Genomic DNA, 285,398 nt, shown 5'->3' on the forward strand with positions numbered 1-285,398 from the left:
GATGGGGGCTGGCTGGTTGGCGAGAGGTGACCCCTGCCTCTCTTTGCTAAAGGACCAAGAATCTGGGAGTTTGCACGGTGAGGAGTACTTTCCAGAGCTGATTTCAGTTCAGTAGCCCTTTTCCCAGCTTCTACTGTGTGCCAGGACCTCTGGCAGGTGGAGAGGGTGTTTCAGAAAGAAGAAGAGGGTGTCTGTCTTATCTGATGGACAAGAGACACACTGAACTACACAAGGACCTGGGATGGCAGGCAGATGGTGGGAGGAGGCACTGAGAGCACACTAAATCCGTAGAGGAGCGGGTAGAGAAGGCCAGAGGCACAGGTCAGCGGGAGGAGCTCTTTCCCAGGATAGAGGAACAGGGGACTGATCATGGCTCCACCTGTCTCCTCCGTACCTCCAGGACCCAGGCTCTGCGCCAGGCACTTTAAGTACATTACCTTTTGCTTGACCCCCCCCCCACAGCTACCCTACAAGGAGGCAAATGTTTTAATAGACTAGGAGACCAAAGATTAGTGAGATCACGTAGTTTGCTGAAGGTTATGCAGCTGTTGCTTCCTGCTGGGAATGTTTGATTCCAGAGCCTGCTTACTTAGCAATTTCACGCCTGGGAATTTATCCTCCAGATGACCGTGCATAGGAGCCCAACGACACTGCATCCAGAGTTGCTCGCTGTAACAAGCTTCTTCATAGCAAAGGATTGGAAACGACCCAAATGGCCATCATAGGCGACTGGTTGAATGGATTTGTAGACAATGGCATACCCGTGAGTCGCCGAGAGAAACGGAGAACACCTTGTGTATGGGTGCGGAATAATTCCCAGAGCACGTTGCTGAGGGAAAAAACGCAAGCACAGAGCGATGTGTATAATATGCTGTCATTTGTTTAACAAGGGTGGGGGGGATTATTTATATATAATTACTTCTTTTGCCTGATGTTTACATGGAAGGACATACAGAAAACATAACGGTGGTTGCTTCTGGGAAGAGTAACTACATGTTTGGGGATCAAGAATGGAAGGGAGACTTTTCATGGTATATTTTTTAATTAATTTATTTGGGAGAGCAGGTAATTAGGTTGATTTACTTATCACTGTGTTTTAGAGGAGATGCTGGGGACTGAACCCAGGACCTCACGCTTGCTAAGTATGTGCTTTAAGCCCATGAGCTATATCCTCTCCACTTCATAGTATATTCTTCTGTAGCATAAGTTTTGGACTTTTTGAATATATGACCTATTAAAAATAAAGAAATAAAATGAAAAATAGATGGCTCTGACTGAGGCGAGCTGCAGTCTCAATGAGCTGGGAAGCGGAGAAGACAGCTGACAGAAGCGGTTTGGTGACGAGAGGTGGTTGGTACTGGCTTCGGAAAAGCCTGCATTTGGATCTGCACCCGGACATTTATTAGCTCTGAGTCTTTAGACAAGTCACTGAGCCTCACTGAATCCCAGGGGACACATGTGTGAAGAGGGATTCTCCTTCCTCATGGGCTCTGCTGTGGAAATGACACGGGAGGGCGCAGGCGTGCGCTTGGAACGCCTGTCTGTGGAGGAACCAGGAGGAGGAGGCACCTGGGTGCTGCTCCTGCCTGGTCGGGAGTAAGGACACCTCACCGATTCCTGAAGGTGTCAGGGCGTCCCTGAGTGAGCCTGTGCTGCTGGGGAGTCTCCGGGGAGGAAGTATGGAGCCCATCAGGCGGGAAGCGTTGGCTCAGCAGCGCCCTTTTGCTGGGGCTGAGTTGCTTCCACCAGGAACTGCAGGGCCCCGCAGTGTGCCGCTGGCCAGGAACCCTGAGGGCAACCCCAGCCCTGCTCCAACTTGAAGACCATCTCACTATATCTGTCTATTTTTTTTTTTTTGCAAGGAAGTTTTCAGTTGCCCACACCTCAAACATTCTTCTTTCCAGTCCAAAGGTAGTGGTGCCTTTCTGACAGTTGCGCTCGGCGAGGCCCCATCAGATGGGGAGAGAAGCAGAGGGGGGACCTGGCAGACTGGACTCAGAAGATCTCTGTCCAAACTGTGAGCTCCAGGCCCCTCTTTCCACTCCCGAAGCCTCAGTTTCTTCCCCTGTAGGATGGAGATGCACCTGTGACGGTCAAATTATACGGTAGAAGCCCTGTGTTAGTGAGGAAGCTGGAAAGTTGCCTGAAGCAGTCTTTTTTTGGTTTTTAGATGGTTTTGATACAAACACTAGTGGAGACTGGTAGATGGGCCTCAGGTCAGGCCTGTGCAGAACAGGATCAGCCAGGAGCTTCAAAGGAGCGTGATGGGACCATGATAGTCCTGCTCCTGCCGCTTGGGAGGGAAGTGTGGGTGGGCAAGTGAGCAGCGGCTAGGGAGGAGAGGCTGAAAGGGCTAGCTGCAGGGACTTTTCTGGGTTTTTTCTCCACTCACTCAACAATCACGGACGGGAATCCCTTTATGGGTCCTACTGGGAGAGTCTAAGAAAAGATAAGACTTGGGTGGCCCCATCCTTGAGAAACCCTCAGGCAGATGTGGGGGTAGAGGTCGATCAGTCATTCAACAAACACTTATGGAGCCACTTGTGAAAATGGTTGTGAAAAAATACCCAGGATGGATCGACCATGGTCCCTGCCCCCTAGAAACTTACAGTGCGGCAGGGAAGATCATTCATGGCACACAGGCTGTATTTTCACAAAAGGAAATTAGCATTGTGCCAAATCATTGTGAGAACTGAAGGAACGGGGAGGCAGGGAGAAGGCTCAGGGCCAGGCTCAACTAAGAAAGGCCCCCTGCGGAGGCTGGAGCCCAGCCAGCAGAGCAGAACCAAGAGGCCATGCTGGTCGGAGGTAAGGGTTACCTGTGTGGAATGCTGGAGAGTGATGTGTGATGAGTGGGCGGGGAGAGGGCCGCAGGTGGGGGGACGGGTCCCGGGGCCACGTGGGTCCCTCTGCAAACTCCCTCCACCGTGCAGCTGTGCGCTGCCTTGCACTGGTGGGGGACGAACTGCTTGTTATTCTCTCCTCAGCCTCACCCGGGGACCTCACCCTGCCAAGCACGGGGTGAACGGAGCTCTGACCGTCTTGCGGGGGCGGAGGAGACGCGGTGGTGAGAGCAGGGGCACACATCAGATCTGGCCCCTGGAGTGGCAGGGCCTGGCTGGCTCCTGGCTCCTGGCTCCTGCTGCCCGCAGTTTAGCCCGAGGCACCAGGCACCTGGGTCACCTGCTCTGTGCCTGAGTTAAAACCCCGCCCACACTGGGGACGGCGCCTCGGCTCCTGTCTGCTGGGCGTCTCTGTCCAGCAGGCCTGGTAGCTTCACGTAAATATTGATTGTCTGTTTAGCCATCCGGGAAGTGAGAGAGAGACAGGGGCAGGGCAGGGGTAGGGCCCTCTCAGGCAGCCCTGGATGAATGGAGTCTTGCTCCCCGAAGGCTGACCAAGGACCTCTTTGGCTGCTCCCCTTAAGAGAGGCAGGAGCCCTAAGATGGAGAAAGCCCTGGAGGGTGGTAAACACCGAATTTGGAAGAGTGCTCACCCGGGGAGAATGAGGAGCAGCGGCCTGGGAGAACAAGCGGGTCTTGGGCGGTACTTGCCCTGGTTTGTTTATCTAAGAAGGGCCAGGCATGCGTTTGTGGTCGTCTTCTTGCAGCTCTCTCTCTGTCTGAGTAGCTCAGAATATGTTTTTGTTTAGTGACCTTGAGGGTCCATGAGTCCCTCCCCGGCCTCTAGGCAAGACTTCCGCAGTCCCCTGAAGCTGGTGAGGTTCCAGTCAAAGTCTGAAGCTCTACAGCAGGAATTCCCAGGACCCCAGCACAGCCCAGGCTCCGTCCTGCTACCTGCCCTTCCCCCAGCTTGGTCAGGGAAAGGTGTTCCTTCTCTGAAAGCCCTTTCTCTGTTCAGCTCCGGGCTCTGGGCAGCGGCCCCTGGGTCATTCATTCCCTGAGTACCCACCCCCAACATTCGTCTTCTCTGCCTGCGTCATCCTGGCCCCTCCTCCCCCTCCCCCGCCCCCTCCTCAGCCCTGAGCAGTCAGCAGGAAGAGAGATGTCTGTCACCTTTGGAACTGGGTCTGGGAGAGAAGCGCAGGCACCGGATGACCTTTCAACCACCCTCTTTTCTTTATTTATTCCCATCTTCCCAAGACAAATGCCCTTATGAAGGACCAGGGACTTGGAGCAGGCTAAGAATTTCCATAAGAAAATGTCCCTGTCTGAGAGTTGATGGATCCAGATTTGGTGACCAAGAAAGAGGCTGAAACTCCCTCCTGTCCTTGTCAGCAACTTGGGCACAATCTTGGAGCAAAGGGACAGTTATTTCCATTTTAGGGGGGTCCTGTTGGCCTGGAGATTCAAGACCAGGCCCTCAAACATCGGAGGAACTCTGGTAACCCCAGGCAGACTGTGAACTCTGAGGGAGCAGAGACCCGTCCTATCATGGTGCTGGGCAAACAGCAGGCACTTAATGAGTGCTTGTTGAAATGCTGGGGGGAAGAAATCAGCCCAGATGAGAGAGCTTTTATAAGTGGGGAAGTGTGACGCAGAGTGCAAGCTGCGGAGTCAGACCTGGATTTGAACTTGAGCCCTGAACGTATCGGCTGTGTGACCTGGGGTGTCACTTCTCCCCTCTACCCCGGACTTCCGTGATCAGGAGAAAGACCTCAATGATAGCTCCTACCTCATGGGGCGTTAACAGGTTAAACAGTGACATTCTTGTGTACAGAATGCCACTGGTCCATGACAGGTGCTAAAATCCTAAGATCCCATCTACCTTGAACACTTCAGTTCCTGAGAACACTTCTTGAAGCTCCTGATGGAGATGTTCCCATAAACTTTGTCCTTGTCTTGGTCTGTATTTCTGTGTTGTGTGGTTTCTGATTCTGTCATAGCTTCCATTTTTTTCCAGCCAGTTTTTGTCTTTCTCCCCCTTTTCTCTCCTTATTACCTTTCCTTGAACATACTCTGTTTCTATTCTCTTCCACTCCGCCCCTCCCCTTCCTCCTTTCTTCCCCTGTCCCTTTCTCCTTTCTGATTCCTCCCCTCCAGGGCCTCTGACTGCACTTCCCACCTGGCCGGCTCTGTTCCATGTCCTTCTATTCCAGCGCACAGGGTGACTCTCCTCAGGGAATTCGGTGAAATGAGCGAGAAACATCTCTCGCCTCGGAAACCAGACGGGGAGCTGCTCTCCACGGAGGCCATGCTTGATAATTAGACAGTCATTTCTGGGAAGAGCTCTTGACTCTTGGAACCCAAGTGGCTCCCCACCCCCGTGTCATTGCTCCTGTTTCCCAGGGGCCCTGGTCTCCATCAGGGTCGTCTGCAAACCAACAGCAAGGCGTTGAAAATCGTGTGGTCCAGGCAACGGACTCTGTCTCCTGAGTTCACTCCCAGAGCAGGATTCTACAGGGCCCTGGAGTGAGGGGGCATCGTTTGGAGGATCAAGAAGCTCTCATCTAGGGGAGAGCCGGCAGTCTCGTGGGTCAGACCTGACACAGCACGTCCAACAAGCAGTAAGTAGGAAGCAGTTTTCTTCCTGGGTGCTGAGGGGCCGTGCTGCTTGGCATAAAGCAGATCTGACCAGAGAAGACCTCTTGGAGGAGGTGAGTATGGGGCAAGGACTGAAAAGAGGTACTGAGGACACCCAGACAGAGATCAGGGGCCTGGGTCCTCTCAGAGGGCAGGCCAGGGTGCCCAGGGTCACCTTGTTTTCAGGGACTAAGCTAGTTTGACGGGTTGGAGCCAAGAACCATCAAAATGAAATTAGCCTATTAGGGAAAAGATAGAGAAAAAGACAGGTCTCCTTGAACAAGCGGGTCAAAGTCAGGGATGCCAGACGTCAGTCCGCAGGGGCCCGGGCTGTTGCTGCCACGCCCTTCCTGGGAACCCCGCAAATGGTACAGTTACTCCCCCAGCCCTGGGCCCTGGCTGCACTGCTTCTGCGGAGAAGCCCGCTCAGCAGGAGGGAGGGGCAGAGAGGGTGGAGGGCTCATCAAGATCTTAAAGGGTGCATCTCTGCTTTTATGAGTGGTTGTGTGTGTCTGAAAAAGGGTTTGTAAATCTGTGTAAATGGGAGGGTATGTGCGGGTATATACAGAAGTCCCAGGGCCACGCCCCCACTGTTTTTATTTACGACCCTTTTGGGTCATTTTCAAGTTTTCTCTTTTGTGGCCTGAGGCCCCATCGAGTCCTCCTGCTGAGCAGGGGTTGGGACCTGGGACCTTGAGTTTGGCTGAACCCAGCTGCATCGTCTTGCTCTGCGGAGAGGGCCAGGCCGGGTGGCATCAAATGGGGAGAAGGCCTGCTTTCCTCTCTAACTAGGCTGGCGACAGCCCCGCGGGAAGGAGGGGCAGAGGGATGGACGGTCATTTAGGAACTGATTCACTAAAGCTCATCCAACACGCATTTCAATCAGCGGCTTTGGTGCTGGTGCTGCGGGGAGAGTTGAGACAGAGCAGAGAATTTCTGTCACCCAGAGTTTCCCTGGCTTTCTCCTGAATTTTCCCCCTTTCTGGAGATGCTGAGCGACTAGAGGGGGAATCACCAGGTTAGCACACACCCAGGTCCCTTGCCTTTCTTCTCCTGGTCCCCCTCCTCCCTCCTACTGCAGCAGCCCAGGCTGGGAGAGGCAGAACAGAGTGGGCCCCTGGGCCCCCGGAACCACTTTGGCGTGGGAGTGGATGGGTCCCCGCGGCAGGCTGGGCCAACAAACGCCCACACCCCGGGGCTTCCCATCTGACAGTCAGAGAAGGCCTTGGCTGCCCTGGATGAGAGGAGCAGCCTGGACAAGCCTCTGGCCCTTTGCCCTCGGCCAGCCCTTGCTTGGCTGCAGGTAGCAGTGTCAGAAAGCGGGGAGCCAAGAGCTCAGGCTGTTGTCGCGAGGTTTTCATCTGTTCCCTTGGGAGAGGAGAACCGGGGCCCAGGGGAGTGCTCTCTGTGGGTTCTGATCAGTGAAGCCAGACAGGGCTGGGGTGGATGCCCGGGCACAGGGCCCGCCAGGAGAGCCGGCTGGGTGCTCCCTTCCACCCCCACCCCCTGCTTTGTCCCCATCACTGTCCTGTACATTCTCCATGGGAGAAGATGCGTCACCACATTTTGCTTGCTATTTCTGGGTCCTTGTGTCACTATTGTTGTGAGAATGTGCCCTGACGGCAGAGCCCCTCTTTCCCCAGCACGGAGTCCCCGGAGGGCCACTTACCCTCTCCCTGTATCCTGCCTTCTGTATGGGGTTTGCCCGAGGTTTTGACTGATTAGGAAACTCGCCTCCTGCTGTGAGTCCCAGCCTGGCAGGAAGGGGGAATGAGTGTGGAGAAAATTTGTCAGCGTCTTCCTCCAAAAACCTCCAAAGAAACCGCCAAAGCACTTTATGATGAAGATCTATGTGTCCTTCTACGATGTCTGGGAAACCAGAGGGCAAATTCATGATTTTTCTCTGTCTGTGTAGGGAACCCTGGAGAAATCAAGCTTTTTTAGCCAGGCACGTGCATCTGGGAGTAACAGAGTCAGAGTTCAAATGCAGAGAGAGAGCCCTTCTGTCTCCTGCCCTCAGCTCGGCCTCCTGCTCGTATTCGGCGGATTTTAACAAGTTGGAAAAGTAGCTACTGGCATCAATAAGCTATTGAAAGAGCTCAGAAAAGCCTCGGTGGTTTTATGTAGTCAGTTCTCTCGCTTGCTCCTGCTAATGAATAATTCCGTCTGGCTGTATAGTGGGACAGGTCAGACAAGGGGCTCCATGCATACAGAAGAGGGCCACTGGTCTGGCTGAAAGCAGGTTTCCAATCACCGTAAAGGGAGATGAAGAGACAGAAAAAAAAACAAGAAGAGTGAGGCTGAGAGGCAGGCAGGAAATGCTGTGGAAAGGCCCGTTGGCCAGGGTGATGGGTGGGCAAGGGTGATGGGTGGGCCGCACTGGGAAGGCAGCTGAGCCTAAGGATGGACAGATCACTTCCTGCCGAGACCAAGAGCCAGATTATAAAGCCTGGGGGCCAGCCAGAGCAGGAGGCTGGCAGAGGAGGGCCCGGCGCGGAGGCGGGGATGGGGCCACTCCGAGGCAGAAACTGAGACTTGGCTGAAGAGGGCAAGAAGGACTGGTAGGGAAGGGACCAAGTTGTCCTTGGTCACCTCCACTGAGACAGGAAGGAAGGGGGCAGGGCACAGCCATTCAAGAAATAAGAGCAATTAACACCAAGGTGGTGGAAAATTCAACTGCCGGTAGGCCTTGAGGCCAAAGAGGGCGAGAGATTTGACTTCCAGTTGACCTTGAGCCTCAATATACGCTCAGTGTAATACAAGACTGTGCTGCGTGGCACGCCCACAGGCGCCGTGACAGTTCCGAGGCTGACCATAAAAGGTCAGGAAGTGGGTGGTGGCCCAGTTCCTGGGAATCCCCGCCCCTTCCCCAGAGCAGTTGGAATAATCCTCCCACTTGTTAGCATGTGAAGCTACCAAGCCCATGAAAACTACCCCCCACACCTCCCGGCCGGCCGCTACCCCTTCTGAGTGAGAGGACCCCCCTCTGACTATGGAGTGTGGATCTACTTTTACTTTAAACTGAGCACCCAACCCCCACACCTCGTGGCCTTTCTCTTGCCTTCTGAAACAGCCTGCGCTCTGTCTATGGAGTGCGCATCTCTCTGAATGAATCTACCTTTACTCAACTGTGGCTCGCTCTTGTGTTCCTTCCTGCACGAAGCCAAGGACGCACTTTTGGCGGGGCGCATCCCAGGAACTCAACTGAGACCTGAAACGCAGCCATCTTCTCGCCCCACATTCATTTTCCTGTATCACCATTTCCGGCTTCTGAGAGTGATGCCTTTCAAGCTTTTAAGAGTAGAGCTCAAAAGGGGAGAAGAAAACTGGGGCTGAAGAGGATGGTGATGGGTGGTGGGGAAGAGACAGAGGCAAGCAGGGGAGCACTGGAAGCCTGGAAAGTATGGGGAGAGATTCTGAACCCACATCTTCGGGGGGCACTGAGCGCAGCCCAGAGGGCAGCCAAGACTGCCATGGGGCCAGGAGGGGGCGGTGGGGGGTGTCTGCTTTCCTCTTCTCACCTTGTGTCTGCCAGTCCCACGGGGAAGAATGGAACAGGATGCATTTACTGATTACTTCCAAATGTTAACTCCTCTCACCTTCCCAAATAAGCATACCCCACCCCACCCCCTTGCCACCCTGTTTCCCAGAACATACACTGGCTTCACTGTGTCTTTCCCTGGGGTTGGGGGCAACAGCTGCCTGTGCAGAAAAGCACTGAAGTGCTCAGAGTTTTTCTGGGAGGCTGGAGTGTCTGGGGAGCTGGAGCTATTGCTGTATCACACTCGAGTTCAAGCTCGCTCTTGTTGGAATCTTTAAAATCGATGGCAATGCATAAAGGCTTCATACAAATCCATGAAGTATATCTGTAGGTGCTAAGAATTCATGCGGGAGCGATCCATTAGCGGAAAATGTAGGGCAGTAAAGGGCCGAGAGGAGGCCAGGGCCGGAGATCAGATGCCAGGACCCAGCACAGGCACAGGGAGAGGTCCTCGGCATCTTTCTGACAGCTGCCAAGTGGGGCCTTGGAACTGCAGCTGGAGGAGAGCAGGAACTAGGGAGGCTGGGCTCGGTCGCCTTGTCGTCCCTAACTCAGCCACGCTCTGGGCAGATGAGACACTTGTGTTGACGCTCGTGTTTCTTAAGGACATCGAAGGAATGAGCTCATCTGAAGGAAAAAGCCTAAGTGTGTTGGGAGGGGGGGCATTCCGAGGGACACTGTTCCCCCTTTCCCAGCAAAAGGTGTGGTGTACAGCTCTCTGATCTGAAGCCAGAAGGTTGGGGCAATGCTCCTACAATTGGACATTTTATGAATCTTACTACCATCAGTGATGTTGTGATTAATAAGGCGTTTGAACTGGAGGCGTTGTCAAGTGGAGGCGAGGAAGGAAGGAAGGATGGGAGGAAGGGAGGGGGGAGGGAGGAAGATTAATATTTATTGCGTGCTGACATATCAGGCTTTCTGCCTGGAGCCTTTGTATACATTATCTGTGTAGTTTAACCTAGGCAGTTGCAGTCTAAGTTTAACTCCTTGTCTCCTGCAGTTTCTTCCTGTTTACCTTTCCTCCATCTGGGCCTTTGGAACTCAGGACCGCATTCCCGATAAGTTTCTGTCCTCAGGGGCTGCCTTGGAGTTGCTGCCTCAGAGGAACAGGTTATCAGGTCTCCAAGCCAGGAATGGAGCAGTCCGCTGGGGACCCATGCAACAGGCTTGGGGTGGGGGGAGGGGACTGGACACGCCTCTTCATCTTCCCCTGTCGGCACAGCTACCCTTCCTCTGACGGGCCCTCGGGGAAGGATGCTGGGCTGGAGGCCCAGCCGGGGCCCCTTCTCTCCTCTCCAGCTGCTGGACAAGCGGCTGGGGCCCGGCCCCGTCCTGGCTTACCCCCGCTCACCTTTCCCCTCCAGGCTTCATTTCCTCCTTGGCGGGAGCTCAGGAGCTATTTCTCAGGCCTGGAACAATTCCGACCTTCCAAAGTTGACCTCGTGGTGGGATGTAAGCCCCACGAGGCAGGGGCTTTGCCTGCTTTGTACATAGAAGAGGGCCTGGTGCATGGTAGGTACTTGAAAAATATTTGTTGAGTGAGTCTTCTATGCCTTCTTCCTTCCGAGAGACATCTTTTCCTAGGAAGCCTGCCTCTCTCTGCCCTTGGACTTGCTCCTGGCAGCAGCGTGGGCAGCACAGAGAGAGCTGCGGGTCCATGGCGTCCTTGGCGTCTGGCTTCCCAGCAGGCTCAGTGACCAGCCCGTCCCTGCCTCTGGTGGAGCAGAGCACAGGCAAGGAGGGAGTTCTTTTCAGCAAACTCCAAACATGGCCACTTCCCCAGCTTGGCACCAGAGTACCAGGACGTGGTCACAGGAGGAAGCGGGTGCTGGGGCTCAGGCATCAAGCAGCATGGGTAAAGAGGTAGGGAAGTGAGAGAGAAAGTGGGAAGGGACCAAGGAAAGCCTGCCATACTGAGTGGGAGTTTTATGTTATCACAAACAGGTGCTTCCGCTCAACCCCGCTAACTATTTGGAGATGGCTGGGCTGGTGTGTAGGGTCCCTCTCCCAGAGGCTCAGCTACCAACTGGGGAGCGACCACTGTTCCCTCACCCTCCCTGTCCAGGCCACGTTTGTGAAGCTCCCCGAGCCTCTTGGGGAAGAGTCCTCCACATGTCATCCAGGTCAGCCCGCTGCCGCCGCCACCCTGGATGCTTCTGCCTGGCAGGCTGGTCAGAACAGATCAGTGTCCTCAGGGTCATTCCATCTCCCTACTTCCTTGTAAAGAATTGCACTCCCTGCCCCACAGCTCGCCTTTCCAGCCACTCAGGACCTGAGCAAGGTTACAGGTGCTTGTGACTGCTGAGAGGTGAGCATATCCCCGGACTCCAGGTGGCCACTCTTCTCTATTTGCGGGGAGCGCCTGTAGTCTGTGCCCCCGACTGCAGCCCCAAACAGCCTGCGGGGCCCAGCGCCCGCACTGGGCAGAGGCTGGAACCTGGGCAGGGTGTCTCCCTCTTGCGGACGGCAGGTGGGATCCTCTCCCCCAGATCTAGAATGAGCCCTCCTGTAGGGGGCAAGAAACGGGGCTGCCATTCTATGTGGTCTCCTGGAATTGCGGCCTGAGAAGGAAAGGGGGTGTAGATTTGACTCCCCCTACATGCCAAAATTTAGGGAACTAATTCTGGGTCCTGCAGGTTCACTGCTCATTGTTTGCCTCCTCCGCCGGTCTCCCGAGTCACCCGGCTCACCCAGCTCAGAGGACCTCTGGGCTGAGAGGTCTCCTTAGGGGTGCTCCCACCACACTAGCCATCTGCTCCCGAGCAGCACCCCCCCCAGGGGGCCACAAGCCGGGAGCTGCTCTCTGCCTGTTTGGAATCTTTGCTTGGATTCCAGGAGGACAATTGTGTCATTCGCGTTAGCTTTGGCTCATGTCCGCCCGCTTCCCTGCTTCTTCTAGGGGCTCCCTCCCCTTCCCCCATCTTGTAACTCTCTTCTTGGGAGTTAGCAGGGCCTGGAAGGGCATCCTGCCAACAGATGGGCAAAAGACAGAGCAGGCAGCTGTGGCAGTGGCAGTGCCAGCAAAAGGACGGGCGATTAAAACAAAATGATTCATCTTGAGAATGAGTGCAAATCGCTTTCCACTTACAGGAATCAGGGCTGGGCTCCAAACAGCCCCCGTGGGCTCGTAGGGGAGATGCGAGTCTGGGCCATTGACCCTTAAGTAATGAGCTCCTCTGAGCGCTCCCGGATGACTCTGTGGAGATGGGATCTGGCTGGCAGCGTGGGCGGGTGAGCCAGGAATGGGCAGGGGAGGCTGAGGCTCACAACTCAGTCAGGACACGGGGGAGGGCAGGCCAATGTTTCTGCAGGTGCACTGGGGGATCCACAGTGGCCCTGGGCACCATCCCTGTTGGAGATCTCCAGAAACAGTCAGACTGGGGGCACCTGACCCTTTCGTGTGTCCCCAGTGCTTCGGGAATCCACAAGGCTATTTAAAGCTCATTTGCTGAGTGTGCCAGCACTGAGGAGTCGGAGACTAACAAGGCGCACGTCTTGTCCGCAAGGGATTTATAGTTCAGGGGCCAGGGGTCGGCAGGTCAACAGAGGAGAGCACAGGATAAAGCACCGTGATGGAGACAAATAGAGGACACGATGGGGCCCAACAAGGGATGCCAAGCCTATCTGGTGGGGGTGGGGGTGAGGAGAGGCGCCCAGGCGACCTGAGCAGTGTCCTGAAGATGACGAGGCGTTCTCCAGGTAGATGGGGGGTGGGGACAGGCAGCAGGATGGAGCGGGGAATTAATCTAGCCAGAGAGGTTAGCCTGAGGAGAGGACATATGAAAAAGCCTGTTTGAAAAGTGCTGGCGCGGGGAGGGCGTAGCGCAAGCGCTGCAGCACATGCTCAGCATGCACGAGGTCCTGGGTTCCGTCCCCAGCATCTCCTCTAAGAATAAATACATAAATAAACGTAATTACCTCCCCCCTCAAAAAAAAAAGAGAGAAGTGTTGGAATCTGAACAGCCCACAGTGGCTGAGTTGGGGGACAAGCAGAGACGGGGTTCACGAGGGCCTGGGAACACCGCACTGTGGAGCCTGGACTGACCCCAGAGGCGATGGGGAGCCACTGAAAGGGTTAAATCAGGGATGCGATGAGGTCAGGTTCGCAATTTAAGTCAACTTCCAGCCACCTTGGGGTTTTTCAATCATACCTCATCCAATTCTACTACATTCTAAAAAAGAATTGGAAACATGAATGTTGAACTGTTAGCATTTATTTTAAAAGGGCAGTGGGGACATGGGTGTGTGTTATTTTATTCTCTATGCTTTTCTGTGAGTTTTCAAATTTCAAAATTAATAATGAATTTTTGTGTATCTGTACGGTAGAATACTGTTCAGTGCTGGAGAATGAACGTGAAAGATGTATTCTGTCGTAGCAAAATGCCTGTGATCTGTTTTTAAGTCACAAAACAGGATGCGTAGTACGATTCTGTCTGTGTAATAACAACAACAAAGGCATGAACAAAATAAATCTGGAAGGAAACTGTCAAACTATCCACAGTGGTAAAGCTACCGTTAAGGGGTGGGATTTGGATCCAGATAAAGAGAAAGCAGAAATTTTCATTTTCTTTCTTTCTTTCTTGGGGTTGTATTTTGGGGGGGGAGGTGGGAGTAATTAGATTTATTTATTTTTAATGGAGGGACTGGGGATTGAACCCAGGACCTCATGCAGGCTAGACATGCACTCTACCACTGAGCTATACCTTCCCCCCTTCATTTTCTATTTTATGCCTTTTAGAATTGTTTGATCTTTACAATGAACCTGCATTATTTTCAAACAAAAATCTCCTTTTTTTTTTGGCTAACTTTTATTTTGATGAAATTTCAAACCCAGAGACAGGTTGCAAGAATATAAAGGAATTCAACTATATGTCAATTAAGAAAAAATAATAATAATAAAGGCACGAATTATACTCTTTACCCAGACTGACTGCTGCTTCCATCTCATCCCCCACGACACACGTTTGTGAAAAGCCCATCCGTTAACTCACTGTGCAAACTCCAGTGGCCGCCTTCCAGTCTTTGCCTTGGAGCCTCGCCTGCTTCTACCCCTGCTGTCTGCTTCCCTCCCTGAAACGTTCTGTCCCTCGGCCTGAGTCTCCTCTGCCTCTCCCCCTACTTCTCCGACTTCCCTTTCGTGTTCTCCTTCTTAGGTCCTCGTAAACACGGGAGTCTCTCAGAGTCCCAGCCTGGGCCCACTGCTTGGCCGTGCGTCTTTTCTTTCTGGGGGAGCTCGTCCACTTTTATTTACTAAAACTACTATCGCTATGCTGGTGAAGCCCACGTTGTATCTCCAGCTGCCATCTCTCCCTTTAGTTTCAGATGCCCATATTCAAATGCCTGTTAGACACACCTGCCCTTAGATGGTCCACAAGCATCCCACACTCAACTGTCTCGAATGCATCGCCGCCTCCCCTCCCTCCTGCCGCCCTCCTCTGTGTGTCCTCCGTCTCAGGGAACGGCACCTCCATCTTTCACCTTGACAATTGCAATCAACTCCTAATTGGTCTCCCGGACTACAGTCTTCACCCTCCAGATAATCACCCTCTGTCAAAGTGACAGCTCCCTGGGTGACTGTGTCCTCAAAGCTGCAGGCCCCCTGTCTGGCCCTTGGCTTCCCATATGCCAAGCTGGGTCACTGCGGTGCCCATCCCCCACCGCAGTTTATACAGGGGTTACCCCCTGAGCGCGCAGCCCCTCCCACAGGCCACGAGAGCCAATCCGCGCGCGCGCCTCCCGGCCCCGCCCCAGCGCCCTCCTCTGCCACGCCCCCTCCCCCGCCCACCCAATCGTCAGTTCGTCAGTTGGGCAGGCGGCAGTAGGTCGAGCGGGTGGCGGCTCCGCGGGTCTACCCCGGGGGCGCCGGCCCTGCTCCCACCCGCCAGCGGCGGCGGCTGCAGCGGCGGCCGCGCGGTCCCCCCGCGCTCCAGCAACCTGCGACCTCGGCGAGGGCTCCCACGGCGTGGTGTGGTGAGTGCCCCCGCCCGGCCTCGGCGGACGGAGCTGCGGCGTCGGGCCCGCCCCGGCCCCGACCCAAGCCGGGCTGCCCCGCCGTCCGCGCGCCTCGGGTCTCGGCGCGGGGGAGGGGGGAACCGGGCCGCTCGGGCTGGGGCGCTGCTCGCGGCGCTTCCCGGGCGGCCCTCCGTGGGCGCGGTGGGTGGGGTGGAAACCGGAACCCCTCACCTAGGGACCCCCCCCAGAACGGGAACTAAGGCTCCCCACCCCCGGGTGCTGGCCTCGCGGCCTAACCCTTGACGTCCGACTGTGAAGCCGCGAAGTCGTTCAGATGCTCGCGGCGGCGGCCGTGGTCTGGAAAGGGGTTCGCAGCGGCGTGTGTGCACAGCCCCGAAATCATTGTCTTGTTTGCCCCCCTCGCCTGCGTTTTCCGCGGACGGCTTTGGTTCAGCGCCTTCCGTGGTGCCAGTGCTAAATTGCCCATCACGTCCTTGGGCCCTTAAAAGAAATTAAAGCTTAAATGTGTACTGAAAAAAGTCCTTAGTTTCATGACGCGTCAGTTGAATAGTTGTTTTGTTTTTTTAATCTGATAAGAATTTTTCCTAGCCTGAAGATGATTGATATCTGGTAACTTTCTATCACGGCTGTCGACTTCCGTGACTTATGTCTCTGTTAGATGAAATGTCAAGTCCTCTTAGTGTAATTGTTTTCCCTTTTTTAAGTAAGATCCAAATACAAATAATGGAATTGGAATCCTGGGTCCAGATGATAGCTTTTAATCTTCAGGTTGATGATATTTAATATAAGTTTAATCTGTATTGTGCTTTATTAGTATTTAGTAAATGTTGGTTAACAGTGCTGGTTTCTAAAGGATTTCTTGATTGACAGATTAATGATATTTAAATAACTGATATATTTACTTATTTATTTGTTTAAATTTTTCTAATTTAGATGTAGTCAGTTACAACGTGTCAATTTCTGGTATACATCATAGTTTCAGCCATACGTATATATACATATACATGTATTTGGTTTCGTATTTTTTCATTAAAGGTTACTATAAGATACTGAGTATAGCTCTCTGTGCTATAGAGAAGAAATTTGTTTTTTGTCTATTTTTATTTTTTATTTTATCTTCTTGATTTCTTGATTGAAATATTAATAATATTTGAATCACTGATTTTTTTTAAAGCTTAATGTTTCCAGAAGGACTTAAAAGACTTTGAGGAAGAAAATTTTTTTTCATTTTCTGAATCTGTTCATTAGGAATTTCGCCTTTCCTTTGCAAAGTTCTTTCCTAATCATTACGTAGAGGATATAAAGAGTGGAGTTTGAAATGAGCCCTTCCAAGTGTGTGTGGTTTTAGTAGGAAGACAACAGGTGCAAGTGACAATCTAAGCTGTGGAATCCAATCCTGGAAAAGGACTTAGGTGGCAAATTGTGGAGGACTCTGTAGGCAGAACAGAGTTTGATTTTATATCTGTGCAATAGAGAAGCATCAGAGTTTATGAGACTTCTCCTTGGGGAGAAGGCTGGAGGGGAGGCAACTGGGATGGGCGGGATCGAGTTCTGAAGGACTTTATTTTCTAAGGAGCTGGGACTTGAGTTGGTAGGTGAAAGCCACTGAAGAATGCCCTTTTTCTGCTGGTTCCTCATCAAATTTTGTGTTTCCCTCGTTGCCTCTCTTTGACTTCCTACCCTCTGTGCTTGTTCTCTCTTCTTTCTGCTTATGTAGGCATACTCAGTGGTTGTGATTTTCCTCCCGTCTCCAGGGGCATTTTGAAATGTATCTGGATTTTGTTTTGCTTTTTGTTTTTAACGTTGATTGGAGGTGTTACTGGCCTTCGGTGTGTATGTGGTGGAGGGGGACGTGACAAATGACCCGCCTGCAGTGTGCGCGCGCGGCAGTCAGTCCCTGCACCTGAGGAGCATCCTGGTAAGATGCCAGTGGTGTTTCCCTCCAGCCCGTCCCCAAGAAAGGCTGGGCCCTAGCCTCCCTCTGAGATTCATCTCCTCCATGACTTTGTCCTTACTACACTCGGCTCTAGCACTTCCCTCATCCCTCCCTGGGACTTTGCTGGGTATTGGTACCATCTATTTGAAAGGCAGGACCAGCAGTACGATAAATCATCTACAGACGCTCCAGACCAGATTCCTAGTTGTGCTGGTTTCACTGTTAATGTAACTTTAATAAAGAAGTCTCTTGTATGGTTTTTGGAGCTCAAAGATGTGAGGAGACTATCTTAAATGAGCAACAGAAAATCCAGAGTTTCTGAACAGTTTTGAGTGCAAGTAAAATGCAAACAAAATTCATTTTGATGTTAGTAACATCCCTAACATTGTGCTTCTGGTGGTTGGCTATGATTGATACGCCATTCTGCTGAATTTAATTTGTATATTCTCAGTTCTCAAGCATTAATAAAAAGGTTGTTTTGAAAAGCATCCAAGTTGAATTTTCCAGTAACTCTGTATAGTTTATTCCTCACCTTGCTCGCGGTAATGTATCTGCTAAGTAGAAAATGACCAAATTCCCTGACAGACGTCTCGAGCTACCTGACCCCATGTCCAGCCTGCTCTGCCCGCCCACCCGCCTGACCCTGAGGTGCTCTTTCTTCCTATTTGCTCCTCTTTTGTCTTTCACTTCTTAGGGCTCCCATACATTGGAAAGCCAACAGGATGGATGTTCTCCAAGTTCTCTGTCAGGTGCGCAGTCTTAGGGCAGGCTCTGGGCTCTGAACCCATCCATGGCTGGTGGGAGCTGGGGGTGGGGTGTAGGGGTGAGGTCTGCGTGGACCTCACCATGACCAGCTGACTAGCGTTAGTTTCAAGCTTGCCTTAGGTGCTGTGGTTTCAGTCATTTTCATCCTCACCTTTGAGGTATTAGTTTTTTACTTACAGATAAGGAAACCAGGTCTCTGATAACTTGTCTAGGGTTCACAGCCAGTAAATGTGCAGCAGAACTGAGATTTGTCTAGACCTCAAAACGTGTAATTTTTTCCCCCTGAACTACTGTAGACTTGCCTGTGCTACAGCGAGTTACCTGGAAACGTGCTTCCTGCAGCCTGGGTTCCTGAATGTGTTGGCACCAAAGTATAAAATGTTTGTCATGACCAGCTTGGGCCTGTTGTGGAGATTCAAGAGGGGGGAACCAGAAACTTGGAAGGGGTGAGGGAGGTAGGGTCAAAGCAGCTTCATTTCATCATTCTCAGTCGTTCTACGTCCTCCACCAGTTTCTTGATTTTCATCCATTTAGTAACGTTATTGAGTGTGTACCTTGACTTACGTGCTAAGCAATAGGATTGAAGTGGTTTTTACACTCTGGTGTTTACAGTCTAACGGGAAAGTGATCACATTTACTGAATATGGTGAGGTGCAGCGTGCTCACTTTTATACCCATAAAAAGTGGAGCAAAAGTTTGCGGAGTAGTCCAGGAGGGTTTCCTGAAGGAAGTGCTGTTTAAGCTGGGACCTGGAGAATGACGTGGAGCTAGCTGAGGGAAAGGTGGGGAAAGGTGCTAAAGCGTTTGAGGCACGGCTTGTAGAAAATGGGCTGTAGAAATTGGGAGGTTTGTGATTAAGATCCAGGGATGTTTCTCATGTTGCAGGGACAGGAAGAGCAGTTCCAGTTTCAGGTATGGATGTAACCAGGGACTAAAAATGACCAAGGCAGCTACTCCCCTCCCTCTTTACATTTACAAAATCTTGCATCCTGCATCTCTGCTATTTTTTTTTTCCTCTTTTCACTTTTACCACATCCCCATGCACTTGGCAGAAGAGAGCTGATCCTGGCTTCCCAGAGGGTATGTGTCTTCAGAGCACTCTGACTCCTGGGGGAGAGAATCTGATCCAGCTTGGGCTAGTGTCCACCACTGGTCTGGGCACCTGAGGCCCAGGTGGAGCCATGTGATAAGGCTGGACCTCTCTAAGTTGGCACAGTGAGGTGGGGGTGGTCATGAGCTGTCTCCCACTGACCTCTGACTAACCAGGGTAGTTCTTGGTGCTGCTTCCCCCTGCTCTTGTGCTGGGTCGAGGCCTGCTGTTCAGGGCTTGTGGGGAGCAAGACGGGGAGGGCATAGTAGTTTAGGCAGGGGAGGGGCTTTGGGTTGCTTTTAGGGCTCTTCTGCTTTCCTGTCTCTGGCAGTGTGGGGGTGGCAGCCAAACTGGGTGGCATTCTTTACAATTTATGTAATGTTGGATACATATATAATGTTGAGTCATGCAGCCTAACAGTAAACACCCAAGAACCCACCAGGACGCACTGACTGACTTCAGAATAGATTATCTGGGAATCCTTTGCCACTGTCCATGTGGGTCAGGTCACGGTGCCCCTGTAAAACCCCCAACAAAACAAAGGTTGTTTTCTATTCTACAGCTTGTTACGTTTCTAGGAGTGCAGAAGTGCTAACATCCTTAAAGGTCAGAGCCCCAAGAATAGGCTCTCCTGTCTATTTCAGGCTAAAGGCAACATTGTTGTACAAAAGGTGCAGAGCTGGCAAGACTGAGCCTGGAAAACAGGGCACAGGGTTAAAGGAAAAGGAACAGATCTAATATGGAGTCTGGTGTGTTCTTTTCTACTATGGTGCCTTTTGGTGAGAGATAAGAGGATGTGTCTGGGTGGGTCCTCCTCTGCCCCAGGGTCGGGTTCGGGCAGGAACCCTGCCAGGTTCACTGTAACTTGGACCTGATCTCCCACAAAGTAACAATTATAGGTGATTAAAATGACCTATCAAAGTCCCTTCAATTGCCTGTAAACTTTATTGGGGGTGCAGGGGAAGTCTCATTGGCCAGTCAACAGTCTCGGGATGCAAGGGACCAGTGTCGTGGCGGGTTCCAAGGTGGCCAGGCCAGCACAGCTGCCTACTTGGCTCTCAAGCTGTGGGCTCCTAACATGGACACTAATAAATCTCCTGTCCCTCTTCCTTCTGTCCCAGGGTGAATGAACACCGTCGCTGAACCCACCTGGGCTGAGCCCAGGCCAGGCCCACAGCCCACAGCCTGCTGTCCATCCCCAGGGCTCAGTCGCTCCCCCTACCCCCCGCCACTGCTGCATATCCTTGCGCCCAGTGCCTCCACCCTAGGGGTCCCGATCACCATCTGGGCCATCAACCACCCAAGGCCCACAAGCTAGTGATGGGCAACCAGGGACCACCCTGACCTGCCGGCTTAGACAGGGCACAGAGCGCCAAGGATCAGGGCGCCCGAAATTGGAACCGCCTCCAGCCAGGCCAGCGGAGGCCTGTAGTGTCTGACACTAGCTTTACCGGATCCCTCACTGGGGGCAGTCCTATAGTGACCAGAGCCCGGACTTCCCTGCCCGACTCGGGGGTGAGGGATGAGGGGTTTCAGCTCTGGGTAGGGGTGCACTTGGAGAGGGGGGTATCCCGCCATGAGGGGGGACAGTCTGAGAAGTAAGGGGCTGGTTGGAGAGGAATTGACCAAGCTGAGGGGAGACAGTGGCCATTTCAGGATGTTGGGGGTCCTGGTTAGGCATGAGGGGTGAGCTTGGGGTGTGGGGGCCATAGCTTAGTATCTAGTGGGGTGGGGAGTGGGGACTGGGACCTCAGTGTGAGAAGAAGCCCTGTCTTAGGGGTATGGTGGGAGATTGGGCCTGGCTGGTGGGGGGGGGGCAGTAACTGGGTGGGAGGGCACGCGAGTGGAGCTGAGTGGTGTGGGCTGACACGGGGCGAGTGGTGGTTCTGGCTAGTTCCAGGACCTGGTTGGTGCCAGAGTGACAGCTTTGGTGAGGAGATCCGCCCCACCTGGCCCGACTTGCCAGGTCCTATACATGAGGAGCCCTAGACAGTGCGGGATGCCTGCCCAGGGGGAGGGGCGCGCATGCGCGGACGCACAGATGCGCGGACGCGGGAGCCCACTCTGAACTTGTGGAAGCTGGGCGGGAGTCGAGCGCTCCTGGGAGCAGCTCCCGAGGAGGAAGGCGGACCGGGGACTGACTGGTCCGCCGCTTGCCTTCGTCTCCGCCGCTGCCGCCGCCGTGCATGTAAAGGGGCGCTGGTGGAGGCGTGCAGGTCGCGGAGCCGGCGGGTGAGGCCTGAGCTGCGCACTTGGGCGTGCGTGAGGCCCGGACCGCGTGCCCTTTCAGGACCCTGAGGCGGGTGCGTGCCACAGCCGTGGTTTGTGGTCCCCCCGCCACGTTAGTGGTCCCTGGACCCTGCGTCTGCTGTGCTGTTTATATTCGTGTTTGGAAAGCAGGTCTCCGCCGGCAGATGGGAGGGCACAGGACGGCCCTGGAACACCTCCAACATCCTGGAGTCTGGTCATACACTGTAATCCTAATCAGCGTAACTAAGGAAATGCCTTTAGGAGAGTCAGGATACCACCACTGAGCTTTTTGCTAATGCTTGAATGTGTTTCCATTTTATTGTCCGTGACTGAAAAGCCCTGCAACAAATGGGGCATATGATACTTAGGACATTGCTGCGCTAGGGAAGTTCATGAAGCAGGCAGGTAGGTGACATCAGCCTTGCTTTAGCCCTACCATGGGTGCTTTTGAACACTGGTACAGCGTGGGGCTCTGTATTTTTGTTCATGTTTATTAACTGTTTAGTAGACCTTGGGCCCTGGCACGTTTCACTTTGATCACAGAGAATATCCAGGGTAAGATAAGGCCATTTCAGCCTAACCAAGTCATTGGCATGAGCAGCTGCCCCAGCGCCTGAAAGTAAACCCCAGTAGAACCTTAGGCTGCTCTTCTTAAGACCTGGCATCTTCTTCTAGTGGCACCAAGTGTTGGCAGATAGTCTGTGGTGGAATAATTTTTCTTCTGTAGGAAGATGGTTACCTAATGCTGGCCCGTGGAAGGTGCCATTCTGCAACTAAGTTATTGACACTCCCCAGGGAGTAAAATAGAGACTGTGCAGAGGGTTTCTTCATTAAGTTCAATGTATTCACTTAGTCTAGATTATATCTCTTCTATATATTCAGGAATTTGAAAATGCCCTTTCTAACTGAATCTAAGCTTGAGTAAACAGACAAATCCAGAATGTGGGATATTCTGCAAGACAACTTGCCTGGATTCTTCAAAAGAGTCATCATAGTGAAAAACAAGTGGTATTTTAAAAACACATGCTGGGGGCTAGTCTAGATTTTAAAATATCAAAGATATGTAAGAATCAAATGCAGTGTATGGAACTGGATTGAATCTTGGATGGGAGAAAAAAAATCTATGAAGGAGATTTTGGAAACACCTGGGGAAATTTGAATATGAACTGTTTTGTTAGATGACATTGAATTCAGGCTAATTTTCTCAGATGGACCAGCAGTACTGTGGTTGTTTGGGAGGATTTTTTTTCTCAGGGGAGCATGACAAGGTATTAGGGGGCGAGGTGGTGTGACACCCGCAACTTTCAAATGGTTCCACAGAAAGAAGTTAGAGATCAAGCAAATGTGGCCAAAGGGAAACACTTCGTGGCTGTGGGTAAAGCGGAGGTGGATATTCACTGTGATGCTATTTCAGCTTTGCAGTAAGATTGACAATTTTCAGAATAAAAACCAGAAAGAAAAGTTCAATTCTTCTTGATTAAGTGTTTTATTGGTACTCTATGTTTTGACTGTACTCGCTTTTGTGATGTAAACAACTTTAAAACAAAAGCATTTTCGAAACCAAGAGCTCAATAATCGCCTTCTTTTGTGAACTAGCAGTTACAGGTGATACTTCTGGTCTTAATACGTAAAATTAAAACTTGGGACATTAAACAAAATGTGTCTAGAGCACGCTGTTCTAGTATTTGGCTTGTGCTACTCAGTGTTCTCCAACATTCTTCATGTCATGGAGCATATAGAAAATGGTAATACTCATAAGGCCAGTGGGTGAAGCTGCTAATGCCTGAAGGCAACTGGCCCAGAAGCTCTGGCTGCCCCGAGATTAAAAGCCACACTGTGTTGGCACACCCATGAGCTATCTGGGACACACAGGTGTGCCATTGCCCACAGGTTGGGAAACACTGCTTCCACGCATAAAAGTTCTGAAGACTGTTATAAACATGACTTGAAGATTTGCTTGAAAAAAGCTATATAGTACATGTCCTACACGCTGTGGGTTTATACTTGCAATACTGTGAGTGAGGTTTAGCTATCGCTGAGTGTTTGTGATAGCACTAAATAACAGCGCTATGGCCTGTCTGTCTTACACCTTTCCATCTGTTGTTGTGATGGATCTGGAGTTGTAAGAAAGTTAACAATGAGACCAACCCTCTAGGAACATATGGAGCAAACTTAGGAGCTAATGTTCTATCTCTGCCTTTGTGATTCAGTCCAACTTAAATGTATCAAGATGAGGCAAGAAATGGATCTGGAAACAGAAGCCTAGAAAAGTTAACCCAGTTTAACCCAAACCTTTCTAATGAGGTAATATTTCATGTTTAAAGCTCAGAATTCTGAAGTTCTATATATTTAATTTAAATTTATTTAAATTCCTGTATTAGGTTGCTTTAATGAAGAGGGAAGCATATTGACTGGGCTTTACAAGGATGGTCTCTTAACTCTCCTGATGCATCCAAATGGTCTGGAGAGCCTCTTAAAACACACAGGCATGGTCTTCATCCCCAAGAGATTCTGATTTGATTTGTCTGGCAGCCTATTTTTCAAACTCCGTTTACCCAGATGATTTTAATGTGCCACCAAATACTAGAGCCTAGAATCAGAAGATGATAGTAAAAAGCTAAGTGTAAAGTGCTTTACAAATATGAGATATTAGTCTTAATATGTAACCATGATACTTCCTTTCTGTCTTCTCCTAATTTCCCAACATGGCTAGCTCAATCTATTTGGACTAGGTTTTTTTCTTCTGAAATCCCTGTGGCCTTATTCTTTCTATTGCTGGACAAGGACCCACATGCTTGTGGTTGGCAAAAAAGAGGTAACTGGAAAGCATCTGCATGAGTCGAGGAATGAGCGAGTGAGTGGGCTGCTGATTGAGAGTGTGCTTTCTTTCTAAAGCCAAATAATGCTGTTTTTGTGTCCTTTATTGGTCTAGATTAATCATGCCTTTGCTTTCTCCCATTAACATGGGTAACTCAGAGTTCTCTGCATGGACTGAATGTCTGTATTATATGCAAAGTAGATACAGAAAACCAAGTAGTTGGACTATGGCTTAATTCCAGACTCTTATTCTTTTTTCAGAACACATATTTGATAGTCAAAATATAAATATGAAAGCAGAGCAGAGCCTTCAGTAAACTAAAGCAAACAATGAAAGGAAAGACCTTAAAAATAAATGACATTATTTTTCTAAATACTGTTTGATTAGCTATTTAAAATAGCAGTTTGGACCACATTCGACAGAAAAACATGCTGTCTTAATGGTGCAATAACAGTTAATGCATAGACTAACAAATTACACAGAGCAATTATCTAAGGCATTGTTTAATACCTAGTTTATCTAAAGGATTTCTGCTACCGTTCTACTCCAGTTTTTGCTTCTGAACTTTGGATTTTTTGGCACATAACTGAGGAATTAGCTGCCTTTGTCTCATCCTATTTTAAGTTCAGATTCTGGAACCAGGAAAAATTATGTTATTTATACTACTTAATTTATAAATTATGTCTGAATGTGTCTGTAACAGATAAACTTTGCCCTATCTTGATAACAATGATTTGCTTTAAAACAATTAAAACTATTGCTCAAAGGAACTTAAATTGCTGTTAACTGGCCAAACTTTGCCCTCATAACAGACCAGATGCAAGGCACCACAGCTTTAAGAATATGAGCACTCAGTAAAGATTTATTTTTTTCCCCTTTCCGTCTAGATTGGGCAATGTTTCTCTAAAACTTGCTTCCTTCCTATGCTTTTTCTTCTTTACTTTAGCACTGTTGAAAAATTTGGTGTAGCAAATGGTTGTGAAAGTTGGAGGAAGAGTATGCCAGATCAAAGGAAGGAAAGATCTATGTGTGGTTCCTGGCATGCGGTACAAGTCGCTAACACGCCAGACATGTTTTCACCACCAAATGCAAACGCTTTACCATGGCCCCCATGGCCCTGCCTGATCTGGTTCCTTTCTGCACCTCCAGCTGTGTGCTGTACCACTCTCCTCCTACTTCAGCCACACTGGAATGCTTTCTCTGACTTGAAGAGCATGTTCTTTTCTACCCCCAGAGAATTTCCACCTGCTGTCCCTTCATCCTTGGAAGCCTATTCCCCTGACCCTTAAGTGGCTGGCTCTCTCTTCTTTTAGGTCTCAAATGTCACTGTTTCCTAGAGGACTTCCCCACGTCCTCCAGCTTAAATAGCCCTGTGCTGCCGCCTTTTCTATAACCTACTCTCTGTCCTTTCGCCTGGACCTCCCTGCCCCCTTTCCTTCCTCGTCCTCTACCTCTTCCTCCTTTTTCTCCATAGAACTTTACCCACAGTATCTTGATTGTTTAGTGACTGTTCATTGGCTGTTTCCTCCCCTAGAATGCATGTTCCATGAGAGCAAAGCATGAGAGCAGTGCTGAGAACAAGACTTGGCCCATAAAGATGGGCCAGTAGTTCTTAAATATTGGATAAGATTTTACAGAAACATCTCATTACACATTTTCTAAACATTTCTACTTGTATAAATGGAGGAGTAAGGAGACATTAAAAATAATCGTCTTAGAATACACTCAGTCATGTCTCCTAACCACAGCGACACCACACTATCAGGGCATCATAAATGCTGCCAGCTTCAGCAAGCTCAGCTGAATGTGTGTGTGGATGCTAAGGTACCACCATCAGAAAAGCAACAAATCAATAGGTTGAATTCTTGTAGGTGCAAAGGAAATTGGAAGGCTGACAAAAGGCCAGAAGGTCACTGAGGTCAAGATCTCAGGATCCTTCATTTCAGTGATTCTTTTTGACCTTTGAAAAGTATTGTAGGACATAGAACACATCCACAGCCTATGAAATGGGCTGAATAAAATGGAATATGGTCATGATGGATTCCAGGGAAAGGCCAGTAGGAAGGATGTGAATTTGGTTCTATTCTCAGCTGAAGAGAGTTACCAGCACAAGGCATCTGGCATTGCCCCTTCCCATTCCCAGATAACAGAAGTCTGACATGAGGAATACACCCATGGACACAAAGGAAAGAATCCAGGCCTGCTTCAAGGGCATGTCAAACAGAAAACAAAAGCTCAACTTCCCAGGTACTTGTAAGGACTCCTGATCAGCCATGCCGCGGTTCTAGGGGAAGCAAGGAAATCTCTCCATGGGTCATTGCCACAGTGCACAGGGACAATCTGCCTATGAGGCAACAATAACTAAACACCCTTCCTAAGCAGCAGGTATCATCTAAGTGCTGTGTATTTATTAACTTACTAAATCTCCACCACAATGCTGTGAAATATATACTGTCATTCTTTCCATTTTTATAGATGAGGAGACCAAGACACGGAAAAGGGAAGCAATTTGCCTGAAATTAATCATCTAGTAAGCAGCAAAGCCATGTTTGAACTTGGACAGGTTGGCTCCAGGGCCCGTGGAGACTGAGAACTCTCAGGCTCTCTGATATGCAGTCTTGGTTTTGAGGAGGGTTTTTTTTTTTTTTTTTTTTTTTGCATCCCTCTCAGGTATCTCCTCATATCCCAGTAAGCAGGAAAGCCAGAGTCAGACATTAACAACTAACTGAAGGCTAGTGGTACTTTATAATACCTGAGAAACATGAGAGAAAGAATGTGTAGTGACCCAGCTGTACTCAGCCCCCCCCCAAAAGGGTTTGATGGGCAGGAGGCCCGCTTCCTTCTGCAAGTGCCACCACGTTACGGGTAGGGAAGAATGGAGAGCATTTATGACTTTCTGACCAGGGCCCACTCGACTTTCTCCTTTGCTGCACTCCAAATGATGCTTGATGTGGCACTTGTCCCCCAGGGCCTGCACCAACCGGGAGAGGCAGCATAGCAGAGTGGAAAGGACTTGGACCCTGGCAGAGGCAGTCCTGAATTTAAATCCAGGCTCTTCCACTTTTTAGCTGCATGACGGCTGGCAAATTACTTAACCTCTCTAGGCCTCTGTTTTCTCATCCACAAGAGGAGTTTAGTAATATTACTCACTTTCCAGAGCTATTGTGAACCTTATGAATGAATTAAAACCAGTGAAAATGTCTAGCACATGGAAGGCACTCAGTAGGCATTAGCTGTCTCTCTGGAAACGAGACCAAATCCTTACTTGTAGACTGTTGCAGTTACGTTTCAGATCTTCCATGATGCCTGAGTGAGTTTCTCAGCAGAGGCTATGGAACTCATCAAATTAGTTTACTTTTTCTGTATATGTGATAGAAATGGAGAGCATTGAGCACAGCTTGAATTCTAGGTCAAGGAAGTTCACACTAGTTTTATTATTGAAGACAGAGACCTATGTTTGGTGGTAGAGGGATTTGATGAGAAGCGATGAAGAGCAATGTTTACCCTGCTGGCAGCAGGAGAGTTAAGGCAATTAAACTGGATTTTACCCCTTCAGAGTCCAACACTTGTTCCTCTAAGTACTGTGAGTTACAGAGATAGCACATCATGTACCAATAATGAAAATAACTCTGTGAACAGCACAGAAGTAAGTTGGGGCTACTTCCACCCACACAGAGATGAATTTTATGTGCAGAAGCCCAGTGGAATATAAATGAACTGCTGTATATGAGAAACAAAAGGCTGAGACTCTAGAATATATCTCAAGAAGAAGCCTGCATTCGTTTCCTCTATCTCCGCAAAGTAAGATCATGGACACAGACTTCCCTTCTTGCAGGGATATATAGCTGGTTGTAATAAAATGTCACGCACAGTGTGAGGGAAAGCTTGCATTTGGAGGCACTCAGTCTCAAGAGCCCCTGGTTCTCATCACAAACTCTCCAGATGCTCTTCTATGTGCCCTTATTCAGGGTATGCTTTACTGGCAGCAGGTGTCTGTTCACTTTGATAAATGTCAGCTTCTTAACATCACTTTGGAGAGGGAAGGGTGACAGGCACCATCCTGCCCTTGCTGAACTGAAGGCCTTTCCACAGTGCATGCAGGAGGGCAAGCAGTGTACTCATGTTAGAGCCGTGTGGCTGGAGCTGGCCCGGTCTCCTCTCCTCTTGTCAGTGAAGGGCAACTCGGAATCAGCAGACATGCTCCAGATGTCCTGCCATCACCTGACTGATGTAGACTCTAGGGAGCCCCCAGCCTCTCAAGACGCACAAGGAGACAGGAAGCCCAAGGCTTCCGAGTGGTGCCCGAGGGGCTTCTGAAGTGCACTAATGCACTAATTGAGTGTTACTGTTCTGCCGTCTGTCACGCTGCTTCCACCCTTGCCCATTCCTCTTTTCTTAGTTGCTTGCTTTCTGAAGCCTCACTTAATCAAATATACTACTCGAATGAGTGTTGAATCACACAACATGCCCAGGGTTATTTTGCAATTGAATTACAGCTTTTGTTTGAAAACATTCAATAAAAAATTTTCCCCAAAGGCCAAGTCTCAAGGAATAACTCATTAAATATTGCTGTTCATAAAAATAAATGGCCAGTAAAGGTGACCATTGTTATACCATCTATTTGCAATTGGCATGGCTGCCTGAAACTTCTGACTTTTTCCAAACTAAAATTTTCTCTGTGCAGGGCCCCTTAGGTGGTATTTGCATTGAGTGGAATGATTTTTGTTTTCAAAGAAGGAAATTTTATAAATTGTGCTTCACTTTTATTTCAGCTTGAGCTGTTTTCTCCTGGGAAAACAGCTTGTTGCTTGGCAAAAATGGATGTGAAGCATTGGCGAAAACGAAAGGCCATTTTTATTGCAAAGAAAACTGCCTTTTGCTTTTGCCAGATAAAGTAAAACATATGAAGCAAGACCACAGATATTTCCCTGTTTGCAAACCCTGTGAAAACGTGATTTTTCACCAGTGGTGAGAATATTTTTCCCATACCACTCTTCCCATTTCTAAAAATTATGGTTTCAATGGTTAAAGTCATAATTTACATCTACAACACCTCATGACTATAATCAAATATCATGAATCTTGTTATTAAATATATTGAAGATCTATTCCATCAAGTGAAATATTGGAGGACATACAGCCCTTACCCAGTGAGATTAGGTTCTGAGCGACCGGGGACCACTGATGCTGAGCAAGAAAGCTTGAAAAGGGAAAGTATTTGGGTTGAATTTGGATTTAATGTAGAGGATGTAACTGAATGAATAAAAGACTTAGGAGAACAGCAGTGAAAGAGAAGACAAGTGTGGTAATAATATCACATGGCCGAAAGAGCACTGAAATAGCATCAGGAGAACTGGATGCCAGTCCTGAGCACACGGTTAACTGGCTGTGCGACCTTTATCAGCTCAGTCTGCTGGGCTCTCAGACTCCGCTTGTGAAAGTGATAGAATTCAAGGAGATGACCATATTTCTTTCAGATCTACATATTTGCCAAAACCAGACTGGAAGTGCATTTGTAAAATATAAAAATTGTCAATATCAAGGAATCTCCACTAATTGATTCTTGATTCCAAAATAACCCATGAAACCATGTCTTTGTGGTGTCTTTAATGATTTATGTGAAGGTAGTCAGATAACAAAGTTAATTGGGAATTTCTTTGTGTTCATGGCTGCCCCTAATCTGCTTTTCCTCATGCCTACACTAAGTCCTTCCTGTGGCAATTAAGCTAATTTCTTCCCGTTTTCCACAGTGAAGTAGTAAACATTCATTCACCTTTTTAAAATGTTATTAAAACACAATGCTCTGGAAAGAAAGTTTGTAATGCTCCGTCAATGCACCTTGATATGAACTTCATAGAAAATATAACCTATCTATAACTTTAAAATTGTACAACATAATAATGCACTTTAAATACAAAGTACATGTATAAACATACTTTATGTAAAGATATAAATAGGAAGTAACTATTAAAATATTTATATATAAGTGTTTTAAAATTAAATTATATATCATATATAAATTTAAATAAAATATTTTTTTCCAGAAAAGGATTATTTTTATTCAAGTAACTGCAAATAGGAAACCAGAAGGGGGACCCAGGCTAGGACAGATAATGGCTACCTCCTCCCTGACAGAACAGGTGGAGAAGGTGGCCCCTACACCTGCCGGTCAAAACAGTCCCCCTTCCTTTCTCTGCTGCAGCATACTAGGGGCAGGGCCGCACCTTCCCTGGGACTTGGGTAGTCAGTAACCCAGCCTGCTTTGCCCCAGGCCCCTTCCTCCAAGCGCATCTTGGAGGAGGGGAATGTGGGCAGAACAGGAGGCAATGAGGATGAACATTTAGCACTGGTAGCAGCAGCAATGACGGATGTCTAAGAATAAAACGTTGAACAAAAAACAGCACAACTGTCCAGAGGTAGTTTGTGACCAGAGGAAAGATGAAACCAGAACCTTGGGGGGTGAGGAGGAGCAGAAGGGTGGGAGTGCCGCAAGGCTAGCTCCTTGTTATTAGCGCCCCATGTAAGGGAAAGGGAAACAGGCCAAGAGTGGAAGCAGATGGGGATGAGGAGTGGCTCCAGCCCACCTTGAGTGGCTGCCACAGGAAACCCAGGCCCCTGGGCCTCCCCGGATAAAGGTGGCTTTGCATCTCCGTCACTGCAGTAGACTCCGGGGTGAGGGCAAGGTGGACTAGAACCTGCTTAGGGCGAGTAGGGGGCTTAGACCCCTCCTGCCTTCCTTCCTGTGCCCCCAAGTGAGCTGCCCAACCTAGTGTAAGGACTAGGTAAGGTGGGGAAGAAAAATGGGTGTGAGCGACACCTGCTGCTGCTGATACAGTGAGAGTGGGCCATGTCAGAAGGAGATGGGGCTTGGGCCCTTTTTAAGGCCAGGGGAGCCCTCACAAGCCCCTTAATGGGAAACCAGGGGTAAGAGTCAGGGATCAGAAGGGACCCTCAGACCAAGAGCCCAGCCAGCAATGTCCCCACTGCTGAGGAAGTGGGGATCAGCAAAGCAGGGAGCGGTGACGTGGGAAGTCAGCTTTGTCCAGAGGGCAGGTGTGGCGTGTGGATGAGGGGGTCTCTGGGAATTGAAATCAAAGGAATACTGCTTCCCACTGGGCCCGGAGGCCCTGCAGCGGCCGGTGTGGGTGTGGTGCGGCTGTGAGCGCGCAGGTGGGTGGCGGTGATGCGTGGGCCTGGGGGAGGGGTGGGGGCAGTGGGGGCGGGGTGGAGCTGCCAGCCCCAGAAGGAAACTGGTCCCCGGCGAGGGAGCAGGCGGCGAGGCGGCGCGGGCACTGCTCCTCCTCCGAGGACTCCTGCAAGATGCCCTCTTCTTCCTCCTCTAGTTTTTTGGGTCTGCGCCTTGGTTTCCTCCCTGGAGTTGTGGTTGTTTTCCAGGTCTTGGCAGCACCCTTGTTTTTGATCCCCTTCTGTCGGCCCCGTGGTCTAGGTGTTGGCGCCTGCTGGGCTCCTGCTGAGTCCCCGCCGTCGCCGGCCCGGGACTCACCGAGGCTGCCTGCGCCGCACGCCCCGCCCTCGCTCCTCAGCACCCTGCTTTTCCTGCTTGGAAGCCAGGGACTGGCTGGACTTCGAGCTCCACTCGCTCACCTTCCCTTGTCTGCAGAGCAGGTGGAGGAGCGACGGCCGGGATGCGCGAGCTCGGCCGCCGGCCTGCGGTGCGCGCCTCGGGCTGCCGGGAGCGACGGTGCTGGGCGCTGCGGGCCGGCCTGCCGCCGCCGGCGGTAGGAAATGCGGATGCCTTCCTGGAGCCGCGCCACGGCAGAAATAGCGCGGAGTCGGAGTCCCAATTAGAGCTAAAATGTATTTTCTAAATATAAAGAGAAAACGTAACAGGAAAGTAATTTCTCAAAAAATAATGTCCTGGAATATACAAATGCTTGAATTCAGCTACACTGGATACTGTGATTTCTCTGGTGGTTGCTCCAAGCCTTATTTAGATTTCTGCCTGTTGTTATTTTTCCCTATCAATGCTTAAAGCTTCTGTATGTTTATGTCTTTCTTCCTCATGAATAAGAAGAAAGTTTCCTCTGCTCTCTCGTCCTGGCATATTCCTGTTGTTTGCAGCTTTAAGTCTGAAATGGCGTAGGTATTTTTAGCAGAGGAGGGAGGCTAATCATTTGCTATTTTTTTAAACTTCCCTAATGTTTTTTCATTTATTTAAAAATTATTTTTAAAGAGTGCAATTTAGTGCGTTTTAGTAGATTCACAAGGTTGTGCAACTATTGCCACTGTCTATTCCAAAATCACCCTCCCAAAAAACCCAATATCCATTTGTAATCGTTCCTCACCTTCTCCCTCAGCCCCTGCCAACGCTAATCTACTTCCTGTCTCTCTGGATTTTCCTTTTCGGAACATTTCATGTTAAAGGAATCATTTAATATGTGGCCTTTTAGACGAGCTTCTTTCATTAAGCAGAATGTTTTCAAGGTTTACCTATGTTATATATATCACATATTACTGTTTTATTTGTTTTTTACTTCCTCGTGTCTTATTGCTTCTTTCTGGATTAATTTTCCTTCTGAAAGTGTATGCTTTAAGAAATCTTGCAAAGAGGCATAAATCTGTGGTATAAAATTTCCATAGACCCAGTATGTTTCATAATATCTTCATTTTGTCCTCATATTTATAATAAGGCTGGATAGAAATGTTTAGGGTCAAATTTCCTTATCTCCAAAAATTTAAAGATAGCTCTTTACTGTTACCTAGAATCCTGGTAGCAGTCTGCTTCCCATTCCTTTCAGGGCACCTGCTAGTTCTCCCTGTAAGCTTTCAGATTGTTCCCTTTAGCTTTGATGCTCTTACATTTCACTAGGATGCATCTAACTGTATTTTTCCCCACCCTTTTTAGAATGTTTAGCACTGGTTGAGACCTTTCAATCTAAACATTATATCTTTAATTCTCAGAAATTATTTCTTCAAATATTTTTTTCTCCGTGTTTATTTCTCTCCTTTAGAGATCCCTGTTATGCAGATAGTGACATGTTTACTTTTGTTTTCTCTACCTCTTAACAATTCTCTGATTCTTTCCTTTCTTGATGCTTTCCTTGAGAGTCCTTTGACTTGATCTTCCAGCTCATTAAATCTTTCTTTTCAGCTGTATCCATTCTGAAACTTAATTTACCCATTGAATCCTTTACCTGGAAAATTATATTTTTCTGTGTGCAATGTTTTTAATAGCTTCATCTTCATGGTCACTTGCTCCTCTTGCAGATGTCCAATATCCTTCTTTAAGTTGGGAATTATTCATTATGCTGATTTTAAATTCTTGTTCTGTCTTTCCAATTACTTTTGCTTCCTCCAGGGAACAGGTCTCATTTTTCTCTATGAGTTTGTCTTCTGTTAGGGCTCTCAACTGCATTGACTACCAGTGTTTCCCTTGGAGGAGTGAGAAGACCTTGCTTGTGTTTTCCAGGCTAGTTTAGGTTTGGACGATGGGGCTTCTCCTCAGGGTGAACAGACCCTTGTATTGCATGCTTGCTCAACCACTCCCTGTTTCCCTGCTTTAGCATTATCTGTCCCTCAGGGAATCTCCCAGTACTTCTGATCCCAGGAAAGGTGGTCATGGCTGGGTGACAGGGAGAACTTGGTCTCCTGCCAGTCAACCAGCCTGTTCCTCTGTGTTGCCCATTCTGGTGGGCACTGACATTGCCCTCAGGTTACCTGTCCAGTTCCACCTTCCGTAGGTGTGGGGTTAATATTGCTGCATGAAATGATCGTTGCAGGCAGATGCAAGGAGGGGAAGGGAAACAAGAGGAAGGAAGAAATCCAGTGGCTCTGGCCCTCTTTGACTCCAGACCACACTCCTGTGTTAGTTGTTGAGTTCTGCTTTATGGCCCTCCCACCTCAGCCTTTCTGTGGTGTCTCCATTCAGGATTAGATGCAGGGGAGAGAGTCAGCAGCCCATGCTACTTTGCCGTTTTTTCAGTCTTAACATATTATCACTTGTCTTTCCAAGTATGAAAAAAACATTCATTTGACTTCAAACCAAGGCTACTCCAACAATTGATTGGTAGGGCATTCAGAGTAAAATGTGCAAGCCATTGGATTTTAAGTGTACTTGAATAACTTTTATATACGAAAAGAGATCAGTTCAAAACTCAATGGTCTGATTAATATTTCATCTCAGTAGAAGCCCAGATACTGAAACCAACCAGTAACTCTACTCTCAGACAGAAAGGATTCAGTTGGCTGGTGTTTGGGTCTCAATTTTTAAACATAGGAAATGAGAAGATGCTTGTAAGGACATCTGCCTGGGCCATTTCCAGCCCTGGTTTCAAAGGCAATCCATTAATTCTATCATTGGAGAGGGTGGTTTTGGTGGGGGGCTATCCTTTGGAATCATTTCTTAATTCAAAAAACGTTTATTGATCACCTATACTATGCCAGATTCTATGCTAAGATCTTCATAAGACATTCTTTTATGTGAGTGATAACCAGAGTTTTAAAGTATAAACTGATCATATATCTCATGACATTGAGCATAGAGCCTGAAGAAAGAGTCCTACTGTCTTCTTGCTCTATTAAAATTCTGGCCTTTATTGAAGTTTGGGCTATGTTATCTATGAAGCTTTGTTCAATAACACTTTGATGGTTTAAGAAATACTGTATCAGCGGATGGCTATTTCTTTAGACGATCCTTTTAGACTCTGGTATAGAAGAGTTGGCATCCTGGCCTGCACACATGGAGCTGAGAGCAGAGCATCAGCAGAGGGGCTCCTGGACAAATTGCTGCAGCCCAGTAAATTATCAGGAAAGCTAGTTAAAATGCAGATTCTAGAATCTTTCCAGGAGATACTGAACTAGTGTCTCTAGGGTTGGTGGCCCTGACATCTGAAAAATTCAGGGCTTTGGCTATGTGTGGGTCTATCCTGTGATTCTAGGGCAAACCAGATCAGAGCTGCCCATGTGGGAAGAAGGAAAGGATGGCTCCAAGCAACAGGCAACACTGGAGGGGCCCAGGAGCCATAAAAGGGAATTAAAATGTATTCAGAAGATAGCGGGGTTAGGTCCTGAGAAATAAGATTATGTATCAAGATAAATGCATGAGATGATGGAACTGTCACTAGGATGGGTTATGAAAAGGGAGCTGAGAGATAGGTGTGGGATGAGTGAAGCAAATTAAGATCGAGAATACTGGAACACAGTAGAACTTAACTTTTAATGAGAACCCTGTGTCTGTTGTCATGGATGAAGATCCCTTCAAGATTCCACTGGTGGATAAAAAGATTATTTTGCGAAGTCCTAAGGGGAAGGTGGCATACTCATTTCTCTATTCATTTATTGCTTTAGTCATTTGATCTGTGGCTAGATGTGGTGTATTCACTACTCAGCAAATATTGAGGGTATATATCAAGCACTGTGTGAATGATAAGACTGGAAAGGTAGGCAGAGACCAAACCATCCAGGGTCAGGTGAACTTTTGCCTTTATCCTAAAAGCACATGGAAGTCACTGAATGATCTAAGAAGAGATGTAACACCATCAGATGTCTTGTTGACAGGCCACTCTGCTGCAGTGTGGAGGAGAGATTGGAAGGGGACAGGCATGGCTGCAGGCAGGCCAGATGGGAGACTGTCAGTTTCCAGAGGAGAGACAATGGTGCAGAAATAACAGGAAATGGAAAGATGTCGGAGATAGTTAGGAGGTAAAATTGCATTGGTAGGACATAATGCTAGATTGAATATGGGGAGATTTTTAGGGTGGATTTCTGGCTTGATCAACTAGATGCTTGATGGTGCTATTATTCACTGAGAAGAGGGAACGATGGGAGAAGTTAGGCTGTGAAAGATGATGCTTACAGTCAAGCCACGTCCTCTGACTACTTCTGCTCCCCTGTTGCCCCGATGGACAACTTGGGTTCCCACCTGATGCCTCTCATTGACCACTTTGGTCACCGACTCATTGCTCAGGGCTCTGCTCTGGAGGAAAAGGTTTGCTAAACTAGTTGATGACCAGTATGGGAAGGTCATTAGGTAAAATAATTGAGAGGGGCCGTGAAACCACTGAGCCCCACCCCAGTGATGATGGGAAGAGAAGAACCTGAATGGTTTAGTTTTGGAAATTCTTTGATAGGGTTACCAAGCCACTAGCACCCACCTCTCTGGCTTTGTAAGTAAGTCCCTCCCCGCACATCTACCAGAGTTGGCTAACAAGCACTGCCTCTTTGGAGTGTTCTTTGCTTTTGTCTTTTCTGACTCGTCTTGAGCTTATGAACAGGAAAATGTTGAAAAGGCAGGCAGAAGACATTATTCAGCCAGACAATGGTATTTATTGAGCCCAATGTGTACAAAACACTCTATTCGTTTTTTGAAGATGTAAAAAAGATATGGCTTCAAAGAAAAGAAAAAGTAGAAGCAAAACACTTAGGTAGTCCATGAATTATACAATCAAGTCTTAAAAAAATAAAGGAGACTCCTGGGCATATATCCAGAGAAAAATATAATTTGAAAAGACATGTGCACCACAACGTTCACAGCAGCACTATTTACAATAGCCAAGACATGGAAGCAACCCAAATGTCCATTGACAGATGAACAAATAAAGAAGATGTGGTACGTGTGCATATATACACATAAATACATACACATACACACATGCGCATGCACACACGCAATAGAATACTACTCAACCATAAAAAAGAATAAAATAATGCCATTTGCAGCAAGATGGATGGACCTGAAAATCATCATTCTAAGTGAAGTAAGCCAGAAAGAGAAAGAAAAATACCGTATGATACTGCTTATATGTGGAATCTAAAAAAAAAAAAGACACATATTTACAAAATAGAAAGAGACAAACATAGAGAATAGACTTATGGTAACCAGAGGATAGAGGGGGTGGGAATTTGAGATTTGCAGACACTAAATGCTATTATAACATAGACAAACAATAAGGAAGGTCCTACTGTATAGCACAAGGAACTACTTAATACCTTGTAATAGCCTATAATGAAAAGGAATGTGAAAGAAAATGTATGTATGTATCTGTATGACTGAAACATGATGCTGTACACCAGAACTTGACACAACATTGTAAACTGACTATACATCGATTTTTAAAAAGTGCAAAAAACAAGATAGAATGTAAAAGAATAAATGAGATTTTAAAAGATTAATTAAGACTGAAAAGAAAAAAAGGGAGGTGTGGTTGATTACTAAGAGGTTCTATGGACAGGAGCTGGGCGCTCAGCAGGGGCAGGGGCCTGAGCCCCCTGCTTCAGTGGTTTATTTGCGGGGTGAGTGCCGGCAGGTCGCTTGAAGCTTTTGGGGAGGATTGAGGCTGGAATTTCATAGACTTCAGCTACTTCTCTTCCTCTCACTCTTTTGCTGGAGAGGATCACTAAAACTCCCACCCGGCGAGCAAGCTGCTGGTGTAAATCACAGAAGTTATAAGCACACCCTCCTGGAAAATACAACCTTTGTAGGTAATTTTAGAGAAAATGGAATTAATTCTCTCTGTTTGGTGGAGGAGTTGATCACATCAAGTATTAAGTGGAAAGTAATGTCTAGAGACTGTTACGGTGTAAATTAAAAAGGTAAGCATTTCCCCTTTAAGAAAGGGGTCAATCCATACCTGGGGTCTAGTGCCTCGGGATTTTAAAAATAATGTCATAAAACTTTCTGGAGAACACTGTGGGAAACGGGAGTGGCTTAAATACCTTCCTCCGGTGGCCAGCTGTGTACCTGAGTCCCGCATGGTGCGAGCCTCCTAGACACTGCGTCACTCAGTTGTCTCGACAATCCTATTAAACGGGTATTGTATCCCCATGTTTCAAAAAATATTTTTAATTTTTAATTATGATGATTATTTTTTATTTTTAAGGAGGGGAAGTAATTAGGTTTATTTATTTTAATGGAGGTGCTTGGGGATTGAACCCAGAACCTCGTGCATGCGAAGAACACGCTCTACCACTGAGCTATCCCCTCTCCCCTGTATCCCCATTTTCACAGAAAAAAATATGAAGCTTCAGCGATACTGGTCACACAGCCAGGATAGGACAGAATCAGATCCAAGAGGTCTGTGGGATTCCGTAGTCTGTGATGTCCTCTCCAGTTCTCAGTTCCCTTCCTGCTCCTTTGCCTGTTTTTTTTTTTTTTTGAAACTTGCAGAGAATTACTCAGCCTAAACTACATGAGCTGCATAGAGGAGTTTCCACAGCTACCTTCTCCCCCTGAGGCATCAGACACTGAGAGCGGTGGTTCTGAGTGTGGCCCCTGGACGAGCATACTTGGCATTACCTAGAACTTGTCAGACACAAACATTCTCAGGCTCCACCCCAGGACTAGTGACTAGGAAACCCTGGAGTGGGAGCCCAGCAATCCGGGTGGTAACAAACCCTCCAGGGGATTCTGAGGAGACCAGTGACTTGGAGGGTTTCCCTGGGGATCTTCACCAGGGCATCTCCAAGAAGTACCCTGGAGTAATTTAGGGAAGTGATTAAGAACTCTCCAGGGTTCAGCTTCCCATGGGTGGCAGCGCATTTCCTGAGGGATGGCACTGGGACCTCTGCCATGCCTGCAGCATGTGCCTGGCACCACAGGAAACCCCCACCCCCCGGGGGCTGCCTTCCCCAGCCAGCTGGCTTTGCCTCTCTGGGGCTTATAAACTAGGCTGGCTGGCTCTCCGTCACCATTGCAGGGCAGGACATCACCCACCCTCTCCCCATGTCCCAGTCCTTCCTGGAGGAGAGACTGCTCTGGCGAGAGCTTGTCTGGGCTGAAGCTGGGGGGACTAGGGCCTCATATTTGGAGCGCCAGTGATCCTACTCCTGGGGAAGCTGCGGACTTGCTGAGGAGTGGGGAGAGAGTCAAAGACGATGAGCCAGAGGGAAGAACCCCAGCAGATGCCAACCCAGAGGAGGGCAGGAGCGATGTTCCAGGGCAGCCTGCGCCACGAGGAGTGGAAAGCAGAGAGGGGCCCGTACACACCTGAGACCAGCGACGTGGTCCAGGAACCGCACATCAGGATCATCTGGGGAAAATGATGGCGGTCAGAGCCCTTCCAAGTTTGTGAAGAACGCTTTGGCTGGCTGACATAGCCAGTCCCTACACCGCGATTTGCAAACCATTGCTGACTTCTCTGGTATGATGAGCGCCATTGTCTCCGGGCCAGCAAGGGGCGGTCACCTGGGATTTGGGTGCATTTTCATTAAAGCTACAGCTTGAAACAATTTGTTTTTATTCATTAGTATATTGGTTTGGCTGTTTTCACGGAGATGAGAAAGAGCTAAACCAGATGGAAGAGTCATCTTCTACAGAAAAGTCAGAGCTGGGTGGGCATCCAGAGTGGTGTGCTGGCTGGAGCCACAATGCTACCCCAAGACCCAGGTCCCTTCTCTTGTGTTGCCTGCCATCCCTTGTGGTGCTGTCCGCATCTGCAGGATCAAAACTGGCTCCCAAGGACCACATGTGGGCCAGCCCTCGGGAAGAGCGGAAAAGGAAGTGGAGTGCTTGTCAGTCAGCTCGGTCTGCTGTATCTAAACACCATGGGCTGGGTGCCTTAAACAACAGACACTTGTTTCTCTCAGGCCGGAGGCTGGAAGTCGGAGATCAGGATGCCAGGGGATGGGGTTCTGCTGAGTGTCCTCTCTTCCTGGCTTGGGGATGGCCATCTTCCTGCTGCATCCTCACATGATGGAGAGAGGACAGAGCTCTGATCTCTTTCCTCCTTATAAAGGCCCTAATTCTGTTGTGGGGCCCCACCTTCACGACCTTCTTTAAATGTAATTACCTCCCAAAGGTCCCACCTCCTATTATCACACCTGGGTTTAGGGTTTCAACAGGTGAATTTTGGGTGGAAAACCAACACTGAAACCACAACCCAGGGCCAACAGCTTCCTTTGACAATGTAACCCAAAGCTGTACATGTTATTTTCAGCCACATCTTACTGGCCAGCGTCTGTTCATAGGGCCACATCTGTGGCCAGGGAGGTGGGGGAGTAAAATCTTTTATCTGGGTAGCCATTGCCTTGCTAAAATTTGGGGAGTTTGGTTCTAGAAAGGAAAAGGAGAAAATTGATTCTGAGAATTAATCAGATGTCCTTCCACAGGGCTGGGCTCACTCTTCCTCTCTTCCCCCAGCCAACCCTCTCTACCCTTACGCTCCGTCCCCTGTCCTGCCTTCGCATGCATACCGCCCTCCTGTGTTCATGCACATGGCCCTAGACATTGGGAAGGTCTCTCAGAAGCTGTGACCAGGTCTGTATCTGCCACACGGGATGTCATATTTTAAGCTGCCTGGGGCTATGCTTCCTTGGGTGGGGGTGGGGGGGTGAGGGTGAAGGTAAGAGCTCGATAAACAGCAGGCGCCACTGGTCCTGGACTCACTCCTAGCACCTGCTCACACATCGATTTGAGACACTTCCCTGGACTCTTAAAATAGGGATTCCCAGTTTTGCTTGTTTGTAGGCTCTCATTGGATCAGTATGTATTTACTTGCATTTTCTACACCATAAACATCTGTGTCACTACATAATAAAATCCAACAACCCTATAGCACCTGACTCATCATATATTCTTACACAGCAAAAATTCTCAAATTTAATGGGCAAATCGTTCAACAAGAGTTTCTAGATTATGAGCTATGGGGCAAGTTTGTGATTGAATTTCTAGCCTGTAACGTAAAATGGGCAAACAGTAAATGTTTTCTGAAAGAATAAACAAATTAGCCAATGATGAACAAAATCCACTTGGAGATGAAGTACACTGTCCTCGAGGAGTTCACTGTTCAGTGGGGGAAACGGACCTGCAAACAAGGGCTCATGACGTCATTCTGGGAGTGTCTGGCTGCCTGACTGCACTTTCTTGTCCCACCGCGCCCCTGGCTTTCCAGCGTGGAAAGGTCTGTTGTCCATCTACCAGATCAATCACTCTTTATGGGTTCACTCCTTATGGGTGAGCCCCCTTCACCCTGGAGGTTTCTCAGTAGTAGTAGTGCAGACATTCTGGGTCTGTAATTCTTTGCTGTCGTTTGCATCGTGGGATGGGTAGCAGCCTCCCTGGCCTCTACCCACCTGATGCCTGTTTTACTCTAGTTGCGATGCCTTCCTCCAGTTATGGTAACCAAATATTCCTGCAGACGTCTGCAGGGCGAAAGTGCCCTCCATTGAGAAAGACTGGTAAGCCCACCAGCCATCTCTTCTGCAAGGCTCACTGCAGATGCGGACCAAGAACTTGTCCAAGTACTTGACGATGAGTCAGTGTGGTTTCCAGCTCAGGCAGGAGGTTGAACTTCTCACTTGGTGAAAATATATGTCTTATTCCTAAATGTTCACAACAGGATGACAACTCTGCCTCCCACAAGTCTGGTTTTAAAGCATATGGTTCTCACTCGAACCAACAATTCCAAATCTATGCACTAAAGGCAGTGATTAGAAATTAATTCAAGAATCAGTGAAAACCAGGGGCTGCCAGGATTCGCTTGTAGGCACCTGATCTTTGAGAGGCAGATAAATGACCATGTTTATGTCCGTAGGCACATTGTTATGCACAACTCTACTGCACATCAGAATCAACTGAAGGATTTGTTTAATGCCTGTTTTGGCCCCATTTCCAGAGGTTCTGATTCAGTAGTTTTGGGGTAAAACTCAGGAAGCCACATTTTCTAAAGAGCCCTTCCAGGTCATCCACAGGCTACACTTTGAGAAATGGTATTTATTCTTCCAAGAACTATTTCTGTGTGAAATTAGACAATCAGAAAGAAAAGCTCTTGGATCATATTATCTTAGCCCCCTTAAGGAATGCCTTTGATACGTCACAGCTTAAGGCTGTCTGTTCAGACTTTCTAAGTAAACTTGGTTGAAAAAGTGCTTGTTTTGTCTTCAAAATTTTGGACTTTATCCATGGTATCACTTCCTGTGCCTGCATCCTTACTCACACATGGGATGTATTTCCCCGGGATTTAGTTAAGACAGTATTTTCTCCACAAAAGACGTGTGTGTGTATTTATATATTTTAGAGGGAGATGGGGCCAGGAAATATAGCTAAAGTCTGTCATCTGATGCACGTCCCTTTTCCCTTCAGCGTCTGTCAGTCCCTGGTCCTGCTGTGACTTGCTCCCAGATGCTCTGCTGTGTCCGAATCCGAAACCATGGAATCCCAACTTGGTAGGAGATTGAAAACTGATCTCCATACCGGGGAACTCTGATGTTGTCATAACTGTGCTCCTTCATAAGCTTTTAATTAGAGCCCCAGCCTGTGTCACAGTTGGCCTTAACTGTCTCCTGCCTGGGTCCTGGCTTTCTGTCCAGTTCCTTCCAGGACAAAGCCGGCCCCTAAGCCCAGCCTGGCTGCCCTTTTCCTTGCTTTTTGCCAGCTCTTTATCCCACTTCTTGGGAGCTGGATCCTGTTTTTACTATCATTCCAGCCACATTCTTGGCTCCAAAGCAAGATTCACTGATGACCATGAGGCCTCATCCCTGATATCCATCACCATCAACATTCACAATGGCCCAGACGTCCCACGCAACTAGAGAGAAAGAGCAGCACCATTTCCCTCATGAACAGAAAGTTTATGGGACAATTTCACCATCACTGCAATTAATTTATAAGTTAACAGGCTTCCCCTATGTCTTAGAGTTCTCTAGAGATATCTATCTACCTACCTGTCTATCTACCTACCTGTCTACCTACCTACCTGTCTACCTATCTACCTATCTGCCTATCATGAGGGATTGACTCAGGCCATTACGGATGCTGAGAAGTCCCAAGTTCTGCCGTTGGTGAGCTGGAGACCCAGGAGAGCTGATGGAGTGACTCCAGTCCTAGTCAGTCCAAAAGCGGGAGAAGCCTGGTGCCGACAGAGGGAGCAATTCTCCCTCACTCATTTTTCTTCTATTCAGGCCTTCAACAGACGAAATGAGGCCACTCATATAGGGGAGGGCGATCTGCTTCACTCAATCTACTGATTTAAATGTTGGTCTCACCCAGAAACACCCTCAAAGCCAGAGCCAGAGTCATGTTTAACCAACTGTCTGGGCACCCTGGGGCGCAGTCAAGTTGACACATAAAATTAACCATCACATCCTGATCTTTTCAGATGATCTATTTGTTCTTATTTCCAATTGCCTGAATTTGCCAGTTTATACAACTTTGTAAGGCCTTTAAATTTGTTTTCATTCATTCAATATTTTTGGAGCAAGTATGTCTTTCAAGGCAATTAAAATATAATGGTGAACAAAAGCAGCACAGCCTTGCCCTTGGGGAGCTTACAAATTAATTTTTAAAAAGGTGACCTTGAAGTAGCAGCTTAAAGTTCCTTAAGTATGGCAAGGGTGGGGAGAGAAAAGAGTTCCAGAAGGACCGTGAATCTTGTCTGAGAATGGGGAAGGGAAGATCTAAATTAAGATTTCAGGTATCTAGCCACCAACTCAGCCAGCTTTATTTGTGAAACAAGGAAATAAAAGCTTATGTCTCTTAAAAAAAAAAAGCTTTGAGATATCTAGGGAAAGGTGAAGAACACAAGATGGGCTAGGTGGGAAAGTAAGTCAGTTCCAGAAACTGACTGGTGACCCACCTGGTGGGAGATGAGGCTGAGCCTAGAGATGCACGCAGGAGCCAGGTGGTGGGAGCACTTACAAGCCTTGGTGTTAAAGCAATCAGAAGTACCAAAGGGACTTAAGAAGAGAAGTGATATGGTCCTATCACTTTGGATTCAGTGCGTAATAGTCCTAAATAAGAAATGAGATTTGATGGTGTTCTGAAGTCCAGTTTAAGTGTGTTTTATAATACAGTAAGTTATATTTATTTATTTAATAATTTTGGGGGGCAGGAATTAGGTTTGTTTGTTTGTTTAATGGAGGTACAGGGGATTGAATCCAGGACGTTGTGCATGTCAAGCATGTGCTCTACCACTGAGCGATACCCTCCCCCACAATGAAAACTGTTAAATTTCTACTGGTCAGTATATTTTATTAGTCACAACACCAAACTGGTTAAACAGTTCCTTGTTTCTAACAAACGGGAAATAACTCATGGCTAAGTGATGGCTATGTCATGTTTCATAGTGGTTGTTTCTCATTAACCTAGGCGGGTCTCTTGTTAAGCCTGATGAGTTTAAGGCGATTTGATCAGCCTAACAGAAAGCAGAGCACGTTTTGTAAAGGAGTAAACCGTAAAGATTCCCTCTGACAGAGAGGCAGGCTCGCTGAGATGGCAGCATTTCAGCTAAGGCATGTGTTTTCACCTCTGTCTCTCAAACTCACTACTAACTTCCCCTTTTTGTCCAGCACTGTTTCCTGACTCACTGTTAGGACTCCACAGCTCCCAGATAAAGCATTAGTCAGGACTTTGTTAGTTGCAAAGAATGAAATCCCAGCTCAGAATGACTGGAGCAAAGATGGAAATTCAGGATTCATATAGGGGAGCTTGATGTCGGGTACTTGGGGTGTGGGGCTCAGCTGGTCTCTTAGGAGCTCCTGCCCATCTTCCCTGTGGGTCACTTTGGTTCTAGGGAAGCTCATGGTAACAAATGGCTGTCAGTAGCTATAGCTTTTCCAAGTCTTACCTTCTCAGGAAACCCAGCAAAAATGTCCCTTCCCTAACTGTTCTAACAAAAGTCTTGGCACTGAGTCCCATTTATTCCAATTGGCCTGGGATACAAGCCACCTTGAGAGCCAGGGCTCTCAAAACGCAGGTGGACGGACTGCAAGTGAGGAGAGGAATGGACACAGGGCAGGAAAGACCACAGATGTCCACTAAAGAGGGGCTGAAGTTGCAGCCTTCAAAGGTCAAGCCTGAAAGGATGCTCACAGTGGATCCACTCAATGCCGCGTGTGCCCACACCAAGCTCTGGCTCACCTGAGCCCTCGAAAAGTGCCTGGTCTGGCATCTGGGTTTCACGTCTTGGTTGCATGTTGCCCTCCTGGCTCTAGACCTTTGGCTGTGATGGTGCTTTGAGTTGGGGGCCTTGCTGGGGCCCTCAGGAGCCCTTCTGTTCCCCTTTCCAACTCTGGCTCCAGCAGCCACTCCTCTTCTCACTGTCACGCCTCAAGTTTTTCATGCACTGTCCCTGCAGCTGGAGTTTCAAACATGGTGACCCAGCACTTGTGCTAACAGGTGGACTGTATGAACGCTGGGCTCAACCCTGCTGGTATCCAGATGTTGCCCGTTGGATTCATTAAATGCTGCCACACATCACCATGAAGAGGAAACAAAAACCAGGCAGAGACTTGGAGGTTTGAAGAGAGCCTCACCCACCCCACCCTCTTCTGTTGAGTTCCCTGTAGGCACTGCCTGCCTCTGGGGAGCCGTGATGGGGACTGTTGTCCCAGTAGCCATGACCTTCCGTTATCTTTAAGTAGCTGCATCCAGTAGTCGGAACAAAAGACAAATGAAAATTTTCTTGGCCTGACATTGAAAAAATTACTGGCAAGTCATATGGTAATTCATTAAAGAATTCTCATTCATCAAAACAATTCATTTTAGTTTGAAGAGGCTGAATAAGCAATTTCCTGCTGATTTCACTGTCAGCTTCTCTGGCCACATGTGGCTCCAGTTTATTTGCAGTAATTTTATGCTTAAATTTTAAGAGCTTTGTGGGCATGTGTGGAATATTTTAAATCAAATTGGGCTGTTTTACTTAGATATCCCTTTTATATTCTTTCTTTTACAATTCTAATAACCGGGACTGGAATTTAATCACTTTTTTTTTTTTAAAGATGGAAAGATACACACCAGGGCTTGGGTTCTTTCTTTTTTCAGAAATTGAAATCTAACTTCAATTGAAATTGAATCAGAAATTGATTTGAATCCACTGCTGAACTGAGCACAGGAAACTGATTTCTGGCTAACTGAGAAAGATTTTGTTCTATAATAATAGTGCGAACTAAGGGGAATTGTTGTTCCAGAGTTTCTTATGCTCCTGAGCCCTAATTAAACTTGGTAAATGTGTGCCTTTACAAACTCCATCATTATGAAGCACATCCAGCCCCTTCTGTGTCGCTGTGTTTTAGCACCACAGAAATGTTAACTGTTGGATTTCCACAAAGCTCTTTCTCAAAAATCTTTAGTCAGAAGTATTTCCCAATACCTAATCTATATTATTCATCTAAAAGATTCTAACTTTTAAAAGGCTCCATGTTCCTTTTTTTTAGCCTTTTAGCTGATTCTCCCGTCACCTCGGTTCCCTTAACAAGCCTCTTAGCTCTTTCTCTTGCTTCTCCCGACTGTTTCTTAACCTCCACCCGCCCCCCTCACAAAACGGGATTTGTAAAATGCTACCTCAGGCCACACAGGTATTTTAAATGCATGACTAGAATGGGAACAATAGCAGGTGTGTGGGGACACTGGGAAACCACAGACTCCTGGCTGAGGAGAAGGCTGCCACCCTCAGCTCCGGCACGGAGTTCCCAAGGGAGAAGTCAGCATGAGACTGGCCAGGTCGCACACTTCCAAGGGAAGTCAGAAATCTAGATTTTAGTGTGATTCTAAAAATGGCTAATTATAAAAATATTTTAAGATTGCTCCTCCCCCAAGCCTATCAAGGATCCTTAAGTCACTAGAAATGCGTTTTATCCATGCTTTAACCAAGCTTGCTTCCATTAACATCTGTGCCACCCTGGTTTTGTCCCTCCTCACTCCCTGAGGACTGGGCTCAGACGTGGGCAGGAACCCAGTGACCCTCTAGGGAGGGAGAGTCCTTCTCTGCCCTCACAGCCATTTCAGGCAGTGGGACCAGAGCTCTTCCTGGGAGCCGGGAGTGCCCCTGGCCCTGCGCTTTGCTGTGAGCCTCTGGACCGTGATTGTGGACGTAGCTCGTTAAGAGATAGGTGGCTCTGCCCACAGAGGCCAGAACAAAGACGAGCAGCTGAATTCTAGTCCCCACCTGTCCCCTCCTCCCTTCTTTTCACTGTCACTGTCCCCTCACCCTCTATTTGTCCAACATCTCCACTGCCACTACCAAGGCCAGGCAGGGCTAGATAGAGGCACATCTCTGTTACACACACAGACTCACACACACATTCACACACAGACTCACACACATGCATTTACACAAGGACACAGACACACGTTCACATACAGACTCACACACAGGCTCACATGCACACATTTACACAGGGACACAGACACACGCATCTACACATAGACACACATGCACAAAGGCTCACACACACACTGCTACCATTTCCTGACTTGTTTTCTTTTTCTCACCTGCTCTCGCTGTTCATTTTCTTGATCCCATCTGTACAGAATTCCTGGTGTGTCTGAGATTTCCAGGGCTGCAAAGGAACCAAAGAAGTGGTAGGTACTTAATTCTACCAATCCCCTGATCAGTCCACAAATTGGGATAATTGAAAGTGAACTTTATCATAGTACTTGCACCTGGAATTTATATAATATTTAAATTTCTAAAAGCACTTCTGGAGTTACCATTTTATTTTTATCTTTACAAATAAACCCTGTGGCTCCAGTAGCGAGACACCGTCACCGTCTTTGATTAGATCAGAAAGTGCCTGTCAGGCTTAGGGACTTGCCTGATGTTAGGGATCAAGTACATGAGGGTCTCTAAATAAATTTTGATGTCAAATACTAAGAGAGGCTCTTAGTTGACATGTATTGTCCCTAAATTCTATCTCTCTTAATGCTATTTCACTCTTTTTAACAAAAATAATCCATCACCAACGTTATCTACACATATGATGGAGTACCATCGTGTGGTTGACTAGGCTGTACCAATTTTTGGTCTGGCTAAGCCGACCAGTGTATGTACGATGCCACTCAGTCAGTTAGCAGAAGGTCAAGGACAAGTATTTTTTTCCTGAGCAAGATGATTTATTTGTTGTCTATAACTAGATCAGGCCAAGCATTACAGAAAGAAGGGGAAATGTGAAGTTTTCAGGTCACATACCTATGTGTGTATACTTTGCTGAATTTTTGGAAAGCACTACACAGCTAATTTATTGCTAACTTATGCTCTAGCAAGATCTTCTTTTGAAAAGCGACATCAATTAGAATTTTTTGGGTTACAACCGCTCCTTTAAAACTCAATGGAATATAGACTTAAAAAAACATATTGTCTTCCCCAGTGGCCAAATCTGGAACAATTTGAGCAACAAAATAAAGTCATATTAGACTCTAGCACAAAACATAAATAAAGTAAGTATCCATGAGTCCGTACAGATATAAATAAATGACTGAGTAAATAAATAAAGGAGGGAAAGAGATACATCTCCTGTTCAGAAGAATTCCAGACAATTTATGTAACTACTCCACCCTCAAGGGGAATGTTAGCTCTTTACTCCGTAAGTGTGGGCTGCTTGTAATGATGTCTGTTGAGAGGACAGTATGGAAAGTGGGGGGAAGTCCATGTACAGTGGAGAAACTTGACACACACAACCTCAGGAAGGAGGTCAAGTTTAGTAGCATCAACAGTCTGAAGTCCTGTTGATCACATGTACCCTTGATGTGATGTGAGGAAAACAGCACGTACCTCTGTGTTCTTCCTCCCCCCAAACTCATCATTCCTGGTGTAATCATGAGCAGACCACCAGGAAAATCCCTCCTACAAAATCCTTTACTAGTGCTCCTCCAAACTGTCAAGGTCATAAAAACTCAGGAAAGTCGGCTGTCATGCGGCGAGCAGAACAAGTTCGAACTCGGTAACACTCTGGCACCGTGGCCAGTTGCCCGGGGCCTGCCAGCCCTTCATGGGGAAGCTGATGTCCGTGGCTCCCCTGACCAGGAGATTATGGATGCTGAGGACTGGGGAGGGTGGCGGTGGACAAGAGACAACAGAGACAGACAGAGAGGGAGACAAAGACGGAGACAGGTTTTGTGACAAGAAGCCTGGGAGCAGGCCAGGGAGTACAGGACCATCACACGGAGGTGCTCATGGCTCAGAGTGGATGCAGGGTGCCTGGGGCCACTCGGTCATGTGGCTGCCCGATGCCAGCCTCCCCATGAGGCCAAGGGGCTGGACAACTTCTTGGTTCCTTCCAAGCTCTAAATGACACCCCCACTTCAGCAGGAGTCCCCTGGCCCCCGTGAGAACCCAGGCCTGGACCCAGCCCCGGAAGGTGCCAGAAGTGCGTTCTGCCATCAGCTCTGTGGCCACATGGAGTGGTGTCCACTTCAGTGCCCCTGCCTGGGATGCTGGAGCCTGAGCCCTACCCACTGGCTCTGCTCTGTAAAAGGGACAGATAGAGACCCCCATCACAGGGCTGGGGACTGTAAGGGGACAACAGATGGGCGGAGATTCGAGGGGCATCTGGGAAGGAAGGTGCTGGGCATGGGGAAGTGACTGATGGGGACACAGCACATCTGGGGAGAAGCCAGAACAGAGACAGCTGGTGGCGTCTGCAGTCTTTCCTCCCACCTTCCCGCTGCGGGGGCCCGGCTGACCACCTGAAGACCCTCAGCCCCGCTATGCCCCATCTGAGCTGTGCCTGAAAACCCCAGCCCCAATGGGCTCTGTCTGCCCCTGATCGAGGCATCCCAGGGTCCAAGTGACAGACTGGCCTGGGAGGACAGGACAGGGTGGAGGTCCCAATTGTCTCTGAGCCAGTTCATTCCAGGCCCACCTACTCCAGGCCCACTCTGCTCTCTTCACCCAACAACCACGGCCTGGGCCTGGGTCTGCACGGGGTGGGGGTGCCTTAGGTGCGGGGTGAAGTGGGGGCCATAGGAAACAACAGCCCCATCTGTCTGGCTGTCACCTGGCCTTCTTCCATCACTGGGGCCTTCCCCCAACAAAACCCCACCCACCAGCTGATCCCACATCCATGCCTTTGCTCACACAGCACCTAGCCTGCACACTCTTACCCCTCCAGGCCTGGCCACGCCTTCCCTTCCCCACAGGCCACGCCCTCCCTGCACCTGTGTGCTCAGTTCTGGGGCCCAGGGCATCTTCCCTGCAAGAGGCCCTGGGGACAGGGATGGACCCCCTCCCTGGGTGCCCAGCCCAGTAGGAGGCTGGCCCTCTGGCGCTGAGCGCCTCACCAATGACAGAACAGGTGGGCAAATCCATCATGCCCCACGTCTCCAAGCTCCGAGCACCAGTCTTGTGCCTGGAACGGTTCTAATGCTGCAGACGCAGGAGAGGGAGTCAGGCCCTCTCCCAGAGCTGATGTGTAGCTGGGGAGACAGACAGCGACCCAAGCAGAGAAGTAAATAGGTGGTCTGGGGTCTGCGGGGCAGTTAATGACCCCTGGGGAGGCGTACTTCCAAATAGGTGGTCAGGAAATCCTCCCTGAGGAGGTGGCCTCTGAATGAAGACCTGGAAGAGGTCAGGCTGCCTGGATTCCTGGGATAAGTGTTCCAGCAGCAGCTTGTAGGGAACATGTGGATGTGGGGGGGGCACAGGTGTGTGGGGTGCATGGGGTACATGGGGATGTTTGGGGGTGTGGGATGTATGGGGGGTGTGGGGTGTATGGGGTACATGGGGGTATATGGGTTGTATGCGGTGGGTGGGGTGTCCAGGCTGGGTGGGGTGTTTGGGGTTGTGTGGGGTGTGTGGGGTGTAGGATGGGTCATGAGGGGTGATGGGGAGGAGTCCAGGGCTTCCTTTGGTGACAAAGAGCTGGCCCTGAATGTCCACTGGTTGTGGACAGGCCCTCTGGAGACAGGAGGTCGGAGGACCACAGCCCAGGCCCGAGCACCCCCTCAGGGGCCATTGGTGGTGCTGGGCGCCCTGGGAACCGACCTCCACAGTGGGAGCCTGCAGCGGCCATTTCCATGCAGCCGCACAGAAGCCCTCCCCTCTCTCGGCCCTTCTCAGCTCACATAGTAAAAGGGCCCGGGCAGCCCAGCGAGGAAGGGAAGGAAGGGCAAGTCCCCCCCAGCCAGCCTGGAGCCACCGCTGACCCGACTTGCAGGTGACCTCCAACAGCACTGAACCCCCAGGCCCGAGTCTCCCAGCTGTGAGATGATGGGTGTTCTGGCTCCCCTGGCCTCAGAGGTCTCCCCAGCTCTCACCCAGCTCTGGGCTCCTGAGCTCTAAGGCAGAAAGGCAATGCCAGGGCTCAGGGAACCTCCAGCTTAGCAAACATCCGTCCCGGCCCAGGCCCGTCCCCAAGCATGTGCTAATGCAGCACAAGTGACCCAGGGCGTGTCACTAGAGGTCCAAGTCCCTCTACAAGGGAGGTGACAGTCTCCCTTCTAGGTGCTGTTTGGACCACAGCTGGGTCCAGCGACCACTCCTGGCTTCTCCACAATGGACAGAGTCTGGGGAGGGGCCATGAAACAGGAGGACCTGATAAATGTGGCCCAAGAGAGCTATTTAAGGGGACACTGGTGGTAACCATGAAATAACAGTTGTTGCAGGTGCTCGTGCACCCCGCTCACCTCCCAGGGCCCAGGCCCATGCCCTGCTCTCTACCCGCTACAAGGCCAACACTGCTGCCTTCCCAGGTGAGAGACACGGTCAATGCCACAGAGCTGGGTGGAGACGAGGCTCCTCTGACAAGGTGCTTCTGGGAGTGGAGGGCGACACAGTCCTGCCTTCAAATCTCCACGGCCGTCCCAGAACAGAGAAGGCACTGGGGTTGACACTTGGAAATGGGGCCCCGCCCCAGGGAGGTGCAAGCAAGGGGCTGGCTGTGGCCTGGGGGGTCTGGTATATCCCACAATACGAGGTCTCCAGGACCTTGTCTGGGTCTAACAGCCTCCTGCCGGCCCCTTCCCAGGGTCACATGGGACCACCGTCAAGAGACTCGGGTCTGTGCACCTGAAAACACAAAGATCATCTTAGAACCGAGTCTGGGAGTCCTGCAGAGGGTGTCTGGCCATTGCCTATTTAAAGATGAGGAAACTGAAGCCCAAGGGCCCTGCGCAGGACTGCGGAGCAGGGGCATGGGGGTTGGCGGAGCGAGGAGTGAGCTTACCCAGGCTGTTCACCTGGTACGTGTCCCGCAAGTCCTTCATGCAGAAGCCGATGACGTCCACGAAGTCCTCCACCAGCCAGGATAGCTCCTTGGTGTTGGAGCCCATCTGGGGAGAGGAGGGGGTCAGGGAGCCTCGGAGACGGTGGGGAGTCCCACCGAGAATGCCAACCACCAGAGCTGAGTGTCACTGGAGATGCCTGCACCCCAGCGGAGACACATGCTCTCATTCCTCTGCCGCCTCCTGCCTCGTCCTCTCATCTGGTCCCTCTTTGTCAGGGTCCTGTCGCTCCCTCCCCAGCACCACAGGGCTCTGGACCTCACTCAGGGAGCAGAGTCGGGACCTCGGAGACTCCATCAGCATTTTGCGGATGAGAACACAGAGCCCAGAGGGGAGGAGAGCGGAGGTCTCTGGGCTCCACAGCCCTCACACCGGGTGCTGCCCTGGGCACCGGAGGAGTGACAGCTTCCAGGTCACTCTGGGAGGAAGCGAGGTGGATGGCTCTTTCCAGATGACAAAGAACCACCATGTCCCAGTTATCCCAATGCACGCTGCATGGCCAACATGTTTTCTCACACCCCGTCCTGAGCCTCACACGATGAGCCACCGTCCTCTGACAGATGGGGACACTGGAGCTCAGAAGGATAAGCAGCTTCCTCAACATCACAAGACTGGCAGAGGCTGTGCTGGGATTGGAACCCAAGATCACATCCTGGTCTGGCCTGGGGCTCAGGGCAGCACCGGGGTCGCCTGTGCTCATAATGCTACTCCGACTCCAAGGGCTCCAGACTGGTGCCCATACCAGCCGGGCCTCCTGCCACTTGTCCCGGTTCTCCTCCACCAGCAGGTTGCTGATGATCTGGACAAAGTTCTGGAAAGAAGAAGAAGAAAGGCCAGTGGGCAGAGAATAAGCACCAGAATCAGGGTTCAGTATGTGACCAGGGTCAGGGCTCAGAGTGTGACCAGCATCAGGGTTCAGTATGTGACTAAGGTCAGAGCTCAGTCAAAGGCTGGGGTGGAGGACCACCCTCCTGGGCACCCACTGCAGTTGTATTGGCCCCACATTGCAGCTGGCAGGGTCCTTGTCAGCAGAGGGACGCCACACCCACCACCCACCACTGTCCCAGATGTATCCATGAACGTGCGAATCGTTCTGGCCCCCTGCGTGATCAGAGCCCTAGTACCTCAGTTTCCACCCCCAGACAACAAGGGCATGGGTTGGACACTGGGCCCTTGGCCTCCAGGATTTTCAGCCGCACCTCAGGCTGTCAGACCCTCCCTTGGCCTGGCCCAACACACACACGGTATCCTGGCCTTGCCTCCATCCCCTCCCTACCCACTTTAGGCCTTCAATGGCATCTCCAGACACCAGCCACAAAAGGCACCCTGTTGTCCTGCCTAGCCCTCTGAACAGTGCCTGCCTGTGTGTCTGGGGAAGGCTGCACTGGGGAGGAAGGGGTGGGTGGGCACCCGCAACACTGAGGGCGGCCTGGGGAGCATGCAGGTTTGGGAGAGCCAGCAGGAGGGGGGCCCCTGCCCAGCCTGCCCTCCCTGCTTGGGGTGCTCCATGGGCCCACACTGATCCCCCTGGGCCACAGCAGGGAAGGCAGCTCATCACCCAGAGGCAGAGGCAGCCCTGGTGGGAGACCCCCATTGCAGGCCCAGGATAACCTGTCTGAGCCATCTAAGGTGCTCGGGGAGGCGAGGAGGGGCTGGGGTGCTCAGGCAGGCCTCTCTTCAGGAGCACAGAGCTGGATGGGGCATGTAAAGACTCACCACCACCTTAACTCTTGCAAGAGTAAAAATTCCCTAAGTTGAGCCTTCAGACAGGCATGGCACATTTGATCTTTTTAACAGATCCTACAGCAGCACATTTTCAGGACTCAGCCAGTAAAGGGCATTCAGGTTATGTTAGTAGCTTCGTCCAAGGAAGGCTCGGGACATGGAAGTTTCTTTAACCATGTCCTTCTAGATCCAGAGATGGGCTCTTACATGTAAGGGTTGTATTTCTATGACAGTGGGTTGTGAAATGTGCACTCTTACGAACTTTAACAATAGCTTGAGTTAATTTTATAAAACTCATTAATGAGTGAATAACTAAGGTCCCATTCCTAGAACTCCTGAAAAGTGCCCAGAATTCCAGAGTGCCTGAAGCTCCGGACTGTTACCTGCCCCTCCCCTTACTTCAGGCAATGTGCTTTGGGTTGCTGGCCTTCCTTGCTGTGTTCCAGAAATGATGCAAAATGCTCTTTAAGTATTCTGGAATTTAGCTTTTTGATTTAGTCAGCCTCGCCTTCTTATTCCAGATAAGATGGTCTGGGTGTACAAGGGGTTACAGTTTAACTTACAAAGAAAATGCTCAAAGCACAGAAATGCGGGTATGCAGACCAAAAGGAAGCCAGTGGTCTGGGCCCAGGCCCGTGCTCTCTTTGGGAGAATAAAGAGATCCATGTTGCTTGTTGAAGTGTTCTGAGTTGGTTTCCCACCTTTTGTTTGTAGTGACTTAAAAGGGGTTTGGATCCTGGCTTTGTTTTGCAACCTCTACTATATGATTTTTGACTCTTATCAATGTTTGTGTTTGCAGTGGGCTTAATTTGGCAGTAGCCTGTGGTCCCTGGGGTACAGATTCATCCAGTGTTGATAGTACCTGCCACAGCCATTGCCACGTGGATACTTAGCATTTCCATTCCTGAAGCCTAACCGCCCAGAAGGCCAAGGTTATTTGACCTGCTTTGAAAGGGTGTGTGTATATACATTTTAAACATTCTTCTATATCCCCATGAAGGAGGGCGGCTTTAATTTCTACTGGGTAGCGTGTTCTTTACCAGGTGTTCTGGGGTTTTACAGCAGTTTGTAAAATTTGTGCCTGGTGGGTCCAGAGATAATTGGGGCCCTGGTGGGTGTCCTTGTGTTTATGTCATGAGCCTCGTGACTCATGGAGAATGGAAGGTGGGGACTCCTGGGCTTCTTGCCACAGTCTTGCTTTCAAGGGGACATTTAAAATTTGGCTTATCCCACTCAGCTCCCTGGCCCCTCTCAGGCCCTACCCCTAACCCTGTAACCACCAGGTCTGTCCTTGGGGTTCCTGCAGGCTTCTCCCAAAGACAAGCTCAGAATCTCTTCATTTTCAAGTTTTGTTGCTAATCACTTCTGGAAAAAACCAGAAAGCACATTTGATTCTTTCCCCCCAGGGTAGTAAAGTTACAAAGCTTAAGAAAATGTTTACAGAAGCCTACAGTTCAGGATTCCTTTAAAAAAATGTATTTTTAAATTCCTCAGGTAATGCATATTTGGTGTGCAAACATAAGCAATGGTGAAATATATGGAGTAAAAAGCTTCTCTGTAGACATTAATTTGCTGGGTGGAGGGTTTGCACATTGAAAATTTGATAGATACTAACAAATGGATGCTTTCTAAAAGTGTTGTGCCTTTTCATGCCACCGCCACCTGCAGCCTGTGAAGGTTTCCCAGCAGTGTTCCCAACACTGGGAACATCTTTGCAAACATTTACCACTTTGATTGGTGGGCAAATAGCATTTCACGTCCATTTGCATTTCTCTGATTATAATGGAGTTGAGTATCTCTTACTATTCTATTGTTTGGCTCCTTTCTGAGACAGGAAATAAAAGTCATCTTATCCTGGGATGGTGTGAGGTGCTGTTATCCAGTCTAAACTGGTTCTGCTTGCTGAACGAAAAATAAATCTGAAGAAGAGGTGTTGGGGCAAGGAATATCAACTTTATTTGGAAAGCTGGCAGATGGAGAAGATGGCAGATTAATATCCTGGAGAACCATCTTCCCCAAGTCAGAGTTCAGGCTCCTTTTCTACTTAAAAGGAGAGGGGATGTTGTTGGTTGTTGCAAATTTCTTGGTGCAGGAATTCTTTGTTCTTGGAATCCTTTGTTTTTGCAGCTGTCCATGTGGGTCAGGTCATAGTGCCCCTGCAAAACCTCCAACGAAACAAAGGTGTTTTTCTATTCTTCATCTTGTTATCTTTCTGAGTGCAAGTGTGTTAATATCCTTAAAGGTCAGAGCCTTGAGAATAGGCTCTGCTGTCTATTTCAGCCTAAAAGCAACATTGTTCTACAAAAGGTGCAGAGCTGGCAAGACTAAGCCTAGAAAACAGGGCACAGGGTTAAAACCTAAGGAACAGGTCTAATATGGAGTCAGATTTGTTCTTATTTATTACAGTGCCTTTCCATGAGTCGTAAGAGGATGTTTCCAGGTGGGTTCTCCTCAGCCCCAGGCTGAGATTTGGGTAGGAGCCCTGGCAAGTTTACCATGACTGTGGCTGGAACTGATCTCCCATAGAGAAAGTAACGATTATAGATGGTTAAAATTATCTGTCAAAGTCCCTTCAATTGCATGTAAACTACACCACGCTGGGGGTGGGGGGAGGGAGAAGCAAGTCTCACTTGCCTGTCAAAGATCAGGCTCCCCGGATGCAAGGGACCAGCATCGCAGCGGGTTCTAAGGTGGCCTGGCCAGCGCAGCTGCCTACTTTGCTCTCAGGCCTTGGGCTCCTGTCATGGACTCTTTAAAAATTCCAGTCCCTCTTCCCTCTGTCTCTGCAGGAATGAATGTGGTCCCTGCACCCACCTGGGCTGAGCCCAGGCCATGCACACAGCCCACAGTCTGCTGTCCAGCTGTCCATCCGCTGGCTCGGCTGCATTCTCCCCAGTCCCCCGCACCCTCAGGTCTGCGTGCTCAGCGCCTCAGGCCTCGGGTTCTGGATCACCAACCCTGCCATCACGAACTCAAGGCCCACTGGCGAGCAGCTGGCAGCCCAGGACCATCCTGATCTGCCGCCTCAGAGGAGGCACAGGGCACGCGGAGGAAGCTGGGCGCCCGGGCGGGTATTGGAACCGCCTCCAGCGCCGCCCACCGCGCCCCGGAGCCTCGGACGACAGGCTGTGCTGCCCGCACACTGCAAAGGATCCGCCTCCTGCGGCTGTCGCCACGGTACACGGAGTCCGACTGCCCTGCCCCCGGCTGGGTGAAGGGGTCAGCTCGGGGAAGGGGTGCCCTGGGAGTGAGGGGGGATCTCGTGGTGAGGGATGACAGGCTGAGGCGCTCGGAGTAACGGGACCTGCTGAGGGGTAGGGGGTAATCCCGGCGTGAGGGGTGAGTGTTGAGGGGCCCATCTCGGGATGGTGGGGGGACCCGAGGTGAGGCATGAGGAGTCAGCTTCGTTTGCGGGGGCTGTAGGTTAAGACCTCGAGGGACAGTGTGTGGGTGGGGACCTTGATGTGAGAAGGAACCTTGTCTTGGGGATCCGGTCGGGGACTGAGCCTGGCCGGGGGTTGGGGAGCAGTCGAGGGTGCCGCGAGCAGCGGAAGTGGGGCTGGGAGGTGAGGCCTTGCCCGGGCCGGCGATGGTTCTAGTTGGGTGCCGCGCGCGACCCGGTCGGTGGCGGGGTTGGGGAGGTTGGGGAGGTTGGGGATGGGGAGCCAGGGGGCCCAGGCCGGGGGTTGGGCACGCCCCACCTCCCGGCCCCGCCCCACTTCTCAACCCCACTCAGCCCTTCCCGGCCCCGCCCCACCTCCCAGCTCCGCTGGCCGCATCCCGTAATGTGGAGCCGAGCCCGAGCGTCCGCGCTGCGTGCGGGCGGGGGAGGGGCGCGCACACACCGACTCCCGGACGCCGAGCCCGAGTGTGTGAAAGCTGTGCGGGAACCGGGTGTTCCTGGACCAGTTCCACCAGGAGGAAGCGGCCTGAGGTCTGGGCTGCCGCCGCCAGGCAAGTAACGGGGCGCTGGTGGGGGCGCGCAGGTCGGGGAGCTGGCGGTGAGGCCTGGGCCGCGCGGCCGGTTAGGACCTTGAGGCGGATCCGGGCCGCCGCCTTGGTTCGTGGTGCCGCCCGCCCCACCCAATTAAGTAGTGTGTGAATCCCGCGCCTTCGCTGCCGCGCGCAGCGGGTTTGGGAAAGCGGGTGCAGCGCCGAGAGGTGGGGGGGCGCCGGAGCACCTCCGACTGGCCCGTCAGCCCGTGGCCTTCCTGCGAAAGTGGACCTGCCTGGCGAGTGGAGGCCGCCCCGGACCCTCCCGGGCACAGGCGCCCTGGGGCGGAATAACCGGCGAGGCCCGGGCCTTTGGGAGCTTGACGGCCTGACCCCAAGATCAAAAGGTTTTGGCGAGTTTACTTTTAGGTTTTTGAGGAATCGCCACACTTTTCCACAATGGCTGCACCAGACTGCATTCCCATCAGCGGTGCAGGAGGGTTCCCTTTTCTTCCCACTCTCCACCGTTTCACCTTTGGACTTTTGAATGAGATGCCCATTCTGACTAGTGTGAGGTGATGCCTCAGTGTAGTTTTGATTTGCACTGTTCTGATAATTAGTGATATTGAGCATGTTTTTAATGTGTCTATTGGCCATTTGTATGTTTTTATTGAAGAATTACTGGTTTAGTTCTGCCCATTTTTGGATTGGGTTGTTTTTCGGTTTTTCAGTTGTATGAGCTGTTTGTGTTCTGGAAATTAAGCCCGTGTCAGTCTCATCTTTTGTAAATGCTTCTCCCATTCTTTGGGTTGTCGTTTTGTTTTGCTCATGGTTTCCTTTGCTGTGCAAATGCTTATGAATTCAGTTTGGTCCCATTTGTTTATTGTTGCTTTTATTTCTGTTGCTTGGGTAGACTGCCCGAGGAGAACACTGCTGAGATGTATGTCAGCTAATGTTTTGTCTATGTTTTCTTCGGGTTTATAGTGTCTTGTCTTATGTTTAAGTCTTTAAGCCATTTTGAGTTTATTTTTGTGCATGGTGTGAGGGAGTCGTCTAACTTCATTGATTTACATGCAGCTGTCCAGTTTCCCTACACCGTTTGCTTAAGAGACTGTTTTTACTTCACTGTATATTCTTGCCTCCTTTGTCAAAGATTAGCTGACCAAAAGTTTGTGGGTTTATTTCTGGGCTCGCTATTCTATTCCATTAATCTATATCTTTTTATTGTACAAATACCATGGATGACTCTTGTTCTGTAGTATTGTCTGAAGTCTGGGAGGGTTATTCCTCTGACTTTGTTCTTTTTTTTTTTCAGTAATGCTTTGGTAACTCTGGGTCTTTTGTGATTTCACATAAATTTTAGGATTATTTGTTCTAATTTTGTGAAAAATGTCCTGGGTGATTTTGATAGAGATAACATAAAACCTATAGATTGCTTTGGGTAGTACGGCCATTTTAACAATATTCATTCTTCCAATCCAGGAACCTGGGAAATCTTTCCATTTCTTTAAGTCCTCTTTAATTTCCTTAGTCACTGTTTTGTACTCTCCACATAGAAGTCTTTCACTTCTTTGGTCAGATTTATTCCTAAGTATTTTATATTTTTGGATGCAATTTAAAAAGGGCTTATTCCTCTCGTGTTAAGAAAGGCCACTGATTGATTTATGTATGTTGATGCTGTATCCTGCTACCTAGCCGAATTCTCTTTATTAGCTCTAGTAGTTTTTGTGTGGAGCTTTTAGGGTTTTCTATATATAGTATCATGTCATCGGTATATAATGACAGTTTTACCTCTTCACTTCCAATTTGGATCCCTTTGATATCTTTGTGTTGTCTAATTGCTATGGCTAGGACTTCCAATATTATACTGAGTAGAAGTGGTGAGAGTGGACATCCTTGTCTTGTTCTAGATTTCAGTGGAAAGGCTTTCAGCTTTTCACGATAGAGTGTTATGATGGCTGTAGGTTTGTCATAAATAGCTTTTATTATGTTGAGATCTGTTCCCTTTATACCCACTTTGGTAAGATCATGGACGCAGTGCGGTCAGGGGGCTGGGACGATGGCAGCAGCGGTGGCAGTGGCGGCAGCCAGTCATTTGCTCTCATCTCCCCCTGTCCTGGCCTGGGGGCGGCCGCTGCTGTGACAGGTTCTCTGGACGCATGTCTTTAGGTCAGTCTGCTCTCAGGAGGCTGGTGGGTGTGGTCAGGGAGCAGGGGCAGCGGTGGTGGGAGTGGGGCAGCCCAGTGTGAGCCCTTGGGTTTACTCCCATCTATCTCCCCCTTGGCCTGGCCTGGGGGCAGCCTCTACTGCCCCAGGTTCCTGGGAAGCCTGTGTTTAGGTCATCCTGCTCCCTAGAGGCCTGTGCAGTTCAGTCAGGGAGCAGGGACAACGGCAGCAGAGGTAGCTGTGGAGGCGGGAGGAGGGGACTGCTCTGTGCGAGCCAGTGGATTTGGTCCCATCTGCCCCGTGGCCTGTCCTGGGGCAGCCTCTGCTGCCCCAGGTTCGCTGGAGGCACGTTCCTAGGTCAGCCTGCTCCCGGGAGGCGGGCGCGGTGGTCAGGGGGCTGCGGCGGTCACAGCGGGATGGGACTGCCCATCCCGGTGTGCCCACTGGATTTGTTCCCATCTCCCCCGCGGCCTGGCCTGGAGGCGGCATCTGCTTCCCCAGGTTCGTGGGACTCACGTCTCGCGGTTAGTATGCTCTCGGGAGAGGGGAGCGGTGCGGTCAGGGGTCTGGGGCGGCCGCGGCAGCGACGGGGGTAGGGGGGTCTGCCCGAGACGTTCCGGTCAACTTGTTCTCATTTCCCTCGCTGCCCAGCCTGGGGGCGGCCCCTACTGCCCCAGATTCGCAGGATGTAGGCTACAGATCAGCCTGTTTCGGGAGGCGAGCGAGGTGCAGTCAGTGTGCTGAGGCGGCGGCAGCGACAGCGGGGAATGGGAGCAAATCCGCGCGCTGGCCCGGGACGCCCCGGTCCCGCCGCCGCCGCCGCCTCCCCCCAGGAGCAGGCTGACAGGGAAAAGTGCGTTCCTCCAGGCTGGGGAAGCAGAGGCTGTCCCCAGGCCCGGCCCAGGGGGAGATGGGAGCAAGTCGACTGGTTCTCCCGGGGCAGGCCCCCTCTCCCCGCCGCTGGCCTCGTCGCTGCCGCAGCTCCCGCAGCCCCCGCACCCTGACTACCCGTCCCTGCCTCCCAGGAGTAGGCTGATCGCGAGACGTGCGTCGCGAACTGGGACAGCAGAGGCCGCCTCCGAGACAGCCTGCGGGGGAGACTGAAGCAAATCGACAGGCTCGCAGAGGGCAGACCCCTCTCCCCGTGCTGTTGCGGCGCCGCCGCCTCCGCCGCTGCTGTCCCCTGACTGCACCTCGCCCCTGGGCCATGCCCTGAGGGAGATGGGGGCAAGTCGACCAGCTAGCCAGGGGCAGTGCCCCTCTCCCCGCTGCTGCCCCAGGTTCCCGGGACACTTGTTTCCAGGTCAGTGGAGTCCAGGGAGGCGGGCGCGGTGCTGTCAGGGGGCAGCTGCTTCGAGGAAGGCGGACGTGGCTGCCGGCCGCAGGAGGCGGAGGGGGCTGCCCCCGGGGTGCAGGTCGACTTGCTCCTATCTCCCCCGTGGCCTGTCGCCGGGGCAGCCTGTGCTGCCCCAGTTTCCCTGGATGCCTGTCTTCATGTCAGCCTGCTCCTGGGAGGAGAGCACAGTGTGCTCAGGGGGCGGCGTGGGAGACAGGCAAGGACTTGCAGAGGATTGGGCTGTAGCCCAGGATAACTAACTCCTCTTTCTTTTGCTTTTTCATGTGGTGGCTGTAGGTTCTTTTCTATTATAGATTATCAGGAAATACTGAAGGTAGGTCTCTGTGCTATGCAAAACAAACTTCTTAAAAAGATCTGTTTTTATATATAGTGGCTAACATTTGTAAATCTCAAACTCCCAAATTGATCCCTTCCCACCCCATTTCCCTGGTAACCATAATACGGTTACTGAGTCTGTGAGTCTTCTGTTTTGTAGATGAGTTCACAGTGTCCTTTTTGTTTTTTTTAGCTTTCACATATGAATGAAACCATGTGGTATTTTTCCCTTCTGTTTCTGGTTTGACTTCACTTAGAATGACAATCTGTAGGTCCATCCATGTTGCTGCAAATGGCATTATTTTATTCTTTTTTATGGCAGAGTAGTATTCCATTGTATAATATACCACAGCTTCTTTATCCAGTCATCTGTTGCTTCATTTAGGTTGCTTCCATGTCTTGGCTATTGTATAATAGTGGTGCTATGAACATTGGGGTGCAGGTATCTTTTTGCGTTAGAGTTCCCTCCCGATATATACCCTGAAGTGGGATTGCTGGATCATAGGGTAATTCTATTTTTAGTTTTTTGAGGAATTTCCGTGTTGTTTTTCATAATGGCTACAGCAAACTGCATTCCCTCCAGCAGTGTAGGAGGGTTCCCTTTTCTCCACACCCTCTCCAGCATTTATTACTCATAAGCTTCTGAATGATGTCATTCTGACTGGTGTGAAGTGATACCTCATTGTGGTTTTGATTTGTGTTTCTCTGATAGTGATATGGAGTATTTTTTTGTATGCCTATTGGCCATTTGTATGTCTTCATTGGAAAGTTGCTTGTTTAGGTCCTTTGCCCATTTTTCACTGGGTTGTATTTTTGTTATTAAGTTGTTTGTGCTGTTTACGCATTTTGGAAGTTAAGCCTTTGTCAGTCAAATCATTTCCAAATATTTTCTCTCATTCCATACACTGTCTTTTTGTTTTGCTTACGGTTTCGTTTGCTGTCTAAATGTTCATTAATTTAATTGGTTCCATTTGTGGGGTTTTTTTTTTTTTTTGCTGTTATTTCCATTTCCTGGGTAGATTGTTGTAGGAGAACATTGCTAAGGTTTATGTAAGATAATATTTTGCCGATATTTTCTTATAGGGAATTTATCATGTCTTGTTTTATATTTAAGTCTTTAAGCCGTTTTGAGTTTATTTTTGTGTATGGGACGAGAGAGTGTTCTAACGTCACTGATTTACAGGCTGCTATCCAGTTTATCCAACACCACTTGCTGAAGAGAAGACTGTCTTTTCTCTATTGTATATTTTTGTCTCCTTTGTTGAAGATTAATTGACAATCATAGGTCTTTGGATTTATTTCTGGGCTCTCTATTCTGTTCCATTAATGCATATGTCTGTTTTTATGCCAGTACCCTCTTGTTTCGATGACTGTAGCTCTGTTATATTATCTGAAGTCTGGGGAAGTTATTCCTCCAGCTTCATTCTTTTTCTTCAGTAATACTTTGGCAATTCTGAGTCTTTTGTGATTCCATATACATCTTAGGATGGTTAATTCCAGTTCTGTAAAATATGTCGTGGGTAATTTGATACGGATTACATTAAATCTGTAGATTGCCTTGGGCAGAATGTCCATTTTAACAATATTGATTCTTACAATCCAAGAGCATGGGATATCTTTCCATTTTTTAAAATCTTGTTTAATTTCCTTAATCACAGTTTTGTATTTCTCCACATATAAGTCGTCTTTCACTTCATTGGTCAGATTTATTCCTAAGTATTTTATTGTTTTGCATAGAATTTTAAAAGGGATTGTTTCTTTACTTTCTTTTCCTGTTTATTCATCATTAGTGTTAAGAAACACAACTGATTTTTGTATGTTAATCTTACATGCTGCTACTTTGCTGAATTCTTTTATTAGCTCTTGTAGTTTTTTGGTGGAACTTTAAGGGTTTTTTATATATAGTATCACGTTGTCTGCATTCAATGACAGTTTTACCTCTTTTTTTCCAATTTGGATCCCTTTTACTTATTTTTCTTGCCTGATTATTGTGGCAAGGACTTCCAAGACTACGTTGAATATAGTGGTAAGAGTGGGCATCCTTGTGTTGTTCCAGATTTTAGTGGGAAGGCTTTCAGTTTTTCAATGTTGAGTACTGTGCTGGCTGTAGGTTTGTCATAAATAGCTCTTAGTATGTTGAGATATGTTCCCTTTCTACCCACTTCAGTAAGAGTTTTTTTTTTTTTATCATAAATGGGTGTTGAATTTTGTCAAATGGTTTTTCTGCATCTATTGAGATGATGATGTGATTTTTCTCCTTTTTTTGTGTGGATGTGGTGTACCACATTCATTAATTTGCATATATTGAACCATCCTTGTGTCCCTGGGATGAATCCAACTTGATATGGCAAATGATCTTTTTTATGTGCTGTTGGATTATATTTGCTAGTATTTTGTTTAGGATTTTTCCATCTATGTTCATCAGTGATACTGGCCTGTAATTTTCTTTTTTGGTACTGTGGGCAGGAGCAGGAGCAGCCTTAGAAAGGTTTAGGTGCTTGGAATAATTTGGGAAGCCTCACTCCTGACTTACCGTCCAGTACATGAGTGATGCCTTTGTAGTGTGATGAGCATCACTGAATTTTTCTCAGTGATGTGACTTTTTCCCTTTTTTTGGTCATATAAAAGTCAGATGCTAACATGCAAGAAGTTGAAAAATTCATAGCTGGTAAAATAATCTCCTGGAAGAGAGAGCATTTGAAAATGTGGATGAAATAAATGAAAGTGTCAGCTCTTGCTGTTTCGCATGAAAGTTCTATTGTTTTTCCTGTGATGATATTAACTAACGTATATTTTTATTTTGTAGCCTGTGTGCACTGAGGATATTGGGATGATTCTTTCTTTCCAAAGCACCCTAGCTCTGTATCAGTGTTAGTGCTTGCTGTCTCTGTAGCTCTCAATTTGTATACTTGATTGCATCCTTTTTCTAGATTGTCTGCTTTCTCTCTTGATTTTTCAAATGTGCAGACTTCACCGTCTGTATTTACCTGATTGGTATACATAGTAGATGATTAAGTTAAGTAATGAATAACTGAGTAACATAATAGCTATCAGGTTTTTAGACAATATATTCTTACTTCAAAAAGATCTAATTTTAAGAGCTATGTGCCTAATCTTTCATAAGATATGTGATACTTAATAGGGAGCTTTCATTAATTTAAAAGAAATTTTTGGCTCACTGAAACCTTTTCCAGCTTACACATTTTGAGAGTTCATCATACTTGTGCTGATGACCATTGAATATTGAGAAGAACGCAGGGGGAGGGTGTAGCTCAGTGGTAGAGCACAGGCATAGCACGCACAAGGTCCTGGGTGCAATCCCCAGTACCGCCATTAAAAATACAGAAATAAATAAACCTAATCCCCCCCAAATAAAAAAAATACAAAGAATATAAACAGCAGCATAGAAAGGAAAGGAAGTATGTTTAAAATATAGAGAAGGCAACATCTAATCTTTAGATCATATTGAAAGTTTTATTTAAATTATTATTTCCTAATAGATGGCTGTACATTCCCATTTACATAACATCAGCTTTTGGGTTTGTGAGTTCATTCAAATTTACATTCAAACATTACATGTTCTACAGTTGTGGCTGAGAACTATAATCAAAGAAGAAGTAAAGCTTTTCCACTGAAATAGTTATTGGAGGAATTGATGATTCCTGTGACTCTCATTTGAAGTTAATAAGTCATAGGGACATATTTTCAAAGTCTTAAACTCCAAATCACCTGGCTAAGCCACAAAGCTGAAACAGCCGACTGAATGCCTGGGGCTGGCTGAGGCATGGCTGGGAAGTCACTCTACAGAGGACTTGCTCCTGACTCTGTGCTGTCTCAGGATTGCGGCGGCAGGGATGGAGTGTCTGACCAGGGCTGAAGCAGACGTTGTGTTGCTGGTGGACGGATCGTGGAGCCTCAGCTGGGCAAACTTCAGAACTGTGCGGAGTCTCATTTCTCACATTGTGGAAGTTTGCGATTGGCCCCAAAAGGGTGCAGGTTGGTAGGTCTGACACTATTGAAGACGTTTAGACATTTCCATCATGCTCTTTGATATATGCTAACGCCAATAGTGTCTTTTTAGCTCAGTATAGTGGGGACCCCAGAACAGAGTGGCAGTTAAACGCTCACAGAGACAAGAAGAGCTTGTTGCAATCCATGGTGAACTTACTTTACAAAGGCGCAGTACCCTCACAGGTGAGACAGAGTGGTCTGGCGTGCTTGGAGCTCTTGCTTTTGGTCAAAGCTTGTGGCTGAATAATAGTGTGCCAGATGCTCTTTTAAAAATTCCACTAGGCATGGCTTTGAACTTTATTTGCTAATAGAGCTTCAAGACCCAAGCTGGCATGAGGCCTCGAGCTCAAAAAATTGGTGTTTTCATCAGCGATGGAAAAACCCCAAGATGATGTTGAGGCAAAGAAACTCAAGGATGAAGGCATGGAGCTGTTTGCTATTGGTTAAGCACTGAAAAGGCTGGCTATGCCCCCAGGGCTTACAAGTGTGCTGAGGATCATTTTGTAGTTTAAAATATTTTCTGAAGCATGGACAAACAGGCAAACACATTTTCCTTATGATATGATATAATTTATCAAAATGCTGTGCCAGGAGGTTAATTCATTTTCTTCTTTTCGCCTTGTAATGGGCTGAGACTGGCTTCTTGGAAGAGAGTAATGGGTCAAGAGGACAAATGTATGATTAAGAAGATTCAGGAAACTTTCTGTTTAACTTCCCACAGAACTGAGTTTATTTTTGATCCGTTATTTTACTTTCCAGAAAAAAACACTTGAGAGACACTTCTTGGTGGGAAATTGGTGTTAGAAGCACTTAGGAGAATCTAAACAAAATAGCCTTTGGTTAACATCTTTTTGTTTCTGTTTTATAGTTAGAGATATTAATCACTTTATTATCCAGGAAAATCATATATGTGTTCTAGTTAACATTGAATATATAGGGGTGGCCCGTGAAATATTGGCTTCTATTCTGTTGATTTTTTTTCTGAGACGTGTTTTTTATTTGTATACATTCATTTTTCCCAAGATATTAAAAATGCTGACAAAGCTGAGTTAAAGATGATTGCAGCAGATCCTGATGGTACCCACGCATACAGTGTGGCAGATTTTGAGTCCTCTCCAGGATCCTGGATGACCTCACCATCAACTTGTGGGGAGATCCCGGTGAGAGTAAAATCCACACAATTTGGGTGTCTGAGCAGTTTGGTCCAGATAGTTCTTTCTTGGATGGAGGGAGTGGTTTCTTTCATGCATTGCGAGTTGTTTAGCAGCATCGCTGGAGTCTGCCCACTGAATTCGTAGCACCCCCTGAGTCTTAATAATTAAAAAAGTCTTCAGAATTTGCCACACGTCTGCTGGGGAGAATACTGCCCTCAGTTGAGAAACATTGGTTTAATCCTTGCCTTTTTTCTTTTTTGTTTTTTTTTCTGATGGCATCAAACTGTAAATGACTTCTAGCTTATTTGAAGGTACATTTTGTTTATATATGCCTGGGCCCCCCCCACACACACAGGGAAAGAGAGATGCTTTCTTTCCTGGTGTGCATCTACTTTCTGGTAAAGCACCTTCACTCTATATAGCTAGGAAGTTACTTTTAAACGGTTGTTCCCAGATAACATTTTGCAAAGTTTGCTCCCTTTTGTTTCTGATTAGGAATGAAAGAGGGGTCTTATATATGGTGTGCTTTGCCCCAACTACTGATGACCTCATTTGATACTTTGCACTTGTAACCCCTAAATATAAAGACAAATTACAGTTGTAGAGCTTGGACTTTTAGAAAGGACGTTATCTCTCTCTGTCAGTGAAGAAACAGATTTAGAGCAGTTAAATTACTCAGGGCCAAATGGTTAAAGATGTTTGTAGAGATCCTTGAAAAAAGGTAGCTATTGATAAGGAATTAAGATTGAGAAATAAAATGATAGAAGTGAATCTGTAGTGACAAAGAGTGCTGCAAAATAATGACTGTAAATCATTGAAGAAAACATGGTAAGTACCAAATTGAAGGGTTTTGGAAAATTAATGATAAAACTCATGGCTCTTCTTATAAGAGAAAAATTTCTTTTAAAAACATGTAGATTATGATAAACACTGTCTTTCACTAATATATTCTGGTTTTGAAAATTTGGAATGAGTTTAACAAAGTGGCAGAAATGAGTTACGTGCTTTGGGTACTGAGGATACATTAATTTGAATGTTCCTTGTATTTCTCGCTGCAAAACATTACAGATTTTCTTTTTGGAATTTGAACAATAGACTTACCTTTTCCCTGGAGAAACAGACCAGCCAAGAAGCCAGATACTGTAGGTTTCTGGTTCTGGATTAGCTGAGAGATTTGTAGTTTTATAAGTTGGAGAGAATTTTGAGTGGAGGTGAAAACATCTTTAATCTGTTTTTCTGTATTTTTTTAAAATATCCACTGTGTAATAGTTGCATTCATTTAGTTTCCCAGACAATAAAATTGCTTGATAATTTTGAACAATAAAGGTTAGGATACTAAGAATGGAGATGCTTTTTCCCAGCTTTGGCTTACAAAGAAAGCATTAGGGGTGTATTGAGAATGAACTGCCATGCTCATGGAGTCATTGGGTTAGTTCTTCTATAATTATTATCTGGGACATCTTTCTAATGGTCATATTGAGCTGAATGTTTCTATTTTTTGTTAATATTTATGCAAAATATTTTTCTATATTAGGCATTTCACCTATACTGGTTTCCACAGAGAAAACAGTCACAGGCAGTGGAATCTTCCTAAGTTTTAGAAAATTTAGCTGTTCTTCCTCTCTTGAATGAGAAAGCGATTAGCTGCTTTTATCACTCAATTAGATCCTGTCAGGGAACAAGACTCAACTAAGAAACTAGTTCTGTCCTCGCAGAGCGTAACTTACAGTTAAGGGGATCAGACGTGAATATAAATAATCAAAATGATAATGAGGGCAGTGAACTTGGGTGGTGCCAACAGTGATAGAGGCAGTGGGATTGTCAGGACCCCAGTTGTCATTTATTGATACATGTACCAGGTTAGAGAGAGGAGAAGGTATTCAAGGATGATTCAGAGGTTTTGAGTTCCAGGTGACTGATAAACTTGTGGTGCCATCCGGAAGAGGGGGAGCAGGTTTTAATGAGAGACAGTGAGTGCAGGGTTGAGTCTTCTGAGGCTGGGGAACCTTCTGACCATCCATTCAGAGAGGACGTCTGGGCACTGGGCCTCTAAACTGACTTACTGTGACTGCTTAGTATGTGAAAGAGTGTGTGTAAAAGCTTGAAATAGGGAGAGGAAAATCATTTCAACCTAATTTATTTATTATTATTTTTTAAGCATGAGTTAAAAAATTGTTTTATTATTTTGGATTTTTTGGGGGGTAATTAGGTTTGTTTATTTGTTTGTTTTAATGGAGATCCTGGGGCTGGAACCCAGGACTTCGTACATGCTAAGCACATGCTCTACCACTGAGCTATACCCTCCCCACTGTTTTCACCCTGATTTAAATGTCATCACCTTGCTTAACAATGCAAAAAGCGTCTGCACTTTATTTCCGCGAGTAGGTGACTTGAAAGCACCTTCTAACCTAGTCATTGCTGAGCAAACCCATCGTCTTTGAGAGTGAGCTGGATACCTCCTTCTGACAGCATGGACAGGTACGAAGTGGAGTCCTACCCAGGTTCTGAAGGGAAACGGCAAGAAGTGAGTGGACGCTCCCTACAGCCCCTCCTTCCCGGTCCAGAGATCGGGTCCTCTTCCTTAGGACTCCAAGAACAGTGCTGGGTGAGGAGCAAGAGGGATGGAGAGGGGGCCGAACTGAGTCGAGGGTGCTTTCCATTTCTTGCTAGGCAGGCACTTCTATTTGGGCTTCATTAGTGGGAAAGAGCTTGGCTTAAATTCTTGAAATTTCTAAAGATTGCAGAACAGCAATGCAATTTTTAATTAAAATTTTATTAGAGGATGCTTAATTTATTCATGTGTTTATACAAGAGTCATAAGGAAGAGAACATTGAAGATGATCTAGTTTTACTGATACATTTTACACATAAGGAAACAGAACAGCAGCTGGGAGAATAAATTGTGTGAAATGTCCAAGATCTCACTGTAATCTGGTGGTTACCAAAAACAAAAGACAAGGGCCTCATTAAAATCTAATTTCTAAGCTCATTGCAGTAACTACTACAATGCGATTATAGTAGAAAAGAGGGAAGTGATGATAACATAAGTTGCTTCTACTTTTTAACTTTGCCCTAGTTTTACGTGAGCCGGTTGGAAAGCAGCGCAGTCCTGACATGTGAAGCCCGACACCAAGTGTCGTGTTGACGTGTCTTCAGTGGTAGAGGATGAACATAGTGAAGCTCTGAAAGGCACAGAGAAAACCTATAAGTCTGATTTTTTTTTTTAAGATCCCGTTTTATTTTTCAAGATAAAGTCATGACAGCCCATGTGGGATTTTTTTGGTCAGTCTTCTGAAGCATTCCTTTATTCAGTATCCAGTCAGTGCACATTTACTGAGTTTGCTGTTCATGCTCAATAAATGTGGTTTTCTGCTTTTAGTGGCTGGTCCTGCCATCACGGGACCCCACAGGTGGAATGGGTCGTCATGGCCACAGATATCTCACAGGGAAAGTACCTTCCTCAGTTTTCCACCTTTTTTTTTAAACATTTTTAGAACTATTTATAGTTTATTAATGAACTCAGAGCTGTCAACACCCCAAATCTCATTTGCTCAGACACCTAAACTGTGTGGATTTTACTCTCACTGGGATCTCCCCACAAGCAGTTCTCCACTTCTTAAGGGAAGAGACCATGTGGGGAGTGGGTCTAGGATTGTCTGGAAGAGCGACTGTGCAGGAGTGACTGGGTTCAGTGCTGCATGTGGCCAGATCTTCGTGCTGGCAGTGAGCTCTCCCCTTTTTTTCTCCTGGCTTTTGGACTTTGGTCTTTGCTAGAGAAGCTCTGATGGCTTTGGCTTTGAGTAGAGCTTTTGGGCAAGGTGTTCCTCACTCCTTCCCGGTAGGGTTTCTGAGGCCACATGAAAACATCCTTCCCTTCTCCCATCTTCTTGGCTGGTCTCTGGGAAGGAGGGAGACCACTTGCAAGAGGAAGGAGTGGGCGTAACTCTCTCCAGTACAAGAACTGACCCTACTCACTGCCTGGTCTCTTAGGCCCTTATCTCCTTTCATGTTAGACCAGCAGAAGTGGGAAAGAATGTATTTCATAATAGACAGGATTAATCTGATAATTCCTTTAAAACTTTAAACTTCATCTTTGGACAAGAAAATAGAGAGCTGTGTGGGTGTTACATGGTGAGGAGACTGTAAACCTTTTACTCTGCCTCATGGGCTGATCTTCAAAAAGCCCGTCATCCATTTTCACTTACTAGTATGTGGAGCTCTCAATTAAAAATTTTTAAAGAGAAAGATGGAATGAAATACCATGTTGGTTTTTTATGTATGAAATTCTATGATCGAAGAGTGAAAACTGTCAACTTAAAGATGTTCCAGAAAAAGAAATAGAAATCTGAGGAGGCTGGTGTCTGTTTTGGCTGTCGTATGGATTCACTGGATTGCCACTTTAAATTTAAACTTCTTTTCTCGGTGAGATAGTTACAACATGCAGTCCTGAGTATGAGGGGGAGATAAACAATGAGAGTGGGGTTTGGAAGGGGGATGGAGAGGATTATGTTAACTCCCACTGATTTCTCACAGCAGCCTGTATTTAGTGCATACAAATATCAATTATTAAGTGGTAAACAACAATTTAAAAAATGAACAGATTAAGAGGAATTAATTAAACTGATGTCTGCCTTTCCATTCCTACAATGCCAGTGCCTGTAGTCAGCCTCAACCTTTATGACGTCGGCTCTGCCACCAGGCAGATCCAGCGGCAGCCAGTGGGAGGGGCTACTGGCTACACCTTGTTACAAGAACCCATCAACACCACAGAACTGACCAAACCCAAAGAGGTGGGAGATGTTTGTTTTCTTTATCACTAGGTCTTCTTGAGACCTCACTATTTTAGAGTCCTGATGGAACAGTGGTGACTTAGGAACTCATTTACAACTTTACTTGCAAAATAGAAAAGCAGATTAGATTTGTGGCCTGTGACACATCTAGCAAACATTAGCATGAAAAAGGAAAAGCAGTTCAGAGAAATGAAAAATAAAAGTTGTGTTATGTACATGTTTATGGACAGATGAATGGATAAAGATGTGGCATATATACACAATGGAATATTACTCAGCCATAAAAAAGAATGAAATAATGCCATTTGCAGCAACATGGGTGGACCTAGAGATTATCATACTAAGTGAAGTATGTCAGACAAAGACAAATATCTTATGATATTATTTACATGTGGAATCTAAAAAATGACACAGATGAACTTATTTACAAAACAGAAACAGACTCACAGACATAGAAAACAAACTCATGGTTACCAAACAGGAAAGAGGAGCAGGATATATGAGGAGTTTCGGATTAGCAGACATATAAAAGAGATAAGCAGCAAGGACCTACTATATACACAGGGAACTATATTCAGTATCTTGTGATGAAGTGTAATGGAAAAGGAAACAAAACCTAGCGGCTCCAAGTCAGTGTAACTGGCTGTCCCCAGTTGGTGGAAACATTTGATTTGAACATGTTACATCCCTTCAGTTTGTCCATCTGCAGGTGCGTGTGGGGCCGACAGTGAGTGGCGTGCAGATGAGGGAGCTCTTTCCCAACACTGGATATGCAGTCATGGTCCAGGACATCCTGTGTGACCTCCCCAGCGAACCTGTCACCACAAGGGAGGGCACCTGTAGGACTGCTAGTTTTCCTTCTTCCCTTATTGCTGTGAACATAATATTCATTAGACTTTTTCTTTCACCCAATGATGCCAACAATAATTTGATAATTTGTGCATAAGGGTTATTACTTAACTCAATCAAATTTGAGAATTAAGATTACTTCTAGACTTGTGGCAGTATCTTACATTGATTCTAGGGTTTGCATTTATTTTTCCATATTAAACATGCTGGATTTTGAGGTGTATGTTACAATCAGTGGTGTCTTAAAACTGTTCTTGGTGAGGTGTCAATCAGGGAGTAAGACAGAAAAGAATGGTGCATCTTACAATTGATGTTGTAGATCCATGAAAGATGGTGTATAGCGCTGGTGAGACGGGAATGTTGGGTGAGTGTAGTTTTGGTGGAAGATACTAGGTTTAAGATCAAGATGTCCCAAGTTCTTGTTGAAGTAGAAACTCTATGGCACATATGAATAGTCTGTTTCAGTTAAGTAAATTAATCAATTAACTCAGTGTCAAAATACATTGATCTTCTGGGACACTCCAGCCCTGCGCTCAGGTGTTGGGAAGGAAGAATACAGAGCAGCACAGAGGACATGAACTCCTTCGTGGTTTGCGCTTCTCGTGTGTGTTGTTCAGCCCCTTTCATGTTTCTGGTTTGTATCACTAGCATACAGGTGGCTTTTCTTGAAAAGTGGCAGTGATTGCACATAGGACCCTTGCCTGGCCTGGTTTTGTTTCTTACTGAGGTTGGCATGCTGGGATGGATGACACGGCTTAAATGTTGAGAGTCTCAGCTCACACTTCTAAGGAAATTAAGATGTTGGAAAGAACCCTCAAGAGGGGAAGGGGATGAGACAGAAGCATGATGAGACAGAAAAGAGGCACCCGCAAAGTACGACAGGAGACATTCATCAACAGCAAGTAATCATCTTGTGTATGTTGGGTCCTGTCAGAAGCTGGTGGTTGGTGGGAATGGAGTGGTGGCAGATGGGAAGGGTGGGGAGCCAGCCAGGGGTGGTGACGTGTGCTGGGAGAAAAGTCCCAAGGGTCACGGTGGGAGGAACGATGAGTGAGGTTCTAGGTTGGGATGTGGGGCTAGACTGCAGCAGCAGAGGACTGGAGGGCACGGAGATGAGAACATTGAAGGGATGGAGGTGCAGAAACATGGAGGTGGAGACAGATTCAGGAAGAGAGACGGAGAGAGCTGAAAGGAGAGGCAAAGGAAATTGGTAGACAGGCAGCTAGAATGAGTGAGATATGTCTCAGAGCAAAAGAAATTCTCCCAGAGGTGCAAATTTCAAACTCCCAGTGGAAATGTTAGGTCTCTTGATTGTGGAGATGGCTTCATAGGTGCCCACACCTGTCAAAATTCATCAAATTGTGCATCAAAAGTATGTGAGCTTACTGTACAGAAATTATACCACAATAAAATTGTTTAAAAAATTAAAAATAAAATAACTCTTGAAAAAAAAGAAAAAAATTTCTTCATTAGTTATACTCCTCAATCTTTTGAAGGTAAAGCTTTGTTTGACTTGGTGAAAATTTATCACTGAGACTTTCTTCTAACCGTTTTGGCTTCTGTGCTGAATTTCAGCTCATCTTCATTCTTCACTCTTGGAACCATCTGTTTTTCTTATCATAGTCTTAGGGGAGCGTATTGCTGATTTTGATTTCTCTCTTAACTGCTTTAACTCTGATAAACGTGAGCTACCCACTTACAGTGAATTTTGCTTTATTATAGCTGAGCGGTAAGTAAGAACTTCCTTAAATAGAGTAGAAGAAATTTAACATAGAGAAGTTAGAGTTGTAATAAAAATTTAAATTTATCCTAATTTTAAAAAACCTTCTTAAGAAGAATTCATCTGTACCTGGTAGAATCATGGTACTTATGTCATCATAACCAGTTTGTTACTCTGCTGCACACCTCGAAGTCTTCTCCAAACAACCCGTTGAAAGCTTGTGTGGATGCTTTAGAGCTTTGTTTTGTGGTTGAGAACCGCATCTGGACCTAATTTGTCCTGCATCTCCAGGGCCTTTGCCCAGTCCTTGATACCTGAATCCGAGATGTGACTCACAGCACCAGGAATGTCTTGTGGGAACCTGCCCTTGGAAAAGTGCATAAATATATTGTCTGCTACAAAAGACCAGAAGACGATGTCAGAGAGGTAGGTTGACGTTAGAATGGGTTTAGAAATACTTGCTTTCCTAGTAGGTTTAACAGAAGAATCTAAACAAGCGTAGATGGTAGCTTATTTTGCATACTTGCTGTTTTATTGATCTAGTGTTGAAAACTTGTTATATATTAAAGCACTGTTTGAATATTGGTAAAATATTGGGCTGTCTCGCATTTTGTTTAGAAATGTTTTGCTGTGTGATAGTAATCACAAAAACATCCTTTAGGTAAAGACTGATAGTATCTAGATGGTGTTTCCCTCTCATCCAGATGCCTATAATGGTGCTCTGCTATCTATGAATTACTGAAATTGTCACAATAATGTTTCTAAAAAGGAGAGCTAGCAAGGGGATGCTGGAAGGAGGTGGGGGGATTGTCAGGTAAAAGGAGGACAGGACACGTGAGTAGGACGAAGGGAAAATGTGAATATAAAGTTACAAGAATGGCCCTTTGGCACTGAGCATTTTTGAGATGATGATGGGGGTGGAGAGCTGTTTCCATGACAACCTGCTTCCAAGTGGGAGCAAATCGAAGGGCTTCCGCAGTGAATGGATTTAAAACTCATGTTTGCCTGTGGGGCCATTCATATGGGGATCTCAGGGTCATTTCTGGAAGCTAGAGATAGCTTCTGTAAGCACCCAGTTATGGACTGTGCTGCTCCTTTGGATTGTCCAAAAGCTCATTTATACACGTGAACATGATCATTTTGTTCCGCGTTTCAGTTTCAAAAGCAGTACAATGACCATTGGGTCTCACAGGGTTCTTGTGTGTAATAAATAAGCTAATGCACAGGAGAATTTCTCAGAAATAAGGCAGTGATGTAAAGGGAAGCAAGGGAAGTGATCAGGTGGTTAGAATTCCTAGGCAGTCATCATTTACCAGACGATTGTGCCAGACACAGCTCTCTAGTCCATGCATTTTTTGGTTCTCTTACAGGTGGAAGTGGACAGGTCATGGGCTAACACGCCTCTTAAAGACCTCTTCTCACAGACCGTGTGCGTGGTCGGCATTTCTGCAGGGTGTGACAAGGGGGCTCCTCCAGGGACTGCTCAGGAAAAGCACCTGTGAGCTGTGGCTGTGCTTTATTGATCATCGGGAAACAGCACCGTGTGCTCGTGTCACCAAACCTCCTTGGTTACTTCACTTCTTGTTATTTTTTGCCCGGGTTTAATAATGGTTGGGTTCCTAAACTGTTTTTTGCTTATTTTCTTCTCATCTTCTCTCTTTGTCCATTCCTTTTATGATAATTTCTCTCCTATTATTCTACCTGCCACAGTCACTGATTCATCTCCCAGATACTTGACTGCTCTGTGTGTGTGCGTGTGTGTGTGTAGAGGGTGGGGAGACAGCGCTTTCTTGATGTATGTTGGACATTGTCTCTAGAAACCATGCATTAGTTAGCAGAGTTTTGGAGATCTTCCTATACATAAAGTGTTGTCAGGGTTGAGAAAATCTAAGCGTCTTTGCCCTCAGTAGTTCGTGATTTTGTTGCAGAGATAAAAGGTAACAATACCTGAGATTATGTAAGGAAGGTGAACTGTGTGGCTCTCAGAGGGAGGGCAGACTTCTGTAGTGGAAAGGTGAGGGAGATGCTGGGCCCCTGCCCGGGCCCTGCCTTCCCTGCTCCACTCTGAGGCCACTTCGAGGAAGGGATGTCCCTTTCTCCCTCTCATGGTGCTTGCATAGTATTTAACCCAGTTATCGTTGCCTGTTCTTTTTCTATCTATTCGACTTTTCCCTCCTAAGGAAGGCAGAGACATGTCTATTTTGCTCAGTTTTTGTCTCCAGTTTCTGGCTAGTGCTCAGCACGATTCTCTAATTCAATAGTGGTTAAGAAATTGAGTCTGGAACCAGTTAGTTCCCAAGAAATAGGGGGCCACAGAGGTAACTCGGAATTTTCTAGTAGCCAATTAGAAAACGTAAAGAGAAAAATGTAATGAATTTTAATAATGTGTCATATTGTATTCTGTATATCAGCATTTCAGCATTTGTCAGTATCATAATTATTAATGAGATATTTCATGTCTTTTTGGTAATAATGTTTTTTGCAATCCAGTGTGTATTAATTTACACCTACGGCACATCTTAATCCAGGTACCACATTTCAAGTACTCAATGGCTACGTGTGGCTGGTGGCTCCCATGGTGGACAGCACGGGTCTAGAGAATTTAAGTGACTTGCCCAGCCTCGCCCAGGAAGCTCATGGTAGGATCCGTGCTATAGTCTGGAACTTTTCCTTCCTATCCAGCAACTCCTTCATGGAGGCTTAGAAGCTTTTCCTTTGGTGCCCAGCTGTCTATCCATGCTTAAGACATCTTGTCAGTTCTCTCAGTCTACTCCTGAACATCCAACAGTACCCGCTTCTGCTCTTTTCTGACCAGGTTAACACCTCTTAGCAACTTCTGTTGCCTTCTTGGCATCGGTTCTTACCTGGAATGGTATTGGCTAGAGGTGGAAATGTGTCCACATGAGCAGACTGACAGATTTTTCATAAACATAACAGGAGTGGTCAAGAGAAGACAAAGTCAGGAAGACGTACCAGTGGAAGCAGGTCATCTAATACACCAAATGGATGCTTTGAATGTATGTTTGTAATCCTTAAGATTTCCTAAGAACGTTTAGATATATCCGAAGTGCATTCTAACGGTTGGTTTGTTTTGCAGTTGTGCTTGTGAAAGTGGTACCAGTCTCTTGATCTCAGTGGGCCTTTTCATTGTAATGATTAGAAACAAATTTTTTGATGGCTCTGGGTTTTGTGTATTTGGCTTTGGTTATCAGGAGGTAGAGAAATAATTGACAATGGAAGCTCCGAACTGGTGGCAGACATTCCAGATGGCTTGAGCTGCAAACTAACTAGACTGCTGGTCAGTAGCAGTGCTCTTAATTGGGATTTCAGGGCTATTCCTGTCTCCGGATAGAGTCAGCGCAGTCAGCTGCACGTTGTGTTTAAGGTGAGTGATCTGTAGGAAAAGCTTACGTGTGAATTACTTAGATCAGAGCATTTTATGGACCACAATGTGCCATGCATGCTCTATATTGTGTGCTAAAGTTTGCACTTACTGTGTATTGTTGTGTGAAGGAGTCCATGGTTTTTCTTAGATTCCCCAAAATTGTGAGGTGCAAAGCGAACAAGAACCACTGAGTTAGAATAGTGTGACTAAATGCAAGCTTTAAAAAAACTCAGTTTTAGTAGAATATAAATAATAACCTATTATATCCATAAAATGCTTGCAGTTTTCAGAGCTCTGTCTTGTATTTACTTTTAAACGAACTGAATTGGTAAGATACTTGGTTCTAAGCCATGTCGTCAGCCAGTCTTCCCATGCCCATTAAAATAGAACAGGGCGGTTTGATTACATGCAGTTTTTGTAGATCACCTCCAAAAAGTTTGTTCTTCCTTTTCTTACGACAGGGACTCTGCCAGCCCCAACAAACCTGCAGATACCCAAGTAACACCAGAGAGTTCCAGAGGGACTTGGGATCACGGAGCTTCTGACGTGTCTCTCTACAGAATCCCCTGGGCCCCTTCTGGAAGCTCAGATAAAATGGAGGTAGTGTTAATTTCTTCTCTCTCTTCCCTTTTTCTTTTCTTTTTTTTAAAGATCCCATTTTGTTATAGGGAAACTTGTTTGAAATATGTATTGCCTCTATTTCCTGAAAAGCTCTGAATGGAGCACTTTATCCTTTTTTAGGTCCATGCGAGAACCGTAGATTAGGATTTTATCACAAGGGAGTAAACACCCCAGAGAGTGGTGAAATCCCTGGTAACAGTTCTGTTACACCCCTCCCTCCACCCCTGTGTCCACCACGCTCCCAGACAGGCCACTAACTGTTGATTTATTTAGGACCATACAGTGGACTGAGGAATCGGGAGTGTCTTTGGGGAGACAACCAGCAGCCTCTCCATAGCCTGGCATCATGCTGATGGGCCAGTTCAGCAATAGAGGATCATTTTTTCTCCCACCGTTGGTGACCCAGTCGATGAAAACGTGAGTCTGATACTCATTTGAGCATTTTGTAACCTCTAGACTGATGGGAGGGTGAAATTAAGGTTTTTTCTTTAGGAAGTGCTGTGATGACAGTTGAGTCCTTGACTATTGTGTAGCAGTCACATTTTTATGACTTTCTCTGACCTGGCCAATCAGAATCCTTCCCAGCTTGGTTGGGGGTGTTGACATGGGGCTGTGCTTGGCGATACAGTGGGGGCCAAGGCTGAGGCAGGAGACCTGGAGCCCCTGCTGGAAATCCTGGACCCTGGACCCTCCGCCAGCAGAGGGCACTGTCCCCTCCCTGGTGATCCAGCCTCCTGGCCTCCTGTCCTCCTGTCCTGAGCCCTGCTGGGATCCTCTCACCTGGACCTGCATCAGGGGAGTTGCCTTTCAGAAGGCCTGTCATTGTCCAGGGCTTATTTTTCTTTGTATGGTCTGCTCACTTTCCAGTTGGTACTTAGTGCTTGTCTTACATTGACCTGAAGACTTATTTTTAAAATTTCTTACCCAGAGCCCTGGGCTCAGGCACTGGACGCCTGCTGACCAGGGCCAGCGTGGTGTGAGCACCAGCTGCACAGGGAGGCCGATGTTGGGCCCCTGCTGGCCTGTGCACAGCGCCCCGCAGCCTGGGCTGGGCCCAGCCTGGCTGGGGAGGCCTCGTGGCCCCTGTGGGGTGGGCAGGCCAGGCCCCACGAGGCCTGAAGAATTTTTTTTTAAATGTTGTGTAAGTTAATCTTTTATTGGCTCTTCTCTCTTGTGAATACTTGTTTCCTAGTCTGGTGTTTGCCGGTGAATTTTATTTTGTTTCTTTCTTGCTCATACAAGATAATCCAGTTGATTTTATACACTGATCGTCAGTCCAGTAACCATGCCTTAATTCAGTTATTAATTGTATATGTCTTTGGATTATGGTGGATTTTCCCTGCGTATAGTAATGCTATGCATGCACAATGACAGTTTTCTTGCTTATGGTTTGGTCTTTATGCCTCATATTTTGTTGTTAATTGCATTATTACCCTGACAGTGTCTTCAGTAGAGTACTGAATAGAAGGGGTGAAAGCTGGCATCTGGTTCCAGTTACAGAGAAAACTCTTTCAGTATTTGCACATTAATTATATTGTTTGTTATTTTTACTGAGCTGATACTCTGTTCTTCTCACCACACGACTGGCCAGTAAACCAGGAGACAATGTATTGGGGCCAGGAATAGCGACTTTATTCAGAAAGCTTGCTGACTCAGAAGATGGCAGACGGATGTCCTGGAGACCCATCTTCCCCAAGTCAGAATTCAGGCGCCTTTTATGCTGAAAAGAGGAAGGGAAATGCTTGGTTGTTGGAAATATCTTGGTGTAGGAATTTGTTCTTGAAATTCTTTGTTCTTGCAGCTGTGCATGTGGGTCAGATCATGGTGTCCCTGTAAACCTCCAAAAAAACAAACATTATTTTCTATTCTGCAACTTTTTATTTTTATATGAATGAAACTGTGTTAATGTCCTTAAAGGTCAGAGCCTTCAGAATAAGCTCTCCTGTCTATTTCAGACTGTTGGCAACATTGTTATACAAAAGGTGCAGAGCCAGCAAGACTGAGCCTAGGAAACAGATCTGATATGGAGTCAGATTTGTTCTTTTCTATTACAGCTGTGGTCCATTTCTCTTCTTAGGCAGAGGCTGGGAACCCGGAAGTTTTCTTCCACTCACTTTGTGCTATAGTGGGGACAGAATCTGTGAAAAATGCCTGAACCCTTGCTCAGACTGCACACTTTTTCAAAAGTGCTTTGTGCTTTGTTACTGCTGGGGGTTTAGTGGTTGTTGGGTTCTGTCATATCTCAGAGACGGGTAGGTTAGGTGGACGGTTGTCTCTGGAGCTAGCTGGGGAAAGAAGCTGCATTAAGTACCCACCTGCCCATTCAGACTCCCCAGGGGCTAGGGAGTGACTTTCTCCTCATTTTCAGAGACAGGCAGATTGGAAGACAGATCCTTGGGCAGCAGCTGGAAAAGGTGGAGCAGTAGATGTGAAGTATCTTCCAGGAATGATCTTTGATCTTGAACGAACTTCTGGGATGAGTCACGGAGAGGAGTCACAGGACAGTGCATGAGACTGATAAACAAAAACAAACACACACAGACAAAAAACACTGATCTGTTCTCTGTGGACACTGAAGGACCTAGTGAATGTGGGGCCTCCTAAGCTCCCAGGAAACAGACGATAGAAGCCAGACCCTCAGACAGGAGCCGAAACAGTCAGGGTGCTAGGTATGTGGTCCTTCTCCTTCCAGGATAGGCTGGAAGCCTACTCTCCCTCCTCCCCCAGCCCTGGAGCATGCTGGGGGAAGGAGCAGTAGCAAGTGCCTGCTTGCCCATTCCAGCTCCCAGAGGACCCTGACTGCTCCCAGATACAGGCCAATTTGAAGTCTGACCTTCAGGAAGCAGTTGGGGTAGTTGGAACATTCCATGTGCCATCTACACACCACCAGGGTAAAACTGGCACCTGAGTGTTTCTCCCACTTGCTGGGTGCTGAGCTAGGAGAAATGGCCCTTGGCAGTGCTTGCACACCCATTTAACACCACCGCTGTCTTATCTGTGGTTCCCTGGGGTACGCATGAATGCTGAGCCCCCTGAGCTCCCTGAGCTAAGTGATTTAGGGGCCAGTCCCTCGGAAGGCAAGTACAGGTGTGGGCACCATAGATGCTTTGTTCCAAGCCTGTGCTCCTTAGATGACGACAGTCGGGGTTGCATCCTGAGTGTAAGGCTCAGTGCTGGGCACTGGGTTTGTGCACAGGTGTGTCTCAGCTTTTCCCAACATTTGGATATTTGCCCTGACATCCAGTGTGTAGGAGAATGCACTAGTTTTTAGATTTCTCTCAGAGGAAATTGCTTCTTGCGTAGCTTTTCTTCAGTACATCCGTGGGAGTGGAGAGAGGAGACTCCAGTTCCACCATTGTGTAATGTCCCAATTACACATTTTTAAATGGTTAACATACTGAATTTTATGTTATGTGAAATTATATCCAAATAAAAAATTTAAAAACAAATGGAAAACAAACTTTAAACCATTGTTGCCATTAACATGCACCAGCTTATCAGCTGTAAATGTAGCAAAAACACACAAACATTAAATTAGCATTAAGAAGTGACTTTAAGGTGACAGAGAATCAGCCACGTGGTGCTGGTGCTCTGGATTCACCTAGGAGAGCAGGAAGTAACTCATTTCTGCTTCAACTATGCGTGTGGTGCCTGGCCCTGGTAGGTGACCCGGTGGGCAACAGTTTTCTTTAGAAAAACAAAAGTAAAACCCCAATAACATACTGACTTTTATGCTAAATAACAGTAGCAACTGGACCCATTATAATAGCTAACAAGATAATCAAGTACTGGGAATGATAACAGAGCAACGTGAGCTCTTAGATTGATGATGAGATGTTATAATGGTACAAACATTTGAAGACGTTAATTTGACCACACACCTTGTGTGTGAACCAGTAATTCCTGCCCACCGCCCCAGTTTTTTACCCAGGAGAAAAATAGTTCCACAAAAAATGTGTAACAGTATATTTATAAGCAGTTTTTTTTTCATTCTTTCCGAAACTGGGGACACATTATGTATCTGGCAATAAGAGAATGAATAAACATAGTACAGCCATATAAACGTTTAACCTGGAACATTCAGGATTAAAATGGATCTTAGTATTAGAAATGATTAAATCTCATAAAATTTCATGCTGAGAGCAAAGGTGAGGTAGGGGCACAAACTGTGCTGTTGAAAACAAGAGCCTTATTTACAAATTGTAAGCTGAACCCCTGCTGCTTCTTTCCTTGTTCAGCTTCCAGCATCCTGGCAGCCACGCTCAATGTTGCCAGACAGGAGACTGTAGAACACCTGGGGGACATCTGGAGCTGTCCAAGTCTAGGATGTCCAGATCCACGTGCATCTCCCCAGTTAATACAGGGAAGAGCACTGAGAGATCCAGGCCATCACCCAGGTACATAGCATTCATAGTCAGCTGATTCCCATGTAGCACACAAGTGCGAATGGGCAGGGGAGGACTCTGTGACATGTGAGGACATCTAGCATGAAAGGTGGAGGGGAAAACATGGAAGAGAGGTACCAGAGGAACAGAAAAAAAGATCATAGGAGAACATGAAATAAGTTTTCTACTAATGTATTTCAAGTAAATGGAGAAGATAGTGTATCCCATGAGCACTATTTACATACAGAAAAACTATTTAAATACATGTATGTGTATGTACAGGTATATGTGCATATATAACATGCATATGTATATGGTTGCACAACCACCCAGAAACTTGCACCAACAGGCTTGTTAGGCTCATTTCCAGCTCTCTGTACCTGCATGGAATAGGAAACTCCTGACCTATTTGGAGATTTTGAACAGAACCACTTGGATTTATGCTCCCTAGAGAAGGCCCCCGAAATGCGTTCTCAATACATGTATCATCTTCAGGTACTCCCATAGCACACCACCACAAATGGTTTTATTACCCACTTGACCTTTAAGACAGTTTAGAAAATCTCCCTCTGCTCCCTGGTCCACTGTCTCCCACAGGGTACGTGAGGTTAGCATTCACACGCAGTGTCGGCATCTTAGAGCCCTGGGAATGCTGGCCTTTCCTCAGCGGAGTGGTTAACCAGCGGTGAGTGCGCCGACCTGCACCTTGGTTTCCACCTTGGTATTACGGGGGTCATAGTAGATATTTTCTTCTGTTGTCCTCATGAGGATTGAACGAGAAAATCCAAATAATCTATGTGTTCCTATTCCCTTCTCACACCTGGGTTAGGCAGTTTCTCGATAATTGCTGGGCAGTTCAGGGAGACTCGTGTGGCTTGCATGGGCTCTGGCTAAAGAATGCTGAACCTCAGCCTTGGGAAGTGGGAGGTAACGGATTCAATGGTTCATAGGATGATAGGGCTGGAATTTACCCTCAGAAGCATAAGGAAAGGTGGGCTCTCTTACCATCCCAAGATCACCAGATAGTGAAGGAAAAATGGTACCTGGAGGAAGATCTCAGAGCTCAAAAACAATCCCAGCCTGAGTTTCCAGGTGGAACACGGGTTGGCATCACTTTACAAGAGCCAAGTGAAGAGCAGCACTTCTTGTACCGTGACTATGTGTGATGGTTCAGACCATATTCCTTGTTTCTCTCAAGGGCTCTGTGAGTACCTGAGATGTCTGTCACTTTGTTGTGAAACGGGACCAGGATGGAGATTCTGCACAGCCCTAGGCCTAACATCTCGGGACAGACCACTACTGTGGCTGTTTGTTCTTTTGTTGATGCTGGGAAACCTAAGTTGACCTGTGAGCACAAACAGGCCCCTGGAGTTTACCCTGTGAGACCGACCCAGCCCTCGGACGACTCCTCTGCTAAAGTGAGTTGACTCCCCAGTGGCCCTTCATACTGGTAGCTGCAGTTGTGATGACTTCCTGGGCCCCGGACCTTTGTAACATCCTCAGCACTTGCAATTTCTACCCTGCGGTCATGGGACCTCGTCTGAAGTCTCCTTTCATATAGTGTCTTCCACTTCCCATCCAGATACTCTCCTCTGCCTTCATCTCTGTTTCTCTGGACGAGACAGTCTCTGATGCAGATGCTTGAGTAAGAATTCTTTCTTCATCCTGATTCTTCTCCTCCCTCGAACCCACATGCATCATCATGTCTCATGATCTCTGCCCATATGACTTCTCCTGGATCCAGTTCCATCTCTCTGTCTCCAACTCCCCTGCTCCCTTTGGTCCAGCCATCATATCCTCAGTCTGAAATCATTGTCTTGGTCTTCCACCTGGTTTGCCTTTTTCCAAAGTGGTAGCCACTGTCTTTTTGAATAGAAATCAAAGACTTTATTTGTGATGTCGGCTCCTCCCTTCTTCTGACCCCTGGTGGCCTCTGCCTCCATTTCTGCCATTCTCTCCCTGCATTCTGGCCCTCTGGATTCTGCCTGGACCTCACAACCACCATGATCAGTGCTCTATGACCCACGTTGTCCCACACCCCATGAGGCTTCTCTCTAGGTATATTCAATGCTCAAGTGTCCCCTGGTGGCTGGCGCCTTAAAGGGCCACCTCTGCCAAGACTACCCCCAATTCCACTGCTTCCCCTTTCCCTGTTTCTATTATAAGTAAAACTTCTCACCTCCTGGCATGCGTATCTCCTCTTTAATTTGAGTGTTCAGAATCTTCCTTCCCTCCCTGAAGTGTTAGCAATGTGAAACTGTCGACTTTCTTTTCAGTTTTAATTAATCTTCTCCAACTCGAGCACAATTTTATCAGTTGTGAGGAAATGTTTATTTTATCTTGATGTTATGTCTGCCATTTCCTCATGTGATTCCCTCCAGGTCTAAAAGTCTTATGTTCTGCTTCCCTTCTACCATGATCAAAACCAGTTTGTGCTCATTACCTAGTGAGAGGACGTCATTTGTGAATAAAGATACTAACTGTGAGGCTCAGACTTCATTATGTGGGGGAAACAACCTTGAGAACTCCTCAGACTGCACTGAGGAGTGAGTGTAAGATGGTGAGTGAGAGGTGGGGGGGGACAGTGATGTGGAGGTTCCCCCAAATTGTCCAGTTGGATTTCTTCTTCAACAGAAAACTCACATTGCAGCATTATCACAGTGAAATGAAACAATCTCCATGTAATTTATCAAGTTTATTTTTTCATTTGTAGCCACTGTTACATTAGAATATAGATTTTAAATAAAAATTCCTTTTTATAAATACCATTTAACTCCATCTGAAAGGTAATTATCTTTTTTTTAATAATACATATTCCAAAACTTGCTTTGATTTAAATTTAGGACTACTGGCAATTTATCTCGAAAAAAATACTGCTATTGGCAACTAAAAATCTATATTGATAATCTACATGTATTTTCAAATTATAATGCAATTTTATACAGAGAAGAAAATATGAATGTAGTGAAATAGATATGTATGTATTTCACATGAGATTTAAGTATACTCGTTAGTAAAATCGTCTTGAGAGATGTGGCTTAAACACCCACTGAGTAAAAGATCAGCCCCTCAACTACAGCGTTTTCACACCGCTGATAAGTGATAATCCAAGCTTCCTGCGAATGTAAAGAAAATAATCCCACGTGTGTTGATGTGTTAGGAATTGCAATACATTTTAGACGGGACAAGCTGACCATGAAGGAGCTCACTGGTGTGTCCAGCATGTAGAGCTGGAGGAACTGTAGCCCAAGGAGGGGGTCCTCTGCCCCCACTGGCCTCAGTGCCGCTCAGGTGGAGATGCACTGGGGTTGGTGAGTGCAGCCTGGTGGCTTTGGAGGCCTGAGTGGAGGGGAGGAAACATCTGTGCTTTAATGCCCAGGCCGCTCCTGGGGAAAGACCCTCCGGCCCGGTGCTTGGCCTCCTGGCTGGTGTGGGAAAGCCCCTCGTGGTGTGGTGACTCTCAGAACCTCTTCCAGGAGCTTGAGCACTTTTATCTCTAGCATCTCCTCCTCTTTAGCTGGCATCTCCTTTCTCTGTCTTCAGTTCCTGGATCACCAGAGAATTGAGTTCCTTCATAAAAATCAGGATGACCCTCATCCCCTTTCTGTAAGTGTCGGTGAGGCTGGGTTTATTGAGTGACTTTTTCTATCCTGGCATTCTCGAAAGATGTCTCCATCCCTGCATACTGCTTTTAGGCAGCACAAAGCTTGCCGGTGAGTTGGCATTTGTCCTCGATCTGTGCAGCCAGTGTTTTTGTGAGCTGCTTTTCTTGTCTTCCGTAAAGACGACTTCCAACAGACTGAACAAGTCTGAATGAAAGTAAAAGGCCCATCAAGAAACTGGTGACAGTCAGACACACCACGTCTCCCACTGGAGGCTCTGGAATGTGACCATGAACTCAGGCCATTGGGCAGCAGCACCACCACCGCCTCACTCAGCTTCCCAAACCTCAGCCTAAAGCCAAGCTGTGCAGAGGAGGGCAGCCCCTGCATGGCACTGACCCACCACAGGGCTCTGCCTGGTTTCCGTGGGTCCTCCAACCACAGCAAACCCCCAAACACCCCAGCATCCCGCCCGGAACGCAGCCAGCACCTGGCAACCTGGATTGGTCAGGTATCCAGTCTGTTGAGGGAAGGGGTCAGTGGGAGTCTTGTAAATATATTCTCTCCATCCTTGTCTGAGGTTAATTTTTCTTTAATTCTTACTGTTTATATGAACGTAGAATTGAAATGCAGTTAATAGTATCACCTTTAAGTTCATGGCTTGACAAATCGTAAAAATGTATAACCCCTACGGAATCCAAAAACTGTCAATATGTGTATCATATCAGTTAACACAAAATCCCATCACATTTCAGTTAAAACACACCCACTCTCACCAATTTAGCCTTTTAAAAAATTGTCATGAACATCCATCAGTTTGGCAGTGGCCATACTTCATAAAAATGAAGTAAATCATGTACGCGTCAACGTCTGTCTCTTTTTGCTCTAAGTACTGTTTTTGAGAGCCACACGTTTTCATTTGAATAGTTCATTCTGTTTTAGAGCAGAATAATTTGTCCTTGTAAGAATATATCACAAAAAATCTACCCATTCTCTTAATGGACATGTGATTTAGTCCATATATAGGATATTATGAATAAGTATTTTTGAATATTTATGTAAATTTTTTTCTAAGTGTCTGTTTTCACTTTTCCTGGGTGAAGAATGCCTGCCTGGGGGTGGCAATACTGGGTAGGTATGTGCTAAATACTCTTACTTTGAAGTCGTTTTCTTGTGGTATAATTTACATGCCATAAATTCATCCATTTCAAAACACAATTCTTTGATATTTTTGCATGTTTATAAATGTACAGAGCTGTGTCTCCATCATAATCCCACTTTAGAACAATTCTATCACAGTAAAGATTTCTCAGTCTTCACTTTTCTCTGTTGATTTCGTTTGCCACAGTCTCTCTCTAAGATGCTTCCGCTGGGTCAATGCATGATACTGTTTTTATAATTGGTCTTGTTGTTTTGTGCATTTTTCTCAACTCGCCAGCTCCTCCTTCTCTGACGCCAGTGATGGTTTCTCTATTTCTCCCAAAACCCTTAGCTATGTTAGTTGTGACCCAGGATGTAGTTCTTGGACCAGTTTTCTTTCTCAGCAACTCATCTCCTTGCTGACCTTGTCTAGCCTTGTGGCATTACTGACGTCTAAACTGTCATGATTTCTACATTTACGTATCTCTTCCAAACCCTTCCATACGGTCCAGATCACACCCACCCAGCTGCCTCCACACGTCTCCATGTGGGCATCGAACACACTCTGCCTCCTCTCCCTCAGTCTCCCACTTGCTCCAGCACCTCCATCCTGACAGGTGTTCAGGCCCCGACTTTGTGATCTCAACTTCTCTCTTTTCTCCACTTCACCGCCTCCCTTATCAGCAACGCCTCTATCCCCAGTTTCAGAATGTGACCCGCACTTGCCTGATCAGAGCTGCCGTCACCTCTTGACAGGATGAGCTTGAGTGTGACAGGATGTGGTCACCCAGTAGGAACGGTGATGGGTGTCACCCCCATACATCACCACCCCTACCACCCACCTGTCCTGTTTCCCTTCACCGCCCTCATTACCACTTCACATGCCAAGTACATCTTGTGTGAGTTGTCTAGTTCTTCACTGAATTGAAAGTTTCATGAGGGCAGATGTTTTTCACCAATTTGTTACTGCTTTGTTTTCAGTGGGGGGGCACTGCTAGGGTAGCACTATGGGTGCAGTATGAATGCAAATGAAAGAACTACTGAATAGCATGAGAATCCAAAATGTATTGCATTTGCTGTGATGAATCTGTGATTTTTTGCAGATCGTCATGTGCATGTCAGCATATTTCAGTTACTCTTTAGACTTCTGATATAAAATTGTCTTTAATATCTTCTTGGGAAGTAACACTAGAATTAGGAAGATTATGCAGTAAATAGTAGAGGAAAACCTAAAAAGAAAATGAAATACTTAACAAATAATGAACAGTGTCTACCAGTGGTGGGGCTTCACCTCATGGAAGCTTGTAGAGGGGCAGCTCAAGGAAGGGTCTTCATCTCCACTGTGTCTCCCCTCTGAGAGTGAGGGTGTTGCATGTCCATGGATGTGTGTGTAACCAGTGTGGGAAGGCCCAGTTCTGGAAGGCTTGGCAAGGAGTACCTGCTTCCGCTCCCTCCAGATCTGGCCTCCTGCAGATCTCCAGTCAGCTTTAGTCCCTGGGAATTTTCTGGGAAACCAATAAACCAAGTTGCTGTGACATACAACATTTTCAGACAGTCACTAGGATTGTGACTGGTAACTTTATTACTAGGACACATACAAATTTTAGAAACTTTGTTATTTTTATGACATTACTGTTAAGGATATTTATCTGTGCAATATAACCTAAGAAGGTTTCTTACTTACATGATAATGCTTTCCATCTAATTGAACATACCAAATAATCCTGCTTCATTTAATATTTCTTTCTTAGATATCATAGGGGTCCTCAAGTATCCCAAAGTTAGCTGCTGATCAAAATAACTTTCATTAGAATTTGATACTTGGGAAGTTTGTCAAGAATATCAAAAAGTTTCAAAAGACTTGTTCAAATAGGATCATAGGTCACAGTGAAAGAGTACTTACTCACTTTACCAAAGTGGCAGAAGATTTCAAAAGTAAGTGCAGGTCACTTAGAGGCAAGGAAATTCACAGAGCCTGTTAACCAAGAGCAGCATTCTAAGAAAACTTGGCTCTCCTAACAGGAAGAGAGGATGTTGGCGGTAGATGTGGCCAGCATGCAGGTTCTTTTCCCGTCCCAGAAAGAATTCAGAGACAAGACCTGGAGGGTAAGAAAGCAGAGTAAGAGTTTACTAAGAGGTAGTCAGTGCCCTGTCTACAGGAGAGCGGGCAGGCTCAGGTGAGCGGTTTTTCACTCTTCTCTTTACTTTACAGGCTTGGGGCCACTTGAAGGGGATCCCAGGACTCTTCTCAACCACTGTCCCATCTCACAGCAGGTCCTGGTGGGTCTCCTTCCTTCGAGTTGAGACATCCCACTTTCTGGGAACACATTCTTGACAGATTACCGTGCTGCTTGGACTCCAGGAATTATGGCCTGCTAAATGGAAGGGAAATAGACATTAAAAATAGTTAAAATCAAGACAGAAACTTCATCTAAGCCAGTACTCAAGAAATCTTGCTGAATGCTACAGGACGAGGCTACCCTAGCGGTGTCCCACCAACCTCGAAGTCAGGAGCCATAAGGAAGCAACGCCAAAGGAGAGCCGGGTCCAGCGCGGAGGAGTTTCATACTTGGTGAGGTCTTGACCTTTTCTATGCTCAGTGTCCCCACATCGTCTAAGTGCAGCCCTCCTAGGGTGCTGCGCAAATTGTCTAACCTTACAGTAAAACACGAAGAAATGAAATTCTACAAAGTGAGTACGTGGTCCTTCTAAAACGCTACCTTAAAATTTTAACATAGGTGATCAAATCTCTGACCATGCAAGCAGCCAGAACCTTAAAGATTCTGAAATACCTTAGAAATACTGTGTATTCAGTAAATAGTGGATTAGGCTTAAAGAATCGGAGCCCTAAAATACAGTCGATTCATTGATGATAGGACATAAACAGGTATCAGTGGATGCCATTTGGGCGTGTCTCACTATTTATGTGTAAAACGCATTTCACCAAGCTAACATCTGTCTCTCCAATAAATAACAATAAAGGATTATTATTTGTTTCATTCGAAACAAGTAATACATCTGCTTTTCATAGATGCCTTTCCCAGTTTACAAAATTCTTCTCCAAACCCAGTGTGGTTTCCTGTAATTTCAAATAAATACATGTGAATATTGAGATTCATATTACCCAAGTGACTTGCCCAAGTTTTCACAACCAACATTACAGCAGAGCTACTATTCAAGTTTCTATCAATTCACCATAATGTGCATGATTTTCATTTTGTTTTCGACCCCAGTTCTTATCAGAGAGCCTCGATCATATTGGTCTTAGGAAATATGTTGGATTGAAGTAGACTTACAGGATTGGTTAACTATTCAGAGAATAAATAATGACTAGGCTAATGACTAACTGGGAAAAACAGGCAACAAGATTGTAACTCATTCTTTGAATCTTATTTTTACATTTTGAATTTCAGCGTTATTAAGGCATAATTGACATACAGTTGTAGAAAACTTAAACCCTATGTCACGGTGGTTTGATATACATACACACAGTACAAGGATTCTCTCCATGAAGTTAGTGAACACACACATCACCTCAAATACTCACCGTTTGTGTGTGTGTGTGTGTGTGAGAACACGTAATTTCTACTCTCTTCGAAAATCAATTATACAGTAAGTGTTGTCAACTATAGTCATCATATTTAACATTAGATCCACAAAGCTTATTCTTTTCATAGGTGAAAGTCTCTACCCTTTCATCAACCTCTCATTATTTCCCCACCCTCCAGCCATTGGCAATCATTTTTCTACTATTTCTTTGAAATTCACTTTCTCTTTTTTAGATTTCTCATCTATGTGATGTCATGCAGTCTGTCTTACTTATTTTGCATAATGCCCTCAAGTTCCATCCATGTTGTTCTGAAAATGGTAGGATTTCCTTCTTTGTCATGGCTGGTTCCACTTTGTCAATACACTTGAGTGTGTGTGGCTTCCTTATACATGCATCCTTGGATGGTCATTTAGTCTCTGTATCTTGACTATCGGGAATAATGCTGCATGAAGATGGGCGTGCAGATGTCTCTCTGATACCCTGTTTTCATCTCCTGTGGATGTGCACCCAGAAGTGGAAGTGCTGGATCGTCTGATAGTTGTTTTTTGGTTTTTTTGAGGAACCTCCATACTGTTTTCCATTATGACTGTGCCAGTTTCACTCCTACCAACAGTATGTACAAAGGTTTCCTAATGTCCACATCCTCTCCGACTCAGGTTGAGTGTCTGTCTCCTTGATGATAGCCACTCTTAACAGGTGTGAGGTGATAATCTCATTGTCCCTTTGATGTGTATTTCCCTGATGATTCGTGACATAGAGCACCTTTTTATGTCCCTATTGGCTATTTGTACGTCGTCTTTGGAAGAATACTTATTCAGTTCGTCTGCTTATGTATCATATTGTTTGTTTTTTGGATTGAGTTGTATGAGTTCATGTATCTTTGATACTAGCCGTTACTAGATACATGATTTGCAAATATTTTTTCTCATTCCATAGGTTGCCTTTTCATTTTTTATTGTTCTGCTTGCTGTGCAGAAACTTTAAAATTTGATGTAGTTCCACTTACTTATTTTTGCTTTTGTTGTCTTTGCTTTTGGTGTCAAACCCAGAGAATCATCACCAAGATCAATGTCAAGGAATTTACCAGAGTGCTTTCTCCTAGGAGTTTGACAGTTTCAGGTCTTATGTTCAGATCTTTCATCCATTTTGGTTGATTTTTGTGTATGACATAAGATAGGGGTCTGGTTTCACTTTTTGCAGGTTTCTGTCCATTTTCCTCAATGCCATTGATTGAAGAAACTATCCTTTCTCCACACCCTTCTTGGCCCCTTGGTCATAAGTCAAATGATCCCTGATGTGCAGGTTTACTTCTGGGCTCTCTATTGTTTTGCACTGGTCTGTGTGTCCCTATTTAGGTCTGTACCATATTGTTCCGATTACTGTAGCTTTGTAACATTTTAAGTCAGAGAACGCAATACCTCTAGCTTTGTTTATCTTTCTCAAAATTGTTCTGAAGATTGCTTCTTGGGTCTTTTGTGGCTTAATACATTTTAGGATTGTTTGTTCTATTTCTGGGGAAAATCTCATTGGAATTTTAGTAGAGAGTACATTGAACCCGTAGATTGCTTCGAGTAACACGGACATTTTAACAATATTAATTCTTCCAATCCATGAGCACAAAATAACTTTTCATTTATTTTTGTCCTCAGTTTTTTCATCAATGTCTTACAGTTAGTAGTGTGAAGCTCTCATGTTCTTTGTTAAGTTTATTCCTAGGTATTTTATTTTTGATGCAATCATAATTTAAACTCTAAAGCTCAGGCGACATAAGTGCAGCTCTTAGCTCCACTGTATTGGATAGGCCCTCTAGCTGTTCAGCAGAGCACCATTTCCCAAGGGAGGCTGATCACAGATTGATCATGTGGTTTTGTGCTGTTTTGTTCAATATGAATACTTTCATAAGTGGCATTTTTAGCAAGATACAGTTTAAAATTTATGTTATATATACTAAATATATATATATATACCAAATAAATATTTTAGATATAAGCATATATATATATTCACTAAATATTCATTTAATACATTACTAAGGTAGGTAATTTCAAGAATCAAATACTCTTTTTGGTCCAAAACCAAACACTGGGTTGACTAGTGACATTTACTATACGCTGAGTTTCTTCATTCTGGTAAGATCAGTGCAGCTTTTCCATTCATTCCATCAAGTTATTTGGCCAGTCTCTCTCTAGGAACAATCTATTTCTTCTTAGGAAATTCATTAAAAGTTTTTTTTAATGTCCTTGGTTGCCCTTCATGCATCTTCTCCTCCTCCTAGTGTATTAAATACTTGTAAAATTCTGGAGGCCACCATGCCCCAAAAAGAGACAAAAGTGTTTTCCAACATGGAATTATTTTATGTAGATGATCCAGCTTCTCATAAAGATTCTCTCTGATTATATAACTTACAGAAAAAAATAGAGAATAAACTTACAAACTGCCTGAGAAAGGGCACATTGTTAGCTGGTCTAGAAAAGAAATACAGATTCTCATTGAATTATTCAAGTTTACCTGTGGAGAATTCCAGACATCATGACCATTTTACAGATTCAACCAACCATGTAACAGGTGAAGGCATCTTATTTGGAATCAGGCAATCAATTAACTATCCAATCACAGTGTCAAAGAATACTGCAAGCAGTACTGTTGCAGTGTTGAGTATTGTTACTGTTACTAGTGTTGCTACCATTGTCACTGTCCTTATAGCCACCACTGGCAGCTCTCATATGTTGAGCCCCTAATATGCGTGGGAACTGTAATTAGCATTTACACAAAATCTCACTTAATATTCTGAACATTTATGAAAGTAGGTCATGTTATTCAACTTAAAAAGTAAAATAATCAGGCACAAAGTCATTAAATAATCTACAGAGAGAAAAATAGTAACTAATCAGTGTTAGATTTAAAACTCAGTACAGCCTTTACAAGTACATGCTCGTAGCCAGCGAACTGTATTACAGAGGAGATCTGACAGAGATGCGTGATGCCAGGCACTCACTAATGGGCTTGGTTATCTTCCTGATAACCTATAGCATAAACGTTATATGTGAAGCTTAAACTTGTATTTTCAGTCACTTGAAGATAGAGAGCAACAGGCATCTCCGTGCGTCCCAGGATCGGGGGTCCGGGTGGGGGCGCGGGCCAGCGGAGGAGGTCTGTCAGGTTTCGGTGTTGTTTCCAGCCCCTCGCTCTCTCCCGTTGCAAGAATTGTCATCGCAGTATATAATCTAGTTTCATATGTGAAAACACGCAGAAGGTATGACTTGTGGTCACGAGTGTACTTACTCATGACAACGTAGAGCTCTAGGTCAGGGATTGATAGGGAGGTGTTTGGGGATTGTTTAGGGGTTTTTTTTTTTTGCTACTTTATTAATTCAGACGTTTCTGGTGGATAATCACAAGGCGAAGTGATCAGCAGGGCATGTCTTACCAGCTCAAGAGGGTTTCTCATGCTCAGTTCTGGCTTCCCCTCAGGCACTCATCATGAAGAAGAAGGAGCGGACCAGGAGGGCCGGTACAGCCCCCACGGCCTGACTGAGCCTCAGGCGGCTCTTATTCTTGATCTGGAAATAACACTGTACCATGTCCAGGGTTCTGCTTCAGACGCTATGAGCCTCTGCCTGGTCCCACGGGCCCCTCCTCTGTGGAGCCTCCAGCCACGGAGTCAGAGATCTGAAGGCCCCGAGCCTGTCCTGCTGCAAAGAAGCCAGGCCACGTGGGGGGGGGTCCTCAAGAAGGTCCTGCAGCAAATGCAGCTTCAACTGCAGACATGGGAGGGAAGTCACCTTCAGAGGATGCCGCCGCCCCTGCTTGTCCTGCCAGCCCTGCTGGGGGTCTGCCCTGCTGAGCCCCCAGCGTCCTAGAGCAGGAAGGAGCCACTCCCCCTGTGCCCTGGCTGAATTCCTCACCCTCTGTCCATGAACAGAATAAGGTAGGTGTCTCATGCCTTGATTTTGGGGGGTTAGTGGATTAAGAAATATATTAAGAGCAAGAAGAATAACACAATTGTAGAAATTCAAGAGGTACAATAGATGCACATTAAAATTTGAATTTCCTTCCTTCCCCATCTGTAGCCTTTTCGGTTCAGTCTCTGGAAGTAACAACTGTTGAGTGTCTGTATTCCTTCCAGATGTAGTGATTGAACATTCCCAGAGCACTGGCCCTCTGACAGGCATATCTCTGAGGGCTACTCATTTACTCGTTTACTGCAGATAGTCAAGTGACAGACGAAAGGATCCTCTGTTCCAGCTGTTCTCCAGAAATGGGAATCTGAGCTGCTCATCAGCATGGCTGAGTGTTGGTCCTCTGCTCAGATGGGTGTGTCGTTTCTAATGTATTCTCCAGTTCTTCTGTGTTTTATTCCTCAGTTTTCCCATCCACACCCACTGTTGTCTATCAAGCTGGGAAGCATTCAGTTTCTTCAATTAGAGAACGTAATTTTACCTATTCTTTCCCACCCTTGTTCACTCACCCCTCACTTGGGCAGTTCTGGAGATAATCTGACACTGTCTACAACCTTACACCTCAGCAGTGATCCAGTCGATTTCTTCTTGTAGCTACTTGGGGAGGAGCAGCGGGGAGGAGCAGCAGTGACAGAGGTCAGTACTAGAGCATTCCAACCTGGCAGTCTCCCTGCTTTGTTGGAAATACGGCAATTTTCTCGTCTTTCTCCTAAAATTTTCACTTGTTCCATGTTGGGGAGGGGGGACTGACTTAACCTTTCCTGAGCTAGTTTTCATGACCATATTTTAAGTAGGGGTGTGACTTGGTGTCGAATTTTTAGCCAGAACCCCCATTTAAACCTAGAGTTTTGGCTGTCTAAAAGTCTTTGTTTGGAAAACCACTTACATGTTTTCCACAACCCACTGGTAAAAATACAGTGATTCCTTTTTCTCGATTATTCAATGGACAGTTTTGTACCTACGCAATGAGAGGGACACTTTTAATGAATACGCAAGAGATTGAGAGATTGTTAAATCCAGAGATTTAGTTGCATCCAGGGAAAAGGAAGTAAAGCAGAAAGTTTTACATAATTTGATAAATATTTGCATAGGGAGAAAATGTGATATTTTACAATTGAATTCCTACTAATGCTGCTTTTCACGTGGAAAAAGTTTTAAATTGTTCACTGTAGAAATGTCTGGTCACTCAGGAATAGTAGAAATGGATAGAAACAGTATTTCCACCAGAATGAAATCTCTTCATTCTCAAAATGTTAGTTTTATCCCCCTTCACTCTGAAGCTTTCAATATCAACAGTATTTGGGGAGCAGGCCTTTTTCGCACAGAGCTTGTTTTCTTAACCAGAGAGTGATCGTGGGTGAGCCTGGATTCAATTTCTGAACTAAAATTAAAATGTTGGCTCTGAAATGCCACCCTTGTCCACGGAGTCACACTAGTCCAACAGACGCAGTTGGGCCCAGGGTCCACAGAGATTGGCTCCCTCAGAGTTCCGTGGTGGTCTGTTCCCAACGGCCACTCTGTGAATGGAGTTTGGTTAGTGGTTGGAGATGAGAGGCTCTGGTGATACTTCACTGGAAACTAGTGGAAGAGTTGCATTTGAACATGGGAAATGTCTGCTGTTGTCAGGGTAGGTTCCTCCTGACCCTCTGGTCCTTCAAGTGGGCTGCTTAACTTGCTAAAACTAGCTTCCGTGCCTATTTTCCATTTTTACTACTTTAATTTGTCTACAGTGGTATAGATCTGTTGCACACCTTTCTTGTGTTATTTAATGTATATTTTAAAACCTCTGTCAAGCTGGCTGCCTCGAATATTTTTCTAAATTTAGAAAAATGTACTTTTTCCTAGTGTGAATTTTATACACAGTCTTCCAGAGAAGAGACACGGGAAACAAACCACGTTGTTCTCACCAAAGCAGGAGCACCCTGGTGCTGCCCCTGCAGTAGGTGTTACAGGAAAGGGGAACGACAGCTCAGGTCTTCTGAAGGGACATCTCAAAACCTGAAACCAAGTATTGGCAGTAAAATGCAGAGATGTTTAGAAAGGAAAGAAACAGGGTTTTTAAGGTGGGATCTCCACGGGTTGGTGGGGACAGGACCACTGGCTGTTTGGGTGCTGCCTGGGAGTGTGGTGAGAGGGGGCAGTTACACTGGGTCCATGGAATGAACATTTGGCAGCTGAGGGAAGAGCCTGTCTGGTCGTCCTCGGAGAGAGTCCCGGGGGGTGATGTTCAGGCTGAGGTTGTGGAGGGGACCCTTTTAGAGGCTGTGGTTCTCTGTCCCTGTCGCTCCAGGATCTAGAGAAGGATGAGCGAGTTTCTAGAATAGAGACTAGATTTTGGTGAAGAGAATGAGCTCCTGCCCATTTTCTGACAGTTCTTTGTCCAGGCTACGCAGTCAGGTGATCAGATAAAAAGTCAGTAAGACATTGTCACACAATTAACTAGGCAGCAAACAGCAGCCCCGATGCTCCTCCCCACTGAATTCACATTGACTTATTCTCCAGGGTGGGTCAGTTGAAGGAAGCTAATTTATGGCAGAGCCAATAACGTGCCCTTCGGTTGAGAATGTTCTGAGTTCTGAGCCAACTTGGGAGCCAGAGAGTCAGTGGAGGTGGTCATCTGGTCGTCAGGAAGGTGTTGTGTGAGATGGCTGACAGTGTGGAGAGTTCCAGGAGGGTGGCGGCAGTTGGAGTTGCCCCTGGTCCTCCCATTCTGAAAGGGGGGAGGGCTTTGTTTGGAGGAATCTGTTGTACTTTCAGTCAGAAATGGACACATAAAGGCAAAAGGCTGGTTGAGGATTTGGACTGTTTTCTTGGCTCAGCCTTCTCAGGGGCAGCGGTTCACCTACAGAACCCTTGGGGCGGGAGGATTTGAAGAGAGGGTGAGGGGACCTCTTGGTTCACGGTCCAGAGGATGACCTCAGGCCTGGCAGGTCTTAGGGGGTCAGGGATTTGTGTCCTAAGGGAACCAACTACATTGCTGTCCCAGATTCACCACTCCTCATTGTTACGACTCTTGGAAAGTCACTCTAAATTTCAGTGCTTGCCACTGTAAGATACGGCGTGTGGCCCCTACTTGACACGCCCTTCAGCTGCAAGTGGGCTGACGTGGGCGTCAGAGGAGACAATAACACATACTCTCCATGGGCTGTGTAGCGTCCTTCCCATGTAAAGGCTGAAGAGTAAGATTCCATCTTCCCTTTCTTTGGAGCCATCAGATTCCCTCTCCAGATTCAGCCACTGCACTTTGTCTAGCTTTTTCTCACAGTCATTCAGTGATTGAACACTTAGAGAGCAATCGAGTCATTAGCCCATTAGTTTTCTTAAGGCTTTAACTCTGTTGAATCATTTTTGGCCTCAGCATGATGTGCTAAGTAGGCTGTGTCAGGACAGGGAGCTGGGGCGCGAGGGCTCTGCGCCACTTCCCCGGGTGCGTGGTGCGCGTGAGTGGGATCTGAAGCCAGGCCCTCAGGCATGGGCACTGTGCTCTGGTTTACACCTAGAATGTAAGTGCATTTGTCCACAGGAATCTGTGTGTTGGGTGTTTTGAGTGCATGCATCACAGTGCAAGGTCTTCCTAAGTCAGACGTTGACTCAGGGCGCCCTGTTGGGCAGCTAGTGAATAAAAGGATCAGAAATTGAGCTGTGAATGAATTACTACTAATTTCCCTATGCTCTTCTGCAATCAAGATGTCAATAATTCTCTCTGTTGTAATGCATTTTCCAGGACATTGCTTCAAGAGGTTAAGAAAATCAACCCGTAAGTGGGCCAGATGCATCTGCTGCTGCCCACCAAACACGGTCGAGCCTATCAATGACGTGACTGAAGGTACTGTGGGCATTCCCTCATTACGTTCAGTCAAGAAAAATTACTCTAGTTCATCCAGTGTCCCGTATTTAAGAGAACACTCTAAAAATGCTAAGAAAGCCATGTTCTTTCATTTCATGTATTCAGTCTGCTTAACTGCATTGGTGGTTTTATAACTAGAGAAGTAAAGATACATTTAACAAAATCTGGTTTATGTTTAATAATAGTAAAGATGGTCTCTAAGCTCAGGCTAAATTGTGACTGTTAGCTGAACTAGGTATCTCTCTGAAACCATGTTTCCACAGTTTTAAAAATTACTATGCAAATTTAGAAAAGGATTATATGAACATAAAAGTTGGACAGCTAATACAGAATGTTCCCAGATCCCCATCCGTCCGGTTTCCCCTATTAACGACATTCAGCATTACTGTTGTGCATCTGTTACAATTAGCAAAACAATGTGGCTTATTTTTATTAAGTAAAAGTCCGTATTTTACTACGTTTCACTCTTTGTGCTGTGACATTGGATGAGTTGTGGACCCAAAATGGAATATTATTCAACTAGAAACAGGAAGTAAATTTTGAAATATGCTACAGCGTGGATGGACCAAAATAAAAAAATACTATCAATAGTGAAATCAAGCAGCACAGAAGAACAAGTACAGTATCATTGTACATTTATTAGGTAACTAGAGTAAGCAGACCTCAAAGAGAGAAAATAGAAATTACCAAGAACTAGAAGCAGGGATGAAGGTGGAGTTACTCCTCAGAGACTACAGCTGTTATGTCAGATGTGATGAGAATGGTTTGGAAATAGACAGTAGTGATGTGTAAACAGAATTGTGAAGGTAATTAATGTCACTGAATTAAATCCTACAAATTATTGCTAGGATAAATATTCCATATGTTTCAAAGAAATAAACAAAGTACAAAGAATCCGATAGACTAGATGGTGAACACGGCGGCAGCAGGCAGGCTTGTAAGGAATCTGAAATAGTCTTGTAACTCTTGAGAAGTGGGCATTTGACGGGGCTGTAGAATGAGCAGGAGGAGGCGTGAGTCTCTAATTGACACCCAGTGTGCAATTTAGTGTTTACCCTTTTCAAACAGACTGTATTGAATTGCTGAATTTCCCCTTAGCTAGAATGCTAAAAGTTCTCTTTCACATTTCTCTCAAGTTCCTCTTTTCTCCTTTTAATCCACCAAAAGTGACCCAACAGCAGTTCAGATCATATTTAACTCACAGCCATAAACTCCCATTCCATGTCCGCCTCAGATAAGGCTCTCTGAGTAACTGCTGAGCCACAGCACAGTGTCCTGAGTTTGCCCTGTGTTCTCCTAGGTCTCCCTAAGATCGTGATTGAGGACCTGTCCAGTTACAGTCCGAAGGACAATGCGGTTATACACAACGTAAGCTTGCCAATCTTTATCTGAGATAAAAAAAAAGTTGCTTCATTTCCTTTTATGTGTCTCATTCAGAAATGAAAATTTGACAACATACATTAAGATGATACAGAGAAATTTTGAGTTTGGGTAATTTTGAATAAAAAGTCTGTACAAACAAGAAGTGATTTAAAAGTTTATTTGAAACATTGACAGCGTGAGTTACAAACTGTGCAACAGGGAGCATTTTGTTCAGAAGAATAGTTTTCCCCTTGAAAACACTTTTTATATTCTGATCAGCTTGGAATTGGAGGAACTTCCATGAAAAGTTCTAAATTACTCCAAAGGTGTCCTTGCTGTTTTCTTTTGGGGAAGTTCACTCAACTGTGGTTTCCCGTCTAGTTTCTTAAGGTCACCAGGGGAACAAAACATCTATGCCCATAGTCCGGAGGATGCCATGGTCTTCACAGTGTTCTCTGTTCTCTATTCCCAGGTGAATCGGGGCACCAAGGAAGACAGCGAAGATGGTATGTATTCTGGAACCCTCCTCTGCTGAGGAAAACTCTAGGTGACAAGGAAGCTTGGCCTTTCTTGCTTCCTTTGTTTGGTTTTAGTTGATTCTAGTTTCCCACTGGGAATGAGGATGATGGATGCGGTGAAAATAACGAATTTCCCAGAAAAGAGTGGTGCACAGATTGTCCAGTCCCTGGAGAAAGGAGGATATTTAGATGGTGTGGGTTTGTTTCTGTGAAGATTCAAGGGGGAGGTCCATGTGTGCGCCTCTGTGGTGTGATTGTGAATCTGTCCATGTGAATGTGTGTGTTTCCTCAGGAGCTAATGCCCTATTACGCAGCACAACTCTGTCATAAGATGAAAAAAATTTCAGGGCACACTCTCTCTCCATTCATTCACTCTTGCCTCACCACAGATTTTCGTAGAGGTTTGGTTGAAATTCCCTTTCATCACATGGAGATGGCTCAGAGACGAATGACCCAAGCTCTTGATCTGCTACATGGAAAAGCCAAAATATGCAAGGTTCCAGTGTGGCTGTTCTGGACCACTGACTATACTTCCCAGTCAGTCGGGATTGTTAGTGATGGAGCAGGAGGTTCCCTGCTCTGTGCATGTGACTGAAAGTGCTGCAGTCCCCAGAGATCCCAGACACCCCCAGTCACTCTGCAGTGGCTCAGTGGTCGCAGGACTCAGGGTCGGTACAGGTGCATTTCAGAGTTGACCCTGGCCTAGTCCTGAGTGTGAGATGCAGCCAGGAGACCAGCCTGGTCCTGGTCGGTCAGCGATTGTGAGAAGTGTGAGGCCTCCTGCAGGACAATGCAGGTCGACGTCTGTCAGTGCTGGGGCCATTGCTTAGCACGTGGCCCCAAACAGGAAGAAACGGAGAGATTTGCTTATAGTCCATTACATCACTGCCAGCCTTAGAAATGCTTGTTAGCCCGGTGCCCACCCCCCTGGCTGCAGATCTCGTGCACAGCTGGGTTAGAGACACCGGTGTGCACTCGACAGCTCCTCTCCTTACTGAAGTCTCTCTTAATTAAATGTCTGGTGGAAGTGTTGGGGGGTCTCTGAGTCAGTGGACACCCTTGGATGGTTTTGAACAGGAAGAGTGGGAGCAAACTACCACATGAGTGACAGTGGCTCTCCTTAAATGGTAGGATTTTAGTATTTTCGTAACTTCTGTATCTGATTTCCTCATCAGACATTCTAGTAAGAAGACATAACAGCATTCATTGCCTGGGATTGAGTTCATTCCCTCCATAAAGGCCATTTTTCACAGAAAATGGAAAAGGGGGGTGATAAATACAGTAGCAGCCAGTCTGGCTCCAGGGGGAGGAAGTGATGGAGAAGTCGGGAAGACAGAAGCCATTTAGTCCCACTCCAGGCAGGCAAAAGAAGCCATGAGAACCGGTCCCTGAAACAGCTTGCAGCGTAGAGTTCACTCCCTTTTAGCTTGACTGGTTCACGCTGACCCCACTCGCCACGGACAGGGAGCAAAAGGCTCTGTTCCTCATCCGCCTGCTCTTCTCTCTGCCTGACTTCAGTCCAGCAGCATTTCCGCCTGTGCTTAGTGACGTCCGCGTCCGTGCGCTCCCACCCCATGTGCACATTAGGTCTGGCTCCCTGAGTACTTCTTTCAGCACCGCCGATTTACTAACAGCTACTCTGTGTCTTAGATCTTGAAGACCTGACGGAGTTATTAGTCGACATGCCCAACAAGAGGGCAGCGGAGAGGCCCCCGAATACCCCCAGGGTAAGTTCATCTTTCTTTACCGGAGAGAAGAAGGTTGCTTCATTTCTCTTACTTTTCATCAAATTCAGATGTCTGACGGTGTTCAGTATAAATGATATTTACAGTTTCCTTGACTGGAGAAATGTTCTTGAGTGAAAATCTATTACCAGTACATCCCTGGTTCAAAGGGTATTTTAACACTGACAGCATGAGCTCCAGACTGTCCATGATTGAGCGATTCTGTCAGTAGACTTTCTACCCCCTTGAAAAGAGAATTTTGTATCATCCATGAAGACTTGGTGCCCTTTCTGTGGGTGTCTGACCTGTTTTTTGAGGGGCCATTAACTCAACTACTTTCTCCCACTTGCTTTCCTAAATTAACCAAGAGATAGCCAGACTTGTGCTCTCCGTGCACAGGGTGGTGTGATCGCTGGGTCCTCACAGTGTTCTCTTTTCTCTATTCAGCTGGCTTGGATCAGCAATGACGATGGTATGTATTCTGGAACCTTTCTCTGCTGGGAAAAACTCTAGGTGATGTAGAAGCTTAGCGTTTCTTGCTTGCTGTGATTGGTTTTAGCTGACTCTGGGTTCCCACTCGGAATGAAGATGAAGGATGCAGTGAAAAGTAATAGATTTCTGAGAAAGGAGTGATGCCCAGATGGTCCAGTCCCTGGAGAAAGGAGTATATTTAGATGGGGTGGCTTTATTTCTATGAAGATTTTGGAGGGAGGTCCATGTGTTGCCTATGTGGTGTGATTATGAATCTGTCTGGATAAGTAGTGTGTGTTTCCTCAGGATCGAATTACCATTTACACCCCAGAGTACACATATCCAGTTTCGAATATAAATATCTCATCACCAGCGCAGGGTAGCTGTCCATTCACTCATTCTCACCTCACCAGAGCTGTTCTCAGACGTCTGGTTATATTCCCTTTCCTCAGATGGAGATGTTGCAAAGTTTGACGACTGACATTTATTGACAGGTACTTTGCAGCCCAGAGAACACCCCTGGTGCAGACAGTCTGACCAAGTGCAGTATAGGGGGATTTTTTCACAACTGAGTAAGAAAAAAAAGGAAGAGAGAATTTCTATGGTATTGGTCCTGTGGTGACTAGTACATTGATTACACTCCCAAAGATAGGAAAACAAATATCCTATTTTCCGTTTTTTTCTCTGTTCTTCTTTGTGCCTTCCTTTACCACTCAATGTAATGCCCCAAACATGTCACTTTATAATTACATAACATCCACATCCGTACACTTCCACCCTGTGTCCACATCAGTTAAGACTCCTGAATAATTGCTGTCAGCGCGGCCAATGTGCTAACAGTTTCTCTGTGTCTTCCTAGATCTCATGGAGAGCGAGAGGTGGTACTCACAGGAGAAGATGGGAGAAGAGGAGACCCCATCCAGCACTGAAGTAAGTTCACCTTTCTTTACCTGAGAGAAAAAAGTTGCTTCATTTTTTTTTATTTTTTATGAAATTCAGATATCTGACGGTGTTGAATACAAATGATAGTTACAATTTCCTTGACTGGAGGAATGTTGTTGAGTGAAAGTCTATTACAGCACATCCCTGATTCAAAGGGTATTTTAAAAATGACGGCATGAGTTCGAAACCATCCCTAATTGAGCGATTTTGTCAGTGGACTATTTTCCCCCTTGAAAAGAGAATATTGTCTTATCCATGAAGCGTTGGGGTTTTTTCTGCGGGTGTCTTCACTGTTCTCTCGTGGGGCCATTAACTGAACTGCTTTTTCCCAGCTGGTTTTCTAAGGTCACCAAGAGATGGCAAGGCTTGTGCTCACAGTGCACAGGATGCTGTCATTCCCACAGGGTGTTCAAAAAGTGTTTCAAATTGAAGTAGAGTTGACTTAAATTACTATGTCAGTTTAAGGTGTGCAGCTTGGTGATTCAGTATTTTTACAGATTATACTCCATTAAAAGTTAGCACAAAATATTGGCTCTAATTTCCTGTGCTGTATAATCAGTCCTTGTGGATTATCTGTTTTATACATAATAGTTTGTACCTCAGAACTCCCTCCCCCTCTCGTGCTGCTCCCCCTTCCCTTTGCCCTCTGTGATAACCACTAGTTTGTTCTGTACCTGTGGGTCCTCACAGTGTTTTCTCTACTCCCAGGTGGAAGTGTTCGAAATGGATACCGGTACGTATTCTGCAACCCCCCTCTGTTGAGGGAAAATCTAACCTGATGAGGAATGCAGGGCCTTTTGCCTGCTTTGGTATCAGAGGCACTGATTCTTGGTTCATACTAGGCATGAGGGTGGAAGATGAAGTAAGCGAAATGGATTTTCCATAAAAAAAGAATGCCCTCTTTGTACAGTCCCTACAGGGATCGAAGGCATTGTGCCAGTGTGGGTTGTGTGTGTGAAGTCAGTGTGTGTCCTCAGTGAGCCTGAGTGTGACTGAATCTGTCCATGTTAGTGTGTGTTCCCCTTGCGGAACTTTCCCACTTTAGCATCATAAATGTGTCTGCTTTATAATAGAAACTCTCATCACTGCACGCTCTCTGTCCATTCAGTCCCTCTTCCCTCAGCACAGCTGTTACCAGAGGTTTGGCCAACATTCCCATCCCCAGATGACGATGGTCAGAGATAAATGGCCCAGGCGCTTGACCTCCCTAATGGAAAACCAAAGTGTAAGCCAAGCTGTGGATGTTCTGGACCACTGATCTCTGCTTGTCCTTCAGCCTTGGGATCATTCATCAGGGAGCAGAGGGGCCCCTGCTTTTATATCCGTGCCTGGAAGTACTAGTCTCCCGAGGGCCCAGACGCCGCCCATCAGTATAAGGTGGCTGCATCTTCGGCGAACCCTGCGCAGGTTCAGGTGCATTTTAAAACAGTCCACTTGGGCGTAATCCTGAGTGTGAGACGTACTCAGGAAGCCAGCATGTTCCTGGCCAGGCACAGGGTCTGAGAGCTGTGAGGCCCCATGGGGCACGGTGCCCGTCAGCATCTCTCAGTGCTGAGCTCATTGCTCAGCATGTGGCCAAAGGCAGATAAGAATCAGGGACATATTTTTTCGTTTTTGATGACATTACCGTAAGCCTTAGATCTGTGCAAATCCTGCGGGCACACAAACAGAGAGTCAGTCGGTGGCAAATGAGAATTGAAAATGAAACGTGGTTAGGAGCCTGGTGTCCATCCCCATTGTTGCCAATCTCCTGCTGAGGTGACTTACAGACACCAGCACTCACTCCAAGCCTCCTCTCCTTAGTGAACTGTCCCTCTGATTGGATCACTCATGGGAGTGTGGACATTCACTGGCTCAGTGCACCCTCGTACATTTTATACACGAGGACGACCGGAGGAAAGTGTCACCTGATTGACAGTGGCTGTTCTAAAATGGTCAGATTCAGTATTGTGAAATCTTCAATGTGGTTTTATAAGTGATTGGTGAATGGGTGTAATAGCATGCTTTGCCTTGGATTGAGTTCAGTTCCCCAAGAAGGCTTGTCTTACTCCAGCACCAATCTTGTAAGAAGGGAGGAGACATGCAGTAGCGACAGCTGTGACTCCACAGTAAGAAGTGGTTCTGGATGAGTCAAGAAGACACTCACAGTTGAGCCCACATTCAGAACAGGCAGGCCAAGTCAAGGGAGTCTGTCACTGAAGCACAGCATGCACTTCAGTGTTTACTGTTCTACAGACTCACTATTTCACGATGATTAGATCCTCCGCAGCTAGAAAGCCACAGGCCCTGTTTTTCGTCTCTTTATTGCTCCTCACCTTTGCCTGCATCATCCACCAAAGATGCTGTCCAGACAGCACTTCGTCCATTCTCAGTGTCCACCCGCATCCATACTCCCCACCCCAGGCTCCCATCAAACAAAGCTAGTTAAGGAATTCCTGATGAGCACTGCCCCTGTCCTGACAGTCACTCTGTGTCCGCCTAGCTTCCACCGAGGACCCGCTGGAGTACCTTCATCATCCACGAATGTCAGAAGAAGAAACATCATCTACCTTCAAGGTCAGCTGGCCTTTCTCATCTTGATATAGAGTCATTCCTTTTTATCTGTTCCAATAGAATGAAGATAAGAAAATCTGAGCACGTGCATTTCGATGATACAGACAATTTCCTAGGTTGGGAGAATGTTAGTGAGAGTCTGTTACTCACTGCTGACACCAGACTCACAAGGGCATTAACAGTGACAGCAGCCCTACACACTGTACAGCAGGGGGTTCCTTCTACCACGGCAACTTTTCCTCCTGGGAAAAGGATTCTGTCGTTACCAACTAAGATGGTCTTGGGAGATAAGACCCATCCTCTGGGAAAGGGTGATGTATTTTGGCCTGAGTAGATTTGTTCTGTTTTTGCTGTATTTCGTTGAAACCACCAGTCTTTCCCCCCTGGTTCTGCACTGTCATCAAGTGAACAAAAACCTTGTGCAAATGGGATGCAACATGATCTGATCCTCACAGTGTTTTCTCTTCTGTTTTGGCAGTTGGTCTCAGATGAGAGCAACACCGGTATGTATCCTCGAATCACTCACTTGGGTAGAAAAATCTAGAAGATGTGAAAGGTGGGGGTTTCTTGCTGGCTTTCATGGGGAGAGCCACCCTGAATCCAGCTTCCTGCTGGGAATGAACAGAGGGGACACGGGGGTAGAACGTGGTACTCTGGGTGGAGAACCGAGGTGAAGTGCTCACGTCTCAGGAAGCAGCCGTCCTACAGCGAGGCGGTGCCTGTGTGTGTGCGCGGGAGCGGGAGGCTCTACGTGAGTTCTTTTGCTGTGGTGCTCAGTGTGTGTGTGTGTGCATGTGACTTTTCTGCGTTTTGTGTTTCCCTTGATACATGGTACCCCAGAACTTCACAGTAACTAGTGTCAGCTTGCCCATTTTATCCCCCATCATGCTTTTTTGGGGGGTGTTGGAGTCTGTGGGGCTGCCCCAGAAGCCAGAGCTGTGGTGTCCCCTCCTCTCCCACTTCACACGGCCAACAATAAAGGTCGGTCCTACAGTAAAAAAAAAATCCTGTCACCATTGCATCATGAATGTATATGGGTGTAAAAATGAATCAGATTGTATAACTTAAATATGAGCTTTCTTTGCCAAGTATGCCTCAGTTAACCTGGAAAACACATCGTTTCACCACCAAGAAAATGCTTATTGGGTTATAAGTGGAGACGACTGCTTTATCATCCGTTACTGAGTCAATAACAACTTCACTTAATAGTGAATCTCCCCTCGCAGTGGGGCTCATACATTTTAAATGGTCATGGTACATCTCTCTTGCCACTTTCTTCATTTGTGACTCTTCCCTCGTCCTCTCCCCTCATCTTAGCACTGAGTGCTGGGGGACGGCTCCTTCCTTCTGGGGGTGCCCCTGGTGCACCCACATGCCACCCCCAGTTATGGAGGGATCTGAGGAAGGCAGCGTCTCTGGGAATAGATGGGGCAGAGTCTCTCCAACCGGCTCCTTTGAAACTAATATTCACCTTCGGATGCTGTGCTGAGAATACAAAGTGTCCTTCTGCGGTGGAAAGTCTGTCTCCAGTCACTTGTGCCTGCCCTGTCTGTGTGCCCGGCAAGAAACTGCATACAATGCAGACAGAAGCGAGAGATCTTCTCCAGGGGCTGAGCTCAGGGTGGGCCCAGGCTCCCTCCCTGGCAGAGCGAAGGGAGGTTGTGTGGTGCATGGTGTGGACAGACAACCTCAGCAGTGTGACAGGAGCAGCTGGACTCGTGTTGCCATGGAAATTGCCAGATGAAAGTGTCTTGGTGTTTTCTAAAGGCCTCTGCAAAAAAAAAAAAAAAAAAGATCAAGGGAGTAAAAGTCCATTAAACAGGAAATAAGGCAACTTACACTTTTTTTCTTTTTTAAAATCCTGACTCCTGTGATGATACATTTTGAGTAGAACTTTTATTGCCCTTTAGGTGTTAATATTTTTCCCACCAAACAAAATGAGATCACTTCATTGTAAAATGTCACCTGTTTACCTCCAAAACCATCTATGAGGCAATTTTGCCCTAGAAACCCTCTGGCTCTAGATCATATTTCCTGGATGGTGCTGAAGGGAACCCCCAGTATGTGTGATTCAGTGTTAAAGTGAGAGCTGCCCCCAGTGGTTTCATGTGTGAGCAAAGTCCTGGGAGCCTTGGGCTGGACTTGATGAGGAAACACTTTGAGGAACAGAAGGAAGACAGAGAAGGGCCCCCGGGCCCTGTGGTGTCAGATGGTGGCTGGTTTCCAGGTCAGGGAGGGGAGTCCAGCACCTGAGACCAGCTAGGCCCCCAGATAGGATGCTATTTGGGGTAGGGTAATTCTTGGATGGGGATGAGAAAGGACCCCACTGTCCTGCTGGAGTGAACACTACAGAGGCATCTTCTTTAAAAGCTGGGGGAGAACCTCTCTCAGGCTCTGTCGCTGTCCATGGTTACCTGTGTGACACACCAGACCCCTTCCCACTTCCCTTCTCCTTGCTTCCTTTTCTCTTTCTGTTTTTCTTCTTTCCTTCTTTTTTTTTTTTTGCTTTGTATTTTATTTTACTTTATTTTTATTATAATTCAAAAGACATAACATGAAACCTACCGTGTTAACCAGGTTTTAAGTGTACAGGACAGTGTGTTTAACTCTGCGCACATTGTGTAAGCACGTGTTCAGAACTTTTTCATCCTGCGTGACTACAGACTTCGTTTTCATCTTCTCCCCTTCCTTGGCAGCCACTCTTCTACTCTGCTTCTGAGTTGTATTTCAGCTACCTCTTTTAAATGGCATCATCCAGTGTTTGTCTTTCTGTGGCTGGCTAACTTCACTTTAAATAATGTCCTCCAGGCTCATTCATGTGGCTGCAAATGGCAGATTCCCATCATTTTGTGAAGGCTCAGTAACGTTCCGTTGTGTGTACACAGCGCGTCGTCTTTGCCCGTCCGCCTGCTGGCGGACGCCGGGCTGTGCCGCTGTCCCGGGCGCGGTGTGTGACGCTGCCGTGAACGGGGCTGCTGGTCTCCCTTCCTGACACCGATTCTCTTCCTTTGGGTTTGTGCCCAGAAGTGAGGTTGCTGGATCATACGCTAGGTCTATTTGTCCTTTTGTGAGGAAATGCACTGCTGTTTTCTATTAATGGCTGCACCATTTTACATTCCCACGGAGAGTGTAGCAAAATGCCAGTTATTCACATCTTCACCAATAACTGTTAAATTTCTTTTATCAATAAACATACTGACAGGTGTGAGGTGATACTGGTCTTTTGATTCGCATTTCTGGGATGATTAGTGATGTTGAGCGCATTTACATACGTGTGTTGGCTGTTTGTATGTATTCTTTGGAGGAGTGTCTATTCACGTCTTTTACCCATTTGAAAGAGATTTATCTCTCCCTTTTTATTTGCAATTGAGTTGTAATAGTGTCTTCTATATATTGGATATCAGACCATTCTTTAATGCAAAATTCACAAATATTTCCTCCCATTCTATATGTTGTCATTTCATTCTGTGATTGTTGAAGAGACTGCTTTCCCCGTTGTGCAGCTTTAAGCCTTGATGGAGATTATAGTGCCAGGATGTGTGGCACTATGTATTTGAGGCCTGTCCATTCTGGTCCATAGGTCTGTCTGCCTGGTTTTATGCCCAAACCACACTGTTCGATGGCTTTGGCTTTGTCATGTTTTGTGAATTCAGGCATTGTGAGCCTCCATCTTTATTCTTGCTGTCAAGATTGATTTTGGCTCTTTGGCGTCCTTTGTGGTTCCGTATGTGTTTTAAGAATATTTTTCCATTTCTATTAAAATGACACTGAAATCCTGAGAGGTGTTGGGAGAAGTAAGAAAAATGGATGGGTCACAGTTTGTAATAACGTTATTACTCATGGTTGTGCTTCTACAGAAAAGATTGTGGAGAGCACCTGTGATACTATGGATGAAGATGCTGCAGGTGGAAACAACACTCAGGCACGATCCAGTGCGGGAGGGCTCCTAGGAGCGCCTGGGTTACGCGTGGTGCTTGTAGTCTGAGGAAGTTGAATATGAAATCAGAAGAAAAGAAATGTGTGTAGAAATGTTCTTTTCATTTGTGATAATAATAGTAAGAAGATTGTGCCCACTGGGTTTGGCTGTGCCATTTGTAATCACTTGTCTTCCTTTGCTATGCAAAAATCATCTTTTCAGCGAGACCTGCTCCTTCCTGCTTTTGTCACTGGCAAATGCGGAAGGCTGGTTTCTGATGGGCACCTCAAAGGCACTGTGCACAAGAGACTTGGATTTTGTTTTCACTACTGACCTAGGTGGACACAATGCGGTGGGACGTAAAACTCTCATAGGCCCCCAGCACTGCAGACCAAGGTCTTCCGTTGAGTGTCAGGTGTTGAATGAGAAGCAAAGTCTCTCCCTCTGCACTCTCAGGGTTTCTGGCCTCACCATCAGGTATTGTCCTCACTTGATTTTTCCTGTGGAGGGCACGTGCAGGGCTGGATGAGTTCAGGAATCTGTCCTCTGGGGTAACTGCACGTGCTCCGGCATCCTTGAACTCGCTCAGCCTCCACGCCGCACCCAAGGCTGTTGTGCGGAATATGCTTCCACTTGAGGGAGGCCCGTGTCCAGCTGCCCCTGGAGCCGCTCCCTGGGCAGCAGAAAGTCTGGAGGACTGTGAGGGGCTGCTGGACACGCATCACACGGCTGCTCTCACAGCCCTCCTGACCTGGTCTCCCGGGCGTGTTCTGTCCCAGGACGGAGCCTCTGGACAGCAGGACCAGGGCGGCCCTCCTCTTCTCAGGACATAGTGCTCCAGCCACACACCCCGCCCCTGACCCCTCACACCCCCTTCATGCCCAGACTGGACTTTCCCTCAGGGGCTCCCATACCCTCCCTCCCAGTCCTTCCAAGTCTTGGGGCGAATGAACCCTGGCAGGTGCTGTGTGTTTATGTGGCCACATCTCCTGTAGGACATCAGTTGCACCATTTTCAGGCTAAGGGAATTTGGACAAGGAACTCGACCTCTAATTTAGCATTCTTCCTCTCTGATGGCCTAGGAAACTCATGCGGTCTTTGTAAGGATACGTACCCAGTGTCGTAGGGCAGTCACTTGACGTGTGGATTTGTTTGCATGTCTTGACTGTTGTGTGCAGTGCTGCAGTGAACACGGGGTTACAGACAGCTCTTTGCAATACTGATTTCGTTTCTGCTGTATGTATACCTGGAATCCACCTGCAACAGAAGTTAGTTTTATTTGGGGCTTTTTCCGGAAACTGCGTGCTGTTTCCCATAATAGTTGCACCATTCTGCATTCCCACCAAACTATGCAAAGCTTCCAGTTCTCCACATCTTCACCAACACCGATTAATTTTTTAAAAAAATACATATTTATTTATTGTCAACTTGAGGGGCGGGGATTAAGTTTCCTTCTTTATTTTCTTAACGGAGGCCCTGGGGATTGACCCCAGGACCTCGTGCGTGCTAGGCATGCACTCTACCGCCGAGCTGTGCCCTTCCCCCGACACCGGTAACTTTTATTAATAAAACGTATCCTGATCGGTGTGAGGTGATACCTCTTGTGTTTCGATTTGCATTTCCCCGTGATGAATGAGGTGGGGAACATTTGCTTACCTCTTGCCCTTTTGTATTTCTCTTTGGAGAAACATCTTTTGAAGTATTTGGCCCGTTATTAAACTGAGTTACTTATCCTTTTGGGGCAGCTTGATTTGCAGTAGTCTCGTGTAATTTGGATGTTGGCCCCTTTCAGTTACATGGTTTGCAGATTTCCATCCCATCCTGCAGCCTGTCTGTCCATTATTTTGGTTGTTGGAGAGACTCTTGTTCCCTGTTGTTGAGCCTTAGAACCCTGGTGGAGATCGTGGTGCCACATGTGTGCGTGTGTTTGAGGCTGTCTAGTCTGGTCCATAGGTCTGTCTGCCTGTCTCTATGTCAGTCCCATACTGTTTTGATTGCTGGGACTGTGTCATGTATTTTGAATTCAGGAAGGGTGAAGCCTCCGTGTTTATTCCTCCTGTCAAGACTGTTTTGGGTCTTTGGGGTTCTTTGTGTTTATACATGTATTTTAGGAATGTGTTTTCCATACTGTCAGAATGACAGGGGAATTCTGACACATGTTCCAGTGCATCTTTATGTCACTTTGGAAAGTATGAAAATGTCAACAACGTAAGGGCTCCTGTCTGTGAACATGACAGGTCATTCCAAGTATTTGAACTTACTTCATTCTTTCAGCAGTGTTTTGTAGTTTTTAGTGTACAAGTCACTTTGATTCTTAGGGTTCTGGCCCCTACCTTCCAGCTCATCCAGAGTCAGGGTGAGAAGGATGGGCTCATGAAGACAGTGAGGTGCCGCTCGCTCCCATCTGCACCTGCTCTCTGAGTAAGCCCAGCACAGGCGCACGGGGCCGGGACCAGCACCTCTGCTTACTTGGCTTCCTGCTAGGAAGTCTTCTAGGACCCGGTGTTCACATTACTCTTTGGGTGTCGCCAAGGCCTCATATAGTTCCTGGCATGTGTGCACGAGCACAGAAATACTTAGAAATGAATGATCAGATCAGACCAGGAAATGACTCTGCAGTTTAAAAAAAAAACAGCCAGGGGAAGGGTGGTAACACCCTCCTCATCTTTGAATCTCTCAAGCTGTGCCGTACAGTATGGCAGCCACTAGCCAGATGTATCTGTTTATAATGAATTTAGTGAAGTCAATAATTAACTCAGTTTATTTACATAAGACACGGAGGACAGGTAAGATCTGAGAATCTGGAAGAAAAATCTGAATGAAGCTCTGTGACTAACAGTAACCTCCAGTGACATAGGAGAAAGAGGCTCGTCACACTTTCTAATAACTTTATTACTCCTGTTTGTGTTTCTACAGAACTGAAGGGTGGAGAGCACATACAGTAGTGTAGATTAAGCTGCTACAGGTAAGGAAGGACACTCAGGTAGGATCCCGTGGGCAGGGTTCCTGGGAACACCTGGGTTCTGCCTGCTGCTTTAGAGACTGATGAAGGTAGATATGGAATCAGGGGAAAATTGAAATATCTATAGAAATCTTACTTGTTTTCATATTTTAAACGTGTAAGAGTAAGACGCATTGTGTCCCTGGCCTTTGACTGTGCTGGGTTGGCATCATCTTGTCTTCCTTTGCTACGTAAACACAATACCTACAAGCCCTGCTCTTTGGTGCATTTGTCACGGCCCAGTGTGAAAGCTTGGCTTCTGATTTGCACCTCAGGTGTATCATGCACAAGAGACTTCAGTTTTGTTTTCTTTATTGACCTGTGATGGACATAATGTGCTGGGAGACGAAACTCTCACAGGCACTTGAAACTGGAATTCCTGTTCTTCTAGTGACAGTCACTTGGGGGACAAAAAGCTAACCCTCTCCCTCTGAACTTCGAGGGTTTCCAGCATCACCATCAAGTCTTGTCCTCACTGTTCAGTCCTCACGTGAAGGGCACTCGCAGGGTCGGATGAGTTAAGGAGTCCGTCCTCTGGGGTAACTGCACCTGCTCCAGCATCCTTGAGCTCGCTCAGCCTCCACGCCTCACCCAAGGCTGCTGTGCAGAATGTGCCTCCACTTGAGGGAGGCCCGTGTCCAGCTGCCCCTGGTGCCCCTCCTTGGGCGCAGGACGTCGAGAGGACTGGGTGAAGGGCTGCTAAGTTTGCTTTACACACTTGCTCTCACAGCCCTGCTGACCTGGTCTTTAGGAGTTGTCCAGACCCAGGACAGATCATCCAGGTAGCCCAGCCAGGGGGTCACTCTCTTCTTAGAACCCACTGCTCCATCCAGACAGCCTTCCCTGATCCCCACACCCCAGTCATGCCCGCAGAGTGACCTTTCCTCAAGCCTGCCCTGTCTCACCCCGCCCCACCCTTCCAAGGCTCGGGACAGTGTGTATTTATGTAGGGCTTGTGTAAAGTCATTTTTATACTAAGAGAATTTAGACAAATTACACCTGATTTTGCTTTCATCACCTCTAAGGGGCTAGGAGACTTACGGAGTTGGTGTGAGGATTAAGTATCTCCCAGTCACCTAAGATCACCCCAGGCACAGGACAGTCCCTTTCCATGTGGAGTTGGTTGTCCTCTGTCGTCGGACACAACACCAGGTTCATGCCCGGGACTCCCTGGGTAGGATGGATGCTTTCCAAAAGTCTACTTTAGCGATGATCGCCAGCATCTTGACTTAACTTTTATTTAAAGATTAAGAAAGACACTAACTTTTTAAAATCCACACATGACAGGTTATTAAAATGAAACTTTCCGACTCAGTTTTGGCTGTGTCCCCCAAGACAGCACATGCCAACTGTGTCCACATTCCCAAGCCGGGTGCAGGACCAGCCCCGCAGGACCTGCAAAGGCTTCCAGAGGCTGGTTTTGCAGCTCTTAACCAAAAGGGTCAAAATGAAAATAATACACTCTGAGGGCAGCTCTGTCTCTCTGTATTTCTTTCATTATTTTCCCCTGTGGGAAGGAGAAAAGAGAACTGAGCAAAGGAAGCCACACCTCGGGGCAGATTGCTTTAGCAACAGACTGGTGGAAGCTGGGCACAGGAATGAGCTGTCATCCAAGTTGAAGTTCAGAACTTATTGCTGAAAAAAATCTGTCAGGGTTTTTTTTAAAGCTGATTTCCCCCAAAATCTGTTGATAGAAATAGGGAGCGGACCCCAAGGAAGGATGGAAGAGGAGTGAGAAGTTCTCGAGTGAAGATCTGGAGATGAGTGCAATATGCAGCTGAGATGGAGAAGAGCAGAGGGAAAAAGGGACCTGTCATACCGTGAATTGGTTCATTTAGGAAAGTTATTCCAGAAGAGTCATCTACTTTTATTGCCAAGTGTTAAGCTTAGTTATTTCCACAAAGAACTCATTTTTGTAAATAATGAGGTAATCAGCTGTATTAGATTATATAATTTGCCTACTACTTTTATCACTTTACAGACTTACTTTCCTATATTTTGTTGATTTCCTTAGCAATAAATATAGTTCTTTTAAAAAATCCACATGTGTTTTCCTTAGCATTTGACCTTGCTGAACCATCTCGTGCTTTCAAAATACTCTCATAAATTGAGTGATCCTACATCAGTGACTTTATTTCTCGTTCTGTTTTGCTGGGCTTTTTTTATTGCCAGCGTTTCAAATAGTGAGTGTACTGTGCATTTCCCCGTCATCTACAGATACGTTTTTATGGAAGTAGAGTCAGTTTACAGTGCCGTGTCTGTTTCTGGTGTACCGCACAATTGTTCTGTCATACTTGAACATTCATATATTCCTTTCCATATTCTTTTCCACCATAAGTTACTGTAAGATACTGAATATAGCTCCCTGTGCTGTACAGTATGAACTTGTTGTTTATCCGTTTTGACCCATAATCTAATTTTCATTATACCCAGTCTCCCAGGTTATGTTACCCATGTATAGATCTTCATGTCTATATATCTCTCTATGCTGATAACTGCTAAATATATCTTTAACCCTAATGTACTTAAAGTTTTAAAGTAATTCATCTGGTGGCTTTTTAAAATAGCCCTCTGGATAAGTTCCAAGGATCTCAAAATTAAGATGTCTAAAACTGAGCTACTGCCCCCAAATTCCAGTGTATCTGGGTCTAGCCAGGAGAGACCGCATAGTCATTTGAACAGTGGAAGTTTAATTAGTATAATTTTTTAGTCTAGTATTTAAAAGAACCTGTTCTTACAGGGGATTGGAATAACTAGGGACTGGCTAGTAATAAGTAAAGAAAGCTTAAATCTATAGGACTCCCAGATTTAAGGAGCAGCTAATACTCCCAGGGCTGAGCATCCCAGGAGGAGCCTCCACTCCTGGGCTGAGGTTCTGCAGTTGTTGGAGAGGCCACGGCCTTGGCTTGCTGAGTGGCAGAGAAGTCACTGGTGCCACGCCAGCTGAGCCTGATGGAAATCTGCCCCCTGGAGTCCCAGGGAAAGCTGTTCCTGGGGCGATGTCGTACTGGCCGCCGTGCACCGCAGGGGCACAGGCTTTGGGGAAGCTGCACGACTGGCAGGAGCCAGATGCTGAGGAAACCATGGCTCGTGCACAGCAGAGCCTGCTGAGTGAGCACACCAGCCTGAACCTGTGCAGAGACTCCTCCTACGAGGCCTCTCCAGTGCCCTCTGCTGACTGCTGCGCGCCATTCCAGGCAACAAAGGAAAAATATTTAAAGGGCCCAGATCTATGTTCATGGAGCCAACAAAAAGGATGAGGAGGAGCTGAGAGACAAATGGACAACCAGCACACCCCTCCAGAGCCCGCCTCCTTCCCATTCCCTGTACTTCACTGGCTTCTTCCAACATCTGTTGTCTGTGACTTGCCGTTTGCTTCCTTCTTAATCAGGGCTCAGTTCAGGGTCATACCACTTTTCTCTTGTTTCATCAGCCTTCTCTCCTCCAGCTTACCTTCATCATCTACATTGTTCCTATAATACAAAACTAACGATACTAGCTACAGAATTAAATTCCAACGAGGCTCTTCACCATCTGGCCATAGCCCATCTTTCTAGTCCTTTCTTCCATCACTAACCTTTTTACTGCATCCCAGGCCCTTTGATGACTTTTTGGTGGCCCTCTTCCCCGTCATTTTGTAGTTAGATGTTACTTCAGTGATGCCTTATCTGACTTAGGAAATTAGTTGCTCTGTGATCTCTTACAGCTTTTTTTTTTTCACTGTCTGTGTAACAGCAGTTACCATGTTGTATGATAATCACCACATTCCTATGAACCTTATTTGTCTTTGTGTTCCTAGGACCCATCGCCCATTCAGCAGGGGGATAATTTTCTGTCTTAGTTAAAAATCTGCATTTCCCTTTTTAAGCCTTTATATTGTAAGCAGACTTTTTGGTTTCCCCATTTTAAAAGATGAAATATCCTTGTAGCTCTTGAGTATTATAATCCTGTTTCCATGATGATAACGTGCTTGATATTGTACACTTTTTAGTATCTTACGAAGCACTTTTAAGTATGTCATGCTGCCTTTAACTTTTCTTAATTTGCACGCTAGTGTAAGTAGTTGAGCAAGACATGATTTTGCCCATTGATCCATACTATCTTGTTGTGAAATAGTCAGGGTATATTTTATCGTCATTTTACTAACGAGGAAATGGATTCTAAGAATATGAGTGACAAGCCCCTGCCTCTCACTTGGAGCTGTGTGATCCGTGGAACTGGCTACCTCAGACGCAGGAAGTTGGTGTCTCCCGTGTTCTGTTTGGTTTCGCTCTCTGTGCAGGCAGCCTTAGCTTCTCAGGACTGCAAGTTGTTACTTGTCCTTAGTGTCCCCGTCGGCCAAGACGGTCAGTCACCCCTCTCCTATTTCTGGTTACTGTAGACTTTGTAAAGGTGAGTGTATTTTCTTGACTAGTTTTCAGACGTCTTCTCCGTGTTCAGTTTCCCTCCTTATTAGAAGTTAGAGATGGGTAACTTACAGAACCTCTCAGTTCAAGTGAGAATCTCAGCAAGTCTTTATTGGATGGGCTTTTGTTTATGGCCCTTAGGGACTGGAAGATTCTTTAAAACTCCACAGGCAGGTGATAATATTGGGACTATGACTTTTTTCACCTTTGTCAAACCTCACGTGACTGACCTCAGTAAAACTAGATCTAGAAGTAAATTTGCACCAGTTTATTTTGTAAATACTTGAAAGAAAGGGAGATTGAAAACACTTGTTAGATTTACAAAATTCACATGGTTTCAGTTCATAAGTACTCTGAGTTAAATTATCTTGATAATTATGCTGACTTGATAGTTTTAATCTTTAAAAGCCTATACTTAATATAAGGGACCTTGGGTTATGTGAGTTAAAAATTGGACAAAGTGATCAACTGGGCAACAATCTACTTCCTGGATTTCATAGAGGCAGAAAAGTTTCTTCCCATTGGCATACATCTCATATTTCTGCACAGTCCTTAGAAGATAAAAATGGTAAGCTAATGTATTTTGTGTTCCAATGAAAGTAAGCCATTGTATTACTATTAATAATTTCATAGACACCACTTAATAACATTTTCTATGTGCAAACTTCTTTCCTGAGTTGTCCCCCCCCCTTTTTTTTAGAGTAAGTTTTCACTGGAATGATTTTAGTTTTACAGAAAAACTGCAAAGACATCGCAAAGAGTTCTTGTATACCCCTCACCTCTCTTCCCCTAACGTTGACTACTTCCACAACCACGGCACCTTTGTCCAAACCAAGAAATTAACATGGGCACAATACTTTCTCTAAAGTATAGACTTTATGTAGATTTTACCAAATAAAATTGAATTTCCCCAAATCACTAGTTTTTCCGTTAGGGTTCTTTTTCTATTCCAGGACTTAATCCAGCACACTATGTAGCATTTGGAATAGTGGAATGTTGTTGTTGTTTTAACTTTATGTGACCAATATTTGTTGGATTCCAAGTAACACGGTGACCTCTGAGAACAGGTTAAAGGAACAGTCGTGGTCCCTGCTCGTATAGAACGTCTGTGTGTTTTCTCACTTGCGTCCTATGCTAAGTGGGCATTTTATTAAAAGGGCAGTCAACTTCATGGCACTCAAACAATGGATGTGAGAGGCTTATCAAAATACTTGCTGCTGGAAGAAGAGACTTTAAAAATTCAATAGAAATGATAAAAGCCCTGGAATGAAAGAACAGGTTTGAACAGTTTTGTGAGGAAGTTTTGATTTGAAGCTGTACTTCACATCAACTTAAATCATTTACTGATCCTTCATTCTTATTTTGCCTTTATTTTGTACACGAGCTACAGGATGGGGAAGCAGCGACCAGCCGGGCCCCGAGGCCGGGAGCAGGCGGCAGGTCTGCGCGGCCCCAGGGACAGGCTGGTGCTGCAGCCACTCACCCAGGCCATTCTGGAGACATCTCGCATCTCCCTTCTCAGGGAAGAAAAACAAAAAAGGAGAGCTACAGGATGAATGAAGAATTCACAAGTAAGGGAAAGATGAAGTTTTTGAGCTTAGAGGCTTGCACTAAAGATCAGCTTCTGTTTTCTTTTCATGCTCTACTGCCTCCGTCCTGAGAGAAGCCCTGAGGCTTAGCGGTTGAGAGTAGACTAGGACCAGACTCAGTCCTGCAGCTGAGTGACTGGGGCATTTACAGTCAATCTCTGTTTTCTCATAAGAAGCGTGAGGAATCACCCCTGATCTCTCTTTGGAGGATCAAATGTAATGATCTAAGCAAAGTACTTGGCCCACAGTAAGTGATCAGCGGAGTCAAATGTTTCATTATCATTGTTCTATAGTATCGTTACTATTACTATTGCTCACCTAGTCCGAGAATTTACATTTCCTTTTAAGATGTTCCTCTGACTGCCAGCTGTTTCTTCTTGGCTTAGGCAGGCAGAGGTATTAGGAAAGGGTGTCTTGGCTTGATTATTAGAGTTCTGATAGAAATCCCTGGATTCTAACTGGGATGTAGGGAGAGAGGAGAACACTGTTGTTTCTGTTGTTGCTGCACCCGAATTCCCTGGGAACCTGGGTGTTCAGTAGAATGGGGCCCTCTAGTCAAGGACAGGGGCCAGGAAGAATGAGGGCAGTGTTCACGGCGATGGAGGGAACCTGCTTCATACCCACGCCTATGAAGCTGTAAGAGAGAAAGACAGTGACACGTCTGGTTTCCAGTGTTGCATTACATTGTTCAGTTGGGTTTTGAAATTATCTCTAGGAAATATAAATTGTTTATCTCTTTATGCTTGTAACCAAAAACCTCAACTAAACATGTCTATCTTTTTTTTTTTTTCTTATCTCTGACATGCCTTTGTTGCGGAGATGAGTACACAGGCCTGACTAGCGGCATTCATGGTCCATGTATACCTTTTATCTCTTGGTTTGAAGGTAATTTAATTGGCAGCTATATTTGTGTATCATATTACAAACGATAATCTAATGAAAGTGATAGACAGTAAAGTGATGAAGGCGTGTGATTAGATTTGCAGGGCTGTTAGAAATACCTAGAAGAGCCATATGTGGACAAATAAAGGGCAAAATTCATTGCTTTTTTAGTATTTGGTAAAATTACGTATTGTACTTTGTGACTTTTGTTTGTTCGACAATTAGAAAAGTGACTTCTTACAATTTCCCTCCAGGTTGCTTAGACACATCCAGTGCTTTCCCCAAGCCTCGTGCTTGTGCAGACAGCATTCAAGAACTCTCAAAACATGTACTCAAATCTTCAGTACTGGCTAGTATGAAGCAACAACTGTTTTACTTTGAAAAAAGAATAGATGTATTTGCTTTTCTGATTTGTCTTTCTTAATGAAATTCGTGATTATAAACATTTATTTGTGGCTCACAGGAGAACTTACAGAATATTTGGAATCAACTAGTATGGATGTATCTATGTAGTTTGTAATCTGGGAAACGTAAAATTACTGGATTTTGAATGTGAGTGAGAAGTTCCACAGTTAATCAGATTCTAGGAAACCTGCTCCAAAACAGTCAAGCACATTAGTTTACTTCCCTCATTTTTAAAATCCCTTTGCAGTGAAAAGATGAATAAATAAAAGTGAGCAGAAAGGGCAGCAGCCAGAAGGGTTTCATAAATGGGCCAGAAATTTGATGACTCTGTAAGTTATAAAGTCAGTGAAATCACATTGATATCAAAATTGAATATATATCCATTCATAGTTATTTAGTACCAGGCACTAGTGATGGGCGTTAGGTGATAGGGACAGTTACATAACTGAAAAAGACACACGTTACCACCTTCATGAGACTTACAGCAGTGACATGGAAGAGGTGTGTAACGCTGTTTCCAGTAGAACTTAGGAAACCCCCCAGGTTCTGAGTCAGTGATAGTGGGGTGCGGGGTGGCTGATGGAGTCAGCGGCTGAAAGAGTGTGCTGAGTGGTCAGCCACAGAACAGGTCTGGCCTCCGTCTTCTGGGCAAAAGACACATTTGTGGTAAGGTGTCTGTGTGTTGAGAGGAGACTCTTGGTTTGAGGATTAATGCCAAAGAGAGAAACAAGATAGTAACCCCGGGTAATTCTGAACTTGAATCAGACACTAAAAGGTACCTGCTCGTTTACCGCACGTCCACGTTTTGTAGTCTGAATATGCTTACCGCCTTGGTAGTTTTGAGGACACCTATCTCCAGTCAGTACTCATCATCACTGTGTTCTTCTTTACAAATGGATTAGCAAGAATCTCCACATATTTGAGGAAAATGTCTGTCATCGAAGAAAGGCACCAAGTTGGGCAATGAAGACTCCTTTGACGTCCTTTGAAGAAATGGTTAATGTAGAAGACAGAAGAATACTTCAGGAGGATGGTACACTAATTTGTAAGTATTTATGAAATAAAAAACTGAGCATATATTAGGGTATAAAGGAAATCTCAATATAAGTTTCAAAAAGTTATAACTCAGAGGTCAAATTCTTTGATCATATGATAGAACTGAAATCCAAGAACAGAAAAGATACCTAAAAAGTTCCTAAAGATGTGGAAATTTTTAAAGATACTTTTCTAAGTGTCTGTGGCTAAAGGAAATTGAAGACAAATTATAGACAGTTACTGATGAACCACAGTGATAGTCTGCGTATCTGGATCTTTGGGTGGAGGACAGGCTGATGCTGAGGGCATTGTATTCATTCTAGGAAATGAGGAAGGTGGGAAATCAGTTGTTTAAATATTCATTTTGGAATTTCTTCAGAAGAGTGTAAGAAATTATTATGGGTAAGACACATTAAATTAAATTAATATATCAATAAGAAATGGTTTAATCTAGTTAAACCAAGAACAAATTTAATTTAAAAGGAAAATAATAAGAAAATAGAAGAAAGTAACTATCTGATTATGAAGCAATGAGAAAATACAATGTTAAAAGTGAGGAGTGTAAACTGACTATAATACAATAAGAAAGAGAAAAAAGTGAAAAGTGGGAACTGTCAAGAGCTAATGATTGTTTTGAAATTACAAGATGATGTATATAATTTTATATTATAAATAAAAATATATTGAAACATATAATTATTTGACTTATAAATTATTAGTAAAGCTGACCCAAGAAAAGACAATAAAGATGAATTTTGAAATATAATTCCTTTGCCCTAGAGGCATGAGACTCAGATGGTTTTAGGGCTGCATTCTCTTTTCCAAGGTCAGAAGTTTTCCTGTTATTTAAAACTTTAGAGAAAGAATAAGCTGCCCTATTCACTCCATGAGATTACTGACACTAAAATTTTAGTACAAAAAAAGAAAATGATCAGTTTCACATGATACAGATACAGGAATCCTAAGTAAAATCTGAAAAAACAAGTATAGAAATATGCTAAAAAATATGGTTAAGGAATACAAGAGTGATTTACCATTAGGAAGTATATTAATTTATCATGTTAATTGATTAGAGGACAGGATGATTATTTCAGTGTATGTTAAAAAGGCATGTGATGTGTCTCAATGTTCCACTTCCTAAAAACTCTTAGCTCCAGTGGATACTTTACAACTTAAGAATACCTATTAGTTCTCATTAATATGAGAAACAGGATATCTAGTATCCTGTTTTTATTCAGTAATTTGGAGGTCCTGAAAAATGTGATTAAAGAGAAAAAGAGAGGAGTTTTGTATAAGTTAAAGGAAGGGACAAAATTATAATTAGGCGATAAGATTGTTTACCAGAAAATCAACTGAAAGGATGCCCTGGTACCATGGAAGATAAATGCATAAAAACCAATTACTTTCTTATATTCTAACAATAGGTTTTATTTACAGTTTGTTCAAAATCCGTTCAATCCTGTGTCCTAACAAGAAATAGGCAACATAGCACATGTACACAGATGGGTATGTGTATGTATATGAAATCTGACTGACAGAAATAAAAGCAGAGCGGAGTAAAATCAAGCGAGAGAATACCGTCACCCTTTTTGGAAGGACTTGGTGTTACAACATTATCAGTTTGCACCCAGATTTATTAATTCAGTGCAACTCCAATCAATACTCGAAACATTGTTAGGAAAATCAAGAAGTTTATTTTAAACTTGGGCATAAGAAGAAGGGAATGAGATTCTTCTCTTACACCTTAAATGTGTTCCAAATGCATAAAGAACTGGAAACAAGAGTATTAGGTGAAGTCAGTAAAGTGCCTTTAAAGTCCTGGTTTGAGATGAGACAGTTTCTAATCAAAGCACACTGCAGAAAACACTAAAGATTCAAAGCTGAGGTTTCTTCTGTTTCAAACCAAATAGTAAAGGCACTGTTTATTAAAAAAAGATGTGGTTTTCATGAACTCTACAAATTACTGTATCACTTAATTAAAAGACAAAGACATTAAAATAAGTATTTAAAATATGTCACTGAAATATGTATATCATCCATATTCTATAATTGCTAATGGAGAAATATGAAAAGTCATGAGTGGTCAATATACTAAAGAAATAAAAATAGTCAATAAAAATAAAAATGTTTTCCAAAATTTTGCTCACTTCTAATCTGAAATACAAATTGAAGCATGATGCTATGTTCTGCCCATCAGATTTTGTACAAATTAAAAAGATTTTTATTTACGTTCACTGTTGCAAAGGGTGTGGAAAAAAGGACACTTATATTCATTGGTGGATGTATAAATTCTTGGTAACAACCATTCAGAGGAAAATTTATTAGCGTTAAACAATTCAGGTCTCACAGTGTGACTTTCAGGAATTTAGTCCTCATGTGGTGAAGGATAACATGTACAAGAATTTTAACTGCAGTGTTATTTTTAGCAATAAAACCAGGAAACAGCTAGTGCCTGTAGTAGGGAGGTAGTTGAATAAATTACCATACTCTGATAAATTAGAAAACTGTAAACAGCCATTAACCTGAATGCACTGTCCAACCTGTTCTGAGAAATGTCCACAATATATTGTTAAATGGAGGAAGACAATTGCAAAAAGTTACGTTCCATTTTAACAGAAAGAACATGTATTTGAATACATAGAAGGGTAGTCGTGGAATTGTTAACAATAGTTACTTCTGGGAAGTGGGATTGAGGTTTGAGGAATAGACGCTGACCTTTTATAAATATTTACTGATGGGTTTTTTGTTGTTTGTACATTTTAAAATTACCAAGAAGTGCAGAGGGTAGAGCCCAGTGGTACAGCGCGTGCTCAGCACGCTCAAGGTCCTGGGTTGTTCAACGCCTAGTACCTCTATTTAAAAAAAGTTAATCAATAAACCAATTACCTCCCCCTGAAAATAAGATAAATTAAATTACCAAAAAATGTAAATTTGCTTTATAGACTCAATCCATTTTAATGACTTTAATTACAGGTGTGTTAAGTGACAGGCAAAGAAGTGTGTTAAAAAAATGACTATAACTAGGATGCACACCTAGCGCTGCCCCACAGAGCACGGATGTGATGGTGCGCTTCATCTCAGAAACACGCTTTGTACCGAAACAGAACCAGATGTGTTGTGCACTCCCAGCAAGAGGGCTGTGATCGCTGCCGCTCACGGTGCTTCTTGTTGACTCTGCTTCTCTGCCCATATGACTTCTCCTGGATCCAGTTCCATCTCTCTGTCTCCAACTCCCCTGCTCCCTTTGGTCCAGCCATCATATCCTCAGTCTGAAATCATTGTCTTGGTCTTCCACCTGGTTTGCCTTTTTCCAAAGTGGTAGCCACTGTCTTTTTGAATAGAAATCAAAGACTTTATTTGTGATGTCGGCTCCTCCCTTCTTCTGACCCCTGGTGGCCTCTGCCTCCATTTCTGCCATTCTCTCCCTGCATTCTGGCCCTCTGGATTCTGCCTGGACCTCACAACCACCATGATCAGTGCTCTATGACCCACGTTGTCCCACACCCCATGAGGCTTCTCTCTAGGTATATTCAATGCTCAAGTGTCCCCTGGTGGCTGGCGCCTTAAAGGGCCACCTCTGCCAAGACTACCCCCAATTCCACTGCTTCCCCTTTCCCTGTTTCTATTATAAGTAAAACTTCTCACCTCCTGGCATGCGTATCTCCTCTTTAATTTGAGTGTTCAGAATCTTCCTTCCCTCCCTGAAGTGTTAGCAATGTGAAACTGTCGACTTTCTTTTCAGTTTTAATTAATCTTCTCCAACTCGAGCACAATTTTATCAGTTGTGAGGAAATGTTTATTTTATCTTGATGTTATGTCTGCCATTTCCTCATGTGATTCCCTCCAGGTCTAAAAGTCTTATGTTCTGCTTCCCTTCTACCATGATCAAAACCAGTTTGTGCTCATTACCTAGTGAGAGGACGTCATTTGTGAATAAAGATACTAACTGTGAGGCTCAGACTTCATTATGTGGGGGAAACAACCTTGAGAACTCCTCAGACTGCACTGAGGAGTGAGTGTAAGATGGTGAGTGAGAGGTGGGGGGGGGGACAGTGATGTGGAGGTTCCCCCAAATTGTCCAGTTGGATTTCTTCTTCAACAGAAAACTCACATTGCAGCATTATCACAGTGAAATGAAACAATCTCCATGTAATTTATCAAGTTTATTTTTTCATTTGTAGCCATTGTTACATTAGAATATAGATTTTAAATAAAAATTCCTTTTTATAAATACCATTTAACTCCATCTGAAAGGTAATTATCTTTTTTTTAATAATACATATTCCAAAACTTGCTTTGATTTAAATTTAGGACTATTGGCAATTTATCTCTTGAAAAAAATACTGCTATTGGCAACTAAAAATCTATATTGATAATCTACATGTATTTTCAAATTATAATGCAATTTTATACAGAGAAGAAAATATGAATGTAGTGAAATAGATATGTATGTATTTCACATGAGATTTAAGTATACTCGTTAGTAAAATCGTCTTGAGAGATGTGGCTTAAACACCCACTGAGTAAAAGATCAGCCCCTCAACTACAGCGTTTTCACACCGCTGATAAGTGATAATCCAAGCTTCCTGCGAATGTAAAGAAAATAATCCCACGTGTGTTGATGTGTTAGGAATTGCAATACATTTTAGACGGGACAAGCTGACCATGAAGGAGCTCACTGGTGTGTCCAGCATGTAGAGCTGGAGGAACTGTAGCCCAAGGAGGGGGTCCTCTGCCCCCACTGGCCTCAGTGCCGCTCAGGTGGAGATGCACTGGGGTTGGTGAGTGCAGCCTGGTGGCTTTGGAGGCCTGAGTGGAGGGGAGGAAACATCTGTGCTTTAATGCCCAGGCCGCTCCTGGGGAAAGACCCTCCGGCCCGGTGCTTGGCCTCCTGGCTGGTGTGGGAAAGCCCCTCGTGGTGTGGTGACTCTCAGAACCTCTTCCAGGAGCTTGAGCACTTTTATCTCTAGCATCTCCTCCTCTTTAGCTGGCATCTCCTTTCTCTGTCTTCAGTTCCTGGATCACCAGAGAATTGAGTTCCTTCATAAAAATCAGGATGACCCTCATCCCCTTTCTGTAAGTGTCGGTGAGGCTGGGTTTATTGAGTGACTTTTTCTATCCTGGCATTCTCGAAAGATGTCTCCATCCCTGCATACTGCTTTTAGGCAGCACAAAGCTTGCCGGTGAGTTGGCATTTGTCCTCGATCTGTGCAGCCAGTGTTTTTGTGAGCTGCTTTTCTTGTCTTCCGTAAAGACGACTTCCAACAGACTGAACAAGTCTGAATGAAAGTAAAAGGCCCATCAAGAAACTGGTGACAGTCAGACACACCACGTCTCCCACTGGAGGCTCTGGAATGTGACCATGAACTCAGGCCATTGGGCAGCAGCACCACCACCGCCTCACTCAGCTTCCCAAACCTCAGCCTAAAGCCAAGCTGTGCAGAGGAGGGCAGCCCCTGCATGGCACTGACCCACCACAGGGCTCTGCCTGGTTTCCGTGGGTCCTCCAACCACAGCAAACCCCCAAACACCCCAGCATCCCGCCCGGAACGCAGCCAGCACCTGGCAACCTGGATTGGTCAGGTATCCAGTCTGTTGAGGGAAGGGGTCAGTGGGAGTCTTGTAAATATATTCTCTCCATCCTTGTCTGAGGTTAATTTTTCTTTAATTCTTACTGTTTATATGAACGTAGAATTGAAATGCAGTTAATAGTATCACCTTTAAGTTCATGGCTTGACAAATCGTAAAAATGTATAACCCCTACGGAATCCAAAAACTGTCAATATGTGTATCATATCAGTTAACACAAAATCCCATCACATTTCAGTTAAAACACACCCACTCTCACCAATTTAGCCTTTTAAAAAATTGTCATGAACATCCATCAGTTTGGCAGTGGCCATACTTCATAAAAATGAAGTAAATCATGTACGCGTCAACGTCTGTCTCTTTTTGCTCTAAGTACTGTTTTTGAGAGCCACACGTTTTCATTTGAATAGTTCATTCTGTTTTAGAGCAGAATAATTTGTCCTTGTAAGAATATATCACAAAAAATCTACCCATTCTCTTAATGGACATGTGATTTAGTCCATATATAGGATATTATGAATAAGTATTTTTGAATATTTATGTAAATTTTTTTCTAAGTGTCTGTTTTCACTTTTCCTGGGTGAAGAATGCCTGCCTGGGGGTGGCAATACTGGGTAGGTATGTGCTAAATACTCTTACTTTGAAGTCGTTTTCTTGTGGTATAATTTACATGCCATAAATTCATCCATTTCAAAACACAATTCTTTGATATTTTTGCATGTTTATAAATGTACAGAGCTGTGTCTCCATCATAATCCCACTTTAGAACAATTCTATCACAGTAAAGATTTCTCAGTCTTCACTTTTCTCTGTTGATTTCGTTTGCCACAGTCTCTCTCTAAGATGCTTCCGCTGAGTCAATACATGATACTGTTTTTATAATTGGTCTTGTTGTTTTGTGCATTTTTCTCAACTCGCCAGCTCCTCCTTCTCTGACGCCAGTGATGGTTTCTCTATTTCTCCCAAAACCCTCAGCTATGTGAGTTGTGACCCAGGATGTAGTTCTTGGACCAGTTTTCTTTCTCAGCAACTCATCTCCTTGCTGACCTTGTCTAGCCTTGTGGCATTACTGACGTCTAAACTGTCGTGATTTCTACATTTACATATCTCTTCCAAACCCTTCCATACAGTCCAGATCACACCCACCCAGCTGCCTCCACACGTCTCCATGTGGGCATCGAACACACTCTGCCTCCTCTCCCTCAGTCTCCCACTTGCTCCAGCACCTCCATCCTGACAGGTGTTCAGGCCCCGACTTTGTGATCTCAACTTCTCTCTTTTCTCCACTTCACCGCCTCCCTTATCAGCAACGCCTCTATCCCCAGTTTCAGAATGTGACCCGCACTTGCCTGATCAGAGCTGCCGTCACCTCTTGACAGGATGAGCTTGAGTGTGACAGGATGTGGTCACCCAGTAGGAACGGTGATGGGTGTCACCCCCATACATCACCACCCCTACCACCCACCTGTCCTGTTTCCCTTCACCGCCCTCATTACCACTTCACATGCCAAGTACATCTTGTGTGAGTTGTCTAGTTCTTCACTGAATTGAAAGTTTCATGAGGGCAGATGTTTTTCACCAATTTGTTACTGCTTTGTTTTCAGTGGGGGGGCACTGCTAGGGTAGCACTATGGGTGCAGTATGAATGCAAATGAAAGAACTACTGAATAGCATGAGAATCCAAAATGTATTGCATTTGCTGTGATGAATCTGTGATTTTTTGCAGATCGTCATGTGCATGTCAGCATATTTCAGTTACTCTTTAGACTTCTGATATAAAATTGTCTTTAATATCTTCTTGGGAAGTAACACTAGAATTAGGAAGATTATGCAGTAAATAGTAGAGGAAAACCTAAAAAGAAAATGAAATACTTAACAAATAATGAACAGTGTCTACCAGTGGTGGGGCTTCACCTCATGGAAGCTTGTAGAGGGGCAGCTCAAGGAAGGGTCTTCATCTCCACTGTGTCTCCCCTCTGAGAGTGAGGGTGTTGCATGTCCATGGATGTGTGTGTAACCAGTGTGGGAAGGCCCAGTTCTGGAAGGCTTGGCAAGGAGTACCTGCTTCCGCTCCCTCCAGATCTGGCCTCCTGCAGATCTCCAGTCAGCTTTAGTCCCTGGGAATTTTCTGGGAAACCAATAAACCAAGTTGCTGTGACATACAACATTTTCAGACAGTCACTAGGATTGTGACTGGTAACTTTATTACTAGGACACATACAAATTTTAGAAACTTTGTTATTTTTATGACATTACTGTTAAGGATATTTATCTGTGCAATATAACCTAAGAAGGTTTCTTACTTACATGATAATGCTTTCCATCTAATTGAACATACCAAATAATCCTGCTTCATTTAATATTTCTTTCTTAGATATCATAGGGGTCCTCAAGTATCCCAAAGTTAGCTGCTGATCAAAATAACTTTCATTAGAATTTGATACTTGGGAAGTTTGTCAAGAATATCAAAAAGTTTCAAAAGACTTGTTCAAATAGGATCATAGGTCACAGTGAAAGAGTACTTACTCACTTTACCAAAGTGGCAGAAGATTTCAAAAGTAAGTGCAGGTCACTTAGAGGCAAGGAAATTCACAGAGCCTGTTAACCAAGAGCAGCATTCTAAGAAAACTTGGCTCTCCTAACAGGAAGAGAGGATGTTGGCGGTAGATGTGGCCAGCATGCAGGTTCTTTTCCCGTCCCAGAAAGAATTCAGAGACAAGACCTGGAGGGTAAGAAAGCAGAGTAAGAGTTTACTAAGAGGTAGTCAGTGCCCTGTCTACAGGAGAGCGGGCAGGCTCAGGTGAGCGGTTTTTCACTCTTCTCTTTACTTTACAGGCTTGGGGCCACTTGAAGGGGATCCCAGGACTCTTCTCAACCACTGTCCCATCTCACAGCAGGTCCTGGTGGGTCTCCTTCCTTCGAGTTGAGACATCCCACTTTCTGGGAACACATTCTTGACAGATTACCGTGCTGCTTGGACTCCAGGAATTATGGCCTGCTAAATGGAAGGGAAATAGACATTAAAAATAGTTAAAATCAAGACAGAAACTTCATCTAAGCCAGTACTCAAGAAATCTTGCTGAATGCTACAGGACGAGGCTACCCTAGCGGTGTCCCACCAACCTCGAAGTCAGGAGCCATAAGGAAGCAACGCCAAAGGAGAGCCGGGTCCAGCGCGGAGGAGTTTCATACTTGGTGAGGTCTTGACCTTTTCTATGCTCAGTGTCCCCACATCGTCTAAGTGCAGCCCTCCTAGGGTGCTGCGCAAATTGTCTAACCTTACAGTAAAACACGAAGAAATGAAATTCTACAAAGTGAGTACGTGGTCCTTCTAAAACGCTACCTTAAAATTTTAACATAGGTGATCAAATCTCTGACCATGCAAGCAGCCAGAACCTTAAAGATTCTGAAATACCTTAGAAATACTGTGTATTCAGTAAATAGTGGATTAGGCTTAAAGAATCGGAGCCCTAAAATACAGTCGATTCATTGATGATAGGACATAAACAGGTATCAGTGGATGCCATTTGGGCGTGTCTCACTATTTATGTGTAAAACGCATTTCACCAAGCTAACATCTGTCTCTCCAATAAATAACAATAAAGGATTATTATTTGTTTCATTCGAAACAAGTAATACATCTGCTTTTCATAGATGCCTTTCCCAGTTTACAAAATTCTTCTCCAAACCCAGTGTGGTTTCCTGTAATTTCAAATAAATACATGTGAATATTGAGATTCATATTACCCAAGTGACTTGCCCAAGTTTTCACAACCAACATTACAGCAGAGCTACTATTCAAGTTTCTATCAATTCACCATAATGTGCATGATTTTCATTTTGTTTTCGACCCCAGTTCTTATCAGAGAGCCTCGATCATATTGGTCTTAGGAAATATGTTGGATTGAAGTAGACTTACAGGATTGGTTAACTATTCAGAGAATAAATAATGACTAGGCTAATGACTAACTGGGAAAAACAGGCAACAAGATTGTAACTCATTCTTTGAATCTTATTTTTACATTTTGAATTTCAGCGTTATTAAGGCATAATTGACATACAGTTGTAGAAAACTTAAACCCTATGTCACGGTGGTTTGATATACATACACACAGTACAAGGATTCTCTCCATGAAGTTAGTGAACACACACATCACCTCAAATACTCACCGTTTGTGTGTGTGTGTGTGTGTGAGAACACGTAATTTCTACTCTCTTCGAAAATCAATTATACAGTAAGTGTTGTCAACTATAGTCATCATATTTAACATTAGATCCACAAAGCTTATTCTTTTCATAGGTGAAAGTCTCTACCCTTTCATCAACCTCTCATTATTTCCCCACCCTCCAGCCATTGGCAATCATTTTTCTACTATTTCTTTGAAATTCACTTTCTCTTTTTTAGATTTCTCATCTATGTGATGTCATGCAGTCTGTCTTACTTATTTTGCATAATGCCCTCAAGTTCCATCCATGTTGTTCTGAAAATGGTAGGATTTCCTTCTTTGTCATGGCTGGTTCCACTTTGTCAATACACTTGAGTGTGTGTGGCTTCCTTATACATGCATCCTTGGATGGTCATTTAGTCTCTGTATCTTGACTATCGGGAATAATGCTGCATGAAGATGGGCGTGCAGATGTCTCTCTGATACCCTGTTTTCATCTCCTGTGGATGTGCACCCAGAAGTGGAAGTGCTGGATCGTCTGATAGTTGTTTTTTGGTTTTTTTGAGGAACCTCCATACTGTTTTCCATTATGACTGTGCCAGTTTCACTCCTACCAACAGTATGTACAAAGGTTTCCTAATGTCCACATCCTCTCCGACTCAGGTTGAGTGTCTGTCTCCTTGATGATAGCCACTCTTAACAGGTGTGAGGTGATAATCTCATTGTCCCTTTGATGTGTATTTCCCTGATGATTCGTGACATAGAGCACCTTTTTATGTCCCTATTGGCTATTTGTACGTCGTCTTTGGAAGAATACTTATTCAGTTCGTCTGCTTATGTATCATATTGTTTGTTTTTTGGATTGAGTTGTATGAGTTCATGTATCTTTGATACTAGCCGTTACTAGATACATGATTTGCAAATATTTTTTCTCATTCCATAGGTTGCCTTTTCATTTTTTATTGTTCTGCTTGCTGTGCAGAAACTTTAAAATTTGATGTAGTTCCACTTACTTATTTTTGCTTTTGTTGTCTTTGCTTTTGGTGTCAAACCCAGAGAATCATCACCAAGATCAATGTCAAGGAATTTACCAGAGTGCTTTCTCCTAGGAGTTTGACAGTTTCAGGTCTTATGTTCAGATCTTTCATCCATTTTGGTTGATTTTTGTGTATGACATAAGATAGGGGTCTGGTTTCACTTTTTGCAGGTTTCTGTCCATTTTCCTCAATGCCATTGATTGAAGAAACTATCCTTTCTCCACACCCTTCTTGGCCCCTTGGTCATAAGTCAAATGATCCCTGATGTGCAGGTTTACTTCTGGGCTCTCTATTGTTTTGCACTGGTCTGTGTGTCCCTATTTAGGTCTGTACCATATTGTTCCGATTACTGTAGCTTTGTAACATTTTAAGTCAGAGAACGCAATACCTCTAGCTTTGTTTATCTTTCTCAAAATTGTTCTGAAGATTGCTTCTTGGGTCTTTTGTGGCTTAATACATTTTAGGATTGTTTGTTCTATTTCTGGGGAAAATCTCATTGGAATTTTAGTAGAGAGTACATTGAACCCGTAGATTGCTTCGAGTAACACGGACATTTTAACAATATTAATTCTTCCAATCCATGAGCACAAAATAACTTTTCATTTATTTTTGTCCTCAGTTTTTTCATCAATGTCTTACAGTTAGTAGTGTGAAGCTCTCATGTTCTTTGTTAAGTTTATTCCTAGGTATTTTATTTTTGATGCAATCATAATTTAAACTCTAAAGCTCAGGCGACATAAGTGCAGCTCTTAGCTCCACTGTATTGGATAGGCCCTCTAGCTGTTCAGCAGAGCACCATTTCCCAAGGGAGGCTGATCACAGATTGATCATGTGGTTTTGTGCTGTTTTGTTCAATATGAATACTTTCATAAGTGGCATTTTTAGCAAGATACAATTTAAAATTTATGTTATATATACTAAATATATATATATATACCAAATAAATATTTTAGATATAAGCATATATATATATTCACTAAATATTCATTTAATACATTACTAAGGTAGGTAATTTCAAGAATCAAATACTCTTTTTGGTCCAAAACCAAACACTGGGTTGACTAGTGACATTTACTATACGCTGAGTTTCTTCATTCTGGTAAGATCAGTGCAGCTTTTCCATTCATTCCATCAAGTTATTTGGCCAGTCTCTCTCTAGGAACAATCTATTTCTTCTTAGGAAATTCATTAAAAGTTTTTTTTAATGTCCTTGGTTGCCCTTCATGCATCTTCTCCTCCTCCTAGTGTATTAAATACTTGTAAAATTCTGGAGGCCACCATGCCCCAAAAAGAGACAAAAGTGTTTTCCAACATGGAATTATTTTATGTAGATGATCCAGCTTCTCATAAAGATTCTCTCTGATTATATAACTTACAGAAAAAAATAGAGAATAAACTTACAAACTGCCTGAGAAAGGGCACATTGTTAGCTGGTCTAGAAAAGAAATACAGATTCTCATTGAATTATTCAAGTTTACCTGTGGAGAATTCCAGACATCATGACCATTTTACAGATTCAACCAACCATGTAACAGGTGAAGGCATCTTATTTGGAATCAGGCAATCAATTAACTATCCAATCACAGTGTCAAAGAATACTGCAAGCAGTACTGTTGCAGTGTTGAGTATTGTTACTGTTACTAGTGTTGCTACCATTGTCACTGTCCTTATAGCCACCACTGGCAGCTCTCATATGTTGAGCCCCTAATATGCGTGGGAACTGTAATTAGCATTTACACAAAATCTCACTTAATATTCTGAACATTTATGAAAGTAGGTCATGTTATTCAACTTAAAAAGTAAAATAATCAGGCACAAAGTCATTAAATAATCTACAGAGAGAAAAATAGTAACTAATCAGTGTTAGATTTAAAACTCAGTACAGCCTTTACAAGTACATGCTCGTAGCCAGCGAACTGTATTACAGAGGAGATCTGACAGAGATGCGTGATGCCAGGCACTCACTAATGGGCTTGGTTATCTTCCTGATAACCTATAGCATAAACGTTATATGTGAAGCTTAAACTTGTATTTTCAGTCACTTGAAGATAGAGAGCAACAGGCATCTCCGTGCGTCCCAGGATCGGGGGTCCGGGTGGGGGCGCGGGCCAGCGGAGGAGGTCTGTCAGGTTTCGGTGTTGTTTCCAGCCCCTCGCTCTCTCCCGTTGCAAGAATTGTCATCGCAGTATATAATCTAGTTTCATATGTGAAAACACGCAGAAGGTATGACTTGTGGTCACGAGTGTACTTACTCATGACAACGTAGAGCTCTAGGTCAGGGATTGATAGGGAGGTGTTTGGGGATTGTTTAGGGGTTTTTTTTTTTTGCTACTTTATTAATTCAGACGTTTCTGGTGGATAATCACAAGGCGAAGTGATCAGCAGGGCATGTCTTACCAGCTCAAGAGGGTTTCTCATGCTCAGTTCTGGCTTCCCCTCAGGCACTCATCATGAAGAAGAAGGAGCGGACCAGGAGGGCCGGTACAGCCCCCACGGCCTGACTGAGCCTCAGGCGGCTCTTATTCTTGATCTGGAAATAACACTGTACCATGTCCAGGGTTCTGCTTCAGACGCTATGAGCCTCTGCCTGGTCCCACGGGCCCCTCCTCTGTGGAGCCTCCAGCCACGGAGTCAGAGATCTGAAGGCCCCGAGCCTGTCCTGCTGCAAAGAAGCCAGGCCACGTGGGGGGGGGTCCTCAAGAAGGTCCTGCAGCAAATGCAGCTTCAACTGCAGACATGGGAGGGAAGTCACCTTCAGAGGATGCCGCCGCCCCTGCTTGTCCTGCCAGCCCTGCTGGGGGTCTGCCCTGCTGAGCCCCCAGCGTCCTAGAGCAGGAAGGAGCCACTCCCCCTGTGCCCTGGCTGAATTCCTCACCCTCTGTCCATGAACAGAATAAGGTAGGTGTCTCATGCCTTGATTTTGGGGGGTTAGTGGATTAAGAAATATATTAAGAGCAAGAAGAATAACACAATTGTAGAAATTCAAGAGGTACAATAGATGCACATTAAAATTTGAATTTCCTTCCTTCCCCATCTGTAGCCTTTTCGGTTCAGTCTCTGGAAGTAACAACTGTTGAGTGTCTGTATTCCTTCCAGATGTAGTGATTGAACATTCCCAGAGCACTGGCCCTCTGACAGGCATATCTCTGAGGGCTACTCATTTACTCGTTTACTGCAGATAGTCAAGTGACAGACGAAAGGATCCTCTGTTCCAGCTGTTCTCCAGAAATGGGAATCTGAGCTGCTCATCAGCATGGCTGAGTGTTGGTCCTCTGCTCAGATGGGTGTGTCGTTTCTAATGTATTCTCCAGTTCTTCTGTGTTTTATTCCTCAGTTTTCCCATCCACACCCACTGTTGTCTATCAAGCTGGGAAGCATTCAGTTTCTTCAATTAGAGAACGTAATTTTACCTATTCTTTCCCACCCTTGTTCACTCACCCCTCACTTGGGCAGTTCTGGAGATAATCTGACACTGTCTACAACCTTACACCTCAGCAGTGATCCAGTCGATTTCTTCTTGTAGCTACTTGGGGAGGAGCAGCGGGGAGGAGCAGCAGTGACAGAGGTCAGTACTAGAGCATTCCAACCTGGCAGTCTCCCTGCTTTGTTGGAAATACGGCAATTTTCTCGTCTTTCTCCTAAAATTTTCACTTGTTCCATGTTGGGGAGGGGGGACTGACTTAACCTTTCCTGAGCTAGTTTTCATGACCATATTTTAAGTAGGGGTGTGACTTGGTGTCGAATTTTTAGCCAGAACCCCCATTTAAACCTAGAGTTTTGGCTGTCTAAAAGTCTTTGTTTGGAAAACCACTTACATGTTTTCCACAACCCACTGGTAAAAATACAGTGATTCCTTTTTCTCGATTATTCAATGGACAGTTTTGTACCTACGCAATGAGAGGGACACTTTTAATGAATACGCAAGAGATTGAGAGATTGTTAAATCCAGAGATTTAGTTGCATCCAGGGAAAAGGAAGTAAAGCAGAAAGTTTTACATAATTTGATAAATATTTGCATAGGGAGAAAATGTGATATTTTACAATTGAATTCCTACTAATGCTGCTTTTCACGTGGAAAAAGTTTTAAATTGTTCACTGTAGAAATGTCTGGTCACTCAGGAATAGTAGAAATGGATAGAAACAGTATTTCCACCAGAATGAAATCTCTTCATTCTCAAAATGTTAGTTTTATCCCCCTTCACTCTGAAGCTTTCAATATCAACAGTATTTGGGGAGCAGGCCTTTTTCGCACAGAGCTTGTTTTCTTAACCAGAGAGTGATCGTGGGTGAGCCTGGATTCAATTTCTGAACTAAAATTAAAATGTTGGCTCTGAAATGCCACCCTTGTCCACGGAGTCACACTAGTCCAACAGACGCAGTTGGGCCCAGGGTCCACAGAGATTGGCTCCCTCAGAGTTCCGTGGTGGTCTGTTCCCAACGGCCACTCTGTGAATGGAGTTTGGTTAGTGGTTGGAGATGAGAGGCTCTGGTGATACTTCACTGGAAACTAGTGGAAGAGTTGCATTTGAACATGGGAAATGTCTGCTGTTGTCAGGGTAGGTTCCTCCTGACCCTCTGGTCCTTCAAGTGGGCTGCTTAACTTGCTAAAACTAGCTTCCGTGCCTATTTTCCATTTTTACTACTTTAATTTGTCTACAGTGGTATAGATCTGTTGCACACCTTTCTTGTGTTATTTAATGTATATTTTAAAACCTCTGTCAAGCTGGCTGCCTCGAATATTTTTCTAAATTTAGAAAAATGTACTTTTTCCTAGTGTGAATTTTATACACAGTCTTCCAGAGAAGAGACACGGGAAACAAACCACGTTGTTCTCACCAAAGCAGGAGCACCCTGGTGCTGCCCCTGCAGTAGGTGTTACAGGAAAGGGGAACGACAGCTCAGGTCTTCTGAAGGGACATCTCAAAACCTGAAACCAAGTATTGGCAGTAAAATGCAGAGATGTTTAGAAAGGAAAGAAACAGGGTTTTTAAGGTGGGATCTCCACGGGTTGGTGGGGACAGGACCACTGGCTGTTTGGGTGCTGCCTGGGAGTGTGGTGAGAGGGGGCAGTTACACTGGGTCCATGGAATGAACATTTGGCAGCTGAGGGAAGAGCCTGTCTGGTCGTCCTCGGAGAGAGTCCCGGGGGGTGATGTTCAGGCTGAGGTTGTGGAGGGGACCCTTTTAGAGGCTGTGGTTCTCTGTCCCTGTCGCTCCAGGATCTAGAGAAGGATGAGCGAGTTTCTAGAATAGAGACTAGATTTTGGTGAAGAGAATGAGCTCCTGCCCATTTTCTGACAGTTCTTTGTCCAGGCTACGCAGTCAGGTGATCAGATAAAAAGTCAGTAAGACATTGTCACACAATTAACTAGGCAGCAAACAGCAGCCCCGATGCTCCTCCCCACTGAATTCACATTGACTTATTCTCCAGGGTGGGTCAGTTGAAGGAAGCTAATTTATGGCAGAGCCAATAACGTGCCCTTCGGTTGAGAATGTTCTGAGTTCTGAGCCAACTTGGGAGCCAGAGAGTCAGTGGAGGTGGTCATCTGGTCGTCAGGAAGGTGTTGTGTGAGATGGCTGACAGTGTGGAGAGTTCCAGGAGGGTGGCGGCAGTTGGAGTTGCCCCTGGTCCTCCCATTCTGAAAGGGGGGAGGGCTTTGTTTGGAGGAATCTGTTGTACTTTCAGTCAGAAATGGACACATAAAGGCAAAAGGCTGGTTGAGGATTTGGACTGTTTTCTTGGCTCAGCCTTCTCAGGGGCAGCGGTTCACCTACAGAACCCTTGGGGCGGGAGGATTTGAAGAGAGGGTGAGGGGACCTCTTGGTTCACGGTCCAGAGGATGACCTCAGGCCTGGCAGGTCTTAGGGGGTCAGGGATTTGTGTCCTAAGGGAACCAACTACATTGCTGTCCCAGATTCACCACTCCTCATTGTTACGACTCTTGGAAAGTCACTCTAAATTTCAGTGCTTGCCACTGTAAGATACGGCGTGTGGCCCCTACTTGACACGCCCTTCAGCTGCAAGTGGGCTGACGTGGGCGTCAGAGGAGACAATAACACATACTCTCCATGGGCTGTGTAGCGTCCTTCCCATGTAAAGGCTGAAGAGTAAGATTCCATCTTCCCTTTCTTTGGAGCCATCAGATTCCCTCTCCAGATTCAGCCACTGCACTTTGTCTAGCTTTTTCTCACAGTCATTCAGTGATTGAACACTTAGAGAGCAATCGAGTCATTAGCCCATTAGTTTTCTTAAGGCTTTAACTCTGTTGAATCATTTTTGGCCTCAGCATGATGTGCTAAGTAGGCTGTGTCAGGACAGGGAGCTGGGGCGCGAGGGCTCTGCGCCACTTCCCCGGGTGCGTGGTGCGCGTGAGTGGGATCTGAAGCCAGGCCCTCAGGCATGGGCACTGTGCTCTGGTTTACACCTAGAATGTAAGTGCATTTGTCCACAGGAATCTGTGTGTTGGGTGTTTTGAGTGCATGCATCACAGTGCAAGGTCTTCCTAAGTCAGACGTTGACTCAGGGCGCCCTGTTGGGCAGCTAGTGAATAAAAGGATCAGAAATTGAGCTGTGAATGAATTACTACTAATTTCCCTATGCTCTTCTGCAATCAAGATGTCAATAATTCTCTCTGTTGTAATGCATTTTCCAGGACATTGCTTCAAGAGGTTAAGAAAATCAACCCGTAAGTGGGCCAGATGCATCTGCTGCTGCCCACCAAACACGGTCGAGCCTATCAATGACGTGACTGAAGGTACTGTGGGCATTCCCTCATTACGTTCAGTCAAGAAAAATTACTCTAGTTCATCCAGTGTCCCGTATTTAAGAGAACACTCTAAAAATGCTAAGAAAGCCATGTTCTTTCATTTCATGTATTCAGTCTGCTTAACTGCATTGGTGGTTTTATAACTAGAGAAGTAAAGATACATTTAACAAAATCTGGTTTATGTTTAATAATAGTAAAGATGGTCTCTAAGCTCAGGCTAAATTGTGACTGTTAGCTGAACTAGGTATCTCTCTGAAACCATGTTTCCACAGTTTTAAAAATTACTATGCAAATTTAGAAAAGGATTATATGAACATAAAAGTTGGACAGCTAATACAGAATGTTCCCAGATCCCCATCCGTCCGGTTTCCCCTATTAACGACATTCAGCATTACTGTTGTGCATCTGTTACAATTAGCAAAACAATGTGGCTTATTTTTATTAAGTAAAAGTCCGTATTTTACTACGTTTCACTCTTTGTGCTGTGACATTGGATGAGTTGTGGACCCAAAATGGAATATTATTCAACTAGAAACAGGAAGTAAATTTTGAAATATGCTACAGCGTGGATGGACCAAAATAAAAAAATACTATCAATAGTGAAATCAAGCAGCACAGAAGAACAAGTACAGTATCATTGTACATTTATTAGGTAACTAGAGTAAGCAGACCTCAAAGAGAGAAAATAGAAATTACCAAGAACTAGAAGCAGGGATGAAGGTGGAGTTACTCCTCAGAGACTACAGCTGTTATGTCAGATGTGATGAGAATGGTTTGGAAATAGACAGTAGTGATGTGTAAACAGAATTATGAAGGTAATTAATGTCACTGAATTAAATCCTACAAATTCTTGCTAGGATAAATATTCCATATGTTTCAAAGAAATAAAGTACAAAGAATCCGATAGACTAGATGGTGAACACGGCGGCAGCAGGCAGGCTTGTAAGGAATCTGAAATAGTCTTGTAACTCTTGAGAAGTGGGCATTTGACGGGGCTGTAGAATGAGCAGGAGGAGGCGTGAGTCTCTAATTGACACCCAGTGTGCAATTTAGTGTTTACCCTTTTCAAACAGACTGTATTGAATTGCTGAATTTCCCCTTAGCTAGAATGCTAAAAGTTCTCTTTCACATTTCTCTCAAGTTCCTCTTTTCTCCTTTTAATCCACCAAAAGTGACCCAACAGCAGTTCAGATCATATTTAACTCACAGCCATAAACTCCCATTCCATGTCCGCCTCAGATAAGGCTCTCTGAGTAACTGCTGAGCCACAGCACAGTGTCCTGAGTTTGCCCTGTGTTCTCCTAGGTCTCCCTAAGATCGTGATTGAGGACCTGTCCAGTTACAGTCCGAAGGACAATGCGGTTATACACAACGTAAGCTTGCCAATCTTTATCTGAGATAAAAAAAAAGTTGCTTCATTTCCTTTTATGTGTCTCATTCAGAAATGAAAATTTGACAACATACATTAAGATGATACAGAGAAATTTTGAGTTTGGGTAATTTTGAATAAAAAGTCTGTACAAACAAGAAGTGATTTAAAAGTTTATTTGAAACATTGACAGCGTGAGTTACAAACTGTGCAACAGGGAGCATTTTGTTCAGAAGAATAGTTTTCCCCTTGAAAACACTTTTTATATTCTGATCAGCTTGGAATTGGAGGAACTTCCATGAAAAGTTCTAAATTACTCCAAAGGTGTCCTTGCTGTTTTCTTTTGGGGAAGTTCACTCAACTGTGGTTTCCCGTCTAGTTTCTTAAGGTCACCAGGGGAACAAAACATCTATGCCCATAGTCCGGAGGATGCCATGGTCTTCACAGTGTTCTCTGTTCTCTATTCCCAGGTGAATCGGGGCACCAAGGAAGACAGCGAAGATGGTATGTATTCTGGAACCCTCCTCTGCTGAGGAAAACTCTAGGTGACAAGGAAGCTTGGCCTTTCTTGCTTCCTTTGTTTGGTTTTAGTTGATTCTAGTTTCCCACTGGGAATGAGGATGATGGATGCGGTGAAAATAACGAATTTCCCAGAAAAGAGTGGTGCACAGATTGTCCAGTCCCTGGAGAAAGGAGGATATTTAGATGGTGTGGGTTTGTTTCTGTGAAGATTCAAGGGGGAGGTCCATGTGTGCGCCTCTGTGGTGTGATTGTGAATCTGTCCATGTGAATGTGTGTGTTTCCTCAGGAGCTAATGCCCTATTACGCAGCACAACTCTGTCATAAGATGAAAAAAATTTCAGGGCACACTCTCTCTCCATTCATTCACTCTTGCCTCACCACAGATTTTCGTAGAGGTTTGGTTGAAATTCCCTTTCATCACATGGAGATGGCTCAGAGACGAATGACCCAAGCTCTTGATCTGCTACATGGAAAAGCCAAAATATGCAAGGTTCCAGTGTGGCTGTTCTGGACCACTGACTATACTTCCCAGTCAGTCGGGATTGTTAGTGATGGAGCAGGAGGTTCCCTGCTCTGTGCATGTGACTGAAAGTGCTGCAGTCCCCAGAGATCCCAGACACCCCCAGTCACTCTGCAGTGGCTCAGTGGTCGCAGGACTCAGGGTCGGTACAGGTGCATTTCAGAGTTGACCCTGGCCTAGTCCTGAGTGTGAGATGCAGCCAGGAGACCAGCCTGGTCCTGGTCGGTCAGCGATTGTGAGAAGTGTGAGGCCTCCTGCAGGACAATGCAGGTCGACGTCTGTCAGTGCTGGGGCCATTGCTTAGCACGTGGCCCCAAACAGGAAGAAACGGAGAGATTTGCTTATAGTCCATTACATCACTGCCAGCCTTAGAAATGCTTGTTAGCCCGGTGCCCACCCCCCTGGCTGCAGATCTCGTGCACAGCTGGGTTAGAGACACCGGTGTGCACTCGACAGCTCCTCTCCTTACTGAAGTCTCTCTTAATTAAATGTCTGGTGGAAGTGTTGGGGGGTCTCTGAGTCAGTGGACACCCTTGGATGGTTTTGAACAGGAAGAGTGGGAGCAAACTACCACATGAGTGACAGTGGCTCTCCTTAAATGGTAGGATTTTAGTATTTTCGTAACTTCTGTATCTGATTTCCTCATCAGACATTCCAGTAAGAAGACATAACAGCATTCATTGCCTGGGATTGAGTTCATTCCCTCCATAAAGGCCATTTTTCACAGAAAATGGAAAAGGGGGGTGATAAATACAGTAGCAGCCAGTCTGGCTCCAGGGGGAGGAAGTGATGGAGAAGTCGGGAAGACAGAAGCCATTTAGTCCCACTCCAGGCAGGCAAAAGAAGCCATGAGAACCGGTCCCTGAAACAGCTTGCAGCGTAGAGTTCACTCCCTTTTAGCTTGACTGGTTCACGCTGACCCCACTCGCCACGGACAGGGAGCAAAAGGCTCTGTTCCTCATCCGCCTGCTCTTCTCTCTGCCTGACTTCAGTCCAGCAGCATTTCCGCCTGTGCTTAGTGACGTCCGCGTCCGTGCGCTCCCACCCCATGTGCACATTAGGTCTGGCTCCCTGAGTACTTCTTTCAGCACCGCCGATTTACTAACAGCTACTCTGTGTCTTAGATCTTGAAGACCTGACGGAGTTATTAGTCGACATGCCCAACAAGAGGGCAGCGGAGAGGCCCCCGAATACCCCCAGGGTAAGTTCATCTTTCTTTACCGGAGAGAAGAAGGTTGCTTCATTTCTCTTACTTTTCATCAAATTCAGATGTCTGACGGTGTTCAGTATAAATGATATTTACAGTTTCCTTGACTGGAGAAATGTTCTTGAGTGAAAATCTATTACCAGTACATCCCTGGTTCAAAGGGTATTTTAACACTGACAGCATGAGCTCCAGACTGTCCATGATTGAGCGATTCTGTCAGTAGACTTTCTACCCCCTTGAAAAGAGAATTTTGTATCATCCATGAAGACTTGGTGCCCTTTCTGTGGGTGTCTGACCTGTTTTTTGAGGGGCCATTAACTCAACTACTTTCTCCCACTTGCTTTCCTAAATTAACCAAGAGATAGCCAGACTTGTGCTCTCCGTGCACAGGGTGGTGTGATCGCTGGGTCCTCACAGTGTTCTCTTTTCTCTATTCAGCTGGCTTGGATCAGCAATGACGATGGTATGTATTCTGGAACCTTTCTCTGCTGGGAAAAACTCTAGGTGATGTAGAAGCTTAGCGTTTCTTGCTTGCTGTGATTGGTTTTAGCTGACTCTGGGTTCCCACTCGGAATGAAGATGAAGGATGCAGTGAAAAGTAATAGATTTCTGAGAAAGGAGTGATGCCCAGATGGTCCAGTCCCTGGAGAAAGGAGTATATTTAGATGGGGTGGCTTTATTTCTATGAAGATTTTGGAGGGAGGTCCATGTGTTGCCTATGTGGTGTGATTATGAATCTGTCTGGATAAGTAGTGTGTGTTTCCTCAGGATCGAATTACCATTTACACCCCAGAGTACACATATCCAGTTTCGAATATAAATATCTCATCACCAGCGCAGGGTAGCTGTCCATTCACTCATTCTCACCTCACCAGAGCTGTTCTCAGACGTCTGGTTATATTCCCTTTCCTCAGATGGAGATGTTGCAAAGTTTGACGACTGACATTTATTGACAGGTACTTTGCAGCCCAGAGAACACCCCTGGTGCAGACAGTCTGACCAAGTGCAGTATAGGGGGATTTTTTCACAACTGAGTAAGAAAAAAAAGGAAGAGAGAATTTCTATGGTATTGGTCCTGTGGTGACTAGTACATTGATTACACTCCCAAAGATAGGAAAACAAATATCCTATTTTCCGTTTTTTTCTCTGTTCTTCTTTGTGCCTTCCTTTACCACTCAATGTAATGCCCCAAACATGTCACTTTATAATTACATAACATCCACATCCGTACACTTCCACCCTGTGTCCACATCAGTTAAGACTCCTGAATAATTGCTGTCAGCGCGGCCAATGTGCTAACAGTTTCTCTGTGTCTTCCTAGATCTCATGGAGAGCAAGAGGTGGTACTCACAGGAGAAGATGGGAGAAGAGGAGACCCCATCCAGCACTGAAGTAAGTTCACCTTTCTTTACCTGAGAGAAAAAAGTTGCTTCATTTTTTTTTATTTTTTATGAAATTCAGATATCTGACGGTGTTGAATACAAATGATAGTTACAATTTCCTTGACTGGAGGAATGTTGTTGAGTGAAAGTCTATTACAGCACATCCCTGATTCAAAGGGTATTTTAAAAATGACGGCATGAGTTCGAAACCATCCCTAATTGAGCGATTTTGTCAGTGGACTATTTTCCCCCTTGAAAAGAGAATATTGTCTTATCCATGAAGCGTTGGGGTTTTTTCTGCGGGTGTCTTCACTGTTCTCTCGTGGGGCCATTAACTGAACTGCTTTTTCCCAGCTGGTTTTCTAAGGTCACCAAGAGATGGCAAGGCTTGTGCTCACAGTGCACAGGATGCTGTCATTCCCACAGGGTGTTCAAAAAGTGTTTCAAATTGAAGTAGAGTTGACTTAAATTACTATGTCAGTTTAAGGTGTGCAGCTTGGTGATTCAGTATTTTTACAGATTATACTCCATTAAAAGTTAGCACAAAATATTGGCTCTAATTTCCTGTGCTGTATAATCAGTCCTTGTGGATTATCTGTTTTATACATAATAGTTTGTACCTCAGAACTCCCTCCCCCTCTCGTGCTGCTCCCCCTTCCCTTTGCCCTCTGTGATAACCACTAGTTTGTTCTGTACCTGTGGGTCCTCACAGTGTTTTCTCTACTCCCAGGTGGAAGTGTTCGAAATGGATACCGGTACGTATTCTGCAACCCCCCTCTGTTGAGGGAAAATCTAACCTGATGAGGAATGCAGGGCCTTTTGCCTGCTTTGGTATCAGAGGCACTGATTCTTGGTTCATACTAGGCATGAGGGTGGAAGATGAAGTAAGCGAAATGGATTTTCCATAAAAAAAGAATGCCCTCTTTGTACAGTCCCTACAGGGATCGAAGGCATTGTGCCAGTGTGGGTTGTGTGTGTGAAGTCAGTGTGTGTCCTCAGTGAGCCTGAGTGTGACTGAATCTGTCCATGTTAGTGTGTGTTCCCCTTGCGGAACTTTCCCACTTTAGCATCATAAATGTGTCTGCTTTATAATAGAAACTCTCATCACTGCACGCTCTCTGTCCATTCAGTCCCTCTTCCCTCAGCACAGCTGTTACCAGAGGTTTGGCCAACATTCCCATCCCCAGATGACGATGGTCAGAGATAAATGGCCCAGGCGCTTGACCTCCCTAATGGAAAACCAAAGTGTAAGCCAAGCTGTGGATGTTCTGGACCACTGATCTCTGCTTGTCCTTCAGCCTTGGGATCATTCATCAGGGAGCAGAGGGGCCCCTGCTTTTATATCCGTGCCTGGAAGTACTAGTCTCCCGAGGGCCCAGACGCCGCCCATCAGTATAAGGTGGCTGCATCTTCGGCGAACCCTGCGCAGGTTCAGGTGCATTTTAAAACAGTCCACTTGGGCGTAATCCTGAGTGTGAGACGTACTCAGGAAGCCAGCATGTTCCTGGCCAGGCACAGGGTCTGAGAGCTGTGAGGCCCCATGGGGCACGGTGCCCGTCAGCATCTCTCAGTGCTGAGCTCATTGCTCAGCATGTGGCCAAAGGCAGATAAGAATCAGGGACATATTTTTTCGTTTTTGATGACATTACCGTAAGCCTTAGATCTGTGCAAATCCTGCGGGCACACAAACAGAGAGTCAGTCGGTGGCAAATGAGAATTGAAAATGAAACGTGGTTAGGAGCCTGGTGTCCATCCCCATTGTTGCCAATCTCCTGCTGAGGTGACTTACAGACACCAGCACTCACTCCAAGCCTCCTCTCCTTAGTGAACTGTCCCTCTGATTGGATCACTCATGGGAGTGTGGACATTCACTGGCTCAGTGCACCCTCGTACATTTTATACACGAGGACGACCGGAGGAAAGTGTCACCTGATTGACAGTGGCTGTTCTAAAATGGTCAGATTCAGTATTGTGAAATCTTCAATGTGGTTTTATAAGTGATTGGTGAATGGGTGTAATAGCATGCTTTGCCTTGGATTGAGTTCAGTTCCCCAAGAAGGCTTGTCTTACTCCAGCACCAATCTTGTAAGAAGGGAGGAGACATGCAGTAGCGACAGCTGTGACTCCACAGTAAGAAGTGGTTCTGGATGAGTCAAGAAGACACTCACAGTTGAGCCCACATTCAGAACAGGCAGGCCAAGTCAAGGGAGTCTGTCACTGAAGCACAGCATGCACTTCAGTGTTTACTGTTCTACAGACTCACTATTTCACGATGATTAGATCCTCCGCAGCTAGAAAGCCACAGGCCCTGTTTTTCGTCTCTTTATTGCTCCTCACCTTTGCCTGCATCATCCACCAAAGATGCTGTCCAGACAGCACTTCGTCCATTCTCAGTGTCCACCCGCATCCATACTCCCCACCCCAGGCTCCCATCAAACAAAGCTAGTTAAGGAATTCCTGATGAGCACTGCCCCTGTCCTGACAGTCACTCTGTGTCCGCCTAGCTTCCACCGAGGACCCGCTGGAGTACCTTCATCATCCACGAATGTCAGAAGAAGAAACATCATCTACCTTCAAGGTCAGCTGGCCTTTCTCATCTTGATATAGAGTCATTCCTTTTTATCTGTTCCAATAGAATGAAGATAAGAAAATCTGAGCACGTGCATTTCGATGATACAGACAATTTCCTAGGTTGGGAGAATGTTAGTGAGAGTCTGTTACTCACTGCTGACACCAGACTCACAAGGGCATTAACAGTGACAGCAGCCCTACACACTGTACAGCAGGGGGTTCCTTCTACCACGGCAACTTTTCCTCCTGGGAAAAGGATTCTGTCGTTACCAACTAAGATGGTCTTGGGAGATAAGACCCATCCTCTGGGAAAGGGTGATGTATTTTGGCCTGAGTAGATTTGTTCTGTTTTTGCTGTATTTCGTTGAAACCACCAGTCTTTCCCCCCTGGTTCTGCACTGTCATCAAGTGAACAAAAACCTTGTGCAAATGGGATGCAACATGATCTGATCCTCACAGTGTTTTCTCTTCTGTTTTGGCAGTTGGTCTCAGATGAGAGCAACACCGGTATGTATCCTCGAATCACTCACTTGGGTAGAAAAATCTAGAAGATGTGAAAGGTGGGGGTTTCTTGCTGGCTTTCATGGGGAGAGCCACCCTGAATCCAGCTTCCTGCTGGGAATGAACAGAGGGGACACGGGGGTAGAACGTGGTACTCTGGGTGGAGAACCGAGGTGAAGTGCTCACGTCTCAGGAAGCAGCCGTCCTACAGCGAGGCGGTGCCTGTGTGTGTGCGCGGGAGCGGGAGGCTCTACGTGAGTTCTTTTGCTGTGGTGCTCAGTGTGTGTGTGTGTGCATGTGACTTTTCTGCGTTTTGTGTTTCCCTTGATACATGGTACCCCAGAACTTCACAGTAACTAGTGTCAGCTTGCCCATTTTATCCCCCATCATGCTTTTTTGGGGGGTGTTGGAGTCTGTGGGGCTGCCCCAGAAGCCAGAGCTGTGGTGTCCCCTCCTCTCCCACTTCACACGGCCAACAATAAAGGTCGGTCCTACAGTAAAAAAAAAATCCTGTCACCATTGCATCATGAATGTATATGGGTGTAAAAATGAATCAGATTGTATAACTTAAATATGAGCTTTCTTTGCCAAGTATGCCTCAGTTAACCTGGAAAACACATCGTTTCACCACCAAGAAAATGCTTATTGGGTTATAAGTGGAGACGACTGCTTTATCATCCGTTACTGAGTCAATAACAACTTCACTTAATAGTGAATCTCCCCTCGCAGTGGGGCTCATACATTTTAAATGGTCATGGTACATCTCTCTTGCCACTTTCTTCATTTGTGACTCTTCCCTCGTCCTCTCCCCTCATCTTAGCACTGAGTGCTGGGGGACGGCTCCTTCCTTCTGGGGGTGCCCCTGGTGCACCCACATGCCACCCCCAGTTATGGAGGGATCTGAGGAAGGCAGCGTCTCTGGGAATAGATGGGGCAGAGTCTCTCCAACCGGCTCCTTTGAAACTAATATTCACCTTCGGATGCTGTGCTGAGAATACAAAGTGTCCTTCTGCGGTGGAAAGTCTGTCTCCAGTCACTTGTGCCTGCCCTGTCTGTGTGCCCGGCAAGAAACTGCATACAATGCAGACAGAAGCGAGAGATCTTCTCCAGGGGCTGAGCTCAGGGTGGGCCCAGGCTCCCTCCCTGGCAGAGCGAAGGGAGGTTGTGTGGTGCATGGTGTGGACAGACAACCTCAGCAGTGTGACAGGAGCAGCTGGACTCGTGTTGCCATGGAAATTGCCAGATGAAAGTGTCTTGGTGTTTTCTAAAGGCCTCTGCAAAAAAAAAAAAAAAAAAGATCAAGGGAGTAAAAGTCCATTAAACAGGAAATAAGGCAACTTACACTTTTTTTCTTTTTTAAAATCCTGACTCCTGTGATGATACATTTTGAGTAGAACTTTTATTGCCCTTTAGGTGTTAATATTTTTCCCACCAAACAAAATGAGATCACTTCATTGTAAAATGTCACCTGTTTACCTCCAAAACCATCTATGAGGCAATTTTGCCCTAGAAACCCTCTGGCTCTAGATCATATTTCCTGGATGGTGCTGAAGGGAACCCCCAGTATGTGTGATTCAGTGTTAAAGTGAGAGCTGCCCCCAGTGGTTTCATGTGTGAGCAAAGTCCTGGGAGCCTTGGGCTGGACTTGATGAGGAAACACTTTGAGGAACAGAAGGAAGACAGAGAAGGGCCCCCGGGCCCTGTGGTGTCAGATGGTGGCTGGTTTCCAGGTCAGGGAGGGGAGTCCAGCACCTGAGACCAGCTAGGCCCCCAGATAGGATGCTATTTGGGGTAGGGTAATTCTTGGATGGGGATGAGAAAGGACCCCACTGTCCTGCTGGAGTGAACACTACAGAGGCATCTTCTTTAAAAGCTGGGGGAGAACCTCTCTCAGGCTCTGTCGCTGTCCGTGGTTACCTGTGTGACACACCAGACCCCTTCCCACTTCCCTTCTCCTTGCTTCCTTTTCTCTTTCTGTTTTTCTTCTTTCCTTCTTTTTTTTTTTTTGCTTTGTATTTTATTTTACTTTATTTTTATTATAATTCAAAAGACATAACATGAAACCTACCGTGTTAACCAGGTTTTAAGTGTACAGGACAGTGTGTTTAACTCTGCGCACATTGTGTAAGCACGTGTTCAGAACTTTTTCATCCTGCGTGACTACAGACTTCGTTTTCATCTTCTCCCCTTCCTTGGCAGCCACTCTTCCACTCTGCTTCTGAGTTGTATTTCAGCTACCTCTTTTAAATGGCATCATCCAGTGTTTGTCTTTCTGTGGCTGGCTAACTTCACTTTAAATAATGTCCTCCAGGCTCATTCATGTGGCTGCAAATGGCAGATTCCCATCATTTTGTGAAGGCTCAGTAACGTTCCGTTGTGTGTACACAGCGCGTCGTCTTTGCCCGTCCGCCTGCTGGCGGACGCCGGGCTGTGCCGCTGTCCCGGGCGCGGTGTGTGACGCTGCCGTGAACGGGGCTGCTGGTCTCCCTTCCTGACACCGATTCTCTTCCTTTGGGTTTGTGCCCAGAAGTGAGGTTGCTGGATCATACGCTAGGTCTATTTGTCCTTTTGTGAGGAAATGCACTGCTGTTTTCTATTAATGGCTGCACCATTTTACATTCCCACGGAGAGTGTAGCAAAATGCCAGTTATTCACATCTTCACCAATAACTGTTAAATTTCTTTTATCAATAAACATACTGACAGGTGTGAGGTGATACTGGTCTTTTGATTCGCATTTCTGGGATGATTAGTGATGTTGAGCGCATTTACATACGTGTGTTGGCTGTTTGTATGTATTCTTTGGAGGAGTGTCTATTCACGTCTTTTACCCATTTGAAAGAGATTTATCTCTCCCTTTTTATTTGCAATTGAGTTGTAATAGTGTCTTCTATATATTGGATATCAGACCATTCTTTAATGCAAAATTCACAAATATTTCCTCCCATTCTATATGTTGTCATTTCATTCTGTGATTGTTGAAGAGACTGCTTTCCCCGTTGTGCAGCTTTAAGCCTTGATGGAGATTATAGTGCCAGGATGTGTGGCACTATGTATTTGAGGCCTGTCCATTCTGGTCCATAGGTCTGTCTGCCTGGTTTTATGCCCAAACCACACTGTTCGATGGCTTTGGCTTTGTCATGTTTTGTGAATTCAGGCATTGTGAGCCTCCATCTTTATTCTTGCTGTCAAGATTGATTTTGGCTCTTTGGCGTCCTTTGTGGTTCCGTATGTGTTTTAAGAATATTTTTCCATTTCTATTAAAATGACACTGAAATCCTGAGAGGTGTTGGGAGAAGTAAGAAAAATGGATGGGTCACAGTTTGTAATAACGTTATTACTCATGGTTGTGCTTCTACAGAAAAGATTGTGGAGAGCACCTGTGATACTATGGATGAAGATGCTGCAGGTGGAAACAACACTCAGGCACGATCCAGTGCGGGAGGGCTCCTAGGAGCGCCTGGGTTACGCGTGGTGCTTGTAGTCTGAGGAAGTTGAATATGAAATCAGAAGAAAAGAAATGTGTGTAGAAATGTTCTTTTCATTTGTGATAATAATAGTAAGAAGATTGTGCCCACTGGGTTTGGCTGTGCCATTTGTAATCACTTGTCTTCCTTTGCTATGCAAAAATCATCTTTTCAGCGAGACCTGCTCCTTCCTGCTTTTGTCACTGGCAAATGCGGAAGGCTGGTTTCTGATGGGCACCTCAAAGGCACTGTGCACAAGAGACTTGGATTTTGTTTTCACTACTGACCTAGGTGGACACAATGCGGTGGGACGTAAAACTCTCATAGGCCCCCGGCACTGCAGACCAAGGTCTTCCGTTGAGTGTCAGGTGTTGAATGAGAAGCAAAGTCTCTCCCTCTGCACTCTCAGGGTTTCTGGCCTCACCATCAGGTATTGTCCTCACTTGATTTTTCCTGTGGAGGGCACGTGCAGGGCTGGATGAGTTCAGGAATCTGTCCTCTGGGGTAACTGCACGTGCTCCGGCATCCTTGAACTCGCTCAGCCTCCACGCCGCACCCAAGGCTGTTGTGCGGAATATGCTTCCACTTGAGGGAGGCCCGTGTCCAGCTGCCCCTGGAGCCGCTCCCTGGGCAGCAGAAAGTCTGGAGGACTGTGAGGGGCTGCTGGACACGCATCACACGGCTGCTCTCACAGCCCTCCTGACCTGGTCTCCCGGGCGTGTTCTGTCCCAGGACGGAGCCTCTGGACAGCAGGACCAGGGCGGCCCTCCTCTTCTCAGGACATAGTGCTCCAGCCACACACCCCGCCCCTGACCCCTCACACCCCCTTCATGCCCAGACTGGACTTTCCCTCAGGGGCTCCCATACCCTCCCTCCCAGTCCTTCCAAGTCTTGGGGCGAATGAACCCTGGCAGGTGCTGTGTGTTTATGTGGCCACATCTCCTGTAGGACATCAGTTGCACCATTTTCAGGCTAAGGGAATTTGGACAAGGAACTCGACCTCTAATTTAGCATTCTTCCTCTCTGATGGCCTAGGAAACTCATGCGGTCTTTGTAAGGATACGTACCCAGTGTCGTAGGGCAGTCACTTGACGTGTGGATTTGTTTGCATGTCTTGACTGTTGTGTGCAGTGCTGCAGTGAACACGGGGTTACAGACAGCTCTTTGCAATACTGATTTCGTTTCTGCTGTATGTATACCTGGAATCCACCTGCAACAGAAGTTAGTTTTATTTGGGGCTTTTTCCGGAAACTGCGTGCTGTTTCCCATAATAGTTGCACCATTCTGCATTCCCACCAAACTATGCAAAGCTTCCAGTTCTCCACATCTTCACCAACACCGATTAATTTTTTAAAAAAATACATATTTATTTATTGTCAACTTGAGGGGCGGGGATTAAGTTTCCTTCTTTATTTTCTTAACGGAGGCCCTGGGGATTGACCCCAGGACCTCGTGCGTGCTAGGCATGCACTCTACCGCCGAGCTGTGCCCTTCCCCCGACACCGGTAACTTTTATTAATAAAACGTATCCTGATCGGTGTGAGGTGATACCTCTTGTGTTTCGATTTGCATTTCCCCGTGATGAATGAGGTGGGGAACATTTGCTTACCTCTTGCCCTTTTGTATTTCTCTTTGGAGAAACATCTTTTGAAGTATTTGGCCCGTTATTAAACTGAGTTACTTATCCTTTTGGGGCAGCTTGATTTGCAGTAGTCTCGTGTAATTTGGATGTTGGCCCCTTTCAGTTACATGGTTTGCAGATTTCCATCCCATCCTGCAGCCTGTCTGTCCATTATTTTGGTTGTTGGAGAGACTCTTGTTCCCTGTTGTTGAGCCTTAGAACCCTGGTGGAGATCGTGGTGCCACATGTGTGCGTGTGTTTGAGGCTGTCTAGTCTGGTCCATAGGTCTGTCTGCCTGTCTCTATGTCAGTCCCATACTGTTTTGATTGCTGGGACTGTGTCATGTATTTTGAATTCAGGAAGGGTGAAGCCTCCGTGTTTATTCCTCCTGTCAAGACTGTTTTGGGTCTTTGGGGTTCTTTGTGTTTATACATGTATTTTAGGAATGTGTTTTCCATACTGTCAGAATGACAGGGGAATTCTGACACATGTTCCAGTGCATCTTTATGTCACTTTGGAAAGTATGAAAATGTCAACAACGTAAGGGCTCCTGTCTGTGAACATGACAGGTCATTCCAAGTATTTGAACTTACTTCATTCTTTCAGCAGTGTTTTGTAGTTTTTAGTGTACAAGTCACTTTGATTCTTAGGGTTCTGGCCCCTACCTTCCAGCTCATCCAGAGTCAGGGTGAGAAGGATGGGCTCATGAAGACAGTGAGGTGCCGCTCGCTCCCATCTGCACCTGCTCTCTGAGTAAGCCCAGCACAGGCGCACGGGGCCGGGACCAGCACCTCTGCTTACTTGGCTTCCTGCTAGGAAGTCTTCTAGGACCCGGTGTTCACATTACTCTTTGGGTGTCGCCAAGGCCTCATATAGTTCCTGGCATGTGTGCACGAGCACAGAAATACTTAGAAATGAATGATCAGATCAGACCAGGAAATGACTCTGCAGTTTAAAAAAAAAACAGCCAGGGGAAGGGTGGTAACACCCTCCTCATCTTTGAATCTCTCAAGCTGTGCCGTACAGTATGGCAGCCACTAGCCAGATGTATCTGTTTATAATGAATTTAGTGAAGTCAATAATTAACTCAGTTTATTTACATAAGACACGGAGGACAGGTAAGATCTGAGAATCTGGAAGAAAAATCTGAATGAAGCTCTGTGACTAACAGTAACCTCCAGTGACATAGGAGAAAGAGGCTCGTCACACTTTCTAATAACTTTATTACTCCTGTTTGTGTTTCTACAGAACTGAAGGGTGGAGAGCACATACAGTAGTGTAGATTAAGCTGCTACAGGTAAGGAAGGACACTCAGGTAGGATCCCGTGGGCAGGGTTCCTGGGAACACCTGGGTTCTGCCTGCTGCTTTAGAGACTGATGAAGGTAGATATGGAATCAGGGGAAAATTGAAATATCTATAGAAATCTTACTTGTTTTCATATTTTAAACGTGTAAGAGTAAGACGCATTGTGTCCCTGGCCTTTGACTGTGCTGGGTTGGCATCATCTTGTCTTCCTTTGCTACGTAAACACAATACCTACAAGCCCTGCTCTTTGGTGCATTTGTCACGGCCCAGTGTGAAAGCTTGGCTTCTGATTTGCACCTCAGGTGTATCATGCACAAGAGACTTCAGTTTTGTTTTCTTTATTGACCTGTGATGGACATAATGTGCTGGGAGACGAAACTCTCACAGGCACTTGAAACTGGAATTCCTGTTCTTCTAGTGACAGTCACTTGGGGGACAAAAAGCTAACCCTCTCCCTCTGAACTTCGAGGGTTTCCAGCATCACCATCAAGTCTTGTCCTCACTGTTCAGTCCTCACGTGAAGGGCACTCGCAGGGTCGGATGAGTTAAGGAGTCCGTCCTCTGGGGTAACTGCACCTGCTCCAGCATCCTTGAGCTCGCTCAGCCTCCACGCCTCACCCAAGGCTGCTGTGCAGAATGTGCCTCCACTTGAGGGAGGCCCGTGTCCAGCTGCCCCTGGTGCCCCTCCTTGGGCGCAGGACGTCGAGAGGACTGGGTGAAGGGCTGCTAAGTTTGCTTTACACACTTGCTCTCACAGCCCTGCTGACCTGGTCTTTAGGAGTTGTCCAGACCCAGGACAGATCATCCAGGTAGCCCAGCCAGGGGGTCACTCTCTTCTTAGAACCCACTGCTCCATCCAGACAGCCTTCCCTGATCCCCACACCCCAGTCATGCCCGCAGAGTGACCTTTCCTCAAGCCTGCCCTGTCTCACCCCGCCCCACCCTTCCAAGGCTCGGGACAGTGTGTATTTATGTAGGGCTTGTGTAAAGTCATTTTTATACTAAGAGAATTTAGACAAATTACACCTGATTTTGCTTTCATCACCTCTAAGGGGCTAGGAGACTTACGGAGTTGGTGTGAGGATTAAGTATCTCCCAGTCACCTAAGATCACCCCAGGCACAGGACAGTCCCTTTCCATGTGGAGTTGGTTGTCCTCTGTCGTCGGACACAACACCAGGTTCATGCCCGGGACTCCCTGGGTAGGATGGATGCTTTCCAAAAGTCTACTTTAGCGATGATCGCCAGCATCTTGACTTAACTTTTATTTAAAGATTAAGAAAGACACTAACTTTTTAAAATCCACACATGACAGGTTATTAAAATGAAACTTTCCGACTCAGTTTTGGCTGTGTCCCCCAAGACAGCACATGCCAACTGTGTCCACATTCCCAAGCCGGGTGCAGGACCAGCCCCGCAGGACCTGCAAAGGCTTCCAGAGGCTGGTTTTGCAGCTCTTAACCAAAAGGGTCAAAATGAAAATAATACACTCTGAGGGCAGCTCTGTCTCTCTGTATTTCTTTCATTATTTTCCCCTGTGGGAAGGAGAAAAGAGAACTGAGCAAAGGAAGCCACACCTCGGGGCAGATTGCTTTAGCAACAGACTGGTGGAAGCTGGGCACAGGAATGAGCTGTCATCCAAGTTGAAGTTCAGAACTTATTGCTGAAAAAAATCTGTCAGGGTTTTTTTTAAAGCTGATTTCCCCCAAAATCTGTTGATAGAAATAGGGAGCGGACCCCAAGGAAGGATGGAAGAGGAGTGAGAAGTTCTCGAGTGAAGATCTGGAGATGAGTGCAATATGCAGCTGAGATGGAGAAGAGCAGAGGGAAAAAGGGACCTGTCATACCGTGAATTGGTTCATTTAGGAAAGTTATTCCAGAAGAGTCATCTACTTTTATTGCCAAGTGTTAAGCTTAGTTATTTCCACAAAGAACTCATTTTTGTAAATAATGAGGTAATCAGCTGTATTAGATTATATAATTTGCCTACTACTTTTATCACTTTACAGACTTACTTTCCTATATTTTGTTGATTTCCTTAGCAATAAATATAGTTCTTTTAAAAAATCCACATGTGTTTTCCTTAGCATTTGACCTTGCTGAACCATCTCGTGCTTTCAAAATACTCTCATAAATTGAGTGATCCTACATCAGTGACTTTATTTCTCGTTCTGTTTTGCTGGGCTTTTTTTATTGCCAGCGTTTCAAATAGTGAGTGTACTGTGCATTTCCCCGTCATCTACAGATACGTTTTTATGGAAGTAGAGTCAGTTTACAGTGCCGTGTCTGTTTCTGGTGTACCGCACAATTGTTCTGTCATACTTGAACATTCATATATTCCTTTCCATATTCTTTTCCACCATAAGTTACTGTAAGATACTGAATATAGCTCCCTGTGCTGTACAGTATGAACTTGTTGTTTATCCGTTTTGACCCATAATCTAATTTTCATTATACCCAGTCTCCCAGGTTATGTTACCCATGTATAGATCTTCATGTCTATATATCTCTCTATGCTGATAACTGCTAAATATATCTTTAACCCTAATGTACTTAAAGTTTTAAAGTAATTCATCTGGTGGCTTTTTAAAATAGCCCTCTGGATAAGTTCCAAGGATCTCAAAATTAAGATGTCTAAAACTGAGCTACTGCCCCCAAATTCCAGTGTATCTGGGTCTAGCCAGGAGAGACCGCATAGTCATTTGAACAGTGGAAGTTTAATTAGTATAATTTTTTAGTCTAGTATTTAAAAGAACCTGTTCTTACAGGGGATTGGAATAACTAGGGACTGGCTAGTAATAAGTAAAGAAAGCTTAAATCTATAGGACTCCCAGATTTAAGGAGCAGCTAATACTCCCAGGGCTGAGCATCCCAGGAGGAGCCTCCACTCCTGGGCTGAGGTTCTGCAGTTGTTGGAGAGGCCACGGCCTTGGCTTGCTGAGTGGCAGAGAAGTCACTGGTGCCACGCCAGCTGAGCCTGATGGAAATCTGCCCCCTGGAGTCCCAGGGAAAGCTGTTCCTGGGGCGATGTCGTACTGGCCGCCGTGCACCGCAGGGGCACAGGCTTTGGGGAAGCTGCACGACTGGCAGGAGCCAGATGCTGAGGAAACCATGGCTCGTGCACAGCAGAGCCTGCTGAGTGAGCACACCAGCCTGAACCTGTGCAGAGACTCCTCCTACGAGGCCTCTCCAGTGCCCTCTGCTGACTGCTGCGCGCCATTCCAGGCAACAAAGGAAAAATATTTAAAGGGCCCAGATCTATGTTCATGGAGCCAACAAAAAGGATGAGGAGGAGCTGAGAGACAAATGGACAACCAGCACACCCCTCCAGAGCCCGCCTCCTTCCCATTCCCTGTACTTCACTGGCTTCTTCCAACATCTGTTGTCTGTGACTTGCCGTTTGCTTCCTTCTTAATCAGGGCTCAGTTCAGGGTCATACCACTTTTCTCTTGTTTCATCAGCCTTCTCTCCTCCAGCTTACCTTCATCATCTACATTGTTCCTATAATACAAAACTAACGATACTAGCTACAGAATTAAATTCCAACGAGGCTCTTCACCATCTGGCCATAGCCCATCTTTCTAGTCCTTTCTTCCATCACTAACCTTTTTACTGCATCCCAGGCCCTTTGATGACTTTTTGGTGGCCCTCTTCCCCGTCATTTTGTAGTTAGATGTTACTTCAGTGATGCCTTATCTGACTTAGGAAATTAGTTGCTCTGTGATCTCTTACAGCTTTTTTTTTTTCACTGTCTGTGTAACAGCAGTTACCATGTTGTATGATAATCACCACATTCCTATGAACCTTATTTGTCTTTGTGTTCCTAGGACCCATCGCCCATTCAGCAGGGGGATAATTTTCTGTCTTAGTTAAAAATCTGCATTTCCCTTTTTAAGCCTTTATATTGTAAGCAGACTTTTTGGTTTCCCCATTTTAAAAGATGAAATATCCTTGTAGCTCTTGAGTATTATAATCCTGTTTCCATGATGATAACGTGCTTGATATTGTACACTTTTTAGTATCTTACGAAGCACTTTTAAGTATGTCATGCTGCCTTTAACTTTTCTTAATTTGCACGCTAGTGTAAGTAGTTGAGCAAGACATGATTTTGCCCATTGATCCATACTATCTTGTTGTGAAATAGTCAGGGTATATTTTATCGTCATTTTACTAACGAGGAAATGGATTCTAAGAATATGAGTGACAAGCCCCTGCCTCTCACTTGGAGCTGTGTGATCCGTGGAACTGGCTACCTCAGACGCAGGAAGTTGGTGTCTCCCGTGTTCTGTTTGGTTTCGCTCTCTGTGCAGGCAGCCTTAGCTTCTCAGGACTGCAAGTTGTTACTTGTCCTTAGTGTCCCCGTCGGCCAAGACGGTCAGTCACCCCTCTCCTATTTCTGGTTACTGTAGACTTTGTAAAGGTGAGTGTATTTTCTTGACTAGTTTTCAGACGTCTTCTCCTTGTTCAGTTTCCCTCATTAGAAGTTAGAGATGGGTAACTTATAGAACCTCTCAGTTCAAGTAAGAATCTCAGCAAGTCTTTATTGGATGGGCTTTTGTTTATGGCCCTTAGGGACTGGAAGATTCTTTAAAACTCCACAGGCAGGTGATAATATTGGGACTATGACTTTTTTCACCTTTGTCAAACCTCACGTGACTGACCTCAGTAAAACTAGATCTAGAAGTAAATTTGCACCAGTTTATTTTGTAAATACTTGAAAGAAAGGGAGATTGAAAACACTTGTTAGATTTACAAAATTCACATGGTTTCAGTTCATAAGTACTCTGAGTTAAATTATCTTGATAATTATGCTGACTTGATAGTTTTAATCTTTAAAAGCCTATACTTAATATAAGGGACCTTGGGTTATGTGAGTTAAAAATTGGACAAAGTGATCAACTGGGCAACAATCTACTTCCTGGATTTCATAGAGGCAGAAAAGTTTCTTCCCATTGGCATACATCTCATATTTCTGCACAGTCCTTAGAAGATAAAAATGGTAAGCTAATGTATTTTGTGTTCCAATGAAAGTAAGCCATTGTATTACTATTAATAATTTCATAGACACCACTTAATAACATTTTCTATGTGCAAACTTCTTTCCTGAGTTGTCCCCCCCCCTTTTTTTTAGAGTAAGTTTTCACTGGAATGATTTTAGTTTTACAGAAAAACTGCAAAGACATCGCAAAGAGTTCTTGTATACCCCTCACCTCTCTTCCCCTAACGTTGACTACTTCCACAACCACGGCACCTTTGTCCAAACCAAGAAATTAACATGGGCACAATACTTTCTCTAAAGTATAGACTTTATGTAGATTTTACCAAATAAAATTGAATTTCCCCAAATCACTAGTTTTTCCGTTAGGGTTCTTTTTCTATTCCAGGACTTAATCCAGCACACTATGTAGCATTTGGAATAGTGGAATGTTGTTGTTGTTTTAACTTTATGTGACCAATATTTGTTGGATTCCAAGTAACACGGTGACCTCTGAGAACAGGTTAAAGGAACAGTCGTGGTCCCTGCTCGTATAGAACGTCTGTGTGTTTTCTCACTTGCGTCCTATGCTAAGTGGGCATTTTATTAAAAGGGCTGTCAACTTCATGGCACTCAAACAATGGATGTGAGAGGCTTATCAAAATACTTGCTGCTGGAAGAAGAGACTTTAAAAATTCAATAGAAATGATAAAAGCCCTGGAATGAAAGAACAGGTTTGAACAGTTTTGTGAGGAAGTTTTGATTTGAAGCTGTACTTCACATCAACTTAAATCATTTACTGATCCTTCATTCTTATTTTGCCTTTATTTTGTACACGAGCTACAGGATGGGGAAGCAGCGACCAGCCGGGCCCCGAGGCCGGGAGCAGGCGGCAGGTCTGCGCGGCCCCAGGGACAGGCTGGTGCTGCAGCCACTCACCCAGGCCATTCTGGAGACATCTCGCATCTCCCTTCTCAGGGAAGAAAAACAAAAAAGGAGAGCTACAGGATGAATAAAGAATTCACAAGTAAGGGAAAGATGAAGTTTTTGAGCTTAGAGGCTTGCACTAAAGATCAGCTTCTGTTTTCTTTTCATGCTCTACTGCCTCCGTCCTGAGAGAAGCCCTGAGGCTTAGCGGTTGAGAGTAGACTAGGACCAGACTCAGTCCTGCAGCTGAGTGACTGGGGCATTTACAGTCAATCTCTGTTTTCTCATAAGAAGCGTGAGGAATCACCCCTGATCTCTCTTTGGAGGATCAAATGTAATGATCTAAGCAAAGTACTTGGCCCACAGTAAGTGATCAGCGGAGTCAAATGTTTCATTATCATTGTTCTATAGTATCGTTACTATTACTATTGCTCACCTAGTCCGAGAATTTACATTTCCTTTTAAGATGTTCCTCTGACTGCCAGCTGTTTCTTCTTGGCTTAGGCAGGCAGAGGTATTAGGAAAGGGTGTCTTGGCTTGATTATTAGAGTTCTGATAGAAATCCCTGGATTCTAACTGGGATGTAGGGAGAGAGGAGAACACTGTTGTTTCTGTTGTTGCTGCACCCGAATTCCCTGGGAACCTGGGTGTTCAGTAGAATGGGGCCCTCTAGTCAAGGACAGGGGCCAGGAAGAATGAGGGCAGTGTTCACGGCGATGGAGGGAACCTGCTTCATACCCACGCCTATGAAGCTGTAAGAGAGAAAGACAGTGACACGTCTGGTTTCCAGTGTTGCATTACATTGTTCAGTTGGGTTTTGAAATTATCTCTAGGAAATATAAATTGTTTATCTCTTTATGCTTGTAACCAAAAACCTCAACTAAACATGTCTATCTTTTTTTTTTTTCTTATCTCTGACATGCCTTTGTTGCGGAGATGAGTACACAGGCCTGACTAGCGGCATTCATGGTCCATGTATACCTTTTATCTCTTGGTTTGAAGGTAATTTAATTGGCAGCTATATTTGTGTATCATATTACAAACGATAATCTAATGAAAGTGATAGACAGTAAAGTGATGAAGGCGTGTGATTAGATTTGCAGGGCTGTTAGAAATACCTAGAAGAGCCATATGTGGACAAATAAAGGGCAAAATTCATTGCTTTTTTAGTATTTGGTAAAATTACGTATTGTACTTTGTGACTTTTGTTTGTTCGACAATTAGAAAAGTGACTTCTTACAATTTCCCTCCAGGTTGCTTAGACACATCCAGTGCTTTCCCCAAGCCTCGTGCTTGTGCAGACAGCATTCAAGAACTCTCAAAACATGTACTCAAATCTTCAGTACTGGCTAGTATGAAGCAACAACTGTTTTACTTTGAAAAAAGAATAGATGTATTTGCTTTTCTGATTTGTCTTTCTTAATGAAATTCGTGATTATAAACATTTATTTGTGGCTCACAGGAGAACTTACAGAATATTTGGAATCAACTAGTATGGATGTATCTATGTAGTTTGTAATCTGGGAAACGTAAAATTACTGGATTTTGAATGTGAGTGAGAAGTTCCACAGTTAATCAGATTCTAGGAAACCTGCTCCAAAACAGTCAAGCACATTAGTTTACTTCCCTCATTTTTAAAATCCCTTTGCAGTGAAAAGATGAATAAATAAAAGTGAGCAGAAAGGGCAGCAGCCAGAAGGGTTTCATAAATGGGCCAGAAATTTGATGACTCTGTAAGTTATAAAGTCAGTGAAATCACATTGATATCAAAATTGAATATATATCCATTCATAGTTATTTAGTACCAGGCACTAGTGATGGGCGTTAGGTGATAGGGACAGTTACATAACTGAAAAAGACACACGTTACCACCTTCATGAGACTTACAGCAGTGACATGGAAGAGGTGTGTAACGCTGTTTCCAGTAGAACTTAGGAAACCCCCCAGGTTCTGAGTCAGTGATAGTGGGGTGCGGGGTGGCTGATGGAGTCAGCGGCTGAAAGAGTGTGCTGAGTGGTCAGCCACAGAACAGGTCTGGCCTCCGTCTTCTGGGCAAAAGACACATTTGTGGTAAGGTGTCTGTGTGTTGAGAGGAGACTCTTGGTTTGAGGATTAATGCCAAAGAGAGAAACAAGATAGTAACCCCGGGTAATTCTGAACTTGAATCAGACACTAAAAGGTACCTGCTCGTTTACCGCACGTCCACGTTTTGTAGTCTGAATATGCTTACCGTCTTGGTAGTTTTGAGGACACCTATCTCCAGTCAGTACTCATCATCACTGTGTTCTTCTTTACAAATGGATTAGCAAGAATCTCCACATATTTGAGGAAAATGTCTGTCATCGAAGAAAGGCACCAAGTTGGGCAATGAAGACTCCTTTGACGTCCTTTGAAGAAATGGTTAATGCAGAAGACAGAAGAATACTTCAGGAGGATGGTACACTAATTTGTAAGTATTTATGAAATAAAAAACTGAGCATATATTAGGGTATAAAGGAAATCTCAATATAAGTTTCAAAAAGTTATAACTCAGAGGTCAAATTCTTTGATCATATGATAGAACTGAAATCCAAGAACAGAAAAGATACCTAAAAAGTTCCTAAAGATGTGGAAATTTTTAAAGATACTTTTCTAAGTGTCTGTGGCTAAAGGAAATTGAAGACAAATTATAGACAGTTACTGATGAACCACAGTGATAGTCTGCGTATCTGGATCTTTGGGTGGAGGACAGGCTGATGCTGAGGGCATTGTATTCATTCTAGGAAATGAGGAAGGTGGGAAATCAGTTGTTTAAATATTCATTTTGGAATTTCTTCAGAAGAGTGTAAGAAATTATTATGGGTAAGACACATTAAATTAAATTAATATATCAATAAGAAATGGTTTAATCTAGTTAAACCAAGAACAAATTTAATTTAAAAGGAAAATAATAAGAAAATAGAAGAAAGTAACTATCTGATTATGAAGCAATGAGAAAATACAATGTTAAAAGTGAGGAGTGTAAACTGACTATAATACAATAAGAAAGAGAAAAAAGTGAAAAGTGGGAACTGTCAAGAGCTAATGATTGTTTTGAAATTACAAGATGATGTATATAATTTTATATTATAAATAAAAATATATTGAAACATATAATTATTTGACTTATAAATTATTAGTAAAGCTGACCCAAGAAAAGACAATAAAGATGAATTTTGAAATATAATTCCTTTGCCCTAGAGGCATGAGACTCAGATGGTTTTAGGGCTGCATTCTCTTTTCCAAGGTCAGAAGTTTTCCTGTTATTTAAAACTTTAGAGAAAGATAGAATAAGCTGCCCTATTCACTCCATGAGATTACTGACACTAAAATATTAGTACAAAAAAAGAAAATGATCAGTTTCACATGATACAGATACAGGAATCCTAAGTAAAATCTGAAAAAACAAGTATAGAAATATGCTAAAAAATATGGTTAAGGAATACAAGAGTGATTTACCATTAGGAAGTATATTAATTTATCATGTTAATTGATTAGAGGACAGGATGATTATTTCAGTGTATGTTAAAAAGGCATGTGATGTGTCTCAATGTTCCACTTCCTAAAAACTCTTAGCTCCAGTGGATACTTTACAACTTAAGAATACCTATTAGTTCTCATTAATATGAGAAACAGGATATCTAGTATCCTGTTTTTATTCAGTAATTTGGAGGTCCTGAAAAATGTGATTAAAGAGAAAAAGAGAGGAGTTTTGTATAAGTTAAAGGAAGGGACAAAATTATAATTAGGCGATAAGATTGTTTACCAGAAAATCAACTGAAAGGATGCCCTGGTACCATGGAAGATAAATGCATAAAAACCAATTACTTTCTTATATTCTAACAATAGGTTTTATTTACAGTTTGTTCAAAATCCGTTCAATCCTGTGTCCTAACAAGAAATAGGCAACATAGCACATGTACACAGATGGGTATGTGTATGTATATGAAATCTGACTGACAGAAATAAAAGCAGAGCGGAGTAAAATCAAGCGAGAGAATACCATCACCCTTTTTGGAAGGACTTGGTGTTACAACATTATCAGTTTGCACCCAGATTTATTAATTCAGTGCAACTCCAATCAATACTCGAAACATTGTTAGGAAAATCAAGAAGTTTATTTTAAACTTGGGCATAAGAAGAAGGGAATGAGATTCTTCTCTTACACCTTAAATGTGTTCCAAATGCATAAAGAACTGGAAACAAGAGTATTAGGTGAAGTCAGTAAAGTGCCTTTAAAGTCCTGGTTTGAGATGAGACAGTTTCTAATCAAAGCACATTGCAGAAAACACTAAAGATTCAAAGCTGAGGTTTCTTCTGTTTCAAACCAAATAGTAAAGGCACTGTTTATTAAAAAAAGATGTGGTTTTCATGAACTCTACAAATTACTGTATCACTTAATTAAAAGACAAAGACATTAAAATAACTGTTTAAAATATGTCACTGAAATATGTATATCATCCATATTCTATAATTGCTAATGGAGAAATATGAAAAGTCATGAGTGGTCAATATACTAAAGAAATAAAAATAGTCAATAAAAATAAAAATGTTTTCCAAAATTTTGCTCACTTCTAATCTGAAATACAAATTGAAGCATGATGCTATGTTCTGCCCATCAGATTTTGTACAAATTAAAAAGATTTTTATTTACGTTCACTGTTGCAAAGGGTGTGGAAAAAAGGACACTTATATTCATTGGTGGATGTATAAATTCTTGGTAACAACCATTCAGAGGAAAATTTATTAGCGTTAAACAATTCAGGTCTCACAGTGTGACTTTCAGGAATTTAGTCCTCATGTGGTGAAGGATAACATGTACAAGAATTTTAACTGCAGTGTTATTTTTAGCAATAAAACCAGGAAACAGCTAGTGCCTGTAGTAGGGAGGTAGTTGAATAAATTACCATACTCTGATAAATTAGAAAACTGTAAACAGCCATTAACCTGAATGCACTGTCCAACCTGTTCTGAGAAATGTCCACAATATATTGTTAAATGGAGGAAGACAATTGCAAAAAGTTACGTTCCATTTTAACAGAAAGAACATGTATTTGAATACATAGAAGGGTAGTCGTGGAATTGTTAACAATAGTTACTTCTGGGAAGTGGGATTGAGGTTTGAGGAATAGACGCTGACCTTTTATAAATATTTACTGATGGGTTTTTTGTTGTTTGTACATTTTAAAATTACCAAGAAGTGCAGAGGGTAGAGCCCAGTGGTACAGCGCGTGCTCAGCACGCTCAAGGTCCTGGGTTGTTCAACGCCTAGTACCTCTACTTAAAAAAAGTTAATCAATAAACCAATTACCTCCCCCTGAAAATAAGATAAATTAAATTAAATTACCAAAAAATGTAAATTTGCTTTATAGACTCAATCCATTTTAATGACTTTAATTACAGGTGTGTTAAGTGACAGGCAAAGAAGTGTGTTAAAAAATGACTATAGGATGCACACCTAGCGCTGCCCCACAGAGCACGGATGTGATGGTGCGCTTCATCTCAGAAACACGCTTTGTACCGAAACAGAACCAGATGTGTTGTGCACTCCCAGCCAGAGGGCTGTGATCGCTGCCGCTCACGGTGCTTCTTGTTGACTCTGCTTCTCTCCTGTGCCCTCACCCAAGGGCAGGTCATCCTGATTTCCCTCCTAGAACGCTGAAACCACCTCAGAACTTGCTTCTCATCCGTTCCACCTCCTGGAACCTGGGTCTGCCCTGCAACCATGATTATCACGTATTCTTAAAAATTCAGATCTCATCATGTTACCCCCTTGCTTAAAATCCAGCTCGTGTTTCTCATCGCTGCATGGTTAAAGGCCACAGTCCTCTGGCTTCATCTTGTTTCATTTCATTGCCCTTCTTTCCACATGAATTTTAGAATCAGCTTGTCAATTTAGTTAAAAACAAAAAAGTCTGCTAGTCTTCTGGAAATTAGATGTGGATTATGTTGAATCTATAGATTAATTTGGGGAGAATTGACTTCTTAACAATATTGAATTTTCAACGCCTGAACAAAATTTATTTCTCCATTTGTATAGGTTGTCCTTGATTTTCTCAGTAACAGTTGAGAGTTTTTAGTGTACGGATCTTTCCATCTTTTATGAGTTTACCCATATTTCTTATTTTTCAATGCAGTTGTAATATATTTTATTTATATTTTTTAAATAATATATTTTACATTTTAATTTCTGACTGTTCGTTCTGACTGTAGAAATCCAGGCGTCTTGTGTGCTGACCCTGTGCCCTGCAGCCTTACTGAACTTGTTTACTAGTCCTGGTGGCCCTTTGGTAGGTTCTCAGGTTTCCTGTGAAACTGCTGGCTGTCCTGCCTGGATTTTTCACTTTCTAACAAAACACATTTTAAAATAAGCATGTTTCACTGCAGGTTCAGCTAAAATGAGAGGAGAAGAGGAGAAATGCTAAGTCACATGAGAGAACCTGGGGGCAGTTAAGAAGAAAAGAAGAGCAGCTGGGCCGGGCGGTGTAGCTGGGGAGCTTGAGTCGTCCCCTGACTCAGGTAAATTAGTCTCTGGGGAAAATTCCACATCTCTAACACTGTTTCATCAATATTATTATTAATATTCCTTGGATTTAATATATATTTTGGGGATTTAAAACAGATTAAAAATGTTATCTCATCCAAAATAGAACTAACATTTATAGCTTAACGTATTAATGTCTTGCAATTCTTGGTATCTAATAGATGCTCTGTGTCTGTTTTCTGAATGGAGGAATGGAAGGTAAGTTGAGCTTATGTCTTGTTACTTATTTAAGTAATTTTTGAACTTCTCAAATGTCCATTCGGTTTAGCAACTCTCTTTCTAAAGGGATTGTACACGTGCACCAAAGCTAAAGCAGTTAATACTCCTAAGACTAACTTTTTGCATGACACAGCGTTGTGTCTCAACAGAGTATTGTCATGTTTCTTTTAAAAGGAGGCCCCCAGGGCAGTGCCTGTCCACCTGGATGTTAACTCTAATCAAACTGTCACAACAGTTGAGCTCATTCCTCATAAGGCAGAGGCAGGGCAGGAACCTAGTTGATGGTGTCAGTCCTGTGCTCTGCGGCGCCCCCCTGCCCTCACTCCCTTTTGCCTGCGTGGACAAACGAGGAGGCCTTTTCCCTGTTGAAAGGGAAAGGTAGTTGCTCAACTTCTTCCAGATCTTTTTCCTTCATTCACTTTTTTCTCTGTACTTAATTTTTCAGCTCCTTGATTGAGAAATTCTTACTCATTTCTTTCCTCTGCAGCAAAGCACATGTATTTAATATCTACAAACTGGCAAATGTAATTTCCTTCATATATTAACTTATTTACAATTGGATAATGAATTGAAGTGGTTTAAATGACTTGATTTTATTATATTTTCATAGTTGTATTTATTTTGAGAACATTTAAAATAAGAATGATACCAAATTTTAACTTAAAAGTATCAATAATCTGAAAATATGCTAACTTTGAAAACGAACGTGTGCGGCAAGTACATTTTTATCCGATTGATCTCAGTGCAACGTTATTTTCCAGCCTGTGATCTCTTTTTTTTCTTTTTCCTAACAGAGGTACTGGGAGTTGAACCCAGGACCTCATGCATGCTAGTGTGCGTGCTCTGCCCCTGAGCTACACCCTCCCCCACTGTGACCTCAAATATAATTTAATGGTAATCCATTATGGTTGAATGAATGAACATACATTTGTATTTGTTGTGCTTTGTATTATCACTGGCTTCACTATATTTCTCTTTCTAAAATGTTCCTTTCAACTTTTCCCTGCTTTAAAGTGGGGGTTGTTTTGAACAACGTGCACTAATTGCAAGGTCAGGGAAGAAAGGCACGTTTCTCCAGGTGTGGTCTGAACGTCTTCCTTGTTGGAGCTGTGGTGGGGAAGGTGGCAAATGACACTTCTTTTCCCTTCCAGAGTTCAGGACGTAGGATTCAGGCAGGTGGAGATCAGCTAAGTGGCTTTATTCCTAACACATCCTAACAAATGGGAGAACAAATGGGAGAACGTGCTTTAGATGGGCAGCCACAGCGGGGGTCCGAATCCTTCATCCCAGTGAGGCAGGTGCTTCCCCAGGCAGGCTGAGGGGAGGGAGCAGGTGCCTGACCACCGCCCGGGGCCCCTGCCAACTGCAGACCTGGGGGCAGACCCAGCTTCACTGGGCTGAGGGCAGACCCAGCTTTTCAAGGAGGAGGTTCAGAACCAGGCAAGCACTTCTTATTAGTTCCCTCTCCCAGATTCACCCAGTAGGTAAACCCTCCTGCCCTCAAGGGGAGGGCAGAGGGAGTGGAAGTCCTCACGTGGAAGCGTGAGGCCAAGGAAATGAAGTTCTCCTGTAAATTCTGACTGAATTTGAATTAGAATTGAGATTTAGCTCTTGATTTTTGTACGTACCAACTAATGGTGAGACATTGGATAGAGGTATGCTAGAGGGTAAAAAGAAACCTGTTTTGTTTTAAGTTTTGCCGTAAGTAACCCATAAAATAACTTAAATTCATTTGTTGACTGATTTTTATAAACCGAGTTTCATTTGAAGGAAACGAATATTCTTTTAAGGAAGAATCTCCTCAATTTCAGCTTTCTTGATTTAACTAAACATTTTCTCATTCAAGTTCCCTGTCCTGTGGGTTAAAAAATTTGTACTTTATCAACTGAGTGTACTGACTGCTACTAACAGGAGTCCTGATGCTGACTTTGCGTCCTTTATTCTTGTCCATGCCTTTAAAATTTGTGTAATTGTGTAATTGGGTTCAAAAAGTACTATTCTGTGTCTCATGCCTCAAACATGATTGAGCTACAAGACAGAGTTTTACATATTCATTTTCTCTGAATTATAAATATTTATGTTTTCCTTAACACGAGGAAGTGGCCGGCCCGGACCCCTGTGCTTTGTGACCGCAGGCGGGCTGTGGTCCCGCCAGGCTGTGTGAGCTCGCCTGTAAAATTAGAGACTTTGACCAAATCAATGACTTTCATACCTTAAATTTTTTTCTCAAAGAAAAGAACCTTTTTTAAAAAATCTAATGAAACTGTATTATGTAAAAGAGACAAGTAGAGCTGTTGAGGTAAAGGGACGACGGAGACTCTGACTGTGAGGCTTCCGTCCCTCGGTCCGGCAGTGTCCCCAGTGGGTCCTCCTGCTTCTATGGGACGCAGTCTGTAAACCTGCCAGTTAGGAGAGAAGCCTCTTAGTTAAAAATCTTTAGAATTAAAACTTGCTAGTACATTGTCTTCCTGTGTGTAATTTCATCACCTTTCTATGTTTCCGTCACATAGAAAAGTTTAAATGAAATTGCCCGTGTGTTCTCCTATAGAGAATGTAGGACTTGAGCTCCTTCCACCACCCGGCACAGCGCCTACCTAGACAGAAATAGACATAAAGGGCACGAGTGCACGTTTAGGGAAAGAGCTTTCTGGGGGGAGTGTAGTGATCTTACATTCAACGCATGTAAAAATGCGATCTGCATTTTGCATAGTGTTTATTAATGGTAATATAAAATTATTTCAACAAAGCCTTCTCCCTTCATCTGTTAGGAGTTATTAATTTCACAAGACCTGTCTAGTGCTGTTGTCACGTTATTCATTGTACAAGGCCTCTCTGTAATGCTGCTGTCAGCAAAGTGTTAGGGAAAACAGTCTCTGAAAATAGTGCGAAATGTTAGCCAAAACATTTGCCTTTGCACCTAAAATTTACAGAGGTCTCGGCTCTTAGACTGTTGTTATCACCACAGTGTTTGTTATGTTCAGTGTACTATTTCAGACCCTGTTTAGTGAGAGGGTACCTTTTATAAGAAAGATTTTTTAAAAGAACACTTTAGGTGGGGACACTTGGAATAAAGTTTGAAATGTTCCCACACATTTCATAATTAAGTAGGTAAGTGTAATTAGTCAAATGTTTCCAAAAGATGGCCCTACTTTCTAGAATGAAAACAGAGTTACAGTTGAACAATGATATATTGTTTTCCATGTTCCTAGCTCTAGAAAGTCGTGAATCCAAAACCAAATTTGAAAACTGGCACTAGCCTCTCTTTTTCCTTTCTTCAAGGAGCTTTTCTGAAATAAATGTTTTAGTCATATACAGAGAACAAAATACATTTCATTAACGTTTTGCCAGTAGAGTTTTCACATGACATTACAACAGAACCATTTTCTTCATTTTATGTATTGAAGATTCTGTGCTTAAAAAATTAGCATAGAACAGACGTTAATATTTTGGTTTTGTAAAAGTACAAGAATAGAAAGCTTATTTTAAGGAAAAATTCATTAAAGTAAAAACTCTGATTAAACTTCTATAAAGGGCAGTTTTTCTAAGAATTGCAAAGTAATGCATTCAGTGTAAAATATAACTTGAATTGTTTAAACTTTTTTGTACCAATAAGATCAAATATCAGCTTCTGAAATTATGTGTATTCAATAGGCCAATATTTATTGTACTTTTCTTCAGATGAATCTAAATAGCATTACATATATATGTTCTCTGTTACCTCAAATCAAAATACGTAGGAATTTATTTTATTTCATTCATGTGACTTTTTTCTATGTAAGTAATCCCTACGTTGTGTCTAGTCTCTAAAAGTATTGTTTAAGGCCACATTTTATAAGCTAGCTGTCATTCCCATGATAATATGTCTTATTTCATTAACACATTATAAATAATATTTGACTTATTTCAGATGCAGCAGGAGTTGGTAAAAAATAATAACTAGAGAACCAGAAGATGGTATGTTGCAAAAATTTATGAATTAAATTCAGACATTGATTTCTGAAATACAGTGTAAGTAGTAAATGACATCTCTTTCCATTGTTTGAATAACAGATATGCTACATTAAATTTTTTTTTGTCCATAGCTAATGAAAAGTGTGTAAGCATAACCAGTCATAATGAAAAATACACTTACTCCTCATTTATTCATTATGATCCATAGCGTTAAAAAAAATCACAAAGAGTCTATGTTCTCTGTTTATTCCTGGCTGTACCCTCCCTCTCCTCCTGCTAGCCCTGTGGGACTGTCACCCTGCACACTGACACTTCTCAGAGAACCTGGAGGTCATCAGCTTCTCGTGTTTCTGGTAGCGACTGAGGCCAAAAACACAGACTCAAGCAATCACAGTCCATGTAGCTGCCACCTACTGGGTGACAATTACATTTCCTCTCATTGACTGTGTAACTGGTTAATCTTTTGCTCTCGGGAAAAATTACAAATTCCTTAGCATGGAGTAAAAAACACATCAGTTTGTTTCTTGCCATAGTATTCAGCCATGTCTTTACTCCCCTGCTCTGCCCCTCTGCTCCCGCGTCTGGCCCAGCTGCACTGCTGCCAGCTCCACACGTGTGCTTATCTGCCTCGGGTCTTTGTGTTTGCTTCTTCCCTCTCCCTCCCACACTTTCTCCTCCTTCAGGTGTCTGCTTACACATCACCGCCACTGAAAGGGGGCAGTATTGACACAAAGCTGGACGTCCCTTCTGAGTGTCCCAGCTGTGCCCTCTTTTATACCTGTCATGGTGTTTATGACTCTGTATGGAAATTGCCTATTTTTCCAGTTGATGGTATATGATTCTTCAGGGTGGACCACGTTATCTTCATCTGGCGATTCCAGTGCTTGTCACAGTACCTTAGCATATGGTTGGTGAGTCAATGAATAAAGAATGAGAAAACCAGGAGCTCTGACGCTCGGCCACATGTGCAGTTAATTCAGTGTACAGCCATGGGCAAAGTCTAGAATCATCATCTTGTATTTTATGTTATAGTCGTATATAGATACTTTTTATTCTTCTTAAAGCTTAGAAAGGTCTCAGTTTTTTAAAAAAACCCATTTATATTTAGCTACGAAGTATTTTAGGTAAAGAATCTCATTCTCTCTTTTTTTTTTTTCCAGCTGCTGCTGAACTTGAACCTGGATCCTATGGAGCTTCTCCTCTAGGATGTAGAGCAGCGCGTGGAGAAGCCACTTTGGGCGGCTTTTTGTGGGGTCCTGGGGCCTCTCTCAGCCTCTGGGCACCTCTGTTGAAAACCCTTCCTAGCTGTGTGGCCTGCTGGAAATCCACTCCACCTGCTTTGCCCTGAAGATGTGTTCTGTTTATAACTCACTTCTACTCCTTGGAAAATAATTCATTGAAAACCCAATTGGTTTTCCACCAGCTCTGGGCAGGGATGAGGGCTAGCATATTATTATTTTATTAAAAATATAAATAATAAAAGAAATGTAATAGAAAAGAACAAATTTGACTCTGTATTAGGGCTGTTCCTTTACCTTTAATAAAACCACTGTGCTCTGTTTTCTAGGCTTGTCTTGTTAGCTCTGGGCTCACATAAAGATAACAAGTTGCAAAATAGACAGTAACCTTTGTTGGAGGTTTTGCAGGAGCACCATGATCTGACCCACATGCACAGCTGCAAGAACAAAAGATTCCAAGAAGGAATTCCTGCTTTGCAGCAAACAAGCTTACTCCGTCCCCTTTTTAGTGTAAAAGTGGCCTGAATTCTGACTTGGGGGAGATGGTTTTTCAGGACATTAGACTGCCACCTTTTTGGTCTGCGGGCTTTCCAAATAAAGTTGCTATTCCTTGTCTTAATACCTAGTCTTCCGATTTATTGGCCTGCTGTGCAGTAAGGAGTTTGGACTTGGTAACACCCCTACCTACCTAGCAAGCTGGGTCCTGGAACCAAGCACAGCTGTCCCACCCCCAGGGGCCTACTGTGAGTCCTTGGTGGGCCCCCCAGGGTGGGGAGCAGTTTACCCAGGAGGGGTCGAGACTAGGCACCAACACTCAGGCAGTCTGCTCCCAGCTGGGGCTCTGACCATCTACCTCCTGCACATCCCCTCCCCCACTCCCAGGGCCCTGCAAGTGAGGCCAAGACCCTGCCTGCCTCAGTTTCCCAGTCTGAAAGGGGAACATGCTCTCCCTAAGGTAATTCTGGGCATTGGCGACAAGGCCTGCAAGCGCTCGGTCCCCAGAGCCACACCAAGCCCAGCTCGGTACAGGGGCAAAGGGCGTGCTGCGGGCAGGGGTTCCGCAGGGGCCTTGGTGGGAGGGCTCCCCTAGGTGAAATCCGAGCTGCGTGCCTTGAGGGGTTAGAGGGGCGTGGAGGCGGGGCTGGCAGCCCCTGGAATAAAGCGTTTTTCCTCTGTCTCTGCCACTCCCCTCCCCGCTTCTCCCTCCAGATCTCTCCCTTCTCCCTTCAGCCCACTGCTTCCATCTCTCTCCCAGGGCCAGCTGGGTCCCGCAGAGAGGGTCTGGGGACCCACATCTGGGGCAGAGTTTGGGGCTAGGACTGGTCTCCGAGCGGGGCTGGAGCCCAGGCCCCGGTCCTCTTTCCCTGCCCTGCGATCCCAAGACTGGCCTCCTCTCCCTTTTCCTCCTCAGTTTCTTTTGGATTAAAAGTGCGCGAGATCCCGCGGCAGTGTTGGGCCCTGTTTCCCTGGGGTGAAGATGGCTTTTCCCCCGCCTGATACATGGAATTTGGATTTGAGGATCTTTCAGGTTTGGTCTGGGCTCCAAGGAATCTATTCATGGTCCCTGTGGGAGCAGTGGGGTCTGGGATGATGGTAGTGGATGGAGAGCAAGGGGTTGTGGGAAGTTACATTTGGGAGCTTCTAAGTTCTGCAGAAGCTTTTCTCTGGGTGGTAGGTTTGGTCCAGGGTAGGACTGTTCATGAGCCCAGGTTCCAAGCCCCTAACAGATGCACCGTTGATCAATCGGATTGCATTCACACGACACAAATTATTAAGATTTCAGAGACAGCGAGGGCAAAATATTAAACCCCAAGTGCTGGGCCCTTCTGAGCAATGGGCTCTGTCTGACTGCGCTGGTCATGTGCCCGTGAAGCTGGCCATGTCTCCACTCTGTCCACGCCCACCCCAAGCCCATGAGCTACCAAGGCTCTCCCCACAGCTCTGCCCCAGCTCCGGATGGTTGTGTCTGGTTGAGCAAAGGATCTCAAATCTGGGGGACAGCCCTGCCTTAAAATATGCCTTTCCTTTCTCAAGCCATGATGTGCACTGATCTAGGTGAGGGAGGAGGGAAAGATGGGATGAGGGACACAGTACTGGTACCCACACAACCCCTTGGAACAGGAGGGCCCTGCCATGGCCCCATTTCTGCTTTTCCTGGATGAGCTTGAAACAGGTGCTAGGGCTGGCCAGGAGCATCCAGAAGCCCTGTGTGGGGAGAGCAGTCTTAGCACGGCTCCCTGAAACTCATCCCCCAACCCAGAGAAGTCCCCCAAGTCCTTACCATCCCATCTGGGACAGGGACAAAGCTCAGAAACTCATCCACGTGGCCCACAGTCAACCAGTCCACAAAGAGCTCCACAGGGGGCTGCACCTTCTTGGGGAAGTCCCCAACCACCTGGATGGCCCTGCGACCCCTTGACCTGGGGCCCCAGGGGTTAAAAAAACAGTTGCTTAACTAAAAAAATCTGTGCAGAAATGGAATGACAAGAGTCTAAGATTTCTGCAATATCTGCCAAAAAACATGCATCACTTTTGTAATCAGAAAAGATAATTATATATATATTGCTTTTAAATTACATTCAAGGTGAGTTCTCAACGAGGCAGACACAGGACAGACAGGTCAGTCACACCAGGCCAGTGATGCCCCCAGGTCTCGCCATCCAGGCAAGTCCTCAGAAGTACCCTCAGACCCCATCCTCACACTTTCCAAGACGCTTCTCACTCCATATTCGGTCAATGGCTGGGCAATTCTTCCTTGAGTTTAGCTTACATCTCTGGCTGCAGCTTCACCTTCCTGCACCTCAGTGGGGAGAGAGGGCGACCTTGTCTCACAGCCCTGGCATTTTATGTTCATGAATTTAAACCCCATTCTTTCACCCTCTGAAAAGGTATCTGAAGGCATGACCCTTACATCCCCTTTCTGTGAGATCACGTGTTTGTGACCAGTTAGCCCCCTCCAAAACTTCCTGATTCACCTGTTACTGGATCACAAGTGTGTTTTAACTGCTTTGCTGAATTTGATTGACTCTGTGTTCTGGTCTGTTCCATGGCAAATAATCATTAACGTGTAACTCCTTTCCTTCCCCATCAGTACCCCTGTGCCTCATGTTGAACAAGACATCGTCTGTGACTTACTCTCTTTGTGTTCCTGCCATTTCACTTTTCATGTCTTCTGCCTCCCTTCTGCTCTCAGGAAAAGAGCTGATGTTAGTCATTTACATCATAGTGTGAACAAGCATTGATTTGAATGCAGTTTCTCCCAGGACTGCTGAGACTTAAAAGCTTTTTCTTCTATAACTATTTATCAATAGTAACATCTATTTATTTTCTGAATCGAAAGACCTACATCTAGTCATAACTTTGCATCCTTTATGACCTTTATCAGGTCACTTACTGTCTCTGGGCCCACTTGTAAAATGAAAGGATTGGAATGAGTGATGTCTCAGGTCTGTGCTCGCTCTGGTCTTCTCAGACTCCGCGAGGTATGTGTGGACAGTGTCTGGAGAACAGCTCACTCCTCCCGTCACCACCACATCCAGGACTACAGCTTGGCCACTCCTTTCTGGTTCTCTTCCAGCAGTAGAATGGCCCCTCCCACGGCCACCTTCAACCTCCACCCCAGGAACACCTCTCCTTGCTCCTCTCTCACCCAGACAGGTTGCCCCCAGTGAGGGTCCTCCCCAGGGGGCACTCCCCATTGGCCACCTCCGGGGGACTGACCTCCAGGTTCCCAAAGAGAGTCCAGGCAACTAATTCACAGAGTTGTCCCGTGGCTCCAGAGTGATGTAGCCGAAATCTGGACCCTGGTAGGGGAAACCGAGTCAGGCTGAGGGGTGGGAAGGGCTCACCAGGGAGAGCTTGAACTAACTTGCTGGGCTCTGAGCTTCTTAAAGATGGGGGTGGGAGTGGCCACCCATTCTTCAGATGGAAACATTGAGTCAGAGATGGGGCTCTGACCTAGCTGATATTTCACGCATGCTCAGAGATGCAAGCTTGCCAAAGTTGGGAAATACACAGCCCGCATGTGGTTCCCCATTGTCACTGGGAAACAGCCGAGGGGGCCCTGGCTGCTCCTACATGCCCATTAGACAAGGAGCCCGGGGCCACGCCCCCCCCCCTTACCCTCTGCACGGCCTTCCTGCCAAGTTCAGCCCAAGCGTGGGTATCTGGCCGCTCGACAGTGGCCTGTTCTTGGGGACCAACAGGCTGCTGATGGCCCTTGGAGCCTCAGTTTTTCAACTCTGGAAAAGGAGACAACTCCCCAAGGCCATGTCTTAGCAGGAATTTAGACAATATTGAAAGCCAGAGCCGGGGGAGACCTCCTCCCACTCCGTGACCCATTGAGGGCTTAGAGAGGCCGTCCGCTCTCTGCAGCACCAAGGGCATCTCCCTCTTTCCTCGGGGCGGGGGGAGTCAATTAAGTCACCCTCTTTATTTTATTACCGATAATAACAACAGCGAACTGTGCTATATGCTTCTTCTGTGTAGGCATGGAGAAGCCTCACAAACACCTGGGAGGCCAGGCTAATGTGTCATTATGACTGATGAGAAAGGAAACTGAGGCTCAGAGAGGGGAAGTTACTCGTGCAAGATCACACAGCATGTGAGTGACAGAGCCACACCGTTCCGACTCCAAAGCCTCGGTTGTAAACAGCTATACTGTCCCACCTTCCCGGCTAAGGCTGCCAGATTTAGTAAACAAAGATACAGGAGATGCCCAGTTCAATTTGAATTTCAGATAAACAACAAGTATATTTTTAGCATAAGTACATCCCATTCAATGTATGGGACATACTTTTCCTAAAAAGTTACTCATTGCTTAGCTGAAATTCAAATTGAACTGGCCATCTCCTGTATTTTACCTGACAACTCTACTCCTGTCCCTAAAGAAAACAGTTCCCAGACTGGCCATCATGGTAATGTCCCTCAGCCCTCAGGGCTAGGCTGTGGCCAGGACCACTCACCAGGATTCTTTTGCAAGGGAAACCCTGCAGTTTTCCATTCCTGGCGGAGTCAGAGACCACAGGGATAGTCTTATGCGGTGCCTGAAGGTAACCCAGATCCATCCCATCCTGCAAACACGAGGGACACTCAGATGTGGACAGTCGACTGCTTTCCCTCTTGCCTGGCACTCAGCAATTTGAGGGAGACGTTTCTTGGGAGTCCTCTGCCTCAGGCCTGCTCTGCCCTTGCAGGGTGAGGACAGCAGGGGCCATGATACCTGCTGGTTGGAGGAGGGGCTGGGGGCTCAGAGAGGGGGCCCACTTGCCCAGGGTCACACAGCAAGACAGATCAGGAATGAATAAGAACTTGGCCTTGGGCCTGTGCCTGTGCTAGGACCAGGACGGGGTGAATGCAGTGTGGTTCGATAGTTCCGTGTGCCCTGAGTCACACACACAGGCTTCTGCGCACCAGCCAGCACATCTGGCCTCCCCACGAGGTCATGAGGGCTTGACAGCTGGACGGGACTGAAGGGCCTGAGGAGGTACAGATCTGCCTCCTTTTCAAACATGTAAACACACCCAGCTCAATCCTGAGCCCTCAGGTTCTGGAGGCAAAGATGACCCAGCGCTGATGAACTCGGTTGCCAACAAGAAGCTCACTGTTTTGCACCTGTTCCTGCTCCTTTACAAATATTAATTCCATCAGTCCTCATGACACACCCCTGTGGAGGCACCGTGCCTACCTGTATTACAGATGAAGACAGTGAGGAACAGAGTGGTCTAGTTATTTGTCCAAGGGCACACAGCTGACCCGTGGCATAGTCAGGCTCTAAACCCAGCTGGTCTAGCTCCAGAGTCCTGCCCTGAACCACCTCATCAGATGAACCTGCAGCTGAAACAGCTTCTTAGCTTGGCATTGGAGTTCTCCCACCTCAACTCTCACCCTTCACAGAAACTTGGCCGTGGCCAAAGAGAACACATCCTTTGCCTGCCTCCCACCTCCGGGCTTTTGCACACACTCTGTCCTCTGCCAGGACCACCATGCATGGAGTCCCAGCCCGGCCCTTATCACCTCTGTAGCCCCAGACATTTGCCCCACTGAGAACAACTTCTGTACAGGGGTATTAAGGGGGGGTTGTCAGGAAGTTGAAACGATGCTACCCATGACCTGTAGCAAGCGCTCGATAAATGACACAAGTCATTATCCATTCACTAAATTTGGTCCAGCTCAAATGACCCCTCCAGGCAGACTTCCCTGATTCCCCCAGACAGAGGTGATGCCACCCTCCTCCAAACCCTGCTGGCACTTTGCCGGAACCCTGCTACCTCTTAGGTAGTTGGAGCGGGGGCTCTTACCATCATTCACTACGTGAATGGGCTCCTGAGCCTCAGCACAGTTGGCATCTGGGGCCAGAAGGCTCTGTGTTGTGGGGGCTGACCCGTGCATTGCAGGGTGTTTAGCAGCATCCCTGCCTCCACCCACCAGAAGCCAGTGGCAACATCACCCAGTGGAACAACCAGACATGTCTCCAGATATGGCCAAATGTCTCCTGGGGGGCAAAATCACCTTCCGTTGAGAACCACCAGTCCAGGCTGTTGAGGGCAGGAAGCGTGTATCCCCGCCCACCTCTGCCATCTCCTTCAGGCCCCGCCCAGGGCCTAGCCCAGACCTCATTTGTGAATGGATGCTGAATCCAATGGCAGTGTGCCTGGCTCTCCAGATGGCTGTGGAGAGAGGGGGAGGGCTCTAGTCTAGAGTTAGAAAGAGCAGGACCCTGGGGAGGGTGATCACAGCCCCAGTCCTCCTGGATATTCCCAGCAGCACCCGCGTTGGGATAGGGCAGCCTCTCTGTCCAGGACAGTGTCCCGCGAGGTTCTGCCTGGTGGCCGCAGGACCTGGATCCAGCGGTCATTGCGGCTGTCAGCCTGCGGGCAGGTGATCAGCTTGCAGCCGGCCCTCCTGGCCAGCTCTGCCACTGCGTCCACAAAACTTGTTCTTCACCTGCAGACAAGGCTGGGATGAGTGGCTCAGGACAGAGCCAGGGGTGGGGACCAGAGGGGCCACCAGGGTCAGAAGGACACCCAGTGCCCCCCAGACTCACTGGCACATGTACACCTCCAGGGGTGGCAGGGTGCTGGGTGTCGTGATCCAGGGTGCCACTCGGAACACCACAGTGTCAGTGAAGATGGGAGACTCGGGGAAGTCCTGCAGTCCTGCAGGGGGAGACCAGGGGAAAGAGCACCGGCCGCGGGGTGTGGAGCCCGGGGGAGGCAAGGCCCACCGTGGTCTTGAGCAAGCTGTTTGCTCCTTAGTTTTTTGGGCTTTTTAAATTCTTTTTTTAATGGAGGTCCTGGAGATTGAACCCAGGACCTCCTGCGTGCTAAGCATGCGCTCTCCTGCTAAGCTGCACACGCCCGCCCTGCTGTAAGTTTCTAGAGCGGCGCCAGCCGGGTGGTCGGGAAGTCCGGGACCTTCCATGCCAGCGGTGCCCGTCTCCCCCAGGAATGGAGGCCTCTCTTCTCCCTCTCCGTCCTGGCCAGCCCTCCGCGTTGGAGAAGCCCAGCAGGGTGGCGTGGGAGGAGATGGGCCCCCAGAAGCCGGCGTCGGGGAGGGAGAGCCCTCCATGAAGACATGCTCCTTGTCCCTGTGGAAGTGGGGCGCCTCGTGCGACAGCTTGTCCTGCCTGTAGGCCTTGCACGAGTCCTCTCTAGCAGGCCCGTCGAGCGTGAGGGACGCGGGAAGGTCTGTGCAACCTCTCTAAAGGATAAAGCCGGACAACAGCCCCCGCCTCCCACCTCCCACCTCCCACCGGCAAAGGAGAGAAAGATGCTTAATTCCCAGCGTGAGAAGGGCAGCGGCAGGGGCAGGGCAGGGGGCATTCCTTTCTAAGATTGGCGTTCAGATCTTTCGGAGGGCAATTTGGTGACAACCAACAAAGTAATTTTACCCCTAGCCAGCAAGTCCATGTCTAGGTATCTTTCCTACAAAATATGTGTACAAGGATGTTCAGTGGTTACTTACTCACTCATGGAACAAATACTCACTGAGCACCTACTATGCACCTAAGAGGCGTGGTTCTGGGCTCAGGACAGAGCCGTGAGCAAGGCCCCTGCCCTCCAGGCACCTATACTGTTGTAAAATCTTGAAATTTCATGAATAAAATCTTGTTAACAGAAGCAGAGCAGAATTAATGTCACTTATTTAAGAGAAGCTTCTTGCCCACCCCTTCCACTCTTTCCCCCTCCCTGTGACCTGAGACAGGGACGTGGAAGTGATCATCTCTGACTTTATTGTGGTCAATACTATCAGCTTGTTGATGCAAAGACTCTGTGAAAGACAGCATGGGGCACGGTGACGCTGCCAGCCTGAACAGGGCCCCTGTAGAATGCTGTACGTGTTACCGGAGTCTCACTGCTACAGTGCCTTATTATAGATACCGTAACAGATATAGGCAGTTAGCCTGTGGATTTTCAGTCCTTCCTTTCTGGTTTTTCCATATAGTCACATTTTAATATTAAATTTTAAATGATCATACATAAAAATAGGCATTTGGGTGTACAGTTCTAGGAGCGTTAGCCCACACGCCGGCTCATGCAACCGCCACCACAAGCAGCATATAGAACAGCCCCGTCATCCTTCAAAAGCGTCTTTGTTTGATCTCTTGGTCGTCACACACACACCCGCTTCCCAGCCTCTGGCAGCTTCTCACCTGTTCTACATCACAAGTTTTCTTTTTTGCGCTTTCCATAGAAATGGAATCATATAGTATCTAACATTTTGAGACTGACTTCTTTCATTCAGCATACTGCCTTTGAGATTCACCTAAGTTTCTGCATGTAAAACAAGGTTAGTCCTTTTTTTCACTGAATAATATTCTATTTTCTAGATTATCAGTTTGTTTATCCACTCACCTATCAAAAGTCATTTGGATTTTTTCCAGATTTTGGCAGTTATGAATAGGCTTGCTAGAAACATTCATGTGCAGGCTTTTGTGTGAACATGGGCCTTAACTTCTTCTAAGTAAACATCCAGGAGTCTGATTTCTGGATAATATGGTAAGGTTCTGTTTAAGTTTATAACAGATTGCTAAAGTGATGCCAAAATGTACCATGTCTAGCAATGTATGAGAGTTCTAGTTGCTCTGCATCCTTGTCAACACTTGGTATTGTCAGTATTTTAAATTTTAGCCAGTCTAATAGCTGCATAATTGTATTGCATTGTGATTTTAATTTATTTTTCTTTCATGATATCTTTTGAACATCTTTCCACGTGCTTATCCACCACCTGTATATTCTTTTTATTGAAGTGTCTAATTTCTTTGCCCATTGTAGAAGCTGGGTTGTCTTAAGAGTTCTTCAAAGGACTTTTTTGAAGGCATTGTCAGATATGTGATTTGCAAATATTTTCTCCCTGTTTATAGCTTGTCTTTTCATTCTTTTAACAATGTCTTTTGCAGAGCAAATTATTTCATTTTAGTGAAGAGCAATTTATCAATTTTTGTTTTATGGGTTGTGCTTCTGGTGTACTGTTTAAGAATGCTTTGTCTAACTCCAAGTTACAAGGGCTTTCTCCTATGTTTTCTTCCGAATATTTCATCATTTCACGTTTTATATGTGTACGTGGCACTTTTGAGTTAATTTTATATAAGGTGTGAGGTTTTGATTGAGGATCTTTTTTTTTCCACACTGATTTTCAATTGTTCTAATACCTTTGTTAACAGGACTATCTTTTCCCCCATTGAAATTGCTTTTGTGTCTTTGTCAGAAATCAGTTGGCCACATTTGTGTGACTATTTCTGGACCTTCTCTTCTGTCTCATTGATCTGTGTGCCTGTACCTTTGCTAATACCACACCACCATGGTTACCGTAACTCTATAGTAAGGCTTATCATTGGGGCGATGGGTAATTTAATTATAAACTTGGCTAGGCTGTAGTCTCCAGGTATTTAATAAAAAACTAATGTTTGAAAGAAAAAAAGGGAAACTACTTCAGATGAGCTTGCAAACTCAAACTGCAAAGAATGTGATCAAAGTAGCCAACCAGCTCAACAGATAGAAGAATTCACTCTTGAGAGAAGGGAAATAATTGAACATTTTAAAAAAGGCTTTAGATGAGTATATTTAACATCCCTAAAGAGGTAAATAAAGGAATACTGTGCTAAAGCAGGAATAAGAAGTTATGAAACAAAAGAGGCAGATATTAACTAAGATCAAGTAGCTATGAATAAGAACTAATTATAAATCTAAAACTAAAAATATATTAACTGAAATATATAAAAATAAAAAGCAATAGACAATTATTTCTCAGTGGGATTACCTCTGATAACCTCCCATGGTCCAGCTGCTGAGACAAGGCCTGTGATTCTGGCCTTGAGCACAAGGGTATTGCAGAAGCAGGCTCAGAGATCATTCTGCAGTTCTACGCTGTTTTAATAGGGTTTTGTTAAGCTGAGCTATGGTAAGTTAGGTCAAGACTGCAGCAAAGGAGTGAGACAGTCCCTGCTACAGCCAAAGACCAGATAAACCCTTTCACTTTCTTGTCCATCGGCCTTTGGGTTCATTAGGCAAAAAGTCAGTGCCAAAACGCTGTTCTTATGCAGTATTCTCTGGAAATTATTGGACGTCCTTGATTATGCAGAAGCTGGCTGCTCCACGATCACGGATAGCTTGTCCAGCTTTATACAGACATCGTAGGAGGATATGATGTTACTCGGGAACTCTCCCTTCGGGCTCTCACATTTAAATTGCTCAAGGTTATCTCAGAGTTGCTATGACCCAGAGCAAGGAGTCATGAGAGGTCAAGTGGGGATATGAGTCAAAATGTCATCTAGACAGGTGACAACTATTCTTTCTAGACCATGAGAACCCTCTTCATTAGCCCTGGGAAGAATATAAGGTCGTCAGTCCTTTCTGGCCGGTGCCAAAAGATGGACATTCATTTAAATCTCAGGACTATGGAGATGGCCCAGACTGTTGGTGATCCGGTTAAGTTGTTGGCCATCCTCTTGAGTGAGCCTGCTGGAGCTGAAGCAGTCTTAAAAATTGGGTCTATTTTTCTTGTTCACAAAGTGTGCTGCCCTCCCCGCCCCGGGGGGAGTCAGTGGCTTGCTGAATCCACACTGCAAGCTGGTGCAAGTAGGTTTCAGGCTTAGAGAGCCAAGAGATTAGTTAGAATTCTTTAGTTACAAATAGAAAGAAGGAACGCAAAGCAGCTTGACCTCAGGGGTGTTTCATGAAAATAAGAAAAGGAGTGTACCTGGATTTCAAGAGGAATTGTGATAGGGATATAGCAAAGCTAGCCTTAGCAATCTAGGAAATACTGTCCCTGTCTCATGTGCTGAGTTTTTTGGAGAGTTTGCTTCATTCTTTCTTGCCAGACAAGCTTTCTTCAATGCTGTACAGAACTTACCCACTTGACAGGAGAGCAATCCCTCAGAACCAGGTACATACAAAAATACTTAAGACGTCAGAGTCAGTTTCTTTTACTTCAAGTTAAAAAAAAAAATCTCCTGGTATAAAATTTATTTATCTAGGATTCTGATAGCAAGGCAGGAAGTGGAGGTTGTTTTTGACTAGCAGAGAATGTTAAGTTGACCTTAAGTTTTGGGTCTTTTAGACAATAAGGTGGTTGTGGGTTTTGAGATAGAAGAGACCGAGGGTCAAGGGGGAAATGTGGCCAGCAATTCAAAGTGCGCCTACGTGCACGGCTGGAGTTACCTAGGCTTCCCATATGAAAGTTAGGCCCAGACTTGGTCCCCAAAGCCACATCATGTAGCTCAGTTTATCTTGGCATGACTGAGAGGCAGAGCTTGCCAGTCTTAGCTCTGCAGGGTTTTATCGTTTCTGCTTCACAGGTAACTATGCCAGGGGCTGATCTGAACCTGTGGTTGTCAACTGCTTTGGCTTGGTTCTAGTGCAGGCTTTCTTGAAAATGGGCCCATAAGGACAGTTCATTCTACTCTATCATTCAAAGAAAGAAACAATTAGTTGGCTTAATAGATAACCAGCCAACCCTCCCCTGTTCCCAATCTATGAATGATGCTTTTAGCCATTTTTTATGGGTAAAGCCAGCAAATACTAGACCAGTATGGTTATTTGGTTCCACTTCTGACAAGTACAAGACAAACAAAAATGACCTGTTAAGATAATTTTGCAAGTCAGTAACAGCACTGCATCCATATCAGCACGTAGGAAGGAGAACTGTCAAGTTGGAGTCTAGTGGAAATACTTCCCGTGGAGTAGCAGCAGTGAGGCGCTGGGGAGGCAGCAGCGGTCGAGCAAGGGGACCTCAGGAATTTTTAAGCATAATTCCCGGAGCTCTGAGCTAATTATGGTAAGCTGCAAGCGGAGTGTTTACAGCTAGCACTGCAGCTTTTTATTTTTTGCCCCCCACAGGGCTCCTATGTCACCCAGCAGACAGACATGGACCAAGAATTCCCTAACAGAAGACAGAATACAAAGATGTTTAGGGTGAGACTTGAATCTGGCTCTCAGAGTTGACTGGGCCACGAAGGACGTGTAAGCTTATGAGGCTGAGGAGAGTTGTGTCCACCCCACCTTCCAACGTGTTCTAGACTGCCCTTTGGACATGATGCTTGATTAAACCTCTTCAATTAACATCGTTCCTTCTTAGCATTTCACACTAAACCATGGCCATGCCCCTTAAAAATCAGCAATCTGATTCTCAAACTTTGTAGGACTAATAACAATTTACAAAAGCAAAATCAGGAACCGGCTTGGATGGGCACCCATCTTAAACAGAGCAGATTGTGAGAACACAGCTTAGAGGAAAAGAACGAAGAGCTTCTTCTTCACGGTGAGAGTGGCCAGAGAGACAGCAAAACACTAAGGAAGTGAAGCCTCCTGGAGACGATGGTCTCGGGGAGGATCTCCATAGAAATTCAGTAAGAAAGGGAACTCAGAAAACGCAACGAGGAGGTCACTGGCAACCCCAGAAAGTAACATTTCAATAAATAGGTACGTTTTGAAGCCAGAGTTTAGGGAGACACAAGAAATGAGGAGTGCTGAAGAAACAGAAACCATAGGTAAAAACTACACTTGCTAGTCAGGAAGGGTAGACGGAGAGAGGTGTCTGGCATGGATGTTTTCAAGACAGGATAGGCTTGTGATTGGAAACTAGAGAAAGGAGCTTATAGATAGAAAAAAATACAGTCATTTCTGTCATTCCTGAGTGTTTAGTTTTGCAGAGTTAATTTTCAAGTTTATTAATCCCCAACACCTTGATCGTGTAATGAAGCCATACTGCCCCCATGTGGTGCTGTAGCCAGCCCAGGAACTTCATCCTATGCTATGAGTCAGCAAGCTAACTGGAAATACTCACTCTAGACTTTCAGAGTCTTCGTCATAACTATGCAACTACTCTTGTAAAGTGAAAGCAACCGCAGATAATACATATATAAATGTGGCTGTGTTTCACTAAAAGTTTATTTTTAAAACCAAGCAAGGGGCCAGATTTGTCCTGCAGTCCCCCTAACTTGTTGGTTCCTGACCTAAACCTTTGGTGTTCAGTATTTGGGCTGAATGTTAAAGTTAAGTGGGGATCTTTTTCTTTTCAATGTGGGTCCGACCTCATACCTATTGAATGAGAAATTTTGGATGTGGAGCTAGGTTACTGGTGCTTTATAAAATCCTACCAGGGTATCTATTGCGTAGCCAAAGTTGAGAATTACTGACTCAAATCAATAGGTTTCTAGCTATAAGCGTAGTAAGTAAGAAACGTCAATGCTTACTGAGCGCTTATTATATACCAGGTGCTGAGCTAAGAGCTTTCCATAGATTATCTCATTTAATGTTCACAACTCTGAATTGGGTACCATTATTATGTCCATTTTATAGATAAGGCAACTGAATTTTGGTGAGATTAAGTAATCTGATTAAGGTTGAGGAAGATAAGAATATGCCACCCCCAGATATGCCACTTTGGCATGAAGATTATTTTAAGCTGAAGATATTTGATATTCAACAGATGCAGGAAAAAAAGCCTTCTTGGAGCTTCCTTTATTTAGCCAAAAGCAGCAAATTCTGGGAAATAAAGCTACGGTAAATTCTTCTTCAGGGTAGATCTATTCCCAGAAGGGAGAATGCAAATAAAGCGTGTCCCTAATCCCTTATGTAGGGGAGTTTTATGGGCCCTGAAGGAGACAGATCACTTATACCAAGGTGAAAAACATTGTCACAAATTTTCTTATCACCTGTTTGTTTTCCTGAAAGCCCATTTATCTTTCCAAAAAGTAATTTGATTTCCTGTAAATGTATTTCTTTTCCCCCTCTTTACCTATTCAGATGGTATATAAACCCCAAATTCTAATCACCTCGTTGATTTTCCGTCACTGAGGTCTCCCAAGTGTATGTATGTTGCACTTATAAATCACTGTTTTTTCTTTCCCTCTTGTTAACCTATCTTTTGTCAGTTTAATTTGCAGGGTTCCTAAGACACAGAACCTAAATGGGTAGAGAACAAGTTTTTCCCTTATCTACAAGGTCCTGTGGCTATTAAGAGGAGAAACAGAGGTTCAAGCCCAGGTAAATGCTTCTGGAATCTGAGCTCCCATTACTAGGCTGCCCTGTTTATTATTATTTTTTAACTGAAAAGCACTTGGCTTCCATCTGAACTTAACTAGATAAAATTATTTTACCATATTTTATTTAATTTATTTTTATTTTTTTAAATGTTGTCCGTTCCTTTACTGTTATCTTCCCACCACTACCAGAACCAGGTCGGGCCTCTGTTCCCTCTCCCCAAAAGGTGCTACCTCCTTCCCAGGCAGTTGACGGAGGACAGGACTTCAGGCCAGAGCTGCCATTAGGCTTTCCCTCCCCCAGCCCGGAGCTAGGGAGGGGAGGTGACTGATGGATGGATGGATGGATGGGCAGAGGGCCAGAGATGGTGGGACCAGGAAGGGGACAGGAAGGGCTACTCCAACAGAGTCCTGCTCCCAGCCGTGCCTCGGGGTAGGTGAGGCAAGTCTGACTACCAGGGCCAGGGTGACAGCCAGCTGGGCCACAGCTCCACTGGGGCAGCCCAGTAACCATGTGGGCTCTTGGCTTGACTGATGCTGCTATAGCTACACACACCTCTTGGTCCTCTTGTCCTTGGTTTCCCCTCAACAAGCCAGATGGAAAGCAGGCCCTGCCCTGGGAGGCTCCCAGGCTGCGCCAGGAGAGCAGCCAGCCTGGGCTGGGGGCAGCCAGGTCTCGGGATGGCTACCCCACACATCACAGATACTTTTACTGGGTGGCACCCCTGGAAGAGGGCATCTAGATCCCAGAGCAGCCCTGGGGGGCTGTGGGTTTCAGGGGGCACTTCTAGTTGGCTGGGCTGGTTGAGGGTGGGCACAGGGTAGGGGGCAGGAGGTGGGTGGTAGTGGGGCCAAGGGCATTACCACATTGGGAGTGTAGATGGGCAAGTAGGAGATGGGCAGCTGTCCCCAAAGTGAGGGCCTTGTGACCTCCACCAGACAGCCCTCCCGGGTCTGAGGTGCCCTGCAGTAAGTGAAGGGGCCAGGTTCTGGAATCAGAGGAGAGGGGCGAGTGCCTACTGGTTCCACCCTGGGAAGTCTCCCCCTCCACTCTCATTGGCCCTGGGAGGGGCCACAGGGGCCACAGAGGCCTCTCAGAGGGCAGGAGTGGAGTGGGTACCTCCCCCCATCCCACTGCGCACTGAGCCTGACCAACTTGGACTGCTCAGTGGCGCCCCCTCCCCGGAGCCCCCTAACAGAGACTGCATGCTGAAGCTCTCGCTGGGCGGTGGCTGGGGACAGGGTGGCCGGTAGGGCTGGCCGGACAGCACGTCGGGGCCCAGGTCCTTTGCTCTGCCAGCGCCGGCACAGGGCCGTGTCGTGCAGCCGCGGCGCCTCGGCCGGGGTCAGTCTCACGTCGACCGCCCAGGAGTTGCCCTTGGCCTGGGGCTTGGCAGGATCCTCGGGCACCTTGCGGAAGCGCCTGTTGGAAAGGAGGTCGTGGCGAATGGAGTCCCTCTAGCCCTCGTATTCCTCCCTGGGCCTGCGGGAGGGTGCGGCCTGGGTCACCAGGGCGATCATGGCCAAGTAGGTGTACGCGGACTTGTCAGGCCGCAGGGATCTCTTCTTCCTCCTCTTGGGGGGCTGAGAGGGTGACTCCCTCCAGGGGAGCCCCAGGCGTGGGTTGCTGCAGGGCCCCATGCAGGGGAAGCAGGCACTGTGGGCAGGGGCCTGGCCCGGTGGTGGGCGCAGGGCAGTGGGGCAGTGTGGCCAGGCTGAGCTGGGCCTGAGGCCCTTCCATATTTTAAATAGGATATATAAAGTCACAGTTTTCTCCAGATTTAATTAATTTAATTTTTCTTATATAAGTACCACTTAATCTTATTTTGAGACAGATTCTTCTCAGACCTTGCCCACAGCTTTGGCACATCGCAGACATTCACCCTTTAAGTACCCTTCCACTTTGTTTTCTGTCGTGTAATTTTCTCCATTTTGGCCACCGTTTGACTCCACATTTGCTTAGGCTACCAATGTTATTCAAAGGCAAGGCTTTAGTATGATTTTCTTCATTTTAGAGGCAGGATAGGACAGTGGTTTTACCATCATTGAAGCCAGCAGTCTTCAGTTTGAATTCTGGCTCTGCCACTTGCATGGCAAGTCCTCAATAAATATCAGCTAGTTTTCTAGAATTATAATTTAAAAAAACTGAGATGTATTCCTTCTGATTTCCCCATGTTTTCTGTCTTCATGTAGTAGAAGCAAAACGAAATTAATTACCTAAGGTGTCTTCAGATAATAAACCATAACTGTCATCACTGCCACCATGATAATATATGCTGATGCTTAAGGAGTGATTACAATATATTATTTAAATACTTTCTGCTGATTAATTAATTTCATTATTTCAATAGCCCAATGAGGGAGATGTTATTATCTTTAATTTATAGATAAAGGAAACTGAAGCCCAAGGATATTAAATAATTTTTCCAAGATATAATAAGTGGCAGATACTTTTTGACCCAGGTAAGTCTGGCTTCAGAATCCACACTCCATTACTTCTCTATATTGCTTTATTATACTATACTGCCTCCAACAGGAAATTTTACTGCTATGCATTTTTCTAAATCATAAAGGATAATTTTCCAGTGCCTTCAAAGCAATTGTACCTAGACTTTGAAATTACGCAATTAAACTGTAAAAGAAGATTCTGGCAAACAATATAGATTTGCCACTTTTAACTTTTAACAAGAAAAGACCTTAAAAAGCAAATACCACCATCATCGCTTACTATTAGCACAAAATAAAGGATAATTTAATACAAAAAAGTAGGATGGGTGTAATCTAGAAGGATAGCATTCTAATGCAAGATACACGCATGTATTATCCTTAAATTTTCCACTTTGTCAAGGACAAAGATTTTAGAACAACATTCCCTTTTCACCCCCTTCCTAATAGCTAGGCTAATAGCCAAATGTTACTTGCGTTAAAATATAATAGCTCTGCAGAAAGAAACCCATGTACTTATGGTCACTTAATATAGACAAAGGAGGCAAGAACATACAATGGGGAAAAGACAGTCTCTTCACTAAGTGGTGCTGGGAAAACTGGACAGCTACCTGTAAAAGACTGAGATTAGAACATTCTCTAACACTATGGACAAAAATAAACTCAAAACGGATTAAAGACCTAAATGTAAGACTGGAAACCATAAAACTCCTGGAGGAAAACAGGCAGAACACTCTTTGACATAAATCACGGCAATTATTTAATCTGTTTCCTAAAACAAAGGAGATAACAGCAAAAATAAAGAAATGGGACTTAAACTATTTGCAAATGATATGACTGACAAGAGATTGATATCCAACATCTATAAATAGCTTACATGTTAAAAAACAAAGACCCCAATTAAAAAATGGGCAGAAGAACTGAATGAATATTTTTCCAAAGAGGAAACACAGATGGTCAACAGGCACATAAAAAAGATCCTCAGTATTGCTAATCATCAGGGAAATGCACATCATAACCACAATGAGATATCACCGCACACCTGTCAGAATGGCTACCATCAAAAATAATACAAATAACAAAGGTTGGTGAGGATGTGGAAGAAAGGGAACCCTCGTACACTGCTGGTAAGGATGTAAGTCGGTGTATCCACTGTGGGAAACAGTATGGAGGTTTCTCAAAAACTAAAAATAGAGCCACCAGATGATTCAGCAATTCCACTCCTGGGTATATTTACGAAAGAAACAAAAACACTAATTTGAAAAGATACATACACCCCAATACTCACAGCAGCATTATTTATTTTTTATTTTATTTATTATTTATTGCTTTTATTTTTGTCAGAGGATAGAGGTGAGGGGTTGGCACCAAGAAATGTTTAAAACAGCCATCTAGATAGCTTTCTTTTTCAAAAAAGACAGAATGGGCATCCTAAAATAGTTAAAAGGGTATTGGGAAACTCAGTTACTCGGCTGGGTGGGTGGGTGGGGGTGAAGAGAGAGAAAAACAGAGTGAGAGAGTGGTGGTGGGGGGGAGACAGACAGAGAGAGAGAGAGAGAGAGATAGCAGCATTATTTTTAATAGCCAACATATGGATGCAGCCTAAGTGTCCATCAACAGATGAATAGATAAAGAAGATGTGGGGTGTGTGTGTGTGTGTGTGTGTGTGTATAAATGCTACTTAGAAATAAAACAGAATAAAATTTTGCCATTTGTAGCAACATGGATGGACCTGGATGGCATTATGCTAAGTGATATTAGTCAGACAGAGATAGACAAATAGTGTATCATATCACTTATATGTGGAATCTAAAAAAATAAAACAAACTAGTGAATATAACAAAAAAGAAGCAGAGACACAGATACAGAGAACAAACTAGTGTTTACCAGTGGGAAGGTGTAAGGAAGAAGGGACAATATAGAGGCAGAGGATTAAGAGGTACAAACTATTGTGTATAAAATAAGCTACAAGAATATATTGTACAACATGGGTTAAAAATGAAATCAAAGAGGAAATTTAAAATACCTTAGGACAAATGACAATAAAAACAAAACCACACAAAATCTACGGGATGCAGCAGTCCTAAAAGCAGCCCTAAGAGGGAAGTTCATAGCAGTACAGGCCTTCCTCAAAAAACAAGAACAATCTCAGATAAACAACTTAATGTACCACCTAAAAGAATTAGAAAAAGAAGAACAACAAAACCGAGTCAGCAAAAGGAAAGAAATAATAAAGATCACGGAGGAAATAAATAAAATAGAGATTAAAAAAATAGGGAAAAAAATCAATCAAACCAAGAGCTGTTATTTTGAAGAGTAAACAAAACCTACAAACCTCTGGCCAGGCTCACCAAGAAGAAAAGAGAGAAGACACAAATAAATAAAATATGAAATAAAAATGTAGAAATGACAATCAACACCACAGAAATACAAAGAACCATAAGATAATACTATGAAAAACTATATGGCAACACATTGGACAACCTAGAAGAAATGGACAAGCTTCTAGAAACATACAGTGTACCAAGTCTGAATCAAGAAGAAACAGATAATTTGAACAGACCCATCACTAGAAGTGAAAGAGAATCAGCAGTAAAAAAAATTCCCTGCAAACAAAAGTCCAGGACCAGATGGCTTCACTGGGAAATTCTACCAAACATACAAAGAACTTGTGCCAATCCTTCTCAAAGTCTTCTAAAAGACTGAAGAGGAGGGAACACTCCCAAACTCATTCTAGGAAGCCGCCATCACACTGATACCAAAACCAGACAAAGAGAGCACCAAAAAAAGAAAATTACAGGCCAATTTCATTGATGATCATAGATATAAAAATTCTCAACAAAATATTAGCAAACAGAATCCAACAACACATAAAAAAGATCATACACCATGATCAAGTTGGATTCATCTCAGGGACACAAGGATGGTTCAACATATGCAAACGGATCAACATGATACAGTACATCAAGAAGAAAAAGGACAAAAATCACATGATCATCTCAACAGATGCAGGAAAAGCATCTGAAAAAAATCCAACACCCATTTATGATAAAAACCCTTACTAAAGTGGGTATAGAGGGAAGACATCGCAACATAATGAAAGCTACTTATGACAAAACCACAGCCAGCATAACACTCAATGGTGAGAAGTTGAAAGCCTTCCTCCTAAAATCTGGAACAAGACAAGGGTGCCCACTCTCATCACTTCCATTCAACATAGTCTTGGAAACCCTAGCCATAGCAACTGGGCAATAAAAAGAACTAAAAGGGATCCAAATTGGAAGAGAATACAGAAAATTGTCACTATATGTGAATGACATGATGCTACATATAGAAAACACTAAAGGTGCCACACAAAAACAACTAGAGCTAATAAAAGAATTTGGCAAGGTAGTGGATACAAGATCAATACACAGAAATCAGTTGCATTTCTTTACACTAACAATGAAATATCAGAAAAGGAAAGAAAGAAACAATCCTTTTTAAAGTTGCATTCAAAAAAATAAAATACTTAGGAATAAATCTGACCAAGGAGATAAAAGACTTACAGGCAGAGAACTATAAAACATTAATTAAGGAAATTAAAGATGACTTAAAGAAATGGAAAGAGAGCCCATGCTCTTGGATTGGAATAAACGATATTGTTAAAATGTCCATACAATCCAAAGCAACCTACAGATTTAATGCAATCTCTTTCAAAATACCCAGGAGGTCTTTCACAGAATTAGAACATGTAATCCTAAAATTTACATGGAACCACAAAAGGCCCCAAGTTGCCTAGGCAATTTTGAGAAAAAAAAAACAAAGTTCAAGGTATCATGCCCCCCAATTCAGACTATACTACAAAGCTACAGTAACAAAAACACATGGTGCTGCCACAATAATCGGTGCATATTATCAGTGGAACAAAACAGAGATCCCCAAAACAAACCCATGTATTTAAGGTCAGTCAATTTACAACAATGGAGGCATGAATGTATGACGGAAAAAAGACAGTGTCTTCAATAAGGAAAACAGGACAGCTGTATATAAAACAATGAGATTAGAACATTTCCTCATACCATACACAAAAATAAACTCAAAATGGATTAAAGACCTAAACTTAAGATTGGAAAACATAAAACTCCTAGAAGGGAAAATAGCAAAACATTCTCTGGCATAAATCATAGTAATGTTTTCTTAGGTCAGTTTCCAAAGACAAAAGAAAGAAAAGCAAAAATAAACAAATGGGACCTAATCAAACTTATAAGCTTTTGTACACAAGGAAACCACAAATAAAACAAAAAGACAACTGATGGAATGGGAGAAAATATTTGCAAATGACAAGGGCTTAATTTCTAAAATATACAAATAACTCATATAGATCAATACCAAAAACAAAAACAACTATTTGCAACAATATGGATGGACCTAGAGATTATTATGCTAAATGTAAGGCAGAGAAAGACAAATATCATATATCCCTTAAATCTGGAATCTTTAAAAAAATGATACAAACGAACTTATTTATAAACCAGAAATAGACTCACAGACACAGAAAACGAACTATGGCTACCAAATGGGAAAGGGGGTGTAGGGATAAATTAGAAGTTTATGATTAACATATATACACTACTATATATAAAACAGATAAACAAGGGTATACTGTATAGCACAGGGAACTATGTTCAATAACTTGTAATAAACTATAATGGAAAAGAATCTGAAAAAGCAGCTAGCTAGCTGGCTAAGGTGTAACTGACACACCTGAAACTAACACAACATTGTAAGTCAGCTATACTTTAACTTAAAAATAAGAAATAAAACAGCTATCTGGTTGAAAATTAAAAACAAACACACAAACAACCCAATCAAATAATTTGGAGACCAAAACAGACATTTCCCCAAAGAAGATACACAGATAGCCAACAGGCACATGAAAGATGCTCAGCATCTCTAATTATTAGAGAAATGCAAATCAAAACTACAATGAGGTATCATCTCACACCAGTCAGAATTACCATCATTAAGAAGGCCACAAATGACAAATGCTGGAGGGGGTGTGGAGGCTCCTACACTGTTGGTAGGAATATAGTTTGGTGCAGCTGTTATGGAAAACAGTACGGAGATTTCACAAATAACTAAAAATAAAGTTACCATATTATCCACCAATTTCACTCCTGGGCATATATCTGGAGAAAACTCTAATTTGAAAAGATTCATGCACCTCAATGTTTATAGCAGCACTAATTACAATAGCCAACACATGGAAGCAATCTAAGTGTCCATCAACACATGAATGGATAAAAAAGATGTGGTATATAGATACAGAGATAGACAGATAGACAGACAGAAAGATAGATAGACAGAATATTACTCAGCTATAAAAAAGAATGAAATAATGCCATTTACAACAACATGGATGGACTTAGAGATTATCATACTAAGTGAATTAATTCAGACAAAGAAAGACAAATACCATATGATGTCACTTATATGTGGAATCTTAAAAAATGATATAAATATTTACAAAACAGAAGCAGACTCACAGACATAGAAAACAAACCTACAGTTACCAAAGGGAAAAGGAGGGGGAGAAGGATAAATTGCAGTTAACAGATGTACACTACTTTATATCAAATAGATAAAAAGAAAAAAAACAAGGTCTTACTGTATAGCACAGGGAACTATATTCAATATCTTGTAATAATCTATAATGGATAAGAATTTGAAAAAGAATACATGTCACTTTGCTGTACCAGAAACTAACACAACACTGTAAATCAATTTTACATCAATAAAATATTTTTAAGTGGTCAGAAGGCCTGAATAGACACTTTTCCAAAGATATATAGATAGCCAACAGGTACATGAAAAAATTCTCAACATCACTAATCATCAGAGAAAGACAGATTAAAACCACAAGGTATGGTCTCATATCTGTCAAAATGGTGATCATCAAAAAGACCATAAATAACAAATGTTGGTGAGGGTGAGGAGAAAGGGGAACCCTAGTACACTGTTGGTAGGACTGTAAATTGATGCAGCCACTAAGGAAAGCAGTGTAAAGGTTTCTCAAAAACCAAAAAAATCAAATTACCATGTGATTCAGCAATTTCACTGCTGGATATCTGAAGAAAATGAAAACACAAATTCAAAAGATACACATACCCTAATTATCACAGCAGCATTATTTACAATAGCCAAGATACGGAAGCAACCCAAATGCCCATCAACAGATGACTAGATAAAGAAGACGAAGATAAAGAATAGATAAAGAAGATAAAGACATATATACAATGGAATAGTACTTGGGCATAAAAAAGAATGAAATTGTGCCATTTGCAACAACGTGGATGGACCTAGAGTATTATGCCTAGTGAAATAAGTCAGGCAGAGAAATAATATTCTATGTTATCACTTACATGCGGAATCTAAAAAATAAATGAATATGATAACAAAACAGAAACAGACTCACAAATATAGAAAACAAACTAGTGGTTACCAAAGCAGATAAGGAAGGTGGGGGTAAGATAGGGGTATGAGATTAAGAGACACAAACTACTATGTGTAAAATAAATAAGCAATGAGGATATATTGCACAGCACAGGAAAATATGGCCATTACTTTGTAATAACTTTAAATGGAGTACAATATATTAAAATATTGAATTACTATGTTGTACAACTGAAACTAATATTTTACATCAACTATACTTCAATTAAAAAAATAAAGAAAACTTTGACAAGAATAAACAATAATTTGGGGTTAAAAACTATTAAAGGACTTAAAGGAAGATTTAATTAAATGGAGATGCACACCACGTTCCTGAACTGAAGGACTCTACAGTATATAGATGTCAATTCAACCCAAATTAAGTCTATAAACTGAAGAAAACTTCAATCAAAATTTTCACTAAAATTCTTTTTGGAACTTGAAAGAAACAACAGCTCTTTTAGTAACTTTTACAACTTGTCTTTCTAGAAAAAAGTGTGTATCTTTGAATCTGGAATCTAGCAGTGTCATTAATTTTAAAACTTCTGCTTTTTAGTTGAAAGTGGAATAAAAGATCGAAGTGTGTTTTTTTCTCTACCAATGTGGCCAAAGGACCTATGAGGGGCTTTGCTTAAGATCTTCATTCTTGAAATTTTGAAAGATAAACAGCTTGGGAATTAGCATTTCTTTCATTTCACTGCTGAAAATGAGAGGACGTTTCAGCTAAAAGCTTTTAGTCTTCGAGAGTGATGGCATATAAATAAGGTGTATGTCTTTTGCACCTTCGATCTCCTCTAGAGTCCCAGTGCCTCAGTGTTTTGCAAAATGGTGTTGCATGAGCAGAAATATACTTGCATGTGGGCATTATGCATTTTTAAATTAACATTTTGAAATGAGAAGTCTCAGTGCTTTACTGGCTGCATTTTGTACTTGACCACAAGCATCAATTATATATATATGGAAAAATTATTTGAAACCATTTTCTTTTATTTCAGTCTGTTAGACCCTGGTATGTGTTATGATTTTAGATAAAGTAAATTGGAATAGCTCACGACTATAATCAATTATATTCAGACGAGATCGGGCGCGTTCAGGATGGTGCCATAGACAATTATATTCAGTTTCAATTACAATTCCTAACTGATCCAAACCTTAATAGATCTCTGGTAATAGTCCGTTAAACAATGTTAGTAAAAGGCCAGTGGTTTGCGCCAAAGGAACGTCTATGTACTACCTAATTAGATTAAAAATAGAAGTCTTCTAAATATCTTGGGGTGGCGCTCTCTGGTGGGTCCAGCAAGCTGGATTTCTGGTCCCTAAATTCTATGCTTCTCAAGCCAGTGATTAGCACCTTTTGAGAGCTGCAAGAAAGTTATAAGGAAAAAGAACCTAACTTAGGACACACAATAACTTATACCTACTGGTGATATTAGACCAGGATCCCGCTCCCTTGCAGTTCTGTAACCTTCACTCGGAGATTTGCCTCAATACAAAGGAAAGACATTGTTCTTTCCTCATCAATCCTTATAGTATTTAGTTTAGAGGATGGTGGTAAATAAAAAATCTTTTAGGAACCCCTCCCCCAACTTTGAGAATTCAGAAATTTGTGGCTTTTGTGTACGAAATTAGAGTGAAGACTCTTACAGACCCGTGTTGGAATAGCAGGCGCTCCATCTACGTGGCCTGAGGGGCGGAGCACGAAGACACTGCGGGTCTGGGGTATTGAGGTGAACGTGGAGTGTGGACAGAACCGGTAGCATAAAAATCGAGGAGCCCAGAATATAAGTTCAGTTCTAATCAACGCAGGTGTGAGTTTCGGGTCGGAGACACCAAACCATCGTACAAGAGGTCCGGCAAAAACTCACGCTGCCCAAGACCACAGCCACAGACTCTTACACAAAGTAGACGCAGGCTGGTCTGTAGGCGCCGGATGATGACGTACTCGCTGGGCCAGATGGTGATTGGCTTCTGAAGAGGGGCGTCGGCCGCCAATGCGCTACGGAGCCTTGGCCTAAGTCCTCGCGAGATCTGCGGCCTTCGGAGCGGTATGGCCGCGGATCCGGGCCGAGTTGGCCCTCAGCTCCCGGATCTGGCTCTCTGGCCTGAAACATGGCCCGGGGTCCTGGCCCGCTAACCCAGCCTCGCCCCGAGACGGTCGCCATGCCCAAGAGAGGGAAGCGACTCAAGTTCCGGGCCCAAGACGCCTGCTCCGGGCGAGGTGGGCGAGGGGGCGGGGGCGTTGAAAGGCTCGGGGCTGGAGGCCGGGAGGGGGCTGGACAGCGCAGAGGCGTGTGCTCGCCGGCCCGCGAAAGGAGGGCGGCTGGGGCCGGGGGCTTGGAGTGAGCAGGAGTTCTTGGTGGGGAGGAAGCTGAAGAGAGAAAGCCTCTTCCTTTGAGGATTGCTGCTGTGTTTCAGTGACCGTGGCGGATTATGCCAACTCGGATCCGGCCGTCGTGAGGTCTGGACGGGTCAAGAAAGCGGTCGCCAATGCTGTTCAGCAGGAAGGTAGGTTTCCGATGAGTCTTTTCAAACTCGGACAGTGAAGACAGAACTAAGTGTTTTGTTTTCCTGGGATTCTGCTTCTGTTTTTCTTGCAGTCCTTTGGGTATCTTCCCATAAGCATGTTTGCTCTCCTCGATGGTTACTTACAGATTTAGGGGAGGGGAAGGATTAGCCAAGCGCAGTAGCAGTTTCTGTAACAGAAATATTTTACTAAAAATATTTCCGTTAAAAAAATTTTGCATACTCTTCTGTAGTTTCCACTGCTTTCTTCCTGGTTATTAATCTTTTTCCTGTAGTTCAGAGAAATGCGCCACTTAACTCTGCAGTTTGCTTCTTTGTGTAATAACCTTGAAGTTTTCATTTTCTTTTCCCATGCTTTTCTTACTTCCAGGCTCACGGGTCCTTGAGACTTGTGTTTTTCATTGTATGTAATGTCTCCAGCCTGGGGATAGGCTTAAATTGGATTCATTTCCTCTCAAACATTGATCCTAAGAATTTATGCACATGAGAATAGCATTCACCTTTTGTTTTTACCCTGCAGGTTTTATAATGGAAGAATAATTCATTCCCTTTTTCTTCAGATCTGAAGCTGTTTCTGCAGTTTTGGAGTCATTGCCCATTACTTCCCAATTTATTTAAAATGCTTTTTTTTTTTTTTTAAGATTTTCAGCTTACTTTAGCAGATTCTCAACACTGCTTTTGCATTTTTTCCCCCTCTCTCTTTTTTTCTTTTTCCTTTTCCTTTTCTTCCTAAGCTCTGCTAAGTACTTGCCATCTCATTCTCCTCTTATTTTCTTCTAGTAAAATCTCTTTGTGGCTTGGAAGCCTCCCAGGTTCCTGCAGTGGAAGCTCTTTCTGGAGCTGGTGAGCCCTGTGACATCATTGACAGCAGTGATGAGATTGATGCCCACGAGGAAAGCATCCATGAGAGAGCTGTCTCCAGAAAAAAGAAAAGCAAGAGGCACAAAGGTACAGGGCTTGTTCTCTTTTAGAGCACTAGTCCTAAATGTGGTGATAACTTGAAGCCATCACTTTCTCAGTAGCACAAGAGGTGATACCAGCAAAGAACCAGTTTGGATCTTAGTAGCGGAATAGGACTTTAATATACCAGGGCCTTCTACTTATGTCTACATTTGAGAGGAAGGGAGACTGATAACAGTCAGTAGATTTCTGGAGTTATGAACTTGGTTATAGTAGTGGTTAGAGTAGCCATTCATTGAGAATATGTCATTATCAGGTAAAACCCATGTAGCAACATGAAAACAAAAAGCTTTTGCATTTCTGTATTTCTGAATGTGTAAGGTGGCAGAGTTGTTGCAAAACTGCTTTCCCAAATATATGGATTGTATATAATCAGTTTCATTTCAGCTAAAATTAGATATTATAATGGACTTTGAAGTGCTCTGCAATTATTGATGCCTACTTTATGTGTAGTAGGTACTATAGGAAAGAGAGAAGTATGTGATATTTATGTCTTAGTGGTAATAAAACTGACACAAATGAAACAAGGGAAAATAAACTAACAGTATATAATGTGCCGACCCATCATTCTCTGGTTTGTTCTAGACTTAATGAATCAGACTCTCTTGGGACAGACCCCAGGATACCTATTCTTTTTTTTTTATTAATTATTTTATATTTTGTAGGGGGACGTAATTAGGTCTATTTATTTATTTTCAGGGGAGGTACTGAGGATTGAACCCAGGACCTCATGCATGCTAATCATGTGCTCTACCACTTGAACTATACCCTCCCCTCCAGAATACCTCTTCTTAAAATTGAAGTGGTTCTGATGATCAGCTTAGAGTTAGGGGGAAGCTAATGTAATAAATGATATGTGTATTTTTGGTTTCAGATCTACCAGAACTTTCACCTCTACTTGAGAATCAGATAACATACTTTTGCATTCATTAAACTATATTGAAATAATAAATTAATGAACTTCCGTATTTGCAATTATACCAATTATTGTCAATGATACCCCTCTTTTCCAGAACCCCAAAATTCATAGGTATTTCTCACATTTCTTTGTTCCTTAATTTCTTACTTGAAATCACCATTCAGTTAGAGATTTCCTTTGATTTTCCTTTTTGAGTTTTGACACATTTCACAGAAGAGTTTATGGACTTTTTAAACCTCTTTATTGAGATAAAATTCACCCCTTTAAAGTGTACCATGCACTGGTTTTAGTATGTTCATAGAGTTGTGTAGCCATCAACATGATCTAAGTTTAGAACATTTCTATCCTCCCAAACCTGTTAGCATCATTCTTCATTCTCTCTCAACACCCTCTCCCACCCACCCTCGCACTGATCTAATTTCTCTCTGTAGATTTGTGTATCTGGTCATCTCGTATAAATGAAATCATATAATTTGTGGTCTTTTGTGTCTGTCTCCTTTGACTTGACATGATATTTTCAAGGTTTATCCATATTGTAGCATGTGTCAGTACTTCATTCCTTTTTATTGCTTTTTATTTGGCTACTGTGGACACTCATGGACAAGTTTTTGTGTGGACATATATTTTCATTTCTGTTGAGTAGGAGTAGTAGTGCTGGATCACACAGTAACTATGTTTAACGTCTGGAGGAATTGCCAAACTTTTTTATGAAGTTGATGTTTTATGTTCCCATTGGCAATGAATGGGAATTCCAGTTTCTCCACATCTTATCAACACTTGTTACTCTCTAACTTTTTAAACTGTAACTATCCTAGTGATACGAAGTGGTATCTCATGGTTTAGATTTGCTTGCTAATGATGTTGAGCATCTTTTATGTGCTTTTTGGCCATTTGTGTATCTTCCTTGGGGAAATGTCTATTCAAATCTTTTGCCCATTTTTAAATTAGGTTATCTTTTTATTACTGAGTTGTAAAATTCTTATGTATTCAGGAGACCAGTCACTTACCAGATATATGATTGGTTTATAGACTCCTAGCTATAATTCATCTTTTACTTCCTTGCTCTACTTTACCCCCGTTAGGTTCCTTCATTCTCACCTGACTGGCCTTTTTTTTTCCTCCTCTTTTTTCTTTTAGCTTTTTAAAAATGAAACATAAACAAAAGAAGAGAGAATAGTATAATGAATCCCACGTGGCTATTACATAGCTTCAACAGTTATCAACTCATGGCTGTTTTTGTTTCAGCCACTACTTCCCTGCCCTCTCCCCCAAAACACACACATACCACACACACACTTGATTATTTTGAAATAATTTCCAGATATCCCATTAATATCTGTAAATACTTTGGTAGTTATTGCCAACAGATAAATGCTCTTAAAAAATGATCATGTCTAAAAAAGTAAACAGTAATTTCTTAATATCATCAAAATCTTGTTAGACTTGTCTCCTTAATGCCCTCGCATGTGTTTTATTTTTCTGAATATCCAGGCTTCATGTTAGCTGTTTATTTCATTTGGAATGCTTTTCCTCTTAACCTGTGCCTGTCAGAACTTTTTATGTCCTTCATAGCCTGTCTCCATGAAACTTTACTGATTCCATTTCCTACACTTTGAAATTTCTTAATAATTATGTGTAAAACTTTGATCGTTTTTATAATTCCTGAATTCTGTCCCTGAAGACAGAAGAATTTTAATAGCCCTCTGCCTTGTAAAGGTCCTTAAGGGTCTCAGTGGGGGACATTCTGATTGTTGTTTGCCTTCTCTTTCAGAGAGAGACTTGATGGGGAGAAGGGGCCACAAGTAGTAGACTGAGCCTTAAAAGGTTACTGGAGATTTCAAGAAAGCGCAGGAACCAGAAAAGAGGTGGTGGTTTTAGAAGGATTGGTTTCTGTTATGAAAACCTAAAGGGAAAACCTGATTGAGTCACTGAGCGGCAGGAAGCAGCTAGAAAAACAGAGGCAGCTTCCAGGAGGTGGTTATAGGGTCTCTTTCCCAGGAAACAAAGAAGGCTGGGGTTTGAAGAGTTCTATGACTAAATCTCATTGCAAGATTAGGGTTAGCCCAGATTCAGTTATCTTTATGGAGTATACGTTTTTATTTGAACTGACCTGGATAGTGGACCTCAGGGTCAAGAGAATTAACAGTGATGAGGTCTGAAGGATGAGGACATGGGGATACATCATCATAGGGTGTCTTGGAATACTGGATGCTTGTGGTCAGGATCGTATATCAAGCTAGCAATGAACCATGGAGAAACTGAAAGAGAAACATGTCTACAGGCAATTATTAAGTAATAAAGATACACTGTAACTTACTTAGTTTTGTATTTTACTTTACAGTTTGAGATTTCCTCATCCCATCTTAAGATCAGTTTTGTTTTTTAAATGACTGAACTGAAGAGAACGTTTGGTGGATGGAGACTGCAAGTGGAACCAAGGGCAGAATGTATAGTGCAAAGTGGGGAAATCTGGGTCCTGTTTACCTTGACTGCATGCAAGCTTCTGTTTTCTTACAGTAAAATGGGCACAGTGATATTTTCCTTATTTCCGTTGAAGAATTATTAGAATTGAATGATATAATGTATGCAAAGGTACTTTGAAAACTTCAAAATATTGTGTAAATAATTATTCAATAAAGGCTTTAAGAACAAGACCTCTTCCCTTGGGCAACAGGAAACAGAAGTTTCCAGCAGGTAGAAGAAGCAGGAACCGATGAGTGTGAGAGACTTCCTTGGACCCATTTAAACCATTTTCTTAGCTGTGCCCGCCCTGGGAGAATTATAATGATTGGGGATCTTTATATATATGTATAATAGAAGGTCAAAGGTTACCGTTCTTGTTTTTCTGTTTCAGAAGACCTGGACGGGGCTGGAGGAGAAGAGTACCCCATGGATATTTGGCTGTTGCTGGCTTCCTATATCCGTCCCGAGGACATTGTGAATTTTTCTCTGATTTGTAAGAATGCCTGGACTGTCACTTGCACTGCTGCCTTTTGGACCAGGTTGTACCGAAGGTGCGACTACAGAGAGCTCCCTGTGCTATCTGTGTAGCTGGTTGCATTGCTGTTTGTGACTTGGAGCTACTCCCTGGATGGTGACCTCTTTTCACTTTGTCTGCTCCATGCCTGGGCATGAACCTGACTTTGGACTCCTTGAGCCCCTCTTTAATTTAAAATTGATTATTAATTCTTCCAGGTAACTGTCTTCTCTATGGTTGTCCCCTTACCCCCATCCAGTATCCTTACTTTCAACAAAAAGTAAGGTCTCAAAAAGAACTGTTTTTTTAACTTTTCTTCAAAGGTTTATCTCCGCTAGAGTTTTCAAAAGCTATAGATGCCCATCTATTTGTCTTTCCAACTGCGTTAGTTCTAAGATTTGCTAGTCACCTTGAAGTATCATATAGTCTTTGTATCTATGCTGCCCTGACACAGTTGTAGTGGTAAGGGGGGTGAATGGGGTGATTAGTAAGAGGGCTAACTTTTGATGCTGGGTGCAGAGGGATCGTGAAGATTGTGCACCATCAGTAAGGATGTGGTGGAAGGGGACATTGAGGTGGTAGGGAGCAGAGAACGTACTGAGATACGTGACAGGAGAACCTGGTAGCTCTTCCCCAGTGCAGGTTCTTTTTGAGCAACTGAAGTATGTTGTACTGGCACCAAGTCAGACTTGCCCTTTTTCAGAGTGAAATAGTGAGGATTTAAAATTTTTAGATGAATAAAGAAACACAGGATTCAGAGTATATGTGAATTGGATTTTGCATAGCAAAGAAGCAGCAGTAGCGAGAAGTTAAGGAGATGGTGATTTGTGTGTGTGTGCGGGCACTGGGAGAGACTAACTACTGGCCAGTGGAATTGTACAGTAACGTGTGTGTGGAGCCCGGGAGTCCCAGGAGACTGGCCGAGAGCAGGAGAGACGGATCACTTACTGGGAGGAGTAATGTGTCATATTTCAGGCACTACACGCTGGATGCCTCCCTGCCTTTGCGCCTGCGACCAGAGTCAATGGAGAAGCTGCGCTGTCTCCGGGCATGTGTGATCCGATCTCTGTACCATATGTATGAGCCATTTGCTGCTCGCATCTCCAAGAATCCAGCCATTCCAGAAAGCACTCCTAGCACATTAAAGAATTCTAAAGTAAGTGGGGAATGAGTGTCGGGGTTCAACAAGTGGACTCTCGGACGATGGGCCTGTTAGCACAGCTTGTCTCCAGCTTCCCTGATGGAGCGTGCTAGGGCTGTGGGTACCGGGCTGCCCGGGCACTAATGTAGACCCTCTGGGCTCGGGGTATCACTCCTCCGACACGTTCCTGCTGTGCTGGGCTGGCTTACGTTGTCTTTACCTTAAAGCATTCTTGTGCTTTGAGCATATTCCTTGTCTCTTTGTTTTAATTTATTTTGATGCATTGTACATTGGACCACTTTAGATGGTTTTGATGGCTTGGGCTAGGAATAGCACAACTCAAAGGTAGAAGTAAACTATAATTCTTAAAAGGTGCTTTAAATCATAAGATATAACACGAACAGCTTACTAATTTTCTCTTTCTAATATGGCCTTGACATCTGGGGTTTCCCTTTTTTGTTGACCTTCTTGAAAGATTCTGGTGTAGACGTCTTCAGCATTTGCTAAGTGCACACTACTGCCAGGCCCTGGGTAGGTGTTTTCTGAGACTAAAGGTGCTCCCGCTCACAGACTTGAGCACTATAAAATTCTTCCTATGTTGTAGGCCTTTTTCTTTTCTCTCTTCTCTCTCTCTCTTTTTTTGGTGGGAGGAGGTAATTAGGTTTATTTATTTATTCTTAGAGGAGGTCCTGGGGATTGAACCCGGAACCTTAAGCGTGTTAAGCAGGCGCTCTACCACTTGAGCTCTACCTGCCCACATAGGCTATTTCCTGTATCTTGGGATTTCTCTAATAGCTGCACGCATATGCTGTATTCAAGTCTCTGGCCTTCCTTTGATTTGGAAGTAGGTCTGTGAGCCTTTGGTCCATTCTCCTTTTTTCCCACCACAATGAAATACGTAGTGAGCACGCCTTTGCCCAGCTTAGCTGGGAGAGCAGGTGTGATTGTTTAGGCAAGTTGATGTCTCAGCCTTTTTCTCATTTAGCTAATACTGTTGTCTAAATTTTTGAGTCTTTTGAGTTTGTAATTTTTATGACTTGGTTCCTGCCCGGAGTCTGGTGTTCCATAACACTTCTTGTTCTGTTCTGTTCTGTTTTGATGGTTTGGATGTTACATAATGATTCTTTTCCCCTAGTTCAGCCCTAGTGTGATAATATTCTACCTGATACACATTGAGTTAAAAGGGTACAGTTGAGTTCAAGATCATCGTGGTTCCCCCAAGGGTTGCAGACTGAGGTGGTCAGGGCTATTGGCTGAGCCCAATTTAATATCACGTTAGCTGATGGATTTAGGGCAGGTGTAGAATGCTGCGTGAGTAGAATTTCATCTCTTCTTGTAAGATGAGTGGACAGTGTATCATCTCACATTTGTAGTCTTCCTCTCCCAGAAACCTTTGATTGTATCGGGCTAACTGTGGTGAGGTGGGGGTCATCCCAGAGCTAAACCTGCCAGGTGTGAAGCCACTGCTGGGAGCAGAGCAGCGTTGGGCAAACTCCTCATGCTTGACATGTCCTAGCGGCTCCAGTACACAATGCAGGTGCTACTGCCTAAATCTAAAACCCCTACGTCTTCACATTCTTATAATGGAATATTAAGTTTCTCAGTGGACTATAAAAAGTCAAGGTGGTGATAACTGAGGTCTTAATCCAGGTGGTTAAGCCTTGGCCACCTGACTGCTGCTTTTGTGCCTGTTGTTGGAGGTCTTCTGAGGATGGGGGGCCTGCAGTGGCAGGTGTCCCATGCATGGCCTTGCTAGTCTAACCACAACCGCATGGCACTGTGCCAGCATGCCTAAAGGAAGCTGTCCCGTGTTCCCGGACTCTGCCTTTTCGTATTTGATTCTCCCTCTCTCTCTTTTCAGTAGCATAGCTTGTGTGGGACACTGGAGCCGCTGTGTTGGCAGCAGAAGTGTTTGCCCCTTAAAGCCAAGCCCATTATTTTTGATGGACAGCAGGACGTACAGGGCATGTCTGGAGGGCAGGACAGCTGGCACGGCGGACGACCCACCCCTTGTCCCCTGGGAGGTACTTAACTTCTTGTGTTAACCCTAGCTGTAGCCTGGCTTTCCTTGAGGGGCTTCCTGTAGGCCGAATTCAGCTCAGCTCTGTAGTTCCCATACCGGCTGTCTGCTCCCAGGAGATCCTGGGTGGTCTGCTCCTGTTACAGAGCTGGCTGTCTCTGCCTGCCTTATGGCTTTGTTGTCATCTTGTCTGGTGGCCACTGGCCGCCCTTATATTTTAATAGAGGCATCAGAGAATATGCCCCAGTCTCTAGAGACCATGTTTCCGTCCTTAACGATGAGAACAATAGGGGTTGACTTATTGGTACCTCTTCTCTTTACTGAATAGCCCTGGGGCTGTTCGCCAGTGTCAGATTGCGGGGTGGGGGTGTCTTTATCTGTGCCAAAGTAAAATCTCAGCATTGGGACCATGGCTGACTTTAGAGCAATCAAACAGAAAGCTTTTTGCTGACTTCTAAAAAAATCTTACTTTGACTTTTCCTCTCTTTTCTGTCCTTTATTTATTTATTTATTTTTGTTTATTTTATTATTATTCTTTTTTTGCAGTGCTTACTTTTCTGGTGCAGAAAGATTGTTGGAAACAGACAGGAACCAATGTGGGAATTCAACTTCAAGTTCAAAAAACAGGTATCTGGTTTTATCATTTCTTTGTTTTTCAGGTAGTATCTTGTTCTGATGTTGCTAGACATAAAATTGCCTCATTAAAGTCAGATAATACACATCAAAACTTACAATAATGCCATAAAAGAAAAGAAAGAAGGAACTGTTTTAATACGAAAGGGACACAGATTTAATAGAGTAAACCTTGTGTGGATCCTGGATCAAGGAATAATGAGCTATAGAAGGCATTTTTCATACAATTAAAGAATTCTTAATGTGCTGTGAATGTTAGATGACATAAAATTATTGTTAGTTTTCTTAGGTGTGATAATGTTAAGGTTATATATGTGTCTTTATTCATGTTAAATAAAGGTGGAACGCCAGTGTTACTTTCAGATGGCTTTGCCTCTCACCCCCAAAGTTCATGTGCTTTATTTTATGTATGTGTGTGTGTATATATATATATATATGTATGTGTATATTATAAATATATATGTATAAATATAAAGTGAGAGATTGGGGGAGAGAAAGCAAATATGGCAAAAGCGTGGTGGAGAATATAGAGGAGTTTACGGCACAGTTTTTTAACTTTTCTGTTTATTTGAAAGCTTTAAAAGTGGGGAAAAGGGAGGGAAACAGAGGAAAAATTGTTATAACAATGTACTGAGGTTATTTGCCTAAAACCTTTTTTGTTGTTCAAAGCAAATGTACTTGGAAACAACAGTAATTCATATGGTTTTATATCTGAGGCGATGTGCAGAAGCCATAGGGAGAGGGACTGCCAGGAGTCTGTTTATAAGAAAAGTAGAAAAGATTCCACCTCTGTGTCCGCCTTTTGCTTGGAGTGTGCCTGGGATCTCGGCCACGGGGAGGACCTGTTCTGCTTGTCTTTGCTTCTTGTCCCAAGCAGCCTCATTTCTTCAGTCTGTGCCCCTGTTTAGTATCTCATCAAGATGACACTTTACAAATAAAATTAGTTAGCCCTCACTTGATGACAAGTGTGTTCCAGGTAAGTTTGTAATGAAAGTAAATCATGTTTTTCCATTGATTTTTCAAAAACACGGTTCCAGGGGGAAATTTTGGCTCTGATCATTTACTTTTAGCAAGATGTCCACAGTCTGTGATATCCATCAGGTGCTGGTAGAAAGTCCAGCACAGCACCTCTCTGGGAGGGGCCGAGTCTCGGCAGTGCCTATTAGCTAGGACCGGAACGAGCGTGGGAAGGTGATGCTCGGATTTCCCTCCAGCTCTGATTCTTGTGACTCGTGTTTCATGGGGCCTGGAATTGGATGGCCACGTCTGTGAAAGTTGTGCTTTAGATCCTGACAAGTTGTAAGGACTTTGTGATCTCTCAAACATTGGAGAGCCTCTGATAGAGTTACAAGTTTTCATTTCTTATCAGATGGTGGGAAACACCATCTAAATGAAGCATGCACCACCCATTGCCACCTTTCTTACTCAAATGTGTTTCCCCTTCCTTTCAGAGGACAGGTTTTCCTTGATCTGTATAGAATCTGAAATGTATATAAAGAGAGAAGAAACGAAAAACTGGATCTCAGTAGCTATCGTTAAGCCCTAGTTTCATTTTATTGGTGGAGTCTCAGAGCCATACACACTTCCTCTAAGCCATTACAGTAATTCTCAATTCTCTTCAGTCCCCTAGATTAAAGAGCAAGTGTGTGGGAGGACTGCAGCCTCCCATTCAGTATGAAGATGTTCACACCAACCCAGACCAGGACTGCTGCCTGCTGCAGGTCACCACGCTCAATTTCATCTTTATCCCAATTGTCATGGGGATGATATTCACCCTGGTAAGTGGAGACAGGATGTCACCCTCCGCTCTTTCATAGACTCTCACTGTGCTTAGGATTCGAAAGAAATTTGTCAGCTTAACCATTGAGGAAGAAATCTTTGAAGAATAATTTTAAACAGAATCTGAAAGCAGACTTGTATATTAGGAACAGGTAGGTTTGGGGAGAAGTTAATTATATCTATGAAAATGTTCTACCTCTGTTTCCTTCTCTGTAGTGAAAGGAATGTTTTTGCATCTCCTGTGTAGTGCTCATTACTATTTGAGAAACGTTATCCCATTAAGGTTAATAGTGAAGTGGATTCATGAACACTGTATGTCAGAACCCTAGACATACACGTGGTATCATAAATGGAATATTAAAATGTAGGGTGACCAGCTCTGTCCTTTGTGTGATGCTGTGACATTCAAGGCTTAGCTAAGAATTAGATTAGTAAACAAACAAATAGGCCTCTGGCATACTTTCCATGTTTTTAATAATTTTCACTGTATTGGCAACTGGAGAGTTTATGTAATTAATCCTTTCTATATTTTTAGGCTTATGTTCAGAGATATGCTCCCCCCCACCTTTATTTTTTTAAGAGTAAAATAATGCATGTGAAGAATTCAAATAATGCATAAATACATTGAGAAAGTAAAGGTGACTTAGACTTCCACTCTCATATAATTGCAGTTAGCTTTTGGGGAGCTGTTCTTTAATATATCTGCTAATATATACATGTATACATTCACTCTCTTACGTAATTTTGTATAATTGAGATTATGTCATATCTTTTTTTTTTTTGTAGGCACCTCTCATTAAGCCACAGTAATGAGTTAAACTCCATATACTTCATGCTCATACAATTCTATATAGGTCTACATTTACATAAACATATTTAGAGATTTTGTGGTTTAATTTACAAAAAATATGTGATCAGATGTGTTTCATCCATCTTGCTTGACTTGCTCAACAAATCCATCAAAATCCCTTCAAGTCATCTCTTATAGCTCTAAACCAATTTTTTAAAATTGTCATTGATAGTCATCTATGTGCATGTATCCTAATTTATTCAGACATGTGAGAGGCTTTTTTTTTTTCAGCACAGTTTAACTATATGAAGCTAAGAAAAACTTACTAGAATCACCCTTAATTTTTAATTTCTTTGCAAAGGTGCTGGTAGTTTAACTTAGAGATTATCTTGTGGCCCGGTCTGTCTGTCAGTGTTGTCTAGGCTGTCTCATTTCAGAGTGAACCACAGGAGGACAAAGTTGCTTAATTCAGGTACTGAATTTACTTCTCCCTCCCAGTTTACCATCAACGTGAGCACGGACATGCGGCATCACCGAGTGAGACTCGTGTTCCAGGATTCTCCGGTCCACGCTGGTCGGAAACTGCGCAGTGAGCAGGGCGTGCAAGTCATCCTGGACCCGGTGCACAGCGTTCGACTCTTTGACTGGTGGCACCCTCAGTATCCGTTCTCCCTGAGAGCATAGATGCTGCTTCCTGTCACCAGGGGCAGCCCTGAGCTGGGCCAGTCCAGTTGTAATCAGATTCCAGTTTGGAAGGGGTGGCTGGATTGTATATCTGGTCAGTAATGCACGTGCTCCTCAGGTGTCTGGGGCTCCTGTTAGGGAAAGAAGGATGGAATCAAGAGGAAGAACACTATGGTTTATACCCATATTTTAATGTACAATTTTGCATTTGAAAGGAGAGGCCTGCCCGACTGTCTGTGTTTAACCCCATTTGGTGCTACTGCGTTTGTTGCTCTTTATTCTTTTCTCCCAGCAAACATGGGTGATCCTGCCCTAGGGAAAAAGTAAACTCTTCCGTCTCCAAACAAGGAAATTTCAGCATTTCCTTATGGATCAGAGGAACCTTAGAGGCCTAAAATTATTGTTACTGTTATTTCAGTTTAGCCACTCCTCAAATTCAAGTGAATATTTTCTCTTCTCCCTTTACCCTTCTCCAGAAATAAAGCAGGTGACAGGGTTTTCAGACTCTTACAAGATTGACTTGTGTATCTGTCTTCAAAAATAATTTTTGGGTATTTGTCGCATATTCTTTTGCCAGTTTGGGATTTTAGGTATGTTTTTTGCATGAAGCTGATAGTAATGATGATGATGATTGTGTGCCTTCAGTACTATGCTAGGAACTTCCCATACTATCTCTGGTTCTCACAGTCCTACAAGGTAGGTGATACTACTCCCATTCTTTGGTTGAGAAAACTGAATCAGTGACTTACCCAAGACTGTAATATCCAATAAATGGCAGAGCCAGGATTCTGACCCAGGTCTTTTTGCTGCGTCACAATTAAAAAGGTCAGTCTCATTATTCTCATGGTAGATGGTGGCAAAAGGGGTAGGCAGAGTGTATGTAGATGAAAAGGTAAAAGGGTGAGTAAAATTAATTTTGGTATACCTTATATCCCTGATCAGTCTGTAACACGTATAAGATTGATGAATCTTTTAAACGCGTTTCTAAGTAAAATATAAAACAAACCAAGAAAGTTATTGCAGGAAGAATGGTGGTATTTTCCTTGAATTGTTAGAAAGACATTTCTTATGCTGAAGGTCATTTAAAAAAAAATGCATTTCTGTGTTGAAACCAGTCTCCTGCACTGTAAGAATTTAGTGACTTTGCTCTGCCCTGCCCTGCCCGGCCCCGCCCTGAGTGTTGCCTGCCATCCTGTGTGCCTGTGGGAGCCTGGCCTTTCATCCCTGCAGAAAATGCTAATGTCCTGTTGATAAGAGGACTTCTTGTAGCTGGTGTGCTCTGAGAAGAGGATCGTGTTTGTTTTGTTCCTGCTAAGGAGATAACCTCGCTGCCTATCTGGCCCTCCCTCCCCCAAACTAGCTAGGGAGCTGGATATTAGCTAGATCTTGCCATGAGGTGGGCATTAAGATGATATTCTTTAAACATGAAAGTCTCATGGCGGCAGTTATTATCATGAGCCAAACTGCTAAATCAGTGTGTCATTTTTTCCTTATCATTCTGCCGACCCCAAGAGGATTCTTAGGAAGCATCTGCCTAATACTGCTGACCTCTAACCTTATGCCACACTGAGGGTGCTGCTAAAGCTGGTCACACAGAAAGTGAGCCTGGGTCACTTCAGTATTTAAATGATAAAAACAAAAACCTCAAGGACAATAAGCACCTTACAAATGTCTACAATCAAAAGTTGCCTCTTTAAGGCAGGAGGTGAGAAACACACAGTCCCTAGTTCCCTGAACTAAAGATGCCATGGAGCAGAAGGGAGTTGTCCTGGTGGGTTGTGTGTCCTCCATTTAGGAGTTACTTTTAAAAGGGGAGTGAAATAAATTCGGCTTCATAATTGTGTTCTGATTGAACTTCCTAGTTTTTCTATCGAACTCCACAGTATGATGATTGATACAATATTAGATATTATAGCTTCAGCTGATCTCTTAGTATAATATTGATAAACACTTGGTAAAGTATGTCATCAAAGGTTATCGTGGCTTCAGCCTTTCCTCTGCACTTTCTGAGTTGCCTTTTCTAGGATGATTCCCGTTTTATTAGTGAAAGGGTATGAAGTATCTCAGGGATTTCCTTTTGATGAAAACCCCAAACCACATGGAGAAGAGTTGGAACTCTCTGGACTGCTTTTGTAAAAACTGCCTTGTAATTTTCACTTCCTTAAATGTGTACCTTGATTTTGCTTTGAGGGTCAAACAAAATATTTAGCTTCATTCCTTACCTCTCAGATAAATCAGAATTACTCAGATTTTCCTGCCTTCTACCAAAGCTACAAAGAAACTGAGCCAAATGGTGAATATACTGGGGGAAAGATAAAATAATAGTTATATGTGGCATGATCTCAACTACAACGCTTATTGCTGATACAGAACATGTGTGCATATCTCTTAAGTATACATTGTCTGTGTATAAAAACCCTTCACACTTCTAGCAGTATTACTGGGGATTGTAAAGGATTGAGTAGGCACTGTGATGAAACTTCACAAACCAGATGGGAAGATGCATTAATAGCCACAGGGGATAGGGTAAGGAGCAATTCAGGAAGATGGAGAGATTTAACTAAAATTTGTCAGGAATTTTGGCATTAAGAGTGTTCATACTATGTATAATAAGACAAACGTTTCAGTTTGTAGTTAACAGTGTTAACACAGCCAAATGCTTGAATTCAGGCAAGTGACACAATTTGCTTAAGTACACACTATGGGAATGTTACCTGGATTTTAAGTTTCTCCACTTAAAAAAATGCGTGCAACCAAAAGAAAAGTAGTAAGTGCGCGCAGGAGTGTGAAAGGTGATAGCCCACTGGCAACAATAACGCCAGTACTGAGGCCAATTTAGGGAGCAGGTGGTTCGAGACAAAAGGGGTTCAAAGGGACGTGTGCTGAGCCTCACGGGACGGGAAGCAGGGCACCCCTGGGCTCTGCCACTTCACTGGCGTTGGGTAAAACCCCAGCGCTGCTCCTCATGCGGGCCTCTCCAGGCTGAACCAAGATGGCGCGCCTCATCAACGCGGCTCCCGTGTTACGTGCGAGGGGCGTGGGCGTGGCCTCGAGGGAGCTGGCCAGGCCCCGCCCCCGGGGTGGGGCCAAGGGCGGTCCGCGGCGGGAGGGGGTGGGGGTGGGGCCCCGAGGCGGGGCGCTTAGGCGCTGGTGGAGGCTGCGGCTACCTCCGCGCCTGCTCTGCTTCTTGAGACGCACCCCGCGACCCCGGTCGGGGGTGGCCTCCTGCTCCGAGCTGGGCTCCCCGGCCTTCTACGATTGCCCGCAGGTGAGCTCCAGAGCCCGGGTTGAGGGAAGGATGCCCCTCTTTCCCACCTTCAGCCCCCCTCACAGTTTGCGGAGGGCGGGGCGGGGGGGGGAGAGGGTCTCAGTCTAGCGCTTTTTGGGAAACGGCACCTTTTTACTCCGATGTGTCCTTTCCCGTAGGCATCGATACAGTCCCCTCTGCCGCCCCTCACCAGCCTTTGCAGCGCACTGTGCCCTTGTGGGTGAGAGTGGCCGGGGTGGGGGGCGGGGGGAATGCCCGATTTGCGGGGAGGGCGTGGAGTTCGTCCTCAGCTCCGATGCTGGGAGGGGGCCTGAGTTGGCAAGTCTCCTGGTGGGAACCGGATGGACTGCGCCCCTAGTTCCCCTTCAGGAGAGTCGGAAAAGAAGTGCCTGGGCCAGCTCCGCTCCTTGGGCACAAGAGGTGCCGAGGTCTTCGCGCTCCCCGGGGGTCTTAACCCTTCCCGCGTTGCTCACATCACCCGGTCTTAATATCGCTAGCTCTCCATTCCGTGAACTGCCAGTCTCAGGCTGTGCCACAGATGCCCCGATCTCCGCAGTGCCAGGGCGGTGGAGTGGAAGGAGCGGCCGATCTGTTGAGAGTAGGGGTAAAGGTGGGCGCAACCGGAAAGGAGGGCTGGGATCGAGATTCCCGAACTGGGAGGAGGGGAGTGAGGAGTTGACTTTCGACCACGCAGTAGGGATGTTTTCCAATACAGTTTGGTGGTGGGGAGGGAGAGAGAGGTCTGGTTGGAGGACTTGGAAAGGTTGGTGTGGCTGTTATTTTTGTTTGTTTGTTTTGAGAAGGAGGGATTGAGGACAAGGTGCCACTAAGTGCTAATGTCACCTTTGAGGAGAGGTATGCTGTAAAGGGACAGGGGAATTGGCTGCTGTTCTTTAAGGAGGAGGCTCTGCTTAGCCTGGAGATTCCCTCCTGGTGGGAGTGTCAGGGGCCCCTCCAGTGGCCAGGTTTCAGGCTCTTCCCTCAGTCTTTCCAGCTGGTACTGGTACCTGGTACTTCGTTCACATCCAGCAAACATTTATTGGGCACCTACTATGTGCCAGACACCATGCTAGGTGGTAAGTGTTCTGAAGGCAACTTAGGGCCACGGAGCACCTGAAAAATGCACACAGTAGGCCCTCTGTTAACAGCTCCCCGCCACCTGCCTCAGTTTTGTTACATTGCTGTTGGATTAGAAAAAGACAGAGCCATGGCCACTTGCTCTCAAACGGCTGTCTGCACTGGTTCCAGCCCACCCACCCCCTACCACTGTTAATTGGACAGGCAGTCCCAAGGGAAGCTGCCTTCGGAAAAGGAACAACTTGAATGACTTCCTTTGGCTATTTGCTAGGACTTTGTCCTGAGGCCTGAGGAGTTTGCCTGGGATAAGTGGTATCTCAAAATATTGAGATGATGAGTGGCACAATGATTATCGGGGGCCAAGAATGCACTAGACACCCCGCACCATGGAGACACCATCTCTGGAAGATAGGAGAGTGAGGGGAGAGGGGATGTGGAAGGAAATCTCATCCAGTGGTATCTGGGCATGTCATGTGGTATCCAGTGGCTACTGAGCGTATCATGATGCCAGAACCGTGGCATGTATGAGGTCTGGCAGCTGGGTGGTAGAGAGAGATTGGAGGGGCAGGGCAGGGCAGGCAGCCAGGCTCCTGGGTCTCCTCTCTGCGTTAGTGGCTGAAATCTTAGCGTTGGAAAGAGTTGTCAAGGATTGCCTGTAGGTCCTTGCAGAGTCTCTGAGGATAGCAGGGGAGAGGAGACCAGGGGAAAGGAGGAGGAAGCTGCATGGTAGTGAGGCGGCGGTGAAGGCTCAGCAGGGCCGGGGAGCTGGGAGCCAACAGAGCTTTAGGATACTGAGGGAGACAGCGAGGTCTTTTTATGCCAGGATACCCTCCTTTGGGGTTTAGGCCCTTGGATGGGTTGCTGTAGAAACAAGGTATGCTTTCTGAGCAGTCTGGAGTTGTGTGTGGTGTGCGTGCTGGAGAGGAGGAGGTAGTATGGAGCAGGGGGCACTAAGAGGGTGAAGGCTGCCTCAGAATCTAGGTCCCAGGTAGGGAACTGGGAGAAGTGGAGGGGAGGGAGTGGGCTCAGAGGGAGAGGCATGTGTGTGTGTAGCAGCCACATGAAGTTACCATATGTCCCCTCTCTGGTCTGCTAGCTCACTGAGCTATAATTAGCTCTGGAGGGCAGAGGGTGCTGGCTTCCAGGAGGGTGACACTTGGGATGGACAGCGGAGTGAAAAGTACTCAGAGGGATGCTGGCGCTGGGTCGACTCTGAGAGGGGCTGCTTCTAGGGGACCCTCAGCCTTCAATGAACTGGGAGGGACCTTTGGTAACTGAGAATGTCATGGGGAAATAGCACTGGGGGAAGGGCTCTGAGCCAGGATGGTGTGAGACTCCAGGCCGGGCGGAGCCTGAGGACTCCCCTCTCATCTCCTGGCCTCTGGCTTACCAGTCACACAGAAAGCATGATCACCGCCCAGCTCATTCCTCTGCTTTCAGAGAGCTTAGGAGCTGCACCCCACTACCACCTCCCTCAAATATCTTCTCTTCCCCCAGGTCAAGTCAGTTCTAGCCCAGAGCAGCTTCTTGCCTGTCGGTCAAGGGCTGAAAGACCTTGGCTGGGGCTGTTTCATTCTGAAAGAGCTGGAGGAGAAACTGCCACCGGTTAATTTAATTGGTCACACTCCAGTTGGTGCCCGGGACTGACCCCCGGGCTGGGCCAGGGACTGAGTATTTGGTCACGTGCCACTCTGTTACTGCTCTCAGATGATTACTTGTATATCTTCTGTTTTCTCAAGTAGACTGTGAACTTCTTAAGGGTTGAGGTCATACTTGCCTTTTGTATCCCTAACAATTCTTAGCTCAGTAAGTAATCTATAAGAGAATAGGAAATCTACTCATAGTAATTGTTGAATTAAATTGAAGAGGTCTGTCTGTCTTTGCATTCCCTGGGTTCAGTGAAGCAGGGCCTCCTTGCAACTAGAAATATTTGAACAGAAGCAGGGGATCCTCTGGGGACTCAATACAGTGGTGTTCTATCAGTGAGGGGTATTAGATTCTGTAGGCGGTAAAGTAAGAATCCCCAAATCTGTGAAGCATGGTATGTGGGTTTAGGTTTATAATTCTGAATAATAATAGTAACATACAGATACGGTATACATTATATAGTAATTATAAAAATACATAATGTATACAGTGATTTAAAGGAGTGCAGTGTACTTTTGTAGTTAAGTGTCAGAGGAAATAGTTGGTTTGCATTTGGAGGCCTCTGTCGCTCACTTTGCCCAGCCAGTGGAGTTGAATTCTCACAAATTAAATGCATGTCTGATGTGACTTCGTGGCCACTGTCTTCAGGTAGATAACTGTCATTTTACTTTTTATTGTATTATTTAATTGTTTTATTTTGGTGGGAGGGAGGTAATTAGGCTTGTTTATTTTTAGAGGAGGTGCTGGGGATTGAACCCACGACCTTGTGCATGCTAAGTATATGCTCTACCACTTGAGCTATACCCTCCACCAGGATAACTGTCATTTTAAAGGAGAGATAGGTTTCCATTCAATTTAAGAAAAAACTCCCTTAGGACAATGAGGGCTTCCTCATTCAGTAGTGAGCTCCTTGTTCCTGAAGGTGATCAAGTAAAGACTGAGCGCTCAGGGATGCTGTGGAAGGAGCTCCCACCCAGGGTGGGAGGTTGGCCTTCAGGACCTCAAAGAACCTTTCAAGTAGGAATCTGCATTTCCCGGTGGGGGTAGTGGGGAGCAGGGGTGCTGGATAGTAGACATTCTCAACAACTACCACAGAAGAGGGCTTTCCTGTGTTTGGCTTAGAGGGGAGCTGCCAAGAGGAGGGCCTGGCCTGGACCGTCCCATGGGAGGTGTGGTATGCGTTTAGGCTGTGACCACTGCCATCTCTAATGCACATGGAGCCCTGGGCTCGGGAGACTCTGCAGTGCGGCCCTGATGGGTGGTGATGAGTAGAAGGAGGGGTTGGGCCTGGTTCCTTGACCTCAACTCGCACCAGACCAGTTGTGGAGTACCCCGAACTTTTGGCCCTTGTTTGGGGCAAATCACCTGGAACAGGTGGAATTTCCATTCGTTCATTATCATCCCCATCCTTCCCTCCTTTCCCTCTCACACATTCTCACAGAAGTTCAGGACCACACGTGCGCTCACGCTCTTTCATGACCAGCAGTATGCTTTCATGATCCCTCATGCAGGCAGAGTTCTCACAGCACCCAAGTGCTCTTGTGAACGTAGGTGATTTCATGACTCCCCATATGCCAGTGCCTGTGTAACCACGTGTGCTCACTCTCATGGCTGCACAGACACACATGCATTCTCAGGACCACAGTCATAGCATAGTGAGCCCTGACATACACTCGGAACCACACGCATCCCCATGCAGCCTCGCTGTTATCCATACCCACGCACACTCTCTCGGGCACCCACACTCAGGCCCCCGTTATCATGAGTATACTCTGACACACACACACTTTCATGATTACACATCCACACCACGAGTTCTCATGCCTGTCCACTTACACATTCTGTTGCATGAATACACCCCCCGACATATTCTCTCTCTCTCACAACCACACTCACCCCTACGCGCATTTGTGACCATGTACACGTGCAGACTTTTCATGGTGCCTGCATTTCTCTGGGCAGCTCTGTGCGCTCTGGACCTTTCACACCCCAGCACCTGACGGCACCCCTCCATGGTGTTCCTGATTACTCTCGAGCACTTCTGTTTTCTGCTGCCTAATAGCTCCCTAGTCTGATGGGCTGATCTACTGGTGCAAAAACTTCTGAGCAACTTTTTTTCGACACCAGAGGACCCACATTGCTTCCACACAGACCTCTAGTTGGGAAGATTTTTAGTCTCTAAATACACCACACTTATTACTTTGTTTCTTCTTGTGCAAGCATTACTGGAGGACATATGGAAGTGTTTATCAGTGGCTGTGATCAGCAGAGGATGGCTGGGGTTATTGTACTCATGATGTCAGTTCGGCCAAAGCCATGCGCCCTGTTCAGTGGTGCAGTCTTTAGCTTTTGTAAGTAAATGATGTCTCTTAGACATTTAGAACGTGGGAAATAGCTGGTGGGTCCTCAGTGTCACCTGTGTGGCCCTCCCAGGTGTTTGTTTTGCTCTGTTGCATTGACGTGCTGCCCCTCTAGAGAACATGGGTTTATTTTCGCAGAGGCCTCTGTAGACAATGCCTACTGGGGAGCTTCTAAATGCTTTTTAGACTGGAAACTCTTTTATACAAATGAAATCTTAATCAGATGTCCAGTAAGGTTGACAGATTTGAAGTTGGTGAGATGAAAGAAAGGAAAGAGCGTTCAGAGCCCTTTGCACTGTCTCACCTCTTTGCCCTTTTTAGGTCCCAGGCTGCCACTCAAGGTGCTGCGTCTTGAAGCCCAGTTTGCAGGTCCCTGCCTTAACCCAAAGGGGTAGTTGTGATGGCTGTAATTTTGGTTATTTTAGAAGAGGAAGTTTTGGGGGGGTGCACAGAGACTCGCAATCTTCCTTTCCCCACTAGCCTTTGACATCGGCCCTCCTGGGTGGTGAGGATGAGAGTGACCGTATGGCCAGGTCCTGGGCAGCTGTGCTTTATACCTGTGTCCTGGTGTGGTTGGTAACCGTGCTTCCATTCCATACCATCTTGGTTTGGACAGTAAATTGTATGCTCACCCAAATGATAGGTCATGTCTCGGCAAGAGGTGGCTCATAAAACTCCTGGGGAGCAGCTGCAGAGATCAGAGATGGAATCCACAGATACGGGCCCGGAGGAGCCTGTCAGGTGGACATCTGTCTTCCAGCATCTGCCTGAAGGTGCCGACGTTCGGAAGTTGAGCGTCTGAGCTGGCAGTCGGTGCCAACCTGTGCTCGGGTAGCGTTTTATGCTTCTCAGAACAGTTACATGTCTCTTGCCTCCCTTGACCCTCATGACAAACCATGAGGTCACTGGAGTGGGTGTTGTGTCTTATGACCTTCGTTTTCCAGATTTGAGAACTTGAAGCCCAGAGAGACAGAGTCTTGCCACTGGTCTTTTAGGGGCCCAGACAACTGGGTACTTTTGAAGGACTCTGTGGCCAGCAGTAAAGGTTTTCCATTTTCTTATTGCACTTGGAGTGGGCCCAGCCTTGAGGTCCTTCAGGAGCCTGGGGTGCTCAGAGTTAACACGTGCTGCGTGTTCGCTGGACACTCATGTCAGCACTTTGCATGTGTTGACTCTAGCCATCCTCACATCCGCTGTCTGAGGTGAGTATTATCATTATCCCCATTTCACAGATGAGGAACTGAGGCTCAGAGAGTTTAGGTGTCTTTCCAGAGTCACATGCGTGGTCAGCGGAGGAGCCAGCATTCAGTCCCATCAAGCTGCTCCAGAGTCTGCCTTTCAAGGCAGGAGTGGTCCCCGTCTGGCTGTCAGGATGCTTTCAGTTGTCCAAGGGCAAGACAAATGAGCTTATTCCCAGGCCTCGAGTCAGTTTTGTTTTCTTCCTATTTTAGAGATCCGCTTCTGTAAAGTCAGTCAGAGATGGACTTCCCTAAAGTCTGTCACACGTACCCATTCAGCTCCTTGTATGTTGGGACCCTGCTAAGTGCTGGAGCATCCAGAGATGATTAGCATTTCGTTCTTACCCTGGAGTCTTCAGATGAGATGCTGGGTCACAAACAGAGGGAAAGGTTGTGCTGGGTCAGTGGAAGTGTCAGTCTCACCTGTGGGGGAATCAGGAAAGGCTCCATCAAGGAAGCGGCGTTTAAGATGAGCTTAGAAGTGTGACCAGAAGTTCCTTAGACTAACACGGAAAGAGACTGAGGCAGTCCAGGTGAGCTGCTAGAAACTCTGAGCAGTAAATGGGTGGACCCCGGGAGTGTGACAGTGAGCGAGGCCAGGGAGCAGCGGGTGGGGGGGACCACCTGGGCTTTAGGAGGAGGGCATGAGTGAGGGCAAAGCTTCCTGGGGTGTTGAGCTGGACAGGGAGAGGAATGAGGGAGGAGGAGAGGCTTCTGGGTTTGAGGGAGAGAGAGGTGGGGAGCTAGACTTCATCCCACTAGGAAGATGGTACTTGAAAACCCCACAAGGTGAGAGGAGCTGAGGGCTCAGGGGAATGTGTTTCTGTCATTCCTGTGGCAGTGGGAGTGTGGTGTGGTGTGGGGAACCCAGCGAGTCTCCTTACAATTCAGGTGGAGCTGGCTAGAGGGAGGAGGGGAGAGATCTGAGCAGGTGATGGATGAGGTCTTGGAGATGGATCAGTTCCCATGGGTAAGTGGGTGCCTCGTGACCACGATGCCTGCCGTGCAGGGGCCTTCCCAGGGCTAGAGCAGAATCGGTCCAGGAGGGCCAAGGTGCGCGACCCCGGGCTGCCATCACCCTGGATGAGGGCGAGAAGTGTTGGGGCCCGAGTGCCTTGGCTCCTTGGAAGAAAATGATGCCTGAAGGAGACGTGTCCACTCCCTCTTCCTCCATCCCCTGCCCCTCTCTGGACTCAGACTGACTGGAATTCCTAACTCTTGATCTTTCTAGCTGTGTAGACTTGGTTATGTGACTCTGAGTCCCGATTCTTAAGTCTGTGAAATGGGGAGAAGGATTGTGTCTTTCTTGCCCAGGAATTGTGAGGATGAGAGGAAGTTAACATGTCGACTGGCAGCTCAGTGTCTGGCACATGGTAAATGCTGAACGAATCATAGCTGCCCTTAAAACTGTTACTGTCTTCCCAGGTGACCACCTGCCTCCCCACCCCCTCAGACCTTTACCTTCCCTCCGGTTGAGTGGGTGTCTGAGCCTCCTCCTCCGTCTCTTTACCCTGAAGGGCCTCTCGCCGTGGGGCTCCCTCTTTGCCTGGCTTGTGGCCCACACAGCCTTTTGGCCTCCGGGAGCCGGCAGCTTTGCCCTGGCTGAGCTCTGTCACCGTGGTGGGGCCTGCCATCTGGTGGGGCAGTGGGGAGCCAGCCTGTGTGTGTGTGGCCGGCCAGAGCATCAGACCCAAGTGCCCATCCCTCTTGTTTGTTAGGACAAGTTGGAGGTGCCTTTTGCGAAGCCCGAGGCCTCAGAATCTGCCTCTAATGTGTTTATAAGCCAGAGGCCTGGTTTACATCCGACCCCTCCCTCCACACACCCACACTCGCATCAGCTCCCTCCGGAGCCCTCTTGTGTTGTTCACAGCCTGCCCACACTCCTCCCCGGCAGGGCCCCTGGCAAGTGTATGCTTTGGGGCTGGTAGCTTTCGCCTCTGAATCCAGACCTGTGAGTGTCACTTAGAAATTGTGCAGGAGTTGAAGAGGCTTCTGTTAGGCTGAGATGGTAATTGCGCTATTTAAAGACGGTCGGGGAGCCAGGAGGAGCCAGACACCCGACATGGTTGTCCTCAGGCTCCCTTCTGCTCACTGTGCTGGTGCAGGTGGCAGGGCCAGGGGCACGAGGTCCCAGACAGTCATCTCAGGGGCGTCTGCGTGGCGTCTCCCTCTGGGCTCACCTTGTCTGCACGTTTTATGTGATGCCATTTCTCCAGGGAAAAGTGGATTGGCTACCTGGCTCCTGGTTTGCAGGGAGTCTGGGAAAGGGCTGGAACCGAAGCCAGTTTCTCAGTTGCCAGAATGACCGGGAGGATTGGTTGGACCAAATAGGCAGCACATCACCGTGGGTAGCCTGAGGTCCCAACCCCTTTCCTGTAAGGAGCCGTTAAAACCCCACCCAGAGGCCCGCCTTTGCCCGCTGCTGAGGGAATTCATACTCCCCTACAGTCGTGGGGTGCTTTCTGCTTTTCCAAGCTGTGTTTACTCACGATCTCATCCTTCTGAGGTGGGCTCAACAAGGGTCGTGCGTTCTGTCTTAAAGCAGAGGCTTCAGTAGGTCATGACAAGCCCGAGGTCACCCAGCTGGTTAGAAGTCCCAGCTCTGGGCTCCCTCTTCTGCTGCACTGCCTGGAGGTGGGCTGGACTGGGTCCGTGAGCTCCTGAGCACACTCTACCCTTCTCCCAAGGACAGCCTCTGCCACAGGGGGCCCCTTCCCCAGAAGGGCCTTCTCTTCTGCTTTCTCATTTCTTCTTGGGGATGGGGGCATGGGAAGGGATGAGGGCCTGGCTGTTGATAACTTGGAGAGGTCTGGTGGGGCCAGTGAGGCCTTTCAGCCTCACAGGTTGGAACTTGTCAGGTGAAGGGGCCTGGGCACAGCTGGTGGGAGAATCAGAGGAATTGCTCATCAGTGAGATGGCAGCTCTGGCCAGACTGGGGTAGCAGCCCCTCCCATCTGCTCCCAGCTGCTCTGTGGGGCAGGGATGTTGGGGTGGGCAGGGTGCAGACCAGAGTGCTACTTTTCACCTCTTGGGACCCTGCCCTCCACAGTGGCTGTCCCGCTTGGGGCAAGGATCCCTGCGTCAGTTTTGTCCAGTCTCTGTGACCGGGGACATGTGTATATCCCAAGTCTCCTTGTCCCTGTGTCTGCCCGTGCACATGTGCGGGTGTGAGTGTGCGAGTGTGGGCGTGTCCCCGTGCCGCCTGACCTGCTGGCCCCTCCTCTGGGAATGGCTGTGGCTGTGAGCTGGGGGCTCTCGGCCCGGTGCTCTAACTTTGATCCAGGCCCACCCCCCATTCCTCCCCAGCCTCACTCTGGCTGACCCCATTTCTGGGGGTGGGGGAATGAGGGGATGACAGGTGGCTTCAGGTAGAAGAGGCCTGGCTCTTTTTTGGTTCCCCTGCTGAGTTCAGCCTGCCACAGGTGAAGGGCTGCCCGGGTGTGACTTCCCAACTCACACTGGATCCAGATGCCACCTCTTCTCTCCCTGCCCCTCCCAATATGCTTGTGGCCCAGTCTGCCACCTGAGAGGTGGACAAGAAGCTGTCCCTGTGTCTCCCAAGTGGGGAGAGGGTGGGGAAGAAAGGGAAGCACCGTTTATGGGGCATCTCCCGTGTGCCCGTCACTGTGCTGGGTGCCTCACCTCTCATTCTGATGCAACAGGGGTTCTGAAGACAGCTCCATCCGAAAACCGATTCAGGTGTTGGCTTCCAGCAGTGAGCAGGGAGGTTGGAAGCCGAGCCGACGGCAGGCAGAGAAATTCCCAGCTGTGTGCTGCCTTCCTCAGTTCGCCTTCCTTTGCTGCGACCACCAGGCTTCCCTGTGCCAGGCTCCCGGCGTTACTGCCAGGCTGTGCTCATGCTGCCCACCTTAGCGGGTGCCTTCTGGCAGTGCCCGCTCTGGTCAGTTACGCGGAGGGAGAAGATTCCCCGCCACGAGCAGGGGACCCCCGTACGGCAGCTCTGCCCTAGGAGAGTGACTTCCCCACCCCCACATCACCCCTGGGTTCCTTCACATCATTCGGTCCCTGCTCCAGCCCAGAGCTGGCAGGTCATGAATTCAGAATGGAAGGCACTGTCTGCCCGGTTTCAGGGGTTGGGGGTGATTTGAGCCAGAGCCTTCCCCCTAAAGGATGTGCAGAAAGCCCTGACCTGCTCCTCTGCCAGTAGGAGCTACTCTGGCCCTGTTTCCTGTGACCCAAGTAGTCCGGCCTGCAAGGGACTCATGCCCACTAAGAGCCCCTTAACCCCGTCTGTGCTTGCCTTGGCCTGGATGTGGAGGAGAAGGCTATGAGGGAGGGGAAGGGTCGGAGACCCTGTGTCCACTCCTCCCACTCTCCCAGCCCCAGGTCTCAGGAGGACTCTGGGCAGCCTCTGGCTGCTCCCTGGCTGCTTACTGAATCATTTCTATATTTGGCCAGCAAGCCACGTGGGTGGAGGAACCACTCCACTGCGGCTGCACCTCTGACAGCTGAGGGTGGGGGAAGCGGGAGACAGAGGCTACAGCAGTGGGCATGTGTCTTTCTTGGGAGAACCAAGGAAGGCACCGTCTTGAGTGAGTTAAGCCCAGAGAAGGGGCGTACGCCAACCCCCCACCCCGTTCTGATCCAGGTCCCTGCCTCCTCTCCCCTCACCCACCTCCTGCTCATCTGGTCCTCACAGCACTCTCTTCTCCCACAGACCCCTGCCCTCCAGAAACAATGGTTGTCGCTGGACCCAGCTGGGACTCTGCCAGGCTCCAGTGCTCAGTCTAAGCGAAGGGCCCACTTCCAGCCCTGCTCTCCCTGCCTGTCATGGCCACACTCAGCTGCTGCCTGCTTGTCTGGGGACACAGGGCCCCCAGCCCCAGCCCCGAGAGGTTAAGCCAGGCCCTCCAGCTCCATTCCACAGGGGCGCTCTGGGCACCAGGCCCCTTTCAGACCAAGAGCAACTGATGCCACAGGCAAAGCCCCTGCCCACCTGTTCCCTCATCTGGCACTGCCTGCTCTGAGACCCATGCGCTGGGTCCCCTTGGAGGTGCCAACCCTGTGAACCCCTCCCCTGTCCCCTGACTCTGAGAAGGCCCTGCCTACCCCCACCATGTGTGAAGTGATGCCCACAATCAACGAGGGGGACCCCCTGGGGCCTCCCCATGGCACCGATACTGACGCCAACTTTGAGCAGCTGATGGTAAACATGCTGGATGAGCGGGAGAAACTGCTGGAATCCCTTCGGGAGAGTCAAGAGACTTTGGCGGTGACACAGAGCCGGCTTCAGGATGCCCTGCATGAGCGGGACCAGCTCCAGCGCCACCTTAACTCTGCCCTCCCCCAGGTAAGGCCCGATGGTCCATACCACCCTCCCCTTCCCTCACCCACCTGGCACCCTCTAGGCCCTCAGCTCTCTGCATCTGTTGGCATATCGACAAATGGGATTCGCAGAGAATTTCCTCTCCTTCACCTCGCTTCATGAAACCTTTCCTTGTCGTTCCCAAACGCCTCCACCTGGTACTGGCTTCACCTGGAGAAAAGGATGGACTTTGGTGTAGGGATGTAATCCAGCCTTAGTGGCCAACTGCAGTGAGCCCACTGGGCCAGCAGGTGGCACCCGAGACTGGAAAGACATCTCCGCCCTGGCGGCTCCTCACTGGTGCCCTATTCTTGGATGTCGTGGGTGAGGAGCCACAGAGAGTGGAGCCGGGAGAAGACTCAGAGATAATCTAGTCCACCTCTCACTGCACAGATGAAAAAAAAAAAAACAAGAGGCATCACATGGAAAATTACGGGCAGAGCTGTGACACCTGTCTCATTCTCCGCAGTCAGCGCCACCACCGGCAGTAACAGTCACCATTCGCTGGGTGTCTCCTGCGTGCTGAGCGCTCTGTCTGGGATTTACCTCCCTGAGTTCTCACCGCTGTGAGGCTGGTGCTAGTGTCACCATCACTGGGGGAGGCAGCCCTGGGGCCAGACCATGCAGGACTCGGCTCCAGGCCCTCCCCCCACACGTGGGGAGAAGGACCACGGTGGGCGGGTTTCCTACCCAGGGCTCAGAAGTGTTTGGGGGAAGGGGGCAGAGTCTCATGATGCTTTACAGACAGGAATTGGGGTGGGATGTGGCCCCGTCCTACCGCACTGTGTTTTGGGCCCTGACCAAGCCCTGGGATGAAAGAGCCAGTCCCTGCCCCTGGGGAGTTCACACACCGGGAAGGAGACAGACGACAACTCACAGGCCTGGAAGAGAGTGTGGAGGAAGGGAGGCTCCCAAAAGGGCTGTTAAAACAGTGTTCACTGTTAAAGTAGCTGCCAGCTCATTGGTCCTCGTGGCCGCCCTTGAGGGAGGACTGTACGTCTGTCTTTAAGATTAGAGGTTCAAAAGGCTAGATTTCTTGTCCAAGGTCACACAGGTCATGGGGCAGAGCTTAGCCCCGCACTGGGAGCTCTGTGAGGGCAAGGGTCATGCCTTTCTTGTTACTGTGTCTCCAGTGACCAGCACGGCACCTGACGCACGGTAGGTGCGCCCAGTGTTTGTGGTTAAGCGATGGGCTCCCAAACTGGTGTTCTTAACCGCTGCTCCAAACAGCTTTCAGAGGAGAGAGAGCGAGCCTCCCGCTGGGAAGTCTGGAAGGTCCCAAGGAAGCAGGCCCTCTGCGATGGGCTTTGAAAGATGGGCGTGATTTCATCAGGCGGGGACAGGGGACTGGGTTTTCTCGGGGGCGGGAGCCCTTTGTGCAAAGGTGTGGAATTAAGAAGCTTACTAGTGACTGAAACAGCAGGTGACCCGCGTTGACCAGGTCTTCAGGTGTCGGAAAGGAACCATGAAAGAGAAGCTTGAAAAGCAGGATACGTTTACATGTGATGGCGTAGCCAACATTGTGCTTCGGGGAGGGGACCCTGGCAGCGCCGTGTCAGAGGGGTCAGAGTTGGGGAGGAAAGGGGGAGGCATCCTGGGGTGGGCAGACCAGGCGGCAGCTGAGCCTGAGGACAGGGGAGGAGAGAGTGCCAGACCTTTGATGGTGGTGTCGTGGTATAGGGTGGGGGAGTGCCATCGAGTCCCGTGTCGAGGTACAAACGTGCGTGTGTGTGTGTTCACGTGTGTGAGCTGAGTAGGGAAGCGGCACTGGGGCCGGGTTTGGCCTCCAGGCCGTGAGTTGCTTGACCACCTTTGGCCATGGCCTTGGCAGGAAAGCAGTAATCACAAACACAGTCAGAGGTCTGAGGCTTCTCAGGCTCTGGCATCCTGTGTCCCTTGTCTCCTTCCCACAGCCCTTCTTGTCCCCTTTGGAGAGATAAGAGGGGATTGCTTTGGAATTCTTCCTTCAGTGATGCGTCCTTGGTACGTGAGAGAGGCCCCAGGTTAGGATGGGGCTGTGGCCACTACTCGGTCACTCCCAGACACTGGGCATCCACAGTTTGGACCACTTACCTAAACCTTTTCTGAAATTAGGTGATGTCTAATTCAATAAATAGATATGATGGGGTTGGATCTGTAGGGTCAGCCTGTCACCCTGTATGCTTGTCCTGATGGAGGAGGGCGGGCTGGAAAGGTCTCTGAGGGTGTCTGGGCCTGACAGTATGGGAACGGGGCCCCTTGAAGGGATGTTTGGAGCAGGGGTATTCTATAAAGCCAGGACAAGTGTCCTGGCATCAGGCCCCAGGATGCAGTGAACCAGGGCTGAAGCCACACTGCCGATGGGGCAGGTCTTCATGCTCCCTTGTTCCCAGGAAGGTGGATCCTTCAATCACCTTATTTCTCCAACTACCTGCAACCTGCAGAGCCCTGGGGAGGTGGTGGAAGAGAGCTCTCCAGGACACTCACTTCTAAGCCTCCTTCTCTTCCTTCTCTAATATCCATCAATCTCTGGACCTTACTAATGCCAAGCCAGAAATGAAACTCCCCTCCATCCACTTCTATGGAGAAATGTCATTGAGTTTCTGGGGAGACAGAAATACAAAATGGGAGGGAGGACAGACTCAGGTTATACTGGTGGCCGGAGGGGGAAGGGGCTGCAGAGCAGACTTGGCGACTTCCCCACTCTTACGTCTAACTGTGTGCCCTTGCATTCCAGCACGTGCCTGGAATGCTTCCCCTCTGGAGAAGCACATGCTAGCAGTGTGGACGGAAAGGGATTTTTCTGGGGCCGGTTGGTGGAAGTAAGGGATGGGTGAGGATGCCACCGCTGACTTGGGCGTGCAGGGTACTGCTTAGGTGGTGGACCCTCGAGCACTGACGGGCCTTGGGGGTTTTCAGGAATTTGCCACCTTAACCCGGGAGCTGAGTATGTGTCGAGAGCAGCTTCTAGAGAGGGAGGAAGAGATATCAGAGCTGAAAGCAGAGCGGAATAACACAAGGGTAAGTGGAGTGACCTGGTGTGTGTTTGTGTGTGTGTTCGGGGGGGCTGGGGAGTGAACCCCTTGACCAAGGGAGCAGGCATGGCCAGGGCCATGGCCAGGGCCAACAGTCCCCATGGCCAACAGGGAGGGCCCCAGTCCCTTCCTAACCTTTTCCTGCGTGATGTTCTGGGGTGATGGTCATTTTATTCAACCATCAGTGCTAGACTTTTCACCTGTAGTTGGGGGGGTCATGGGAAGTGCGGGGCCCTGGGAGAGAGGCCAGGGCAGCTAGCCTGGGGCAGGTATTCAACTCGGGCAGTAGCTGTCTACCCACCTGAAAGCATTTCAACATTCTGACAGTGGTCCACATGGCTGTACTCACATCTGCTGGGTGATCGCTGGACCCTGTTTACAGCCCCTGGGGCACAGCCCTTCCTCTCACCCCTCCCCCTTCTCTCTCTCTGCCAGCTGCTTCTGGAACATCTGGAGTGCCTGGTGTCCCGCCATGAGCGGTCACTGAGGATGACTGTGGTGAAGCGTCAGGCTCAGTCTCCTTCGGGGGTTTCTAGTGAGGTGGAGGTGCTGAAGGCTCTCAAGTCGCTGTTTGAACACCACAAGGCCCTGGATGAGAAGGTACCCAGGCTGGCCCACAGCTTCCCCAGCCCTGCATCTAGCCAGGCTTCCCTGGAGCCTCTGAACATCCCTTCTCTGTGATTTCTGTATCCCGTGTTCAGGGGAAACAGCCCTCTAACGTCACAGCTGGCTCCCGCCTACCATTGATCTAATTTTCAGCCCCTCCCGTTAGATCCCCTCTCAGAAGTTTGCCTTGTGCCCAGGCGTCTCCGGCCTCAGGCCAGCGGGGTCCCTATTTCTTTCTCCATCTCCCCTTACCTTGGGCAGGTGCGAGAGCGTCTTCGGGCAGCCCTGGAGAGAGTTACCACCTTGGAAGAGCAGCTGGCAGGTGCCCATCAGCAGGTAAACTGGCTGCCCAACCCCCATCTCTAGACTCTAGCTCCTGAAAGCCAAGGCTGGCTTAACCCTTTCCCTGACTCTGTTACTCATCAGATTTCTCCCCTCTGTCTTGGCTGGAAACTGTTAGCCAAAGCGAGGCATCTCTCTCGGGGAGGTGGGGGCTTGGAAGGGTCTGGAATATGTAGGAGGTTCTCTTCTCTTTGACTCACTGTCCTGGGAACTGTGCCCTGCAGGTGTCGGCCCTGCAGCAGGGGGCAGGGGTTCGGGATGGAGTGGCAGAAGAGGAGGGGACTGTGGAGCTGGATCCGAAATGCCTGTGGAAGGTGAGTCATGGGAGCTGCCTAGCAGGAGGCATCTTACCCTAGACAGAAGGTGGGGGTCCTGCCCTGCCTTCGTTCAGTAGAGCAACTGCTTGAATTGAATCTGGGGCTTTCCCTAATACTGCCATTTCTCTTCTTCCTTCTCTCCCCTGCCCCATCTATAAAGAAATCTATAGATTTTTGTTTTAGTGCCTAACACGTACGCTGCTAAGCACGTAATGTGTTTGTCCACTGCGATTGTTAGGTGCCCTCTAACTCATGTGTCCATCTCGGGCAAGACCACTGCCCTTTCTGAGCCTCTGTTCCCCTAGTCATGCCCCTTTCTAGGTTTCAAGAGGCTGAGGTAGCAGGGAAACTAGAAATGGTTGTTTTTCAAGAGATAACAAGGGTGTTTGGTCATTGCCTGGAGCCAGCTCGTGAAGCCCAGAGGAAGGAGGGGAGTGCTCTGCAACTGGGGGCCGGGCTGTGACCTGCTGTGGTTGTGCTGTCCGTCTTCCCGCCTCCCCAGGGCAGGGCAGGGGAGTGGGGTGCCCTGGGCTCTGATGACTGACTGATGGCTCACTGTCTCTGGAGGACGGCATGGGCCAGGTAGAGGAGCTGCAGGAGCTTCTGGAGAAGCAGAGCTGTGAGCTGAGCCAGGCCCGGGACCGACTGGTCACCCTGACAGCGACCGTGGCTGAACTTGAGGAGGATCTGGGCACAGCCCGCCGGGACCTCATCAAGTCAGAGGAACTGAGCAGCAAGCATCAGCGGGACCTCCGGGAGGTGAGCAAGGGCCTGGGCCAGACCCTCTCTTTCTGGGTGAAGGCATTTGGTGTTGCTGGGTGTCCCAGGTGTAAAGGGGGAGCCAGGCAACGGCTGGAGAGTGTAAGACCGAACACTTGGTGGGGCCCCAGTGTGGGGAGGAGTGGTGGGAAGGGTGGGTGAAGGTCAGAAACTGACAGGGCGATATGGAGGGGAGACAGCCAGCCAGGTGTGGGTGGGGAGGTGCAGACAGGATCGTGGTAGGGAGAAGCTGATGACCTTCCCTCCCATCCTGTCCTCTCCTGCCCAGGCTCTGGCCCAGAAGGAGGACATGGAAGAGCGAATCACCACCCTGGAGAAGCGCTACCTGGCTGCTCAGCGTGAGGCCACATCCATCCATGACCTCAATGACAAACTAGAGAATGAGCTGGCCAATAAGGAGTCCCTGCACCGCCAGGTAACTCCTGCACATGGGGTGGGGGGCGTGGTGCTTGACCCTGGAGGTCCGGATGATCATGCTGGAGCCCTCCCTTGGCCCAGAAGACCTTGAGGTGCTGGCAGGGTCACCTTGGGAAAGGGAAAGTCAGGTGTCTTGGGCAGCCAAGAACCAAGATTGCCCCCTCGCTGCTTCTGACCTGTCACCTTTACTCTGCTGAGGCTGGGGCAGGGATGGGGGAGGCTTCAGGGCTCCCTCTTGACTCTCCTCCCCGCCCCCACTCTGCTAGTGTGAGGAGAAAGCGAGACACCTCCAGGAGCTGCTGGAGGTGGCAGAGCAGAAACTGCAGCAGACTATGCGCAAGGCCGAGACGTTGCCGGAGGTGGAGGCCGAGCTGGCCCAGAGAATTGCAGCTCTCACCAAGGCAAGTAGGCCAGGGACCTGGGAATCTGCCTCTGTTCCCCGTTTCCCACGCTCCTCTGAAGCCAGGCAGTGAGTAGAGACTGGGAGGCACACTGGGCTGGGAGCCAGGAAACTGCTTTTCCCTGCACGACTCTGGGAAACACACTTTGTCGTGTGTCAGATGGGAGAGTTATCCCTGCCCTCATCGCCGCACAGGGCTGTGACAGTCCCAGAAGAAGGGATGTGCAAGTACTTTCAAGAAGTAGAAGAAATTACGTGGGGCGAAGTATTTTGATTATCATTTAAAAATAACCCTTGTGGTTAAAATGGCCTTTTGTTTGTGTCTGGAGTGGAGAAATTAAGACTTTTAATTCTGGAAAGGTGAAATCTGAGAGGAGATGTGATCCAAGTTTATATATCCTTGAAGGGGGTGAGTGTTTAGGTCGAGCATAATTTTTGTTTTGTTTTGTTTTGTTTTGTTTTGTCAAACTGAAGCATTCTATATCTAGGGACCACCCCTGGCTGTTTGAAGGCTGTAGCTTTTGGACAAATAAAAGGGAATATAATTTTATCCAACAGATAGTTAACTTTATGGAGGTGTGCAGGCTGAAAATATCCTAGGTCTGGAAGAACTTTGTAAATGCATGGACATCGACATGTGTTGGTTTATCAAGAGAATTTAGGAGTGTTTGCAGTGGGTCGGGGCTTTCATGGGATCATCATAGCTACTCCCTCAAGCGATGGATAGAAGGAAACCAACATTTAGTAACCATCAGGCCCCAGAACCTCTGGAGAACAGGGTCTGTGCCAGTGTGGCACCCTGGTGGGGGATCTGGGGGTGGAACCTGCAGCCTGGGTATACTTTGGTAGACTCAGGACCAACTTTGTGCCTGCTACTGACTGGCTCTGTGACCTAGGAAAAGTCACTCCCTCCCTAACTGGATATCTGTGTCATTGTCTCTAGGATGATGAGGTTGGGCTTGGTGGCCTCTAAGGCTTTTCAGGCCCCTAGGAATGAAGAGCTGAGCTTAAAGTGAAGCAGAAGACGTTATGTGTGGAACGCTGAGCAGTCAAGTTTAGCATCTCCCAGAACTGACAAGAAGGAGTGGGCTGAAGTGGACTGACGGTCAAGGGAGTCATAGTAGAAGGGCTTCGAGGAGGGATTTCCTGACTGTGAGATATACAATGGTCGGGAATATCTTGTCAGAGGAGACAGTGGAGCGGGGTCTCTGTCTCTGTCTCTGTCATGAACAGAAGGGGAGACCTGTCTACCTGGGCAGGTTTCACAGCAGAGGTGATCACCGTGGCTAGCATTCGCTGAGTGCTTGCTGTGCCCTAAGTGTTTGCCGTGGGTTAGTCCTCGCAGTGGGCATGGGTGCTCTTCTTACAGTTGAGGAGACAAAGGCTTGCAGAGGTTCAGTAACTTGCCTCAGGTCACACAGTGAGGAAGGGATGGAGTCAGGATTTGAACCCAGGAGGTCTGGTTTGGGTCCATGTTCCTAAGTGCAATTCCATCTATCTGGAAGCATAGAGCAAATTTATAGTAATTCATGCTTTCAAGTGCAGTTTTTTTCCAGGAAGTGTGGGGAGAATTTACAGTGTCTAGAGGTACCAACTCTGGGATGTTTCAAGGCTAGCTAGCCCTGGGCAGGAAGGAAGGGGTATAGGGGGGTGGGAGAGGCTGGGAAACCTGGCAGGGGTTGGGGTACTTGGGAAGAAAGCCAATGGTGGTGGCAGTTCTGCTCCAAGATGGTAGGTGGAGGGTTTGGCTTCCTTGGTCCCTGAGGCCCTGATCCCCAAAGACCACCCTGGCACCTAGGTGCATAGGATACATGGCCTGAGCAGGAAGGCGGATGACCTACAGACTGCACTGACCCATTCCTGCCTCCAGGCTGAAGAACGACACGGCAACATTGAGGAGCACCTGCGGCAGCTGGAGGGCCAGCTGGAGGAGAAGAACCAGGAGCTGGCTAGGGTGAGGGCACCAGGCTGGACTCTCAGGCCCCTCTCTCTGCCTCAGGGCAGGCATCCCAGGATGGTCTCTGGACAAGGAAAGGAGGAGGAGCTGGGGAAGGACCTGGCTAGGGACAGAGACAGAGCCACAAAGAGGTGGGAGGAGATGGTCAGGAGAGCTGAAGAGAGGGCCCCCCACCTCGAGGATGAGAAGGGGACAGGCGAATGGGATGGAACCACAGCAGGAATGGGTGGCTCCCTTGGACTGTGGGAGATGGCCCTGGGGTGGCCTGGTGCGAGGTGGGCTGGCTCTGCAGGTGCGCCAGCGGGAGAAGATGAACGAGGACCACAACAAGCGGCTGTCGGACACCGTGGACCGGCTGCTTAGCGAGTCCAACGAGCGCCTGCAGCTCCACCTAAAGGAGCGCATGGCAGCCCTGGAGGAGAAGGTGCGGTGGGTGGTCGGGCTCCTGGGCGGGGCTGCCAGGAGGGGCGGAGCTGGTGGGAGGGGGCGGGGCCGGCGGCGGTGTGGGTGGAGTCGGGTTGGGATGTGAGAGGAGAGTCGGCGTGGGGGCGGGGCTGGGGCGTGGGCGGGGCGAGGCGGGACTGTGGGGCGGGAGGAGCAGCCTGGGCTGTGGGTGGGGCAGCCGGCAAGGGAAGGTGGGGCCGGGGAAGCAGGCCGGAGGGCAGGTAGTGCTGGGACGGGATGGGGCGGCCTGAGCTGGAGCAGAGGAGTCGGGCGGGCGGTGTTCTTGGCTCACAGCTGTTCTCCCCCAGAACACGTTGATCCAGGAGCTGGAGAGCTCCCAGCGGCAGATTGAAGAGCAGCACCACCACAAGGTACCCCGCTGCTGGCCAGCCCTGCTAGCCTGGGGTGCTGAACGCGCTGCGAGGAAAGAGCACGCCCCGTTTCATGCAGCGTCTCCGATAGCCAGCACCGTCCCGGGCAGTTGATTGTCCAGGCACATACCTCACGTCACAGTAGATACATCGCCACCTGCCTGCAACGCAGAAACTAAGCCCTAAGCATAGGGCAGAGCGGGTAGCTGAGGGGCAGGGCCCGGGGAAGGACCCAGCAAAGGGGTTTGGTGAGGCCTCATACCTGGTGAGGCAAGAGTCCAGTGACTTGGGGAGGATAAGCCCCAGCCTCTGCCCCAGCAATGTCTGTGAGGTTCGGAGTTCACGGGGCCCCTCTGCTGCCCAGCCTTGTTTGCCACGCGTCTGTGTGGTAGTGAGGGCTCGGCAGGCCCGTCTGGTAGAGTCCTTCCAGACAGACCCTTCTTCTGGCCCTGCCCTAACCACCCTTCTGCTCACTTTCCAATTGGACCTCTTCTCTTGGTGTCATCTGTGGGGTTGATCTCGGGCCCCTGGCTTTGGACTTTGCAGTGCATTCTTTTGCTCCTCCCCAACTCTGCTGTCCTCTTTGTCCTCTTCTCCCCTCTCTTCCCCTCCCTCACCCCGACCTCCACCCTGGGTCTGCCTGGCACAGGGGCGCCTGTCTGAAGAGATTGAGAAGCTGCGCCAAGAGGTGGACCAGCTGAAAGGTCGAGGAGGGCCGTTCGTGGACGGCATCCACTCCAGGTACTGGAGCGCAGGAGGCTAGGCACGCTGGGATGGGGTCCTGGATGGACCTGGATGGACCCTGAGGAAGGAGACTTCCTCCCACCAAAAGACCACCTAGGACCTCAGGGTCTTTCTCCTATTCAGAGTGGGATGCTGAAGCTTAGAGACCTTGGTAAAGTCATCCAGCTCGCTTGGGCAGTTAAGAAGGGAGCACCTGTCCCCTGATGGATGCTGAGAGGCAGGTAAAGCACGGGATGTTCCTTCCCGAGTGCCATGGAGCACAGGCTGTGATTCCTGCTTCCTTGACAGAGGGCTCGTCCTTGAGAGGGGTCTGCTGAGTTACATGCTCACCTGTGTCCCGCCGGCCCTGCTCACAGAAGAGTGTCTAATCATTCTGGTTCTTTTGAGACACCATCTCTGGGGCTCTGGAGGATCTCTGAAATTCGAGGACCGCCTAGGTTCAGGGAGCAGGCAGTAAGCAGAAAGGCAGCAGGAGAGATTGAAATGAGACGTTAAGAACGTCCTCACTGTTGGGGGTTGAGATGCCTTGTTACTCATACTGTTAAGGCGTCTTTTCCTGAAAACATTTCAAGAGATGGTGAGCGGAGCCTTCTACCTAATGCTTGAATTAGGCCTATGTTTTAGAGAACTTCTGGCCTTTTCTTTATATTTTTGAAGCAACTGGCATTGAACTCAGACCTCAAGCCTCCCCTCAGTTCTCTGCCCAGAGAGGCAGGGCGACAGTCCAGAAGACCGAAGTGGATGATGCCACTCAAGGCTCATGGCTCCTGGATGTTTTCCATCCCAGCCAAAGTCTCTTTGGTCAGAACTCGTAAGGTTCCCTCTGGTCGTCCTTCTGCTATGTCAGAGAAGCAGGGCATCGGCTTCCTTGAATTGAGGCTAAAGGGAGTGTGTGTAAGTGTATGTGCGGAGGGGTAGGGCTTAAATTAGGGAGAAGGATGTGGAGTTTGAAGAAGAGAAGCTGTGGGGCTTTTGGGGTGGTAGAGACTTAAGTGTCACCTTTGAGTTTACTAGGAATTGTTATATAAGAGCATGGAGAGACACAGGGAATAGAGACAGAAAATGGTAATTGGAATTCCTCCTACTTTCTTCCTTCCAGTAGGTGGTTCAGCAGAGACCAGCCTCCCCAGTTAATAAGACATGGCCCAGAGTACACCGAGCTCTTTGCCACTGCTTGCTTTCCGTAATGGTTGGGAATTCTTGGCTTTTGCTATGGAAGCAGTGGCCCCATCATGGAACCGGGACTGAGCTGCCGGGGAGAAGAGGAGGCTAAGCAGAAACTCCCCTCGTCCTACAGAGGCCTTGTGTGATTTGTCATGGGCTCACCCTGTCCCTTTGCTGTGGGCTTCCTCAAGTTCACACTAACCTGGGAAGGCACAGGGAAGGAAAAACAGTAGAGGAGGCTTGCAGATAGTCTATAGGATCATTGCTGTGGTCCTGAAAGTTCAGGGTTGGGATGGATAGACCCTTGGGGCAGTCCACGTGCTTTCTCTTACAGCGTCAGGACCTCTGGAAGCTTCCTAGGTATAGAGTGTGCCTGGGTTGAACTCTGGCCAGGGATTCAGTCCAGATTCTAGGGAGACCAGAGAATCTGGTCTGGGGGAGAAGACCAAGAAACTGGACCCTCAAAGTTAAAAGGACCTTTAGAGACCATCCCTCCCAACCTCCTTCAGGGCTGCACACACCCTCCCCGCACCATTCTTGTCAGATGGCCAGGGAGCCTGTCTGAATACCTCTTTGATGGGGAGCTCAGCTTTCTTAAAGCCACCAGTTGCATTATAAGCCAACTCCTGCCATTTGAAGGTGCTTCATGTGTTAAATGGAAAGCTGCCTCCCTAAAACTTTCTCCCCGGGATCATTCTGATCCCTGGAGCACCAGAGAATAAACCTAATCTCTTGCTCACATGGCAGCCCTTAAATCACTTAGAAAAGCTTGTGTCCTGCTAGGATTTCTCCTCTCCAAGCTAAAGATCTCTTAACTCCTTGGGCCCAATAGGTATAAGCCAGGGCTCTCGGTCCTCAGGGCTGGTCTTTTCTCCCCTCCCACTCAAGGACACACGTAGTCAGTGCAGCGGATGTGGGGTTCTCCCTGAGCACCAGCACCCACGCACCTCAAGGTCTGCATCGTTGCTACCCAGCACTGCGGGAAGAGCCTGCCAAGGTGAGGGGGCGGAGGGCTGAATACGGACGGGTCTCCCCTGGGGAGTTTGAGGTCAGTTCAGCCCCGTGCCTGGCTCCAGTTTCACAGACGGCTGGTGTGTGGCGCAAGTCCTCCCCCCGCCCTCCCCCGTGTCAGTGACAGCTGCAGCCCTGGGGTTGGGGCCATCACCAGCCAACAGCTGCTCCCTGCTTCTCCTCCGCCTCCCCGTGGGCAAGAAGTAGGGGCTGGCGGGTAGCCAGCCAGTCCCTGAGGCCCCGCTGGAGCGTGTGCGGGTGTGCCTGGGTGTGCAGCCACGTGTTTCTGGTGGTCAGGGCGGGGGATGCAGGGGCAAGGTGGAATTGGCCAGCTTTCTGGAACAAACGCTGTGGTTTATGGGGGAGATGAGGGAGGGATGACAGGTTAACTGGCCCTTGGGATGGCACTTAAAAGTTTTCTGAGAAGCAGCTGTGAGTTCACGTGGAGTCTGCCTAGGGAGATTGTTAGGGAACAGGAAAGATTAGAGGCAGAAAAGGACCGACTTCAGTCTTCCGGGGAGAAGTCTGATTCCTTCCTCGCCCTGTAATTGTTAACCACGCTCTGTCTTGAGCCCAGGGCCTCTGCATTTTCTAGGGCACTAGAAGATTTAGGCAGAGAACGAGGGAACCCCTGGTCTGATGGCGGAGTCGAAGTCTGAAGTCACCTCTTTTTCTCTCTCCCCTCTCCCCTTTCCTCTTTCTTTTGATAAGAATACAAGAGCTGCCCGGGAGCTCAGTCTAAAGGCTACAGGGGCTGGAAAAGAGCCCCAAGAGGAACTTGGGGATGTGGGTTACGGAGGGTGGGGCTAGAGGTGGGCTCTTTCCTGTCCTTTCCCTGCTCTTCTCGCTCTCCCAGTCCAGTTCTGCGCTCTTTCCTCTTCTGGGCCTGTGTCTGCCAGAGGGGTTTGTAGAATGATTTCTGAGAAACTGCTTCCCCTCAGGGTTGACCAGAAGGTCCTGCCATGTGCTGAAACTGTGCAACACAAGACAGTCCAGCCTGCTCGGCTGTTTTTTGTTTCCTACATCTGGTCATCTTTTGTATTGGTAGACATGGATCCCCTTTATATAGTGCTTTCTTGCTTCCAGGCACTGTGCTAAGTGCCTTGCATGCGTTTCCTAATTAAGTCCTCATAGCTACCTATGAGGTAGGTACTGCCACTATTCCCATTTCACAGACGAAGAAACTGAGGCACAGAGCTGGAACAACTCTCCCACGGCTGCTCAGCTGGTATTTGATGGAGCCTGGGATTCAAAGCAAGGCAGTCCCAGGAATCTGTTCCTCACCATTTGGCTATCTGGCTCCTTGAGTTAGAGAAGTATTCATTAGACTTGAACGCACAAGTCAGTTACCCAGGGAGCTTGTTAAAAGGCAGAGTCTGAATCAGTAGGTGTGGAACGGGGCCTGTGATTTTGCATTTGTAACGAGCTCCCAGAAGGTGCCAGTGCTGCCGGTGTAGGTGGGGAGGGTCCTGCCCCTTAGCCCTCCGGTGTGTCTTATTACTCATCCGCTGCCTGCCTTCTCTGCCAAGGACTGGGAGCCGTCTCCACTGCCTGGGGTGCTGGTCCCCACAGCCACCGCTGCATTTGAGAGTGACCCTGAGATCTCTGACGAGGACTTGCAGGGGGGTCTTCTGCGTTCCATGGATGCCGTCTCCCCCAGCAGCCACTCAGACGCCCAGACGCTGGCCATGATGCTGCAGGAGCAGCTGGACGCCATCAACGAGGAGATCAGGTCAGGGCAGGGGCGGCGGCCTGCGCGGTGCCTGGGCGGCCGGGGCCCTCTGAGTGTGGGTACTGCCGGCGAGTTCTGCATGGGCGTTTGCTTGTCTTTCGGAGTGCCCCAGGCCTGGGACCTGTGCGGGGCATCATCAGTCAGGCAAGATCCTGGCCCAGTACTGGACAGGGAGGGGCAGGGCCTCTGACCGACTTCTCAAGCTTCACTTTCCTTCCCAGAGCTTTGGGGGCTGTGTTCCTGAAGCTCCGGCAGCTGAACAGAATTACTAGGAGTGTAGCCCCCACGTACTGAAGCCAACTCCGAGTGAGGGCTTTATAAATGCTACCGTCAGTCATACCCGAGTCACTGGGGGAGACAGCGTTATTTCCATTCTATAGAAAAGGAAGCAGCAACCAGAGAGATTAAGTGATTTGCCCAAAGCAACGCAGTAAGTGGCAGAGCCAGGATTCAAACTCGGGTCTAAACTCAATCCACTGCGCCATGCCTCCTGTCCCTAAAGAGGCATCAAACAGAAACCAATGTCAGGGAAGGTTATCAAGACCTGCACTTTGCTCTGCCTTTATAGAGAGTTTCTTAATGTTCGTGACAAACAGCCAGGGAAAAGCCAAACCAGAGAACATCAAAGATTTGCGGGGCCAGGCAGGCCATCTGGTTCAGTGATTTCCACACTTCTGGATTTCACAGACCAGCCAATAAGAAAATGCTACACATGCACGCACGCACGCGCCCAGAAGGGGACTAACCCATAGGACTGCCAACTTTCATTCTGTAAAATAAAACATTAAAGATAATTACCATTTCCTGTCGCAACCATTCTACAAAAGAAAGGACATTTTAACATCCCTAAAATTGGAAAGATGTGCTCTCAGAGTAAAGGCAAGTTCTGCTCCTAAAGGACAACTTTACGTCAGCGCGTGTGTGTGAGTGTGCGTACACACACTCGTCTCTGAGTACCTTCCGCAAACACACAACGCTATCACTGTTGTTCTAAATCTTCCATGGAACAGGGGAAACTCCATCAGGGGGCAGCATCAGTTAAAGGCCCTGTGTTTGGGAACCACTGACTTAGATCCCTCCTGACGTTGAGTAGATTGGGGAACTGAGGCCAGAGAGAGCGGTCACCCCTGTACTTAGTGGTGGGTCAAGGATTCTGACTTCTAGGAAGGTTTATATTCCACTGACTAAGTTGCCTCCTTTCCCAGCAACTGCTTTTGTTAAACTAGGGAGTTTTGTTGGAGTAGGCCAGCTAACAAGAAAGAGAGAAAGTTTTCTAAGCTGCAGTGGGATAGAACCAGCTCTGGCCACCAGGCCTTGTTTGTCCTGCCAGTGCCAGAAGCAGCAGGGTGCAGCTGGGCATGCCTTCCGCCTGGGGCCACCCACCGGGTACTGAACACAGCCGTGCCCACACCTGCCTGCCTCCTGGCTCAGGGCCGGGTGGCCAAGCGTCCCGGGTGAGGAAGGAGGAGAAGTCTCACGTCTTACGGTGGCTTTTTCCTCTCGGTTCTCGTCCCCTAAACACACTACGTTATCACTGTTACTCTAACTTTTCTGCGGCTAGTGGTGATTCCCGGTTTTGCCCGCCTCCCAGGATGATCCAGGAGGAAAAGGAGTCCACGGAGCTCCGTGCCGAGGAGATTGAGACGCGAGTGACGAGTGGCAGCATGGAGGCCCTGAACCTGACCCAGCTGCGCAAGCGTGGCTCTATCCCCACCTCTCTGACTGCCCTGTCCCTGGCCAGCGCGTCGCCTCCACTCAGCGGCCGCTCCGCACCGAAGCTGACTTCCCGCAGCGCTGCCCAGGACCTGGACCGAATGGGGGTCATGACCCTGGTGAGAGTCTTGGGGCAGTTGATGAACAACCCTGCCGTCCCTGGGCTCTGCTTCCGGGTTGGCCGAGGGGAGCTGACAAAGCACAGCAGGGCTCACTCCCCGCTGGGCCCCGGCATCTTCTTGTCACTATGTGTGCAGACCCCAGCGCGTCAGGCCGCCTACAGTGTCCTTCTGGGTTTGGAGAGGGCTGTGCAGTGTGCTCCTTACCCGCTCCCTTGGATAATGTTTAAGAAACACACCCAAAGCCCCCACCTCTTTCTCTTTTCCAGAGGTAGCCCTGATTTGCTTTTTCAGGCCGGCTTTTTTGTTTTCTGCTGTGATATTTCTCTCCAGGGCTGTGTGAGGCACTGACTTGTATCTCCTCATCCTAAAACCACTGGGCTCCCCTTGGGGGTAGACATCCGAGGGGTGAGTCCAAGCTCACCCTTCACTCTCTCTTCCAGCCCAGTGATTTAAGAAAGCATAGGAGGAAGCTGCTGGTGAGTCCTGCCTGATGACCCAGGTACTAAGGTTAATTCTCCCAGGCCCTTCCCTTTGGGCTTCTCCCCCTGGGCCCTTGAGTCTGAGCCTGAGCTCCGAGAGAGGCCGCAGGGCCTCCCCTCTGCACCTCTCCGTGATCCTCTGCCTGTCTGGGCGGGGGAGGCAGGCCCCAGATCGCTCCCTCTATCCCCTGACGGCCCCACTGTCTGTTCAGTCACCAGTGTCTCGGGAAGAGAACCGAGAGGATAAAGCCACCATAAAATGTGAGACTTCTCCTCCTTCCTCACCCAGGACGCTGCAGCTAGAGAAGCTTGGCCACCCAGCCCTGAGCCAGGAAGAAGGCAAGAGGTAAATGGACCAGACCCCACCTCGAGACTCTCTGCCCCCCGGTTTATCTTGTCCCTCTCTCTGCCTCTGAACAGGCTGCATCTCACCTGTCCCAGGTGTCCGAACATCCCACTTCTCTTTGAAACACCGTCAGGGAAGGACACTCCCCTTGTCTCCTTTGGTCACTTTGGTCATACCCCTTACCCTCCCAACTCTGACACTTACTGCCAGTTCTTCCTGAAGTCTAACTCCCATCTCTCCTGCTGTAATTTATATCTCTCTCTTCTCATTCCACCCTCTCCTGGCTGTCATCCTGTAGTGCTTTGGAGGATCCGGGCAGCAACCCCAGCAGCAGCAACAGCAGCCAGGACTCCTTGCACAAGGGCGCCAAGCGCAAGGGCATCAGATCCTCCATCGGCCGCCTGTTTGGGAAGAAGGAGAAGGGCAGGCTGACCCAGCTGAGCCGGGACGGAGCCGTGGGCCATGGTCTCTGTCCACTCCTAGTGCATGGGTGCGAGTAGGGGACAGAAGCTGGAGGGTGTCCTTGCATCCGGTCTTCTCTGCCTCCCTCCCAGAGACCAACAGGCAGAAGCCACAGACACACAGATGTAAACACTGGAGAAGCGGTTTTCTGTTAGAGCTATTTCATGGTGGGAAGGGCTGTGTTATGAGATGGTAGCTCCCGCCAGGGGAAGTGTCAGGCATCAGATGAATGGCTGATTTACTTAGGATGCTGAGGACTTCCTGTCTGGAGTATGAGGTTGGACCTCTGACGTTTCTTCCAATTTGGAGATTTTTCTGATGTACTGTGCTCAGGACCTTGTGGAGAAATTTCTTGGTTCTTTCTCTAGGAAATTCAGTTCTTCATTAGAACTTATCCCTGATATATCTTGCCTCCAGGACTCAGAATCTCATGATGCCTAATTAGGGCTTTGTGGACACTGTATGTAAGTAAGTGCTTGGGCCAGGGTAGAATTATTACCACCTCCATGGTAACGTCCGGTTCTGGTGCGTGCCTGGCGTGTGGTAGGTGCACGACAAATGTTAGCTGTCTTCCTCTCCCTTCCCCTTTTCCCTCTTTCCTTTCTTCCTTCCCTCCTTCCTCCTTCTCTTTCCCTCATCTCTTCAGTTATTTGTTCAACCTTTATTGAGTAGCTGCTACAGACAAGGCTCCGTTGTAGGTGTTGGAGCAGTGGTCCGCTCCTTCGAGGACCTCCGTTTCTAATGAAAAGGGAGATGAAAGGGATGGCCCCAAAGCAGCATCCAGATGACTGATGGTCCTGGGACACTCCCGGAGCTCAGAGACCAGCCATGGAGCGGGCAGTGTGACAGGGGTGGCTTTCTCTGCTTGGCAGCACCTGGGCAGGAGTGTGAAGGCTAAGTAGGAGGTGTGCGTAGGAGGGGAAGGGGAGCCGGGAGCTGAGAGAAGGCAGAGGAGGAGTCACGGGCGCTAGAGTTGTGTGTGCAGTTGAGACTATTCAGAGTGGAGAAGAAAGGGGGTGGGAGGAGCAGAAGAGGTGGCTTTAGCCCCTAGGCCAGGGCTCTTAAAGGTCTTGCAAAATGCATGGTGGAGCCGGCCACAGATGGGAGGGGGCAGGGCTGAGAAGGTCTGATCAGTGGAAGGGGCATTTTGTATGAAGCCTTATGATTGGTTTCCTGTGGTCCCACACTACATGGGCATGTAACCCTGAGACAGCATTTCAGGTGGGTTTCTGGATCACCGGCAGCCACTGCCCTCTGTGCACTGTGAGTAGTGACTGGGACTTAAAAGAATCCTAAAATGCTGCTCCTGTCATGCACTGTATAGGGTCCTGGCATCAGTTCGGGAGACCCTTAATAGAGGAGGCCAGAGCGTGCCTGTTTCCCCACCCGCAACCCAGGTCAGGATGATCCTGTCTGAGCCTCGTAGCCCACTCTGGCTCTGTGGTTTTCCTTTGCACCTTGGTTTGGAGGAGGGACAAGTTCTGTCTAGGATTTTGCTGCCATTAGGATGGAACAAGTTGGGTGCATTTGGGCTGGAAAATACTTCCAGGGCTGAGGCTCCCAGGGGGAGACTCTCTGGGCTTGGGGTGACCCACTCGATGCCACTGCGGGACTCCCTGGATGCGGGGATATCGAGCAGAGGCTCCAGGAATAATGTGTGGTCCCATCAGACGCTCTTGGGTTGTCGTGCCTCGGGGCCTCCTGCTGGTCCGCTCCCCAGGCCTGGCCCAGGCCAAGAGAGGAGGAGCAAAAGGGCTGACAGGCCATCTCTTCCCTTCCAGTTGTGCTGACAGACTCCGAGCTTGGTCTGCAGGAGCCCATGGTGCCTGCCAAGCTGGGAACCCAGGCAGAGAAGGACCGGCGGCTGAGGAAGAAGTGAGAGCCCCGCCCTGCACCCACTATCTCTCCCCTGGACTGTCGTGGGGCTGAGCTCAGGCAGCAAGCCCCAGCAAGGCCCTTCCTGAACTGAGCTGGCCTGGTCTAAGTGAGCCCGGCAGGGGCTGGGAGGCTGTCCTTAGGATGACCCAAGGGGGGAGGAGGCCAGGGTGCTGTAGGACAGTGGCCGAGCACCCGGGGATCCCTGGCAGAGCAGACTGAGATGTCTGTGTATCAGGCCATGTGCAAACAAAAGTCAGAGCCCCTCACCTCTGGGAATGGAGAGTTGTTACTGCCTCATGTCTTGGTGTCACACTGCTTCAGGCATAGGGCAGAGGTGACAGTCCAATGGTGGGGAGCAGGGGTAGAGGGATCCAGCTCCCATGGCCCCAGGGAGTAAGTGTGGTTGAGAAAGAAGGGAGGACCAGGGAGTCTGTTGTTCCTCTTCCTGCAAGACACCAGCTGCTTGAAGATGCCCGCAGAAAAGGAACGCCCTTCGCCCAGTGGGACGGCCCTACTGTGGTCTCGTGGCTGGAGGTAAACTAAGGCAAAAGGAGTCTAAGTCCACTCGGGGGTCTGGTGGGAAGGACGTGTGGATTGGGGCAAGGACTCCTTGGGCAGAAGGGTGGTGGTCCCTAGAATTTTCCCAGCACGCTTCTCCCTTGCCAAGTGCACATGTGCCCTCCCGAGCATCGTGGCCACCCTCCAGTCACTTTGGAGGAAGAACTGATGCCACTTACTGTTGCTTGTCAGGTAAATAAGTCTGGCTAAGGAGAACTGATCGACACTGAGCCATAAGACTTTCGCGGGCAGTTTCACTCTTCCTACGTAGCTGCCCGCAGGAGCCAGTCACCCCTGTGATGTTGGTGTTATCCCTTCACCTTCCCAGGCCTCAGATTTTTCATCTGTAAAATGGAGAAAAGAGGCATTTGGTGATGCTCATCTCCACGTCTCTAAATTCCTGTGCTCTGCATTTGCTGTCCTGAGGCCATGCACGAGGCCTGCTCCTTGCCCCTCAGGACAGCCAGGCTCTTGGCAGTGGAGCCCAGAGGAAGGAGCGGGATTTACCCTGTGTGCCCCGTGTCTGCAGCTCTGGGTGGGGATGCCTGCCTGGTACGTGGCCGCCTGCCGGGCCAATGTCAAGAGCGGCGCCATCATGTCAGCCCTGTCGGACACGGAGATCCAGCGGGAGATCGGCATCAGCAACGCGCTGCACCGGCTCAAGCTCCGGCTGGCCATCCGGGAGATGGTGTCGCTGACCAGCCCCTCTGCCCCGCCCACCTCCAGGACTGTGAGTGGCCTCTCCCTCACCCAGGGCACTTCCAGAGCCCCAGAATAGTGTTTACAGAGTCTCACATGGGTCTTCGGGAAGATGGTGGCATTGGGACCTGCCCCTTACTTCCCGTCCCCACAGAGAGCTCCATCTGGTCTCCAGGAGGAGGTAACACTGATGCTGGGAGGCTCCCAGCAGGCCGAGCTCCCTGCCTCCTGCATACCACCTCTCTGTCGCTACTCTGCCAATAATTCCAGATCTTTGGGCAGAGTTTCCAGGACAGGACTTCTGGGGTTCTGTGTTGTGGCCAGACTGGAGGAAGCAGAGCGAGGAGGGCATTTGTAAATTCTGGTCCTCCAGCTTCTCCACGAGAGTGTAAACCACTCCATGGACCCCCATTGCTGAATGTAGTCCATCTCGGTGATTCGGGTCAGCCCTTAGGCCAGCTTCATACCATTCATTCGTATTGGTTCAGGAAACATTTGTTGAGTACTTCTGTGTGCCAGGCCCTGGACTGCGCAGAGCAGATACAGTGATGAAAGAGAGTTGCTCGAACGACACAGTGTGTGGAGCTGTGGGCTGGGCCTGTGGGAGGACTCTGGGGAAGGGAGCTCTGTCCTGTCCTTGGGGCTCCCAGCCTGATGGGGATCCAGCTAGGTTTCCTCTCTGCCTACAGTCTTCTGGGAACGTCTGGGTCACCCACGAAGAGATGGAAACTCTGGCAACGTCCACTAAAACAGTGAGTCGGGCCGTGGGTCCTGGGCCCGGGGTCAGGGCTGAAAACTTGCAGGAGGACGCGGGGAAGGTTGTGGGAAGTCACAGGGGGTTGCAGCTGATCTAGCATGTAGGATGGGGGTCTGTTCTTGGGGTGGTGGGTTGGTGGGAAAGAAGTGAGACTGAGAACAGTTTGTGTGTAGGGGGCGGAGGAAGGCTCCATTCCAGGGGGTCGCAAGCTCACCCTAGGCGACTGGTATATGCAGTGAAGAAGAGCAGGGCTTGGGGGCCTGAAGCCACAGCATCCTTACCCTTGTGTTTGATCCTTGGTTGGAGGAACAGGGAGGGTTGGGGGAGCCTGGCACCTTGCGCGGCTCCCAGCCAAGTCTGGGGGTATGGAAGTGTGTTTTTGCCACACACACATCTGATCCCGTCTGCTGCAATCACAGGCCTGTGCGTTCTTAACCATCCCGACAAGCTTTCCTTAGTCACCCATCCAGCTGCTGGGGTGTCTGCTCCCTCTTGATGGGGCCTTGAGTGGAGGCTGCCCTGTTTCTTGACTTTGCCTGTTTCCCCCTGACACGCTGCGCTCGTTTCTAGGACAGTGAGGAGGGCAGCTGGGCTCAGGTAAGCCCCCCGGCCGCTTGTCCAGAAGCAGCTCTCGGCAGTTCGGGCAGTGCTCTCCCGGCAGGTCCGCTCCCGCGCAGGACTCTCCGAGCCCCAGTCTTTTAGGTCCCCTTCACACGAGGAGTCCCGGGCATGGGTTCTCTCCTGCGGCTGAAGCCCCCCCCCCCCATGCCCCTTTAGCTGCTTGTGGTTTCTCACCAGGCAGGTCAGGAGCTTGGGGGGCCTGTGCCCAGCATGCCTGCCTCTGGCCCGCAGTTTGACCCTCTTCCCAAGGCTGACGAGACTCAGATTAGTACGCATCCTTCTTCCTCTGCCTGTCCCTCTTAGGGGTGCACCCGGTGACCTGGCTTTCATTCATTCACTTGGTGAGCAGGGTTTTATTGAGCAGCTAGTAGGTGTTAGGTCTTTCTAGGCTCGCTAGATACAGAAGTGACCAAACTAAGCCCTCGTGGGGCTTATATTCTAGGGGAGAGACAGTAAACAAATAAATGGACAACATGCCAATAGATAGAAGTGCCGTGAAGAAAAGTGAAGCCCGGAGCAGCACTGCTGATTCTTACAGGGAGACTCGTCTCATCAGCAGGAGACTGGCCAGACCGGGTGTATTGTGTTCTCACAGCAAAGCACTGTCCCGCAGAGGAAATGGATGACTCTTAGAAGTATAATGTTAAGTGAAAAATAAGTCTCCAAAGGTGTTTCTATTAAAACTAAAAACCAAGCAAATTTAATCATATATTGTGTAGAGAAATATTCATTGGTGATCGTAAGAACTGTAAAAAAAAAACATTTGTTTTTTCAATCAAGGTAATAATGATGGGCAGAAAACCCAGCATGGTGGTTACGTCTAGAGGGGCAGAAGGCATAAAGTGGAGAGGAAGAGCGTGAGGATGGATGGGACACTGGCTCACATGGGTGGTGTCCAGAGCTGTCAGCTTAATTTTTATGCTTAATAATGAACATATGCTACATGTATTTTTATATGTATCAACTCTTTCATTCTAAAAGATAACAAAATAAATTTTTCCATTCTAAAAAAAAAATCAAGAAGGGTAAGGAAAGAGAGTGGTGGAGGGTTACCATTAAAACTCTTCCTAGGATAGAGGGCCAGGGCAGGAGGTGGCATTACCAGAACCAGGCCTCTCAGAACCAGCCTGGGTGGGGGTGGTACATGCAGTGTGTGTGTGGCGGGGGGCAGGAGGGCTGGCGGGAGGGAGCAACACCCAAAGGACCTGGAGAATTTCTGGATAGACAGCCGAGCCTTAGAGAACTGGGTGCTGGCCATGCAGGCACAGGCCACCCATCCTTCTTTTTTTTTTTTTTTTTTGTCCTAGCCAAAACGAAACTCACTTGTGGACTGTGTGAGGCCAGCTTCCCAAGTGAGACTGGCTTTCTTTGCCACTCTGCCGGTTTTCTGTAATGCAGCCTGTCCCCTGGGCTCAGCAGGCTTGAGGCTGACTAAGAGTTAGGAAGGCAAGTCTGTCTTCCAGCACCACAAATGCATTTCAGAGTCGACAGGAAGAATTTCCTGTTATCTGCTGCCTAGGTAGTTGCTTCTGTTCATTAGTGTAGATAATTGATAAGTGAGTGGAGATGTATCATTTCAAGATCTTAAAAAGTTCCATTTAAAATCCCCACCTCCCGCCTCTAATGAAAATAAGCTGGAATGGTACTGAACTGCCGTAGAGGTTGGGGTAATATTTCTCTCAATCAGAGATGCCAGCTGCCACCTGCTGGCACTGCCTTGCCCCCCAGCCTCCTCTGTCTTGTTCCCCAGACCCTGGCCTATGGGGACATGAACCACGAGTGGATTGGGAACGAGTGGCTGCCTAGCCTGGGGCTCCCCCAGTACCGCAGCTACTTCATGGAGTGCCTGGTGGATGCTCGCATGTTGGATCACCTTACCAAGAAGGACCTGCGGGTCCACCTGAAGATGGTGGACAGCTTCCACCGGTGAGCCGGGCTGAAACCCGGGGCCGCCTCCCAACATGGGTCTCCCCAACTCTGGGGGCCTGTCTCGAGGAATAGAGGGTGCCTCCATCTCCTTCCATGCCTGTTCTGGGTGGTAATAGATCTCCCTTTGGGGAAAGCCCAGTCTTTGTCTCCCCTGCAGTTTGAGGGGTTTGGTTCCTCTCATCTCCAACCCTTACAACATAAACAGTCATTTCTCCTTAGCGTCACTTGGAAAATCTTCCCCATTTCTTGTGATTGGACTTGCTGAATTCTCTATGTTTACCCTGCGAAGACTCACACTGAACCCAGCATCTAGTTTAGATGTCTAAGAAAGAAAGGAATTAGACACCTCAAAGAAAATAAGGAAAGTTCTTTCTGGACCCCTGCCCTGCTGGCATCTCAGATCTGAGCCTCTCTTCTCCTTTTTGTTGCAAAGGTCTTCCATGCACAAGTGTCCGCAGTGGAGGTCCTAGACTGGCAGCCTGAGGGCAGAATTTGGCTCACAGATGTATTTTGTTTGGCCTACACGATTTTTTAAAAGAAATTATGACTTTAACTGCCAGTATTTAAACACTAGGGAATGTTGTGCAAAATTCTGGATGTCTGGCTTCTCTTGAAAAACAGAAAACTGTGGACACATCCTAGTGTGGACACAATCAGCGGGAGGTCGAGCGGCAGCCCTCCTAAGACATAGGCCGTCTCCTGGCCCTCCTGCTCCCTCCGGCCTGCCTTCCTGTCTCGAAATACCCGCTTGACCCTAGCTGGCATTTGGGTTGGAGAGTAAGGTGGGTGGTGACAGTTCCAGGAGTTGATGGCTCTTCAGAAGTCCTTTTTAACATCCCAGCTTTGAATCGCGCAGGCTCCTATTGGAGCCTGGCCCTTTGCCTTGGGCGCTTGAGGTGACAGAGGGTGGCACTGGGAGTGTGTCAGGGCTCTGCCCATGTCCCTTGGTCTCTGCAACTCATAAAGCACAGAAAAGGTAAATTTGGAAGGGATCTAGTTAGCCTCTAGATTTTATGGGTGAGGAAACTGAGGCCTAGGATGCGGCAGCAGCTCAGGGTCACTCAGGGATGACAGCAGAAGGCCAGTCTCCTGACCCAAGTCTCGAGCTCTGGAAGCCCCGGCTGTGTCCGGCCTCAGCACCGCCCCTCCCTCACCACTGGGACTGAAAGGGAATCTTTTGTCTCTGTCAGTCTGGGAGGCTGCTGGGCCCAGCTGCACCTGTCCCCTCCGTGGTGATTGATAGGGCTAGGGGGAGAAGGGCTGCCCCTGCCGAGCCGAGATGTGCCGGGGGAGCCAGTGGGTCAGGGCGGCCCAGCCCCACCGAGCGAGACGGAGATCCTCTCCGTGACCCTCTGCCCAGGCCCCAGGAGAGACTCTCGGCCTGTACCTGCGGTTGCAGATTCAGCTCTAAATCTTGGGTACTTCAAAGTTGATAAAGCATTTCCACATTCCTGACCTCAATTATGTATAAAACTGCTTTTACTCCACTTGATATTTCACAAGCACATTTCTAGATCTTTAAGAAGTCTTTAAAATCATAAGCTTTTAATGATGAGAAAAGGATATTTAAAAACTCTCCTTTCATAGACAGGATAAACAATGCCAACGAGATTGAATGTTACCCGGTCACTCAGCCAAGTGCTTACAGGATGGGGCCAACATCCTTCTTTCTTGAGACTTAACTCAGAGTTGTTTTTTTTTTTTTCCTTAGACCATAGTGTTCTGTGGAGCAGGTTTCCATGAGAATCTCCTGTTTTGACAGGAGCACAAACACACACAATAATCAGCAACGTCCTCCTAAAAGGGGCACCGCTGCTGAGTGCCTGTGACATTCCAGGAGCTGGCCTAGCCCTTTCATACACGATCACCTTTCATGTCACAGCAGCCCTGCAAGAGGCATATAAGCCCCTCTCGCCTGTGCTGAGTGCCGCTCAGCTGGGACGTGGCGCCGCTGGCATCAGACCGTTTTCATTACGCTATGCGACAGCTTTGAAAGTCATAGAAACTGGACTGGAAGTTATAGTAAGTGAGATTGAAATTAGAGAGGCGTTTCCAGTTAAGGGGTGTGTGGGCCTCTGCCCCCTCCAGTGGGCCAAGGCTTAAACCAGTGGACAGGGGCCTTGAGCCAGAAAAGAGTTCCTAGAAGTGGTATCTCTGAGCTACAAGAGATTGTTGGAGGCAGATGGGCTACGTGGGTAGACCGAAGGGGAGAGAAGGAGAAGTCGGCATAATTTAATCTCACAAAGCAATTACCTCAATAATGAGGGTCAAAAGCAGTTGGAGTTGAGAGGAACCTTCTTTTCTGTTCCTTCACTTTATAGATAACAAAACCCAGAGAGGCTGAATGACAGTAGTGTTCAAGTTAAGGAAGGACCACAGTGAAAGCTGCCCAAGATGGAATGAGCTGCCTCAGAGGTAGCGAGTTCCCGTCACCAGAGCTGTTCAAGCACAGGTGTTCATAATACTCAGAAGGATGCTACAGAGGTGACTCCTGCATTAGGTGGGAGCTTGGGCTGATAGCCTGTGGGGTCCCTTCTAACCCACAGATTCTCTGGTTCTTGGCCTGGTACTGTTTAAAGTACTTTTAGTACTTTATGTGAATTATTGAATTCATTAATCATTCATGGCATTTACTATGTGTCAGGCACCATTCTAGGGGTTCGAGATATGTCAGTGAACAAAACAAAGCTCCTTGCCCTCATGGAGCTGAAGCTGTAATTGAGAGAAACAGACAAGGAATTGTAAACATATACCATGTTAATAGGTAAGCGGTAGGGAAAAAAAAAAACGAGACCAGTGTGAGGGGGATTGGGAATGTGGGCTGGGGGGGGTGCAGGTGATGTTGCAGCTTTAAATCAGGTGGACAGGGTAACTACTGAACTGAACTTTTGAGCAGAAGCTTAAAGGCGACAAGGAGGTGAGCCATGGAGCAGACCTGGGGCGAGGTGGAGGGTTCCAGGCAGAGGTAACAGCCACTGCAGAGGCCCCACGACATGGGCTGAACGTGCCTGCCATGTTTGAAGAACTGCCGGGCTGTCAGTGTAGGGGCAGATCGCGTGCCATTGTGTAGGCCGTTGTGAGGATGCTGAGCGAAATGGGGATACAAAAGAGTGTCTGTAGGGGTCTTTGTCACTCCAGTGCCTAGGGAGGGACACGTTGCTTTCATTCAAAGAACTTTCCTTCAGTCAATCAGGCCCACGCCCTGGCTGAGAGGGAGGACTTGGGGTCAGCAGAGAGAGGGAAGTGGTCTTGGGTTAGATCATGTCTGAGCCCTGGGGCAAGGAGGAGGCAGAGCGGGCTGGGATGCTCTTTGTGTGGGAGGATGTAGGTCTTGACGTGCTGTGGCTGGTGCTGGATGTGGGGCAGATGGGGCGGGAATGTGGCCCCACTGAGGCTCTGGCTCGGGGTGGGGTGGGGGGCTGTGTGCCCGCAGAACCAGTCTTCAGTATGGGATCATGTGTCTGAAGAGGCTGAATTATGACCGGAAGGAGCTGGAGAAGAGGCGGGAGGAGAGCCAGCATGAGGTCAAGGGTAAGCTTGTCAGGCGCGGTGGGGCCCCTCTGAGAGCAGCTTTGGGGGGCAGGGGTCCGCCTCACTGATCCCTGCTTCGGGCTGAGTGGAGGGCGAAGAGGCATTCCGTGCCTCAGGGAAGCTCCAGATCTGAGAGGGAAGACACAGCCCCAACCTTAGGGAGCAGGGAGCTCCTGGTCTGATGGGGGAGACTCAGTCTACGCCCCAAGGATGCCGCCATCTGGTGGAGAAGAAATAGCCCCTGCCCGGTCAGCAGCAGCACCCCCTACCCCCACACCAGACCATGGCCACCGGTGGGACAAATGCAATGAATCCCTCGAGGGTCGTGCTGTAGATTGATGTGGGAAAGTGCTCATGGAACTTGCTGATCTGCATGAGGTTGGACAGGAAAGAGGGGCAAGTCTTAGAAGAGACCTTGAAGGTAGAAAATAAGGCGGCCATTCCCTGCTTGGGGGCAGGGGGTGGCCCGCGCAGGGGCTCTAGGGAAAAAGCCCACTGGCCTGACCCTAAGTCCTGCAGACTGGCAGGAATGGAGTGGTGTGGGCTGCTTCTCCGAGAGCCCTGGTGCCAGGGAGGATGGAGAGAAGACATGGAAAGTTGTGGGGGATTTTTAGGGGTGGGGTAAGAGCCAGAGAACAGGGTAGACTGGGGCTCTGGGTCCAGGAACCTCTATTTCTTTCCGTGGAGAGGCCTTGGCCAAACCTGTCTCTTTCTGCTCCTTTTCACCCCCACCCTCCAGATGTGCTGGTCTGGACCAATGATCAGGTGGTTCACTGGGTCCAGTCTATCGGGCTCCGGGACTACGCAGGAAACCTGCATGAGAGTGGTGTGCACGGTGCTCTGCTGGCCCTGGACGAGAACTTCGACCACAACACGTTGGCCCTGGTCCTCCAGATTCCCACACAGAATACCCAGGTGGGCGTCCCTGTCCTCAGTCTCAGCCTCAGTCTCTTCCTCTCCTCCACTCTCCTGCTCTCTCTCTCCCTCTGATAGGCATATGTTTGTGGATTTGTGGAAGGGCTGTTGGGGGAGCCTGTCCTAGAGGGGATCATAATGTCCTCAAACCTCCAAGTGGTCCCTGTGCATAACCCAGCCTCCTAGGAGACAAAGAGTCCTTCTCAGTACAGAGCACACCCAGCACAGCACCCCGAACACTGTGTTAATCCCCACTTCCTCCCAGCTTTGCAGCTGAGACTCTTTCTCAACCTGCTTTCCTGACCTGACTCTTCTTCGAGGTAAAGTAGCCCTGGCGCCCAGAGGGACCAGAAAACCCATATCTCCTTTGTTTCCCACCCCAGGAATCTGCTCTTGGGTCCTCAGGCTTAAGAAAGCTAAATATACCAAACAGCACAGCCCAGAGCTTCTCCATGCCAGGGCTTTGTCTCCCAGTAAACAGCTCAAAATATCAGACATCTCCTTCCATTACATTTCATAGTTACTATGAAGCTGTCATCTAAGAATATATCTATTTCTCTTGAGCCTATTTATATGTTTGGCCTTTTTAACTTCCTGTGAGTAATGGACTGGAGAAGCACTACCTGCTGTACACAGCACTTCCTGATTTGATTTGTCTTAAATGTACCCCTGGCGGGCCCCCCCTGGGAGAGGGAGGGCCCCATCCTAACTGCCTGTGATTTGGTGGGGACGTTTGTGTTTGACCAGTCCTCACCTCCTGTGATCTCATAAACTCTGTGTCGCCGGGGGGCCCGCGCCTTTGTCCTGCAGACAGAGTGGTCTTAATTCTTTGCAGCCTTTCCTCATATAGACTTGTCTGTGTGCCCTGATCTTTTTAGCTGCCCTTGTCTGGACGGTTCGCAGCTGTCAGATCTTTTTGAAATTCAGCCACCAGAGCTGCACAAGTTATTCTGGGAGCAGACGAGTTTTTGCTTGTGCGAGGGTAGGGCTGGGTTGTCTCGTAATTCTGGGTGTCGTGTTGGCCTCTCGGGGGTCATTGTGTCCTACGGGTTCTTTGCAGTGACCCTCCCAACCAGCCAGAATGGACAGCACGGGTTCCCCTCGTTCTCTAGGGGGAACTGAGATTCCGCCCCCGCCGATGCAGTTTTTCTGTGCCCACCTCCAACCCCACTGGCTGCTTTCCCGCCCACTCACACAGCGTTGTGAGATGTGCCTGACGTTTGTAAATGTCACATTCGCCTTTCACACCCAGAGGAGCCGTGTCACCTGGATGCTTGAAACTCAGCTCTGCTTCTCCGTGCTAATCACTTACGAAAATGTTGTATTCCCAATACCGACAAAGACTGTCCTCACAGAATTCTGTGGTTAATATTTTCCGCCCAAGAACTGGGCTTGTTTTCCTCTCATTTCCTGTCTCTAAATACGCCCAGCTTTTGTGGACAGCAGTACGGTCTGTAAACAGTAGCAGGGCTACGGCTTTGTTGTTTTCTGATCTTTCTTATTTTTCGGACCCATTCATTTAGCTTAGCTCTTAGGGGAAGTAGGATCTGACCCGATATGGAATATTTCATTAAAAATGGTTAAAGGTAGCTGGTGGTGGGGGGAGGGTACAGCTCAGCGGTAGAGCGCATGCCTAGCATGCACCAGGTCCTGGGTTCGATCCCCTGTACCTCCATTAATTAATTAATTAACCTAATTACCTGCCCCCCCCAATTTCAAACCTTTATTTCTGACATTTCTCATATCTCCTAATGAGTTAAATTCCTGGGAGGCCTAGAGAAGGCCTTTATGTCCCACTCAGCCTAAGGGCCACCAATATCCGTGACTGAGCAGTCTTCCTAAGTTAAATTCTTGACATGGAACCTTATAAAATACATTTATGTAATTGAGATAAGTTAAATATTCGTTATCCATGATCTGCATGCTAATCTACGTCTCCATAAAGGTGGTAAGGCATGATTTTCCCTTACAGACAAATTATGGGGTTTTTCTCCCCCTGGTAGGTGAACCCTGTCTATCCATGTCTTATGTGTTCCTACTTTTTATTTTACCTATTTATTTTTTTTAAATTTTATTTTATTGAGTTATAGTCAGTTTACAATGTGTCAATTTCCAGTGTAGAGCACAATTTTTCAGTTATACATCAACATACATATATTCATTGTTGCATACTTTTTCAACGTGAGCTACCACAAGATCTTGTATATATTTCCCTGTGCTATACAGTATAATCTTGTTTATTTATTCTATATATATATATACCTGTCAGTGTCTACAAATTTCGAACTCCCAGTGTGTTCCTACTTTTTAAAAAATTATAGTTTTCTAATTTGCTCTGTGTGAAAAAATCCTAAGGTTTGACTTCAAAGAGGACACCGAGGTTAGCTTGAAGGAGCAGCAGCAGGGCTAATGGGTTAAATGCACCAAAAACCCCATCTCTGCCCTGGGACCCCCCTAGGAAACAGGTGGAAGATGGCATTAGAGGTCATTAATCATAGCCCCTCTGTCCCCTCCCTCTCTTACTCTGTGGACTCCAGGCACGCCAGGTCATGGAGAGAGAATTCAACAACCTGCTGGCCTTGGGCACAGACCGGAAGCTGGATGATGTGAGTGCTTGGCTGTGAATTAGGGACTTTGGGGATTTGGTTGGTTGGTTCATTGGAGTTGATGAGTTCTGGTTTCCCTGGGCTGATGATTGGTGGGGTGGCCTAAAGGAGAGGATCCGTAGAGGATGGGGAGGACCTCAGGGGACTGGGGAGGCAGGGCCAGGCCAGGCCGTGGGTGTGGACAGGTCTCTGAAACTCCTTCCTTGCACAAAAGCTGGAGGCTCCTATGCGTGGCACCTCTAGCATCTTCCAACTCTCTGCCCCAAACCTCTTCACCTCACAGGATCAGAGGTTCCCCCCAAAGGCCATGTCTTTGGGATCATAACCTTTTTCTTTGCCTCTTGGACTCGATCTCTTCAGTTCAGTCAGCGCAGCATGTCTCCACCTATTCCTGAAGTTTTCAACCCACCCAATCATGGAGTTGTTTGGAGGCAGATGCTATTCTGAGGTCACCGAGCGACAGGTTCGCTCACAGGTTCCTCAGTGCGGGTCTGACGCAACTCAACACACTGCTCACTAGCACCCCAGCTTCCTCTCCAGTTTTACTCTTATGTCGACTTTTACACCACGTGAAGGTTTTCCTCTCCACCTGCACTGGTCACTGACGAAACGGTCCCTCCACTGGGCTTCATCAGGCCTCCGCCTTGAGTTTTGTTTGGACGACGTCTGGGAAGACTCTGATCATCTGGCTATAAGTCCCCCGCTTGAAATGCCTCCTAAAACATACGTGTCTCCTGAGGGGACAGCGCCCTCCTCAGCCCCTGCCCTGTCTCCCCCCAGCTCACCTCCCTGTCACCAGCCTGTCAGGCCCGACTTAGCTGCCGTGGCTCCAAACAAGTTAAAAAAAAGAGAACAGACTGTTCATTTTTAGCCTCTCCATCTTCAATCAGATCTGTTTCTGAGCCCCATCTTCTGTGCAGCTTCCCTTTCTTTGCACCTTTCCCCATACCGAGGCCTCTGCTTAGCCCTCCGGTCCTCCCTGTGGGACACCATTAGTGTTACCTGCTTATCCGCTGGTCCCTTCTTAGCTGGGTTTGACAGGGCTACAGCCCACCTCTGTGGAATGACTACTCCGTACTCAGTAGACAGGACACACTCAGGGACTCGCAGAATTTGTAGAGGGGTGATTTCTTCACGGAGGCACCTTGAAATCTGGAGTGTGTTATTTATGTATGCATACACATATATTTCAAACATATTATACACACATATTACGTATGTGTGTGTTCCCGTCAAGGAGGTAAACTTCCAGGTCCCACGAGGTGGTCCCACTCTGAGATCTGAACCTTCCCAGTGCCCCTGCGACGTGGACCCTCCTGCTTACCCCCCACACACCTAGGATCTGAGCTTTCTTCGCTGTATCTTTCCCATCTATCTTAGAGTGGTGCTTTCTAATTTATAAAACTCTTGATTCTTTCAGTCCTTACAAAAATATTCTCTACATGCCTGCTCTGGGCCAGGCATTGGGCAAGGCATGGTGATGCAGTGATGACAGATTTCTTCCTTTATGCTAACAATCATCATGGGAGTCAGGTTATTAACCCATCTTACAGATGAGGGATTGAAGCTCAAGGACATAACTTACCTGCTGTCACAGGCTGATACATGGCAGAGCAAGACTGGAGCAAAAGTATATCTGATTTCTGTGTTCTCCCCACATCCCGCTGCCTCCTAAAAGTGGAGCTGGCTGGCCTGTGAGGCTTCAGACCTTGGGGTGGAGTTATTGAGTAGGTGATGTCATCTTGGCAGCTCAGTGGGATTTCCAGGATGCAGCCAAGTATGGGGCTGGAGAGGACTGATTCTTTAAAAGGAAGCTGAAAGCAGAAAGTCGGGTCCTAGGAATAAGGTGAGACTGGGCGGTTGGGGTGGAGCACAGAGGGGAGGCTGGAGTTTCAGGGGACTGCCTCCTGTCCAGCCACCCAGCACATCACCAGCAGCCTTGAGCTGTCTCTTGCAACTGTTCCTTTGCCAGTTCTGGTTCTCGGTTTCCCCTCTCGAGCTTCAAGGCCCTGGAGAGCTATATCCAGTCCTCTCCCACATGGAGAGCAAACCTCGAGGGAAATGAAGAGATGGGAAACAGAAAGATCACCTATTAGAGGACAGGGGAGGAAAAGAGAAGCAATCCTTAGGGTTGGCTGAAGATGGAAATGGAGAGAGAGGGGGGGCGGGGAGAGAGAGAGAGAGATTGAGAACACATGCAGAAGAGAAAGGTCCCTAGACTAGGTTAAGGATAGGATCATAAGGAAGACAGAGATGATGAGGGAATTTCCTGATACACTCAGGGATGGGACACCTGCTTAGGGAGCCACCTGCCATCCATTCACTTAACAAATACTTATTGAGTGCCCATGGCGTTCCCAGGCACTACTCAAGGGCAGGGGATATGTTAGTTGGAACAAAAAAGATTATGATCCCTGTCCCATGAAGCATAGAATTTGAAAGGGGATGGGGGTCCAGAGAGGGGGAGAAAAAAGGAAGAGGGAGAAATGGATGAAATAATCCTGTAAGTACATGTAAAAATGCTACGGCAGAGATACATGATGCTAAGAACTGATAGAGGCATTTGGGTTTTTTGGGGGGGTGGTGGTAATTAGGTTTATTTGTTTATTTATTTTAATGGAGGCACTGGGGATTGAACCCACGACCTTCTGCATGCTAAGCATGTGCTCCACCACTGAGCTCTACCCCACCCCCCGATGGGGGCATTTGGCCTACTAAGGGCACAAGCAGCAAACCCCAGCGGGGCTGGGAGGGGTTGCCGAGGGGAGAAGTGGTGGGTTGGTGTCTCTCCTTCCTGCTGGTAGCCCCCTACCTGTGCCAGTTTCCAAGAACACAGGGGTAGAGGGAGATTAGGCATAGCTGCCAAGAAGAGTGGATGTGGGCTCTGAAGAGAGGGGTGGGAGGCCCGTGCAGAGCGGCATCCTGTAGGGTTACGGCTCTGGGTGCCCTTTGGCACATATTGTTATTTTGGACACTTAGCTGGCATGGGTGAAGGGGCAGGTGGCAGGGGCCTCCTTTGGGGGAGCATTCCTCTGATTGGCCATCTGCCTGACCCATCGCTGTCAATCTTCTCACCTGATCCTGTCAGAGATAGGAGCCTGAGAAATAGGTAGGGCAGATGAGGTAATTCCCCTTTTACATTTACAGACATGGAAACTGAAGCTCAGAGAGGTCCCTTAACCTGCTCAGGTCACACAGCTAGTGTAAATGGAAGCCAGGTCTTCTGACTCCTGACCCAGTGCTCTTCCCCGCAGACCGGGGCTGCAGCCATACTGAGGCCCCAGAAGGGCAGGAAGGAGTGAATGGAGGCGGGCTGGTGACTACTTCCCATGCATGAGGCTGGGAAGAGGAATGCTTTAAAGGTCAATGGGCATCCGAAGCCCAGTTTGAGATGGCTGGGGTGGGCAGGGAAGCCGAATCCAACTGCAGGATGCCAGATTGGGGTGGGGGGAGGGGGTGGCGCGCGCGGAGGAGGGGTGAGGTATAGCTCAAGTGGTAGAGCGCATGCTTAGCATGCAGAAGGTCGTGGGTTCAATCCCCAGTACCACCTCTAAAAATAAATAAACCTAGTTACCCCCCAAGATAAAAAACAAGTAATACAATAATAAATAAATAAAACAGTTTTTTAAAAAGCCAGATCCAAACAGAGGGGACCCCACCCAGCCTAGAGTCAGGGAATTTAAGAGTGACAAGGACTCCCCAGAGTCATCCACTTTGCCCCATTCATCTGCCGGAAAGGATTTCCAAAGGGAAAGGTACCCTAGAATCATCAGCCACTGACCGCCCTCACCCAGGCAGGGAGTGAGGGGGGCAATTCCAACCCGGCCCTGGGCCTCTGCGTTGTCCCCACGGTGCAGGGGGAGGACAAGGTGTTCCGACGTGCGCCCTCCTGGCGGAAGCGCTTCCGGCCGCGGGACCAGCACGGGGGCGGCGGCGTGCTCGGCGCCTCGGCCGAGACCCTCCCAGCGGGCTTCCGCGTGTCCACCCTGGGGCCCTTGCAGCCGCCACCGGCCGCGCCGAAGAAGATCATGCCTGAAGGTGAGTGCCAGGCTGGCTGGGCCTGGGGCCTGTCCTGGCAGCCCGGGGAGGGCCGGCGGAGGAGCCGGGGCGGGCGCTGGCGCTCGCGCTCGGGGCGAGGCCGATGCGGCGCTGACAGCTCCAGGCGGGCCCCACGTGTGCTGCGCACTAACCCGCCGCTCTGTGTTCTCCCGCGGCTGCCGACCCCCCACCCCAGCCGGGACGGCGGGGGCGCAGAGACTGGAGACCTCCACGGTTCGGACCTACTCCTGCTGACCCCCCTCCCTCCCACCCCGGGTCTGACGGGGGGGTGTGCCCGTGGCTCGGGGTAAGTGGGCCAGGACGGCCCTCTGCCCGCGCACGGCCTCTCCGCGCACCTGCCCCCGGCCCCTGGTCCCCACCCCGGGCCCTGCCGCTCCAGCCCTGCTCGCGTGCGCTACCCGGCTTGCCCGGTCCTGCTTTCTGGCCTTGGGCGCTTCACGCTTGCACGCACGCCCCAGATACCTTGCAGCCTGTCTCCCGGGGACTCACTCCCAACTCACCACTCAGTGCCTTTCTCTCTTTCTTCCTTAGCTCACTCCCACTATCTCTACGGACACATGCTCTCCGCCTTCCGGGACTAGCCACAGCCCCCAAGGCCGGCTTCCACCTGCTTGGTTTCCCAGGCTCTGATAGCCCTGACCCCTCCTGCTCGGGTTCCCTTCCTCCTACGGCTCCTACTCTCATCTGTGACTTTCCAGTCGCCCTGAATCTCAGAATATACTTGTCCACCCCCTCGGCATCGCACTAGCCCAAGTACAGCGTGTGTCCATGTTAAGTCTCTTGTGGATGTGGCTGGATCTCCTGGTGTTGTGGAGACAACCAGGTTGTCCATGCTTGTGGGCCTGGGGGAGGGAGAGGAAGCCAGCCCAAGACGGATGGACTCCAGCCTCCTCCTTCTGCATTTGGACTGCAGCCTCCACCAGAGACCAGGACATGGTGCCAAGGGCTGGGGGTGGCCCTTCCAAGAAGAAAAGGCACTTGAGGCTGCCTTGCTTGGGTTGTTTGGCCTTCCCGTTTCTGTCCACCTCCTTTGGTACTAGACGGTCCACACCTGAGTTTTGGCACCCCCAGCATTGCCCCTCCCCCAGCTCACCTGCGCAGCTGCCGCTCCTCCCTCACCTCCAGGACCTTCCTAGGGGCTTGAAGGGCTGCAGAAGGCCCCATTCTTCCTCAGGACGATGAGGCTGGCAGGGGGAAGGCTAAGGTGGAGAATCTAAGGCCCTGGCTGAAGGTGAATCCCCAACACCAAGTGTAAGGATAGGCAAGCTCTCAGCCCTCCCGCCCAGTGGGAAGTGCAGCAGGCCAGCTGGAGAGCGAGCCAGTGGCCTGGGTGACCTTAAGCCCAGATGGCGGTGGGAACGCACCCTGCCCCAACCGGAGGGGGAGCTGCTGGGCTTGGGGGAGGGGGGATTGTGTGGCTCTTGGCTCTGGGGCAGAACGGAGCCAACCATGCCCTGCCAGCACTGCTCCCAGTATCCCTGCCCTTTCTGCTCCCCCTGCCCCACTTCTTTGATAATTCCTGCCCCGTAGGAACATACCTGATGGGTGGGTTGCGTATACATTGACCTTAAAATCTGATTTGGGAAAAGGGTAATCTGAGGCTACTTTCCCCTGATCTCCTGGGAAGAAAATAAAGCTTCCCCTTTTGTGACTCATGACCCAGGTCCAGGAAATCGAGTGTTGGTGAAAGCTGTCATTCTGCTTGTCACCAGACCACCACCCCTTGTTCAGGGCTCTTTAGGTGTGCAGGCACGGCCTCCTCCAGAAATTCCTGAGACCTGCCCGGCTTCAGCTGCTTCCCCCAGCGGCTTGGTGGCCTCCGGACCTGAGGGATACAGGTTCTGGTTTGGTAGGAATGTCACTTCCAAGAAATCCACCTTCCTCACCCACTTACTCATTCTGCCAAGGTGCCTGGAAGTGTTTGGGACCCAAGTTCAGGGAGAGTTGATACAACCCAGGGCTTCATCTAAGCAAGAGGAGAGGAACAGTGCATGGGCCAGGGCGTGCCATCCGGCAGGTGGCTGAGCAGCTCGTTTGCGAGCTGATGACTTAGGTTCTGAGCCGGGCCTAGGCCAGCAGGTGGGATGCTGGGGTCAGAGCACTCTGTCCAGGAGTGATGGAGTCTGGGGCAGTGCCAGGCTTAGAGTCTTCTGCTGCTTTTCAGTAGAGGAGAGGTCCACCAGTGCTGGAGCTGGGTGGGCTCCCATGGGTGTGGGCAAGGCAGCTGCCCTTGCCCTCAGTGTTCCCTGCCCTCCCTGCCTGCCAGGCGCTGGGAATGGGGCTGGAGGAATTCTTGAGCAGAAAACAAGTTGGACGGAGAGAAAGGGCCCCTATCCCTGGGTAATGGATCTTAAGATCATGGGGAAACCCAGAGTCCTAAGATTGGTGAAGCTGGAGACTGCAAGGCTGTCTGACCCTTCAGGGAGCTCTGAGCTATCTAAGTGGGAAGGTCTACAGCTTAACCGTGTCATGACTGATCATGTCATAAGGCAGCAGGTGGCGGGACCCGGGTCTGTTCGGGGCATCTTGGGACGTTTTGCAGGGAGGTGATGAAGAAGAGAAACCTTCTGCATACATCGATGGAAAGCTCTTGTCTTGGTGTATCCCTCGCCTCACGGTCAATATTTGCTTTTAGTTGGAGAGTCACCAGTGACCCACACCCCCCTCACCAGCCTCCTGTATCTTGTCAGGTCCCTTCTCAGTACTGTACTGGCTCAGTGCATCAGGAGTGGGCGTGTGGGTGTGTATGAGTGTGAGTGTGAGTGTGTACATACCAATAAACAACCTGGTTTTAAGACAACATACGAATGGGTTTGCTTTTTTTTTTTTTTAAACCCTGAGCTCCCCTGACACATCCAGCTTATTCCACAGTCCTGAGGGCTGCGGGCCTCTGGGAGGTGGTCAGAAACGACTTGTAGTCAGTGACCTTCTGTTTACTTACATAACCGTGGGACTGCGAGGTTAACGTGTGGCTTACTTGTGCCAAGGCAGTAGGGGAAAAGGAGGAGTGAGGAGCCCTGACTGCTGGGCTCAGTCTATTTCTTCTGCTAACGTGCTTTTCTCTCCTCAAAGCCTTTCATGCTGATGCCAGAGTTACTGCTCCCAAGCGCCCTCTGGCCGCATCACTGCTGTTCACACTGGTGGCAGCTCCCCACCGCCTCTGGGTCTGAGGTCCGGCTCCTCAGTGTGCTGTAAGAGGCGTTGTTCCAGTGCCACCGCCTCCTCCCAGCAGCCTCGAGCTCATCTAGCTCCAGAATGTCGTGTCTGCCCAGTTCCGTCACCAGAAGGCAGCACGAGTTCTGCTTTCCTTGCCTTTGCAGCTGTGAATCTTCTAGACCCACTTCAAGCATCGTCTGGGAGGCACTGCCTGACCCGCCTCCAGCAGAACTAGATAATCAGTGACACTTTGCAGCGCCGGCGCTCTGCTCGCTGTGAGTGCTGGGCAGTCATTGTGGCCTCCTGGGCTGTGAGCACGCTCCGCTAGGTGTCTTGTTGATCTCTGTATCCCTAGATGTCTGTACTGAATGACTAAACGAACCGACCTTAGCTCAGAGGGTTTTACAAGGATTGTTATTAACTGAAGCTGAAAATTATTGAGAACTATTGTGTGCCAGCCACTGTCTAAGCATGCTAAATGTATGAACTCATTGAATCCTCACAACCCTGCCGTGTATCATCACCACCATTTTGCAGAACAGGAAATTACCAAGCTGGGACCATGCAGCTGGTAAAGGTGAAGATGTGCAGTCAGTGCCTTGTCCTTAATTACAGTAAGTTTGTTAGGACTTTCGGCCCAGGGCCAGCTGCGCTTAACAGGTGTTACTTGCCCCCCTCTCTCTTTTTTTTAAACTTATTATTATTATTTTTAAAATTTTGAATAGACTTTATTCTTTTAGAGCAGTTCCAGGTTCACAGCAGAACTGAGCAGAAAATAGAGTTCGCATACAGCCCTCCCCACCCACACACATGTACTCCCCCACCCTCAGCATCCCTCGTTCGTGTGGCGTATTTGGTACAATTGATGAACCAGCGTGGGCACATTATTACCAACCAAAGTCTAGTTTACGTCAGGGTTCACTTGATGTTGTATGTCCTGTGGGTTTTGACAAATGCATAAAGAGGTGTAGCCTCTCTTTTAAGTGAACTCAAGCCACTGCCCGGAGGCTCAGCCTCCCCCAGCTCCCTTTCCCAAGCTCCTGCGTCTGGCCCGTGCATGCGGCACTTGGCTTCTGTGTGTGATCTTCATGGTGCCGTGTTTCTTCTGTTCGCCTGAATGGTGAACTCCCGTGGGCAGCGTAATACACCACACATCCTTGTTTCCTCTCCAAGGCTAACTGTTCCAAACACCGATGATACAGCATGGCAGAGTCCATGTGCACAGATGGCAGGATGGGAGCAAAGACAAGGCAACCTGGGGCCCAGAGAGGACAAACAGGTGAGGGAAGGTGCTAGCCTAGAGCCGACAAGCCTACGGAGGTCCCCTCCCACCCTCTCAGTGGTCACAGGTAGAGCTGACCGACCTTGGTGGCTGGCTATAGGAGTGAGATCCAAAGGAAGCCAGGGAAACTACAATTTCCCGGTGTTGCCATCTACTGGGGCGGGGAACATAGATGGAACAGGCTTACGTGGGCATGTGAGCTCGAGACTGGGTATGCTGTGTTTGAAATGAGACCCCAACATCATGTTTCTTTCAGCATTTGTAGAAACGAAAGGAGACTCTAGGTTTCTTTCCTAGAACACCTTCCTTTGCCTCCCCTAGGAATGTTCCTAGCAGAGTTGAGAGGCAGAGAATCTGGATCTGGTGGTTGCCTGTGGCTGAGGGGTGAGGCACAGCCAGAATCTCTGTGGGGTGGAGATCTGGGGTTCCCATCTGGGCCTGGGTGGTGCCTTCTTAGCCAAGACCTTAGCCCAGCCCACAGCCTTCAGTTCGTCCTGGGCTTCAGCTCACCCCCAGGCATCTCTGCCCTCGCCTGGAGCCCAGAAACCAGGAATCCAGACAAGTCCAAGGGATGGGACATGTTGGGGATGGCGCTTAGCCGTGAAAGGGACACCTGAGCTGTGAGGGCGTCATCTCTCTCACCCTCTGTTGTACCCCCTTTACCTCCCGTCCTGGTTGGTCCAACCGCCTGCTACACCTGCTGCACTTAGAAAGGCTTTCCAGGCTGCCCAGTAGTTACTTTGATAAGTTAGATGCCTAAGAAGGTTTATTGGAGCGCAGCAAACAGCACTTTAAGAATTCTGCAGTTCACACTAATTATCCAAACACTCCAAGAAGTTCCTGTTTACACGCTGACACTCAGTGTGTCAGTTTCAAGTAAGGCTTCCCTTTTTGTTCTGGTGGATTCCCTGCAGTCCATTATTAGGCAACATTTGATTAACCGGCTTTTATTTATTGCAGGCACTTCCACCAGAGACCACATTTTCACTAATTTCCCGAAAGAACTCCCACTCATGACTCCTTAATTGGAGTCTTATCTGTCATTCAATTGTGAAGTTAAGCATTTGTTAATTTAAGAAAGTTCCTGTGCTTGATGACAAATGTTTTTTTCTGTGAAAATAATGAATGAGGCTGGGCTCCAGTTTGGCAGGGTTTGCTAATCACATGTGTGAAATTACAGCAAATTGTTTCTTCCTGGCGGGGGAGGCTTAAGGACTTAACGACTGTGAAAAGGAAGTAAGTAGACAATGGCTACACTCAACCATGGTTGGGAAAAACTGACCCGAACAGCCAAGGCTGAGAACTGCTTATTGGTGCCAGATTGTGAAGATGAACCTCAGATTCCAACTGATGATAACCAAAGAGGAATAAACTTAAAAATATAGTCAAAACAAACAGTTACTGGGGGGAAGGGGGTGTGGGAAGGGATAAATTGGGAGTTCAAGATTTGCAGATACTGACTGGTGTATATAAAATAGATAAACAAGTGTATACTGTAGAGCACAGGGAACTATATTTGATGTCTTGTAGTAGCTCATGGTGAAAAAGAATATGAAAATGAGTATATGTATATTCATGTATGACTGAAACATTGTGCTGTGCACCAGAAATTGACATGACATTGTAAACTGACTATGCTTCAATGAAAAAAAATACATCTGTATATTCAGCAACCCCAGAGCCTATCAGTTCCTCAGCGAGATGAGCGCCCTTCCTCTTGGCCAGCCCAAGCCCCCAGGAAGAAGGAGGAGTATTGAAGGCAGCAGACTGTGTCCACCCAAGGGGTTTGGGAGGTGTTGAGGCAGAGGGAATGAACTCGAGGGGAGAAGACCTCCCTTGAATGGGTAGTTCTGTAATTTTGGTGGCTAATGAGGGAGTGAATGTGGATTCGAGAGCCAAGGTGTTGCACCCACACCTGTTGCCCTCCTCATCTCCAAGGGCAGTGAGTCAGGGGAAGCTAAGGGCTGTGGCAATGACCTAGGTGTTCCTCACCAGCCCTTCTGAAAAGGTGCGACTGGGTCAACTGAAGAAAAATGCACAACCCAAGAGTCACGAGATATGTTTTATTCGGGGATCTTACTGAGGACTATAGCCCAGAAGTCAGCCTCTCAGGTAGCTCTGAGGAGCTGTACCTGAAGAGATAAGGGAGGAGCCAGGCTATATAGGAGTTTTTGCTCAGGGGGAGAAAAATGTAGTCAGACATGAAAGATTACTGCTAATCACACACACACACACACACCCCCCCAGCCATCTGAGTTAATGATTTTAGTGCTTGTCCATGTATGAGAAGATGCAAGAGTCTAGGCACACTGAAATTATTCCTCAGATGTGCATCTTAACAATCCAGGGCCAGGACCCAAAGCACATCGTGCTCCCCATCTCTTCCCCACCTGGATTCCCTTCAAGGGCACATCCCGCCACTGCAGTGGCTGATGGTTTGATGGTGGACAACACTGGTTGTTTACTGGAGTGGCAGGCGACATCCCCAGTCTACAACGGTAAACACAGTGACATAAACCCCAGAAGAAAATCCTACAAAAGGCAACAGATTAGGCCAGTTTATGATTCCCAGTAGGCCTAGCCCTGTAACTGGTGATTTGGGGCAAGCGGGCCCTGGGAAACACTTTCCCTTCTGCACCCTCACCTGGGTTCTGTGAGCCTTCTCTCAGCTTCCTTCTTTTGCATGGGCAAAGTTGCTGGAGACACTCTGGGAGCAGCGTGTTGATTCCCCTCTCCAAGAGGAAGTCTGGGACAGCTCAGCTGAGCCCAGAGCAAGTGCAGAACGGGCACCAGAACCTGGTTGGTAAAACCGGGTTAAGTCTGTTGTAAAGGGCCCTGAAGAACTGAATGGACCGAGACACAGAAAACACAATTACGGTTACCAGTGGAGAAAAGGGGTGCGGAGGGATAATTTGGGAGTTCAAGACTTGTAGATACTAACTACTCTATAACAAATAGACAACAAGAAGTTTCTTCTGTGTAGCACAAGGAACTACATTCAATGTCTTTTGTAGTTACTTGTAATGAAAAAGAATATGAAAATGAATATATGTATGTACATATATGACTGAAACATTATGCTGTACACCAGAAACTGACAAAACATTGTAAACTGACTATACTACAATTTTAAAAAAATCCTAAATGCTCAATATCGCTAATTATCAGAGAAATGCAAACCAAAACTACAATGCGGTATCACGTTACACTAGTCAGAATGGCCATCATTCAAAAGTCCACGAACAATAAATGCTTGGAGAGGCTGTGGAGAAAAGGGACCCCTCCTGTACTGGTGGTGGGAATGTACTTTGGTGAAGCCATTATGGAAAACAGTACAGGGATTCCTCAAAAGACTAAAAATAGATTTACCATATGATCCAGCAATCCCACTCCTGGGCATATATCCAGAGGGAACCTTAGTTCAAAAAGATACATGCACCCCAATGTTCATAGGAGCACTATTTATAATAGCTAAGACATGGAAGCAACCTAAATGTCCATTGACAGATGACTGGATAATGAAACTGGTATGTTTATACAATGGAATACTACTCAGCCATAAAAAATAATAAAATACTGCCATTTGCAGCAACATGGATGTCCCTGGAGAATGTCATTCTAAGTGAAATAAGTCAGAAAGAGAAAGAAAAATACCATATGATATCACTTATATGTGGAATCTTAAAAAAAAAGACAAATGAACTTATATATAAAACAGAAACAGACTCAGACATAGAAAACAAACTTATGGTTACCAGTGGGGGAAGGAGGTGGGAAGGGATAAGTTGGGAGTTTGAGATTTGCAGATACTAACTACTATATATAAAATAGATAAACAACAAGTTTATACTGTATAGCACAGGGAACTATATTCAATATCTTATAGTAACTTATGGTTAAAAAGAATATGAAAACGAATATATGTATGTTCCTATTTGACTGAAGCATTGTGCTGTACACCAGAAGTTGATACAACATTGTAAACTGACTATACTTCAACAAAAACGTATTTTTTAAAATCTTTATTAAAAAAAAATTGAATGGAGGCTGGAACGTACCACACTCTGAATCCCCTTACTTCTGTAATGATTCTGAAACTTATAATCTGCAGTAAATCAGACACACTTAGCCTGAAGCAGTTAGAATTAATCAAGTTTTTCGTCCATTCAAATTTGAGCTCCTGATGCCTCCCTAGTTAATATCAAGTGATCTCTGTACAAATTCTTTGCTCTCAACTCTCTACCCACCTGCTCCCCTCAAGGAAGCCAGTATTTGGAAAACAGCATCCCATGTGAAGTTCCCCAGCTTCATTTCATTTGATTGTTCTTTGTAAGCCCTTTCCCTGACCGTAGTGGAATTCCCTTCATCCTCTGAGCTGTAGGCAGGGACCAGGATCCCCTGCAGCCTAGAGGAATGGAAGGTATGGAGAGGGGACGAGGGGACATGCTAGTCGGCCTGCAAGAAAGTGACTGACCCCAATCAGACTGATTTAGACACCTCCCACTTCCTTATAGGGCTCCCAGTAATGTCACACTGGAGGAGAGGCAGGGATTAGAAAGGGGAAACCCACAAATTCCAGCTCTACACCCCTGCCTGCTGGCTGTGGGCTGAGTGCTAGGCGTGCGGGCATGCTCAGTTAATTGGAAGGGAAGGAACCTCTTGGGATAGAAGGCGGAATGCAGTAGACTGTGAACAATGTCTTGTGAATTAGGGTGTAGCCCAATGCTCAACAATGTCCTGCATGTCTCACAAGAATTTCTGTGGAATCTTGTCTTTGCTCAGCCAATAGACCAGACCTGGCTTCCTTTATAATGGTAAAAAGAGCAGGGGGGTCCCAGTGTCTAGTGACCACCAGCAACGTGGTGCCTCCGACACTTTGGAGCCCCATCTGCTGCATAAAAGCCCTGCTCCTGAGATGTGTCTGGACCACTGAGATGGAAGAGGCTGTAGCATCAGTTGTCCCCTCCCTCCATATCATCACAGACACTCTTCTAGCACCCAGTCTTTATTCATTTTTTAAAAAAAGAAATCCAAATAAGTTAGCAAAAAATATATATACAAAACAATGGCAAAACCACACAATGCTTAGTTAACAAAATAAATCACCCCCAGAGCCCCTGCCCCCCACCCCCTACCTGTCCCTGGCAACTTCAGCACAAGAGACCTTGGTCAGATGGCAGCTTTACAAACAACACACAATACAAAACAAAACATAAAACCACCGGAAGGTTCCCAGTATTCACTGCAAAAAGCTTGGCCCCCCAGGGACTTGGGAACAGAGCATTGTTCCTCTCCCTTTCTTGTCTCAACTCAGGGCAGGCCCAGCCCAGCCACTGGCACAAGAAGAGATAAAAACTGGAGGTGTGCATAGCTTGTTCAGGTCAGGACACTGACTTCGTCTCTCAAACTGTTTCTTTTGAGGGGGTGGGATTGGAGGCTGCATTATGATCAAAAGGAAGCTCCTGAGTTTGCCCCCTGAGCCAGGGGGCTTACACAAGGGGGCACTCTGGTCCCCTGCTTTATCTCCCTGGAAACAGGACTGCTCTCTGTTCTAAGGAGTCAGCTAAATGAGAGCATCCATTCCCTCTCTGGGTGGTGGGTTAACCTTATACGGATGAGGAGGGGGATAGTCTGGCATTTGGCAGCCCCAGGGCTGGCTTTCTGGCATCAGGACAGCCTGGCTTAGGAGAGCCCGCTGCAGAGCAGTGGCACCTGTGGCCAGCTTGGGGGCGCTCATGGACACCCATTCTGGCAGACAATCTCAGTTGGGCATGGTTTCATCTGGGAAGGCCACGGAGACATCCTCCACCGTGATGCTGTCCACGATGGAGGTGAGGGAGTGCAGGTTGTGAGCATCCGTAGGGTCAGCAGTGAGCAGATGATCTGTAAGGTGAAGGCAGGAAGATGTCACCTGGATGATAAAACTATCTCAAGACCCAAGATGGGGATGAGCCCTTTGGAGTGGCACAGCTTCTCTAGGACAGATGGGTAAGAAAAAACTGAGTCCTACTCCGCAGCCCATGCATTTCCGGAGACTGTGTGCACACAGGTGTGTGGGAATGCCAGCGTGTCGTCTCTGAAATCCCCTGGTGAGGTTAGAATTCGGAAACAGCTATTTCAAGGTGGAGCCTGGATGATGCTTTGGGAGATTGGAACTGCCCTTGCTGGCCCAGTTTTGCAGCACTGACTCAGCAATTCCCAGAGACCCCCTGGGGTAGGGACCGTCCTCTCCGTGGGGAAGGTCAGCCCACCAACTGGGGAGCTGCAGGAGGCCTAGACCACTCCTTAGCTGGTCAAGGCCTCAGGGAGGCAGAGGGCCTCCCTGCCCACCATCTGAGGCACTGGTTCAAAAGGTCCCTAGAGAGCCCAAAGGCAGAAGACTGGAGAAGGCAGTGAGGTAAGAGGGGAGAACTGAGTCTAGAGACAGACTGTGGGATTTGAGTCAAGGTACCCAGGGTCCTGGCCTCACTTACCCCCTGGGTTGGGGCCGAACTCCAGTGCGCTGCCCCACTCTGGACTGCAGGAGGCGCTATGGGAGCTGCATTCGCTGGGCACCTGCAAGACAGGGTTAAGGCCCAAGGTCAGGGCACAGCCATTCTCGGTGGTGTCTCTTTGTCCAGTCCCAAGGAGCAGAAGTCCCTGTGGTGGGGTTGGAGGGTGGGCCACAGGCTGCAGCCCTCCAGCCTGGCCCACCCTCTCTTCTAGAATCTTCACAATCAGCTCCTTTCATGCCTCTGTCTGGCCCCAGAACCCCTGCTTCAAGGCCTCTCCCAGCATCCATCCTGGGGAGAGATGCTGCCCTCACAGGACCCCCAGCCTCAGGGGGTCTGAGGTTTCCCTGACCCGGGGATGAGGATGCTGGAGGCAGAATGTCCTGCCCAGCCAGGGCCACTTTTGTGCAGGCCTGTTGGGGTTCCATGAGAGAGACTGAGTGGGTTTTCTCTCTGCTCAGCCACACCCAAGGTGGGGTAGGCTGAGGCGCGAAGCAGTCTTTTCAGATGCAATTGGCCTAGACTGTTAGGCCCTGTCCCCAGGCAGGCACTGGGATGAACCTCACCCTCATCCAGCTGGCTCTGGGTTTGCTCCGGGATCCCTCCTTCAGTCCTACACCCCCGCCATGTGCTTCTCCCCACCCCTCCTGCCTTGTCTAGAAAGGACACGGGGACACGGGGACACAGCAGGGCAGCTGGGCAGGCCAGCCCTAACAAAGGAAGGCGTCCTGCAGCCTCCGAGGACCCTGCCTGGCTCCCGCTCCCGCCGGCTGAGTGAGCCCCACCGCGGGGTCCCCGGGTGTCCCCGGGTCCGGACAGGGCAGGTGGGCGGGAGGGCCACTTACCCCCGGCTGGGGCCCGCCCCCGCCTCGGTAGCGGAGCTCGCGCTCCTCCTGGTTGAGGGAGCTGAGCAGGGCCTGCAGGCGCTCGATGTACTGGATGGCGCTGCGCAGGATCTCCACTTTGGGCAGCCGCTGGTTGGGGTTGAGCAGCGTGCTCCTCTTCAGGGCCTCAAAGGCCTCGTTGACCTTCTTGAGCCGGCGCTTCTCCCGCAGCGTGGCCGCCCGCCGCCGGTCCACAGACACCGACTTCCTCTTGCACACCTTGCACGCCCACGGCAGGCACTGGCCCGGGCAGTGCTCGGGGGGCCCCAGCACCTTGTCTTCCAGGGGCCCTCGGGCCTCGGGGCTCAGGCTGAGCTCAGTCCGCTCATAGCCCGGCGGCTCAAAGCCCTGGAGGTGGACGGGCAGGTAGTTTTCCCCATCATAAAAGTGGGGCTCCTGGTAGAAGTAGGGGGATGTCTCATACAGCTCCATGGGGTCAGAAAAGACTTGCTCCTGCCACCAGCCCCCAAGCTCCCGCAGCCCCTCACGCCAACTGCTGGGTGCCATTTAAACCCTCCCCGCTGGCATGGAACCAGAGATAAATATAGCCAACGCCGCAGAAACCTGAGCCCCCCTCTAAGCTGTTGCTGCGCATCAAGACGTTTACAGTGGATTAGATGTGACTCCCCTTCCCTCTCCTCCGCGCACCGCCCCCAGCGCCCCCTCCCGCCCCCCAGCGCCCCCTCTCCTCCGCCAGCCTGCCCCCAGCCGGCTCCTGCGCACGGGCAGGGAGGCCATGGGGTGTAATTTGATTAGTTTTCATTTCTCCGCAGCCCCCGTGGGGGCTGGGGAGGTGGGGGAGGACACACATTCTCCTCTCATCTGCTCCTTTCAATTACTCCTAGCCGGGCGACCTGCCTGCTCTCTCCGCGCTGGTCCCGAAGAAGCGGGTGGGGGGTGGGGGGGTGGGGGAGGGAACCAGCTTAGGGCTGGCAGGGGGACTTAGGAAGTCAATTTGTTCATCCCGCTACTTGGTCACAGCACCTAACCTAGACTGTATCAAGCAGATGAGACGCTAGAAGACTCCCTCCCAGAGCGTGAGAGTGATTCAAATTTGGGGTTTGTGTTGGTCCTCAGTGTCTAGGATAAGAGAGTTGAAACTTGGAGGGGCAAACGGAGTCAACTTCTGGGTTTTCACAGCAGCTTTGACATCATATGCCTCTTAGGTCTCATGTGATAGGGGATAAATTGAGGCAAGAGGAATTTTCTCGTCTTCTTTTTCCTGTTTGGCAGGGTTCAGTGGAAGTTTTCTCTTTAATACAGCTGGCCAGGGTCAGAGCAGGGATTAGAATTTACAGTCTGCACACCGTCTCCTTCCTCACGGTGGCAAGGTCAAGATCTATTAAGCCCTCTGTCTCCTCCCTCTCTCACTCGGAATCATTTATCTGCCCTCCTGTGTCACCTGTTCAACTTTCCTGCCCCATTTGGACACCAGGATTTTCCTGGCTCCTTACTGCGGGTAGGGAAGGACGGAGAGAAAGCAGAGACCTTCAGACTCAGCTTAGCTACGCCCTCTCCTTGGCCACTCGGCTTGGTTGCTCTGGTCTTCTGGGCTGAGCCATCAGTTTCATACATAAGATGCAGATCTCAGATGCCGGTGAAGGAAGGACTGCTTAGTTTTCAGGCTTCTCTGTCCATGGTCACCTCTGAGCAGAAGCCTGAGAGCCTAAGAGGACAATGTTCCCAATTCAGCAGGCAGGCCTCAGAGATCAGTGGTGAACAAGGCTCACTCTTAGGGATGAAGGCTCACAGTATTGCCCAAGGCAGGGTCTCTACCCTTGAGGACTTGACCATCTAGTAGACCCTGTTGGTCACCTGGTTCTACCCAGCCCCTGATGCCCAAATCCCCTAACCGGATGGCCATTGTTCACCATCTGCTAACCTCACAAGGCAGTGCTTCCCACTGATATTCAGAGAAGCCTTCTGGGTTTTGAGCTGCAGTCTGTCCCCTCTGTCCTGTATCCTTTGGTCCCCCTTTTTTTACTCCCTAGGACCCCTCTTCCTAACAGATGAGACTGATGTTTTAAATTCTAACCAGTGGCAAGGACAATAAGAGGAAGAGGAACTGTGCTGGGGACACAGAGAAGACTTCACAGGGGAGGTGCGATCTGAATGGAGCTCGAAAAACCCGGCTTTCCTGTCTCTCACTGTCTATGGTGAGGCACCGGGAAAATGCTGGTGTCTTTCAGGGTAAGGAACAGAGATGAGGAGGGGAACACAACTAGAATTTTTTTTTTTAAAAAACCCAAGCATGTTGAAGAAGAGCAGCAAGGTATTAATTGGGTTCTTGGCCTTCCAGTGTGATGAGAAGTGACCTCATGGGGGCTGTGGGTTGTAAGCCATGCTTTGGCCCCAAGCAGATGAGTTGAAGAAAAATCTCTATTTCTAACAGACATCTCATCAAGAAAAGAAAAAAAAAAGAAAGAAATAGAAAAAGAAAAACCTATCCTCAGTTTACATTCTAATCCTGAGCCCTGAGAAGAGTGATGTTGAAGTTACTATGGAAACCCCCAAATTGTGTCATTTTGTCCTTGTGGGATCCAGACTGCTTCACCTGTCAACAATGTGTCCACATTCTCTAAAAATGGAAGCAGGAGAACTGGGCTTGTTCTGTGATGATTTCCAGGATTTGACTATCAAGTTGGTAAGTGTGGATACTGTGCGAATGTTACTTTCCACAGCAAGAGAGAGCTATTTTAATTTAACAGTAAGCACGGGCCATGATCAATTACAAATGAGTGGGTTCATCAAATGAGTGTTTCCGTTTATATAAACTCGAAACCACTTGAAGGCTGGAGTCTCGATGGAAAGCCTGAGGGGGAGGAGAGCTCTAGGCTGGGCCTTGGAGAAAAGGCAGGATTTGGCTGAGACGAGAAGAGGAGGACAAGGGGATTACTGGGTAGAAGGCCTGGAATGGAGCTCAGGGTTCAGGTAAGTGGGTGACTGGACCAGCCTGCGAAGATGGGAGGAGACCCAGGGCGGCAGCAGGGAGGGACTTGAAAGCGGAGGCGAGGAGACTGCATAGAAGATAGATGCCAATGATCCAGGCGTGAGGTGCTGAAGATCTGAACGAGCCACTCAGAAGCAAGAGGATGGATTCAGCTGGGAGAGGATGCGTGTTCCAGCTGGCAAAGGGATGCTACATGCGTGTGATAGGGGAATGGCTGCTGTGTTAAAGGAAGGGCACCGGGCACGTGGGAACACCCCCAGAACATTAGCCCCCTTCCTTGCTTTGTCCTCTCCTCCATTCTTGGCCTCTCCGTCAGGCTGTTGCTCTGGTTGTCCTCATTGCCTCCAGAAGACCAAAACAGCAGGAATGGGGCGGGGGGGGGGAAACCGGGCCACACCCCATGTGTGTATACAGCTATTCATCTACTCCTTCCTTCAAGGAACATGTGTTGTGCACCTTGTGCTGCGTGGAGTCACTGGTGTGAGTAAGACGTGGTCTTTCTGCCTGCCAGGCGCTCGCAGTTGAGCGAGGAAGATGATTACACAAAGTCATCTACCCAGGGTAGGAAGTGTTAGGTGATAGAAAAAAAAAAAAAAAAGGAGTAGGCTAGAAAAAGTGCAGATGTCATCCAGAGGAGGAATTCATTCATTTATTCCTCTTCTCTGCTCAACTGAATTTCCTGAGAGTCCACTCTTTCTCATCCCCCGGGCAAGACAATCTGGGCAGAGAGCTGCGGGTAGCGTCGGCCCCCGCCCTCTGGCTGGATGTGAGTTCTGCCTTAAGTCTGTGTGATGTCTGCCTCTGACCAAACGTGAGGGCAGGACTGGGAGTTTAGGGTGCTTTTGCATCTGGGTTTCAGTGAATCCCTGTCAGTGGATGTGCTTGTGTATGTCTGTCTGAGTAGGTGGCCTGGGGACCATGGTAAGTCCCAGCTGCGGGGCACAGACCTTCCCAGGACTGAGAAGACAGCGTGGCCCAGGTACCTCCGACCTCAAAACCTTAATGGGGGTCTCGGTCTTTTACTCACCTTGCCCCTCTCTCAGATCTGAGCTGTGGAAAGGCTGCACCTAGGGCTTCCCCGCATAGTCCTCCACCCCGTGCAAGCTGCCCTCTGATGGATGGGAACACATTGGTGCCAAGCACAGAACGGCCTTTGTGCTCTGCCACCAGCGGTGATCCATCAGCTCTAACCTGACAGCAGGGCGTCAGGCCCTAATCCCCACCCCTGCTGGCTTGGGCACTCAGGGCCCCCTGCTCTGACTGTAGCCTCCTCTTCGAGCAATCCTGCTCCCTCCAGAGGAAGCCCTTATCCCTGCCCAGGGCTCCAGGGCCAGACTGGGTTTTGCCCCCACCCTGACTGTCTCAACTTGATTCTGTCTATTTGCATGCTGCGCTGATCTCATTTGCATGGTACTGGTTGGATTTCACAATGTTCAGAAATCCCCTTCACCTGCTCCCGACTCCTTCCTTCCCCATCTGCTGCGCAACCAGTCCCAGCTCTCCGGCTCCTAGCAGCTTCTGGTCCCTACTGACCCTGCAAGGGGGCGGACCTGGGCTGCCAGTTTGCTTGGCTCACATCGGAGCAAGTTTCTTGTCCCAGCGTCTCACATGCCTAGGTACAGAGGATCACGGAGAAGGTTCTGGAAGGGGGGAGCCTCTGGTTCTCTAAACAGGCCCCACCTTTTGTTTTCCTAGGCTGGCTCTCTGGTGTTCTGCATGAGGACCCGGTGGGGGTTGGGTGGAGGGAATGCCAGCCTATTTCAGTGGGCCCTAGACGCGTGAACATGGCACGCAGATCAGCATTATTTGTGGGGCAGTAGCTTTGTAGCAGCATGAGAATAAGTCACAGCATCGTGGAATGTCAGAGCTGTAAGGTAGGCTGGAGATCAGCCAGTGCACCGTCTTCCTTTTATACACTAGGAAACACGCTCAGAGAGGGGAAGTGACTGCCCAAAGGCGCACGGAGCACGAAGTCTAAGAGTGCTGGCTCTTGGACTGCCTGAGTTTAGGCCTCGGGGCTGAATGCAGGCTCCTCCCCTCCCTCTCTGAGGCTGACAGGTGAAGTGAGAACATGCTTTCCAGGTGGACCTGAGGCCTCAGTGGGGAGGCAGAGAGGGGACTGGAGGTGCTCTAGTTTCGAATGGAGCGTTCAGGGAGACATCAGGAGAGGCAGTGATGGAGAAATGAAAAGAAGACACAAGAAAAGTGTAAGAGACAATAGGCTAGGGAGATCAGAGGGAGTCCTGAGGGCTTGAGACAGGAGGAGAGGTTTGAAGGCAGCTGGGAGCCAGGGTGGAGAGATGAAGGGGAGGGGAGAGCCCCAGGCCTCGGGAGGCCACACATTGTTTCCATTGAGAACTGAGCATCAAATAACCACTGGGAAATCCGTCCCTGCCTGGAATCTGGAGCTCAGAGCCAGGCTCATTCATCAAGAATCTCTGGCCTTGGGGTGGGGAAGTGCAGGTCTGGAGGTGGAAGGGGATGGGTCCTTGGGGGATGAGGGTCATGGAGAGGTGACTGGTAGACACCAAGCACAGAGCTGGTTTTTTAAATAACCAGACCAAGGCTCAGCAGAGTGTGTGGCAGTGTGGACCTGAGGGCCTTTGGACAGACGGTGGGTGAGGATTTCTTTCAAGTAGTCCGTGCTCCTACGAGGGCTGGGCCTTCAGCTCCTGGTTGAGTTGAACACTGTCAGGACCTTCCGGGAAAGAGGAAGAAGGGGCCCCAGATAAGGAGTCAGGGCCTACTGTTGTCAGCTCTCCTCTCTGGTTCTCAACACCCTTGTTTGTAACCAAGATGCTGGCCTGAATGATCCCAGTGACGCTTTGAGAGGCGACGTTCTTTTTCGGAATCAGCATGTGGGGCTGGAGGAAGTGCTCATGGGGTCAGGGTAGGTGGACTCTTTTGAGTGTTGTTTGAACCAGCTCTAAAGATGAACTCATCTTTAGATCAGAGAAGGCAGGTTTCCTTGGATATTTTGTGCTGTGGGATTTGGTGGCCCAGTATGTGGGTGGTAAGATAATTTACCAAAGACAAAGAGTGAACACAGAAAAGCATTAATTAGGCAGCAGGAGCCAGAGACGAGGTGTCTGTGCGCCCCGAGGGCCACTTGCTGAGATCTTTTATGAGGGAGGGTAACCTTTAACTCCTTGTGTGTACATGACATTGGGTGCAAAGGGAGTCACAGGGTGCGTGATCGGCTCACGCACAACTCTCTGGTTGGTTGATGTTGGGGTAACAGAGAAAGGAGGGGGTTGTGAAAGGGTAGGGCTAGGGATTTTGGTAGAGGGTTGTGACCGTCCTGGTGGCTTGGCTTCTGGGCACTGTAAGCTTAATCACTGTCTACAGTAGTTAGTTCAGCTAAGGCAGGTGGGTATTAAGAAAGGACTGTTCTTTGTCATCTTTAAAAGGCAGCAGCTGGACACGGGAGGGGTCTCGAAGCGGGAAGCTGCCAGGTGTCTGTGGACCCCACATTTTGTCCCTTTCCCATCTCTCCTGTTCCCGTACTCAGTCTCACTGAAAGGTCACCAGAATGTTCTCTGGACCCACTGTGGCCTACCCAGAACTGGCTGGCATGCATTTGTCAAACTCAGCTCTGGACAGGCCCCCACCTCCCACCCGCCTGTGCCCCTTCCCTTCCAGCCTCCCCGTTCTGCCCTTCCTGTGGGCTCAGCGCCCTAGCATGCTGCCCCACCCCCTCTACTCCCTGGACAGCTTCTATTTCTGCCTCTTTGACAAGTTGTGACATATTTGGGAGCAGCTGCTGCCTGGGTGGAGGTGCCTTTGCCTTTCTCCCAGCTCTGTCTTCTCCTCCCCAGTACCTCTCCCAGCAGCCACCCCTTCCCAGAATGTGCTGTAAGACCCTCCCTGCATTCCCCTCTCTGGAACTCAGAGATCGAGCTCCCCCCAGGTTCCTGCAGGGGCAGCCAAGCCTCTAGACTGATACAGAGGGAGCCCCGTGGGACAGGAAGTCGGGTGGCCAGGTGCAGGGGATAGGGTCTCTTCTGCCAAGTCCCAGGCTATGTGCTTTAAGGCAAATCTCTTCCCCCTCTGGGCTTCATTTTTTTAATCTTTAAAATTGAGATGATGAATAATGTCTTCCCTGTTAACCACAAGTCCTTTGCCGCCTATTAACTTGTGGACTCTTCCTATGCCGTTCACCCCACTACTCCTTCTTCTCTAAGGACTTTATTCCATTGTCCCTCTTTCTCTCAATTATTTTTAAGTTCTTCCTGTCTGCTGGCCTTTTCTCTGAGCCCTTAAAACATGCTGAAGCCTCTCCCATCAAAAACTCCCTCCTTTTTCCATGTAGCCCCCCCCCAACTAAGGCTCTGTCACCAAACTTTCTGCACCAAGTTTCCAGAAAGAAGCATTTACACTTATCCTTTCCACTTCCCATTCACTTATCTGTTCAGTGGCTTCCATCTTCCTCAGACACTGAAGCTGCTATTCCCAAGATCACCAGACACCATCACTAGGTCCCAGCTCTCGGAGATAGTCCTCAGTTTCAATCTTACTTGATGGGTTTGTGTCATTTGACAGTGTTGGCCACACCTTTCTTAAGAGTGTTCTCTTAGCTTCCATGACCCTGCCGTCTCCTGGTTCTTCTCTGGTTTTTCTCACCATTCCTCCTCCTCTCATTTTCCTTCTCTTTTCCCTCATCATCCTCTTCATAAGCTTCTCCTCTGTTAAGAGGAATTTTCCGTTCTTAGACCTCTTTTCTGCAGTCTTCTTAGGTAATCTCATTCTCCCACCTAGGTTCCAACAACCATGTATAAAAATGCTCAGTAAATGATAGCTGATCTAAACTGTTATATACTGATGACTCCCAAACCTGACTCCATTCTCTCCCCTGATCACATATCCAAGATTATGGTAGTCATCCCCACTTACATCTCCACTTTGAGAGCCTTGCAGTCTCCTAAACTTAAATATATCTGAAATGAAATCAGTTTACTTACTTCCCTCTTCCAGTATCTCCCCTCTTGGTGACCAATGCCACCACCCACCCAGTAGTTCCTCTCTATCTCCTGTCCGTCCATATCCAGTTATTCAAAAAGCCTCACAGTCTCTGCTCCCCTCTTCATCTTCACAATTTGTAACTGCACAAAGGGCCAGGAAGTTTCTGAGTTTCCACTAGTTAGATCAAGAGCCTCACAAAAGGGGCAAACCTTAGTAATAAAGTAAAAGGTATTCTAGATGTGCTTTTTAAAAGTTTAAAAATAAGAGTAGTCTAGAACTGCTTTTAAAAAGTTCAAAAACAAGCCTTAAACAAAAGATCAAACTAATTTAACTTCCTGCCAGAACAAAGTTGAACACTCTTTAAAGGAATATGATAAAAATTCAACACACGGTTATGTTAAATTGACAATGTCAGTTATCCAATCAAAAATGAGTAGGCAGCAAGGAAGCAGAACAAAAGTGTGGCCTATAATCAGGAGAAAAATTAGTCAACTGAAATAGACCCAGAAATGCTAGAAGTAACACAATTAGCAGACAGGGCCATTGAAAGAGCTATTATAAATAGGCTCAATATGCTTAAGGATTTAAAGAAAATCAGAGGCATAATGAAGAGAGAAATAGAAGATATAAAAAGAAATCAAAACTTCGCTGGGTAGGATTCCACATCAGTCTGCTTTGGCTGCCATTACAAGGTGCCATAGACTGGATGGCCTAGGCAAGAGAAATGTACATTCTCACAGTTCTGGAGGCTAAAAACCTGAGATCAGGGCACCAGCACGGTTGGGTTTTGGTGAGAACTCTCTTCTTAGCTTGTGGATGGCTGCCTTCTTGCTGCATTCTCGCATGCCCTTTCTTCAGTGCACAGAAAGAGAGATCAAGCTCTCTGGTGTTTCTTCCTATAAGGGTAATAATGGCATTAGACTAGGCCCCCAGCCTCAAGACCCAGTTAACTCCCCAAAGCCCCATCTCCAAATACCATTACATTGATTACAATGAGGGGTTAGGGTTTCAATGAATGAACTGAGGGTGAGGCACAAGCACAACATTCAGTTCATAACAGATTAATAGCACATAAGATATTGTGGGGGGAAGTGCATTGAATCTGAATACAAAACAATAGGGAATATTGAAAAGATACACAGAGAAAAATATTTTTAAAAAGAGCTTTACTGGCATGTGGGACAATATCAAGTGGACTAACATACATAAATTGAAGTCCCAGAAAGAAGCAAAAAAAATTAGAAGAAATAATGGCTACACATTTTCCAAATTTGATGAAACATATAAACTCACAAATCTCAGTCACTTGATGAACCCCAAAATGGATGAACATAAAGAAAGCCACGACAAGGCACATCATAATCAAATTCCTGAAAATCAGTGATAAGGAGAAAAATTTTAAAGCAGTCAAAGAAAAAGAGGCACATTATGTATAGAGAACAAAGTTTTTTTTTTTTTTTAAAGCTGCTGACTTATTCACAGATACTCTGAAGGACAGAAGATAGTAGAACAATATCTTTAAAGTGCTGCAAGGAAAAAAAAAATCTGTCAGCCAAGAATTCTGTACCCAGTGAAAAATACCTTTCAAGAATGAAGGTGAAATAAAGACTTTTCTCAAAAAAAAAAAAAGCTGGCAGAATTTATCATCAGGAGATATTCACTATAATATATGTTAAAGGAAGTTCTCTAGGCAGAGGGAAAATGATACAAAAATGAAACTTGGATCTACATAAAGGAATAAAGAGCATCAGAAGTTGTAAATGTGGGTAAATATAAAAAGACATTGTCTCCTTATTTAAAAATTTATTTAAAAGATCACTGTCTATTTAAAGCAAAAATAATAACAATGTATTATAGGGTTTATAACAAAAATGTATGGCAATAGCAGAGAGAATGGGAGGTGAGAGAAGAAGTATACTGTTGTAGGGTTCTTATACATGAATTGATATAATACTGCTTGAAAGTAGACTTGATAAGTCAAAGATGAATACTGTCAATACTAGAGCAACTACTAAAAATTAAAACATAAGAGCAACTACTGAAAACTAAAACTAATACTGGAGATAACCCGGAATATTAAAAAATACTGAGTTAATCAATAAAAAGACAGTTAAACAGGCAGAAAGGAACAAAGAGTGATACAGTAAACTGAAAACAATTAGCAAGATGGTAGATTTACACCCAAACATATCTATAACTGCATTAAATATAAATAGACTAGATTAATCAAAAAAGATCCAAATATAGGCTGTATCGAAGTTAACTTGATACAAAGATACAGGTAGTTTGAAAGTAAGATGATGGAAAAATATGTACCATGAGAACACTAATCATAAGAAACCTGGAGTAGCTATATTAATATCAGAAAAATTAGATTTCAGAACAAAAAATGTTACTTGGTGTAAAGGGATACATTACATAATGATAAAGGGGTCAATTTATCATTAAAACATATTAATCTTAAATATATATGCACCTAATAACAGACCTTCAAAATACATAAGGCAAAAATTAATACAGAAAGTAAAATACATAAAGACAAAACTGAAGGGAATTTCTTTGTTTATTTCAGACAAATCCAAAATTTTAGTTAGAGATTTCAAAAATCCTCCCTCAGTAATTCAGAGAACAAGTAGAAAACAATCAACCTGGAAATAGAAGACTACCAATCAATTTTTCCAATTGTCATCTGTATGTATATTCCACCCACTAATAGATGCACATAGGATAGATTATGTGCTGAACCACAAAATAAATCTTTTAAAATATTTATAATTTAAAATATTTATAATAAAATCTTTTAAATTATTTATAAGATTTATTTTAAAATATTTATAATAAAGAGCATGGGCTCTGATCATAATGGAATTAAATCAGAAATCAACAACAGAAATTTCTAGAAAATCCCCAAATATTTGGAAATTAAAACTTTTAAATAACTCATGGGTCATTACTTGTTGAGCTCTTTCTTCCAGGCCCTGTGCTAAGTGCTAAATAAACTGTAATTCATTTAATACTCACAATAATCTCATAATCACTATTTTGAAGATGAGGACCCAGAGTTCAGAGAGGGTAGGCAGCTGGTAAGTTGTAAAGCTAGGACCAGAAACTCATGCCAAAGGGCAGCTCATAATCAGTCTGTGATTTAACAGTCAGCTAGTTACGGCACTTGGGATGGATGCCCCAAGGAGAGCTATGCCAGAGAGTCCTGTTGGGCATGGGGGCAGGGGTGTGTGTGGCTCAGCTGTTGACACACTGCTTGCCTCTTCACCAACTCCCCATCCCCAATATTACCCCCAGGCTTGGTGCTCAAGACCTTCCTTACGGTAAGTCTGCCATTGAATGCTTCCTTGTGTTCTTTCCCACCCAAATTCCTCTCTGTTTGGGGGCTCCTCAGCCCTAGCCAGCCCTCTCCATGGCAAGCTCACAGGTCTTTCTCAGGTGCTCTATCTAAACTCTTCACAAGCCTTCCTGGCCTTCCTCCTCTAGAAATCCCACCTTCACTGCCCTCACTTCTGGCTTCCTAATCTCAACAGGCCTGCTTTCTGCCCCAGAGCTTTTTGGACACTTATCCCTGGGCCCTGAGCTCCAAGCAAGCCCTGAGCCTGCCCATGCTTTTCAGGGCAGCCTTCTCAGACCAGATCTACCGTTGCTGGTCACTTGGAACCCACTAGTAGTCAGAGTAGTCCCCAGACTGTCCAGTCCTGCCCAGGTGTTTGCTTTTTCTTTCTCTTTGATTTGAGAGACCCTTGAGCCAGACAGCCTGGGTTTTAATCCTGGCGTTATCACTCGGTAGCTATGTAAGTGACTTGACCTCTCTGCCTCCGTTTCTTCACCTGTTTAATAATGTAATAGAAAAGAACAAATCTGACTCCATATTAGATCTGTTCTTTTGGCTTTAACCCTGTGCCCTGTTTTCTAGGCTTAGTCTTGCGGGCTCTGCACCTTTTGTGAAACAGTGTTGCCTTTAGCTTGAAATAGACAGGAGAGCCTATTCTCAAGGCTCTGACCTTTGAGGATGTTAGCATTTTTGCACTCATTGAAAGGTAGAAATTCGCAGAATGGAAAACAGCTTTTGTTTTGTTGGAGGTTTACAGGCACACCATGGTCTGACCCACATGGAGAGCTGCAGTAACAAAGGATTCCAAGAACAAAGGATTCCTACGCCAAGAAGTTTCCAACAACCAACCACACCCCCTTCCCTTTTAGTATAAAAGGAGCCTGAAATCTGACTTGAGTAGGATGGTTCCTCAAGACATTAGTCTCCCATCCTCTCAGTCTGCTGGCTTTCTGAATAAAGTTGTCATTCCTTGGCCCAACACCTCGTCTCCCGATTTATTGGCCTGTTGTGCGGTGTGCGGAACGCGTTTGGACTCGGTAACAATTTCGGTAATAATAGGATCTGCTCATAAAGTTGTTATACAGATTAAATGAGTTCATGTTTATATGAATGCTTGACATGTGGCGTGTACTCAATAAGCTTTAGCTCCGTTATTATTGGACCTAGTTCTGTCCATGTCTCCCCCATCCGACTGGTAGCTCCCTGAGAGCAGAAGTAGTGTTTATTCCATCACTCTCACCCTGGGGCTGCATCTCCCCTAAAGAGTGGGGGCCCTTGATGTCTCTCCCATCATACGGGAACTGGGTCTGCGCCTGAACGTCCTGCTTTGCTTGCCCCTCGTTGCTCAGGACAGGGAGGTGGCTATGGCAGGCCCCCTGGAGCTCCTGGACAGTGAGGCTGTCTTGGGAAGGGGCCCTGGGAGGGATCTGGTCCTGGTGAGGGAGTTGTGGGGCCCTAGACAAAGATTCCTGCCCGGGGCAGGGTGGCCCCCTCTGAGCTGGGCAGCTCCAGGAATAAGGTCACAAGGCAGCCTCCAAGGGCCACTTCTGCCCTCCCTAGACGCTCTGTGCAGGCACACGATTCTGACGATGTCAGCCTAGACACAATCCTACTCCTTTCCCTCTATCAGAAGGCAGGGCATGCAGTGCGGCGCGGGGCCAAGCCCAGGTCAAGGTGGCACTGAATCCTAGTCCTGATACTTACAAGCTGTGCGAACTTTTATTCATTTAATATCTTGGAGCCTTTGTTTCCTCATAAGCAAAATAGTGATTAGAAACCCTGTTTCTCTGGGCATATCATGTACTCAATAAACGTTTGTTGACTAAATGAATGCATATTCATTTCCTTTCATTTGCGGGGTTTAGAGAGCGGTATAACCAACCCTGCCTCTGGTAAGTTGAATTCCAGCATCTGTGGGCTAAACAGCTCATCAAAGTGACATTTAGTTCACTCCCAGCTTTTAATCCATCCCAAGCACACACTAAAATAAGCTCCCCAAACGGAACCCTGGGTAATACATTCTCGTTCTTTGGTCATGAGAAAATCCCTTCTAGCATCACTTCACCCCTCCCTGCCCCACCCCTAAGGGGGCATTGCGGGCATGGTTTGTCTCTGACTTTTCTGCGGCTGGGTTGTAGGACATGTAAGTCACTGGGTCAAGAGTCAAGACATCTGGATATTAGCCCTAGCTCTGCTGTTAACCCCAGTGTGGCCTTGAGAAATGGAAGCTAATATTTACTGAGTCTCTGCTGTATGCTGGCCACCCCACCGTGCTAAGTGGCATACATACACTGTCTCACTCACTTCTTACAAGTGACATGGTCCCTTTACAAAGGAGAAATCTAAGGCTCAGAGAAGGTTAAGAAACTTGGACTAAATCACACAGCCTTTAAGGAGTGGGTTCATGTTCCCCGGCTCCACAGCCCCTTTGCATTGTGCCACCTGACCTCCCCAGGGGCCTTAGTGTCCTGATCTGCAAAATAAAAGAATTGGATTCTGTGTTCTGGAAGGTCCTGTCCGGTTTGGGCCTTTGGTCATCACCTGCTCAAGGCCTCTGAAAGGACCTTAGGAAATTTCTGCACAGCTTCCCGGCTTGCCCTTTCCCGACCTTCTCTTTTGTTTGTCTATCTCTAGGCGCTGCTCACAAAATCCCCCCGCAGTGAGTTGCTATGTGACAAGGAGCCAAATGCTTCCCCGAGTCAGGGCAGTGCCATCTGCTGCGTTCCCTGCACAGCGGGCTGTGGGAAGGCTGCATGCCATCCGCCGGGTCCCGCTGCCCAGGGAGCTTTCCCTGGGCCGTGTTGCCTCTTGCATTCCCCGCCCGGGGGGAGCTTGGGCCAGCCCAGAGCAGGACTCGTTTGCTTCTCTGCCTATGAAAGCAGTTGGCCGCCTGGAGGTAACGGTGGACTTGGGTGAACCTGCTTCCTGGGCCCAGGGACTTTTCCTCAGCAGGCTGTTTCCATGCCTAAAGTGCCAAGCCTCACACCCTCAGACCTCCCACGGAGTTCACACATCCAAACACTCACCGACTCATATGTTCCATGTTCTCACTCCATCTTGGTTCCACAACAGTGGAGACATAGCCCTGACTTCCAATTTCTAGCCATAGTTCAATCAGCCTCTGGTTTGCTTTTCTGCAATTATAGATGGGGAAGTTGGAGCCTCGGGAGGGGGTCGGAGACCAGACTGAGGCAGGATCTCGGGCACCTGCCCTTCCCCCACCCCACGCCTCCCTCTGTGGTCTCTCAGCAGGGCTGCTTTCACAGCCCTGTGTCTGGCTTCCAAGTCTCCCGCTACCTACTCCTCATCTTTCTTGTCTGTATCCAGATTTCTGAAAGTGACAATTCCCTTTGTTAGTGAGGTGTTCATGCTTCCTGGTCCAGGCGCAAATGTTTTTTCGGATTCCTGAACCCATAGCCACCTGCATTCTCCATCTAGTGTCACTGAATGGAGGTTAGGTAGTCAGGGGAAGTACCCTGGACCCGGAGTAGGACTGACTCAAGGGCAACGATGTGACCGTCATCACCGTGTCACCACCACCAACTACATCATCATTTAGGACTTTCCTGTTTCCCAGGCACTGTGATAATTGTTTTATACACAGTAACTATTTTGTCTCTACAGTGATTCTGTGAGGCAGGTAGCATTACTCCAAATTTCAGACTGGGAGTTAAAAATTTTTCTAATGGTACCAGCTGAAGGTAGATGCAGAATTAGAACCCAGATTGATCAATGTCAAAGTCAGTGGACAGTCTTCTCTGTTAAGGCCTACAACCTCTAACTCAGGCCTTGGACAACCTTGGTAGCCAACACCTCTTCAGAGGAGTATACAGTAGGCACACAGCAAATGCGCATGGTGGCTGTTCACTACGTATTTGCTGACTAGCTTAGCTAGACAATGGAGCTTGTGTCATCAGAGTGAGCCCCCTCTGTGGCACAGAGTGAGAATTCAGGGCCACTTCTCCTCTGGGTTGACCTGAACGTCCTGGTCCCCATGCACTGTGACCTGGGGTGAGCTCCTGGCCCTTCGGATGTTAATGATACCCACTGTGGGAAAAAAATGAAGCTGTAGTTCAGAGGGGCATAGAATTGTAGACTAGCAGAGTCAGGAGGCTGGACACTTTGACCTCCAGAAGGAGGTTTGCAGCCTGAGGTGTGGGTGCGCTGCTTCAAGTTGTCTGGGACTTTGTCATTCCGAGACAGACAGTCTCACTCCTGGAGTCGTGAATTTGGGAACATTCTATCCACCCATTGGCAAGCATGCCTGGCACCGGCGCTGTAGCCCCGGGAGTGGGTGTTGGCATGATCAGCGGCACTCCCGGAGCCTCCCGCTGCCACACAGGGCAGACGGCACCTCCTGATTCGTCTTCCTTCTGCTTTGGCTGTTCTTGCCAGGGCTTGGCTCTTGGCCTTGGAGGTCGATAGCCAAGGGCTTGACTTGTGACTTCTGATACCCTCAACCCTCCCCTTCCCCACATTCGCCAACTACAGTGAAATCATAGATGCACAGATGAGCAGATCTGGGAAGAATCTTAGACCAACTGTCTCCTTTTAAAGAGGAGAGACTGGGAACTAGAGAGAGGAAGTGGCTGGCCTGAGGTGACAGATGGCAGGGTGGAGTAAGCCACATTGGACTTCAGCACCTGCCTGTTTTATC

At 46.8% G+C, this 285,398-nt stretch overlaps 5 protein-coding genes, 1 long non-coding RNA gene and 1 pseudogene across 22 annotated transcripts; 5 read left to right on the forward strand and 2 right to left on the reverse strand.

Moving 5' to 3' along the window:
- The first annotated feature begins 14,833 nt into the window (after positions 1-14,833).
- Positions 14,834-45,565, forward strand: LOC140688704 (uncharacterized). 2 transcript variants are annotated; one of them, XR_012063452.1, is made up of 4 exons: positions 14,834-14,997; positions 39,956-40,072; positions 41,897-41,979; positions 44,930-45,565. It is a non-coding gene; the product is annotated as an uncharacterized lncRNA (long non-coding RNA). The 2 variants fall into 2 exon arrangements; XR_012063454.1 differs by lacking the exon at positions 39,956-40,072.
- Positions 15,272-37,571, reverse strand: LOC116278325 (uncharacterized; annotated as a pseudogene).
- A 15,331-nt stretch (positions 45,566-60,896) lies between the features above and the next one.
- LOC107032855 (collagen alpha-1(XII) chain-like) lies at positions 60,897-94,929 on the forward strand. Its single transcript, XM_072948410.1, is given in 11 exon segments — positions 60,897-71,202; positions 71,912-72,041; positions 74,063-74,078; positions 74,080-74,197; positions 75,142-75,269; positions 76,300-77,156; positions 77,618-77,756; positions 78,051-78,194; positions 89,117-89,476; positions 93,926-94,382; positions 94,663-94,929. Coding segments are annotated over 6 exon segments (618 nt in total). The 5' UTR covers positions 60,897-71,058; the 3' UTR covers positions 76,382-77,156; positions 77,618-77,756; positions 78,051-78,194; positions 89,117-89,476; positions 93,926-94,382; positions 94,663-94,929.
- A 980-nt stretch (positions 94,930-95,909) lies between these two features.
- Positions 95,910-171,287, forward strand: LOC116278332 (uncharacterized). Of its 2 annotated transcripts, XM_072948408.1 has the most exons (18): positions 95,910-96,040; positions 98,138-98,239; positions 99,561-99,628; positions 100,095-100,128; positions 101,791-101,867; positions 102,312-102,336; positions 103,195-103,265; positions 103,986-104,010; positions 105,760-105,833; positions 106,309-106,333; positions 109,688-109,752; positions 112,663-112,711; positions 114,442-118,724; positions 119,562-121,074; positions 165,221-165,297; positions 165,395-165,526; positions 165,713-165,749; positions 169,678-171,287. In XM_072948408.1, exons 1-12 carry the CDS (start codon positions 96,016-96,018, stop codon positions 112,666-112,668), a joined length of 597 nt encoding a protein of 198 aa, XP_072804509.1. In that variant the 5' UTR covers positions 95,910-96,015; the 3' UTR covers positions 112,669-112,711; positions 114,442-118,724; positions 119,562-121,074; positions 165,221-165,297; positions 165,395-165,526; positions 165,713-165,749; positions 169,678-171,287. The 2 variants fall into 2 exon arrangements, with proteins under 2 accessions (XP_072804509.1, XP_072804510.1); XM_072948409.1 differs by lacking the exons at positions 109,688-109,752; positions 112,663-112,711; positions 114,442-118,724; ... (3 more) ...; positions 165,713-165,749; positions 169,678-171,287 and adding an exon at positions 104,386-104,502 and having other exon boundaries at positions 95,911-96,040.
- A 25,072-nt stretch (positions 171,288-196,359) lies between these two features.
- On the forward strand, positions 196,360-209,572 carry TMEM183A (transmembrane protein 183A). Of its 3 annotated transcripts, none has more exons than XM_006218494.3 (8): positions 196,360-196,578; positions 196,776-196,865; positions 197,664-197,831; positions 201,617-201,776; positions 202,715-202,895; positions 205,447-205,527; positions 207,156-207,311; positions 208,601-209,572. In XM_006218494.3, exons 1-8 carry the CDS (start codon positions 196,470-196,472, stop codon positions 208,784-208,786), a joined length of 1,131 nt encoding a protein of 376 aa, XP_006218556.1. In that variant the 5' UTR covers positions 196,360-196,469; the 3' UTR covers positions 208,787-209,572. The 3 variants fall into 3 exon arrangements, with proteins under 3 accessions (XP_006218556.1, XP_015106839.1, XP_072804512.1); XM_015251353.3 differs by having other exon boundaries at positions 196,370-196,578; positions 201,620-201,776; positions 208,601-209,130; XM_072948411.1 differs by having other exon boundaries at positions 196,370-196,578; positions 197,688-197,831; positions 208,601-209,130.
- A 2,353-nt stretch (positions 209,573-211,925) lies between these two features.
- On the forward strand, positions 211,926-258,451 carry PPFIA4 (PTPRF interacting protein alpha 4). Of its 13 annotated transcripts, none has more exons than XR_012063455.1 (31): positions 211,926-212,054; positions 223,055-223,687; positions 226,601-226,702; positions 227,152-227,316; positions 227,584-227,658; positions 227,889-227,978; positions 228,549-228,740; positions 229,030-229,176; positions 229,445-229,579; positions 231,449-231,532; positions 231,828-231,959; positions 232,288-232,350; positions 233,000-233,091; positions 235,147-235,255; positions 236,799-237,001; positions 238,593-238,833; positions 239,277-239,312; positions 239,528-239,661; positions 239,960-240,126; positions 241,905-241,998; positions 242,454-242,535; positions 243,089-243,289; positions 243,948-244,010; positions 246,387-246,562; positions 249,210-249,329; positions 249,999-250,096; positions 250,836-251,011; positions 253,549-253,617; positions 257,475-257,655; positions 257,852-257,962; positions 258,208-258,451. XR_012063455.1 is itself a non-coding variant. In XM_072948412.1 (30 exons), exons 2-30 carry the CDS (start codon positions 223,454-223,456, stop codon positions 258,255-258,257), a joined length of 3,711 nt encoding a protein of 1,236 aa, XP_072804513.1. In that variant the 5' UTR covers positions 211,926-212,054; positions 223,055-223,453; the 3' UTR covers positions 258,258-258,451. The 13 variants fall into 13 exon arrangements, 9 of the variants coding, with proteins under 9 accessions (XP_072804513.1, XP_072804515.1, XP_072804516.1 ...); XR_012063456.1 differs by having other exon boundaries at positions 228,564-228,740; XR_012063457.1 differs by lacking the exon at positions 249,210-249,329.
- Positions 258,452-267,103: 8,652 nt separating this feature from the next.
- Positions 267,104-270,075, reverse strand: MYOG (myogenin). Its single transcript, XM_006218493.4, has 3 exons — positions 269,451-270,075; positions 268,588-268,669; positions 267,104-267,997 (listed from the first exon to the last, which is right to left on the reverse strand). The coding sequence occupies exons 1-3, from the start codon at positions 269,994-269,996 to the stop codon at positions 267,876-267,878; spliced, it is 750 nt and encodes a 249-aa protein (XP_006218555.2). The 5' UTR covers positions 269,997-270,075; the 3' UTR covers positions 267,104-267,875.
- Between the last annotated feature and the right edge of the window lie 15,323 nt (positions 270,076-285,398).

The sequence above is a fragment of the Vicugna pacos genome, chromosome 23, assembly GCF_048564905.1.
Source record: "Vicugna pacos chromosome 23, VicPac4, whole genome shotgun sequence".
Taxonomy (NCBI): domain Eukaryota; kingdom Metazoa; phylum Chordata; class Mammalia; order Artiodactyla; family Camelidae; genus Vicugna; species Vicugna pacos.

Bases quoted from the DNA above. Each gene is read 5' to 3' on its own strand.
- LOC116278332 (XM_072948408.1), top strand. From the start codon at position 96,016: ATGGGAAATGTCTGCTGTTGTCAGG. The intron at 101,868-102,311 runs GTAAGTTCATCT...TTCTCTATTCAG, and splicing joins GGCCCCCGAATACCCCCAGG to CTGGCTTGGATCAGCAATGA. The intron at 102,337-103,194 runs GTATGTATTCTG...GTGTCTTCCTAG, and splicing joins TTGGATCAGCAATGACGATG to ATCTCATGGAGAGCGAGAGG.
- TMEM183A (XM_006218494.3), top strand. From the start codon at position 196,470: ATGGCCCGGGGTCCTGGCCCGCTAACCCAGCCTCGCCCCGAGACGGTC. The intron at 205,528-207,155 runs GTATCTGGTTTT...AATTCTCTTCAG, and splicing joins ACTTCAAGTTCAAAAAACAG to TCCCCTAGATTAAAGAGCAA. The intron at 207,312-208,600 runs GTAAGTGGAGAC...TCTCCCTCCCAG, and splicing joins TGGGGATGATATTCACCCTG to TTTACCATCAACGTGAGCAC.
- PPFIA4 (XM_072948412.1), top strand. From the start codon at position 223,454: ATGTGTGAAGTGATGCCCACAATCAACGAGGGGGACCCCCTGGGGCCT. The intron at 241,999-242,453 runs GTGAGAGCCCCG...TCTTCCTGCAAG, and splicing joins GACCGGCGGCTGAGGAAGAA to ACACCAGCTGCTTGAAGATG. The intron at 253,618-257,474 runs GTGAGTGCTTGG...CCCACGGTGCAG, and splicing joins CAGACCGGAAGCTGGATGAT to GGGGAGGACAAGGTGTTCCG.
- MYOG (XM_006218493.4), bottom strand. From the start codon at position 269,996: ATGGCACCCAGCAGTTGGCGTGAGGGGCTGCGGGAGCTTGGGGGCTGG. The intron at 268,670-269,450 runs GTAAGTGGCCCT...CCTGTCTTGCAG, and splicing joins GGGGCGGGCCCCAGCCGGGG to GTGCCCAGCGAATGCAGCTC. The intron at 267,998-268,587 runs GTAAGTGAGGCC...TTCACCTTACAG, and splicing joins GTTCGGCCCCAACCCAGGGG to ATCATCTGCTCACTGCTGAC.